We start from the raw sequence: 288,358 nt of genomic DNA, 5'->3' as shown, positions 1-288,358 counted from the left end.
GTAGTTCAATCGCATGCGTCTTCCCCCTAGGGGTTGTAGAACCTTTGAAAGCAATGAAGATTAAGTTTTCAGAGCCACATGAAAATGTACAAGCAAGATGGAGATAGAGTTAGCTAGTAGGAGGAAGAGCTGCTAGCAAGAGCTTTATTTTACTCATGATCAGGCTGATTTAACTGCCTCTTGACTCCATATGTTATTCCTCTTCCCCTGAGCTTCAGAGTTAATCATAAAAAATGTGTATCCATCCATTCATTTCACCCTAAATGCAAATATCAGTCCCGGAATAAATATTTAAATAGTGTCAATCAGAGCCTTTTATGTTCTTTTTATCAAACCTCAAAGTAAACACAGCTTCAGAAGATACTTTCTTTTCTGCAAATGTTATTCTGAAATCTAGCTTCTAGGCTACAGGATTTTAACTTAGCCTCTGGCTTTACCACAGAGAAAACCAAGGGCTCGGACAGTTGTTGGGACAGGCTCAAGGAGACATACGGTGGTAGCACTGGAAACGAAGCCCAGGTCCCTCTACTGGCCCAGTGCTCCCCTCCCCGCCCTCCCTAAGTGCACCCATTCATTTCAGGGGTGGGGGAGAAGGGATAGGGGTGCTCATTCTCTCCTAGAGCCTGAAGATCTCTCCCCTATCTGTCCCCTCCTTTGTGGCAGCACCCCACTCTAGTCCAGACCACCATCCCACCAGTCCTGGGGCAAGTGTTCCAACTGGACTCCCCTCTGGGCTCGCCTCCTCCAATCCAGCACCCACACAGCAGCCCGAGTGAACTGTTTAAAAACACAGATCTGATGACTCCCTGCATGAAATCTCCACTGGAGAGGAAGGAAGCCCACACTTGACAGCATGACTTCCAAGGTGCTTGGCCATCTCACCCTGGCACTCCTTCCAGCCTCATCCTCCCTCACTCCTCAATGGAATGTTCCAACAGACACTCTCTCGCCCCTACACCTCTGCTTCGGCAGGTCCTGTAGACTGGAGTGGTCCCTCTCCCACCTACTCTTGGTATAATTGTTTTTATAATGTTTGTCTTCTCCCCCGATACCTTGTAAGTACCATGAGGGCAAGGTCACATCTTTCTCTGTTGTTGCTGTCTTCCTAGCTTTAGCATAATGCCTTGGGTTTAAAAGGTCCTTTGGAAATGCATAAAAATTAAATGGACAGATAAGGGCCATTCTACATGTCTTGCTTGCCCAGCTCATAATGCAGTTCCTTCTACCGGGGAGCCTTCCCACGATTCCCAAAGCATAGGAAGTGCCAACCTGCACGCTCCCACCACATCCTGTGCCAGCATGGCACTTCTCACACTGAGGTGTCCTTGCCCATCTCCTCTGTCTCCCCTCCAGGCCACATGCCGATGCTCGGGGGGTGAGCAGGGGCACAGAGGACATGTCAGTCTTCCTCACTGGTCATTGCCCCGCCTTGGTCAGGGCCCTGCGCAGTGTTCATTCTTAATATTTGTCAAATGAATGACTATTCGCTGAGCTTTTCTGATTCCCAAGTGGAAGCCAATATGTTTGCTTTCAAGAAGAGTGGAAGACAATAGTATTAGTGTCACAATCACCCACTTATTGTTCATTTACTTTTGGGTGCTGTGATATGCACTTCACACACATCATCAGGTACGTCCAGGCTCCACAGCTTGTGAATACAACCCAGGACGCTTGTCTCATTATTTCCCATATTATCCGGAGTTTGGAAACCCATTTCTCCCAAGTACCAATGTCTGTCTAGCTGTCTTTTTCTTCATCTGACTGCATGTGTTCCTGCCTTTTCTGGTTTGTGAATCTTCATCTCTCTCTCTCTCTCATATTTTTTTCTGCGTCTTTATGTAAAGCTAACATTCTGGCTTTGGGTAAATTATTCCACTTCTCTCTCTTTTACTTGCATGACTATAAATTGGAAATAATAATGATACCTCATAGGATTATTGCAAGAATGAGAATCTTATACATATTAAACATGGAGGGCTGCGTATGAAGTTATGTGTGGGTGTTCTTGCTGTGTAGACCTGCCAATCATGCTTGCCCCAACCTGGTCTCACATCTCTTCCCAGGAAGCAATCAGCACAGATAGCCAGCATCTCTACCTGATTCCAAACTCCCAGAAAACCCAGCACAGGTCAGGTGTTTTACCAGCTACAGTAGGGGTCTGGATTGGGGAGTGGGGTAGAGATAAAGGGAGGGATTATATTACTGGATACAGCTAAACTGTATCCTCACCCGCCCCCAATTCATATGTTCAAGGCCCAACCCCCAGTGTGATTGAATTTGGAGAGAGGGCCTTCCCTCATTCCCCTGCCCCCACCACCTCTGGCAACCACTGCTGGCAATCTATTCTCCATATCTATGAGCTCTTTTTTGGGGTTGGTTTTTTTCTCAGATTTTTTTTTTCTTTTTCAGATTCCACATAGAGATGAGATCATATACTATTTGTCGTCTCTGATTTATTTGTTTTAGCATAATGCCCTCAAGATTCATCCATATTGGGACGCCTGGGGCTCAGCAGTTGAGCACCCGTCTTCAGCCCAGGGCATGATCCTGGGGTCCTGGGATCAAGTCCCACATTGGGCTCCCTGCATGGAGCCTGTTTCTCCCTCTACCTATGTCTCTGACTCTCTCTCTCTCTGTGTCTTTCATGAATAAATATATAAAATCTTAAAGAAAAAAAAAAGAAAGATTCATCCATGTTGCTACAAGCGGCAGGATTTTCATCTTTTTACGGGTAAATAATATTCTATCATATACATAGGTAGATAGATAGTATCATATATCAACAGGCTCTTAGACTGTTTCCATATTTTGCCTATTGTAAATAATGCTGCAATGAGCATGGAGGTTCATACCTTTTTTTGAATTAGTGTTTTAATTTTATTCAGATAAATATCCAGAAATAGAATTGCTAAATCATATGGTAGTTCTATTTTTAATTTCCTGAGAAGCCTCCATACTGTTTGCCATGATCATACCACTTTACATTCCCACCAACAGTATACAAAGTTTCCCTTTTTCTTCATATCCTCATCCACACTTATTTCTTGTCTTCTAGAAAACAAGAATGTTATGGAAAACAGCCATTCTAACAGATGTGAGGTCATATCTTATTGTGGGTTTAAATTTTTTTTTAATATTTATTTTTAAAGATTTTTTATTATTATTTTTAAATTTTTTACATTGTTTTTAAGTTTGATTTGCCAACATATTGTATAACACCCAGTGCTCATCCCATCAAGTGCCCTCCTCAGTGCCCATCACCCAGTTACCTCATCTCCCTACCCACCGCCCCTTCCGCAACCCTTTGTTTCCCAGAGTTAGGAATCTTTCATGGCGTGTCTCCCTCTCTAATTTTTCCCTCTCAGTTCTCCTCCTTTCCCTTATAATCCTTTTCACTATTTCTTATATTCCACGTATGAGTGAAACCATATGATGATTGTCCTTCTCTGATTGACTTACTTCACTCAGGATAATACCCTCCAGTTCCATCCATGTCGAAGCAAATGGTGGGTATTCATCCTTTCTGATGGCTGAGTAATATTCCATTGTATACATAGACCACATCTTCTTTATCCATCCATCTGTTGATGGACACCGAGGCTCCTTCCACAGTTTGGCTGTTGTGGACATTGCTGCTATGTACATTGGGGTGCAGGTGTCCTGGTCTTTCACTGCATCTGTATCTTTAGGGTAAATACCCAGTAGTGCAATTGCTGGGTCATAGGGTAGCTCTATTTTTAACTTCTTGAGGCACCTCCACACAGTTTTCCAGAGTGACTCTACCAGTTCGCATACCCACCAACAGTGCAAGAGGGTCGCCCTTTTTCCACATCCTCTCCAACATTTGTTGTTTCCTGTCTTGTTAATTTTCGCCATTCTCACTGGTGGGAGGTGGTATCTCATTGTGGTTTTGATTTGTGTACCTTTAAAGATTTTATTTATTTATTCATGAGAGACGCAGAGAGAGAGGCAGAGACACAGGCAGAGGGAGAAGCAGGCTCCCTGCAGGGAGCTCAATATGGAACTCAATCCCAGGACCCCGGGATTATGACTTGAGCCAAAGGCAGATGCTCAACCACTGAGCCACCCAAGTGCCCTATTTGTTTGTTTGTTTTTTATTGAAGTATAATTAACATAAAATGTTGGTTTTGGCTGTACAACATTGATTCAACAACTTTTTAAAAGATTTTTAAAAATATTTTATTTATTTGAGAGAGAAAGAACAAGCAAAGGGACAGAGGGAGAAGGAGAGAGATTCCCAAGCAGATTCCTCACTGACACGGAGCCCAACGTGGGGCTCGATTTCATAATCCTGAGATCAGAACCTGAGACTAAGAGTCAGTCACTCAACTGAGCCACCCAGGCACCCTCTGATTCCACAATTCTATACATTTCTCAATACCACATTAAGTGTAGTCACCATCTGTCACCATACGACAATATCACAGTATTATTGATTGCTTTCCCTTGTCCTCTCTGTGACTTATTTATTTTATAACTGGAAATTTGTACTTAATCCCCTTGAACTATTTTACTGTTCCCCCACCATTCTCCCTGCTGGCAACCATCTATTTGTTCTCTCTATTTAAGTCTGTCCATTGTGGTTGTGATTTGCATTTTCTTGATGATCAGTGATGTTGAACAACTTTACATGTGACTTCTGGCCATCTGGATGTCTTCTTTGGAAAAACGTCCATTCAGATCCTCTGCCTAGTTTTTAACTGATTGTTTGTTGCTTTGCTATCAAGCTGTATGAATTCTTTATGTATTTTGGCTATTAGCCCTTTATCAGATACATGATTTGCAAATATTTTCTCCCATTCAGTAGGTTGTCTTTCCATTTTGCTGGTGGTCTCCTTTGCTGTGCAGAAGGTCTTTAGCTTGATATAATCTGACATTATATTTTTTTCAATCTTGAAATTCCATGGGTGAAATTGAAGATAATTTGAATTCAATGTTAGGATGAACAATAATGAAGATAGTAAAAATGGGGAAAGCATTTAAAAATGAAGACAAGAGGGTAATTGTGAACAAGGGTGACAGGGAAAGCTTTAAAGCCAACAGTAATGGAGCAAATAGGAAGGCATAAAATCCCTTTTTTTTTTTTTAAGATTTTATTTATTTATTCATGAAAGACACAGAGAGAAACAGGCAGAGACACAGGCAGAGGGAGAAGCAGGCTCCACACAGGGAGCCCAACGTGGGACTCGATCCTGGGACCCCCAGGATCACATCCGGAGCTGAAGGCAGGCGCTCAACCACTGAGCCATGCAGGCGTCCCGGCATAAAAACCCTTTGGATAAATAATTGATAAAAGGGTATCCTGCTATATATTTGTCATATCAGTGTAACAATATACTTTCTGTATAAACTTTTTTTTTTTGAGACAAAGGAAAGGTTTATTCTCTTTCCCTTCAGTGTGACAAAGCACTGTTGGCCTTCTGAGTCACTGTGAATTATGTGGACTTCTGTTGTTTGCCTCTGAATCTTGCCATCATTTTTATGTTGTTCTATGAGAAAATTGTGTTTTGCATTCCAAGTGGATTTTGGATCACAACATGTCTATAAATTGAGACAGCTGATTTCCAATTTTAATAAGAGGCTGCGGTTCCTGCCAACACTCAGATTGATATATCACATCCCATATTAGGAAAAAATAAACTATCAGATCACAGCTGAGTCGAAATTCATTTTCTGATTCAGAAATGTGTTCTAAAGGAGGAAAGCTAACTTTACCCCTGTTAAACTCTGACATCCATGTTAGTGAATTTCCTCTTTAATTTTTGGGTATTCCAAAATCCCTACAACAATCTCTATTTCATTTTTTTTGTAATCCAAAATGCAATATAACAAAGACTCTGGTATTTTCTTTCATGTGATTAAAAAAAAAATCAAAGTTAAAGAATATTCCTTTTGGCACTGAGAAAATTTCATTTATTCCTGTCCCTCTGGAGCAGTGCCACAAACTTCATTTGTAATGTATCAAGTTTATCTTTAGATGGAAGATTGCAGAGGAACAGTGAGGAGGGCAGGTGTCTTTTATTTGCACATAACCTCATAAACTTCAGCTTACTCTCTGCCCTTTTGTCACCAACACCTGCATGATGAGCTGGGGCTAACAAAAGAGGCATTCAGGGGCAGAAAATGAACACTACAGCACTCCAAAGCCAAAGTTGTGTCTTTGTTGGGTCCACTCAGCTAGCTATGGATTTTTTTGTCTCAGTGATAAATAATTCACGTACTTCGTGAACTTAAAAATATGAAACACTTTACAGTGAAAACGTTTGGGTCCTTCATCTGTGCTGTTTCCATCTCTGAGACCTCACAGGTCACTAATTACCTGTGTCAGTTTCAGAGATAGTCTTTCAGAACTTCTTTAGGCAAATACAAGCATATATGTATCACTTCGTGTGTATTTTAAGCCGTGGATCATTTAAAAAACACCATACCTTGTGGAAATGATCTTCTTCCAGGATTTTTTCCCTTTTGGGTGTAAGAAAAATTATTATTATTATACTGAACCTTATTATATGGTTTAAATTTTCTAGCAATAGTAGAGATAGTCCAGCCTACTCACCAATGCTTGGCTAGGCATCAATAGATATGCCTTTAGTTTAAAATACAACTCTGAACTTTAGTTTTTTGCGCTTCAGTTGAGAAAGAGAATACGCATCTGTTACTGTGAATTGGGGATGGATGTGTCAGCGCTCTGAGAAGTATAAGCTCTCAGGCAAAAAGAAGGAATTAATGATTACCTTCATGTGGACTATGATGTCTTCTAATCTTTTCTCGATGATAAATGAACAGCCTTAACTTGTGGCTCAAGATTATTAAACTAAATTTGCAAAGCAAGACACAGCTATCAGATGTAATCTCCATAATGAATTCGTCAACCAGCCTTCTTGTGTGGCTTGCAAATGCCACTACCATTAGCCAAAGTTTATTGAGCCTCCGTAATGTGCTTTCTACCATCCAAAGTAAGATGACTGAGTTGGGAGAGCTCTCTAGACATCTAGAATGTCTAAAAAGGCCATTGGTAACTAGCCATAGAAGAGATCTATGGGAATTGCTAAGGAAGCAATGGTGGGGTGCCCTTTTTCTCTCAATATATCTGAAGACACTCATTTACCTGAATAGGATTTCACAGCATTGTTTGTATAAATCAGTATTAACTTATAGGTTATATTTTTTAAAAAGCCTTGTTCAGTATCTTTTATCAATCTAGTCTATGGAAAACATTTGCCTCATTTGTCTTATTATGCATCTATCTAATTTTATTATATATATGTTACATGATATGTGAATATATAAATTAATATATATAATTATTTTATATATACATATCTCTAAACATACATAAAACTAAATTGTGGACATCAGGCCCTAATCCTAAAAGATGAAAAGATTATTTCCTAGGAACAAGGGCATTCATTTAAGTAATTGTGGTACAATTATTAAAATCAAAAATAGAATCTTGTGCTCGCTTTGGCAGCACATATACTAAAAAAAAATAGAATCTTGAACCATGCCATTATCTTGCTATGGATCTTACCCAAATTCCACCAATTGTCTCAGAAATCCTCCTCTATAACAATTTTTATTTCTTGGATAGAATATAATCCAGGGTCACTCAACACATGTGGCTTTTATGTCCCCTTAGTTTTCCTTTTTTTTTTTTTTTAAAGGTTTTAAGTAATGTCTTCATCCAACATGGGGTTCAAACTTATGACCCTGAGATCAAGACTCGCACACTCTACTGACTGAGCCAGCCAGGCGCCCCTCCTCTTAGTTTCCCTTAAAATGGAACCACTCCTTAGCTTTTGTCTTTCATGATATTGGCATTGTTGAAAAATATAGTTATTCTGTAGAATGTCCCCCAGTTGGTGTTTGTCTAGTGTTTCTTCATGATTAAGTTAGGTTATGAAAACTAAAACAGATATGGTATAATGGATGCTGTGTTCTTCTTGGTCCTTTTGATTTTCGTCTTTCTGTGCATGTAGTGTCCGTTTACATTGTAATTTTATTTATTTTTATTTTTTCTAAAGATTCTATCTTCAAGTAGTCTCTACACCCAAGGTGGGGCTACAGCCCCCAGATCAAGAGTTGCATACTGTACCACCTGAGCCAGCCAGGTGCCCCTGCATTGTAGTTTTATTTGGCGTTTCTCTCATGACTAATGAGGCTGAACACATTTTCACATTTCTTAGCTATTTGGATATCCCCTCTTTTGCCCATTTCCCCCTTTATTGTCTTTTTCCTATGGAACTGTACCCGTGTTCTGCATGTATTCCAACTACAAGCTCTCCTCGGTATGTGTCACGAATATTTCCTGCCATTTTGTGGCTGGCTTTTCGTGCTCAAGGAAATTTATTAATTTTCTCACTCTGCCTTGCCCCCTGCCCCTGCTCTCTCTCAAATAAATAATAAAATCTTTTTTTAAAAAATAGCTGTTAAGGATGCCTGGGTGATTCAGCGGTTGAGCGTTTGCCTTTAGGTCAGGTCATGACCCTGGAAGTCTCTGGATTGGGTCCCACATCGGGCTCTCTGCATGGAGCCTGCTTCTCCCTCTGCCTGTGTCTCTGCCTCACTCTCTCTGTTTCTGATGAATAAATAAATAAAATCTTTTTTAAAAAAGAGCTATTTGTAATAACAATAACCAGTAAAACCCTTTCATGCGTCTGTCTCACTCCTTACAAAATTTGCAAAAATAGATCTTTTAAATCATCAGGATTGCATATAACCTTGGCCTTTTTTTAAAAAATGAAAATTACTTTAAAATTATTTATTTTTGTTACAATAAAAAATTCTTATCTCCCCCTCCCCCCAAAATAAAACATTGTGCCTTGCTTTAAAAAGTCTTTCCCTACTGTCTGTATTATCCTCTACAAAGACTGTTGTTTTGCCTTGCACAATCTATGATCAGCCTGTACTAACTTTTGCATATGATGTGAGGTAAGGTCAAGTTTCATTTTCTGTATATGAAGATCCAATTGCCCAGTACTGTTTATTGGAAAGACCTTCCCCTCCTGCTCTGAAGTGTCATCCTTGTCATAAATCCATTGTCCATATTGCATGGTCTGTTCTTGGAGTCTCCATCCAGTCTCTTCCATTAGTCTTTATCCATTGTTAACACCAGCACTATCCTACCTCATTACTGTAGTTTTATAATAAGTTTTGATATTTCGTAAAGCATGCTCTCCCACCTTATTTTTGAATAATATTTTGTCTATTATTTTTTATTTTATTTTTAACTAACCTCTACACCCAACATGGGGCTTGAATTTATGACCCCCAGATCAAGAGTCACATGCTCCTCCTACTAAGCCAGCTAGTGCCCCCTACCTTGTCTATTCTTAGACCTTTGCATTTGATAAGATATTTAGAATTAGTTCGTTAAATTCTATCTCATGTTCTTCCCTCCCCTCTCCTTGTCATGGGTGTCAGAGCCACACTGAGGCCTGTGGCTTTCTCTGCCCTGTCCTGCTCCCTCTTGATCTTTCACAAGTATCACCTCCAACAAATATGCTGCATTTCCAGAGCCATCTTGGCATCTCTTCTTGGAGATTAGTCAACACTTTATTCTCAAAACCAAAAGAAAAAATTTTAACATTTAACTATTTTTTAAAGGAAATCTCTTTTTTATTTTTTAAAGATTTTATTTGTTTATTCATGAGAGACACAGAGAGAAAGAGAGGCAGAGACACAGGAAGAGGGAGAAGCAGGCTCCATGCAGGAAGCCCAATTTGGAACTCAATCTTGGGTCCCTAGGATCAAGCCCTGGGCTGAAGGCAGCGCGAAACTGCTGATCCACCCAGGCTACCCAACATTTAACTATTAATTATGGTGTTTCCTATAAACTTTTTTGTGGATGCTCAAAATGAGATGAAGTAATCTCACTCCCTGGATTGATAAAAACATTCTTTTAACCATAAATGGATGCTGACCTTAATCAAAAGTTTTCCTGCCCCTGCTGAGGTGATTATGCAATTTTTTCCTCCTGTTAAGTTAATATAGAGAATTATAATGGTTGATTTATGACTGTTAAATACATCTTGTTTTCCTAAGGGAAAAAAGCAACTTGATCATGATGTATATTGACCTTTTGCATTTTGCTAGAATCTGTAAATATTTTGTATAGGATTTTTACATCTAATGTTCATGAGGGAATTAGCCTGCAATTATCCTTTCTCACAGTGTATTGTCAAATGTTAATATCAAAAATGAGGTGGGAAGTGTCCTCTCCCCCAGCATAAGTAACTTACTGTAAACATTCTAATGTTGCATTAGGGGGCTTGAGAGTTCACTCAGGAGCACTCTGCATGGAAAGTCAGGAGGTAGAGAGTGTAATGAAAATGTAGAGTGTGAAGACAGCTTGCTGAAGAGCAGACTTTATGCCATAGTCCTGATCAGCTAAGCTATGCTGGGAAGGAGAGAACTAGGCAAGGTCAAGAATCCTCAGTTCTCCATTAGCCTGCCTACTCAAGGTTTCTGGCCCTTCATTCTGCTTCTTAATTTGTGGTCATATTGGGAAGAGGGAGCGTGAGAAGGCAAGAAGCTCTCTAGGGGCACATGGATGGCTTAGTTGATTGAACATCCAAGGTTATGATTTTGGCTCAGGTCATGATCTCAGGGTCCTGGGATCAAGCCCTACACATTGGGCTCCATGCTCAGTGCGGAAACTACTGACGATCTCTCTCTCCCTCTGCTCTCCCCCCCTCACATGCATACTTTCTCTCTCTAAATAAAATAAAATAAATCTTTATGAGAAGAAGAAGAAGAAGAAGAAGAAGAAGAAGAAGAAGAAGAAGAAAGAAGAAGAAGAAGAAGAAGAAGAAGAAGAAGAAGAAGAAGAAGAAGAAGAAGAAGAAAGAGGAGGAGGAGGAGGAGGAGGAGGAGGAGGAGGAGGAAGAGGAGGTCTCTAGCTGCCAGGCTTGTGGATGCTACCAGCTGAGCTTTAGGTCCCCAGTCTAGTCTTTGGCTGGGAAGACCTCGAAGAACTTGGGCCTTCGTTGTAGTGTCTTCAGACTGGTTGAGATGAGGGATGAGGCCTTGTCCTTGGGCTGCCCTCCCTCTGTGGCATCCAGGAGTTGCTTGATGTAACAGGAGGTGCCAAGAAACATGGTTTATATGCCAAAAAGAGGCCAACAAAGAACTTCCTTCATGATAAATCTTATCCCGTAGCAGTGTACATCCTAGGAAATGGAGTATGTGCCATCATAAGTTGCCTTCACTGTCAAACAACCAATGAAGTCCAGTAGACTCACCTTGACCAAGCCAAAGGTTCTGCGGGCCACCTTGATCTTCTTGGCAGACTTATGGGAGAGGGAGAATTAATACCTAGTCTTTTGCATCAAGACAGGGATGTAGTTAGCGTCCCTTAAGGACTTCTCCTAGGCTTTCAATGTTCTCCCCCAATAGGACCCCACCTGATGGACACTGCCATTTCTGCTCCTTCTGGAGGACCATGAACATTGTCTTGACCATCAGGGTTTGGAAATACTCCTCTGTCTTTACGGTTCATGCCGTCTTCCTCCAACAGGAAGAGGGCTTGTCTGCCCGCATCAGGCTGTCCCAGACCTAGAAGGAGACCCTCAAGACTATGTCATGATGCCCTTCTGTGCACTCTGGTAGGCAGTGCTTACCCTGCAGAGCTGAGCCTCAGAGCCCCAGACTGGGCTCCAGCAGTGGCTACAGGGTCACCACCAAGGTGCTCACTTCCACACACCTGGAGAGGGACTTATGGTAGTAAAAGTTGAGGAACTTCATGGCGTATTCCATCCTCCTTCAGCTGGAGTGCCTTGTACCACGCCCCACAGCCTCCTAATGTCCTTATGGTTCTGCCTCTGGGAAATATTTTCTCCATCTTAATGTCTGGGAGAGATTGTGTAAGCCTAGAGGAGGAGAGAAAAAAGAAAAAGAATGCATTAAGTAGGATTCCATTTACCAAAATTTCAAAAGCGGGCAAAAAGAAGCTACTCTCTGTAGTAAGGCATACATAGCTGGCAATGCAAGAAAATGTGCATCACATGTGTCAGAGTGGTGGCTGTGCCTTTAAGGGAGTGAGGATTTATCGTCTAGCATGGGCACGCAGAAACTTCTCCACTGTTATCTGTTATTGACCTGGGCGGTGGTTGTACAGAACATTGTTTTAAAATTCTTTTTTTAAAAAAGATGTTATTTATTTATTTGACAGAATGAGAGACAGCACAAGCAGAGGGAGTGGCAGGCAGAGGGAGAGGGAGAAGGAGGCTCCCTGTAGACTAGGGACCTCATCCCCACCCCGACTCAGGGCTCTATCCCAGGACCCTACGATCATGACCTGAGCTGAAGGCAGACGCTTAACTAACTGAGCCACCAGGTGCCCCTGCTTTAAAATTCTTTAAACCTGGGATAATAATTATTTTGTAAGCCATAGTCTTTAAATGATGACCTACAGACCAAATCCAGCCCTCTGCCTTTTTTATAATAAAATTTATTGGAATACAACCACATAAATTATGTGCTTTAGTGCTACAAACAGACTAGAGATGTTTTGACAAAGACTGTATGTCTTGCAAAGCCAGAAATATTTACTGTCTGGACCAGAAGAATTTATAAAACATGTGCATAGTTTCAACCAGAGGCTGTTTAATTTTTTTAATTTATTTTAATTTATTTTTAAAGATTGTATTTATTTATTTATTTGAGAGAGAGCATGAATGGGGAGGAGAGGCAGAGGGAGAAGCAGACTCCCCACTGAGCAGGGAGCCTGACATGGGGTTCAATCCCTGGATGTAACAGGAGGTACCAAGGGACACCTGAAATCAGGACCTGAGCTGAAGACAGATGCCTAATCGACTGTGCCACCCAGGCTCCGCAAGCAGAGGTTGTTTCAAACCTTACATATAAATTGAGTGCACTCTTCTGTATGGATGACATATTTCACATTTTTTTAAAAGCAGAAAAAGATGAAAAATGAATGGGATTAGTTCCTAATATGGTTACTATTTACTCATTAGTTTATACAATCTTTGTTTGGAAGATGTCCTCTGAGAATCTGATTCAAGGATTATTTGGTGTCATTAACTAAAACTCATTATGCTAGTTCATGTAAAGGGAGCTTTACTGCTGACAAACAAGGCCCCAAGGAACCCAGCTGAACTTCAGGATTGGGAATACCAACTCCAGGCAGTTTCCCTCCGTCTCTCCTCCTCTCTCCTGGTCACCACCACATCCCTGGCCTCCCATCTTTGCACTGTCCCCAAGTGGTGATTTAACCCCACGTCTTGTTAGTCTTCTAGCTGGTCCTTCACAGATCATTTGTTCAGCCCCTATGTCCAAATCCAGAAGAGATAACCTTCCCGCCTCAACTCCAAATTCCTGGGACAAGTGCAATGTCTTCCAATTTAGGATACATTCACCAGGATCCAGTTCACAGGGGGTCTAGTTTATAGTAATGGGCAGGTAGGAGTGGTTTTTCTGGCCTGTGGGAACAGAAGCATTCCTAAGAAGGGATTGTGTCTTGGGGGAATGATTTCACACATCTAACAAAATAAGAGAGGAACAGGGATGGACATTGTACAGGGCTGGGGGTGGGGGCAATAAACAATAGGGGGTGAGTAATCAATATTGAAAGATATAGGATCCCTTTAAAATGTGTATAGGGATTAATTTGCATCCAGTATTAAAAGTATAAATACTTTAAAAAAAAGAAAGATTTTATTTATTTATTCATAAGAGAAGCAGAGAGAGAGGCAGAGACACAGGCAGAGGGAGAAGCAGGCTCCCCGTGGGGACTAGACCCCAGGACTCCAGGATTACGCCCTGAGCCAAAGGCTACTGCTGAGCCACTCAGTTGTCCCTATAAATACTTTTAAGCCCTTGAAATAGGCTAAATTTGGGGACAGGATAGAAGAGAATGATGAGATGTCAGCAAAACAAAAAACAAGCAAACAAAAAAACTCCACAAAACCCCCAAACAGAAACAGCTGAGAAGGAAAGGCAAAAGCTAACAATGCCATTGAAGAAATAGGATTTCTTTTTTTTATTTCTTTTTTTTTTTATTTGAATAGGATTGATTTGCAAACGAGCACAGGAGAGTGTACACACTAACATGATTCTTACACCAAAATAGTAGTCCTAGGAGGTGAACATTTATGATTAACATGCTGGAAACCAGAATTATTGAACTCTTACTGCAGTTCGTGCCCCAGGCCCTTTACACATGCAAAGCAGAAGTTGGTGGTGACTCTACCTCCTACTTAAAGATGCAAATGAAATTCCCCAGCAGTGGGGTGGGTGTGGTGTACTTTCCCCAACCTCCTCTAGCTGAGATCCTGCAGCAGGGCATAATGGGTGCCTTTGATGGCTCTCCCAGGACTCCTCAGGGGAGAACAGAAGTAACCTTACAGTAAATCGGGGGTTAGAACATATTTTGTAGGCAATGGACTAGGTTTCCATTATCCTCTATTAGATATCTGTGGCAGTGGACATCACTTTGGATAAAGTTTAAAATACAGGATACATGCCCAGAAGTAGAATGCCTCCTTAAAATGTCTGGATATTTCTAAATATATATATATTTATATATATAGCCAAATTCGTTCCAAAAGCTTGTAGCAAGTCATACTGTCCTTGGTGGTGCAGAGGGCTCCTGGCTTCTCAGCATCCTTGTTGGTACCGGAGATGAATTTCTGTAAGCCGACAAGTAGAAAATACTACCTTGCTTTAATTTGTGTTGAATTACTTTTGGTGACAGATCTAGGTAGGTAGGTAGATAAAGTTCTAAACTTTAAAAGGTGAAAATTTTCCACAACTGAGAGCAGTTGAAAGAATATGCCACAGAGTCCACCTACCCCAAAAAAGCCCCAAAGGAGAGTTTCAACGGTGCTGTGAGCAAAAATAGTGTTGCTGGAATAACAATGTTCATGGACCATTTATTTAGATAAATAACTTTTCATGTTTATGTTTTAGGAAAGGAAGAGAGCATATTTTCAATTGGATTAAAGTGAGTCCTAAATAAGCTAATATGTGCAAAAAGTGGCCCATATAGGAGACCAGAATGGTAATATGAGCTTTTAAAAAGTCACATAACTTGGGATCCCTGAGTGGCGCAGCGGTTTGGCGCCTGCCTTTGGCCCAGGGCGCGATCCTGGAGACCCAGGATCGAATCCCACATCGGGCTCCCGGTGCATGGAGCCTGCTTCTCCCTCTGCCTGTGTCTCTGCCTCTCTCTCTCTCTGTGACTATCATAAATAAATAAAAAAAAAATTAAAAAAAAAAAATTAAAATAAAAAGTCACATAACTTTATGTATTTATTTTTATTTTTTTATTTTAAATAATCACACCCAGAGTGGGGCTCAAACTCACAACCCTGAGATCAAGAGTTGCGCACTCCACTGACCGAGCCCCCCCAGGCCCCCAAAAAGTCACACCATTGTAAAGACACACTTCAAGTATATCCTGTATTAGCAAATATGGAAAATATAATAAAGGTTAAGTTGAGGAAGTAGAAGTTATGAAAAATACTCATAACCCTCCAACCCCCTGAGGCCAAGCAAGTTTTCTACCATCATGGAGAAGCAAACAATCTGTATGTGTTCTAACTGGATCTACCGTGAGATGTTTACAAAGGTAACCATGTTCGTTCAAACCAGTTGACCCACTTAGTGCATGCATATAATTTCTAGACACTGCTAGCAAAAACCTAGGAAGTCATAGTACAGTCCATGACTGTTACACTGAAAATGCCGTAAACACTATGTTTAAAAGAACAGAACAGGGCACTGACTGGCAGGAGAGATTTCTAAGTAGATACACTTACCAAAGCAAATTAGTATTAGATGCAAAATAAAGAGTTCTATAAATATATACCCGAGGGAATTCCAAATTAAAAAATTGTTTCATACCCAAGTGTAGTTTTTATGTATTTTTTATTTTTAAAAATATTTTGTTTATTTATTTGAGGGAGAAGAGAGAAAGAGCATTTGTGTACCGATGGAGGGAGGGGCAGAAGGAGAAGCGGGGAGCTAGAGGTGATGATGCTGGGCCTTGATCCCAGGACCCAGAGATCATGACCTGAGCTGAAGGCAGCCGCTGAACTGACTGAGCCACCCAAGTGTCCCCTAAGTACAATTTTTAAAAAACTTTTTATTTTGAAATAATCATAGATTCACGAGAGGTTGTAGGAAAAAAAACAAAAACAAACAGAGAGGTTCAGAGACCTTTGTCCAGCCTCTTCCAGTGGTAACATCTAGAGTATGGTATCAAAACCAGGAAACTGACTGCACATATGATCCACAGAGCTTATTCAGAGGTCACCAATTTTATAAGCACTCCTCTGTGTGTGTAGGTCTATGCAATTTTATCGCAGGTGTAGCTTCATGTAACTACCACCATACAATTAAGATACAGACTTGGGGCGCCTGGGTGGCCCAGTCTGTTAAGCATTTGCCTTCTGTTCAGGTCATGATCCCGGGGTCCTGGAATAGAGCCCCAGCTGGGGGTGGGGAGGCCTGCTTCTCCCTCACCCTCTGCCTCTGCTCCCCCTGCTAGTGCTCTCTTTCTCTGTCAAAAAAATAAATAAATTTTGGCAGCCCCTAAATTTGGCTCAGCCAAATTGGCTCAGCAGTTTAGCACCTGCCTTCAGCCCAGGGCCTGATTCTGGAGACCCAGGATCGAGTCCCACATCGTCCCTCTGCCTGTGTCTCTGCCTCTCTCTCTCTCTCTCTCTTTGTCCTTCATGAATAAATAAATAAAATCTTTTTAAAAAATAAATAAAATTTTTAAAAATCTTAAAAAAAAAAATAAGACACAGACCTGTTCCATCACCACACAGCTGTCTCATGTTTCCCTTTTATATCCTCCCAACTCCCAGCCTTAACCCCTGGCAACCACTAGTCTGTTCTTATCTATAATTTTGTTATTTCTAGAATGTTCTATAAATGAAATCATACAATATGTAACCTCTGAGCTTGGCTTTCTTTCATTCAGACTGACTCCCTAGGCCCCCGCTGCTGTGTGCATCAACAGTTGGTGCCTGGCTATTGCTGAGCTCTCTACCACCACATGGAGGCAGGGGAGTTTGTTTTACCCATTGAAGGACATCTGGGCTGTTTCCAGTTTGCGGCTACCATGAATAAAGCCGCGACAAACACTTGTGTACAGGCTTTGCGTGAACTTATTTCTTGGGATAAATGGCAAAGAGCACAATTGCTGGGACATACAGGAAGGGCGTGTTTAGTTCCTTAAGAAACTGAGAAATTGAACACCTGGTGGCTCAGTCAGTTGAGCATCTGCCTTCAGCTCAGGTCCTGATCCCAGGGTCCTGGGAACGAGCCCCAAATAAATAGATAACATCTTTAAAAAGAAGAAGAAGAAAGAAAGACAAATTATTTTCCAGAGTAGCTGGCCCATTTTGCATTCCTATCCAGTGACTCTATATCCTTGCCAGCATTTCGTGTTATCAGTATGTTTTATTTTAGTGATTCTGCTTAAGTTTGTCAGGATATCTCATTGTGGTTTTAATTTGTATTCCCATAAAAGCTCATAATATTGAACATCTTTTTGTGTGCGTTGTCATTTGTATATGCTTTGCAGGGAAATGTCTGTTTATTTTCTAATTGGATTGTTTGGGTTTTTAAAAAATTCATCATTTGTATATGCTTTTCAGTAAAATATCTGTTTATCTCCTAACTGGATTTTTCGGTTTCTTGAGAACTTCTTATACTAGATGTAAGTCCTTTGTTAGATACATGGTTTGCAAGCATTTTCCTCCAATCCATAGCTTGCCTTCTTCCTCTCTTCCACAAAGCAAATCTTTTTAATTTTGATGAGGTCTAATTTATCAATTTTTTCCCTTTTATGGATTGTATTTTCAGTGTCATGTCTAAAAACTCATCATCTAATCTTAGATTCCATAAATCTCCTCCTATTTTTCTCCTAATAGTTTTTAGATTTACATGGTACATTTATTTTTTTTTTTATTTTTTAAAGATTTTATTTATTTATTCATGAGAGACACAGAGAGAGAGGCAGAGACACAGGCAGAGGGAGAAGCAGGCTCCATGCAAGGGGCCCGACGCGGGACTCAATCCCAGGTCTCCAGAATCACACCCTGAGCTGAAGGTAGACGTACAACCACTGAGCAACACAGGCGTCCCTACATGGTACATTTAAATTTAAATTCAAACCCTCTAGCACCATACACCAAGCACACCACTGTTCAGGCAGCCACCTCTCCAGCCATACACCCTCCTTCCCTGGTATTGAAATATTGCCATCTGTGAAACAGATGAAGGGACAGGTGTGCTGGGGGTTGCTGGCTCGTGAGGCAGATAACTGACTATTTGCTTAAGGATCTAAAAGTAGCTTCAGAGGAATAGTCATTATTTTGATGTTTTAAACAGGAGAGTCTGCCCAAGGTTCTCTGATAGAGTTATTGGTTTTGAACTTGCTCTTTTTACAATAGGAAACAAGAACACTCATTGTTGGAGATCTTGCAAAATAAGAGAATGGTAGATGGGCCACCCACTCCCCATAATCAACCAAAATAAACCAAATTTCAACCCCAAAGGAGAGGTTGAATGCCTTTGCCCATGTGGCTCGGGAACTCCACCTATTTTGAAAACACTGGAATTATGAGAGAGTAGCAGGACTGATCTTCTTGCCAAAAGTTGCATCAAAACTAGTATTTAAAAAATTAGAATGACTTGAGGACAGGCAAAGGGAAAAGTATAATTTTTGACTGAAATGTTCTTGAGAACGAAAGAACCGGCAGATTCCAGGAGATGGTCCTCTGACAGTTTAGTTGTTGCAAGAAGACATCCCCACTTTCCCACCTACCTCGACCCCCCCACACACAGAGTTGGGCCTGGTGACACCACACGGCAACAGGCTTGAGCACAAGTGCAAACAGCTGCACCAGGCTGCTGTGGCTGGTGGACCTTCCCCGGAGACAAAGGTCAACCTCCACCCTCCTGGGCAGGGGCAGGGTCTTACGTCCATCCGTGGGCTGCCTAGGAGTCAAGTGACAAAAACAGACAAGTGGAGATTTCTAGAAGAATTTCATTCTGAGACAACTTTGTATAATCTTGAGAGTGAAAGATTAACCCGGTAGCGTTATGAAAGCAATCACCTTCATTTATTCATGTGGGCATTTGCTGATTCATTCATTTATTCAGTAGGTGCATCCTTGTTCCATTGCTGTTCTGGGCACTGGGTTTACAGTGATGAGCCAGGCAGAGGAGAGGCCCCAGGCCACAAACGGCCATCTAGAGCAGAACTGACTAGCAGAAATATAATGTGAGCCAGAAATGTGAGACACATGGAATTTTATTTTATTTTATTTTATTTTATTTTATTTATTTATTTTTTTATTTTATTTTATTATTTTATTTTATTTTATTTTATTTTATTTTATTTTTGACACATGGAATTTTAAATTCCCTTCTAGCCACATTTTAAAAAGTATTAAAGAAAGAAGAAAAAAAATAAAAATAAATAAAAAAAGAAAGGGGCAACCCCGGTGGCGCAGGGGTTTAGCACCGCCTGTAGCTTGGGGTGTGATCCTGGAGACCTGGGATCGAGTCCCACATCGGGCTCCTGGCATGGAGCCTGCTTCTCCCTCTGCCTCTCTGCCTGCCCCTCTCTCTCTCTCTCTGCCTCTGAATAAATTAAAAAAAAAAAAAAAGAAAGAAAGAAGAAACTGATTATAATTATATATTTTGTTTGACCCAATATATCCAAGAGTTTGTCAATGTAAAAATTCCTGATAAGATATCTTACTTGCCTTTTCTTAAACTAAGTCTTCAATATCTGGCATCTATCTCAAGGTTTCAAGGAAGGTTTCAAGTGTTTGGTAACCACACATGGTTTGTGGCTACAGTTCCAGATGCCACAATTTACACCGTGTACAAAGAAACTTATTTTATTTTTAAAAGACATGTTTATGAGCATATCCACAGGAGAATACATTGTAGTATATATTCATACACATACTAAATAGCAGCGAAAAAGTTAATGAACTAGAGCTTCACATATCAAGCTGATGGACCTCTCAATGCTGAATAGAAAGAGCAGTTGCTGTAGGATGCTTATCCTATTCTATTCACATTCAGAATATATAAAATTAAATAATACATTTAGAAATACATGCATACTTTTTTAGAAGATTTTATTTATTTGTTTACTCATGTGAGATACACAGAGAGAGAAGCAGAGACACAGGCAGAGGGAGCAGCAGGCTTGATGTGGGACTTGGTCCCAGGACCCCAGGATCACGACCTAGCCGAAGGCAGACGCTCAACCACTGAGCCACCCAGGTGCCCCCATGCATACGTATTAAAAATATAATATAAAGAAATGCCTGGGAATGATACATCCCAAATTAAGGGTAAGCTAAATTCAGAGAGAAAGAAATGGGAGTGGTGGCAATATGTTATTACTTCAGCTCGGGGTGGGTACATGCATGTTTTCTGTAGCACCTTTTACCCCTTTACAAATGTCTTAAATGTCTCATAGCAAATTCTTTAGAAATATGGAAAAACATCTTGCTATTATTATCTTTTAATTTGAGAGCGCGCGCGAGAGAGAGCCCAAGCAGGGAGGAGGGGCAAAGGGAGAGGGAGACACAGGCTCCCCACTGAGCAGGGACCCCCCCCCCATGTGGAGTTCCATCCCAGGACCTTGAGATCATGACCGGGGCCAAAGGCAGATGCTTAGCCAAGTGAGTCACCCAGGTGCCACAAAAATCACCATATCTTAATACTACTATTACTATTGTCATTTTGGTAATAGCTTATAAAGCTAAGTGAGCCTAAGGACTCTGCTTCAGGAGGAAAACCTCAAGAAATAAAAGAGGGGTGGAGATAGGATTCCTGTACATAAAAAAGTCAAGTCTTTATGTCCCCAAAGTGCTTAAGGGCTAGACATGAACCTGCAGCTCTTTCTACCCATCCGCTTGGTACAATCCTTCTGCTGTTAGGAGAGCATAGGATAGAGGGGATAGGAAAGCAGTACGTGCCGTTCCCCACTCCTGACAGCAGACCCCCGAGGAGAAGAGAGGCTTTGGAAGGCGGGGCTTGAAACCACCTTGTCAAAAACCACGTCTGATGACTCAGCCTCCATAGTCGCCTGGCGGTGCCACGTGGAATGTGAACTCCAACCAGATAAGCTCTTGGTCATTCACCTTCAACTCAGCCCTGGAGTGAAACTGTGCAGGATCACGTGCAGAAAAAAGCCCACTCGAAACACAAGGCTTATCTGCTTCATAAGATGGCCAACACTACAGACTTAAGGAATGCATGCTGAGATGAGAGAATTCGGGAACCCTTGAGCCGGTGAAAACACTGGCCATGCATCTATCCTTCCGGTAGAGACCAAAGGACAAGATTGCCAAACTGTAACCTGAGAGCAGAGGTCACCGACATGAGCTGGCCATTGGGACGTGGATCTGAGTCTTGACCAATTCACAAGAGACGAAATGAAAGTAAAGGCATTTGTCATTTGAGGAATTTTATTTCTCTGATGAATTATAGTTAGTTGCCACATTCTTACACACAGTCGACATGGTTTTTGAGCCAACCTATGAGGTTGACTCAAATTTGACTTTTGATCCTCTGTCCCTCATTCCCTCTCCTCCTCTCCCCTGTCCCTTTTTTCCTTTTGATGGTCCTTTGATGGTCTTTTTTCCTTTTGATCTTTAATTGGGATACCAGGTCCACTGCTATAATAGACAGGGCTCCAAATAATATGGACTTAAGTAAAGTAGAGGTTTGTTTCTCTGACACCTGGAAGTCCAAGCTCGTATGGCAATCCCAGTAGTACCAGGGATCACTTTCCTACTTGGATTACTCTGTAATCTTCAACGTGTGGTTGTTAATCTTCTCATGACCCAACCTGGCTCCCCCTGACCCCGCTGACTAATCTGTACTCCATTCTGCAGGAAGAATGAAAGAGCAAGGTGCATCACCTGAAAGTCATGTCCATCTGTAGATAGACCAATGGCCCTCAAGAATATTCATGTTCCATTCCCGAGAATCTGTCTAACAGCACAGAGGACTTTGCAGATGTGATTAAGTTGAGGATCTTGGTGTGAGAGTATGATTTCTTAACTTGAATTTACTGATGGTGAGATAAGCTCACTGGACTATTTCTGTCAAGGAAAGACACACTTTTTCCCAAAGCGGTGGCAGTAGGAAACCAAATGATGAAAACAGAAGTTACTTCAAAGAAAGGAGAACTGGAATAGTAATACTAATTTGGCTCAGATATGCTTGTTGGTCTGTTGGTTTTGATTTTGTAGGCATCATTGATGGGAAAATGCTGAAACGATGATGTGTTTTTTGTAGAAATGGACATTCTGATGAACCAATGGAACCACCCAAACAAGCAGCAGTTACATGCAAAACATGAACAGTTCAAAACCCTTTTAAGGAAAGAGTAACAGATTCAAAAGCTGTTGGAAGTAGCTGCACAGTATCTCACTTGAAAACACTGGTACTTTGCAGATGTCTTATGAAGCAGCACTTTGGCTTACTCAGATCAAAAACTACGATTGCTCGGGTGCCTGGCCGGCTCAGTTTGTGGAGCATCTGACTTTTGATTTTGGGGTCATGAGTTTGAGCCCCACACTTGGTGTAGAGACTACTTTTTAAAAAAATATTTATTTATTTATTAGAGAGAGCCCGTGAGCCTGTGATTGGGGTGGGGGTGGGGGTGCAGAGGGATTGAAGCAGACTTGATCTCATGACCCTGAGATCAGGACCTGAGCTAAAACCAAGAGACAGAAGTTTAATCAACTGAGCCAGCCAGGCGACCCTGTATAGAAGTTACTTTAAAATAAAATAAAATTTCAAAAACTACAATTGCTGAGATGCTAGCAAAAGACTGAATCAAAGAGGTTTGCTTGGAAATAGGTGAATGTGTGGCAAAGAAGATAGTTCAAGAACCATTTTTCTAGGTTACCATAGCTCAATGTTTTCAGGAACTAATACTATAGACCAAGTAACTGAACAAGTAGGGCTCATATTTTCATTGCAACTTGATAAATGAACAGAAATTGCTAATTATAATGTTTAAAGTATATTTTGAACACAATGGTATTATAAGGGAATTATTTCTTTCAGCTTCATTGGCTATAGACACAATTAGCTCTGAACTATATAAAACTCTGAGGGATTATATTGGCAATTAAATGAAGCTTGGAGTTTAAGATTTATGCAGGAATGAGTTTTGATGGCATAGCTGTAATGACCAGAAAACTTCTGGAGTATTCTATGGATTAAGAGTTTTACTCCAGAATGTAAATTGACATTTACATTCCTTTATAAAGTCCTTCCACACAAAAAACAAAAAATGCATGTCATAGTGAAAATTATGAATTAAATAAGAACTGATGTGTTAAAATTGAGATTAGTCTTTTTGTTAATAACATGAAAGCTGATTGTTTACAATTATTACCGCGTGCCGCAGTACCATGTTTATCAAGAGGAGGAGTTATGTCAAAAATGTTTGAACTAAGAAACAAACTTCGTGCCTCCGAAAGATGAGAAACTAGGTGGGTCAAAATTTTAAAGAATGAATTAGGGGGCGCCTAGGTGGCTCAGTCAGTTAAGTGTCTGTCTTCAGCTCAGGTCATGACCTCCAGGTCCTGGGATCCAGCCCCACTTCGGGATCCCCACCTGGCAGGGAGGCTGCTTCTCTCTCTGCTCCTCCCTCTGCTCATGCTCTCTCTCTCTCTCTCTCAAATAAATCTTTTTTTTTTTTAAAGAATTAATTAGAACATGAAACATGTATATTTGTCTGATATCTTCAACATTTTTTTGAAGACTTATTATTTTAGAGAGAAAGAGAGAGAGCATGAGAGAGCAGAGGAAGGAGCAGAGAGGGAGAAGCAGACTCCCCGCTGAGGAGCTAGATCCCAGGACCCTGAGATCAGGACCAGGAGCCGCATTCAAGAGTCTGCTGCCCAACCCAATGAGGCATCCAGGCACCCCATATCTTCAATATTTTTAATAATTTTAATGCTTTCATGCAAAAAAGGAATGCAACATATTTTTCAGCAGAAGGCAAAAGTGAAAGCTAGATGCTTCCCAGCACCAAGTTTCCATAGATGTTATGATGATACATTGTGATGACGTGGTCCATATTTATCAATAAAATAGGTGATCATCTTGATGTTACACATCTGGGAAACATTGTCACCAAATAGTTTACGAATTTGACAAAATGGTTTGAATTTTATTTTCTACAAATCAAGGCACACAAATAGGAAATACTTGGGTCAAGAACCCAATTCTTTCATAAGAGATCATTTAAATTGACCTATAACTTCACAAGATGAGCTGCTGGAATTGTCTACTAATAAGTGTTCAAAAATAAATTTGAAAATACAGTTAATATTTTTTTCTGGAGTAAAGTTAAAAATGAATATCCTGAGCTTAATAAAGTTGCTTTAAAATTTCTTCTTCTATCCCCCTCACCATACATCTATGAGATGGTTTCCTATGAATATCCTCAATACCAAACATAGAAACAATCTCAACATATTATCTCCTGCATCCGTCCCATCTAGATTAAATAAATTGAAACACAAGAAACAATCTCACTTGTCCCATTAGAAACTCTAAGATCTATATTGAAAGTGTGGTTATTGACACACATTTGATATTCCGAATCACTATTTCCCCTGTGGCTTTTTGTGTTTTATATTTGCAGAACAAGTTTTAGATAATGATGATTCTCCATATTCTCCATCATGCCTGCTCACATCCTTTCAAGGAGCAACAAATGTCATCGTTTTTGTAATTGTTTTCCTTATCCTATGTTATGGTCTGATTTTCTTCTTTTTTTTAAGATTTTATTTATTTATTCATGAGAGACACAGAGAGAGAGAGAGAGAGAGAGAGAGAGAGAGAGGCACAGATACAGGCAGAGGGAGAAGCAGGCTCCATGCAGGGAGTCGGACGTGGGACTCGATCCCAGGTCTCCAGGATCATGCCCTGGGCTGAAGGCAGGTGCTAAACCGCTAAGCCACCCAGGGATTCCCCTGGTCTGATTTTCTTTATTGAAATATCATTTTACGGGATGCCCGGGTGGCTGAGTGGTTGAGCGTCTGCCTTTGGCTCAGGTCGTGATCCCTGGGACCTGGGATTGAGTCCTGCATCAGGCTCTACCCGCAGGGAGTCTGCTTATGTCTCTGCCTCTCTATGTCTCTCATGAATAAATAAAATATTTTAAAAAATCATTTTATGTTTGACCCTAATCAGATTTTGAGCCTGTATTTTAAATGTCTTTGAGTTTCCCACTTTTAATTTTTCTATTAATTGATCTTTACTGATGAGTTAAAGAACTGGCCCAAAACAGAGTGGAAAAAAAAAGAAAAATTAACCACAGATAGTTTGAGACTCACTGATGAATGGGAGCTCTCAAATCTGTTCTTTTTTTTTTTTTTTTACATTTTATTTATGTAAGTAATTTCTACACCCAGTTTCTAGGACTTAAACTCACAATTCCGAGATCAAGCATCACATGCTCTTCTGACTGAGCCAGCCAGGCACCCGCCAAAACAGCCCTAATTTACTTTATTTTCCTTCATGACTCTTATTAATACCCAACACTTATTAATACCCAACACACACACACACACACACACACACACTGATAATGAATTGATAACTTGTTTATTGTCCATCTCTCCAACTGGAGTGCATCTTGGTGAGGATAAGGACTTCCTAATTCACCAATATACCCCTTGATCTTGACTATCATGGAGTAAATGGGTCTATTTGTGTTTTCCTGGAGAAAACCTCAGCTGTCAGGCATGACAAAAGAGGCAAATGCATTTGGCTAACTAAAAGTTGCCCAGGATTTTTTTCCTAGCAAGATGAAGTCCTCATTGAATATGACATCTCGGGATCCCTGGGTGGCGCAGTGGTTTGGCGCCTGCCTTTGGCCCAGGGCGCGACCCTGGAGACCCGGGATCGAATCCCACATCAGGCTCCCGGTGCATGGAGCCTGCTTCTCCCTCCGCCTGTGTCTCTGCCTCTCTCTCTCTCTCTCTCTGTGTGACTATCATAAATAAATAAAAGAAATTAAAAAAAAAAAAAAAAGAATATGACATCTCTGTTACCTAATATTTTCTATTAATTAGCACTGATTTTCCTGATTTCCAGAGTCCTAGGAATGCTAATAATGAAAAAATACCACCAGAAATATTGAATAAGACCTGAACATACCCACAAATAATTGAATAAGTGAAAATAATTCTATCAGGGAAACATAGGTTCACTCTAAAAATATGTATATCCAGGGGTTCCTGGGTGACTCAGTCGGTTAAGCATCTGACTTCAGCTTGTATCATGATCTCAGGGTTTTGGAATCAAGCCCAGAGTCAGGCTCCCCACTCAGCAGGGAGTCTGCTTATCCCTCTGCCACCCCCCCCCCCTTGTGTACTCTCCTTCTCTCTCCCTCAAATAAAATCTTTTCTAAAAAGAGAGAAATATTTATAGTCAAATGGTTTAAAATCTTTAGAAAAATGTTGTCACAAAAGGGGTAAGTTTTGGTTATCTAGAAAACTGAGCAATATAAAATTTTTCATGCCCCACTGATAAGTTCAATTAGACAAGAGGTCACAAGGATTTTCTGTCATATGAATTTAGATTATGAAAAAAAATTCAAAATGATGAGACTTTTCAAACAGAATCTCAGAGTTTTCTTTTCAGAAATAATGTCCCAGGGCTGAGGTAAGAAAATCAGGAAAATGCTGAAGTGCTCTGTCTTAGAAGAGAGTCCGGCTGGGTATTTCTCAGCTTTGGCTGCAAATTAGAATCCCCTGGTGGGGACTTGCAAACCCTGTTGCCTGGCCATACTCAATAGGGAAATCAGTATGTTTAAGCTCCCCCGGTGATTCCAATGTGCAGTGCCTCCCAAAACCCACAGATCTTGTTAAATGCAAAGTCCACTGCAGTAGGTCCCGGATGAGCCTAAGCGCCCAGCTGACAGTGAGGCTGCTGGTCCAGGGACCTCACTTTGAGAAACAAGGTTCAAGGCGGTAGGAGGCACGCTACACCAGAGTGCAACTGATGAACAATTAGAAGGACAACAGCCAAGACTTTAAAAAAAAAAAAAAAATTCACAGACACATTGTTTTTTTTGTGGTAAAATATACCACATGAACATGAAATTTACCATTTTTATCATTTTAATGTACACTTCAGTGGCGTTAAGTACATTCACATTGTTTTTGCAACTGTCACATCATCCACCTCCAGAACTTCTTCATCTTCCTAAACTGAAAATCTGTACCCATTTAAAAACGCACTGCCCATTTCCCCTCCTTCCCTTAGCCTCTGGCAACCACCATTCTGATTTCTCTTTCTGTGAAGTAGACAACTCTGGGAATCTCTGTAAGTGGAATCATATAATATTTATAATATTTGTCCTTTTTTTTTTTAAGTAAACCCTATCCCCGATGTGGGACTTGAACTCATGACCCCAAGATCAAGAGGCCCATGCTTTACCGACTGAGCCAGCCAGGCACCCCAATAGTTGTCCTTTGTGACCAGCTTAATTCACTGAGCGTAATATCCTTAAGTTTCATCCATATTATAGCATGTGTCAGAATTTCCTTCCTTTTTAAGGCTTCTGAATAATAGTCAATCGTCTGTGCAGACACATTCTTTTTTAGTAAATTTATCTCTGTTGGAAACAGCAGTTTTGGCTGTAGAAGAACATACCCACAACATGCCTCAGAGCAAAAGGAACCTGTTACATTGGGCAAAAGTCACTCCCTTAAATGGGCTGTCTGTCCTTTGTAGTAGGAAGATGGCCTACTGCCAAGGACCTCGCCTGACCATCCTCTGCCCATTTAACATTAATTGGGAAATTCCTGATTTGAAAGAATTATTAATGACATAACTATGTCATCAAGAAGTCAGCCACTTGAGTTATGATGACAAAGCTTGCAGCTGCTGGACCAGGTCCAGGAGGGTGTGATCAAGGATGAACCTTGGGTCACATGCTCTGAGGCCACATCAAAATGATGGAGAACCTTTACATGCCTCAGTGACAACTATGCAAAGACAGCCAACCTCTGGGGTTGGCTCTGGTAACCAGTTTTTCCTGGTGGTGGTAATGCCTCCCTAAAAAAAGAAAAAAAAAATCCCCTAAAGGAAATGCACAGTGAATTCTTTGCAGGACCAAAATGAAAGAGGTTGACACCCAAAAATAAAACAATGTAAGAAAATTCCAAAGGAAATACTCGGTCTCCATTTAGAAATGTGAAAACAGACTTCCAGTAAGCCAATAAGAACAAAACTGACAAACAGTGGGGAGGTTCTTTTTGAGTCTCAAGTATCAGGAAGCTTTCCCCCTGAAGGCCCTCATAGAATCTCCCTGGGAGCTCTGCAACCCTTGGTTTATGTTTTCCTTGGAGGGTACATTTTGCCCTGTTGCTCTCTTTCCGTGTTTAACTGGCATTTGTGAACAGGGGCTTATTAAATAATTCTTGGATGGGAGGGATTTGTCTTCTCGATTCCAGAAACAACCTGGTAAAAAAATCTTAGAACTGAAAATTCTGTAGGCCCAGGAGAGAATCCTCTGCCCCTTACCAGCTTTTGGCAGCTTATTTATCTGTATTGTCTCAGCTTCATTGATCTCATCGGTAAAACAAAACTAACAATACTTCCCAACAGAGTTAGTGTAAGGAAACATGAGATACAGTTGGTAGAAGTTTCTGGTTATAGGGGATACTTTATAAATTTTGGTACCTACATCCTTTCTGTGTTTCTAGTACACTGTTAAGTCACAGGGACTCAAGGTGAGCAAAACTAGACCTTAAAGAGCTTAAGTCTAGAAGGGAGGCAGATCTTCATCGAACAATCATAAATGTCCAGTTGACCTGGGATTAAGCTCTGTGACAAAGGAAAGATACAGAGTGTTATCAGATGAATTATCAGGGTGTGGAGGGGACTGTAAGGAAGGGTTTCTCTTGAAAGGGACGGCCAGCCTGGGATCTGAAGGATGAGCAGGTATTAGGCAGGAGAATACTGTTCCAGGGAAAGGCCTCAGGCGGAGGGTCCTTGGCAAGTAAGAGTCAGGGAAGATAGGAGCTGGAGCCCACAGGGAGAAGCTGAGATGGCAGTGAGGGAGGCCCAGCCTGGGGCTGGGGGTGGTACTCGGTCACACCCAGCAGTTTTGTCTTTATTCTGAGACCAGGAGAAGCCATTGAGAGGGAAGAGGTCACTGTTGAAGGCTAACCTTTTACTCTGGGCAAGTTCTCTTGCCAGGCAGATGGTGGTAGACTGCAGTGGTGGTGATCAAGATGGTGACATGGACAGGAGTTGGAAACCTTTTGGGGACATAAAGCTGTAGGCATCACATGGTATGTGCTCTACACATATTTGTAGAACAACTCAATGAATCAGTGGCATTTTTTTGTATAGGACTGATGACTGGGGACACCTGGGTGGCTCAGTGGTTGAGCATCTGCTTTCAACTCCAGGCGTTATCCTGGGATCCGGGATCAGGTCCCACATTGGGCTCTCCTTGCAGGGAGCCTGCTTCTCCCTCCTCCTGTATCTTTGCCTCTCTCCATCTCTCATTAATAAATACATAAAATCTTAAAAAAAAAAAAAGACTGATGATTGGCCCAGATGCTAATCTGAAGCTCATGCAACATGATACGTGTATAATTCGGCTGCAGGAAAGAGTGAAACACAGATGAACCTTGAAAACATTAGGGTAGCTACAGAAGTCCGTCACAAAAGACCACATATTACATGCTTCCATTTATGTGAATATTTGAAATATTAAGAATAGCAAAAACTGGCGTGCCTGGTGAGCTCAGTTGGTAGAGCATGCGACTCTTGATCTCAGGGTCATGAGTTTGAGCCCCATGTTGGGTGTAGGGATTACCGGAAGGAAGGAAGGAAGGAAGGAAGGAAGGAAGGAAGGAAGAAAGAAAGAAAGAAAGAAAGAAAGAAAGAAAGAAAGAAAGAAAGAAAACGAAAAGGCCTTGGCACCTGGCTGGAGTACATTGCCTTTATCTCCAGCCACAATGGCTCCTTTAAAAAAAGTTTTAAAAAATGAATAGCAAAAACTATAGAGACAAAGCAGTTAGTGGCTGCCAGGGGCTGAGAAAAATGTGGAGTTTGAGGGGCTACAGCTAAAGGTTCGGGGTTTCTTTTTGAGGTGATGAAATGTTCTAAGATGGTGGAGGGTTGAACAACTCTGAGGGTACTAAAACCCATGAAAAAAATACACTAAAAAAAAAAAAGATTTTATTTATTTATTCATAAGAGACAGAGAGAGAGAGGCAGAGGGAGAAGCAGGCCCCATGCAGGGAGCCTGATGTCCTCGATCCCAGGACACCAGGATCACGTCCTGGGCTGAAGGCAGATGCTCAACTGCTGAGCCACCAGGTGTCCCAAAGCCATACACTCTAAGTGGGTAAATAATACTCGTATAAATTTTATCTCAATAAAGCTGTTACACACACACACACACACACACACACAAAGGGAGATACAGTCACAGACACACGCACGTGGGAGCGAGTCGGGGGAAGAGGACCCGCGGGCACACACACCGCTGCCCACGGCCAGAACAGCCCAGGCACGAGCTCCCCGGTGCTCAGGTTGGCACTTCTGACTCCGTGTCCTCGGAGGAGGAAAGCATCCCTGGCCCTTAGCCCTACTGTCGCCCCGGCTTCTGGCTCCTTCCGGAGCTAATGAAATGGTCCTGTCTGCAGACCTGAAGGGAAGGAGGAGGGAGGGCATTTTAGGTCTCTAGCCACCACATTGCAACTTGGCTCTATGGACCTGGAGTGAGGAGCTGTCCCATGACAGCAGCGGCCACTCAACAGTGACTAAGGGGAGGACACAAACTCCTACTCACCCTCTACATCTCTGTTGAGATGTCACCTTCTCCGAGAAGCCTTCTGTGATGTCTGAGGAGTCAGGGCCACTCCTGCCATCCTACCCACCTTACCTACAGGTGGGTTCGGATCCCTTGTGTCCTTACCCGTGTCCCCCTGGGCTGTTGCCTCCTGCAGGGCCGGGCTGGGGCCTGTGCGCTGGCTCTACCCCCAGCTCAGCTGCAGGGGCTCATGCATAGACGTGTCCGGGGAGCCTTTGTGGAAGGAATGAAACGCATGCGGCCCTGAGTCCACTCCAGAGAGGATGGGAACCCAGGTGCACGGAGTCCATGCAGAAAGGTTTTGCAGCCACAGCAGCCAAGACATCTTGGTGAGAGGGAAGCGCTGGGAGCCCCATGAGAGCATGAATCAACGCGTGCCGATGACCTCATGCTTCCCTGAGCAGGGCTCGCTTTGGCGTTGCTCAAGCTTTGGGAATCTCTCTTGCTCCCCAAACAATTCCAGGTTGGAACACAGGTGACACTTGTATGACCAACTTCTCCTCTTCCACCCTGTGGAGGAGGAACAATAAACCATCAGTGCTGATACAAAGGTGTTTCCATTTCTTTTTTTTTTTTTTTTCCTTTCCATAACACACAGGCTGAAGTTCTGGGACTCAGGGTTTAAATTCCTGGTCTCCTTGAGTGGTTCCCCTCTCCTAGGAATACGGTATATACCAACCTATTTTGGTTTCTTTAGAGCTGCCAATGTTCAAAATGCCCACCCCTCCCCCCCATCTTCAACAAAGTGTCTTTTGGCTTATTAATGGCTAAAACTCATTGATGTTTTAATGGAACAAGTTGCACCTGCCTACTTTAAAAGAGCAAGTGAACTGTGCTGGGCTTTCCATCCCGTCCTCTGAGGCCTCAGTTTCTCCTCCATAAAATGGCTGGTTGGTTAAAGGTTTTAAGGTTGTTTCTACCTCTCATAGTGATGTAGGTTTTTTTGTTTGTTGGAGTTTTTTTTTTAAATTCAGGTTTTATTTATGTATTTATGTGTTTGTTTTTTTTAAGATTTTATTATTTATTCATGAAAGACAGAGAGAGAGAGACAGAGACAGAGACACTGGTAGAGGGAGAAGCAGGCTCCATGCAGGGAGCCCGATGTGGGGCTTGATCCCAGGATACTGGGACCACAATAGGGGCTGAAGGCAGATGCTCAAGCGACTGAGCCCCCCAGGACCCATCTCACAGTGATGCCAATTTTTGAATGTTGGTGAGGTCTGCAGCCTAAGACCAAGAAAGAATTCTTGAGAGATCTTGGGTGCAAGAAGGTGATTTTATTAAAAGCACAGGGGTGGGACTTCTGGGCAGGAAGAGGGGCTGCAGGCGGGTTGTAAGGGGTGGCTGATTACCTACTGGGGAGCCTGGAAAGGTAAGGACGAAGAGAGGAGCCGCAGAGGACTTTGATGTGCTAAAGAAGACGCTTGGGTCCTGAGGGCCTGGCTATTGTCAAGCTTAGGTTGTGTTTCCCTCTAGCAAAGCATTAACCTTAAGACAGTTGGGAGTTTCCTGGAGGAATTTTATACTCTGTCTGCCTCCAGTACTTGTCAGTGGGCTTCAGGTTATTAGGAAATTTTATTTTATTTACCTTCCCTTCTACCTTTGTTTTCCATGTCACTGTGTGTGTGTGTGGGGGGTGACATTAGGGCTCCAGGAAATTGAGTTATGGGTCTACCAGAAACCTAACTTCCAGAAACCCATAAGAATGCCTTTTTTTTTTTTTTTTTTTTTTGTAAATCACTAAGACCTTTGTCAACTGATGGAGACTCCTATCTTGCAGGACTGTGATCTCTATTGGTTAACCTTTTGTTTTTTTCCTTCCCTTAGTTCTAGGGCAGGTAGTGCCTGAGGAATGTCACACATATGCCACCTGGGAGTAGGGGTGGGGGGGGGCTGCGGGGTATCAGCCTGTGCTTTGCCCTCCACTTGCTTTCTGCTCCCTCATCAATAGGATACATTCTAGTTTTGCTTGCTGGCCTCTTTTTCAAAAAAAATGGAAACTTTAGTCCTATCTTACCTCAGTGAGGAATTGTATTCAGCTATAAGTGATAGAGAAGTGAAAAATAATGATTTAAACACAGAAAATCTTCTTTTTTCACATAAAAAGGTCCAGAGGGAGGCAGTCTGGGTTGGTGAGGTGGTGCCGTGATGTCCTCAGGGACCCAGGCTCCTCGCATCTTCCCGGTCCACCCTCCTCAGCAAATGGCTTCCATCTTCAAACTCCCCTCAGATCCAAGAAGGCAACCAGCTCAGCAGTTATCGCGACCAGCTTGCAGGTAAGAAGAGGAAGAAGAAAGGAGTGTTGACTTTTAGGGCCTTCCTGGAAGTCCCATCCAACAGCCTGCCTCCCCCTCATTGGCCAGAACCTAGTCACATGGCCACATCTAGTTGAAAGGAGCTGGGGATATTGGGTCCTTTGGCCAACACGTTTCTGCCCCAAGTAATGTCAGATTGTGTGACTCTGGAGAAAGTGAGGAATGAACGTTCAGCTCAGCAAGTGCAGTCTCTACCGCAGTAGTACGTGGCCCCAACTATTGTGTTAGTGCATGTGACCTTCCAAGGGAGATAAAGTTCTCCTTCTACCCATGTTGACAGGACTCTTGTGTCCTTCAACCTGAGTTGGTCTCTTGCTTCCGGAACAACAGCAGGTGGCCTCTTGTGACTAAGGAGTTCTGAAAGAATGCCTGCTCCGAGAGGTCAAGAAGAATCCCTTCTCCTCAGACTTGGCTGTCGCCGCTGCCTCAAGTCTCACCACTCAAGAGTTATGTCATGGAGATAAAACATTAACCTCTATGTAAAATGAAGATAATCCTGAAGGGTTCACATGTGCGTCTGTGATCTGTCATTTTTCTCTTTCAACTGACATTTAGCAGGAGAAGAGGAAGCTCTTCTGAAGTCCCATCATGCTCTCCGAAGTCCTTGCTTGCAGACGGTGGGCCTAGGCCAAGCCTGGGCCAAGCCTGGGATGTCAGCAGACTGGGATGAGGTTTTCTAGCATCCCAGGGAGGAAGTACAAGCCTGAGGATGGATGCTTGTGTGAGACAGGGCACATGGACTTTGGATCAAGAAGGTACCTTGATGGTCATCTGACCACACACCCCCATTTTATGTGCAGTGACACCCAGTCTGAGAAAGGTCGGGGGCCTGACAAAGGCGCACAAGCAGCCCATAGCTGGTACAGGCCTCAGACCATCTGCCTCATTCACAGTCTGGGAATTGTACCGTCTCATGGATGGTTTTTTATTTTGTTCCCCAGAGGTTTGGGGTTCCAGGGCAGGGGCTGAGGGCTTGGCCAGGGGTGGAACCAGGTTTTGAGGGGTGGGCCTCAGGTTTATACAGTGGGTGGAGGGATGGGTTCTTTAAAAAAACTACAAAATTAAAAATACAAAATTAGGCACAAGGCCTTTTGAGGATCACTGATGTCTGAGAGCCATTAACTTCATGGTACACCTGCCACCGGGGTCCCATCATTGATGTAAACAGGTCAGCTCCTCACATGATGCTCCTGCTTTAAGGTGTTACAGTTAAAAAGAGAGAGAGAGGGCAGCCCCGGTGGCGCAGTGGTTTAGCGTTGCGTTATGGGGTGTGATCCTGGAGACCCGGGATCGAGTCCCGCATCGGGCTCCCTGCATGGAGCCTGCTTCTCCCTCTGCCTGTGTCTCTGCCTCTCTCTCTCTCTGTGTGTCTCTCATGAATAAATAAATAAAATTAAATTAAAAAATAATAAAAAAATAAAATAAAAAAATAAAAAAGAGAGAGAGAGAAAATTTTGTAAAAAAAGTTTGAATATCACTGCTCCTGCTCCTGGGACACCTGGGTGGCTCAGGGGTTGAGTGGCTGCCTTGGGCTCAGGGCGTGATCCCGGGGTCCTGGGATCGAGTCCCACATTGGGTTCCCCACAGGGAGCCTGCTTCTCCCTCTGCCTGTGTCTCTGACTCTCTCTGTGTGTCTCTCATGAAAAAAAAAAGTAAAATCTTAAAAAAAAAACAACAACAACAGAAAATCACTACTCTGTGTTAGGTTCACTTGGCATTGCTTAGGACTAGTCGGCATAGACCTAATCACCTGCCAATGTTTAATTGTCAACATTTTTGAGAAATTAATCTTAAGTGAGTCATAGGACATATGCTTGTATAGGACTTAAGTGCTGAGAGTTAGAGAAGCACAGTAACATTTGACTCACAAGATGGAATTTGAGTAATTTTTTATCACGTGCCCCACAATCAGATGTCATAGATTATTTAGATTTTAATACACAGGTGTTTAAACATTACTTTTAAGTGAAGCATACCTTAAAAAGTCTTTTGTGGGGGCAGGGCATGTGTTCTAAATACTGGCATTTCTTTTCATTAGCGAATGGGGGAGGGAAAGTCAGCTCGAAATCTTAATGCATGAGAATGTGAGGGACATCTTGGGAAGGTCCTCACCCTAAGGAAAGTTGGAGCAGCAGGCTCTATGTACTATCAAGTCCTTAATAATCTAGAGGATAGGCTGTCCTGAGGGTAGCATGGGTTTTATCAGGTAGCTCTAGGCTTTGACCTTATGGATCATTCTTGGGTTCTAAAATTACTGTTGTTAGGAGTGAGTCGGACAGTTAGGGAGTCAGGGCCAGGGTCCCCAGCAAGAAAATACGGCCCTGAGTCAGGACGGCCAAAATAAAACAGCACCAATATCCTGCTCTGCAGCTTAGACAGGACTGTGCTAGGGTTCTGCTTTGCAGCCTTTGCCGAAAAGACTTTGGCAAAAGGTCCCAAAATAAGGCAATTAACCACAAGGCATTTGTTGATCTCACAGGCAAGGGGCAGTTAAGACATGAGCCCCTAGGTGCCAGCAAAAAAGACCATCAGCACGTGGACCTTAACCTAACAGGTAGACAGACATGTGACCAGAGCCCTGATTGGCACGACTCAGCGCACCCTGATTGCTTAAGATAGTTCCGCAAAAGAGCTCCTAAAACCCTTTAAACTTAGAAACTCCAGGAGCAACCCTGGAGGTGGGGGGGGGGGGGGCTCCCTCTCTGGGAGCTTTGTACTATCGCTCCATAAACTTTGCTTTGCTGCCCACCACTCTTCATTCTTCAAAGTGGCGTGACCAAGAACTGTGGGCACTAAAGGCAGAGAAATCCTGCAACACTGTTGGATATTGGAGTCCATGGGGCACCTGGGTGGCTCAGAGGGTGAAGTGGCTGCCTTGGGCTCAGGTCATGATCCAGGGTCCTATGCATCCATGCACCATGCATCCCATCGGCAATGCATCCCGCTCCCTGCTCAGCAGGGAGCAGCTTCTCCTCTGCCCCTCCCCCTGCCCATGCTCTCTCTCAATCTCTCTCTCTCTCTCTCTCTTTCTCTCTCAAATAAATAAAATCTTTTAAAATAAAAAAGATATTGAAGTCCACAGGTCAACGCTCCCACCCTCCTCTGAGTAGAACAAGGTGGAGGGAGGAGAGGCCTTTCCTCTGTGATTGTATTTCTCTTCTTTTCTTGCAGGTTTTGTTGCTTTGGGATCCAGGGCCTGGGTGGGGTGGGGGTGGCGGGCAGTGCCTGATAGCAGACAGCAGTTCTCAGCAGACAGCAGTTCTCAGTGGACGCAGTATACTTCAAGCCACTGGTGGCAGCAGGAAAGAAACGGAAGGTACTTTGCTAGGTCCGCCTATGCATTCTCACAAGCTGCCCCTGGGGGCTGCGGGGGGTGGTGGTGGTATACAATCTGCGGGATCTGCACTAGTGGGTGAGGGTCACAACTGGGAAAACATAGGAGAGATGATTTTTCTGACACCTCCGGTTTCATTTCCACTGGTCAAATCCTGTTCCAAAAGGTAACAAGAAAGGAAACACTACCAAAACCCCAAAGCTTTAGGCCTATGCTGACCAGGAGACAGAGCTCTGCCACAGGACCTTTCTTTTTCTTTCTTTCTTTTTTTTTTTCCTTAGAAGGAGTTTATTTATTTATTCATTAGAGACACAGAGAGAGAGGCAGAGACACAGGCAGAGGGAGAAGCAGGCTCCCTGCAGGGAGCCCAACGTGGGACTTGATCTCAGGACCCCAGGATCACGCCTGGGCCGAAGGCAGATGCTCAACCACTGAGCCACCCAGGTGCCCCTATTTTATTTCTTTAACATTTTATTTATTTATTTGCTAGAGAGCACAAGCAAGGAGAGGAGCAGGCAGAGGGAGAAGCAGGCTCCCCACTGAGCAGAGAGCCTGATGCAGGTGATCCCATCCCGGGAGCGGGGATCATGACCTAAGCTGAAGGCAGAAGCTCAACCGCTGAGCCACCCCGGTGTCCCGTGCCATAGAGCCTTTCAATGAGCAATTCCTGGTAACCCTCAGTAAGCTTGGGTGTCTTAAGGCTGCAGGATGAGTCAGAGGCATCAATCATGGGAGAAATAAACGTCAAATGTACAACAAATAAGCTCTGGCAACTGTTGGTATGGTGAGAAAAATATGTGTTTTGTATCATTCCCATGTGTAGTATCTTTGAATAAAGGTATGTAACATGTTTCAACCTTTTTTATTTTTTATTTATTTTAATTTTTTTTTGTTTCAACCTTTTTAAAAAAAGATTTTATTTATGTATTTATTTGAGAGAGAGAGAGCATGAGCAGGGGAAGGAGCAGAGGGAGAGAGACAGTGAGAGAGAATCTTTTTATTTATTTATTTTTAAATATTTTATTTATTTATTTTAGAGAGAGAGAGCGCACACACAAGTGGGAGAGGCAGAGAGAATGAGAGAGAGAATCCGAAGCCGACTCCATGCTGAGCATGAAGCCCAATAGAGAGCTCCATCTCACGACCCTGAGATCATGACCTGAGTCGAAACCAAAAGTCAGACGCTTAACCAACTGAGCCACCCAGGCGTCCCTCCACCCTTTCAACCCTTTCTTGATACCCAATTTTAATTTGTAAAAGGAAAAGGAGAGCTTGTGTTAGTTGACCTCATTGTGGAAGACATTTCGTAATATATATGCGTATCCAGTCCTCACACTGTGCACCTGAAATGTACACAGTGCAAATGTCAATTATATTTCCAAAAGGTTGCGGGGGGGTAGAAAAGCTATGAGAGAGCATGGGCTCCAACAGATATGAAATAAAACTAGAAAGGCTTTCTAATTAACACAGTGTGGTGCTGGTGTACAGAAGCAAACAGAGGTAGAAGAGAAACAGATGGAACTGTTTGATTAGTATATGATAAAACTGTTATCACAAATAACCAAGGCACATGTTGGCTTAAAAAAAAATGAATCGGGGATGTGGGTTAGCCACTTGAAAAAATAAAATTAGAGTAATACATTTAAAAAAAAAGATTTTATTTATTCATGAGAGACACAGAGAGGCAGAGACACAGGCAGAGGGAGAAGCAGGCCCCATGAAAGGAGCTGGATCCGGGACTCCAGGATCATGCCCTGGGCCAAAGGCAGGCACTAAACTGCTGAGCCACCCAGGTATCCCTAGAGTAATACTTTATATCATATATAAGACATAAATTCCAAATGCATCAGGGATCTAAAAAAAAGAGAGAGAGAGAGGGACACCTGGGTGGCTCAGGGGTTGAGTATCTGCCATCAGCTCAGAGCGTGATCCTGGAGTTCCATAATGGAGTCCCACATTGGGCTCCCTGCTTCTCCCTCTGCCTGTGCCTCTGCCTCTGTGTGTGTGTGTGTGTCTCGCATGAATAAATAAATAAACAAAATCTTAGAAAAAGAAAAAGAGAGAGAGAGAGAAAGAAAGAAAAAGAAAAAGAAAAAGAAAGAAAGAAAGAAAGAAAGAAAGAAAGAAAGAAAGAAAGAAAGAAAGAAAAGGTGTGTTAGAAGCTGATTAGGAGATATGATTTGAAGAGTAAAAAAATATGAACTTTTTTTAAATCAGTTTCAGAGGGAAACATGAACTCTTAATCATCAGTTATTATTGTGAAATTCCCACCTTTTACCAATTCATATGGCACAAAAATACTGAAGACCACAAAGGCCTATATGTTTGATGGAAAGACAGCTCATTGAAGTATTTCAAGTTCTTGATACCTCTCTGAATTAATTTATAAAGCTGCTACCCTGATTCTAAAGGTAAGCATTGGTTTTTGGTTAGTTTTGCACACAAATAAAAGGCAATGAGGACAGGTTGGAGTGAGGCAGTGGAGGGTAAGAGACTTGAATTTAGGGTTCCACGCTAAGACACATTCCAGTAAAAGTTTAGAACTAGAGAAAAACTCCCCCCCCCAAAAAAAAAAATTAAAAAAAAAAAAACTTCCCCAAAAGTAGAAAGCTTATCCCCTGCAAAGAAGTGGGAATCAGAATAACATCAAACATCCGAACAACACTGGAGTCTAGACTCTAAGAAATTTTTTTTTTAAAGATTTTAATTATTTATTCATGAGACACAGAGAGAGCCAGAGACACAGGCAGAGGGAGAAGTAGGCTCCCTGCGGGAGGCCTGATGTGAGACTGGATCCCAGGACCCCAGGATCACACTCTGAGCCAAAGGCAGATGCTTAACCACTGAGACGTTTCGGTGCTCTGACTCTAAGGAATTCTAAAAAATTCTTTAAAAAGCCCTCCTTCCGGACAGCCCAGGTGGCTTAGCGGTTTGATGCCACCTTCAGCCCAGGGTATGATCCTGGAGTCCCGGGATCGAGTCCCGTGTCGGGCTCCCTGCATGGAGCCTGCTTTTCCCTCTGCCTGTATGTGTCTCTGCCTCTCTCACTCACTCTCTCTCTCTCTCTCTCTCTGTGTCTCTCATGAATAAATATATAAAATCTTTAAAAAAATTAAAAAAAAAACCTCCTTCAACCTTGAATTCTATACCCAGTTAAACTATGAAAGTAAAATAAAGACATTTCCAGAAGTGGAAATGTACAGGCCCCATGGATTGCCTATCCCAGTTACTCGCCCATAACTCCATCCTTACTGATGGAGACCACTTCCCACAATGAGTACTGATAATGCCATATACTCATTCTCTCAGTCTCCTACCAAGCTAGGATCATCCAGGTGACCAGTTTCTGGCAAATGTAATTGGCTAGCTGTGGCAGCCACCTGTGACCTGAAAGAGGGACATAGCCACCACTGTGATGAAAGCAGAGCAGAAATATGAGAAATACTTGGGCTTTGATGGAATCACTGAGCCACTAATCACACTGTGAACCCTTCTTCTCCAGACACTTACAGGTTTGATGATGATGATGATGATATAAAAAAAACCCATCTGTATTCCAGAACACTAAAGCCATCCTAACTGACATAGTAAGCCTCAACACATTCCTCTCCAATGTTTCCTTTTTCAGATGTGCTCCACCAGAATTAGCAGGTCCAACAAAAAAGAAAATGTGAAGCAACAGGACATCTTAGAAGGATGGTGAAGGGAAGTCCTGCAGAACAACAATCTATTTACACAGGAACAGGGGACCGAAGGCTCCAGCAGGGGATATCCCAAGGGGGAAGAATGTAAACTGATGAATTATGTGTTTGACCGTCCTGGGAGGAGCCTTGTGGTTATGTGAGCAATTTGGGCCCTGAATTAATGGTAGGAAAAAGATGAGGGGTAGTAAATGGGGGGTTGGGGAAGGGAGGCAATACTTAACCCAGGTCAAAACCAAAAACTTTATGAGAAAGGGAATGTAATCATAGAATACCATGTGGCTTAGATGCCAACAATATTTCCATAGTCATAATACTGTGTCTACTGAACACAATTTAACTATAAATGGTAATCTACTTATGATGGGAGAGAGAGTGAGTGAGGGTGCTGGAAATAGGATACATGACAGTTAACTCTTCTTCCCCTATAGCAGGAAGGCCATAGATGATGTCTAAGACAGAAAAACATAAGAAATGGCAATATAAGTATGTTACTAGTATTATGAAAGTAAATGCAAGAACCAACCAGAAGTTCTCTGGAGAACACCATTGAGCATGAGAAATGGTGGGGCAGGGGTATTATTGTCTTTCATTAGCGACTTTGTAGTTATTACTTGAGCTTTTAAACTATAGGTATTTATTACTTTGACCAAGCTGAGTTAAATTCAAAAATTATACAGGAATATAGCAAAAAAAATTTCAATTGTACAAAGACATTTGTGGAAAAAAAATAGTCTCCTCCACAGAGATGAGCACTGTCAACAATTTCCTGTGCATTCTACAGGTTATCTATCTATCATCTATCCATCCATCCATCCATCCATCTGTCTACCTACCTATCACACACATATAAAACACACATGTGTATTATTTATATGTTACACAATTGGAGATAACCTGTAAACATCACATGTATATTTTATTTATACACATGCACTCTTCTGTACTTTGCATTTTTATATAAAAATAAATCTTGGAGATGTTCCAAACAGCAGCACAAGTAGATGTCTCTAACTTAAAAAAAAAAGAAAAGGCTGATTATTATCCCATTATATGGCTGCAACCACTATTAATGGACATTGAGGTCACCTCTGGACTCTTGCAGTGAAAAGCATGGTGCAATGAATATTTATATACACTTACTTTTGTGTAAATGCTCAAATACATCTCTAGGATAAATTCTGAGATGTGGATTCTTGGGGCACAAGTCACGTATATTTTGATATATGTTTCTGAATTTCCTCCCAAAAGAGCTGTGCAGTGTACGTGTCCACCAACAGCCTATGAATGCCTGTTTCCTCAAAAACACCGTCCATGCAGGGCAAGTGCAGACTTTTTTTTTGTCTTTGCCAGTGTCATCAGTGAAAAATTGTTTCTTACTGTTTTGTTTCTGCACTTAATTGGGAGGGACAACCATTCTTGCTGGCTGGCAGCTTAGGAAAAATAAAAAGGCAGTATTCATACACAGCATAGGCTGCTATAACTTTATGGGGGAATTTGAATACCGTTCTTTTTGTTGCTCCAGTGATGGCAACAAAGGCTTAATCATGTCCTAATTCTAATAAAACACAAGCTTGTCTTGTACTGACAACACACTGTTCCTAGAAGCAATTAAAGAAGGGCAAATCACAACCACTAAATAATATGAATTAGAGAAAAGGAAGATATTTAAAAGATACTTAAATAGTGGTGGGTTGTAGTTGGTCAGATATTTCTGGAAGCCAATCTGGTTAATACATAAATATTCAAGAATAGCAATGATTAGGGGGCACCTGGGTGGCTCAATCAGTTGAGCATCCAACTTCTGCTCAGGTTGTGATCCCAGGGTCCTGGGATAGAGCCCCATGTCAGGCTCCCTCCTCGATGGAGAGCCTGCTTCTCTCTCTCCCTGTGCCCTCCCACTACCCGCCGCCCGGGCTCTTGCTCTCTCTCACTCGCTCTATCTCAAATAAATAAATATATAAAATATTTTTTAAAAATTAAAAAAAAAAAGAATAGCTATGATTAAATAAATTGTGAGCAGAAGAAAATACAACTGTTGAGAGTGATGACTATGCACACCATTCTACAAGAACAGATAGACACTTAGGTGCCAGAACAATGTTCTGAGAGACCAAGAAGAATAAGGACCCAGTCTCGGGTTTCAAAGGGCTCACTGTGCAGTGGGGAATGACTACAGGTAAGTAGCTAAAATACAATGGATTATAGCTTCCCTAGCTATGGGAACTACTGTCTGGGGGTGTCTGGGGCAAGGATTACCCCGAGAAAGTTCCTTTGGAGCTTGAGACCAGGCAGATGAATCAGGAGTACAGAGGAAACATCAAGTGCTATTTTTTTTTTTTTTTAAGATTTCATTTATTTATTTGAGACAGAAAAAGAGAGAGAGAGAGAGCGCCCAGAGGAGCAGGGAGGGAGGGAGGGAGGGAGGAGCAGAGGCAGAGGAAGAAACCGACTCCCCACTGAAGCAGAAGCCGGATGGGGGAGCTCAATCCTAGGACCCAGAGTTCATGACCAAAGTCAAAGGAGAGACTTAAGTGACTGAGCCACCCAGGCGCCCCCATCAAGTGCTATTTAGAATTCAGTGAACTGCAAGCAGCTTGGGATAGCTGGAGCTTAGTTTGCGAGAGATGAGGGATGAAGTTGGGAAGTGAACTGTTTTCATGACACAACGGTAAATTATGAAAACAGAACCTAAGGCAATACACACAAACTTCTTACAATCACACAAAAATATGGCTACATATACCAACAATGGTATTTTGGATAATTGTTGATTAATTATACGGATTAAGTTTAACTGGTGTTATTAGCTCAGTTCAACATAATGTTCATGACATTTTCATATATAACAGTAGGTAACTAATATCCCCTTGTAGAAAAAAAATAACTGCAGACTAACCCTATATATTTAGATAGTCATGAATATGAAAGAAAGAGACATAAATTTTAATAAAGTGCTGAGAAATATTACCTCCCCTGACATCTCTTGCTTGTTAAGCATGGGCAGTAACAAAATAACCGAGACATAGTTAGTTACCTGATTTTTTTTTTTTTTTTTTAGTTACCTGATGTTTAAGGTTTCTTTTGCAATCCAACTTTTCATTTAAAATGGTGGTCAGAAAAAAAAGAAGTCAGTAAGTAGTAAAGGAGGTGGAATTCCAGCATATTAAATCAGAAGGAATTTGGAAAATTATCTTTGCAGAGACAACAGACTTTATCATTAATATCTGTTGTCTTAAATACTATTTAAAAGAAAGTGGGACACCCTATTTGAAGCTTCTAATTCCACTTATTGCAAAGACAGGCTCACCTACGAGGTACCTTCTTACCATGTTTAGAATTCTGGAGCTCGTCTAGAAAACGGCTGGGAAGAATTTGCCTTCCAACTGAGTTGATCCTGACTGCCAAGCACAGGTTACAATAGCACCTAGTGGGGCATAAATACCTTTCCACTGGCATTAAATACTTAATTTCAGTGACCACTGAGCTTAGTAAAGCACTGAATACAGGCAGTATCACCTCCCTTTAAACATTTCTTTTGTTCTTTAGCTCCTAGCTTGTAGAAAAAGATTCTAGGAAATGAATTTTCAGTAAAATGAGCTAGATCTTTTGGCAACCTCTCCAGCCTTCCTACCCACATCATGAAAATGCACAGGAGTGTTGCCAAGAAATGGGGAAGAGAGAGAGAGAGAGAGAGAGGAAAAAAAATCCCCAAAAGAAACAGGAAATTACAAAAGCTGAAAAGCATTGTTACCCTTATTTAGAAATGATGGTTTCTGTTAATTATTTTCCCCTGCATGGAATTATTTTCTCCTTGCAAGGTAAAGGGAATGGGAGTGGCTTCTAAAATAAAACCAGAATGCTTATTTAATCCCATCAAGGTGCGCTGAGAAAGAAACGCAGAGGCTGGTGGGATCAGGGCTGCTGCCAGGACAAAGAAGTGACTCAAAATCAATCTTTGTCGCATTCATGAATCCTTCCAGGGATTGACCTGGCAAGGCACCCTGAAATTTGGCATGGTTCTTTCAGAGAGGACAAAAGTCAGGACTTCCAGGTCATCTATTTCCTTTCTCAGCCATGGCAGCTGACATGATCTGAGAGTTGCCTTCTCAATGACAGGGAAGGTGACATGGGAGGGAAACTCAGTGGGACAGGGTTTGAACATGCTTTGGTGGGTTCTAGGGGAGAGGAGTGTTTTAATCTCTTAGCCCTGCTCTATTTTTATTATTTATTTTTAATGTAAAGGTCAGTGAACTCTTACATATGTGTACACTCATATGACCATCACCCAGATCAAGACATAGGACTTACTTTTTTTTTTTTTTTTTTAAGATTTTATTTATTCATTCATGAGAGACACACAGAGGGCGGCAGAGACACAGGCAGAGGGAGAAGCAGGCTCCCTGCGGGAACTCCGGGATCACACCTTGAGCCAAAGGCAGATGCTCAACCACTGAGCCACCCAGGCATCCCAAGATATAGGATTTTCATAGCATCCTAGAAGTCTCCCTCAGTGGCTCCCTCCCAGCCTGTCCTGTTCTTTTTTTTTTTTTTTTCCAGAACATCTGTCACCTTCTAAGATACAATTTGCCTGATTGGTTCATTGATGTATCCAAGCAACTAGAACAGTGCCTACTATGTGCTATTGTTAAATGAATGAATCTTTAAAATAATGCCCATTGTGTGCCCTTATCTCCACCTTTCCCCACTCTGTGTGACCTGTAGGAAAAACAAACTAGCTGGAAACCTTCAGTGTGTCCCCAGGGGAGTTAAATACAGCCACAGCGACGTTATTGATCAGATCTGAGTGTAGGCCGCACTGGAGGTGTCTTAGTGTGGTCTCTCTTGTATGCAAGGTTTTCCTGGACAGCTCGAGCCCTTGGCTGGTAGATCTGTAAGAAAGAACAGAAGCTTTCCTTTAGTCATCTCTTGAGTCTTCGGCTTACTAGGGCCTTTCTCCTGGTAGGGCAGAGGCCTCCTCAGAGGCCTTCCTTCCTTCTGACTGTAGCACCTACCTCGGAGCACTTGGCTCATGTCTGCGTTTCCGTCTGCCAGTCAGTTGCAGATTCTGGCCACACTGCGCCTCTCTGGCACACGTCTCCGCTGCTGTCCCTGAAGGCTCCTTCTCCTTCTTCCTTTCAGTGGCAACTCCTTCGGGACATTACATTGCTTGACTAGCTTCCTAAGTGGTACCCTCATCTTCAGTCCTATCTTCTTTCAAACGAGTCCCATTACTTCCCCTAAAACACAACCTGGATCATGTCACCACTGTGATCAAGAGCTTTCAGTGCTTAGCAGGTGCTGTCAAAGGAAGCCCACACTCCCTAACCTGCCTTCAAAGGCTCCATTTCCCTCTCCAGCCTTCCGGATTACCACCGCCCTGTCAGCCACCTGGTGTTCCCCCTCGTTGCTCGCCAGGCCCTGTGTTTTCTGGCTTCTGTACCTTTGCTGTGGTGCTGGGTTCAGAAAATGGAAGGAAACATTTGAGATCATCCAGTCCAGTCTCATTGTATAGATGGGCAAACTGAGGCCCAGAGAGACTAAGTGACTGGCCAGCCCACCTAGTCAGAAGTCACGTGTGGCAGGACGCCTGGCTGGCTCAGCCATTGGAGAATGTGACTGTCCATCTCAGGGTGGTGAGTTCAAGCCTCACATTGGGCTTAGAAATTACTTTAAAAGGGATTCCTGGGTGGCTCAGTGGTTTAGCGTGCCTTCAGCCCAGGGTGTGATCCTGGAGACCTGGGATTAAGTCCCACATCGAGCTCCCTGCATGGAGCCTGCGTCTTCCTCTGCCTCTGCCTGTGTCTGTACCTCTCTCTCTCTCTCTCTCATGAATAAATACATAAAATCTTTTTATAAAAATTTTTAAAAAATACTTAAAAAATCAAGCTGGTCTAATGAAAAATGAAAAATTCAGCACAGTTTAGGGTTTAACAATATGGGTTGCATCTTACATATACCTAGAGATGAAACAGTGGGCTCGTCTTTGACTATCCTCTCCACCCAACTCTGAATCCTAAAAGGTTGGAACTTTGAGCCCCCTCGTTTTTTGTTTTTAAAGATTTTATTTGTCTATTCATGAGAGGCAGAGAGATGCAGAGACAGGGGGAGGGAGAAGCAGGCTCCTCCCGAGGAACCCAGGAGGGGGCTGGATCCCAGGACCCCCGGATCACTACCCTCAACCACTGAGCCCCCCAGGCGCCCCTCTGAGCCCCATCCTAGGCAGGGCCCGCTCAGAGAAGCCTTCCTCAAGCCCCCAGGTGGGCGTCGGAACTCAGGCCAGTGACCCGGAACTCTCTGGTCTGCAGGTAACTGGATATTTACCTACGAATTCTATCTCCCCTGCTACATTTTAAGCCGACTCTTTGATTCCTCTTTGACTCTCTTCCGTTCTCCTCAGTGGCTCTTCCACGGCGGGTGAGCAATAGAAGTCCGCGGAACGGGGGGCTGCGGTGTAGACTGCGCCGTCTACACCGCCAAGGAGGCACACTCCGCACGCCCGGGCGCCCGCGGGGACCGCGCCGCCTGCCGCTGGGGCCTTCTCGCCCGCCGCTGCCCGCCCCGACCCCGGCCCCGAGGCGCGGGCCTCCGGGCTCTGGCCTGGCCCCCTCTGTGCACCGCCACGCGCGGTGCCTCGGCGTCGGGAGGGCACAGCTCCGCGTGCCGAGGGGGCCCCGCCAGCTCACCCACCCGGGAGGCGGCAAAGCGGCAAAGCGGCGCGGGGCGGGCGGGGCGGGCGGGGCGGCCCCGGGGAGGGGGGCGCCCGAGGAGCTCGCGGCCACCCGGGCTGCCGCGGCCGGGCCAGGCGGGGCCGGGGGCGCGCTCGGGGCACGGCCGGGGGGCGGGGGGCACCTGCCGGGGGCGCGCTCGGGGCACGGCCGGGGGCGGGGGGGTAGTTGCTGGGGGGCGGGGGGCACCTGCCGGGGGCGCGCTCGGGGCACGGCCGGGGGCGGGGGGGTAGTTGCTGGGGGGCGGGGGGCACCTGCCGGGGGCTTGCTCGGGGGACGGCCGGGGGGCGGGGGGCACCTGCCGGGGGCGCGCTCGGGGCACGGCCGGGGGCGGGGGGAGTAGTTGCTGGGGGGCGGGGGGCACCTGCCGGGGGCGCGCTCGGGGCACGGCCGGGGGCGGGGGGGTAGTTGCTGGGGGGCGGGGGGCACCTGCCGGGGGGCGGGGGGCAGTGCCGGGGGGCGGGGGGCAGTGCCGGGGGCGCGCCCGAAGAGCCCAGGGCGACCGAGGCTGCGGGGTCCGGGCCAGGCGGGGCCGGGGGGGCGGGGGGCGCTGCCGGGGGCGCGCTCGGGGCACGGCCGGGGGCGGGGGGAGTAGTTGCTGGGGGGCGGGGGGCACCTGCCGGGGGCTTGCTCGGGGGACGGCCGGGGGGCGGGGGGACACCTGCCGGGAGGCGGGGGGCGCTGCCGGGGGCGCGCTCGGGGCACGGCCGGGGGCGGGGGGAGTAGTTGCTGGGGGGCGGGGGGCACCTGCCGGGGGCGCGCTCGGGGCACGGCCGAGGGGCGGGGGGACACCTGCCGGGAGGCGGGGGGCGCTGCCGGGGGCGCGCACGGAGGGCGCGGGGCCCGACCCGGCCTGGCGCGCCCGCCCGCCCCGGGGCTCCCCGCCCGGCCCCTCTCCGCCCCCGGGAGGGACCGAGGGAGGGCAGACGCCCGGCACCGCCCCCGCCCCGGCCCGGGCCCCGGCCGCGGCCGCCGAGAGCCACTGGAGGCGCCGCCCCGGAGCGGAGAAACCAGTCGGGCCGGTCGGGCGTGCGCAGGGCGAGGGCGCCGCGGAGGACGGGCGCACGGGCGCACGGGCGCGGGGCGGGGGAGGGCGGGGAGCCCCTGGCGACGGGCGGGAGCCGGAGGAGCCGCCGCCGACTGGACACGCTGCCCGGCCCGGGGCCAGCCCCCGTGCGCCATGAAGCGCTAGCGCGGCCGCCGGGGCCGGGGCCGGGGCCGGGGCCGGGCGACGACGGCGGTGGCGGTGGCGGCGGCGGCGGCGGCCAGGTGCGCAGCGAGCGCGCGGAGGGGCGCGCCCCCGACGGATGTCCCAGCCGGGGCCCGAGAGCGCCAGGTAAGGAGGCCCCCGGCTGCCCCTCCCGCCCCGCCCCGCGGAGCCCCCGAGCCGGCGGCCTCCCGGGATCCGGGATGCGGTGGCCGCAGCTGTCCGCGCCCTGCGGCTGCGGCGCCCGCCCCGGGGTGGGGGGGACCGGGCGGGGGCCCCGGGACACCGGCGCGTCGGGGATGGCAGCGCGGTGCCGGAGGCCGGGAGGCTTCACCTGCCGGGAGCACACGGGGCTCGCGGGTGGCGTCTGGGTGGTTTGGGTTGGCCGCGCACCTGCCTGCGGTTCAGCTTTGCGGGGCGAGCCTGGCAGGACCTGCGGGTCCTCCCGGGGGCGGGGGGGATGCCCTGGCTTCCCCGCAGGGTCGGCCGCCCCTCTCGAAGTCCCTAGCCCTGACCCTTAGGGAGCCGATGCCAAGGTGCCTGGAAAAGACCTTAGCCCCTAATGCGCGCGGCGCACCTGCGGGCGGGGATGGAGGGCGCGATCGCTTCCGCCGCGCCTGCGGCAGGACCAGCTGCCTCCCCGCGTCTTCGAGGGCTTCAGGTCCGGGGTGATGAGGCAGCGGGACGCTGCCCCCCGGGATGGCAGGGACGTCCCCGCAGCTCCCGTGGCACTGCCCCGGGCCGTCTCCTTCCCTCCCCGGGGGGTGCCCCGCGCTGTCGCTGGGCTGGCGTGCGTGCAGCCTGGCGGCGCCGGGGTGCTCCCCCCCACTTCCCCCACGTCTTCCCCAAGTGGAAGAAAAAGCGTCTAGTCGTCCGCCCAACTTCTCCGCGGGGGGATGCGCCCGGGCCCTGGAGCGTGGCCAATTGGCCGGCTGTAGGGGGGGGCGGGCGGTTAGAGGGGATGCGGGCCGCAAGGCAGGGGCCCTGCACCCCTACGGACCCCCCGGTCCGCCCCTCGGTCCTCCTGGCTTCGCTCCCTTCCCGGAGACCGCCCGGCCTGCGCCCCAGAAAGGATTCTCCGCAGCTTCGGGGTGCGCGGGCCTGCAGCGGGGTCCGGCCTCTGCTCCCGGGCGCTCGGCCAGAGCACCGGGCACACAGTAGGGCACGCGCGAAGGACGCTGCCCTTAGGAACCTGGACTGCACGTGTGTGATCTAATCTCCAGGGATAGTAAATACAAGATCATCTTAAAAAAAAAAAAAAAAAGGGCACAGAAAATGGGAAGTCGTCTCGGGAGTACTTTTGTGTGAGATGTAAAATGCCTTTCCTTAATGCTGGGCCCGTTGGTGGAGGCTTTATTTGAACCTCCTATAAATATCTTTACGTGCAAAAGATAATTGATGCTTATTAGCTGATTGCTTTCTGGGGGAGAAGTCTGCCTGCAATTACTCTCTGAATTTTCTTAATGACTTTCATTATGTAGTGGAGGCTTCCTTGTTTTAATTTTAGGTAAGGAAACCTTAACCACTGTCTTCTTTTGCCGCTTGCTGGTGGCAGTGCTCTGGTAATTCTTGGTGGCTCTGGGCATCTGTTGCCAGGGGCCGACCGAGGTGCATGGGGCTTAATTCTGGTGGTGAACAAAAATGCCATCTGTGTGACAGCAGCTCTGGCCGTTTTTAAGCTTTGCTTCTGGCTTTTTTATTTTAAAGAAGATGCATGCCAGTGTGCACTTGTTCTCTTAGTGACAGAACGAGGAGGTGGGGTTTTTTTTGTTTGTGTGTTTTAGATTTTTTTATTTTTTATAATGAATTTATTTTTTATTGGTGTTCAGTTTATAGATTTTGTTTTTAAATGGAGACTTTACAATAAGATTTGGTGGGGTGCCTGGGTGGTTCAGTGGGCTAAGCATCCTGCTTCTGCTAGGGTCAAGATCTCAGGGTCCTGGGATGGAGCAGGACATCCTTTGTGCTCAGCTGGGAGTCTGCTTGTCCCTCTCCCTTTGCTCCCCTTCCCCTGCTCACTCTCTCTCTCATCCATGCACGTGCATGCGCTCTCTCAAGTAAATAAATAAATAAAATCTTTAAATAAATAAATACAGTAATGAGTTGGTAAAGCAAGTGGCTTAACGAAAAAGTCTGCCAGTGAAGGCAAATTTAATGCTGGCTCCGTGTTTCACCTGGATTTTAGTCTCTAGGATCTTAGCCTTCATGGCACCAACCAGCTCCTGCTCTAAGAGGTTTCTCACCCTCCCTGCCTGCCTTTCTTTTTTTCATTCCATCCTTCCTTTCTTTTCCTTCCTCCTGAAAGCAAGGAGTAGTGGAAAACAAGTGAACTTAGGTTCCCGCAGGTTTCATTCAGTTCTTTTACTTATTTGAGATTGTATGTGCTTTTAAGATATATTTGCTTTCTTAAAATCGACTAACCTTAGGTAAATTCCTAATTTTTTAAAAGATTTTATTAATTTATTCATCAGAAACAAAGAGAGAGGGAGACAGAGACACAGAGGGAGAAGCAGGCTCCATGCAGGGAGCCCGTGGGACTCGATCCCTGGTCTCCAGGATCAGGCCCTGGGCTGAAGGCGGGCGCTAAACCACTAAGCCACTGGGGCTGCCTAAATTCCTAAAATTTCTGAAGCTCAATTTCCTCAAATAAGGGTATTATCAACTTCCTTTGGTTGTTTCGAGAATTAAATGAGAGAACAGGTGACTGTCCCTTATCCACAGTATTGGTGTTCCAGGGTTCTTACTTTCTTCATTAAACTGATATTTTAAAAATAGTACAATGCCCAGGTGTTTGGTGTATCTTTAATATTTTATTGCCTTGCTGGTTTGAATTCCTTTTTAGTTTTTCATAGAGGACACTCATGAAATCCAGATGATGCTTATAACTCTAGGGAGACTTGAATCTACTATTTACCTTTGCTCTTGTGAATGCAGAGGAACTTGCTTTTTAGTTACCAGAACAAGTTTTGTGGGGTCCATTCATGTCACGTATGTCTAAAGAAAGTGCCTTTAAAGTACCTTAAGCATATAATTTTATTTTATTTTTTTTAAAAGATTTTATTTATTTATTTATTTATTTATTTATTTATTTATTTATTTATTCATGAGACAGAGAGGCAGAGACATAGGCAGAGGGAGAAGCAGGCTCCATGCAGGCAGCCCGGCGCAGGACTCTATCCCGGGCCTGGGATCATGCCCTGAGCCAAAGGCAGACACACAACCGCTGAGCCACCCAGGGATCCCAAGCACATAATTTTAGATTTGCTTCTGTATTTGTTCCTAGATTCCTCTCCTGAGAAGTTTTTTGGGGAGCAGGGGGAGTCTTGTGAGATTTTAGGTGTTTGTTGGCACCATTCAATTAGTTTAATTCTATTCATAACACCTGTAGGTGTTTTGTTACTTATTAAGATAAGTAAAAATTAATTTGCTGTCAGAGTTTTAATAACATAAAAAGAAGATAGCTTATCCTTTATTTTGTTAACCAAATTACTCCTGAAACCCCATTCCTGTGCCGCCCAGCTAAAAAGAATGCCCAATCTAAGATCTTTTGAGGTCCTATGTTACCAAAGACCTGGCATGATGAAGAATCTAGAAAGCATGTATACATAAAAGTCTTGTTTCTTGTTCTTAGCAAACAGGAATTATTATCTGATCATTCAGAAATACATTAGTACTTTCCCTAATACTTTTTTTTTTTTTTTTAAGATTTTATTTATTTATCCATGAGAGACACAGAGAGAGAGAGAGAGGCAGAGACACAGGTAGAGGAGAAGCAGGTTCCAGACAGGGAGCCCGATGCAGGACTCAATCCTGAGACCGTGGGATCACGCCCTGGGCCAAAGGCAGGCGCTCAACCGCTGAGCCACCCAGGCATCCCTTCCCTAATACTTCTAAATGCATTGTGCTTTTAAATAGTTTCCCAAACACACACAATAGGAAATATGTTCAGTAAATGGTTCCAGGGCCCTTGGCACCCAGAAGAGGCAGTAAAACAGACCTTGGTGACATGTGCTTTGGAGTCCTTTGAACTAGCAAGGAATCCCGATCTCACTGCTCTCTTAGCCCATATAACCTAGGGCAAGTTACTTAATCCTTCGGGCTTCGTGTTTTTTTTTTTTTTTCCTGTGAAATGGAATAATAATAGTTGTGTGATGAGTTTCAAATGAGAAAATGAGTCTAGCTGAATTTAGCTTGGTGCAGAGCTCAATAAGACATAGTCATTTATATTACTATTGTGTCAGGGCGCCCAAGTGGCATAGTTGGTTAAGCCTTTGACTCTTGGTTTAACTCAGGTCCTGATCTCAGGTGCATGAGACTGAGCCCTGCCTTGGGCTCCACACGCAGCATGGAGTCTGCTTAAGACTCCTTCTCTCTCCCTCTGCTCGTTCCCCTGCCCTTGCTTGCATGTGCTTGCTCTCCAAAACAAAACACAAACAAAAAAAATTATTGTCATTGGTATCGTGCTCAGTAAATATTTATTGCTCACCCAGCAATTGTCTTTCTCCTAGACTGTGTAGGAACCAGGAATCACTTTGCATGTTAGTATTTCTTTAGCAAACATAGGTGACTATTTGCACCAGGCACTGGCAAGGAAGAGTCCCCTAGGATAGGGGCGAGATTCTGAACCTCCACATCCATGGCTTGACTTCTGGAGCATAAGTGTCTGGGGACAGCATGAAGTTCTGTGGTCCTTGGTGGCTTAGAGACATGCCACTCAGTCACAGTCACGAGGTCCTGGGTTCTCCTTCTGCACGGTGGAGGCTCTTGGGACATATACAGAAAGCACTTCTGTGCCTTCTTTACCACCGCCCCCCCTGCACCTCATATCAGCCTCTGTACTTCCATTAAAAAAAAAAAAAAATTACTCTTCCGTGTTCGAAACTCAGGAGTTTCTGGAACTTGAGTCTTCCTGAAAGGATCTGTGCTCTCTGCCGGTGTCTCTCATTTACAGCACCTAGTAAGCAGTGCTAATCAGAGACCCTTAGTACAATCTCATTAATTCATTTACAAAATGCCTGAGGATCTTCTCCAGGCACTGTCCTGGATTTCCTCCCTGCTTCACTGAAGTCTGTGAATTTTGCAGAGGGCCTGAGTTGTGGGTGGTTTGTTTAATTCCTTCTTTGGTTAGAAAGGAGCCCTGGTGTTCTCTTCCCCTCTGCTCTCTGGATGTTGTCCTTTGCAAGGTCTTGCCTAAGACCCTGGAGGGTGGCCCAGCCCACGTCCAGCCCCCAAGCTCTGTGTTCCTTATCAGTCTCCAGGCTAGTGAATTTGCATTTAAGAAGGGAGAGCTGGGCCCCAAAGTTGGCTGTCTGTGTGGGAAAAGGCACTGACTCCTGGGTGGGGCTGCGGAGGTCACCCTTGGCCTGGGGCAGCCCTTCAGTGTCGGATGGCCACCTCCCATTTGTGAGACAGGAGAATCCTGTCACTTCTGCATTGAGTACATGTGTGTCCTGACCTTTGGCTAGTAGCTTTGGTCTTTATTTACAGGGCTGTCGTTGATGGCTTTGTCTCTTTGCTGAGTGGCTTTCGTTCCACCGGACTTGAGGTTTGGTTTAGAGCACATAGTATTTGAAATCAGTTTTCTGACCTTTACTCAAGTTGAGCTGGAAAAGCCTAATTGAAACTCCTTGAGCAGCAAGCGTTGTCCTCCCACCGTCTCCCACTGTCCATTCTTGCTGTTGGGGAAGCTCCCACAAGTTGGGGGCATCATGTATTTTATAAAGCACGGCCTGAGAGATTCTTACTGTGTCTTCTAGGGATGCACTGAACTACTGAGACCATCCCCAGACATATGGATACACGATCTGTGGATCCAGAAGAAATGTTTGATGATTTCTATAAGAAAATAGATAACTGTCTTGGGTGGTTTAAATATTCACTTACATGGGAAGATGGGTCAGAGTTTATATATTTCATGCTGGAAACTATGGGCCTTACTGCCACATCGGGAGTCAATTTCTGGGCTTCTAGCAAATGTTATATAAAAAAATTCTGGGGGTGCCTGGGTGGCTCAGTTGGTTAGCCATCTGCCTCCAGCTCAGGTCCTGGGATCAGCCCTGCATCAGGCTCCCTGCTCAGTGGGGAGCCTGCCTCTCCCTCTCCTCCCCCTGCCACTCCTCCCGCTTTTGCTCACGTGTTCTCTGTCAAATAAATAAAATTAAAAAACAAATTCTGGAACCTTATAAAACAAAGCAGGTGTGTTGGGTTCATCAGACAGGAGAGGTTGTGAGGATTATGTGAAAAGCTGTAGTCTATTTTTGGTAACAGAACTTCATGATCTCACCTTAGTGGAGAAGTTTATTTCAAGGGAATTTTGTTTTAGTTGTGGCAAAATATTTATAAAATTTGCTAGTTTTAGGGCAGCTCGGGTAGCTCAGGGGTTTAGCGCCATCTTGATCCTGGAGACCCGGATCAAGTCCCACATTAGGCTCCCTGCATGGAGTCTGCTTCTCCCTCTGCCTGTGTCTCTGCCTCCCTCTCTCTGTGTGTGTGTGTGTGTCTCTATGAATAAATAAATAAAATCTTTTAAAAAAATTTGCTAGTTTTAGTTTTTATCTTTTAAAGTTTTTAAATTTTAAATTTAAAATATATACTATATATACTATATATTGGCAAATGTATATACTGGTGCTCATCACATCACCTGCCCTCCTAAGTGCCCTTGACCAGTGACTCCATCCCCCACCCACCTCCCCTCTTGTGACCCTCTGTTTCCTTCCAGGTGTCAAGAGTCTTTCATGGTTTTTCTTCCTCTCTGATTTTTTCCCACTCAGTTTCCCCTCCTTCCCTTGTGGTCCTTTTCACTATTTCTTAGATTCCACGTATGAGTGATACCATATCATAATTGTCTTTCTCCGATTGACTTACTTCACTCAGGATAATACCCTCCAGTTCCATCCATGTTGAAGCAAATGGTGGGTATTCGTCCTTCCTGATGGCTGAGTAATATTCCACTGTGTGCATAGACCACATCTTCTTTATCCATTCATCTGTCAAAGGGCATTGAGGCTCTTTCCACGGTTTGGCTGTTGTGGACATTGCTGCTGTGAACACTGGGGTGCAGTTGTCCTGGTGTTTCATTCCATCTGTATCTTTGGGGTAGATTTGCCCCTTTTTTAAAAGATTTTATTAATTTATTTATTCATGAGAGAGACACAGAGAGAGAGAGAGAGGGAGAGGCAGAGACACAGGCAGAGGGAGAAGCAGGCTCCATGCAGGGAGCCTGATGTGGGACTCGATCCTAGGTCTCTAGGATCAGGCCCTGGGCTGAAGGCAGGTGCTGAACCGCTGAGCCACCCGGGCTGCCCAGGTTTGCCATTTTTAAACGTGAATAGAGTGGCATTAAGCATCTTCAGAGTATCGGGCAACAATCATCACTGTCCATTTCTGAATTTTTTCATCATCCCATTCTGATACATCGTACCTTTTAAACAGTAGCTCCCCATTTCCTCTCCCCACGGCTAATAATCTCTATTCCACTTTGTCCCCATGAAAATAAGTTTGTCCTTTTGCAACTGGCTTATTTCACCCAGCAAAATGTCCTCCTGGTTCATCCGTGTTTTAGCAGATACCAGAGTTCCCTTCCTTTTCAAGGCTGAATAATCACGGTATATACACCACATCTTGTTTATCTGTTCATCCATTGACAGATCCTTGGGTTGGGTCCACCTTTGGCTATTGTGAATAATGTTGCTATGAACATAGGCAAATACGTATTTGTTCATTCATAGGAGTTTTTGAGATCTTATTTGGTTTTGTGACATTTATCTTTCTATGAAAGTGACTAGGATGGGCAGGCCCGATTTCCTCCCAAACACCTCCTCCCATACCAGCGTGGAGATAATGTGCGGAACTGCAGGGAGGATGGTTGCATGGAGGGCGTGTGAAGGGCATGACACGCTTCTCCTTTTCACCTGCAGCTGCTCTCGTGAAGCTGGTCCATGGAGTGGCCGACACTCTGCCCTGTGCCAGCGCAGGCATAAAATCTCAGGAGGCCTGGCTCTACATTCTGGAGGCCTCTGCAGACCACAGCTGTCTTCCAGGATGACATTCTGTAGTAGAGAAAAAAATCCTTCACTTTCCCCCAGAGTTGACTTGGATTAAAATGAATTGGGTTTTTTGGTGGAAGGAGTGGGAGAAGGTAAGAGAAACTAATATTTAAATATTTGAAAAATTGAATACTTAATAGAGTACAGTTCGACCTTAGGAGTAGAATTCATGATTTTCAAGATAAGCTTCAAGGCCAAAGGTCAGTTATAGACTGGGGATTGGCCCCACTTAGCACCTAATGTGTCCTTTAAGATCACTTGGACCCACACTCTTTTTGAAGCCCAAGGACATTTGCTCAGAATTTTCCCATGTTGCATTTGTGTAATAATAGCACAGTAAGAACAGAAGCTTTTCTTAGATGATTAGAATCAGTCTATTAGGTTAAAGGTATCTTAATCTATATTTTCTAAGGATCAACAGACTCTCAGTTTATGTTCAGACTGTGAAAAGGTAGCCAAAGAAGGATTTTCATGTTTTGAAACCAGGTTTTCTTTTCTAAGTGGGGAAAAAAAAAAAATTTCTTCAGACTAAGCCCAAATACCACCATCCTTGGGTATATTCCCTCTTCCTGTCCTATGCTGGTCACAGTCACAATAAGGGTATTGGGGCTGCCATGGCTGATTTCTTTTCTTTTTTTTTTTTTTAAGATTTTATTTATTTATTCATGAGAGACAGACACACACACACACAGAGAGAGAGAGAGAGAGAGAGAGAGAGGCAGAGGGAGAAGCAGGCTCCACACAGGGAGCCCAACATGGGACTTGAACCCGGGTCTCCAGGATCACGCCCTGGGCCAAAGGCAAGGGCCAAACCACTGAGCCACCCAGGGATCCCCTACTATGGCTGATTTCTCCGAGGTTCAAAACTTTTTTTGGTCTAGCTCAACTTAAGATTTTTAGATTTTTTTAAAAATCAATCTTAGACTTCAACCCTTCCATAGAGAAACATGGTGAACATTCTCAAAAGTCAATTTGAGAATCTCAGACTGTGCGAGTGGTGGATACATAGCAACTAATGTGTCCTTTAAGATCACTTGGACCAACAGTGTTTTCGAAGCCGAAGGACATTTGCTCAGGCTTTGTCTCCTGCTTAACTCATGGTCTCCCTTCCTGAGTTCTCTGGCCAAAGACGTACACTCCTGGTTTCTCCTAGACAGCTTTCTGTCTCCTCGGGCATTCCACAGAGTGGACCCTCTTCCTTAGCCTCAGAGGCCTCATTTATCCATCCTGCCAGTTGCCCACCAGATATTAAGAGGCACATCCTGTGTGCCAGGCACTTGGCATCCGTCGGTGAATCCAGTAGACGAAGAGCCTGCCCTCCTGGAGCTCACCTTCTAGAGAAGGGAGAGAGAGAACATAGCTACTGACAGTGATAAAGGGGTAAATGATGTGGTATATCTGAAGATAAGCACTAGTGGTGATAAAAAGAGAAAGCCGAAGAGAGTAGAGGGGCTTGGGTGAGGGGGTCTGGGGAACAGGATGCAGTTGTAGCATGGAGAAGGTGACATTTGAGCAAAGAGGGGGAAACCATGAGGATCTGGGAGCAGAGTGTCCCAGACAGAAGGGACCGATTTCTCTGCGCAGAGGCCCTAATCTGCAGGCACTTGACTCCTGATTTGTCTGATGAAGCCAGTGAACAGGTGGTTGGCTGTTCCTCAAACCTGTGAGTGCGAGGGGTTTGGGAGGAGAAGCTGAGAGCAGCGGGAAGGGGAGCCCCCACCATGCAGGGCTTTCCTGGTGCGTGAGGACCTTGGCTTTGACGTTGCGTAGGGTTGGGGGGCGGTTGGCGCAGGATGTTGCTCACTGGAGTAGTGTGACCTGTGGGCTGGTTGCATTTTAAAAGGGTCATTGTGGTTGCTGTGCGGAGATGGTGGAGGAGGTGGTCCCAGGCAGGGAGACCAGGTAGGAAACTGACCCAGGTGAGCTGGGGATGGAGGCTTGGACCTGAGCGAGCTGCGGGAGAAAGAGAAAGCTGTGGGTATACTTAACAGGTAGAGCCAACAGGACTTCCGGACGGACTGGCTATGGGGTGTTAGAGAAAGAGGAGCCAAAGATAACTTTCTTGGCAGAGCCTGGGCTGCAGATGGAAATCTGAGTTTCAAAGTGCTGTAAACTCAGTGGGCTGTGTTCAGGTCACTCACAATAAGTTATAAAGAGGCTCTTCAGAAATATGTATATTTATGTAAAGTTTTGGCCCAGAGAGCATTACCTTTGCTTATCCTCAGAGCATGTGTTCCTACTTTGGTGCAGGCAGAGGACTGATGTTAGAAAAAGGAAATGAGGGATCCCTGGGTGGCTCAGTGGTTCAACGCCTGCCTTTGGCCCAGGGCATGATCCTGGGGTCCCGGGATCGAGTCCTGCATCAGGCTCCCTGCATGGAGCCTGCTTCTCTCTCTGCCTGTGTCTCTGCCTCTCTCTCTATGTCTATCATGAATAAATAAATAAAATCTTAAAAAAAAAAAAAAGAAAAAGAAAATGATTGCACAAAGCAGAGGCCTTTACTGGAAGGAGATGGTCTGTAATCCACAGGGTTTGTGGGGTCAGGGAGCCTCTGCTGTGAGGGAAGTCTGTGCCTCCAGAGCTGCTGTCAAAGCTGCTGCCCCCCCTTGCCGTGCGTTGATGACTTGGGAAGGCAAGCTCTTCCCAACCCTCCAATGCAGGTAGCTGCCTCCATCTCCATCTATATGTTGTCTTTTTTTTTTTTTTTTTTTAAAGAGAGAGAGTGAGAGCAAGTGTGGGGAGGGTGGTGAGGGGCAGAGAGAACCCCAAGCAGACTCCCCACTCAGTGTGGAGCCCAAGGTGGGGTTCCATCTTACCCCCTGGGGATCATGACCCGAGCAGAAACAAGAGTTAGAGGCTTAACCAACTGAGCCACCCAGGTGCCCCCACCCCTCACCACGTTGTCTTTCTTTTAAACAGCTTTATGGAGATATAAATCACGTATCATATTATTCATCTTTTTAAAGGGTTCAGTCCAGTGGAGTTTAGGATGTTTACACAGTTGTGCAACCATCGCCATAGTCTAATTTAGGACCTTTTCATTATGCAAAAAAAGAGATCCTGTACCTGTTAGCAGTCCCCCATGTTCCCTCTTCCTCTCAGCTCCTGGCAACCTCCAGTCTGTTTTCCAGCTCTGGATTCAATGTATTTACCTATCTGGACATTTTGCATAAATGGAATCATATAACATCTGTTCTTTTGTGATTGATTCCTTTTGCTTAGCAGAATATTTTCTTTTTTTAAGGATTTAAAAAAAAATCTATTCAAGAGCACAAGAGAGAATGCAGGGGTAGGAACAGAGGGGGAGAGGGACAAGCAGACTCCACGCTAAGCATGGAGCCTGACTTGGGGTTTGAGCTCATGAGTCTGAGATCATGACCTGAGCCCAAACCAAGAGTCGGACATTTAATGGACTGAGCCACCCAGGCGCCCCTGAGCAAAATGTTTTCATAATGCTTTACTTAGCATATCAACCACATTGTAACGTGTATCTGTATTTAATTCCTTTTCCTTTGCTGAACACACAAGCTACTTTTGCACATGATGCATTCTTGAAGAAAAACACAGGAAATGGAAATGTTAGTCACAAACAGATTGACTCTCCTGTTACAAGGGAATTGTTTGTGTCCAGACAGCTAAGTGTGTATGTGTGCGTGTGCACACACATGTGCATGCATTAGTTTGCTGTCTTTCACAGTTGAATACAAACCACTTGGAACCTGTGAATGCACCTAAAGACCAGTGACTTTCTGGTGTCTTAATGGTTTTCTTTCATTCAATGATTCAACAATTACTTATCAGATCCTCACTATGTTCCAGGGCCTGTGCCAGGAAACGGTGGTTAATAGAAGGATGAACAAAGCATACATGGTCCTCCTCTGTGTGGAGCTTATAAGGGTCGATGGGGCATGAGATGGCAGGAGTAGATATTAAGTAAAATATTGGACAAAAGAGATATGAAACAAACTGATACTAGAATTACAATCTACGATAAGCACTTAAAGGAAAATAAGACACTATTAAGAAAATAATGAGATCTGGGGTGCCTGGGTGGCTTAAAGCAACTGCCTTCGGCACAGGTCCTGGTCCTGGGGTCCTGGGATCAAGCCCCACATCGGGCTCTGGTGTCTGCTTTTTCTGTCTACCCCTTCCTCCTGCTTGTTATCATGCTCTCTCTTCTCCATCTCAAATAAATAAATAACATCTTAAAAAAAAAAAATGAGATCCTACTTGAAAACGCCCCCAAGGAACCCAGATGGCTGTCGATGGCTGAATGGATAAACAAAATGTGGTGTATCCGTACAGTGGAATGTTATTCAGTCTTAAAAAAATAAAATCTCACACACGCTGTAATATGAGTGAAACTTGAAGACCTTTTGCTTGGTTAAATAAGCCAAACACAAAAGGACCAGTATTGTATGATTCCACTCGATGAGGTACCTGGAATAGTCAAGTTCATAGAGATGGAAAGTAGTAGAACAGTCCTTACCAGGGGCTGTGTGTGGCGGGGTGGGGTGGGTGGGGATAGGGGAATTATTATTTAATAAACATTTCAGTTTGGGATGATGAAAACATTCTGGAGATGGATGATGGTAATAGTGGCACAAACAGTGCAAATGTGAACATACTTAGTATCACTGTACTCTTAAAAATAGTTAAAACAGTAAATTTTTGTTATATCTATTTTACCGCAATAAAAAATTAGCCTTGGAGGGTCTCCCAGAGGAGATTATACTTAAGGTGAGACCTGAGGGATAAGAAGCACCAGTCAAGGCTTCCCCTGGTCCAGCTGATGGGAACGGCATGTGCAAAGACCCTGTGGTGAGAGCTTAGTTTGTGTTCTAGGAGCTGTGGGAGAAGGCCCGAATCGCCGTGACTTCATGGTGAGGCCAAGAAGCATGGAATGAGGTAGGCAGGGATCAAGCTGATAGGAGGGCATTAATATATTTTTGAGCAGTATAGTGATATGATTTGATTTCTGATTTCAGTGGGTAACTCAGACTATGATGTGCTGAATGGGCCTGGGGGACAGGAAAGCAGCTAGGAGGCTGCTGCCGTGTCCGTGACGTCTCCGATGGGGACTTGGTGAAGATGACCAGAGCGGAGACGAGACGTGCAGGGTCGGAGCTGCAGTTGAGAGGTGTAACCTTGGTCTTGGTGTGGATCAGATTTGAGAACCTCTTAGAAGGAAGGGTCAGGTGATTCTCAGATTTCTAATGTAAGCAACTAAAGATAATGGGTCAGAGGCAGAGGAGCAGCTCGAAGGGGAAGAATTTAGCCTGGGTCATGTTCAGTTCCAGTTGCTGGGACACCCAGGAGTGGCCAGAAGTCAAGCTTTGATAGGTTCAGAAGTCTCGGCTGGAGACACAGAACTTGGGGAACTGCTGGTGGGTTTCTGGTGCGTGCTATCCTCAGGGTCAGTCAGCCTTTTAATTTTGATGGGTATTTGTGAAATCATACATTCAGCTTCTTTTTTGAGCAGTAAAGCATTTACATTTGAGCCAGAAAAAGTACTTTTTTTAAAAAAAATATTTTTTTATTCATGAGAAACAGAAACACAGGCAGAAGGAGAAGCAGGCTCCCTGTGGGGAGCCCGATGTGGGACTTGATCCCAAGACCCTGGGATCATGCCCTGAGCCAAAGGCAGATGCTCAACCACTGAGCCACCCAGGCGTCCCCTCAAAAAAGTACTTGTATGAATGCACTGGCCCTGCTTTATGGATGAAGAGGATTCAGGGTGGAAGTGGTATTGTCTAACTGACAGGACAACGACACACACACACATCAAAATGCTTATCAGATGCAGGAAAGGGCCAGTTTGTTTTGAATGGCTTGATAAAGTCACAGAATCTCTCGGACAGTAGGACATTTAAATTGTGTGGTGTATGTGTTTACCAGCCTCTTTTTTGCAAGTGAAGGAACTATAACCTCCCTGAGGTCTCAAAAACCAGAAATTGAACTCTGTTTTATCGACTCCCAGGTTGAGGGTTTTTTCCAGAACCTCACAGCTGAGTTGGAAAAGCAGTACAAATGACCCAGACCCTAAAAAACAAAAACAAACAAACAAACAAACAAAAAAACCAAATGACCCAGAAATTGGTTAGCAAATAAAAACACGGGGCACATTACATTTGAATCTCAGATGAACAATGAACAATTTTTTTAGACATAAGTATATCCCATTCTATATTTAGGACATACTTATAACAAAAAAATTGTTTACCTAAAATTCAAATTTAACTGCATGTCCTGCATTTTATTTGGAAACACTGCCCAGAATTCAACTTTTGGAACACAGAGATGTGTGTGATTTGAGGACTACTTGTATATTCCATTTGATGACTTCTGGATCTTCCATACATTTTTTTTTTCAAATTTGCAAATTGAGTGGGAGGAGGGTTGATATTCCTATTCTCTTAAAATGTGTTATTTACCTAATCTTTAATGTATATTCATTATTTGTAATAAACAGCAGCCTGGTATTGGGGAAAGGCCTGGGGGTCAAGAGATGTCAGACCTGGCCAAGTCACTGACCAGTGCCTTGCCCTTGGCTAAGAATAACTTACTTTATGTTTTTAGGCCACTTCATTGCTTTACAGTCTTCTCATTTGGCAGTTATTAGGACGGATGGTATCCCCATGGACCAGATGAGTGACACAAGAGAAAGCCAGGTCTGGGTGGGTGGTCTCAGGCTGGAGCTGGGCTAGGACCCTCTTCTCAACTTCCAGTTCAACGGTGTCCATTATTTTTCCAAGCTCCCATTTCTTTGGGCTTCCTGCCATGCCCCTATGTTTTATAGGATATCCTCCTGACATCATCTTGTGACTGCACAGTCTTAAATTCCATAAGATTCCAACTTTTAAGAGTTACACGGTGGATATAATTTCAAGTTGTAAGTTAAGACAATGAAGCATATGCTGCTTTGGCAGTCATGGGCAGCCTGCCTGTATGTTGTCGCATGATGTAGTCGGGAGTGTTTGACAGCCATGAGAGGCCACCGTGCTGCGACAGCAAGCTCAATTTCTTTGATGGGGCATTGTCATGATAACAGCGATGGTTATGGGGACTTTTGAAACCCTGATGTTTAAAGAGTCCCAGTCCCAATGGACACCTCCAATATCTATAGACCCAAACCTGGACAATACATATTCCAGAACATATTCCAGATTTTGAGGAGTTCTTCTGTTTCTCTTGGAATGTACTCTCGCTATATGCGGCCTGTACTAACCACAGTTCCTGGCACCATGTTTGAATGTATGGCTATAGTGGACCCTGTCCTTAATGACACCTTTGAAGGTCATTTCTTTCACTTTTTTTTTTTTTTAAGATTTTATTTGTTTATTCATGAGAGACACAGAGAGAGACAGACACAGGCAGAGGGAGAAGCAGGCTCCCTGAAGGGAGCCAGATGGGGGACTCGATCCTGGGTCCCCAGGATCACGCCCTGAGCCAAAAGCAGACGCTCAACCACTGAGCCACCCAGGCGTCCCCATTACTTTCACTTTTAATGCTGACTTTACAGAGCTATGGCCATGTTAGAAATAGTGTTGCCCTTCAGATATTGACTATTTAGTGGGGGAATCCTACAAAAACAGATCTAAAGTACAAGGAAGTAATGGTTTTCACACAAGGTAAGAAAAAAGACACCTGCCTTTCTGATGGCAGGTACGTGCAGCAGGTCCTGTTTTTCTGTTTTCCGTATTCACTTTTATGAAGAATTTTTTTTATGTCTATGCAATAAATACTATAGATCCCTTTAGAATGTTTTTCAAATTAGAAATGAGGCCTTTTTATTTTAAATGTTTTTCCTTGTATTTTGAGAAAATTTAAATCAATGGAAAAAATAATACCAACCTTCATGTACCTAACCACTGAAGTTTGACAAAATGTGGAGAGGTTTTAAATGAAAGGAATATTTTTTTTTAAAGTTAAAAATTGGTAAAGCCGTACAATCAATAAGGCATTAAACCAGTTTTGAAAAAGAGGCTCCCAGGGCAGCCCCCGTGGCCCAGCAGTTTAGTGCCGGCTTCAGCCCAGGTTGTGATCCAGGAGACCCCGGATCGAGTCCCACGTCAGGCTCCCTGCATGGAGCCTGCTTCTCCCTCTGCCTGTGTCTCTGCCCGCCCCCCCTCCCCGTGTGTGTGTCTGTGTGTGTCTGTCATGAATGAATAAATAAAATTAAAAAAAAAGAAAAGAAAAGAAAAAGAAGCTCCTAGCAGGACCCAGCCAGAATAACAAAAGGAAATCTATGGTGTGTCCCCTGCTACCCAGCATCAGTGCTCTGGTGGGACTTTATGCTTACTTTTTATCAGATAAAGTTGTATTTTATATATCGGTTCCTTGGCATGTACCATAAGGAAATCAGTAAGCATAATATGGTTTTAATTGTACTTGTCAGAGGACTCGGAGCGTAAGTGTCAGTGACCAGTGCAAGAACAAAGGTCCATCTGATCATAAAGGAAAATTTTGTTTGCTGCAGTGTCTTAGGAGTGGTACAATGATTCTTAGAGTGCTCTTACAATTTATTAATGTCACAAAGTTCATGGTCTTCCAATTTTTATGTTAGAAAACGTCAAATCTTTCAAAACAATGTATTTTTTAAAGATTCTATTTATTTGAGAGAGCAAGAGTGAGAGCAAACGGCGGGGGCGGGGGGGGGGGAGGGAAAATGAGCAAAATTCCCAGCTCTTCCTATTTATGGTACGTTTACTGGATCCTTCCCTCCCTGACCTCTGCCCACATTGACCTCCACTTAATAAGTGACCCTGAGATTTCTATTTTATTTCTTTGCTTGTTTCCTGGACGGGTGCCCGTCCGATCTTTAGACCGACCCTGAGCAGCCTACATTTGCCCATTTCCTTAGTAGTGGCATTGGGATAGATTCTTTTTTTTTTAAGATTTTTTTTTTTTAGGGGCGCCTGGGTGGCTCAGTCAGTGAAATGTCTGCCTTCAGCTCCGGTCATGTGGGGTCCTGAGATCCAGCCCCCCATCAGGCTCCCTGCTCAACGGAAAGCCTGCTTCTCCCTCACCACCCTGCTCATGCTTTCTCTCTCTCTCTCTCTCAAATAAATACATAAAATCTTTTTTTTTAAATGATTTTTATTTTATTTTTCTTAAAGATTTTATTTATTCATTCATGAGAGACACACAGAGAGAGAGAGAGAGAGAGAGGTAGAGAGAGAGGCAGAGACACAGGCAGAGGGAGAAGCAGGCTCCATGTAGGGAGCCCGATGCGGGACTCGATCCTGGGTCGTCAGGATCAGGCCCTGGGCTGAAGGCGGCGCTAAACTGCTGAGCCACCCATGGTCCCCTAAAAAAAGATTTTAAAAAAAGTAATCTCTACACCTAGTGTGAGACTTGAACTTGCAACCCCGAGATCAAGAGTCACATGCTCCACCGACTGAGGCAACCAGGTGCCGCTGTGACAGATTCTTATAAAGTCCAGGCTATTGTTTAAGGAGGAAAGCACTTAATGCAAAGAGAAAGGCTGACAATGATGTATTTGATTATTAAAATACTTTCAGTAGGAAAGGAATGTTTTCATTCCTGAGATTAATGGTGCAGTCGCTTCTACTAACATTACCTGATTTGAAATGTCATTTCCCTCTTAGCTGGAATTTTTTTTTTTTTAAGATTTTATTTATTTATTCATGAGAGAGAGAGAGAGAGAGAGAGAGGCAGAGACACAGGCAGATGGAGAAGTAGGTTCCCTGCAGGGAGCCCGATGCGGGCCTTGATCCTGGGACTCCAGGGTCCTACCCTGGGCCTGAGGCAGGTGCTAAACCACTGGGCCACCCGGGCTGCCCTTAGCTGGAATTCTAATGGGACCAAGCACAAGCCTCTGTCTCAGGGTCCCCACATGTACCGTGTAATTTGCCTGTGACTCCCTTCCCCCCTTACCTGCCGAGCAGGTGCTACTTCCTCCTGGAAGACTTCGGATCCTCCACCTCCCAGGTCAAAGTAAAGGGCCCCCCATTTGTTCTGGTCCCTCGCTGTACATTCCTGACCCCGAACTCGCCACCTCACAGAGATGGCAGCTAGCTTTGATTTCCTGTGCCATCTCCCTTGATTTAGTGGTGGTTACCTAGACACTGCTTTTCAAAGAACCGTCCGAGAGCAGCAGCAGCAGCAGCAGCAGCCGCCTTACTGAATTGGAAACTCAGGAGGTCGGGCCCAGCCATCGTGTCTGAACAGAACTTTCAGGTGATTCTGACGCTGGCTCTAGGTTGAGCACTGTTGACCTAGAAGTTTCTGGTGAGTAGAATTCTGAAGTCACGTCCAGGCAGGGCAGGGCAGGCCACGGTAGGATTCCTTAGTGACCTGCCTCACCTTGAGCAGGTGAGAGGCAGGACAGGTGTGAGTCCGAGGTGGTGCCATCCTGAAGGGTGTTGTAATTATGGGTCTATGTGTCTCTCCGCTCGGCTGTCACCTCCATGAGAAGACACCTGCTTAGGGCTCCCAGATGTGACCCAGCCCCCAGCACAGTGTAGTAGCTGTTCTACAAGGATGTGTGAAAAGGGAGTCTCAGACATACGCCTTTTTCCACATTTAGAGGCACGAGAATTAGCTGCCATCGCTGGAAGATGTTCTCTGAGAGCAAATGTTGAAGCTGGTTGTTTTTGTAGTGATCTAGGGTCAGAAGAACCACCAGCAGCCTGATCAAGTGAACATTATGGCTTCAGTGCTTTGGTAAGATGCCAGGAGAGAATAACCATGTCCTTGGATCGTATTACTTATTAAAACAGTCACAAACAAAAGTTGGTATTTAAGATGCTTAGCACCGAATTCTGGTACATATTGCCATCCTTTGCAAATGCCACAAAATACCAGGAGTTATTTTTAGTTAGCTCCCACTTGGGGAAAAGTGGGCTCTTATGACATCTTGATTTGGAGAAGAGATCTTTTTACTAATGATACTTGGAAGCTTCTAGACCATTCCGTTACTCGGAGCTATCATGTACTTGCATACGAAGGAAAAACAGCTAACACCAATATCCACTCACTGCTGGGGGTTCTGTCTTTATCATCAAAAGACAAAAAAAGCTAATAGGTTTTCAAGATCTGTAGACTATATTGGGGTTAGGACAACAACAGTTGTCTCCTAGGTCTGGTTTTACTCAGCCAATTCTAGATGCTTGTCCACGAAGCCAGAACGTGAGAAAGTCGAAGCGATTTATGAGACTCTTACCTCGGGTTGGTTATGAACTTTCAAGACCCAAACCAGGCCCTGGCTTTATTAAAGACTGCAAAAGCATCCCTAACCTAATCAACTGCGGTGATTTGGGGCCCTAGGGGATGTATTAGGTTGTCACAACTCAGGGGGTGCTACTAACATTGACAACACCCCAGGGATGCTGCTAAACACCCCACAACGCACAGGGCTGCTTGCACGACAAGGTGTCCCACCTGAAACGTGTAGGCTGGGGCTGAGCAATCTCTCCCCACACCATGGACAGGAGTCGCCCGAGACACTGGTTCCCCAGGACTCAGTCCCAGCGTGCTTCTGCTTCCCTGGGGAAATGTTCCCCATTTCTGTGGCTTTCACTACCATCCACACGCCAGTTCCTGCGGAGTGTCTAGCCTGTGCTCTCTGCTTGTGGATCGCCAGAGCAGCGCGGTCACAGGGCATCCAGGGCTGACCGCCCCCCACCCCCCAACCTGTTCAGAGGAGGACTCCTCTCCAGCTGGTGCTAAAGCCAGACACCTAGATTTGAATCATGACACCCTCCTCCCCCACATGGTATGCCCCCACCTCCATTTCCTTTTTTTTTTTAAAGGATTTTATTTATCTCTTTGAGATAGAACGTGAGCCGGGGGGTGAGGCAGAGGGAGAGGGAGATGCAGGCTCCCCCCTGAGCAGGGAGCCTGATGTGGGGCTCGATCCCAGGACCCTGGAGTCCTGGCCTGAGCCGAAAGCAGATGTTTAACTGCCTGAGCCACGCAGGCGCCCCTCGATCTCCATTCCAATCCATCTCTTAGATCTGCTGCTTCTACCTCCATAGGGTCTTGAGTCCACCTGATTGTCTCCACTGCCACCCCCTCCTGGGCCATCATCCCCCAGGAGTCCCCTAACTGATGTCTCCATTCCCAGCCCAAGGTGGCCACGCAGGTCCTGGAGCACGCATGTGCCCGGCTGCATCACCATTGCACTGGTGACGTTCACCTCCGTCCCGAGGCTTAGCAGGCCCAGCCTGCGTGCTCCTGCTGGCTTCACGCTTGTCCTGCTTCAGCTTCTGGAGCATAAGGAGCCCTTTCCTGCCCCGGGCCGGGCACATTTGTTGCTTTCTCGCCTGAAAAGCTGTCCCCCGCAAGGACGCCTTATCTTTTGCGTTTGGGCTCAGGGGTCATTTCATCTCATCTCTGACCACCCCCCATCAAAGCAGGGCTGTACCGGGGTAGGCCCCTCGGTCTCTTTCTCATCCCTTCGTTTGCTTGTGGGATGATTGGCGTACTGCTTCCCAAGTCTGGAAGCTTCCTGAGAAGGGACCACCTCTGTCCTGCTCTCTAGAGCTCAGGGGCCGAGGGAATGGCTGAGGCTTGTTGTCTGATCACTATTTGGGGGATGCTGGTGGGTGTGGTTGCTGCCTGGGGGGCTGGGTGAGTGAAGGGAGACCAGCCTGCAGGGGCGAGGGAGGGGGGGTGGAAAAATGTCAGGCTGGAACACAGAGAAGGGAGTCATTCACTCAGTTCTCGGATGTTCAGGAAGCTTCCCAGGAGGGTATTTACACTGGAGGACAGTCTTGGCGAATGACTGGGGCTTCCCCAGGTTCAGGAAGTGATGAAAAGCTTCACTTGGGCTGGGGAAAATACTTGAAAGTAAATGGAGCCTAAAGAAATTCTGGCCTCTGACTTGGCCACACGTGGTTGCGACGGGCCATCGGGAAAGTGGCTACTTCCACGGTGTAGACCTCTGTCTTCTCAAACGTTACGGTGCATGTGGATTCCGGGGGGATCTTATGAAAATGTGATTTCAGGGTTGGTTGGAAGATGAAATTCTGCAGTTCTCACAAGCTCTGGGTGATGCGGATGCTGCAGGCCTGCGGGGCCGGCTTCATGTTGAGAGAAGGGCAGCCCTGTCCTCACGTGCCCTTTGGTAATGGTAGGAGACATGACTTCTGTGTTCTCTAAGATGCTTAATTTTCTTCTAGACCTTCCCGTGGAACACAAAGAGAGGCATCTGTTGGCTTCATTTTAGGCAGCATCTACCAGCTGTATTTGATGACTTTAAAGTTCTGGTTCCCTGGGCTTACCTATGTTATTTTTTCCCTTTTTTTATTTTTTATTTTTATTTATTTATTTATTTATTTATTTTTGGCTTACCTATGTTATTAAAGGAAGTAGAGACCTAAGCAGGGTTGCTTCTGAGTCCCTATGCTCAATACTGTTACCTGTCGTCAAGGGACCACGGTGAGCATGTTAGTACTCTGTTAAATATAAATCTGCTGAACTATTACTCAGCCTGCATTCCTCTGGGTGCGCTCGCCTGTAATCTGCACGTTATCTATTTTATGGTTTCTCTGCAGCACATTTGTTACTCGGACAGTCTGTTCTCTGCCACTTGTCATACTTCTGGGCAACCCCCGCCCCCACTGCCTCCCCTATCAGCCTGTGTATCTTTAGAAAAGGCAAACTAGTGTTAATCCAGGCCAGTCATCATTCAGAGGGTGCATCTGTTTTTCTTGAAAGAGGCGCATCACAGTCCAGGCTGAAACAAATGGATTTCACATGATCTGGAACCTGCCTTAAGATGTATAAACCAGCAATGGCTGAGAAGTTGTGTGTGTGGGGGGGGGGGGGCTGATCGGTGTTCTTGGGGTTGTAATAAAGGAAGTTCTCAAACTTGGCTGCACAATGGAATCACCTGGGGAGCATCTGTGAGTCCCCCCTGGGATGATGGGGGGGGGCAGGGGTCACCCCAGTGGGGTACACCTGGGGGGATTCTGGTGCCTAGTGGAGGCAGAGAATAGACACTGTAGGAGTCTGCCCTCTATGGTATGTCTTTGAGTGCGTCAAAAATTCACCCGGGTTTATGGAAATGCCAGGAATCTCGGCATATGGGACAAGGAGTTGAAATAAATGAGCAGTGTCACTCAGATGCCCAGTTGGGTTCTGTGATGCATCACCTGTGGCGGCCTTCATCAAGGCCACCACCTCAAAGCTCACATCTGTGTAGTGACTTGCTGATGACAAAGCACCTTCACCTGCAGTATCTTATATTCACAAGAATTCTAAAGAGAGGGCAGGCCACCTTTGTCCCTTTGGCCCTTTCTCCAAGGGACATGATTCTTTATCATTCGAGATTCAGCTGCAGTGTTCTCCTGGCCTGGAGCCCCTCCCGGGCCCTTCCCAGGCTGTGTTAGGAACCAGGCTCCCACTGCAGCCAGAGCATGTTCTGCTCTCCTGACACTTCCCATATGGAGCTCTTATGGTTTCTCTCCCTTTGAGGGTCATCATATCCTATTTCTCCCGAGGGTGTCTAACCGATGATTTAATTCGTCCATCCATCACTATTTTTCAGGTGGGGACACCAGGCCTGGGGAGATGAAATACCGTTCAGTGCTCACCTCCCCTAACCTGAACCCCAAATTCCACTCGTAAAAATGAAGAGTTTGGGAAGTTTCTCTAACATCCCTTAGAGCTCTAAAATAGGTGGTTCTGTTTTATAGTTTTAACTCTTCATTGCAAAAACTCAACAAAGCTTTCTAGGCGGGTGTGACATGGTCTCAAGAAGAAAGAGTAAAGGTATGATCGAGGTAAGTCACCAACTGGCAGGAACAGAAATCCATATTCCACTTCAGTCTGGACCGGTGACCCAGTCCTGACTGCCGTGGAATAGAATCCCCTCGGGAGGCTGAGAAAGCAGAAACCCCTGTGTCCTACCCTTTCCTGACCTTCCCCAAGTGATTTTGAAGTAGACCAATGGGCACTCAAGGACCACTGCTTGCTATTCTGGACTTTGCTCCCATGACCGGCAGTGGTTATAGGAATGAACTTCCAGGTCCATTTTTATGAATTATATTTTTTAAAAATTTACTTTTTTTTCCTTTTTTAATTAATTTTTTTAAAAGATTTTATTTTTTTCATGAGAGACACAGAGAGAGAGGCAGACACAGGCAGAGGGAGAAGCACAGTCCCCATGGAAAGCCTGATGCGGGACTCGATCTCAGGACCCCAGGATCACAACCTGAGCCAAAGGCAGACACTCAATCACTGAGCCACCCAGGTGCCCATATTTTTTTTCCTTTTAAAAATTAATTTATTTTTAAAGAGATTTTTACTTATTTATTTGAGGGAGAGAAAGTGAGAGAGCCTGAGTGGAGAGGGAGGGGCAGGGGGAGAGGGAGAAGCAGTCTCCCCACTGAGCGGGGAGCCCAATGCGGGGCTCCATCCCAGGACAGTGGGACCATGACCCGAGCAAAGGCAGCTGCTTAACTGACTGAGCCACCCAGGTATCCCCTCCTTTTTTTAAGTTCAAATTCAAGTAGCCAACATATGGTACATCATTAGCTTCCGATGTAGTGTTCAATTGTTTTTATGAATTCGAAACAGCTGGCTGACCCCAAAAGAGCTCTGTTGTGCAGCCAGCATTGGCCAGCATAGTACACCCATTGCTGAGATGAGGAAGGGGGTCGTCTGTCCAGCTCATGATGGAGTTAGGGACGTGGCTACTGAGACCTGACCCCTGACCACTTAGAAATCCCTTCCTAATCAGGGAGGAGGAGGCTGGCTGAGTGTGGGCAAACAGAAGAGGAAATGTGAAACCACATCTTCCTTCTCTTGGGCAAAACTGTTCAAGAAAAAATAAGTTGTTCACCTATGATGTACAGTATTATTTGCATCAGGCAACTCCTTTGGGTAAAGCCAATGAGATTTTGAGCTTTGGGGCACTGGGGTGGCTCAGTCCCCTGAGTGTCTGACGCTTGGTTTTGGCTCAGCTGGTGATCTCAGGGCCCTGGGATCGAGCCCTGCGTTGGGCTCTGTGCTCAGTGGGGAGTCTGCTGAAGCTTCTCTCTCTCTCCCCCTGCCCCTACCCCATGCTCTCAGGCATGCTCGCTCTCTCTGTCTCTGTCTCTCTCTCTGTCTCTGTCTCTTTCTCTCTGTCTCTCTCTCCCTCTCTGTCTCTCTGTCTCTGTCTCTCTCTCAGATAAATGACTCTTAAAAGACTTTGAGAGTTGTAAAATGAGATCATTTCTCTGGCCTTGCGTATGACTGGCAGGCGATTGAAAATCCACATCGCCAATGTAATCTGGCTCTGCCCAGCCCAACATACACGTTGGTTCTGAGAAGTTTTCTTTTCCTCCCCCACCCCCACCCCAGCCCCCACCCCCAGGTCTGAATTGGAAGGGAGCCTACCTTGGGCTCAGCAGTGTGATAAGATCTGACTCCTAATTGTTAAATTCCCAAGCTGTTAATGTATGTCAACATGCAACAGGATGTTCCCTACAGCTGCACATCAGGACTTGGGAGCCAGGCCAAAGGGAGCCACTTACAGAGTAAATCCTGTAAAACCTTCAGTTATGTTTATAGCCATTGTGAACACAAGAATTTTCATTGTAAAAGGACTTTTTAAGGAAATTGACAAGTTAAATATTTTTTAATCCTTTCAAGGATTTACTTCAGTGAGTAAAAGATTAAAATGGCCTCATTCCCTTTACCTTTTCCAACTTCGGATTAAAAAAAAAAGTCTCCGTTTATTGACATCTCCAAGACAGTTTTACATCTACAGACAAACTTGTGAGTAGGAGATTCATAATAATCAAATAGGATCAGAGACATGGACTTAGGGGTCAATTGATTTATCTGGCTTTTCGACTCTGGCATTTATATGCTGCAGTGATTTATAGTGGGCTCAGCGAAAAGAGAATGTTTAATGTGATCACCCACCTGCATGTTTCATTTCTCTTTTGTTGCATAACACAGGCTAAGAATTGCTATTCATTCCCCCCCAAATAGGATATAAACACTATGTTCAATGGTGCTAAAATTTAAAAAATCAACATATCACACCAGGGCTGATACCTCTTTGATTTTAAAAAATTTGAATTTTACTTTTGCCCCTTCTGGAGCCTTCCAGTTCTGTGAGTGCTCACATCTACTGGCGTTCTTTGGTGGGAAGTTTTGGTTTCCATTTTACTGCTAGGCTTCTCATGCTTGTTGCATGCGAGCTGTCTCGAGGGACTTTATGCCAAATTTGGGGCCCTGCTAAAATGTCTCAAGATTCTCATAAGTGTAATTTGTGGCTTCTGCTGTTTCCTTGAGTAGGAGCTGGACCTGGGAATGCACTTGACATGAATAGAATGTGGCAGAAGGGATGGGAGGTCACTTCCAAGGCTAGGGTGCAAAAAAGACCCTCCTTTGACTTGCTCTCAGAGAGCCCAGCTACCCTGTTGGAAGCTGCCCTGTGGAGAGATGTGCATGGCACAGAACTGAGGGCGGCTCCCAGCCAGCAGCGCACGAGGAGCCAGATCCTGCCAGCAGGACTGTGGGTACACTGGGAAGCAGAGCCTCAGGTCAGGTCCAAGATCCTGAGCCTATTACAACTGAGATAATACTTGTGTTTTAAACTGCTAAATTTGGGGGTCATTTGTTATGCAGCAGTAGGTAGCTCATACAAGGACACAGATTTAAGGTACAATTAAAATGTCCTCTGCTGTTGGGGCGTTCTCCATCTGTCTAGTAAGCGCTAGAGTCTCCGGGCATCACTGGTAAACCAAGATGTGAACTCACCATTGTTATTTTCTGATGAAGGACTCCAACAAAAATAGTTTCCAAGCTTCAGTTTTGTCTCATGTATTTGTTGTCTTTCAGTTTAATTTTTTGAACAAGGAAAACACGTGAATGATATAACCTTCAAAAGGTATGAAAGGATATAAAGTGTAAAGTCAATCCTCCTCCTTCCGTGTCAGTGCCCCCCTTCCCCTCCCCAAAGTCAACAGCTGTTACCAGTTTATTGGTTACCTTTCCACAGAGAGTCTTTGCCTTTACCAGTGTGTACACTACACATGTGTACAGACCTATCCCGCCCCCACAAAGAAACCACATGGCTGTGAAATTTGACTTTCCACTTGGACTCGAAATCAGGAATATGGTTGATACACAACCGATTGAAGACTTACGTAATTTCTGCCAATAGAGTCTGCCCTGAACTTAACAGATAAGAAATTAACTTAAGGAAACAGTTGAAAAAACCTTTGAGAGAAAGATAACAAGTTGTATAATGATTGGGCCCAGGAAAGCTATCTGGTTTGTCCACTTGCCTTGGGCAGGGTAGTATTTAAAACATCCAGGTGAGCTGCTTTTAAGAGTTCCATCATGAAATATCTTCTTGATCTTTGGGGGAGATGGGGAGATGAAAATAGCTCTCCATATCAGAAAATGTCTCAGACAGTGGCTCTAGACTTTTCTCCCTAAGAGCTCTTCATATTGTGAAAACTCAGGGCTGTGGGTGGGTGGGATTTGCTTCTGGGAACAAGTCACTTTTAGGAAATTAAGATGATTCCGGGTTAGCTGTGAAGAGAGTTCTCAGAGTAGATATGAAGAGAAAGGCTCACTCTTGCTCTTCTCCCTCTACTTTTTTGTACTGTCCCAGTGGTGGAGACTCTGGGTAACTGTTGTTAATTGTGTGGGTGGTGTCCCCAGCGGTGGAACAGGTGCTAACTCCTTCCATGGCTGGCCCCGCGACCTTTGTCACACGTCTTAACCTCTTTGTGTGTCCCTTTCCTCTCTGCAAGGTGAAGGGGATGAAGCCGTAGCTTTCAAGGATGGTGGCAGCCTACTTCACGTGGTATTTGAAGACCAATAAATGCCTTAGAAGAAAGATGCCTTATGAATTTGAGGTGGTTATTTTTTTTAAAGATTTTATTTATTTATTTGAGAGAGAGAGTGAGCAGAGAGGGAGAGGGAGGAGCAGGCCCCCTGCTGAGCAGGGAACTGGATGCCAGGCTCCATCCCAGGACCCTGGGATCACGACCTGAGCCGAAGGCAGACGCTTAACCTACTGAGCCACCCAGGCACCCTCGAGGTGGTTATTCTTATTACAACCATTACCTTTACAATCACAGGCAGCGTGCCAGACAAGTCACAACAGAGACTAAAAGAGTAATTGCACGGAATTCGCCTGAACACAGATGTTAGCTTTGTTTCCTTTATGTGTAGCATCGGCTTTGAATTGAATTGAATCAAAAAATACGCTCACCTGAATCGTTATCACAAGATCAACCAATGCTCTGCATTTATTGTTCAGAGAACAGTAGGAGAAAGCATCCTACAAACAGCCGTGATGGTGGTTATTCAGTGACTCATGGTTCCTTTGACTGGAATCCAGTGTATTGTCTGTTCCTTGTTCTGGCATCCCTAGTAGATATTTCTTTTTATTTGGAATAAGGCACACAGGAATGGATAGGTTTCAAATCAATGCTTACTTATGTCGCTGCCGTCTGACAGGCTCTTTCTCTACATGTAGAAATCTGAGAGCCAGTTAAAGTTTCTTCAGTTGAGGCCACTCCTCTGTGACCCAGTGGTATAGGGTGAGAATTCCTTCCTTCCCGCCCCCTCCTCCTTCCTCTCCCCTCTCTCCATCTCTTTCCTCTCTTCCTTCCACCAAACACTTGAGAACCTCCTGTATGCCACTGTTCTAGATGTTCTGGATTCATCAGACGGAAAAAGAGACCATGACCCTGCCCTCGTGGAGCTTACATTCTCATATGGAGACAGTGAGAATAAGCACGGGAGCAAGCATATCTGGGCTGGTGATGAGTGCAATGGGGAAAAATAAGTTGGGGCAAGGAGTAAAGAGTGACAGTGAAGGAGGTGAGGGTTTAGGGCCTTGCACAGGTCGCTAGGGAGGCCTTTTTCACAAGGTGAGCGTTCATCTAATCACCAGGTACCTATGAGCCGCCTACTGTGTGCTGGGTTGTGCCCTGGCTCCCCACGTAACCCCAGTGGTTAAACCCTGCAGCCCCCCCACCCCCGCCCCGGCTGTCCCTGGCTTTCCCTTACACTGTTTTCCATACCGCTTCCCAGCTGCTAACAGGCCCTACGATGTCCTGACATGCCATCTGTCTTTCCCACCAGAACGTACGCTTCCTGAGGGAAGGGGGTTTTGTTTCTTCCACTCAGATCTATCTTCAGCATCTAGTGAAAGCTGTTGTTTCTCCCTCTGAAAGGCTTTCCGTGAGCCCCCTGCCTGCCCTGCCTTCACCTCCGTCCATCATCTTCAAGCCACAGGACCGTAGGAGCTTCCTGCCAGCTTGTCGCAGCCACAGATTGACTTCACTGCTCTCTGGAGTCCCTGGTCAGGGATCTCGCTTCTAAACAGCCTATCTGGAGAGGCCCCAGGCTCTTTACACAGATGGTTCCGTGACCACTGTTCCCCCACCTTCCCTGCTCTGCTGAGGCTTCAAACCCCAGAGCCATCCTTGCTTGTTCTGGGACATCCCTGCCCATTCCCGTGTCTCCACGTCCTCACTGTCCTCAATAACCTCTCCGGCACAGTGGGCCGTATAGCTGCCTGTCTACCCTGACACGGAAGGGTCAGAAGGACAGGAGGTGTGTCTTGCCCACCAGCCGCTGACTGAGTACCCGTCAGAAGGCCTGGAGACACCTGTCCAAAGCATGAGGAGCCTCTAAAGGCCTCTCCTTGCCTAGCACACAAGTTCCAAGTGCCTCTCACCTCCAAGGGCTCCCCAGCCTAGCCTCAGTCTACCTCTCTAGCCTTGTCCTCAATCCATCTTCCTACACCTGCCTACACTCTGGTAACCTGCCTACATCCTGGCACCCTGTGGTTTCCTCTCCCCAACTGCCTTCCTTCTCCAAGGCCCAACTCCCGTAACTCCCCTCCTCTCTCCATCCTTCCCTGAAGTTCTGCTGCCTCCTGCGGCTCCTCCTAGCACCTGTTGTGCTACGTCATGGTGAGACGGGTGTTTATCTCTGTGGGTGCCTAGACTGCAAGTGTATGAGGACGGGGCTCCTATTTTATATGTCTCTGTATGCTTTCGATATATCGATTTTTATCTTTATAGCTGTGCATATCTTTAATATACTTCATGCTAATATCTCTCATTTGTTTATCACGTGGTGTTTGGGATTAATAGATGAGATGGCGGAGTTTTACATCTTAGGAGGCTTGTTCCTTATGACTAATCTTAACTTTTTTTGGGAACACGCTGATAGAATAGAATTACAGTTTGACCTCAGCGTAGGAAGGTTTTCCTGTGGCGGGAATTCGGGGCTTGATAATGTGGCTTATTCATCTCAAAGCTAAAAGTAGAGCCTGCCTTTTTCCTCCTGAGTCTTTATCATGGGTTTCTGGGCCTCAAGCTGTGCTCTCTCCTGAATGAAGTTGTCCTGGCTGTTCCAAGAAAAATGCTGGGGATGCCCATACACATTACACGAAAACCAACTTCCCTTGTCTGACACTACTCAGATCTTTGGAAACTGGACGTGTTCTGATCAGATCACTGGTCTCCAATGTCGGGGATTATCATAAAATTTAGACCCAAGGCAGTGCCCCAGAGCCGCTCTGTGTGTGGCCTGTGTGACTGACTCATAAGGCACATCATGTACCAAAAAGGAAACCCTGCAATGGACACTTACTTATTGACTTATTTTCTATTAGGCTGTGTGCCCAGCATGGGGCCTAGTGCGGGGCTTGAACTCCTAACCCTGAGATCAAGAGCTGAGATCGGGAGTCAGACACTTAACCAAGTGAGCCACCCAGGCATCCCCTACAAATAGGCTTCTAAAGTGCAAATGCCTAAAAATAACTACTCAGCCTGATTTTTAGAAACTTGGAAACTTGATAATCTCAGATTACTTAGGAATTACGAAGAGGTTGAATAGAAGGGTCAGAGGTAGAGCAGAGGAGGGAATTGTCTAGAAATAAGAGATGCACAAAGCCCACTGCCGAGGGGTGGGCTGTATGACGATCGATGAAATGCCATCTGCTTGTGCAGAGGACTGCCAGCCTCGCCTCCAAAGCAGGGGGTTGTCTCCGAGAGAAATGGCTCTATGGGGAGTCTATGAAGCCGCTGTGGGAAAAAAAGAAAAAATGACCCTCTCAATTTTCCTATCAGCTGTACTGGCGCTAAATCCAAATTTCCTCTTGATGAAAATTAAAGTCCACGCCCCTACTAGAGAGGGGACATTAAGTAACCCACGTCGGACTGTCCCTTTTCTGTTCTCCTAGCTCCCTTCAGCAGGAGGGCACCTGCAGAGGTTTCGGCCTGTGGACAGGTTGCTGTGCACCTGACCTGGGCTTGCTGGCCGGCTGTTAATCACGAGGTCCCCGTCCTCTCTCTGCTCCTCTAGACCCTTCCTTCCCCGTGTCGCTCCTGCGTCGGTGGTTTGGTTCTGGAGGGAGAAGCCTTGGGTCACCCGCAGGCCATGGTGAGCCCGGTGAGGGGTGGGGAGGGGACAGCAGGGCGCCAGGTGACCAGCTTCCATGGTTCCGTCTTGTGTAGAACACAGGCCTCTCCAGGCAAATGAGCGTTTTTTTTAAAAAAGATTTTATTTATTTATTCATGAGAGACACAGAGAGAGAGGCAGAGACACAGGCAGAAGGAGCAGCAGGCTCCATACAGGGAGCCCGATGCAGGATTCGATCTCGGGACCCCGGGATCACGCCCTGGGCCGAAGGCAGACACACAATCACTGAGCCCCCCGGGCTGCCCGCAAAGGAGCATTTTGTGGACGACTCTGGAAAGATCCACCCTGATGTTCAGACAGGAGACTAAAATCTTTGGATTCCTATGGGCAGCCCGGGGTGAGGGGGCGCCTGGGAGGCCTGCTGAGCTGCTCTGCTTCCACCTGAGAGCAGAGGAAGGAGTTCCGGGTGCGACAGTTTGTGAGCAGGATATGCTGGAACCCGAGGGACTAGATTTGAACCCGGGCTCTGTGGCCTACCAGGCGTGAGATCCAGGGAGGGCTGCTGGGCCTGATAAAGTGGGAACCGCAGAAACCGCCTCACTGGGCCCCTGTGAGCTCCACGGGCATGTCCGCATGTTGAGTGCTTGGAAGGGTTCTTGGCACGTGGTGTCAGCTCAGAAAGCTCTGGCTGGTGTTGTCATCAATATGCTACTAAGTCAGAATGACAAGCAAACGGTTCTTGGATACTCTGTGCTGTTTGCTGTGTGTCCGGGCCCGATGAGTTGTGCTCTTCTCCATTCTCCACACTCCCATCTCGACTGTTCCAGCGTCCACGTTGGTGTTTCCTGCTCTTGAGATCATCCACAGACTGCTTCCTGCTTTGCTCTGCGCCCCAAGGGCCCTAACGCTGCTTCTTGCTAGCCGCTGCAGATTTTGGCCAAACCAGGAATTGGTAAACAAATGGTCTTCCGCTTGTGGTGGTGGTTCGGTGTGGAAAGGCCGTGGGCATCCCTGGAAAGGCTCTAGAGAAACTGGTTTTAACCTGAGGAAGGCTTCTAATCAGAGCATGGAGGAGGGAGCCAATTAGATCTTCATTTCCAGCCCTGCAGGGCAGATCTGGGCAGAGATGAAGCGCAGCGAGCAGGCCGCTGGACTGCAGGCCGGCAGGAGACAGGGCTGGTTGGAGCCCCTGGGCTCCAGGGCTTTTGAGCAGTGTAGACACTCAGCGATCCTTTCTGTCTGAGATGCCCCCACCCCTTAAAATGCCCGGGTCAGGAGAATGTTGAGCAAAGAGGCAACGTGGGGTCAGCCTTGATTTGCTTCCCAAAGGCACCTCCGTTGGCATGGGGACCTGAACGCTCAGTCTTTCTCCTCCTTGGAAACTTGCCCACCAGGTCCTTCAAGGAGCAGTGAGGGGTGGCTCTTGGGTCTTGCCTACCTTACTCAGGCTGCTCAATTACTTTCTGAGCTTGCTAGAAATGTAGAAAAGAAAAAACATCTCTGGATTTTTATTTGCAGAAGTCCTCACCCACCTCTGGCTTCCTGGGCTTTTTAACTGGCTAAAAGTGGTGGCTGGTGTGGTCGGCCCAAGGGTTAAATCTCTCTCGTGGGCGTGTGTTTCATTTTAGAGCATAACTCATTTCCTCCTTGCATCAGCTTCCAGTTGTCCTCGCTTGGGGTTTGTTACCAACTTGGCATGCAAAGTCTCTTGCCTTTTATTTTTAGAACTTAGAGTAAGGATTAGCAATGTAATATTATGAATCCTGTGTATTGAATTAGGTAGACTATACAGTAGAGAGAAAGCCTTAAAAGCTTAGCTTTTTTGGCATGTAAGCAGTAAAATGGCCTTGTAGAATTTTAATCCAGGGTTTATTGTCCTCCCTCAATTCCCCTGGCCAGTTATTTGGAGGATTTAGAAATGACTTTGGAGAGTGAGTGTGATGCTAGGATTGTTCCTAGTGGCTTGGAGAAAATAGTCCTTATAGGTCTTGTATAAGTGATGTCTGTCTAGGGTATTTATAGCTTGGATATATATTATGAGGATTTGCCAATTGTCTAGGTTTTTACTATGTGATTAAAAAAAGTATTTTAGAGCTCTGTGTGTATTTGTGTGTTTTCCTTCATAGAGGCCCAAACCAGTTACGTGCTGGTTTAATGTGGTAAAACCAAGATGCCTGTCACGTCTTCAAGCCAGTTGTGCTTTTCATCTCCCAGACCAGTACTGTCCAATAGAACTTTCAGTGATGGGGATCCCTGGGTGGCGCAGCGGTTTGGTGCCTGCCTTTGGCCCAGGGCGCGATCCTGGAGACCCGGGATCGAATCCCACGTCGGGCTCCCGGTGCATGGAGCCTGCTTCTCCCTCTGCCTGTATCTCTGCCTCTCTCTCTCTCTCTCTCTCTCTCTCTCTCTCTGTGACTATCATAAATAAAAATTTAAAAAAACATAAAGAAAATTAGAGTTTATATAAAAAAAAAACTTTCAGTGATGATAAAAATGTTCTGTATCTAATCACTAGCCACACGAACACTTGAAATGTGGCTAGTGCCACGGAGGAACTGGCTTTAATTTTAGTTGATTGAATAGCCTCACGAGGGTTCCTTGTATGGGATCTCACAGTGGACTGAGGCTGTTCTCACCTGAATAGCCTGTAACTCAGGCAGCAGTTGGCTTTCTGAGAAGCTAGAGCTTGGATCAGGTGGGATGAACCTAGAATCAGAGGGACAAGTGCCATTGTCCCTTCACTAACCTCCCAAGGCAATGCCTGTGTTGGACATGAGCCCTCCTGGAGACGTCATGATCTGGCCTTTGGTCTTAGAGTTAAAGCCATCAACGCTGAAAGCCCTTTGTGAGACTCTGTGTTGTTGAGGATAAACTCTTAAGATCCTCAGTGCCCTTTACTATCTGCTTGCCTCTCACACCCTCACGTATCACCTTCCCTATTATCCCCCAACTTCCTAGCACAGGGACTATCTTGTGTTCCAAGAACAGGTGGTGTGCCTTTTCCCCTCTCAACCTTTGTAAGTCCTGTCCCCTCTGCCTGCAATTCCCTTTCCTTCCCATTCACCTACTTTTCTCCAACATGTCCCATAGGTCTTGGCTTAGAGGCCCAGTCCTACAGCACCTCCTCTAGGAAAGGCTTTCTTGGTCTCTTCTAGGACTGATAGGTGCCCCCGCTGGTAGGCATCCTAGGTAGAGCCCCATGATAGTCTCTACCACACTTGATTGAAATTGCTTATTTACCTGTGCATCTCTACCTTTCTACTAGAGGGGGGTCTCCAAGTGGGGTCCCTGGACCAGCAGTCTTAGCATTACCTGGGAGCTTGCTAGAAATGCAGACTCTGAGGCCTCAGCTAAGACCTCCTGAATCAGAAATTCTGGGAGTGGGACCAACCAATTTGCATGTAACAAACCCTCCATCTAAGTCGGCTGCGGCTGGGTTAGAGGACTGCTGAGCTAAACCATAGCCCCGTGAAGATAGGGATCTCTGGCTTTCTATTTGCCACTGTGTCCCTAGCACACTGCCTGGCTCGGAGTCATAGATCCTCAAGAAATATCTCCAGAAATATTCTGTTATTCTCTGGGCAACTTGTCCACTTCAGAGATGTTTTTTACTTTTTTTTCAGAGATTTTTTTTTTTTTTTTGTTTAGCTGAAATCCATTTAAATCTCTTTGTTCTCTGGAGGAAAAAAGAACAACTGAGCACTTAAAAAAATTAGGGTAAAATTAAAACAAAATAACAAAATTCATCATTTTGACAAAATTTTTCCCATTTTAGCCACTCTTAAATGTACATTTCAGTGGCATTAAGTACATTTTTATTGTTGTGCACTCATCACCACTAGCCGTCTCAAAAACTTCATCTTTCCACCCTGGAACTCTGTACACATTAAACACTAACTCCCCATTGCCCGGTGTGCCCCGTCTCTGATAACACTATTCTTCTTTCTGTCTCTATGAATTTGACCGACTCTAGATACCTCGTATAAGTGGAATCATAGTGTATTTGTCCTTTTGTGACTGACTTATTTTACTTGGCATAAAATCCTCAAGGATCGTCCATGTACCACACTTTGTTCATCCATTCACCTGTTGATGGACATTTGAGTGGTTTCTAGCTTTTAGCAATTATGATTAATGCTGCTATGAACCTGGGTGTACAAATATCTACTCAAATCCCTGCTTCAGTTCTTTTGGGTATATACCCAGAAGTGGAATTGCTATAATATATGGTAATTCTGTTTGACTATTTATTAAAAATTTTAAAAATTTTACTTAGAGTGAGGGTACAAGTAGGGGGGAGGTGCAGGGATAGAGGGACAAGCAGACTCCACACTGAGCATGGAGCTGGATCCCACAACCCCCTGAGGTCATGACCTGCGCTGAAATAAATCAAGAGTCAGGTACTTAACCAGCTGAGCCACCCAGGTGCTCCTTTGATTTTTTTTTTTTTTTTAAAGGAAACACCAACCATACTGTTTTTCCACAGTGGCTGCATCACTTTCTATTCCCACCAGCAGTGCACAAGGATTCCAGCTTCTTCACCTCCTTAACAACAGTTGTTATTTTCTGTTTTTGACAACCAAGCACTTAAGAGAGAAAAGCTAACTTGAGGATAATATCAGAGAAAGAGCTCCGAAGTTTCTTAAATGTACTTCTTTAATCAGTTAAAACCTATACACTGAGGACCTATTTACTGTACAAGAAGTTGTATTAAAAGAAAATCAATAGAGTTTATTCCTTTTGGCCCATGAAAAGGTTTGTTGGGATTTGACGGGGTGTGTGGGGGGGAAGCATGTGGAAACTTAAATGGTGGGAGGTTATAGCTCCTGATACCATTTGTAGAAACAGAACTCCATCTTTAGAGAATGGTTTTTTGACAACTCTTCTGTCCTTGGCATTTATCCCTCAGGAAATGACTGAATGACTACAAAAGTATATGTTCAAGAAGCTTCATTTCCCCTAAGATTCTCATTGTTTTGGCTTCTGAATTTCATAGAATTTCAAGTACCAATTATCTTTGGACCAAGGGAAGTAATTTCTATCAATGCCTGGTTGTCATCTCTTAGAGTTCTTTCTTTCTTTTTTTTTTTTTCATCTCTTAGAGTTCTTAAGAAAACTAATTTAAGGCTCTACAGTCATTGTGATTGATCAAATCTGGGAAGCACATTACGTATCCGGAAATACCTATGGGTTTGGTAGTTTAAGTAACAGCGATCCACCCAGTCGGAAAAGATGAAAAAGCTAAGTGCTTTTAAAAGGGAAAAGTGAAAAAGCAAAAAAGTAGATTTTTTTATGGTGTGTTTATGGCCATTACACCCATGTTCTGTGTAAATATCTCTGATTTGTCCTAACTTCAGGATCAGTGCGTATCAGCCGACTTCCCTCTCTCCTGCTGCCTTTTATTGTGTGCCCCCTCTCAAGAGCAAGTCCTATTCAAGGGGGTATTTATTTACTTATTTTTATTTAAATTCAGTTTGCCAATGTATAGTATACCAACCAGTGCTCATCACGCCAAGTGCCCTCCTTAGTGCCCGTCACCCAGGTACCCCATCCCCTGCTCCCCTCCAGCGACCCTGTTTGTTTCCCAGAGTTGAGCATCTCTCATGGTTTGTGTCCCTCTCTAATTTTTCCTCAAGGGGGTATTTAAACTAGGAAACATGCATGTCATTGTATGTGCATCAAGCCCCATAGCATGTACACCACAGGGACTAAACTGTCACATAAACTATAGACATTAGTTAATAGTTAATAATAATGTATGAATATTGGCTTTTCAGCCGTAACAAATATATGGTACTAAGCAAGACGTTAGTCGAGGGCAACAAGGCAAAGGGCTTAGAGGGTAGATGGGAATTCTCTGTACTTATTGCTCCATTTTTCTATAAACCTAAAACTATTTTTTAAAAAGTCTAATTGGGGGATCCCTGGGTGGCGCAGCGGTTTGGCGCCTGCCTTTGGCCCAGGGCGCGATCCTGGAGACCCGGGATCGAATCCCACGTCAGGCTCCCGGTGCATGGAGCCTGCTTCTCCCTCTGCCTGTGTCTCTGCCTCTCTCTCTCTCTCTCTCTCTGTATGACTATCATAAATAAATAATAAAATAAAATAAATTAAATTAAAAAATTAAAATAAAAAATAAAAATAAAATAAAATAAAAAGTCTAATTGGGAAAAGCATGTTTTTAATTTGATGAAATTAGGAAGTGTAATGCCCGAAGGGATCTCAGACATTTTCTAGAAAAGCCTGAGGTCAGTCTATCCCTGCTTCCCAGTCCAGTTTCAGGTCTGGGTTAGCAATCTATTGTTTTTAGAAGCATTCCATGGGATTCTCATGTGTGGTCCTGTTTCAGAATGAGCGATCTGGTCAAGAACCTTTGCTTACAGATGGAAAATCTGAGCCCTGGTGGGGACACAGTGTGCCTAAGGCCATACAGCTGGTGCTGGCTACGCCAGAGTGCAGGTCCTTCTCCACTACTTTGTACTATCTTAAGGACCTCCAGAAAGGCCTTTGTTTTTTTCCTTTTTTTTTTTTTTTTTAAGATTTTATTCCATTCTTTCATGAGAGACACAGAGAGGCAGAGATGCAGGGAGCCTGATGTGGGACTCGATCCCGGGACCCCAGGATCACGCCCTGAGCTGAAAGCAGATGCTCAACTACTGAGCCACCCAGGTGTCCCCAGAAAGGCCATTCATTTTAATCTAACAATTGCTTGAAGCATAGGCAGCACAGTTACTCTGGTCTCTTAAAAAAAAAAAAAAAAAAGGCAAGGATAGGGATGATTCAGCTGACCCTTTGGCTGGATAATCGTCTTATTTTCTCTTGTTTGGAGAAAATCTTTTCCCGCAAACTGCCCATCTGGGAAGGTGTAGATATTTTTATGACTTCTTCCACTTATGGTAATAAAAATTCTCAGTGATGACTGATTCTGGAGCATGTTATTCCAGTTAGACATACTGATCCTTTTAAATGCTTTCTCTAGGACAGAAGCAGTGTTTCAATTGTAGAGGAGCAATTGCATTAGAATCCACTCAATCCAGATATGGGGTGTTGAATAATACCTATTTCTGTTAGGTACATTTCTCTTAAGAAACAACTTCTGGGCACTAAACTTTTGTTTTTACGATATAGTGATGAACCAAGGGGAGGATGATAGTATTTTGTTAGAGTTTCATGAAAGGGAAAAGCTGTTGCAGGAGGTCGAGAAATAAAACTCTAGGATGTGCATTACTCATGGGGCTGTATCTTGCAGAAGCCACTGGCTTCTCTTTTCCCTCAAGGGACAAGTGTTCAGCTTGGGGAAGGTGAGAGAGAAAAGGTGAAGGTAGAGAGAGGCTAGCTATGGGAGGGGGTCATCAGGCATTTCTGGAGTGGGCACCACCCAGCATGCCCTGCTCCCAGCTGGCGGGGTCCTGGGGACGGGACTTTTCCTTTGGCTAGACCTAGGACAGGTACAGAGGTAGAAGCTCCTCAGACAGTCCATCCACCCAAGGCCTTACCCTATAGTCATTGTTTTTGAAATGTGAACCCCCTGAGACTATTAATGATGATATTACTATAGTGAATAATTCTGTGGCTGACATTTCTATTTCTTTTCTTTTCTTTTTTTAAGATTTTATTTATTATTTATTCATGAGAGACACACACTGAGAGAGAGGCAGAGACACAGGCAGAGGGAGAAGCAGGCTCCATGCAGGGAGCCTGATGTGGGACTCAGTCCCGGGTCTCCAGGATCACACCCTGAGCCAAAGGCAGGCGCTCCACTGCTGAGCCACCGAGGTGCCCCTATGGATTTCTTTTAAAAGTCTTCCAGGGAAATGATTTGTACACATACATGAATGTTTCTCTACTTGTAAACAGTGCATGAAAAGTGGCTTCTAAGTGATTTCCAGGAGATAGTAAATAAAAGAAGCAAGTGCAAAGGAGAATATATGTCTTCTGCTTCTGTACAAGAAAGATGAATATGGGGGCACCTGTGTGGCTTGGTCAGTTGAGCATCTGGCTCTTGATTTCGGCTCAGGTCATGATCTCCCAGTCGTGGCATCAAGTCCCATGTCAGCCTCCACGCTCAGTGAGAAGTCTGCTTGAGATTGTCTCTGTCCCTTCCCTACACACCCCCCCTCAAGTAAATAAATAGATATTTAAAAAAAGAGAGAAAGAAATATGAACTACATATATCTGCTTATTTTTATGAAAAGAAACACAGGAATAATAAACAGGAATCAATGAAGTTAATTACCAATAAGGAGTGGGTGGGGAAAAGAAGAGGATATGTGAGGGAGAGCCACTTGGCTGAATATGCCTTTCTGCAGTGTTTTGACTTTCAAGAGCATGTTAACATTCTACATATTCAAAAACTAAATTTAAATCAATAAAAGATGAAGGAGGAAAAAACCCTAAGATGGAAAATGAAATGAGATGAATGAACCCAATTGCTTTTCAAGTGAATACCACAAGCATGATGAAAAGGGAGGAAAAGAGCAAGAATCCAAGGAGCTATGAACACAGGATTTTGCCATAAATACCGAGTCTTAGACAAGATGTGGGAGAAAGACCAAAAACATCCTCAATAATTTTAGTGGCTTTATGTAGCGATATTGGCAGAGCCATTCCGAGACCATTTTTAGATGTTAACATTGAGCAGATGAGTTGATGTGTTGTTTGGGGAGCCAGGTTTCTCACCGAGGGGGAAGGAACATCCAGGTAAGAGGTGAGAGAAGTTGTGGGGATCAGGTGGGATTAGAGGTTTCGGCACAAGCTCAGTCTCTGAAATATGTACATGCAGAAGCCTTCTCCTGTAACATGCCCGTGTTTGTAGGTGTATTTGTGTACATATGTGTGTATATGTCTTCTGTCCACCAAGTGCCAAGAAGCAAAGACACCCCAGTAGCAGTGAGTGCATCTAGTGCCCAGACTTTGGTCTCTAATGTCATTCCGCCACTGAAAGGAACAGGCTGCAGCAGGACAGGGGCAATGAGCCTAGAACATCTTGTTACTGCTGCAAAGTATGGAAAAGCTCCAAGAATGATGACGGCCTCCCAAAGACATACATGCCAGCTTGAAGGGACTCCCACTGGCCACACCTTGGGCAATTTTTTAAAAAAAATTTTTATTTATTCATGAGAGAGACAGAGAGAGAGAGGCAGAGACACAGGCAGAAGGAGAAGCAGGCTCCATGCAGGGAGCCCGACGTGGGACTCGATCCTGATCTCCAGGATCATGCACCGGGCTGAAGGCAGCACTAAACCGCTGAGCCACCCGGGCTGCCCACCTTGGGCAATTTGAACACTGATTGTAAGGAATTAGAAACCATTAGGAAAAATAGGCTTCCATACTAATAACCAGCTGATAAATAGACAAGTAAGTGAGAAGAGGGGAGCCTTTGCTGACAGTGGAATGTTCAGGCTGGCTGAGGAAGGTGAAGGGCATGCTGGAAGTGGGGAGTCATGCTGTTGTAGCCATTATAGCCAAGATGGGATTGGGCAGGAATCCCCAATGGATGCCACAACTAGGAAGAAATTTTGATAGAGTGTAGGATGTTCCCGTCATCTTAAAGTGTCTCCCCGCAGATTACAAGTTAAAAAAAAAATACACTGGAGAAACCAGACAACACTCTGCCCAAGTGATAAAAGTTAAATCCCCAGTGAGGGGTGGAGGGCATCATGCGCTTCCAGATGCGAGGTCCTGAGAAGGACCCAGCATCACCTATGCTATTGTTCCAGCAAGGGTGCATGAACTGGATTCAATGGTGAGGAAACCTCAAAGCCCAAAAGAGGAAGTCTCTGTTTAAGAAAAAAAGAAAAAAAAAGGGTGGGGTGGGGACTGTATTCTTTAAAGACTTCAGTCATCAATGAATGACATCAGTGACCAAAAAAAATAGAATGTTCCAGATTAAAGGAACCGATTCTGGACTGGATCTCAGCCTGTAGGAAAAATACTGTAAAGGACATTGTTGAGTCAGTAATAAAATAAGAATATTTTAGCATGTTAATATTGGATTGTGTGAAGTTGATGGCTATATTATGATTATGTAAGGGAATGAAAGAGTTTACGCCTAAAGCATGTAGGGGTACAGAGATGTGGAGTAGCTGATCCTCAAATGGTTCAGAGGAAAACACACCCAGAGTGAGGTAAGAGTAAAGCAAATGGAGTGAAAAGTTTGGCAGGTGGATATGGGTCAACCACAACCAAGACTGGTAATGTGGAACCAGTCTGTAGTTTGGCAGATAATTTTACTTTTCTAAGAAGTTTGTGGCAAATCTGTGGCTCCCTTCTGTATTCGAATTCAGAGCACCCCCTAAGGATTAAGTTTAGAGGGTGCTTTCTCTCTTGCAGATAGAGAATTTGAAAATTACCCAGATGTGTCCCTGTTGCCCTTTGACATGCGAATTCCCTTGCTAAAAGGGGACAAGTGAGCAACGGAGGGAGGTCCTTACAAACACCAGTTCTGGAGTGAAGCCAACTGAGATTGCAACTCCAGCTTGCCGCTTACTAGTTGAAGCACATTGAGGAAATCGCCAGCCTCCATGCCTAGGTATCCTTATCTGTAAAATGGGAAGAGTGATGGTATCTGCCTCTCCCAAATTCAACTCCTGCAAGGACCAGGGAGGGTCAGGCTGGCTGGGTGAGGACCATAGCAAGAGGGGTGCAGTATGCATCATTCAGAAAGAGAGCTGCTATTCTGCCCCCACTGGGGGCCGTTTTGCCCAAGTGTTGCCAGATTTCCCGATTTAAGAAAATGTGGAAATCTGGATTTTTATGCAAAATGAACAGATTTTTAAATGCAACTAATTAAAGTTTTCAACAAACAAGAAACCCTCAGTGAGCCAAACAGCACAGTGAGCCAAACCTGAATGCAGGTTGCATTCAGCGGGGGTGGTTTCTGCTCCAACCCCAGCAGGGTCAGGAGCTGGTCTGGGTGCCCGGGAATCTGGCATCCACTCCCAGCAAGGTGCTCCGGGTTCTGGGCTGAGCATCACCGCGACCCTGTCCAGAGTACCTAAGAGCATATGGAAGGATTCTTTGTATTTAAGCCCTGGAAAAGATTAGGGTATTGACCACTCCTGCCCATTCTTTAAACAGTTAAAAGTTAAAAACTCCCTCTGGGAGCTTGCCTGTGTAAACAGGTGAGGCCAAGCAGCTGACCAGGGAGGGAGCCCAGCCTGGGATCCACAGATAGTGAAGAAATCAATCATTAAACGTGTAAATAATCAAGGATTAACTTGATTAAGCAGTCGATGTGAAATTTCCAAAAGCATTGGAAATTTTATCAAGAATTTTGATCTCGGTAGGAAAAAAAGGAGACGATTCCAGGGTCTTGTAACCTTTCCCTTCCCAGATGTTGATGTGGTTGTGTAATATGTGAGTTTTCCTACTTAAACAGGAGGCTTTCAGAGGGAGAGTTTAATAAAGCAGTTCTGATGGACGTGTAATATGTGGACAGAAGACTACGTTCGGCTCGAGGTTCTCCAATGTACAATTACACATTGTTGATAAACAACAGAGACTATTTTGGGCTGGCAGGTATAGGGTGTCTCTTGTTGGCAAGATCCACACCGTATATTGTGGCGGAGGTGTCAGATGTAAAGACGGTTTCTGTTTCTGAAAATAACACTTTCTCTTTCAGAAGAAGAAAAAAAAAACCCCGCTTTTATCCGTTACACAAAAATATGGACCATAAGGTGTTCTATTAATATTATACTTTCAATTCCAGAGCCTGAGTTTTGTAACTGGTTTCCTCTTCGCTCAGGAGATCTGCAAAAGGAGGTAATGGAGACACCCGGGCTGCTTTGTTGTGAGCAGCTGGGAGAGTAAAATATTTAATGTTTCTCTCACGACTAGGGTGACACAGCAGGTTACGAGCTAGGTATTCCCCTGGCCATCAATGATTCAGATGAAGGTGAATTTGAGCCCAGGCATGGGCCGTAGTAGCTTCTCAGCTGTTCCTGAAGTGTCAGTTTGGTCACACATTTCTTCTCTTGGTGTTTAATCCTCCCACATAGGATGGGCAATGGCTAATATTTCTTGTGCCTTTCCCGGGGGCCCGGCTTGATACCAGGCTTTTTTTGTTTTTTTGGTTTTTTTTTTGTTTTTGGAAAGAGACAGGGGCAGAGTCAGAGGGAGAAGCAGGCTCCCAGCTGAGCATGGAGCCCACTGTGGGACTCGATCCCAGGACCCTGGGATCTTGACCTGAGCCAAAGTAGACACTCAATCCTAAGCCACAGGCATTACTATTTTACCCATTTTGCAGATGAGCAAGCTGAGGAACAGCAGTGTTAAGGAGCTTTCCCTAGGCCTCCCATCTGGCAGGGACCGTGGCTCCAGCCTCTTCCCCCTGCACCAGAATGAGCCGTGGGCATGCTGGGGATGCCGTGACCCAGCGCAGCGGCGTGGCCTTGGCAACTGGAGAATTTTGACATGGCATTACCTTCATTTTGTACATAAGGAGGCTTAGTGAGGATAATTTTCCCCAAGGTGCCCCAGGTTGTAAGTGGTAAGTGATTCTCCCCCACTTGGGAAGTGAGAGTCCTGGGCCTTTAAAATTTACTATTTTCTACAACACCAAGCACCAACCAAGGGAGAATAATACAAAGAACGGGTTGGGCAGACAGTAAGTTCCAGTGCAAATGAAAAAGCCATTGCAGGAGGCTGTAGGAAAGGGCCAGAGGGCCCCGTTGCCCTGGCGAGTGTGTGAGCACGGACCTGCGAGCGGATGGGGAGCAGAGCCACCTGCCACGAGGGGTGGGCAACAGGGAGTCCAGGCCAGTTTCCAATGCCGTGTACGACTCATAATTTCCGCAGCAGCAGCACACGACACACACCATCTGTCACAGCTCGTGACATCCTGACTAGTCTCACAGATTTCTCATTTGAGCCACCACAGCCATTTCTCGAGAGCCATGAATTCAGAGATCAGAATGTGTTGAACATTAAGTGTATTTTGTATCTGGTCTAGACTGCAAATTTTGAGTGTCATTCCAAGGAGGCCTCTTTTATTGGCAGCCTAAGAGTTTAAACAGGGACCAGCATCCGTAATCTGTAAATCTCATGTGATAACATACGCAGAAGTAGCTGCGTTGGGGTTGGGGCAGCATTGTTTTCTGTGCCTGAGGTTTAGACTTGGGAAAGCCAAAAGACAAATTCACCATAGCCAGAGCTCTAAGGTGCAGGAGGAAAAGGGAGGGTGCAGCCTTTGGGTTTGGGTTGGGGTGTTGCCCAGTAGTGAGCCCAGGGACAGACCTGCTAGGCAAGTCTGGCTGAGGAGTGCTCCGAGGTAGCCTCTCTTGTGGCCAAAAAACTAACTTTGGGTCTTGCATGTAATTTGGCTTTTCACTGACTGATGACGAGGCCTGTGTCACAACTTTGAAATATTAGGTAAATCCGGAGCATGGTTTTTTCAGACTGCTTTTAAACACATGCTGTGAAAAGATTTTAATTAGCTCCAAATATGTGAAGTTCAAATCTAGTGGTGTTTAAAGGCTTGTAAGTAGTTTCTTCTTGGGTTGTGCACTATACATACATATTGATTTCTGATTTGGTTACATTGATTTATGGGTTATTCAAGCCCCTCGTTTATTCCTGGTGCTCTTCTTTTTATTCTTCTATTAATTTTTTCTTTCTTTTTTTCTGTCTGCCTGCCTGTCTTTCTGCCTTCCTTAAAGAGCTCTGGGAAGTCAGGAGGATTATTTTGCTGAAATATCAAAGTTTAGGACAGGTTGATTTGCTCCTTTTGAAATTTATCCCTAACACTGGTTTATGATGGCCAGTTGAGGGAATAGAGGTGGAATGGGAGGTAGACTGGCTAAAGATGAGGAGAGAGTCCTCTGAACAACAGAGCCTATTTCCTCCCCAGACCTATAAGGGACAATTATAGTGAGCTCTGTTTCCTAAGTACAGGACTGATCTTCCTAATTCAACTCAGAGTTCTACAGTACACCTTCACCTAAATCACATGTTAAATATTACATAAGTATATATGCATTAGTAATAGTAGGATAAAAGTTATAAGTAGTATGGTGATTACAATGGGGTTGAAGAAGTAATTTTTCTGTGTCATGAGTCCAGTTGGATTCAAGAAAGTCCATGCAAGAAAAAAAAAGAAAAAAAAAAAGAAAGTCCATGCAAGAAATGGGGGTTGAAGTCTGGGTCTCTGGAGAAAGGAGGTATGCAGAAGAACAAAAATATTCAAATGTGGTTTGGTTGGTTGGCTTACATTTTATTTCACTTCAGAGTTGAGGCAAAAGTTCTCCCTTTATCATGGCTTTGAGAGTGGGGTAGGCATTGCCAAGCCAAACCAAAGACCTGACCACCGAGCTAAAGCTCCCAAAAGGCACCCCAACCTTAAAGGGAAGCAAATGTTGATGAAGAAGAAAAAATGTCACCCGAAGAAGAAAGTTCTGGGATGAATTGGCATTTTTCCTGGGGTCATGTTTTTTAAGAAATGGGGTGGAAAGCTTATTTAATTGGTACTTCCTTAAAACCTCAAAACAGTTTGATGTTTTCATCAGTGTTGTATACTTTTACGGGTTTATGTTTTCTCCCTTTTTTTAATGTTTTCTCTTAAAATGCAAATCAGAATGTGTTTGTGCAAGGCCTGCATTAGTCATCCCTATCTGAGCCTGCTGTCCTTATTTGCATTAAACATTAGTATCTTCTGGGTATTTCCTCAAATAATTTTTATGGTCTAGTTAAGTAGCAAAAAATAGCACGTTTTATCTTTGGGAAACTAGAGGAGAGAGAAGAAAATATGGTCCTTTATGTCTTTTTTTTTTAAAAAAGATTTTATTTATTTATTTATTTATTCATTCATTCATTCATTCATTCATTCATTCATTCATGAGAGGCACACAGAGAAAGAAAGAGAGGCAGAGACACAGGCAGAGGGAGAAGCAGGCCCCCTGCAGGGGAGCCTAATGCAAGGACTTGGTCCCAGGCCCCTGGGATCATGACCTGAGCCAAAGGCAGATGCTCAACCACTGAGCCACCCAGGCACCTCCTGGCCCTTTATGTCTTAATTATATAATATAACGTGTTAACAGAAAGTAGCCACAGCTTTCCCTTTTAGGTACACAGTCATGGTGGTGGGCGGTGAACTGAGTTTGTAGACAGTAAGTGGTGTCTGACTTCACCATCCTTGGTAAGGGGGTGGGGGATGCCTTGTGACTAGAAGTATTCAGAATTAGCTTCCATAGGATCCAGTGTTGATTATAGGATCAGTTATTTTCTAAAGTGCTTATTTGACACTTCTAATGTTACCAGAACGGAGTGGTAAAAGAAAACAAAGCAGAAAACTGAGCGGTAACTACAGCAAAAAAAGATTTTTGAGAGGAGTATTTTATCACTGACATTATCCATTTATGGTGATAATAAAGTAATGAAAACTATCATTCTTTGGTTGGTTTAAATCTTCTGTGGGGGATGCACTTTCTTATTACCTGCCAGCTGAGCCAGTGAGCCCCTCCTTCCCCCCTGGTCGGTGGCTGCAGTGGCTGTGGGCATTTGGGTGAGTTGCATTAAGGGTTCTGCACCCAGTCCGACTGTGTGGGGGTTTTCTGCACCAACGAGCAATTCTGTGACACCAGCTGGGTGTCAGACAGCTCAGCACAATGCTGACACCGGCTACCTGGAGATAGCATCAGATCCCACCGGTTTGTGGCTGTCCCACAAGACTGCCTCAATCCCCACTTCAGATGCCAACTGCCAGTCCGGCTTATCACCTGGTGCTAATGACAGGCAGGCTATAGACTGGAGGTTCCAACGACCCCCTTTCTGCGTTCAATTAATTTGCTAGAGCAGCTCACAGAACCCAGAAACATTTTACTTACTAGATCACTGGTTTATTACAAAAGGATATGACTCAGAAACAGCCAGATGGAAGAGAAGCACAGGGCAATCTCTGCCTTTCTTCACCAGGCGATCACTCTCCCGGAAACTTCCTGTGTTCACCAACCCTGAAACTTGAAACCCTCTCCTTTTGGGTTTTCATGAAGACGTCATTACAGAGGCATGATTGATGAACTCACTCACTGGCCATTGGTGATGGAACGCAATCTCCAGTCCCTTTGCTCCCCCTCATCCTTAGGTTAGCTGGTGCTTTCCAAAAGTCACCTCATTAACATAACAAAAGAACCTTATCACTCTCATCACCCAGGGAAATTCCAAGGAGCTCTGTGCCAAGAACAGGATGATCAAATACATATTTTTCTCATAGATCACAATATCACATACATGATCTCTCATTCTTAGTTCCTTGGGAGAATGGGCTAGGCAGTGGTCATCATATGTTTTGTTTGTTTGTTTGTTTTGAAAGCCAAAGTTCTTTATTTTTTTTTAAGATTTTATTTATTTATTCAAGGGAGACACAGAGAGAGAGAGAGAGAGAGAGGCAGAGACACAGGGAGAGGGAGAAGCAGGCTCCATGCAGGGAGCCTGATGCGGGCTGGACTCAATCCTGGGACCCCAGGATCAGGCCCTGGGCTGAAGGCGGTGCTAAACCACTGAGCCATTGGGGCTGCCCCCAAAGATCTTTAAATAAAAATTCTGTAGTATTCCGTAGTCAGATTTAAAAGAGATGGCAGCTGAACTGCTGGATCCTGCTGTCCTAGGAGCTGTGCTCAAGAGCACTGCCACAAGGCATCTCTGGAAAACCTCCTGACCAGTCTGGGTGGGGAAGGAGCAGGGTGGAGGCCAGGAGGAAACCAGGGAGCCCTAAGGACTGCTGCTCTCCATGCAATCAGATGGAAGAGAAGCACAGGGCAATCAGAGGGCAAAAGGCATTTCCTACAAAGTCAGAGGTGGAGAAATTCTCCTGAGAGGGTAACACATACTTGCTAGTGGTGTGTCTGATTCATGCCCTTCCCCTTTCACAGTTTCCACCCCGAGTGTCATGATCAGGGGATGATGTCAGATGGCTGGGCGCCCACCCATTCTAGCTCCAGTGGAGATTTAACTGTATGTCTTTTAGTTATTTGTTTCTTCAAATTAAATTACATTAACCGTCTCTTCCCCAGTTCACGCTACAGAGATATTAATAGGTACAGTTCAGGCACAGAGTGTTGTGTCTAAGAGCATAGACTACTGGGTGGCTCAGTGATTATGTGTCTACCTCCAGCTCAGGTCATGATCCCGGGGTCCTGGGATCGAGTCCCACGTCGGGCTCCCTGCATGGAGCCTGCTTCTCCCTCTTCCTGTGTCTCTGCCTCTCTCTCTCTCTCTCTCTCTGTGTGTGTCTCTCGTGAATAAATAAGTATACTCTTTGGAAAAAAAAAAAAAAAAAGCATAGACTATTGACAAGGAATTTTATCCCGGTTACCACCCATATGTGCTTGGGTAAAGATCTTAATCTATCAACCTCCATTTCCTCACCTGTAAAATGGGGATGATAATTTGACCCTCAACAAATGATATTAAGATAACGCATACAAGCTCAGTCTCTTCTCTTGTGAACGCTTACCAACATCATCCCATGAAAACCCTGGGAGCTTCAGAAGCTCTATATTATAAGTGTTATCATAAGTTCTTATAACTATCAGATACATAGAAACGTTGGGCACTCCTGTTAACTGACCTGTCCAAAATCTGAAAGCCAGAACAGATCGTTAAAATTACCCACTATCTATAGGAAACTCTGGAGGTGGTTCAAGCCAAATGTGTTACCAAATGACATATAAAATATTAACCACATGTTTGCAGTATGGTCTTGGTCCAGGTCCAGAACTTTGGGTGTGAATTCAGCTGTCTGGGAAGAGTTTGTAATCTAAGTTGAATCCTCTAAGCTGACTTTAAATACAGCAGAGGAGTCAGTGATTAAATATGAAATGTGGCCCTCATCTCTTAGACTTCCGGGATCCAGAACTTGCAAAGGTACTTTCAAATGGAATGAGAAGTAAGGTTCTGTTGACCAGTTGCAGGCATTCATGAAACCATGACGGTGTCTAGAAAAATATCCACGAGGTGCCCCAATCATACTTGATGTATCAATCCTACATAGTGCCCACTTAAACCTTGGCATATGTTTATATATGAATATTTGGAAAATTTAAAATATATGTACATATTAAAAGAGTGCCATGAAGGAGTCTTATGAGGGTTCAGATTTTCAGTAGAAGCCCCAGACCTTTATGATGCAGATTGCAAGGGATGAGGAACTAAGAGCTTCGCAAATCACTTTGTCACTGGGCCTGTGCCCAGGGTTCTTGAGGTCTGTTGTCCTTAGTGCATGAAGGCCACTGGCTTGAGGTCTCCTTCCACCTGTAGTGTAAATCAGCAAGGGCTCTTAGGGGAAGAGAATGGACATAGACCAGATTTCATGGCATCTCATGATCATTAGGAGAGAAGTGGAATCTTGTGTTTACCAATGTGGAAGGTACAATGACACAAAGGAGTAAACATGGTAGGTTTCATCTTTCCTGCCCTGACATGCAAGCCATCCCTTCTCTGACCACAGACACCATCTCTGGATGAAGCCAACCACTGGCTCTCATGCTGCTGTTTTTGGTTTTGTAGTCATTTGCAAAGACAGAGTGATCATAAGGGAAGTGTGGGTGGGCATAGTCCTAACCCTGATGCAATTTTTCGCCCCCATGACAAATCTTAAGAAATTTGGGGGCAGGGCTCAGCTCAGTGGTTGAGCGCCTGCCTTCGGCACGGGTCATGATCCCAGGGTGCTGGGATGGAGCCCCATGTCTGTGGCTCCCTGCTCAGCGGGGAGCCTGCTTCTCCCTCTCCCTCTGCCCCTCCCCCCTGCTCATATATATATTTTTCTCTCTCTCAAATAAATAAAATCTTCAAAAAAAAAAACAAAAGAAATGGTTCAGTTAAAAAAATGAATGAAAGTTGTATTGAAAACATTTCCTATGTTTGTATGGCTGTCATTTTTAAGGGCCACCCTAAAATTGTAATTTATAGAACCATTATCCCGTTGGGCTTGCAGGTGTTTTCTGTTCCTGCTTTTTATAGTTTACCATGACAATTAAAACTTTTGTGTGAATAGCTCTTTTACTTGTTTGTTTATATTGGAAGAGTCTCTATAAATGAGATCATTGGGTCAAATGTTATAAATATCTCTTTAGTGTTCTTGGTGTGTAAAATGTTGCTATATTGTTTTCATGCCTAAGGAATGTGCCAGTTTCAGTGCTAGCAGCAGTGTGTGTGTGTGTGTGTGTGTGTGTGTGTGTGAGTGTGAGAGAGAGAAAATTCATTGATTCAACCTTAGCCAACACCCAGATGTAGTAATTGAATATTGTTAACCTAAAAGCATGAAATGGTGTCTTGGTTTTCATCTGTGTGCCTTTCTTTGATTTCTAGTAAGAGTACTCTTTTCCCTGTGTATTTATTATTCTAGTGACCTGTATCTCCCCTTTCTACTTCCCCTTCTACTCAAACAAGCAATCCTAATGACTCTTAATGGGAGAATATAAACTGTCTCTTTGTAGATTGCAAGCTTTAAGGTTTGTTTATTTCTGAAAAATTATGCCGATGCTTATGTCTTTCTGTAGTGTAGTCTTTTAACTTTTTATTTTTTTTTAAAGTAGGCTCCATGCCCAGCCTGGAGCCCAACGTGGGGTTTGAACGCACAACCCTGAGATTGAGACCTGAACTGAGATCAAGAGTTGGATGCTCAAAAAAAAAAAAAAAAAAAAAGAGAGTTGGATGCTCAATCGACTGAGCCACCCAGGTGCCCCTGTGGTGTAGTTGTTACATTAAATGTGTCCAATTTGGGATCCCTGGGTGGCGCAGCGGTTTGGCGCCTGCCTTTGGCCCAGGGCGCGATCCTGGAGACCCGGGATCGAATCCCACATCAGGCTCCTGGTGCATGGAGCCTGCTTCTCCCTCTGTCTGTGTCTCTGCCTCTCTCTCTCTCTCTCTGTGACTATCATAAATAAATAAAAATTAAAAAAAAAAAATGTGTCCAATTTACCAATAGGTTGGTGACTCTTCAAACATTAAAATTAATTTAACTCGACAAATTTATGTTTTATTTCACCTTTCAGGCAGCTATCAATTGTAAGACCCCTATGGTTTTATATTATGCAAGCATGAATATAACTTAAAAACCTAATCATGGGCACCCCGGGTGGCTTAGCAGTTTGGCTCCCGCCTTCAGCCCAGGGTGTGATCCTGGAGTCCCGGGATCGGGATCGAGTCCCACGTCGGCCTCCCTGCACGGAGCCTGCTTCTCCCTCTGCCTGTGTCTCTGCCTCTCTCTCTGTGTGTGTCTCTCGTGAATAAAAAAACAAAATCTTTTTTTTTTTTAAACCTAATCATAGAGGCAGTAGTAGTGAAGTAAAAATAAGGCCATTGTCCCCACCAACTGAGAATGAAGCATGACTGCACAAACAACAATGCTTTTTCCCTGGTGACTTTCAGTATTTATTATAAAATATGCTGTAGATTGAGGCTGAGTCTCTAAAGTAAACATATGGGGGAATTCTGGTATTATTATCCTATGGGAACAAGTTCTAGTCTTTTGTTTACTTTTTTCCTTAGTTTTCCAGACAAAAGAATGGCAGCCCCACCCGGTCTTAATTTTGAACACATTTTGCCACCACCCTAACTCGGGCCTGTATTGCTCTTCAGCTCTGTTCCCACAAGGGGTGTTGTTTCTGAATGTGGCTGCAGAGGTAATATGACCCGAACTCCTTGGTTTTACAGATGACAAAACCATGATGGGCGATGCTCAGTGTCCAGGGTGACCTCTGGCTGGTCTCCCTGTCTGGCTCTCACCTTCCGGGCTACCCACACACCCCCTCTGTCGGGTTAATCTTCCTGAAGCACCGTGCAGATCATGTTCCTTCCTTGCAGACACCTTTCCTGGTGCCTTCCACTCCCTGACAGAGAGCCTGGCCAAGCCCTTGTGGGCCGGGGCGGAGGACCCCAACCTGCCCTGCCCCAGCTCTTCTCGGGCACCCCTAAATCTTTCGGGTGGGTGGGTGCCTCACACTGCCTGCTGCTCCGTCTTCACCTCAGCTGTTCCTCATTCCTGAAAGTCTCCCCACTCCATCCAGCCCAAGGGCTCAGTCACCCCTGTGACTCTCATGTTCCCAGATCAAAACAAAGAGGAAATAATTGTTGATTTAAATACTCTCTCACATGATCTACACTGGGGAGCGTGTAAAGTCTCCCCACTCCTCAGCCTAGGGTAGATCCATCTGTAGATCACGAAGTTTGCTTTATTTTGCTTGCCAGATCCCCCATTTCTTGCGCTTTGGTTTTTCTTAGGACTGATGATGCTCTAAGCTGGTGTGTGGCAGGAGAAAGCAGCGGATGCTTGTAGCAGGGAAGCAGGCGCAGGTGCCTCCAGTCCGACTCCACACGTGTTGACTGTATCGCACAATCCACATAGCACACCCTCGGCTCTGCAGTCGGAGGGCTTGGATCCAACCTGACGTTACCAAGCTGAATAACCTGGGGCTTCGACGCCCCTCTTTTCTCTTTGGTAGCATGGCAACGACAGTGCCTGGCTACGTGTCTCAGAATAAGTGCACGACGATTGTGAGAGGCGAGAAGTGTGAAAGATGCCTAGTGATCTGTAAGGGAATGCTTCTTTTATTTTTTTTAAAGGTTTTTTTTTTTTTAAGATTTTATTTATTTATTCATGAGAGACACACAGAGAGGCAGAGACACAGGCAGAGGGAGAAGCAGGCTCCCTGCAGGGAGCCCGACGTGGGACTCAATCCCGGGACTCCGGGGTCACACCCTGGGCCCAAGGCAGACGCTCAACTGCTGAGCCAACCAGGGATCCCAGGGGATGCTTCTTATTAACAAGAAGTCATCGTCCTTGCTAGACGATGTTGGGGAGCTCATAGAGAGTTGGGACCATAGCACCAAGAAATCCTTTCTGTTTCACCAGGACGATGAGGAACCTGCCCTGCTCTGCGAAGTCAGAGTGTTGGGCTTTCCCTGCACCTCTCAACAGTAGCCATCAGAGTTGTATGGCACGACGTGGTCGTTGGCTTCCTTTGTGGTGGGCCATCAGAGGAGCCGAGGAGGAAGCTGTGACCCAGCCTTTTCTGTCCTGAGGAAAGGTCTTGGCTGATTGCCCCCACAATGGTGACATCCTTAGTTTTATGGGAGTTAGCGAAGGCTTCTAGGCTTCCTAGGTTTCGGTTTAGGAGGAAATAAAAAATATAACCCTGTTTGTCCTAGGGGCAGTAGAGTCATGTTTCAGTAACTGAGTAAAGTTTAAATTTAATCTAGATTTTAGATATGTTTTATTACTATTGCTTCATGAGATTGTCTAATTATAACTCTTGGATTTACTCTGTAGAGTATTGGGCAGATTCCAAGCAGGGTGTGACAGGTATCTGGACTCACTAGGATTACAGAGAAGATTTCTGCTGCCTCTTAGATTGGACTTTTCTTCAAAATAACTTGGAGATAATCTTGCCACAGAATCATTATTATTCATAATTAATAACATGTGTGTTAGTTCTCTGTCCTTACAAACTACTACAAAATGCTGCAGCTCAAAGCAACACATGTTTGTCAGTTCCCAGTTTGTTTGTTTTTTTAAAGATTTTTATTTATTTATTCATGAGAGACACAGAGAAAGAGAGAGAGGGGGGCAGAGACAGAGGCAGAGGGAGAAGCAGGCTCCATTCCATGCAGGGAGCCCAACGTGGGACTCGATCCTGGGACTCCAGGATCACACCCTGGGGTGAAGGTGGTGCTAAACCACTGAGCCACTGGGCTGCTCTAGTTCCCAGTTTTTATGGGTGAAGAATCCAGCACCACTTAACAGTGTCCTCTGTTCTGGGGTCTCTCACAAGGCTGCAAGTAAGACATTAGCCCAGGCTGGGGTGTCATCTGAAGGCTGGACTGAGGAAGGATCCACTTCCAAGTTCACGTGGTTGTTGGCAAAATTCATTTCCTTTCCCTACCTTAAAAAAATTTATTTTGCAGTTTCACTGAGATATAATTAACATGTAACATTGTATTGGTTTAAGGTGTACAATATAATGATGTGATATATGCATATATTGTAAAATGATCACCACTGTAAGCTTAGTTAACATTCATCGCCCTCATATACTTAGAATTTTTTTTCTCTTGTGCTAACTTTTAAGATCTACTCTGAGTAACTTTCAGATATACAGTATGTATTGGTAACTAGTCACCATGCTGTACATATCCAAAATTCATTTCCTTGAGGGTTGTTGGTCTGAAGACCCCAGTTCCTTGTTGACTGTTGGCTGGAAAGCCACTCAGTTTCTTGCCATGGGAGCCCCTCCCTCCATAGGACAGCTGCCTCATCAAAGCCAGGAAGGGGAGCAAGCTGGCTGGCTGGAAGGAAGTCATAGCCTCTTGTAACCTAATCATGGATAAAACATCCCATTACCTCTGTCATATTAGGTTGGTGAAAAGCAAGGTATTATGGGGGGAGGAGGGAAGAAAAGCAAGATATTAAGTCCAGCCCACTCTCATGGGGAGAGAGTTACACAAGAGCAAGAATACCAGGTAGTGGCATCACTGATAGCATCATGGATTCTCCGGCTGGAGCTGTAATTTATTATATTTAGTATAGAACATATAATAAAAACATGCCTAGTATAGGACACATAGAATCCTAATGCATGGGATCCCTGGATGGCTCTGTGGTTTAGCACTGCCTTTAGCCCCGGGATCGAGTCCCACATCGGGCTCCATGCATGGAGCCTGCTTCTCCCTCTGCCTGTGTCTCTGCCTCTCTCCCTCTCTGCCTCTCATGAATAAATAAATAAAATCTTTAAAAAAAAAAAAAAAGAAATCTAATGCACAAATTTATTATATCATGTTAAATACTTTGCATTATCAACAACAACAGCCATAGTAATAATATTAAGAGGCAAAGGAGGGGCACCTGGGTGGCTCAGTCATTGAGCATCTGCCTTTGGCCCAGGTTGTGACCCCAAGGTCCTGGGATCAAGTCCTGCATCGGGCTCTCCACAGGGAGCCTGCGTCTCCCTCTGCCTGTGTCTCTGCCTCTCTCTCTCTGTGTCTCTCATGAATAAATAAATAAAATATTTAAAAGATAATAATAGGCAAAGGAAATGAGGAAAAACACATGTTAGAAATACCCTTTCTTATTGAGGGCTTTAAGAGCCATGAAACCAATGATGTAAAATGAACAAAAATGAATTTTGTGAATCTTCCTTTCTAAGCTGGACATGAATCAAGTCCTGAAACAAAGCTGTCATTGACTGGGGACCTTTGGCCTTTGCCAGCCTCTGAGTTCCCTTTGTGTCTGCACACAGATCCCACCCGAGCCATGACAAAACTCAGCTTTTTGTCCCTGGCTTTCCTTCATTGAAATCTAGAAACCTTGTGATAGCAAAACTTTGTGCTTTTATTATTACTGACTTCAGACTTTAATCACAAGGGCAGAAAGAATTCTTTTTACCTGGGCTCCCTTTCTCTCTTTCCCTTACTGCCTCCCCCACAAAGGAAAGAGGGTATCATTCATTCATTGTCTTTGTAGGTAGTTGGTAGCTAGGTCTATAAAGGTGACAAATGATGGGCGTTAGGGTTCATGTTTGGAAACTGTTCTTTACCCGTTCGGTTTATGACCAAGAGGGCTGAATGAACAGTATGGAAAATGAAGCCCCACTTTATTCAGAGCAGGAAAAGACCCAAATCAAGCTCGGGTATAAATGATGCCTCTCGGTTCCTACTGCTCCCCTCTCCCTGTACCCGGCACTCGTTTTTAGGCAGACCTGCAGGAAAGTCTGGAGTCTGCTAACCAGACAGCTGTCTGGTCAGGGACAGAACAGGGAGAGAGGAGGACTGTTGCCAGAAGGCAGGGCCCCTCCTGGCTGTTGCTCTCACAGAGGTGGTAAGGAGGAAACAACCCACACACTATGCTGAACTTCAAACTCAGGTAGCAGAGTAACATAACTTCCCTTAGGGCTGCAGGCTCTGAGCTCTGTGGTATCAAGGCCCCTTCCTTGGGAGGAGCAGGTGGCTGGGGAGGAGGAGGAGGGGGCTGAAGAGTCCTCCTCTGTGGTGGGGATAGTCTTTGAGTCTTTGTTGTGCAAATCCCTGCCTCTTAAGGACTCTGAAAAGAACCCAGTGGAAACCAGCTCGCATACCTGTATCTATGTCCACAGGGCTGCTGGGCTGCGGCTGGGGCCTTTACAACCAGGAGGGATCTAGACAAACCCTCACAGTATCTGAAAGTAGCTACCCCCCACCCCTTTCTCTTCTTTAAAGGATGGGAGAAATAAGCTTCCAAAATGTTAAATAACCCACCCAAGTCATAAATTAGTGACTAGTAGACCTGGGATTTGAATCCAGACCCATATTCTTTCAAATAAACCATATTGCTTCTCAGCTTAACCAGAAGCTGAATAAGACTGTTTTCTAACAATCATGTGACCAGAGAAGTCCTGGAATGAAAAAGAGTAATGAAAAAGAGTAATGATGGGGCACCTGGGTGGCTCAGTGGTTGAGCATCTGACTTCAGCTCAGGTCATGACCTCCAGGGTCTGGGATCGAGTCCCGCATCGGGCTCTGCATCTCTCATGGATCAATAAATAAAATCTTTAAAAAAAAAAAAAAAAAGAATTGTGATCAATCTTTTGCCTTCATGCTCTAACACCTGGTCACATTGGCTTGGACACCATGATTGTAAGCACATGGAATCATGACAATGTCCCGCACTGGGTGCACCGCTTCCTCCCGGGCCGAGGGAGATGGTGGCGTGTCGTCCCACGGGCATGGGCAGGCGTGTGTCCTCTGCAGTCACACAGCTGGCAGCACCTGAGACACTACCATCCCCGATCAATAGGACACCTCTGTTAGGGATGTTGTTCGACCACCACACCTGGTGGTTTACCCCGTGTCCCCAAAGCCTGCATGGTTTACCCAGGGCGATACGGATATCCTCTGGTTGTGGGCCTTTGACATCGACCACACATTGCTGCTGACTCTTATTATCTTTTGTTTTAGTCCAGGAGTCAACAGACTTTTTCAGTAAAGAGCCAGATAGTAAACATTTTAGACTCTGAGGCCCTGTGGGGTCCATCGTAACCATCCAACTCCACCGTGGGGTCAAAGCAGCCTAGACGGTATGTAAAGGAACGAACAAGGTGGTGTTCTAATAAAACTGGATTTATAGGGATCCCTGGGTGGCTCAGCGGTTTAGCGCCTGCCTTTGGCCCAGGGTGTGATCCTGGAGTCCCGGGATCGAGTCCCACGTCGGGCTCCCTGGATGGAGCCTGCTTCTCCCTCCTCCTGTGTCTCTGCCTCTCTCTCATAAATAAATAAATACATAAATCTTAAAAAAAAAAAAAACTGGATTTATAAAAACAGGTGGCCGGCTGAGTCTGGCCTGCAGGCTGTCGGTTGCTGTGAGCCCCCTCAGGACAGAGGCAGAAGTGCCTCCTGTGTGGCAGACACTTGCCAGATGCTGGGGTCATAATGATAAACACAGAAGATCGGGGCTTCCCATCCATACTCCACTGCCTTACCTCGGGCTGCTTTAGTTCTGTGTATGTAGTAAAATCTCAGGCAGTAAGTTCTGGATGCGCTTGAACAGTGAGACTCCTGAAGAGTCTCCGGGGTGTGCAGCTTCTGCACGGGGCAGTTCCTGTTCTGTTACCATTGCTGTCAAAGCTCTCCTCCTTCATCCAGCAGCTGTCTGAAGCCTTTCAGTGCGTGCTGGGGAGGAACTGTGGAGAGATGGCTGAGATGTCCTTGAGGGCCTTACCGAAAGTTAATCTGTTCCTTCCCCAGATCTTTGTGTGGCAACCGGACGATAGGCACGGAGTATTCACACAGATGGGACTCTGTTCTTGTGCAGCTTGTGGCCTGGTGCGAGAGGCAGAGGACAGATAAGGAAAAGCAAATGCATATTTAGAAACTGTGGTAAGCGCCAGGAAGAGAGAGAGGTGTTTGAGAGGCTAGTGGTAGCAGGATGAAGAGGGCAGATGCTTCTTCAATAGCATCAGTGGAAGTGGCTCTTGAAGTTGAGTTGATCTAAAGAATGAGAAATAGTAGGCATGCAGACAAGTGGGAGAAGAGCATTTCAGGCAGTAGGAAGAGCATGTGCAAAGGCCCTGAGGTGGGAAAGCCCGCACTTGCTTAAGATGAAAGCAGGGCCATGGGGCTGAGGATTAGTGAGCAAGAAGGAAGTTAGAAGTGTGCAGACCTCTCAGACTTGGGGCAAAGTTTGGATTTACTTTATAGTAGGAAACCATTGTGTATTAATCTGCTTGGACTGCCATAGCAAAGTACCACAGGCTGGCTGGCTTAAACCACAAGCATTTGTTATTATTTTTTAAAGATTTTATTTATTTATTTGACAGAGAGAGAGAGAGCACAAGCAGGGGGAGCAGGAGAGGAAGTAGGCAGGCTCCCCGGTGAGCAGGGAGCCTGACACGGGGCTCGATCCCAGGACCCTGGGATCATGACCTGAGCTGAAGGGAGACACTTAATTGACTGAGCCACCCAGGCATTTATTTGCTCACATTTCCAAAAGCTGGAAGTCCAAGATTGAGGGGCCAGCAGGGTCGGTTTCTGGTAGGGCCTCTCTTCTTGGCTTGTAGTTGGCCACCATCTTGCTGTGGCTTTTCCTCCATGCGCACATGGAAAGAGAGCTCTCGGATATCTCTTTCTTGTCTTATGAGGACACCAGACCTGTCGGAATAGGGTCCTGCCCTTATAAAATTGGTCAGCCATTATTACCTTCTTAGAGGCCCTGTCTCCCATGTCACATTGGTGGTTGGGGCCTCAACCTGTGATTTTTTTTTTTTTTAAGGGGACACAGCTCTGTCCATAACACATAGGAGAGTGCCGTGACGCTGGGGGTGTGTGGAAGTTGATCATGGGAAGTCCAGTTAGTGTCCCCTTGCAGCGTTGCAGGAGAGAGATGATGGCAATCTGAAAAAGGGGTGGCGGCCATGGAGACGGAGAGGAGGGAATGGATTGGACGTGTGTGTTGCAGTGGAAGTGACTGGCCTTGCTATGTCTTGTGGCTCTAATGCCCAATGTACTTACCTGTACCCCGTGAATAACCTGGAAGCCTCCAGAGGGTCTGTTTCCAGTACTAGGTGTGCTAGTCTGCACCATGTAGGCGCTTAATGAAGGTTGAGTAAGAGCACACATGGCTGCCATGTGCGGCTGCGCTGGTAGGAGACGTTACAACATTTCCAAATTCATCTTCTAGGTAGTGCCTGCCTTAGAGGTGTCATGGTTTCCACCCAGAGAGCTGCTTATGTCACTGAGGGCTTCAAGGGAATTATTTCTTCCTAATTTTTCTTTGGTAGTGGTAAGGTGATGAGCTAAACCATTCCCATGCATGTCTGCATCACACACACACCGCAGAGAACTTCCACTCAGCTCAGAGCTCTGCCTTCCAAGCAGCCCACGCCATCTGGCCTGGGGTGGATGTTCCCATGCTGAGGTGGCTGGTTATGCAACGCCTTGCTTATTCTGGATCACATCCTTGTGGTTGTTGAATCCATTCCCCTTTGTCTGCTTGTCCTTCAACCTCGAAGGACTGAATCCTGTCTGAATGTGGGACGTCAGCATGGACACACTTGGCAATAATAATGAGGAGGAGGAAATGATCTCTTACAGAATGTGTCTAGGATACACTTAATGCTCTTGGCCTGGGCACCTAAAAATGGTCACAGTGGCTTATTTTATGTTACGTAATATAATAATAAAAAGCTGCTCCTATATGGTGCTTCCAGACTTGTTAATATTGTATACGTCCCTATGATGGAGAGGTTAGGTCCTAACTTCTGCTACGTAGCAGCTGAGCCTGAGAGCCCTTCTCCATAAGATGAACTCTCTTACCCAGTGGTCCTATTTGACACACAGCAGGTGCTCAATAAATGGTAACCAGTTTCATTACTTTTGTTCTGAAAGGTTGCTGGTGAAAGTTTTGCCTTTAGGGGTCTGGGAATTTTAAAGAGAATGTATTAAATTTAAATAATGGTGGCAGGATATTACAAAAACCACAAATAAGGCCGATGAAACACGTATTAAACTCCAAGAAATAGTTATTCACTAGCCCACAGAAAATTGGGAAAGCAGGAAAATGTTTTACTCTGCAATTAAAAGGTTTTAAAACGGAATTTGCCTATGCTTAAGTCTGGTCATGTAATAGTCTAATATTTTACCTCCTGGTTGGGGTAGGTACATTTTAGAAGAGATTTCGGGAGATGGAAAAATCTAAAAGGGAAAAATCCCCCACGCCCTTCCATTTGTTATTATAAATAACATTATTTCTAATTATGGAGATCATGTCAGCAACAATGACTTCACGTGTGTGTACTTACTGTACTGGAAGGACTGTATTGCGTACTTGCTACTTGCTGGAGGCTAAGTGCTGAATCGAGCACTTTGCACACGTGATGCCTGGCAATTGTTGACATTTTAGAAAATGACTAAATGTGTGAGTAACCGGGACTATTTTATACATATGGATTGTTAACTCACCTTTTAACTTACCACATGTGGACTTTTGTGATGTCGTTAAAAATTCTTCTGATCGGGGCACCTAAGTGGCAAGTCAGTTAAGCATCTGACTCTTGGTTTCTGCCTTGGGCATGATCTCACGGTTGTAGGATTGAGGCCCACGCTGGGCTCCATGCTCAGCCGGGAGTCTGCTTGAGATTCTCTCTCCCCCTGCCCGTCGTGCTCTGCACATACATGCTCTCTCTCTCTCTCTCTCTCTCTCTCAAATAAATAAATCTTAAAAAAAAAAAACTCTTCCAATCATGATCTAAATTGTGCACTGTCCCATAATAGGAGGGTATCACAATTTATTTACACAGTTGCCAATCACTGGATACGCAGGTTGCTTCTGAGTTTTACTGTTTTAAGCAAACCTCTCCTATAAATATTAAGTATTTCCTACATGTTCAGTTATGGCTGTACAAATTTAAATGTCGAAGATGCTAGATTTGGTACGAAGCATGCAATCAGCCAAGTGGTTCCACGCAAGGCAACTGAGACTTGATTAAAACATATAAGAAACTGTAGGATGTAGAAGATCTCTCCTAGGAAAGCAATTGTTTTTGCTGCAAATTTTTTTTAAGTAAGCTAGACGCCCAACCTGGGGCTTGAACCCATGACCCTGAGATCAAGGGTCGCATGCCCTCCCTGTTCAGCCAGCCAGGAGCCCCTTTGCTGCAAATTTTTAATAATCACTGCACAAGTTATTCAAAGAGTCTTGGTTTTCTCCTCTGTAGAGCAGGAATGACAATAATACCTTCAGCGGGGTAGTGTGGGAAGTTTCAAGGAGCCACTGCCTCTTAGCATTTTATGCAGGGCCTGGTGTGCAGTTAACACTAAATAAATGTGAGCTGCTATTTTTAACAATGTCAAGCACACAGCAGTGTGATGCTTAGGTAAATAATGCCAGGCTGTATGTCTGTCTTCGTGTAACCCGTGGTCTTTGTGTAAATATTTTCCTTATATAACTAAGGTTGTGCTTGTCACTTCTGCAGTCACTTTAAACAGTGGTGTGCACACAAAGCCTACATTACAGGGCGTGGGTGGTGGTAGGTAGGAAGAGAGGTTAGGGAGGGCTTCTAGGAAGTCCTTAGTAACATGTGAGGACCTAAACTTATATTTAAAATGTGTCACAGGGACACCTGGGTGGCTCAGCAGTTGAGAGCCTGCCTTCAGCCCAGGGTGTGATCCTGGGGTCCTGGGATCGAGTCCCACATCGGGCTCCCTGCATGGAGCCTGCTTCTCCCTCTGCCTGTGTCTTTGCCTCTCTCTGTGTGTCTCTCATGAACAAATAAAAAAAAAAAATCTTTAAAAAAATAAAAATAAAAAAATAAAATGTATCACAGAGGGGATCCCTGGGTGGCTCAGTGGTTTGGTGCCTGCCTTTGGCCCAGGGCATGATCCTAGAGTCCCGGGATCGAGTCCCACGTCGGGCTCCCTGCATGGAGCCTGCTTCTCCCTCTGCCTGTGTCTCTGCCTCTCTCTCTCTTTGTGTCTCTCATGAATAAATAAATAAAATCTTAAAAAAAAATGTATCACAGAATAAAGTCTCAGAATATCAGCATTAGCAGAAACCAGGTATCCTACGGCGGTGTTTCTCAAACTTTGCCGACAACCCACAGTGAGAGATGCAATTGCATTAAGACCCACAATGCAAATAAATGTGTGTATGTGTTGGTTTTGTCAAACGGTTTCAGCAAGGAATTCTGACTCTCGGGATGCCTGCTGTACGCTGATATTTTCTCGGCTGTTTCATGTTACTTTAATGTTGGTTATGAGTTAAATTTATTTTGCTGGGTAGAGACCCACAATTTGAAATACTAGCTTAAATTTGCACGCGCTTTTAGGAAAGAGTTTGCAGCTACATTTTTGTTGTTGTTAATTCTCACCAAAGCATTTAATCACTAATGAATGGTTTTGTTCATATTTGCGTGATGATTTGAACCTTTGGGTCACTTTTCAGGACGTATTTGCTTGTGAGCGAGATGATGTTCTGTTAAAAGGGCATCGTAACAGGATGGAGACAGAATTAAGCCAAACACTGGGCATGAGTCATAATTCACCCTGGTTTCTCTTTACTATAAGCCAGGTGCCTCCAGTTTGCCAGCAGCATGAATTCAGAAAGAGACTCAGAGACGACCTTTGAGGAGGATTCTCAGCCCAATGACGAGGTGGTTCCCTACAGTGATGATGAAACAGAAGACGAGCTGGAAGACCAAGGCCCTGCAGTTGAGCCAGAACAGAACCGAGTCAACAGAGAGGCAGAGGAGCAGCGGGAGCCACCCCGGAAAGGTAACCTCCCTGGGGCTGGCTGCTGGGTCCTGTCCGGGTCTGTCCCTGTGGGGCGGCGGCAACAGGTGCACAGGATGGCCGGTCCACTTAGATGGTCCAGGGGGCGTCTCCCTTCTCCAAGGATGCGGCTGGGAGAACTGGTCGCTCGTCGCCCTCAGCTGGGCTGAGGCTGGGCTGCTTGACCCACCTGACGAGGTCCACCCGGAGGATGGGAAGTGGGGAGTTACATGTTTAGACGAATTGGCAAATTCAGGTTGTTGCTGATTTGGAATTTGCTAGTTGCTGCACCCAGGATGCTTAGAGTCACCATGTCTTTTGCTCAGCCACTTGTGACCGTGAGATGGTTTGGGCTCCGCCTGCTATGAGGGGCCTGTCATACATGCAGCAGACAGCGCCACCTGCCCAGAATCGGGGGGCTTCCAGGCTGTGTCTGGACCAGGGGCTGGACAGCAACCGTTTCAGGCTCTGTGTGCCACGTGGACTCCGTCACATGCTCTCAATGCTAAAAATAGCCCGAGCCAGTCTGTCATTGGGGCCGATGAAGCTCTCTCCCCTGTGGCTTTTCTGTTTTATTTTCTGCTGCTTCTCCCACCCTGGCAAGCACACGTAGGCTTTTCCTGTAGCTCCCCGCTCCCCCAGGGAGCCGATCCTTTCCTGCTTGGGCCCCAGATCTCAGGTTGAAAATGTTTCTTCCACTGGTCCTCAAATTCCAGCAAACCAACTTCAGTTTCTCATTTACAGATATTTCCAGTAAATTATTGCTTCTTACTCTCTGGATGCTGCCTCCACAGCCTTGGGCAGAGTAACCTCTGGTTATTCTTCTCCAAGGTCCCTGTCACTACCCCCTCTGTCCTCTCAAGTCCCCCCAAAGTCTGCTTACCTTGTGTCACTCCCTGCTTCCCTCATCTTTCCTCCTGGCTTCTGCTCCTTGGTTGATGTGAGGGTTGTTTTTGTTTTTTTTTTTTTAATTTTTTTTCTTCTTCAAACCGTTTTCACCTGTAGGAAGAGCAACAGGTGTGAAATGCCTCTTAGGGGATGATTCCTCCTGCTAGGGCCGGAGGCTGTCGCTCTCCAGCTCTCCAGCTCTCCTGTGTGGGGAGCTTTTCCCTGGGCGAGGGCACGTGTCCAGACAGGCCTCAGCCTGCAGTGGGCTCCAACACCTGCAAGCCGTCGAACCACGTATGCTGTTTGCTATCCTCGGTTTCTCTGTATGCAACATTTAGGATGACCAGAACTTGCTGTGGATTTCTGGGCATAATTTCAAGCTATCGAGTGTTAAGCTTAGGGCTTTCTGTCTGGAAGCAGAAGATACTAAAATCATGATAATTGGGCTGAATTAAAATGGAAACACTGCCAATCTGGACAGGAATGTGGCCTCTGCATAACAGGTCCGGACTGGATGTTGCTCGAAGGGCGATCAAGCCGAGGTAGCCTGACAGGTCAGCCAAGGAGTTGCAGCTGACTGGGCCAGTGGTGAATACCATGTTTCTTCCTCATTCTTTCCCCCACTGAACCTCTCAGTTTGCTAGCACAATCTCGGAATCGCTATCCTATGCGGGTATCTGATGAGTTGGCGGAGAGCCGGCTTAGTGGGGTTCAAGGTGAACTGAGCTGTTGGTGCCAGGTGCCACGCTATCAGATGTGTGGTCCAGAACAACCCAGGCCTGGGGTTGGGTGCCTGCAGAAACGTAGGGGAAGCACGTAGTGGGTGGAAACTCTCACCTCTGGTTTTTTCCAGTCCACCTTCACATCCTGGCGCTCAGAGCCCTTTCCTGATCATTCAGTTTGCAAGTCATCTTCCTTATAGATTTTTACGGTTAGAATCAAGGTCTCCAGGGAGCCCGAACTCAATCTTGCCTCCTCATAGTCTTGTCCAATCGTGGGTCATAGTTTTAGGGGAGTCAAGTGCTTCATTCGTTCTTTCTTTCCTTCCTTCAAAGATTTTTTTTTTTTTTGAAAGATAGCAGAGAGTAAGCATGAGTCTGCTTCTCCCTCCTAAGCAGGAAGAACAACACAGGGCTTGATCCCAGGACCCCGAGATCATGACCTGAGCTGAAGGCAGACACTTAACCAGTTGAGCCACCCAGGTGCTCCCAACGCACTTTTTTTTTTTTTTTTTTTTAAGATTTTACTTATTCACAAGAGACACAGAGAGAGAGAGGCAGAGACACAGGCAAAGGGAGAAGCAGGCTCCATGCTGTGAGTCTGATGCAGGACTTGATCCCAGGACCCCGGGATCATGACCTGAGCCAAAGGCAGATGCTCAACTGAGCCACCCAGGTGTCCCCCCATCTTTTTTTTTAAGATTTTATTTTTAAGTAATCTCTACACCCAGCCTGAGGCTCAAACACACGACCCCAAAATCAAGAGTTTCCCACTCTGTGGACTGAGCCAGCCAGGCACCCCCCCCGGGGGTTCTTATTTCTTAAAATTCCTGTCAAATGACCTTGCTTGTGACTTTGGAAAATATTATTATTCTAACACCTCCACCTGCCCTTCCCAGACACACAGAGGACACTCAGTAAGTGCTTGAGCCTCTCCCCCTGCATTCCCGCTGTGCCCTGCATGCCTCACTGCAGATCTGCTCCCCGTCCTCCCTCCCCCCCTTTTTTTCCTCCACACCCTCCTCCTCCCTTGTTCATTTCTTTTTGCATATTCTCACTTGACCATTTCCCCAATTAAGATTGTGTCATTCTGACTCTTCATTTTAACCATCCTCTGTCTTGACATTTTATGTGAAGGACAGTTTTCTTCAAAGAATTCAGTTCTTGGGATCCCTGGGTGGCGCAGCGGTTTGGCGCCTGCCTTTGGCCCAGGGCGCGATCCTGGACACCTGGGATCGAGTCCCACGTCGGGTTCCCGGTGCATGGAGCCTGCTTCTCCCTCTCCCTGTGTCTCTGCCTCTCTCTCTCTCTGTCTCACTGTGTGCCTATCATAAATAAAAATTAAAAAAAAAAAAAAAAAAAGAATTCAGTTCTTTGTGTGATCCTGGGGTCCTGAGATCGAGTCCCACATCGGGCTCCCTGCATGGAGCCTGCTTCTCCCTCTGCCTGTGTCTTTGCCTCTCTCTGTGTGTCTCTCATGAACAAATTAAAAAAAATCTTTAAAAAAATAAAAATAAAAAAATAAAATGTATCACAGAGGGGATCCCTGGGTGGCTCAGTGGTTTGGTGCCTGCCTTCGGCCCAGGGCATGATCCTAGAGTCCCGGGATCGAGTTCCACGTCGGGCTCCCTGCATGGAGCCTGCTTCTCCCTCTGCCTGTGTCTCTGCCTCTCTCTCTCTCTCTCTCTGTGTCTCTCATGAATAAATAAATAAAATCTTAAAAAAAAAAAAAGAATTCAGTTATTTAGAAACCAGAGCATGGGGATGCCTGGATGGCTCAGCGGTTAAGCGCCTGACTTCAGATCAGGGCATGATACTGGAGACCCAGGATCGAGTCCCACGTCAGGCTCCCTGCATGGAGCCTGCTTTTCTCTCTGCCTAAGTCTCTGCTTCTCTCTCTCTCTCTGTGTGTGTCTCTCACGAATAAATAAATAAAATCTTAAAAAAAAGAAAGAAAGAAACCAGAGCATGAGTCAGTCTGTGAAGTGCTGTCGGCCTGAGGAATGCCCGGGGCCAGTGCCCATAACAGCAGAGCAGGCCTAGAAGTGTACGAACCACCATCAGTTCTTTGAAAGTATCATCTTAGTGCATGAAGTTGGTTTTTTAAAGATGCCCCAGCCCAAGTCAGTTAAGCAAGTGTTTCGAGAAACGTACCATGAGTGCTTTTCAGCTGAAGGACCTTTATATAACTGTGTGCTGGGAGAACGTCAGTAAACTTAGTAGATGCTGTTAGAACGTGCCACAGAGGAGAGAATCCGGCAGATTCTACTGAATAATTTAATCCTTCATTTGCTTTGAGCAAGGATTGGCAAAAACAAATGGGAATGTTCCCCCCTCCTACGGGCTGAACCCTCATGTCCTGATGAGTACATGAGAGCATCATTTCCCAGAGTGCATTCTGGGAAACACAGCTTTTGGCAGATGCTCCAGGGCACCAAGACCTGTGGCCCCTGAGACCGAAAACTCAGAATTCTTGAATCTCTTCTTCTTCTTCTTCTTCTTCTTCTTCTTCTTCTTTTTGGTTATTTACTTATTTATTCATGAGAGACAGAGAGAGAGAGAGGCAGAGACACAGGCAGAGGGAGAAGCAGGCTCCATGCAGGGAGCCCAATGCGGGACTCGATCCCAGGACCCCGGGATCATGACCTGAGCCAAAGGCAGACGCTCAACCACTGAGCCACCCAGGCGCCCCCTTGAACTTCCTGGAGGTTAAGGTTGTCCATTAGCTTAAAAGGATCCAAGAAGCTTAGGCGTTTAAGAAAGCAATTTAATTTTATTCAACCATAGGTTCCTAAAACTCCTCAACTCTAAAATGCTGTGGGGTTTTTAATTTGCTTTTTTTTTTTCCATCCCACCATTCTGGTGTCCCCTTGGCCAACTCCTTGGGTAATTCTGGACCGGTCTCGAGGTGAAGTCCCTGGGAATACATAAGTGCTCGGGAGAGGTTCCTGGGTGCACCCTGGCTCTTCCTTGCGAGCTGGGGACGGAGGGGAAGGCCGTCTCCTGCCTCCCCGGCCACACTGCCCTGTGGACCCTGTGGACCACCTCTCTGCCTCCCCAGGCTCCATGGCCTGCAGCACATTCTTATCGGAATCCTGCCCCTGCCCTGGGCTGGTGCCCTGCCTCCTGTTCTCATGGCCAAGCTTCTGGAAATGCAATCCTAGAGCACCACCCCCTCCCAGTCCCCTGGGCTCGTCCCCTCCCCAGGTGCCCCTCCACCCCAAGCATGAAGCGCCGTCAGCCATCACACTCCAACCTGGTCTCCCCGGAGCGCCTGACCTTTGTAACAGCTTGGCAGGTGGCAATGCCCTCTTGTCCCAGCACTCCTCCTGTCTGTCCTTCCTCTGGACAACGTTTACATCCCCCTTCATACTGCCTTCTCTCCCCGGGCCTTCCTTCGGCGAGCGGACTCCCTTTAACCTGCTCACCTGCCGCACCTCTGCAGCTCTCACGGACCAGGTATATGCTGGGGAGGAGGGAGGACGGCCCCTCTCTATGCCTCAGTGTGCCCACCTGGGAAATGGGCATAATATCAGTGATTACTTCATTGGGTATTTGCGAAGATTAAATCGGAAAGTAGATGTAAAGGGTTTCAATCAGGTTCAGGCACAGGGCAAGTGCTCAGTCAGTGCTCTTACCCTCAGCCCCCTCCAACCAGTTCCTCCCTTAAGGTCTTTCACATCACACTGAAAGTGTCCACCCTTCCCCATCATCTCCTCTCATCTTTCCATCACTGGACCACTTTCTTGACCCCTCTACTCAGGGGTGCTCAGATTCTCCTGGACACCCCCCAGGCTGAAGCTGTGGACTCATTCTTTTATCTATCTATATCTCTCTATCTATTTATTTATTTTTAAAGATTTTATTTATTTATTCATGAGAGACAGAGAGAGAGGCAGAGACATAGGCAGAGGGAGAAGCAGGCTCCTGGCAGGAAACCTGATGTGGGACTCCATCCCAGGACCCTGGGATCATGCCCTGGGCCAAAGGCAGGTGCTCAACTGCTGAGCCACCCAGGCACCCGTTGACTCATTCTTTTAAACAGCTCCTTCTGTCCCCAAATCCAAATACGATGAATATTTGGAGAGATGGATGGGATCCAGAACAGTTTGCTTTCCCAGCAATGAGTGTGCCCACAGATCGAGGAAACTTGGGGTGATTTAGGGTCACCCCGGCCTCTGCCATCCTGTAAGCCTTTCCCATGAACACAGCCCTCTTCAGCCTTTTCATTTGCAGACTTCTGGTCACTCAAGCCGCTGCCACCCGCCTGCTTTCCCAGGCCCCAGTGACTTCTCAGGTGAAGCATTGCACCTGGCCTCAGGTAGCTCAGCACCCCCGCAGGAGCTCAGGGCAGAAATGTCTCCAGACAGAGGAAGCGGGGAGCTCGTGTTTCTGGAAGAGTTGAGGCATGCACATGGGAAAACCACTGGGGCCAAGCCAAAGAGCCCCACTCACGCGGTGACTCAGTGTTGTAATGGGTTGACCTGTGTGTCCTGCTCTGAGGGCTGGCACGCTTGAGCTGCGGGTGGGAGGTGGGGGGAGCCCCGGGGGAGAGGGCAGAGGGGCGGGAGGGTCCTGGATCGGGGACCACGAGCAAGGCAGCCTGCCTGCGGCTTGGGGAGACCAAGGAACGCGGCTGTTGTGGGGTCACTTGGGCCAACTCACCCCCTTTCCGGCAGCCGCCACAGCGTGATCAGAGGCCGGGTGACTGGCTCTCTGTTGCCCGTCTTCCGTCTAACGGGTCGTATGCCACGCGGGCGTCAAAGCACCAGGCACAGTGGCCGGCGGGTTGCATCAGGGGGTCAGCGCAGGGCTGGATAGGGTGTCAGGGGAGCCCCCGGCGGCCTGCCCGGGTCAAGGAAGGCTTCCTGGAGGTGCGGACACCTGAGCCGAGTGCTCAGTGAGTGTGAGAGGGGAATCAGGAACAGGGTGCTCTAGGCTGAGCCTACGTTCAGGGCACGGTGAGTCAGTTTTGGAGCCTAGGTGGTGAGTGGGGCAACAGGCTGCTCCTGAAGGCCCCAGAGAGCCCCAAAAGCAGTGTAGGCCGAAAGTAGCGTGAGATGGGCAGGAGCCTCCTCCCCCCATGGCTGTTCCGTGGCCACTTGCTCCTCCCCGTCCAGTCTTCATCGGGGAAGATGACTTCCCTGCTCTTGGGATCGGGCTCCAGCTCCGCCCCTGGCTGCTCAGGCCCATGGAACCTGGTTCTGTTGTCCTCTCCCAGCTGCCTGCCGCTGGTGTCCGGCCTTATTCACTGTGCACCTTCACCCAGTCCTACCCTCAGTTTCTGATTCATGCACACACACACCCTCACCCCAGCCTGCGACTTTCCCTTTTTTTTTTTTTTTTTAGAAAAAGACTTTATTTATTTATTTGACAGAGAGAGAACACAAGCAGGGGGAGCTGTAGGCAGAGGGAGAGGGAGAAGCAGGCCCCCCGCTGAGCAGGGAGCCTGATGTGGGGTTTGATCCAGGACCTGAGCCCCCCAGGTGCCCCAGCCCCTGACTTTCCCGATGCCTAGGGCAGCCCCTTCCCTGTGGGGGGCTCCTTGTCACCCTTCAGCAATCAGTGGAGTTGCCAAGTCTTCGGTGTGCCCCAGCCCAGCCTGAAGCAGAGCCCTGTTGGATGAGCACCTTGTGCTTTCCTTCATACCCCTCAGGGCACTTAGGATTACGTCCTTGAGTGACAGTGTGACTCCCACTAGACTGGCGGCTTCATGAGCCTCGGGGCCATGTTCATCCCATGCAAAGCACATAAAAGGCACTCCATAAATATGCCCGGTACATGGGTTTATTTGAGAAATCTCATGTTGGCAAGAGAAGGGAGAAGGGAGTAGACAGCAATCCAAGTAAAAACCAGTAAGGGCCTAAAGCATGATGGCCAGGATGGAAAGAAGGGCGACAGATCATGATCGATGTCAGGGGTTGATGTTCACAAATCCCATTAGATCTGAGGGTCAAGAGAAGTAACTGCTGGCTTGGGCGTCCCCGTGGATATTCCAGGGATCTATTGCTACATGAAAACCTCTCCAACTTATTGGCATAAAATCATCATCATGTTCACAGATGATTCAGGAATTTAGACAGGACATGGCAGGAGTGGTTTGTTTCTGCCCTAGGATGTCTGTGCCCTCAGCTGTGAAGACCTGAGGTGATTTAAACCACTGGGGCCTGGAATCCTCTGGAAGCTGCTTCACTCATATCTGGCACCTTTGGGTAACTCAAAGACGCAACTGGGTCCATAGATGGAAACATCTCTGCATGGTTTGGGCTTCTGCCCACATGGCACTGGGCTGCCATGGGAGTGTCCTACAGGGTGGGGTGGAGTCTGAAGAACTAGCATCCCAAAAGATCAAGATCAGAGCAGGAGCTGGCTGCAAAATTGAGGCAGCATCACTTGTGCTGAGCATCCCTTGGTTACAAGAGAGTCACTGAAGCTGATTCAAGGGAGGGGAAATTAGATGCCATTTGTTGATGAGGAGTAAGAAGGTCACATTGCAGGTTGGGAGATACTCTGGCAGCCACCTTTGGAAAGTGCTTTCTGCCTCCGTGGATAACGGAGCCTTTTGTAGGGATGATATAAGGCAGGGGGGGTGGGGCAGAGAGGGTTGACCTTTGGAGGTCGAAGAGAGAGGATTGTTGTTTTGAACCTCACTAGTTAGGGGTATCGGTGGGACAGCCACTTGTGTTGCTGGCTACCTGGCAGTTGAAAAAAATAAAAAATAAAAAATATATATAGTAAGAAATGACCTGGAATAGAGCCTCTTCTTTGTTGCCGGGAAATGGTAGCATTTCAGATTCTTAACCACGAGGTCATAGCTAGCACTGAGCTGTAGTCCCCAGGCTGCCATCCCAGTGAGAGGCGTTGGTTGACCTCTGGGTTTTGCTGCACCCATGTAAGTGGCATGTTCTTAGGGAGAGGGTGACAACAGGTAATGGCTTTAGGGGAGGAGTCTCTCCAGTGTGTACTCGCCCCCCTTCCATAAGGGCACATACCCTCCCACACGGCACAGCTATCCCCCAGCACCTGGGCTCCTCGCCCGCACACCTGCCAGGTTTCATACCTTCTTGCGCTTGAGCTTAGCAAAGACATGTGACCACTGTGTATGAGAACTAATTCTGCTTCTACAGCTTTGAAATTGGAGCCAATTCACACAGAGGCACCAATGTCATTTATCTTTGTTTCTCTCTCTCTCTCTCTCTTTCTCTCTCTCTCTCTCTTTCTTTCTCTTTCTTTTAAAGTAAGCTCTAGGTCCAACATGGGTCTTGAACTTATAACCCTGAAATCCAAGAGTCACATGCTCTGCCGAAGGAGCCAGCCAAGTGCCCCCAAACTGCATTTCTTTAAAACTCTTCTCCAACTCAGACTTCTGTTGTTCAAAATTCTGTTCTGGGGTGAAATGATCAACGGTTGGCAGTGTTTAAAATGGAATGTTCGATTCATCAAGGACATATGGAGGAAGTTGTCCTTGCGCGGCGTGATTTTGGATTGGGTGTGGCATCAACAAAACGAGGTCAGCTGGCTACCTGATGAAAGTGCTATCTTCCAAGAAGAATCTGGAATTAAGGATGTGGATTTCTAGAGCATCCATGAATTAATTTTTACCTGGGGCCAAAAAACAGATTGGCTCATTGAGATATGTAAGTCATAGGAAATCCATGAAACATGCTGGGGAGCTGTAGTTTCCACTCGAGTGGATTTTGACTTTTTGACACATACCCCATGTGGAAATTCCACTTTGTGGCTACTTACTTTTTGTGTCTAGGAAGCTGTGGGCTGCCTTCTACCACTTGAGCTTTATGAATACCCCAGGTGCTGTCAGCTTGTAAACTGAACAGCGTGTGGGGGTGTTTCTGGCTGAGTGAGTTGTGATGGGGGAGGAGGTGATGAGACTGTGTTATCTCAGTTTATAGAATTGCTTTTGAGTAATGTCATTTATGACTGAACGTCCAGCAAGAAGCTCTTGGTCATAGAGACCTACGTGGTGGTGGTTTTTCTCAGTGCCAGTTTGAAACCTGAGTCTCTAAAGTCGGTTTTTTATGCTCGAAGTTTCCTTAGGAAGACACTTGCACCGACTGGGGCTTCTGGACCCTGCTGTCCCAAGAGAATCTTGTGGGGCGCTATTGAACTCCATAGGTGCCTGGGCTCAGTCCTTGGAGATGCTGATAGGGTAGGTCTAAGAGTGAGACAAGGGGGGACGATCCATATTTTAAAATGAATTCTGGGGTGCCTGGTTGGCTCAGGCCATTAAGCGTCAGACTTCAGCTCATGATCTTGGGGTTCTGGGATCGAGCCCCCTGTCGGGTTCCCTGCTCAGTGGGGAGTCTGCTTCTCTCCCCTAGCGCTTGTGCTCTCCCTCTCTCTCAAATAAATAAATCTTTTTAAAAAATAAGGTGAATCCCACCAGGTTCAGCCTTATGTGAGGACAATCGTCTGACTCCTCTCCTGCACCTGCTCCTCAGAGTGAGGTCTCTCAGCCAGCCTCACCTGGTGCTAATTAAATGCAGAGCCCTGGGCTCCTCCCAGACCAGCCAGTCAGAATCTGGCAACAAGGTGATGAGCACGCACATGAGGTCTGGGAATAATGGTTCTCTGAGGGAGAGAGACATTTATTTCTGAAGACCGTTCAAAACCCGAAGTCCTGCCTTGCTCAAACCCTGTGTTGCTTCAGTGGTAAGGGAGGGCTCTGGGGAGGGCTTGTCCCCTTTGGGCAGGTTGGAGGCAGGAAAAGGCTGAGAGCAAACGCTGCCCTTGAGCAGTAGATGGCAACTTTGCCTGCAAATTAGGATCACTTGGGACCTTCACTGGGCTCCGCCCAGACTAAAGTAGAAATCCCTGGAGCTGGAGCCCTGAGCATCGGGGGCCATAAAAGCCCCTCTTGGGGATTCCAGTAACGTTTGGAAGCAACTCGTCTCACAGTCCAAGTGCATAGGAATCCATCTGGGATCTTGTTAAGATGCCATTCTGGTGCCACGGGGCTGGGATTCTGTGTTTCTAACTAGGTGTTTGGTGATGCAGCTTGTCCACACTTTGTGTAGCAAGTGCCAAGAACAAGGGGCAGCGTTGCGTGTATGTGTTTTCATAAGCAAGCAGCAGCATTTGGCTTTTTGCTTTGCTTTCATTCTATCCATTTTTGAGTTCTTTTGGGGGGGGGCGATAAGGTAGACTGAGGGAGCAACAGAGCTGAATGCTACCAACGCCACACAAACAGGCAGATGGACATGATGTGTTGTTGACGCCAACCTCCTGCCTGCCCGTAGTTAGTGCCTTTCTCCTCTTCTCAAGAGCTTTTCAAACTGTCCCTGCTCCTCTCAGGGCGCCCACTTGCAGCCACCTCGTCTCCACACACTGAGACACTCAAGGCTGTGCAAACCCTCACTCATCCTTCTGCGCCCCTCACCTGGGACAAGGAGCCTGGCCAGCCGCCTCCTGCACCCCAGCCTCCTGCACCCCAGCCTCCTGCACCCCAGCCATCACCGCTCTCTTCCTCTGTTCCTCCTTCAGGCTCTCTGTCCTGAAACCAGCCCCCAGTGAGCCCAGCCCCCCTTTAGTTTCTTATGCAGAAGAAAATTCTCTTATTTCTAGAAGGCTACCAGTGGGACTCTGATCACCAAATCACTGGGCACCTTTTGTCCCTGCTTACCTGGCAGAGCTCTGCTTGCTGTTGCTCATGGAGCTCTCACTTTGTAACACGAGTTCTCCTGATTCCTCCTCGTAGTCTCTTTCCTGGATTCCTCCTACCTAAATATCTACTCTTAGCTCTGTTTCCTCCACCTCATTTCCTACGTGGTCCATTCACGCTCCTGGTTTCAACCCACATCTGCATGTCCAGCACCTTGCGATCTGTATCTCTCTGCCCTCAACTTCCACCTGGAGTCCAGATCTGTTTCTGTGGCTCTGGGATGGTCCTTCCCCCTACACATTCTAGAGGTATCTTCAGCTCACCAGTCCCCCCAGCTAGACTTCTACCTCTGTATCCTCTAGCTCGTCCATGGCACCTCTGTCCACCCAGTCACCCAAGCTGGCATCCCGGGGTCACCTTTCTCTCATTTTGATTTCGTTTTGATTTCTCATTCTTTCTTGCCCACATTCAGACAGCTGTCCTTCAGTTCTTGAATCTGGCTTCTCTCCCTTATCAGTCCCTTAGGTCTGGCTCAGGCTCATATCTACTCTCCCTTTGATGCCTGCAGTGGTCTTCTGGCCTCAGATGTGTTCCCTTCAAATCCATCCTGCTCCCTGCTGCGAGTGTGACCGGGGCAAACTACGATCCCTCCGTGCCACTCCTGTCCTGAAGCCCTGTGGCTTGGCTGGGCGTCAGAACCCATGACCCCATAGACTTCTGTCTTTTCCTCTGTTGTTCTCACTTGATTTATTCCACCCGTCATCCCACTGCCTTTAGAAAAAAAAAATTTTTTTTAAGATTTTATTTATTCAGGATCCCTGGGTGGCTCAGCGGTTTGGTGCCTGCCTTTGGCCCAGGGCGCGATCCTGGAGTCCCAGGATCAAGTCCCACATCGGACTCCTGGCATGGAGCCTGCTTCTCCCTCCTCCTGTGTTTCTGCCTCTCTCTCTCTCTCTCTCTCTCTCTCTCTCTCTCTCTCTCTCTCTCCCCCTCTATCATGAATGAATAAATAAATCTTTAAAAAAAATTTATTTATTCATGAGAGACACAGAGAGAGAGAGGGGCAGAGACATAGTTAAAGGGAGAAGCAGGCTCCATGCAGGGAGCCCGATGTGGGACTCGATCCCAGGACTCCGGGATCACGCCCTGAGCCAAAGTCAGATGCTCAACCCCTGTGCCACCCAGGCGTCCCTAGAAAAATATTTTTTAAAATAGTAAATAGATGGGAATCCCTGGGTGGCTCAGCAGTTAAGTGCCTGTCTTTTGCCCTGGGCGTGATCCTGGAGACCCCGGATCAAGTCCCAGGTCAGACTCCCTACATGGAGCCTGCTTGCCTCTCTCTCTCTCTCTCTCTCTCTCTGTATCTCTCATGAATAAATAAATAAAATCTTTAAAAATAAAATAAAATAAAATAAAATAAAATAAATAAAATAGTAAATAGAATTGTGTAATGACCATAAGAAAATCAAGCAACTTACACATTGGCTTTATATGTAAACCTATAGAGGGAAGGAATTGAATTGTAAGCATATTGTTTTAGAAGGTGATACATGCCTATAGGTCTAGTTCTAGGAGGGGACAGTGAAGATGAAGTCTCCTTCCTTGCCCTCTTTGTCCTTCAGCCGTGCGGTGCCCTTTCCCAGAAAGAAACTAATGTTGGTGTTTCAAACATCCTTCTGGAGATATACACACACTTATATGTGAAAAGAATACTTACAAATGCACATCCTTGTATACCTACAGATACATAAACATAACCTGTGCCAGCAGGTGAATTTGCGTGCATCCCTATTATGCATTACTTCTGTGTGTCCCATTGCTGAAAGCACAGTAATGACAACACCTGCTTTGGCCCCTTAGTGTAGTTTGGAGATCTTTAGGAGTACACGGACAGCTGCTTTCTTCTTCTTCTTCCTTCTTCCTTCTTCTTCTTCCTTCTTCTTTTGTTTATATGAAAGAGAACATGAACAGGGGGAGGGGTGGAGGCAGAGGGAGAAGCAGACTCCCCGCTGAGCAGGGAGTCCAACGCAGGGCTGGATTCCTGGACCCCGAGATCATGACCTGAGCTGAAATCAGACTCTTAACCGACTGAGCCACCCAGACGCCCCAGCTGCCTTATTCTTTTTTGCAGACTGCATAAACTTATTGTGTAGATGTTTAACCAGCTGCTTGTGGTGGCATTTGGGTTGTTTCTGATCTTCCTGATAACAGGGCTGCACTGCATAACGCTGAGACATGTCATTTCTCCTGTGTGTGAATATATCCATGGGGGGCAAATTCCTAGAAGTGGGATTGCCGCATCAGCTAGTGCATGTGTTTGTGTTAAAATCGGACAGATGTACTCCTTACCGTCCACAGAGACCATCTAAGAGGGCCTGACTCTCCATTCTCTTTTCAAACCAGTGTGTCATCAGAATCTTTCCTCTTTGCCAGTATTTCATCATTATATGCTAAAAATAGTTTTAGCATTATATGCTAAAAATAATCTCCCCGAAGAACTGCACTTTTTTTTTTAAGAACTTGAGTATTGTTTCACATATTTAGCCATTTGAACTTCCCTTTGTATAAAATGTCTCTTCGTGTCCTTTACTCATTTCTCTCTTCTGTGGTTTGTTGGTTTTTCTTTTTGATGTTCAACTTTTGATTTTTTTGCTCTGCTGGATTGTTGTAGTTCATACCAACCTGTGTAGCTGTTTGGTTGTTGGCATGTTTGTCAGCAAGAATTCAGAACCAGCTGTAAGGATGAGAGGGGCCAGGGGAAGCTTACTTTCTTTTCCAGATGGCAGTGATCAAAGGTTTGGGTGACAGTGGGAGCACTCTGAACATCATGTAGCAATGTTTAGATGTATTGAATACACATTTACCAAATTTGGGGATGATTTGGGGCCATATCTGGCTGATGTCAAATACGTATCTGGACATATGCACTGATGGTTTTATGCAACGCTGTTAGTTGATTTCTTCATAGCTTTTTACCAAAGGGTCATATCTGCATTTTTTTGCTGGTAAATTTATTATTTCTTCTCTTTTCTTAGTATTTTCATTCTAGAAAATGGGACAAGAGATCTTCTTTTTCTGTAAATTAGCCTACTGGTCCAAATGTCTAGTAAAGTTTTCTGTTCCAAGTGAGTAATTAGTAAATGTTTGATCAGAAAGACAAATATTTCCAAGGGCTGTTTTGTTGCCCATCCTAAAGGCATGTGCTTTAGCACAGCATTTCTCAAACCATGTTAGTAGGCGTTCCATGATTTTTAAAAAAATGTGCCTGTGGTCACCTTAATTTTGAAAAGCCTGAATTAAATAAAATTAAATAAATTTCTTCTCAGAGCCTTTAATATACCAGTAGTCCTTTGAATGTCCAAAAGAGGGATGCAGTACTATATGCTGTGTTTTGCAAATGTATTTGACCACAGAACACTGTTTTCACTTTTTTTTTTTAATGGTCTCTGCTTGAAATATTCCTCAAGCAATTAGCATAACACTTAGAGGAGAATCAGAAGACATCAATTGGTTTGGCCTCTGATTTGTCTGAATTATGCCAAACAAGGAACCTTGTTGGAAATGGGGTTATTGATTATTTGACTGCAATCAGATTTCTAAAATTAACTAGAAAATTCCTGTGGTTAAGGTCAGCATGTTGCGGATAAAGACATACTGGGTACTCTCTCCAGCCTCCCCACTGTGTTATCACAGTGCAAAATTAAGAGACCAAGGTCATTTCCGGTAGACCCTTCCCTGCCCCTGCTTGAGGTCAGGTACCACTTTCTGTCGGAGGCATCTACATCCACATGGGCTGGGGATGAGATGTAGCATGAGACAGACAGAGGAACCACTGGTTGGGGGACTTAATTATGAGGGAAATTTCAAGCAAACCAAGGGTCCCTGGAGGTGAGGGAGGTGGAGGGATGGGGTCACTGAGTATGGACATTAAGGAGGGCACATGATGTAATGAGCACTGGGTGTTGTATGGAACTGATGAATCACTAAATTCTACCCCTGAAACTAATAATACACTGCATGGTAACTAAATTGAATTTTTAAAAAAGATTTTATTTATTTACTCATGAGACACAGAGAGAGAGAGAGGCAGAGACACAGGCAGAGGGAGAAGTAGGCTTCCCCCGGGAGCCCCATATGGGACTTGATCCCAGGACCCCAGGATCGCCCTGAGCTGATGGCCAATGTGCAACCACTGAGCCACCCAGCCACCCAACTAAATTGAATTTAAATAAAAAATTGAAACAAAAAAGAGCCACAGTGGGGACCAAAGAATCCAGCTCATGAACTAACCAGGCAGCTTATTTTTTTCCTCTCGAGTTTTTCTGAGATTCATATTTTTATCCCTTCCCCTTGGCCGTTTCTTGTTTCTTGAGGAATCCTGTCTATTTTCCTTCTCAGGCTTCTTGAATTTTAGAACAGCAGCTCAGTGAAGTTCTGGAATACTGGTAGCAGGAGGTGTGTCACAAATCATCTGCGAGCTGAAGTAAACCATTAAAAGCACGTATATTTTCAAATGACCATAACATAGAAAGGATTTGAGATTACCCTATAAGATATCCTTTTTAACCTATTTTTATTTAGACCTCCTATGTGAGTGTGAAGGAAATGTTCTGATTGGGTGCAGTATACTCTGATTGTGTAACAGGTAATGCACATCGCAACAGTGCTTACGAGTTGTCTTATAGTTCCATTTAATTTAATTTCTCCCATTTGATAAAATTGCACCTCAGCTAGAACGAGGCTGGGAGCAGTTCTATTTGTAATGGCACAATCATTATGATCACCCAATGAATGGCAGCCAAAATGATGCAAGAGGAATTTTCAGTAATAGGATTGTGTTTTTTTTAAAAAGTAACAAGGTTAGTTATTTCCATTCTTCATTAGTCCACACTTGTCCCTTTTGCAGTATTATCTGTACTTCCTATGAGGGAAAGGTCTAGAAAACGAATCATTTAAAAAAATGAAATACAGTATTTTCAAAAGTATGTCTTTATTTTGATATTGTATAAGATGGATAACTTTAGAACTCTTTACTTGTAAATGTTCTTTAATATGTTCCCATCTCCAGAAATAGTTGAGTCCCATCAGTTATTAATATCCCTCCCTTACCAGGTGGCAGGGGAGGGAGGGGCCTATCAAAACTGGGTTTACCCATTCATGTAAATCCTACAAAGGAAGTTCATCCGGTGTGCACATGCAAACACAAGTCTGTGGAGAACCTGATGCCAAAGAGGTGCTTCCTGAACTTTCCTTCCTAATTGATGATATCTTTGTCTTGAGCCTTCATAGGCTTATGCTTATGCCTTCCTGTTACAAAACCAAGCACGGCCTGATACTTGGCTTCCACCTTTCCTGATGGAAAGGTCAACCCTATGCTCATAAGCAACCCTCCCACATCGGCTCATGAGGAGACTTCTCAGGATGGTTTGGAGCATTGGTCACAAAAGAAGGCCCAGTTAGTAAAGCGAAGTGGACAGAGAAACTGGATTGCTTGGCATGAGGCCTTATACATAGTAAACACTGAACAAATGTTAGCTATTGAGCTATACATGATGGGATAGAAGAACCCCAAGGAGAATCAGGTTAGAAAGAGTTAGAAGCTGTTAGAAGCTGTTAGAAGCTGTTCCAAGCTTCTCCCCCAGCTTCTGGAGGTTGCTGACCGACTGACTGGGCGGTCAGGGGTGGCTAGAGAGAAGGGTTTCATGAGGCACCTACTGCGTGAGAAATGGTCCCCCCAGCAGTAGAGATGCTGTGGACTTTCTCAAGTTCCCTGGAATTTGGACATGTCGATTGAATGGACGAGTCCACTCAGTGCTACGGACGTGACATTAAGTGCATGAGGTAAGTCCGTGTGCGCTGATCTGTGATCAGGACCCAAAAGTGCTGAATTAGCTGGTGGTGGCCTTTTTCTTTGATTTACCCATTCACTAAATATTTAATGGGTTATAGACTTTACAAACCAAGTAGATGAGTTTGAAAACAATAATTTGATTTAATTTAGCTGTGACCTTCCTGGGCTCTGGCATTTTGCTTGGGTCCTGTTTAACCGAGGATTACTCTTTTAGAACTCCCACGTTCTGTGAATAGTTGGCCAAATTATGACATGTCCATGAGTTGACAAGGGCTGCTGTAACCAAGTGTCACAAACTGGGTGGCTTCAACAGCAGAAACTTATTATCTCACAGATCTGGAGCCTAGAAGTCTGCAGTCAAGGTGTAGGCAGGGGGGTGCCTGGGTGGCTCAGTTGGTTGAGTGTCCAGCCCTTGGTTTTGGCTCAGGTCATGATCTCAGGGTTGTAGGATCGAGCCCAGTGTTGGGCTCTGTGCTTAGTGCTGAGCCAGCTTGAGATTCTCTCCCTCTCCCTCCTTTTCTGTCCCTCCACTCAAGCTCTCTCTTTTTCTCTCCCTCTCTAAAATAAATAAATAAAATCTTCAAAAAAAAAAATGTGTGGGCAAGGTTGGTTCCTATGGAGGCTGTAAGGGAAGGAAGGGTCTGTTCCAGACCTCACCCCTTGGCTTCTAGGTGGCCATGTTTCCCCCATGACTTCATCTCGTCTTCCCATTATGCGTATCTGTGTGCAAATTTACTTTGTTTTAGAAATTCATCAGTCATACTGGGTTGGGGGCCACTCTAATGACCTCACATTAACTTGATCACATCTGCAGGAACCCGGTTTCCAAATAAGATATTCCATGGCACGGAGTGGGAGTTCAGACTTTAACATACGAACCCAGGAAGGATGCAATTCAGCCCATAACCATATATTGCTAATTTTCTGCTTGACAGACTTTTTTCTCTTTCTTTTTTAAAAGATTGTACGTGGCAAGTCAAAGCTAATGATCGAAGCTTCCACGAACAGCCTCAGTTTATGAACACTAAGTTCTTTTGTATTAAGGAGAGCAAGTATGCGGTAAGTTGCTTTTAACTTTTTTTCTTTTAAAGATTATTCATTTGTTTATTCATGAGACACAGAGAGAGAGAGGCAGAGACACAGGCAGAGGGAGAAGCAGGCTCCATGCAGGGAGCCTGATGTGGGACTTGATCCCGGGTCTCCAGGATCACGCCCTGGACTGAAGGCGGCGCTAAGCCACTGAGCCACCAGGGCTGCCCTGCTTTTAATTTTCTAAATCATCTTTCGCAAAAGCCAGTTTTTTCTGGTAGCCTTTATGCTTACCAGCTTCATGAGACCCCCTCCCCACATTCCAGATAATCCCTGGCCTGGGCCATTGATAATCATTGTCAGTTCTATAGAATATTGTTTTTATTCATCACATTAGTTTTCATGAAGGTGAGTAGGGGTGGCTGGACACAGACCCAAACAAAATTACGTAGATTGAAATTGTCCCTATGTATGCACAGAGCTCTCTTAATGTTTTATATAAGAATTTATAATAATGTCACAGAAGCCTTATGTTTGAAAGTGATAAGAATTTGAAAGGAGGGGACGCCTGGGTGGCCCAGTGGTTGAGCATCTGCCTTTGGCCCAGGGCGTGATCCTGGGGTCCTGGGATCGAGTCCTGCATGGGGCTCCCTGCAGGGCCTGCTTCTCCCTCTGCCTGTGTCTCTGCCTCTCTCTGTGTGTCTCTAGTGAATAAATAAATAAAATCTTAAACAAAAAAAAAAAAAAGAATTTGAAAGGAGTCTTAATACCTCTCTCCCCCTTCTCTGCCTATGATAGATTTAGAGACTTTGAAGATATTTTTACCTCAAAAATCCTTATTACCTTTCGAATATTGTATGAGAAATGGTCCCTGTCAAGTGTGTGCTTGCATGTCATAATGTATCTCTTAGTTTGCTAGGACAACTATAGCAGAGCCACAAATGGGCTGGTCTAAGCCAACAGAAATTCATTCTCTTACATTTTAGGGGCCAGAAGTCCAAAATCAAGGTGTTGGAAGGGTTAGTTCCTTCTGGAGGGCCTGAGGGCAGGTCTGTTCCAAACTTCTCCCCCAGCTTCTGGAGGTTGCTGACAGTCCTTAGTGTTCCTTGGCTTGTAGACGCGTCCCTCCTGTCCCTGGCTATGTCTTCACATGGCCTTGTCCCTGTGGGTTTCTGTGTCTGTGTCCAGTTGTCCTCCTCTTCTAAGGACAGCAGTCATTGGATCCAGGGCCCCTATTAATCCAGTGTGACTTCACTGTAATTCAGTTACCTCTGCAAAGACCCCATTCTCAAAGAAGATGACAGTCCTGGGATTGGGCCCCGGGATTACGATTTGACCATATCTTTGGGGGCACACAATTCAACACTTTACACAGCAGCCTCCATCCCTCTTTAAGTAAAAGGATCCTCCTCTTCCCGCTTTGCGGTCCATGTTGACATCTCTCTTTGCCCCATTTTCTAAGAGGCCCCGAGGAGTCAAGGAATCTGCCAGCAGCATCCACTGGGTCACAGCCAGATTTGCCACAGAGACCTTTTGAGGGGAAATGTCTGGTTCTTGTTACTGTCTCTGTCCTAAGCCTCTAAGGAGTCATGGAGGCCTGGTTAGAATCAAAAGCATAAAGGAAATCTCAGTGTCTTTCTGGCTGATGTCCCTGTGTCACTGTAGGCCATCAGGCTTTAGGGATTTTTGCAGGTGTGTATGCACTGGGATAAATGTGTGACCTCACGTAGAATGACTTTGCTTTTTTCTTTTTCTTTTTCCAACAGAATAATGCAATTAAAACATACAAGTATAATGCATTTTCCTTTCTACCAATGAATTTGTTTGAACAGTTTAAGAGAGCAGCCAATTTCTATTTCCTGATCCTTCTTATCTTACAGGTAATGGCCTTTGATATCTTAAATCTGTTTTGAATTATCATGACTCAGTAACATTGAAGTTGTGGACATGTGTAATCTTGAAAGTTGTTATATTAACCTCAGGGGTCTGCATGTAAGGGATTAATGCCTCATACAGAACCAGCTCCATGGTGTTAAACGAACAGGGAAAGGAAGCAAACGGAAATAGTTTAATTCTATATTTTTTAAAAATTCTATTTCATCCTGGTGTGAATGTTAGAACTGGTTTCCCTGAAATGAATACAATTAAAACCTTCACTTTAGAATTATTTGTTCCTTAAAGTTCTATTTTTTATGTGTGTGCTTGCCCTTGGTTTTTTATTCAGATGCTTGATTTCCTCAAGAATGTTATTTATTTGTATTAATATTTTGTTCGTAGTTCCTCGATTAATTATTTTTGCGAACTGGTTTTTTTGTGGGCAAAAGGCCTAATCTTTTCCTGAGTCTTTTTCTCAATCATAGCAAAGGATTCACTTATCTGGAGAGTGTTAATTTCACCTTTCTAGAAACTGCTGTTATAATCAAAGGAACTCTACACCCTCTGGGTACCAGAGTATCAGCCTTTAGCACCTGATGTGCAGGCTACAAAGGATAGCATAGCCACTTGGTTTTATCAGATTCTTTGCATCAAGCATTGGATTTGGAAAACAGTCTCATCTGCTGGGATTTCCTCAGGAAGGCTTCGTGAAGCTAGGAGCCTGGGTGTGTCCAGGTGGGGGTTGGGGATGCAGGGAGTGAGAGGAAGTGTGAGGGAGACATGGATACCGAACAGATTTAGTAGAATATGAAATCCACTGGCTTGATAGTATAGGATGGTCCTCTTATGAAGAGGGACCTTTGAAACAGGCCTGTGTAGACACAAACACTAAAAATGAAAGGTGAAAATAAAATAAATAAATAAATAAATAAATAAATAAATAAATAAAATGTGGCAAATGATCTTTCTCTCTCCCAACCAACACCCAGTCCTCTTAAGATAGAGCAATTTAAATTAGAATAATAGGTATAACCTTAGATGGCCATGTGCTTGCCTTGTTACTTCCTTGAATTCTTGTACTCTGTGATGGAAGGGCTGTCCTAGCCTCTGTTTTACAGAGAAACTGAGGCCTGGTAAGGTATGGAACTTGCTCAAAATCCCAAAGCCCTAAGTGAGAGAGAGCGGGACAGGATCTGGGTCCAGGAGCTTCACTGCAAGGCCTGTCATTTTAACCACTACATTATATGGCCTGACGATCCTTAGGATGATCACAAGAGAGCTTTACTAAACTTACATCCCAGTATTTCGTTCCAACTTGAAGCCTATCTTAATGGGGTGAGTGGGGGGCAAGGCTTCCTGAGGCGGCCAGCCTCTTTCTGGGCTGGATCAATGGTGAGGACCCCCAGAGATGCCCCGTGCAATCACTAGCTTTCACTACCTACTGCTGCCCTCACCTCCATCCTGAGACCCTCCGAGACCCCGGGCTGAGCCACCAGCAGTGGCGAGCCTGCCATACCCATGCCCCTTGAAAGGTAAAGGGCTACTTGCTCCAGCTGCCTACACTACCCGCCCTCCTGTGAATTATGGTTTTCACAAGAAGTTTAGAGCTATTCTCTTTCAGCCTCCTCGGTGTCCAGTTAAGGCCACAATGAAACAAATCTCAGGAGCAACCCCCCTCTGGGGTCTGTTCCAGGAAGCCAGACCAGAGAGGGAGGCAAGAAGGGGGTCGGCTGGAGGCTCAGATGCCTTTCCTGCAGGCTCTGCGGGATGTAGTCTTGGATGATGGTGGAGGTTGGAATCCGCAGGAACGTGTAGGTCCTGGGCCCACGTGTCTACCTTGTGTGTCTTCCAGGCAATCCCTCAAATCTCGACCCTTGCTTGGTACACCACCCTGTTTCCCTTGCTCGTGGTGCTGGGCATCACGGCCATGAAGGACCTGGTGGACGATGTGGTAAGGATTTCTCGTGCAACTGTCTCCTCACTGCGGTGGCGTGAATACCTTCTATTTTGAGATTATTAAAATAACCTTTCTCCTTCTCTCTTCTAAGGCTCGCCATAAAATGGATAATGAAATCAATAACAGGACGTGTGAAGTCATTAAGGATGGCAGGTACTGTGCCTGCCTTAATTTGTAACTGGGTTACAAGGACAGAATGGATAACCATGTCTAGAAACATGCTTAGGGATAACCGCTCCGAACTTACAGGTGTCAGCACACCAGCCATTTCGCTGTAAGGGTCTCTCTTCATTCCCCAAGACTTGGTCCCCTCCTGGTGACCCAGAGGCTATAGCCAAATTGGATTGCGTTGGATTGAGCGTGGTTGCCCACTGGGCCCTGTGGTATCAGCATTCTTGTTTTTTTGTTTTTTTTTTTTTAGGATTCTATTTGTTATTTATTTGAAAGAGCACACAAGTGGGAACGGGGGAGTAGGGGCAGAAGGGAGAGGGATGAGGGGACTCCCGCTGGGCAGGGAGCCTGATGTGGGGCTTGATCCCAGGACTCCGGAATCCTGACTTGAGCCAAAGGCAGACACTTAACTCACCGAGCCACCGCGGCACCCCAGCACTGCTGTTTGCACGGCTCCTTCAGCCTGGAGCCTCCCACCTTTGCTGTTCCCAGACTTGTGTGTTCAAGACTTTGCCCAAACATTTGACACCTTTCCTGATTCTCCAGCTCAGGTGACCGCTCCCTTCACTGCGCTTTCAGAGCATTTTTGCTTTCCTCTTTCTTTCTTTCTTTTTTTTTTTTTAATTTATTTATTTATGATAGTCACAGAGAGAGAGAGAGAGAGAGGCAGAGACACAGGCAGAGGGAGAAGCAGGCTCCATGCACCGGGAGCCCGATATGGGATTCGATCCCGGGTCTCCAGGATCGCGCCCGGGGCCAAAGGCAGGCGCCAACCCACTGCGCCACCCAGGGATCCCTGCTTTCCTCTTTCTTATTATGGTGGGACTTTTATTAGAATTATTGGTGTCTGTGTCTCATGTTATGTCCTGAACTGGAAGTTTCTCAAGGAGACTGTCCCAATGGTATTTGGTTAGGTTTTTGTTGTTGTTGTTGTTGTTGTTGTTTGAGTTTTGTTTTTTGGTCCAACAGAGCCTCCAACACACAGAAAGTGCTCAACAAATGTTAAATAAACATTGTCAACTGTGACCAGCATGACAACTCACAGAGCAGTAATGAGTGGTTTTTTGAGCAAGCGCCTAGAGGCAGAACCACAAAGTCAAGTGCTAAAAATAGTGACTAAGAAAATGCCAAATCACTATGATGTACACCTGAAGCTGTAGGAGATTTTCTATCAGTTCTACTTCTCTTAAAAAAGAAAGAAAAAAAATAGTGTGAGGGCCTAATACAAAGACTTCTTCTGTGTCAACCCTAAGAAAAATAAGGTGATTTATAGGCATAGTTCTACTGTGTCTAATTTGCATATAGACTATGTCAATCTATAAATCTGTTTGGTTGGCTTTGTTTCCTTTCCAAACAAATGGATTCTGTTCTGAAGGTTACCTTTCAACAAATCACTCAGAATTTTTGTAATGAGAGTGGTAAGATTCACAGCCAGCCTGCACAATTCTGGCAATAGCTCACAACCTGGCTAACTCACTGGTAAAGAGTAGCTCTGAGTGGCCTTGAATGTGGGGGTCAGGGACGCCTGGGTGTCTCAATGGTTGAGCGTCTGCCTTTGGCTCAGGGCGTGATCCTGGAGACCCAGGATCGAGTCCCACGTCGGGCTTCTTACATGGAGCCTGCTTCTCCCTCTGCCTGTGTCTCTGCCTCTCTCTCTTTCTGTGTTTCTCATGAATAAATAAATAAAATCTTTAAAAAAAAATAATGTGGGGGTCAGGGTGCATATCTGATAGAGCAATGGCCCCAGCTCCCCCTGGAGTGGAGTCAAGCCTGTGTGGGCACTTGGGCATTGGGGGGAAACAGTAGGACCTCCAAGGGAAACCAGATGTCATAGTGGAAGGGCCCAACAGAATTGCCTCTAATACCCCAAAGAGCTGTGGCGAGGTTCTTAACTTGTTCGTTTATAATTTGACACTCACATGCAAATTCCAATTTACAGGTTTACAGATACTGAAATGTAAACCAACTGCAATTTCATTTATTGAAAGATGAGCCAAGTTTTTTTAAATCCTAAAGAATTGTGTCTTAAATTCTAATAAAATTGGTGAAATTGATGCATAGGCGTATATCTAAAATGTATTTTAAATGGAAAAAAAAACAACCCCAAAATATATTTTCAACTCCAGGTCTCTTTTATCCATAAAGTAATGGGAGGACAAACATGGTAATTGGATTTCTGCCTCCAAAAACAGTTAAGTCTATTAGTTGTGATAAATTCTATTTAGTCAAATGTTTGGGCAAATGTTAAATGTTTTTAAGTCTATTAGTTGTGACAAAATTCTATTTGTCAAATGTTTGGGCTACTAGGGATTATCTTTTCTATGTATGAAAATCTTTAAAACAGACTACTGTATTTTAAAACTTTTTAAGATGTTGATTTGTTAGACATTTAAATGGGTATTTCCTAGGAAATTTAAGCCTGAAAGCAGTCATCTTTTTATTTAATCTTGCATTTTATCAGTGTCCTTATTAGACTTATAAAAGTGCTACACACTCCTTGGAAAGGTTTGTTACACAGTAGGGAGGAGCCATGCTCTAAAATGCCAGTGGGGGGGATCCCTGGGTGGCTCAGTGGTTTGGCGCCTGCCTTCGGCTCAGGGTGTGATCCTGGAGTCCTGGGATCGAGTCCTGCGTCAGGCTCCCTGCATGGAGCCTGCTTCTCCCTCTGCCTGTGTCTCTGCCTCTCTCTCTCTCTCTCTCTGTCTCTCTCTCTCTCTGTCTCTCATGAATAAATAAATAAAATCTTATAAAATAAAATAAAATAAAATAAAATAAAATAAAATAAAATAAAATAAAATGCCAGGAGGGTCCCAGGTGGCCTGTGGGGGAACCAGAATGCATTCCTACCTTCAGACCACCTGGGACCTGCATCCTGAGCAGGTGAGGGATAACCCAGAAGAGAGAACAGGAGAGGTAGGAGCACAGTCCATGAGTAAAAACAAAGGAGCAATCTGCTATCTCCTTGCCACACAATTTAAGTAGCTCAAGCCTCCGTTATGTGATGTAGGCTGGAAGCACATGTCAAAGTGGTCACCATTTCCTTTAGAGAACCACCACCACCACTTCCTTTAGAGAACCGCGATTCACATGACCACTTAATGTGCTTTCATCATTCAATGGCTGAACTTTTAGGAAGCCTCTTCTCTGATATCCACGTTTTCCCCAGAATCGCTGGCTTCTAGAAAGAAGAATCCCCAATTGTTTGCCAGTCACTTTAAGAAAGCCAATAAACCATCATTGTTTTCAATATTTTAGATTCAAAGTTACCAAGTGGAAAGAGATTCAAGTTGGAGATATCATTCGTCTGAAAAAAAATGATTTTATTCCAGTAAGTGAATAAGCCCTGCATTCCTCACCCCGTGTCCTCCCTGCCGCCCTGGCGGTCAGTTTGCCTTGGAGATCTCTGTTATTGGTGTGTTTTGTTTTGCACAGGCTGACATCCTGCTACTGTCCAGCTCTGAGCCTAACAGCCTCTGCTATGTCGAAACAGCTGAACTGGATGGGTAAGTGGGTCTTCGCTGGGCCTGTTTTAAGACTGACCTCGGAGGGCACAGTCGTTCCATTGAAAATTGCATCTGAAAAGGAGCTCTGAGATCTGGCCTTGCCCCCAGCATTTGCAGGCTGTCTAATGGTGTTCCTAGCAGACCAGCCTCTCTTTTTTTTCTCCTTTTTTTTTTTTTTAAGATTTATTTATTTATTCATGAGAAATACACAGAGGGAGGGAGAGGCAGAGACACAGGCAGAGGGAGAAGCAGGCTCCATGCCAGGAGCCCGATGTGGGACTCGATCCTGGAACTCTGGGATCACAACCTGAGCCGAAGGCAGGCGCCCAACTGCTGAGCCACCCAGGTGTCTCTTCTTTTCTTTTTTTTAAAGATTTATTTTTTTAATTTCATCTGTAAGTGGGGCTCTCATACCTGCCCTTCCTTGCACTTTGAGGGAAGGTAAAATGATCGATGCCTGAGCCCTTTGTAAATAGCTGAGCAGTGTCCAGACACATACAAATGACTATCAATTTAATCTATTTCAGAAAAAACTGTTTTTTTTTAAAGTATTTGTCAACAGACCATTTTGAATTTTCCCTGTGTTGGCTTTGTTACTATGCTACCACTTAAAGAGAAGAATGTTCTCCTTCTGGCTAGTTTTGAATGCATTTATTGGGTGCCTATGATGTTTCATTAGCATTATGTATTAGCTACCTTAATCTTTTCAGCGACCTTATGGGACTAGTATTGTTAGTACCTTGTCATTACCCATGAGGGAAATGAGACCCAAAGAGGTGACATAGCCTGTCGAGGGTCACACAGGAAGTGGCAGGGTTCGGACACTGCTCCCCTGTGCTGTCTCTCCAGGCTGGTGTCTGCATTTCTCCCCTGAGCTGTGAACGCCTTTCCTCATACCCTACAAGTATATAATTTCTTTACGGAGAGCTGAAATCAGCTCAGGGAAACTAGGTCTGCTCTATAAATGAGTCAGTTGGTCAATCTTATGTATAAAACTGCCATTATTCCCATGAGTGAGAGATTCTGAAGCTTTCCAAAGGTAGCAAAGGTAGCAAAACATACCTGTCAGAAAAGCAGAATGGGAAGGTTGAAGGCCACAGATCAACTTCTGGATATATGGGAACCCCAGAGTCAGTGTTTGTCGACCCACAAAAAGACGTCCATCATGTGAGGGCAGCACTGCCATCCAGAACCCAAATGCCCAGCCTGACTTTCCTCATTCCAGAGCATGCACCTTCCTTGCTCTGTGGGGGGAGATGCCAAGTATTGGGGGGTAAGGTTCCCACCTCCTTTCCTAGGTAGAATTATCATTCAGAGATACAGGATCCAGTTATTCACTCTGGAAAATAATAGGTTGACAGAGTCCAAACACTTTTGAAAACAAGTATGTCTTGTAGAATCATCTTAGTGTGATTAAATATTAGAAGCTAAGTTTTTGGGGTTTTTTTTGAAAAAAGATTTTCTTTCTCTATTTTAGAAAGAGAGAACACGAGCAGGGGGAGGGGAGAGGCAGAGGAGAGAGAGAATCTCAAGTAAGACTCTGCACTGAGCATGGAGCCCAATGCAAGGCTTGATCCCAGGACCCAGAGATCATGACATGAGCGGAAATCAGGAGTCCGACACTCAACAGACAGAGCCACCCAGGAGCTCCTAGGAGCTAAGTTTTTATATAGCAGTTTGATAGTTTAGGCTGGCGGTAAAAGCTAAGTTAGTAAGAAAGAGGATAGGAATCTTATAGATGTCTCTGTCCCAACCATACTGGCCCACAAAAACAAATGGCAAAGGGGACCAACATTTCCCAAATTAGAAGTTTTTCTGTAGCTTGATAAATAACCTCACTAAACCCAAAGTTCCAAGGCAAACAGTTTGAAAATCGGAAAAGCTCATGAGTTAGCTTTGGCTTCTAGGTATACGTAATGTTACTTGGTACAATTTTTCTTCTATTCCTTTCGAGCTCCAAGATTTGTTCATTTAATTCTTCTTTTTCCTCTCCCTTTAGAGAAACCAATCTAAAGTTCAAAATGGCGCTTGAAATCACACACCAGTATCTCCAAAGAGAAAATGCATTGACAACATTTGATGGTTTGTGCAAACACGTCTTACTTTGTTTTAATTTTTAGTTGCCCAACTCTGTCCCAATTAATTATAACCAGAAAAATCTTTCATATGTGAATCCTTATGTGAATCAAATTTTTTTTCAAAGGTTTTATTGAATGTGAAGAACCCAATAATCGACTAGATAAGTTTACAGGAACACTATTTTGGAGAAACACAAGTTTTCCTCTGGATGCAGATAAAATTTTGTTACGTGGCTGTGTAATTAGGAACACTGACTACTGCCATGGGATGGTCATTTTTGCAGGTAATTTCAGAGTTTCTTGGGAAATAGATCTGATATTTTAAGATTTAAAGGAGGGGATTGCTCCTCTGTTCATTCTCCATCAAAGCAAAAGGAAGAGTAATTTTATTGACATGACCGTGAATTGATTTTCCCAACTACTGATAATATTGAATTTTCTACTTTTAGGTGCTGACACTAAAATAATGAAGAATAGTGGGAAAACCAGATTTAAAAGAACTAAAATTGATTACTTGATGAACTACATGGTTTATACGGTACTTGTTTTCTATTTCAGTAGATAAAAGACTAGACTGCTATCTTTTGCTGTAATTTTTTGTATACTTTTCTTATGCAGAGAAATCTAACGTCTCCAAGCCAAGTAGAAGAATGCATGAGGTGTTCCAAGGCTGGATTTTTCTCAGAAATCCATACTTCTAATAGGAGAATCCTTTTGGGGATGGAAATTCCAGTTATAGGGGCCCCTGGGTGGTTGAGTATTTTGTTAACTGGAGTGACCAGTTGGAAAACCAAGGAGCCTGAGATAAGTTAGTGGTGCTGGGCTCCAAGAGTCAATGCAGGGTTGATTTTATTGCTATTAGTTTCCCCAAAACATAGTTCTCTTAAAAACAAACTCCCCCCCCCCCCCCCCCACACACACACACGATGTATATACCGTATAAGTCTACATATAAGGCAAGGCTACATAGAAGGTGTGTTGAGGGTGCCCAAGATCACCCCCAGGTTTGGTGATTCACTAGGACTCATAGAATAGAGCATCTAGTTGCCCTCATAGCTATGACTTACTGTAACTTATTACAGAGTAAGATTAGCAAAGGCAAATGGTCAATGAGGCAGAGTGTGGAGGAAGCTAGGTGCAAACTTCGAAGAGTCCTCTCCTAGTAGGGTCACACAGCAAGACACATTTAATTCCCTTAGCAACAATTTGTGACAGCCCATGTGAAATGTTGTTTATTATCAGGGAAGCTCATTAGAGACTCTGTGCCTCTGGTTTTATTGGGATGTGGTCACTTAGGCACCACCTGCCAGGCATGTAACCAAAATTCCAGATTCTCTGAAGGAATGCAGGTGGTCAGCATAAACCATATTGTTTTATACAGTTAGGCATAAGGAATAAGGAAACACATCCAAAACCTACGTTCCCAGATGCCATCCAAAGGCCATCCTTGCAAGCAGGTCTTTTAAGGATAGCATCTCAGGCCTGGTACCAAATATTAAGCAGTCTTCTGATTTCTCAATGAGAATTATTTTTTTCCCAAGTTTAATTTGAATACATAAACTTTTAGGGACTTCTAATAGAATACTTTACATATGCATATTTAAATTCATATAAAAATAATATAATAATTTAAGAATTCTTTTTTCTCTGATCCCACATTTCATGAAAACTTTATTTGAACTTTTCACATGCATCTTCCATGTCATTGTCCAGGTTATGGCCAAAGTACTCACCACGAATCTGTCTCTCCTTCTGAGCCTCATGGTTTTGAGATATAGCACTTCCAGAATCTGTGTTTAGAAATTTATATATTTATTTATTTTTGGTGTGTGTTTAGAAATTTAAATCTGCCCTATTTCTACCCACAAAAATCAAATACCACAAGACAGTGGACTTTTATCTCCTAAGTGTATCCTCATCATTTCCATAACAAAATACTTACTGTGCCACTTCTTAAGTGATCTTAAACCTGAAATGAAAAATTTCTTTTAATTAATTAATTAATTAATTAATGACACAGAGAGAGAGCATGAGTGGTGGGGAAGGGCAGAGAGAGAGGGAGAAGCAGACTGTCCGCTGAGCAGGGAGCCCAATGCAAGGCTCAATCCCAGGACCCAGAGATCATGACCTGAGCTGAAGGCAGACGCTTGACCTACTGAGCCACCCAGGTGCCCCAAACTTTAAGTGATGATTAAACCTTCAAGAATAATTATCCAAATCTGGGTGAAATTCCCTTAGCTTCTCTTTTAAAAACTTATTTCTGTCAAATATTTTCTATAAGCATCCCAAGTCAGCATTGTTTGAAACTATTTCATGCTAACCTGCCCTAAACAATATATTATTCAAAGTAAAAGCCATTGATTGAATGCCTTGTAATATGAGGTTGTTTAAGAATTTGAATATAAGACACCACCTTCTCTTTCGAACTATAGTTTAGGGAACAAAACTGCACCTCCCAGTGTTACATAGGATGAATCAGTCAATGGTGGAACACAAAGAGGCTCTCAAAGCATCCCAATGGCACTTTCTTTCCTTTAAACGTGTTGTTTTTGCAGACTACTGAATTATCATCAATATGCGAAATATTGAGAAAGGTTAATTAGCACCTGTGGCATTCTGCGGGTCGGCAATCTGCCTTCCGAATCCACTTAAAAGTTTCATGTCTTCTAGATCTTTGTTGTTCTCATCCTGGTGTCTGCGGGTCTTGCCATTGGCCATGCTTACTGGGAAGCTCAAATTGGCAATAATTCTTGGTACCTCTACGATGGAGAAGACTATACACCCTCCTACCGTGGATTCTTAAATTTCTGGGGCTACATCATTATTCTAAACACCATGGTGCCCATCTCTCTCTATGTCAGGTAAGGCTCTCCTCTCTTTGGCCTTCTGTTTTAAGGGAAGAATGTAGTACATTTTCTCAACTTCGCACCTTTATTTCTATCAATAATCGTTGGCCTTGGAGGCCATAAGGAACAGGTAAGAAAATAACATTCATTTCAGGACTGAGGGGTAATTTAGGGGAAGGAACTTAACATTGGAGTGTCTGCTCGGTGCCGGGCACAGCACCTTGTACTTTGACCACTCTGCAGATGAGACTCCCAGAGTTCAGAAGTCACTCCCTTGGTAAGATTCCTTCTCAGTGGACTTCAAAGCCCAAGCTTCAGATGGGGCCTTGGGAGGAGGTGGAGATTTCAAACATCATGTGAAAACTTAGTTCTTTTTCTTTTCAGAAGCCTTTTCAACCTCTTAGCTGGCTCTTCCTTATTACCACCTGGCATATCAATCGCTTGTAAAATGCTTCCTGGCCACTGCTTTCCACGGGGCACACCCCTACCCCTGCCCTCATTCAGCCTCCCGAAATGTTCTGTTTCTTATCTCAGGCACAACCACGATAGAGGAGTCAGAGTTCTAGCCCTGACAAATGGCTATCACCTTGCTTGGTGAGATTCCTTCTTCACTTTTTTCTTTCCTTAATACCAAAGTTTGCTGTCATTCACCGGTTGGATGTTAGACAACTGGAAGGGGCGTTGTGCCTTGGAATATACTCAGCAGCCAAGGTCTACTCTGAGTTCCAATTAAGTAACAGCCCAGAGACCCACAGGATCACATACACTTCTGTAATTAGAAGCACTTGTTTTATTTTAATTTTATTACATGTGCATTTGTTTTATTTTTAATTTGATTACAGGTCGTTACTGTTGTTCTTTCACCATGAAGGGGAGCCCTGGGGAGCCATGTGTTTGCAGTCACTTAAAAAAAACAACAAAAAACTGAGATGAGTTTTACCTTTGTTGGGGGAGCTACTGAACAGATTATTTTGTTTAAAACCGTATATTGTAAAATAAACTACGTATGTTGTTTTTGGTTTTAAAAGTCATGTCATGTGACTAATATGATTTCCTTATTTTTCTTGGAAATCAAGGTCCTTCTAGAGTGTAAGTTGGATCAGGTCATTCTGCTTTGTTTTCTACCCTGCAGTAGCTTTCCATTTTAGAATAAACTCATTATTGAGGCCACATTATGAGACACGAGGCCCAGTGTGGTCTGGTGTTCTCCCCCTCCTCCGCCCGTAACCTCCTCCCCGTCCTTAGGCTCCCTTGATACTCCTCAGTATGGTACCAATACCTGCCACAGGGCCTTTGCACTTGCTCTTGTCTCTGCCTAGGACGTTCTTCCCTCCTATCTACATGGTTGCTCTTTCATTTGCTTCAGGCCTCTGCTTGAACATCACCTCATCATGCTGGCCTTTCCTGATGCGCTCCATTTTATTTTATTTTATTTGACGCACTCCATTTTAAATGTCACTTCCATTCCCTATTGGTCTCCATCTTCCTTTACCCTGCTTTGATTTAACGCAGGGAATTTTCACCACATAATATAGTTACAAGTTTATTTATTTGTCCTCATTAGATCATAACCTAATGGGGGTAGGGATTTTGTCTCTTTTGTTTATTGATGCGTCCTCTGTACCTAGAATGGTGTCTGTACACAGTAGACCCTCAGGAAATATTTATAGGGTGACAGAGGGAGTTGTTTTTCCATCTCGTTAATTTATTATAAAGACATCTTTTGCCCTCTTAACGTATGCTGGATATGTAAACAGCTTCCTTATAACTGAGATATATTTAATCCCTTAGAATTTTAAAATTGAGATGATTCTTTTAGACTATCTTATTTGGGACATTCTTTAACCTTCTAAGAATTTAGGGGAAGAAAAGACTATGCTTTCCCACAGTGTGGAATCACAATGTAGGAGTTATTTGCCAAAAGCCCTAGAGCCTACTTTGTGAGTACACAGGGTCTATAACCTAGTGAACCCTCACCAGTTGGAGGGCAACATTCCAGTTGTCCCTGGGGGTGATGGGAATGAGAGAAGAGGGAATAGGGACCACCACAAAGTCACCATGTCATGGTCCCACAGGGCTATGTGCTGAGCGTGGGGCACTGTGGCCAGATGTACACAGGAGTGAATAGGAAATCACATTGAACAAGGTGCATTGACCCTGAGCTGGAGAAAGAGGGGTCTGGTCAGGAGAACCCAGAGGCTGGGCACATGGGCCGCTGCACAGCTTGTCTCTTTGCAGATAAGCAGCTCGATTCTGTGCACGCAGGTGAAGACAAAGCCTGCCACCTGCCTGTCGTATCTGAGTGCCAACCAGAGTAATCCTTTGTCCTGTCTTCCTAGTGTGGAAGTGATCCGTCTTGGACAGAGTTACTTCATAAACTGGGACCTGCAGATGTACTATCCTGACAAGGACACGCCCGCCAAGGCGAGAACCACCACACTGAATGAGCAGCTGGGGCAGATCCATTACATTTTCTCTGATAAGACAGGGACACTCACACAAAACATCATGACGTTTAAGAAGTGCTGCATCAATGGGCAGATATATGGTGAGTGGAAGCCGTTGCTTGGTCCCAGGGAATGTGTGAGCAGGGCCTGCCTTCCCAGAAATGCTGGTGCCTTCCCCATGGACAACTCTGGTGGCCGAGTTCTGAAATGGCTTCCCTGGTGGCATCGGGAACACGTGCACAGGAGAGGTCAGCCATCAGAGATAGGCACACATTCCTCAAAAAATTAAACATAAAAGTTACTGTGTGATCTAACAGTTCTGCTTCTTGGGGTAAACCCAAAAGAAGAACCCGAAGCAGGGCCTGGGAGAGGTAGTTGCACGGGTACGTTCATGCCAGAGGTATTCACAATAGCTCGAGTGTGGAAGCAGCCCAAAGGTCAGTTGGGGGAGGAGTAGAGAATGAAACGTGGAGGCACATACACGGGAGTATTATTCAGTCTTGAAAAGGAAAAGGTTCCAATACACGCTACTCTGTGGATGAGCCTGGAGGACGCTATGCTCAGTGAAATGAGCCAGTCACAAAAGGACACGTATAGTAGGATTCCATTTGGATGAGGTAAAGCAGTCAGATTTACAGAGACAGGAAGTAGGATGGGTGATGCCAGGGGCTGGGGGGCAGGGAGGATGGGAAGTTACTGTTTGATGAGTACAGAGTTACCAGATGAAGGAGCTCTAGGTGGCAGTGGTGATGCTGCGTAGCAGTGTGACTGTGACTGTATTCCATGTCATCGACTGTGTAGATTGTAAGAATGGTTGCGGGGGGTGGGGGCGGTCTGGGCAGCTCAGTCTGTTGAGCGTCTGCCTTCGGCTCAGGTCATGATCCCAGGGCCCTGGGATGGAGCCCCACGTCATGCTCCCTGCTCAGCAGGGAGTCTGCTTCTCCCTCTGCCCCTCCCCCTGCTCCTGCTCTTATGTGGGCACTCTGTTCCCCCTCTCTCTCAAATAAATAAATAAAATATTTTTGAAAGATCTTTAAAAAAAATTTTATGTTATATGTATCTCCCCATAATTATTTTGAAAAAGTTGATTTCCATTTTAATATTCTGAAACATGCTGTATTATTTATAAAAATATTAAGTCTAATACTATATTCAATTAGAATGCTCTAACTTTTAAATAAAGACTTGATATGATTTTGGGGGGGGTTATGATTTTATTTATTTATTTGAGAGAGAGCACAAGTGGGGGGACGAGCAGAGGGAGACGGATAAGCTGAGTGTGGAGCCCAGTGTGGGGGTTCCATCCCACCACCCCAAGATCATGGCCCAAGCCAAAATCAAGAGTCTAAATCAGGGTCCTGGGTGGCTCAGTTGGTTAAGTGGCTGACTCTTGGTTTCAGCTCAGGTCATGATCTCAGGGTCCTGGGACTGAGCCCTATGTTGGGCTCCAGGCTCAACAGAGAGCCTGCCGGAGGAGTCTCTGTCTCTGTCTCTCTCTCCCTCTGCCCCCTCCCCTGCTCCTCATATATGGGTCCTCACTTGCTCTCTCCCAAATATCTAAACACATCTAAAAAAAAGAGAGTCAGATGTTTAACTGACCAAGCTACCCAGGTGCCCCACTTAGTACAATTTTTAAAAAGAGCTATGAGAACACTGAGTGCTTTTTCCTTATGTGAAAACTATACTGCAAATGTGTTTTCACATAAGAGCATCTCAGACATGAGCACAGTGGTGGGACACCGAGGGTGAAGGAAGCGCTTCTCATGTACATGACGGCAGTCCCCTTCCAGCTGGGGGGTAAGGAAAGCACTTCAAAAGGCACGAGTCTGGCCCCAGAGAAGGATGTAGCACAGAAGGACAGAGGCACCAGTATTTGAACCTCTAGACCAGGGGTCAGCAAACCTCTTCTGTCAAGAGCCAGATAGAAAGCACTGGAGCCTTTGCAGGCCATATATTATTTGCATCAGATTTTCTTCTTTGTTCTGTTTTGTTTTGTTTTCACAACTCTTGAAAAACATGAACATCATTCTTCTAAACTTTTTTTTTTTAAGATTTTATTTATTCATTCATGAGAGACACACAGAGAGAGAGAGAGCAAAAGAGAGAGAGAGGCAGAGACACAGGCAGAGGAAGAAGCAGGCTCCATGCAGGGAGCCCGACGTGGGACTCGATCCCAGGACTCCAGGATCACGCCCTGGGCCGAAGGCAGGCACTCAACCGCTGAGCCCCCAGGGATCCCCCAACATCATTCTAAACTTGAAGGCTGTTCAGAAACAGGCTGAGACCGATAGAACCAAAGCAAGGTGAGGAGGGACCTCTGTACACAGAAGGAGACGCAATTGATTTTGTCCTGTTTGTTTCTCAGGAGACCATCGAGATGCTTCTCAAAACAACCACAGCAAAATAGAGGTGAGTCGTTTCATTTAAGGAAGCGTTTGGGGGTGTGTAGGAGTTGCCCCAGAAAATGGGGGCTTCAAACAACAGAGATGCATTCTCTCACAGCTCTGGAGGCCAGAGGTCTGAAATCCAGCTGCCAGCAGGGCCCCTCTCCCTCTGAGGCTCTGGGGAAGATTCCTTCCTTGCCTCTTCCTCACTTCTGGGATTCCCTGCAATCCGTGGTGTTCCTCGGCTTACACTCCCAGCACCTGAATGCCAGCTTCCCCGGTCACATGGCATTCTCGCTGCGTGAATGGGTGTCTGGGTCCAGATCTCCCTCCTCTTCCACGGACACCAGTCACTGGATTAGGGCTCACGCTCGTCCAATAGGACCTCCTCTGAACTCGACTACATCAGCAAAGATCCTATTTCCAAAATTCCAACCCACAATAGGGTGTCTTTTTGTTTTAAGACAGGTGTGAGCCTCTTGACACTTAGGAGTGTGTTAAACTCCTAAGATAGCTTTTCCATAAAGACTTGGCTTCAGAGACAAGCCCCTGTCATTTGGTAAGCCCACACGGACATTTTCCAAATCACATCTTTGTTTCCTTTCTCCACTGCTTTCAGCCAGTTGATTTTAGCTGGAATATGTTTGCTGATGGGAAGCTTGCGTTTTATGACCACTATCTTATTGAGCAAATCCGCTCAGGGAAAGAGTCGGAAGTTCGACAGTTTTTCTTCCTGCTTGCGGTTTGCCACACAGTCATGGTGGATAGAATTGATGGTGAGTGTTTCTCTGGCATCACGGACATGGGGTACCCGTGCTTTGGTTTACAGGTAACTCTCACCTCGCGTGCAGATGCATGTAAAGCAGGAGGCATGACGAGCCCGTCTTTACCCAAGCAGTGAGCGTCCATGAGCCCCTGCCTGATGGTGTGAGGGAGCAAAGGAGGAGACCAGCTCTCAGTTTCTGAAAATGCACACCTTCTTCACAGTTAACAGCTCCAAATGTGTTTATCACTTTGCAAGCGAAATCTTATCATTAGGAGAAATGATGGACTCTTGCCTTAGGACAGAAGAATCCCAGTCTTCCCACCCTGCAGTGACCTGACATTTATTGAGAGGGAAGAGTCAGGCCTTATCTGGGGCGTAAGGGGAACTTTGAGCTCAAACAATCCTTAGTACAGAATAATTTTGGAGGGAATTTATTTTCTAGCTTCAGATGTGTTTGGGGTTTGAAATAATATCTACCAGGGGCACCTGGGTGGCTCAGTCGGTGAAGCGTCTGCCTTCGGCTCAGGTCATGACCTCAGGGTTAGAGCCCCACATCGGGGTCCCTGCTCAGCAGGTGGTCTGCTTCTCCCTCTCCCTCTGCCCCTCCCTCTGCTTGTGCACTTGCTCTCTCTCTCTCTCTGTCAAATAAATAAATAATAATCTTAAAAAAAAAAAAAAAGGGAAGCAGGAGCACCCACCAGAGCCTGGGCTGACTTCAGGGGCCTTTCTCATTGGAAGGAGCATAATTAACGTGTATTTTTGCATGGGAGCCCACAAAGCTGACCTGCAGGTTTCTTCCCGAGCTCTGAAATGCAGCTGTGCAGCAGCTGTGTCCCGTGTCGGTGAGAGCGAGCCGTTCTTTCACGCATGCACGTTATGATTAGTCCTGTCAATACACCTATTATTTTTGTGGAACGTGCAAAAGGAGCCCTGCCGGCCCTTTGGCGACGGAGCACTGTCTGCCCGTCCCGCCTGCGCTCGAATCAGTGCAGCATAGCAAGGGGCCTGTTTTCTGCCCCTGCAGCATCATGTGTGGCAGGTGTGAGCTCTCCAGGCGAGGAATATTCGGAGAAACTGAATGTGTGCAGCTCTGTGTGCCGTTGTGCGTCGTGGGGCAGATCCCCAAGAAGCCCATTCCAAGGATGGCTGTACCGCCCCACCAAGCGAGATAGCCACAGAGTTTGCGAGATAGTCCAGATGCCCGGAAGGTTATTGGGTTGGGGGGTGGGGGCAGGAGGCACGCCAGGCCGTGAGTAACCACTGCAGAGGTCAAAGTCTGTTTCTAGCTGCAACCTGGTCCTCTTAGGCCTTGACTCCTGCATAAAAGTATCCTGCACCCACCCCACCCCCCGCCCCAAAGTGTGTGGTGGTATCTTGAGAACTAACCAGCCAACTTGGGCAAACACACTTTGGTCTTATGGCCTGTGCTTTCTTCCCTCCTCCCTGGGGTGTTCTGGGAAGAGCCCCTTTCTGCTAGAGGTGGGCCAGCCCAGTTTGGGTCCCTGCCACAGCATGTGGTACAGACCCGGGTCTTTGGCCCGAGCGCTAGTGACCTCGGTGTTGTAGGCAGACGGTTGGCATCCAGGGTCCCTCCCAGCCTAACATCGTGCAGCCCTTTGTCCCACTGTCCACTGAGGCAAAGAGTACACCTGGAGGAGACTTCTTTCGCACAGTCATGACAGACGCTTGGTCTAGCCACTGTGCCTGAATGACAGATGATCTCCAGGGGCTGGAGGTTAAAGATCAATTGGTTTTGGGTTTGATACATGAGGTACCTCAAAAGGGTCCTCTGGAAGGACCTTGGGAACCCCTCCTCCAAGTATGATGGATAATCCAGACCCAGAAGGTGCAGGGACCTGCCTGACCCGGGCAGCAGGTCAGACCCCCTTCTAGTGGGGTCCCCTTGCCATCCCCATGCTGTGACACCTCTGCTCTTGATTGTGCATTTTCTCTCGTTTGTAAGAATAATGGAGACTAGTCAGTCTTCTATGATACGTCACATCAACAGGAAAGGGGAGGAAATCCTTCCATATGTGTTGCTGTATACAACAGACTAGCTCAGCAGGCAGTTTGTATGACCTGAGTGTTGAGTCCCTGTGGAGACACATGGGGACAAAGCATGGAGAGATGGCTTTGGTTTTCTATTGCTCTGTAATGAGTGACCACAGCTCAGTAGCTGGAAGTTCCCATTCATTAGCCCATCGTTCTGTAGGTCAGAGGTCTGGCCATGGCATGATGGGGCTCTCTGCTCAAGGCCTCTCAAATCAAGGGCAAGCCTTGTCATGTTCTCAATCTGGAGCTCCAGGTCCTCTTCCAAGCTCATGTGGGGGTGCAGGACTCAGTTCTCTGTAGTCGGAGGCCTGGGGTCTTCATTTCCTGCTCTTAGGAGCCTCCCTGCTTCCTGGCCACATGGCCCCTTCCATCTTCAAGGCCAGCAAAAGAGAATCTCCCTTCCAAGAACCCCTTACATGCTTCGAATCTCTCTCCCCAGGAGAAGGCCTGTCCCTTTTAAGGGTTGACCTAATTAGGTCAGGAATACTCTGATAATCTCCCTATCTTTTTTTTTTTTTTTATAATCTCCCTATCTTGAGGGCAACTGATTTGGACCTTAATTACACCTGCAAACTCCCTCCCCAGCAGTACCGAGATTAGCATTTGAATAACTGAGAGGAGGTACATGTGTATGCCAGGGGGGTGGCAGAAACTGTAGGGTCACCTTGGATTCCTGCCTCCTGCAGAGGCTGTGTGAGAGTGGAGGGTGGAAGGCTTAGAGGCCTTTTCTCCCCCTGCAGGCCTTGACGTCATGATGGCTGTGGTCAGAGGCCACATTTTAGGAGGTTGGAGTGGGGAGACCCTAGAGACCCCAGGGAAGCTGAGGGCCTGGGTTAGGGTGCCATCTGTGGGAAGGATGAGTGAGTCACAAAGGCAGGAGGCATTCGACAGATGATTTGCTGGCGGGGAGATTGTTGGGGGGGTAGTCGTTGGAGAGGTAACTTGTTTCAGGGCTGGTACCCGCAAGAGGAAGCCAAGGTGGCAGGATTTGCAGTTTGAGCATCTTTTTTATTTGTGCTGGTTTTATGATCCACAACTTAGTTTCTGGGAGAAAAGAACGTCTCCCTGGTTGCCCTGAGGTGTACAGTAAACCAAGAGCTCTCTTCAGAAATGGTTTCCGAGGATTATTTTTTTAGTTTTCTTCCTGCAGACATCAAGTTGGAGTTTGGACCAGCTCATCAAGTTCCTTCCTGTCTGTCTAAGTCTGCAGTTCTGTGGCTCTATTAACGAGAACCAAATGGAAGGGTTTTTTGGGTAATGATAACGATATCAGTGTTTGTTTCAGATATGATTGTCTTAGTCATGGGAACTATACCACCTTTTATCATTGCTTTTTTTTCTGTTGGAAATAAGCTTGCCATCAGCACGATGCAGTAGAACACTGTGCCAGCTCCCCTTGTCGAAGGGAGGGGTTGTGTTCCTACTGCTGCTTGCTTAGCTCTGCTTCAATATTTTGCCCTCTGGAGTGTGTGCCTCTGTGTGTGTGTGTGTGTGTGTGTGTGTGTGTGTGTGTCCAGAATGGACAGATTTAGTGTGTATATTTGTAACGCTGGTATATGACCTTCTGGATGAGCAGGAAACAACCTAAATTGTCATCTTCAATTACTAATTGGGATTGATTTGTACTGATTTAATTAGTGAGCCATCTGAGCAGGTGCATGAAGGAGGCAGGTCCATGAAGGAAGCAGGTGTGTGGAGGTACAACCATCCCTATAACTGGTAGCTGATTCACCCTGGAACGTCCTTCCCATCCATGTAGACTGATGGTGTGAAAAAGCTGCCCATCCATCCATGGTCTGCATCCGGCTCGAACCGTGGTGGGAACACAAAATGCCTCTTCCTGTGAAAATTCACCTGGCCATGGAAGTACTTTTCTTTCTGCTTTAAAGCAGAATAACTTCAGTAGCAAAATGGAAAATATTTTTCAACTTTTTACCAAAGCACAGCCGTGTATGGAGACAAGCATATGGCTCAGTGAGTTTGCACAAACCAAATCCTCCCTTGTCATAAACACCAGATTTTAAAAAACCAGAACATTATGAATCCCGTAGAAGACCCTTGTGTTCCCTTCCAGCTGGTGCCCTACCAAGGGGACTGGTCCTAACATGGAATAGCCCAGGTTATCTTTGTTGGTCTTGTGGTCTGTAAAATGCAGTCACGTAGCATAGACTTGCATGTCTGGCTTCTTTGGCTCAACTTGGTGTGATTTATTCCAGTTGTTGACATGTGCTTATGAACAGAAGGCAACTTTCCATTAATTAAACATCAGGAGATTGAACAGATTGATGTATTTTGAGGGTTTTTTTTTTTTTAAACGGGAATATGGCTGTGGTGAAGTAAGCACACTCTTCTGGAGGGAAGATAAAGCGCACAACCCTTTTAGGAAATAAATGAGTGATGTTTGCCAACAGACTTAAAAATTATCAGTATTTGTCAGCTCGGTATTTTCACTACTAGGAAGCTATTCTTAGAAAATAGTCAGCAAAACCTCCGTACACAGACAAAATTGTTGTTTACCATGTTATTTTTGAGCACAGAAAAGTTTGGAAAAAAAGCCAAGTGCCTGTAACTGGAACATGGTGACATGTTTACATTCATTATAATAATGTTCAGAAAGAACTTTTAAAGCTATGATAACATGCTCAGAATATAAGGTTAAAATCACCAGGATGCAAATGTATATTCAGTATGATAGAAACTACTACAGAAACAGGCATTTTCAAAAGGACTGGAAAGAATTATAACATAATGTCAATAGTGTTGTTTTTCCTCCGGATGGTTGGGATTATGGGAAATTTTGCCTCCTATTCCTGGCCAGTTTTTTTTTTTTCTTTTAACTACTGGTTTATATTACTGTTTATAATTAGAAATAAAACCTTAATGTTTGAAAAGTGTGAATGTTGGCATACTCCTTAAAAATCAACAATCTGGGATCCCTGGGTGGCGCAGTGGTTTGGCGCCTGCCTTTGGCCCAGGGCGCGATCCTGGAGACCCGGGATCGAATCCCATGTCGGGCTCCCGGTGCATGGAGCCTGCTTCTCCCTCTGCCTGTGTCTCTGCCTCTCTCTCTCTCTCTCTCTCTCTCTGTGACTATCATAAATAAATTAAAAAATAATAAAAAAAAAAATCAACAATCTCCTTTCTGGAGGCTATCTTGGACTTTGCAGAGCATCCTTACCCCCCACGTGCACCTCAAGCGAGCCCTGGGTGGGGAGCCTGTGCCTGGTTTCACAGCCTTTCTGGTTTCCTCTCCTGCCTCCTCTGTCAGGTCAGCTCAACTACCAGGCAGCCTCTCCCGACGAAGGCGCCCTAGTGAGCGCTGCCAGGAACTTTGGCTTTGCCTTCCTTGCGAGGACTCAGAACACAATCACCATCAGTGAGTTGGGGACCGAGAGGACCTACGACGTTCTTGCCATTTTGGACTTCAACAGCGACCGGAAGCGAATGTCTATAATCGGTAGGTCGCCCTCAGGAGTGTGTCCGTGTATCACTCATTTAGATGCTGCCTTTTGCGTATTTTATTTAATGATACCCGAATAAAACAGGTAACGGAGGAACCATTGGCTCCTGGGAGATGTCCGGGGACTGGCTTGGTGTCCCTCACTCAGGGGACAACTGCAAGTGTATCTGAATCTTGCAAATGTTGACTCCACGACATGAGCTGCTGGAGTGAGGGTGGTGATACAGTGGGCGCTAGATCCACACACACGTTTGTGTTTTGTGAGGCCCTCCGAGCGCTGCTGCCTTATACTTGACATTAGGGAAGGGAGAGGCAGCAAAAGAGGGGTTCAGAGAAAAGTAAGGCTGTGCTGATGAAGCGAAAGTGTACCTCCAGTCCAGGTACATGACAACAGGCCACCAAGTGGAAGGGATGACTGCTTCCCAATATTGAGATTCTTAAGTGTATAATTTTAAACAATACCAAACTTATAGAAAGACTGCAAGAATGGTTTAAAAAATTCTTATTGGGCAGCCCAGGTGGCTCAACGGTTTAGTGCCATCTTCAGCCGAGGTGTGATCCTGGAGACCCAGGATTGAGTCCCACATTGGGCTCCCTGCATGGAGCCTGCTTCTCCCTCTGCCTCTCTCTGTGTGTCTCTCATGAATAAATAAATAAAATCTTTAAAAAAAAAAAAAAACCAAAACTCTTTTATTCTCTTCCATATCCACCAGCTATTAGCATTGGCCACATGTCCATCATCATTTTCATCATATACAGGTTCTTGTTTCCTGAACCATTTGAGGTAAATTAGGGAGCTAATGCTCCTTTTCCCCAAATACGTCAGCAGGTATGTCCTATGAACAAGAACATCCACTTATATATAAACAAAATGACCAGAATCAGAAAATTTAACAGGAAACAATGTTGTTATCTAATCTACAGGATGTTTTCAGATTTTATCAGAAATTTTCTTCTTTCTTCTTCCCTTCCTGGCTCAAGACCCAAGATTGCACGGTGCATTAGGTGATTGTTAACTCTGCTCTCCTTTAATTTAGAACAGTTTCCCAATTGTTTTCTTTCATACGTTGACATTTTTGAAAAGCACAGGCCCATTATTTTGTCGAAAGTCTCTCAATTTGGATTTGTCTGATATCCCCTCATGATTGAATCCACGTTATACGTTGTTGGCAGGAGGAGTACGTGGATTGGTGCTACGTCCTTCCCAGCATATCACATCTGGAGGCCACGTGATTATTAGTGATGTGAGCTTCGATCACTCAGAAAGTGTTGACGAACTTTCTCTACTCTGAGATTGAATTTTCAGCCAGTGAAAATATATGGGTTCAACTGTCTGCTGAACTCTGAGTAGGCACATTTTGCTGAGTGCTTTCTCTGACTAGCCCTGATGTAGGCTGATTATCATGCACGACATTTACCTTGAAGAATTCAAAATCGAGTTAGCTACGAGGCACGTGCTATTATTACATGACCACACAGATCCAAAAACCTAAGGAAAAAAATGGCTGTGGGGAGTCATGTTATGGTCTGAGTATTAAAGGTAGTAAGTGTTAACGGATTTATAGGTAAGATTCCTATGACATAGACAAAGAAGGCATTATGGAAGGAACTAGCAACTAAGGGTGAATTACTAGCAGAGCAACACTTCAAATTAACTTTCTAAATGTAGTTTTCTATTGAGAAATCAAACCTACCTTTATTATTTGCTTTTCCTCCCCTTGCTACCAGTAAGAACCCCAGAAGGCAACATCAGGCTTTATTGTAAAGGTGCTGACACAGTGATTTATGAACGGTTACATCAGATGAGTCCAACAAAACAAGAGACACAGGACGCCCTGGATGTAAGTGTCATTCTTATTCTTTCTGCTGCAGATTACAAACTTCCTTTTTGAAACTATCTTGTAAGCTCAAATGAAACCTCTGTATGAACTGTTGACCCTTCCCTTGTCTCGGTGTAGTTGTGTGGAAAGGGCGTGAATGTAGGAATACAGCAGGCTGGTTCTGGTTCTGCTCCTGCTGCTGACCTCCTAGGACATGACCGTGGTGTCCTTTCTAGCATCCAGGTTGACAGCATCTGCAGGACAGGCCCAGGGTATTGATTGGTCTCTCTTCAGCGACCTTGAACAAGCTACAGAACCATAGCTGCGTGGCCTCCAAGAATCTCACCGACCTCGTAGTGTACAATGAAGGAAAGAAAGCATTCGTGTATGATGGGGAATGACAAAGCAATGCGGTGGATAATTGAGTTCTGATGCCTTTGTCAGTGAATCAGTTTGGTCTGCACTACAAATTTGTTATCTGAGGGGAGTGTAAACTTAGTCCAGTGATAATTTGCAGTCATTCAGAATGCTTCTGGAAATTTCTCTCTTGGAATTGCCTACTAATCCTTATATTGCTTTGGTTCTGTTAATGATGGCAATGAAGTATGGAGAATATCCATCAGACCTGGTATTCCAGTTCTGCCTTTTTATTTGTTTTGTGTCCTTGGGGGAAACTGAAGCGTTAACTGCCCATGTAAAAGAGGAAGAGGAAGTGGATACATCCCACCTAGGAAGGTTGTTACAAGGAAAGCATTTTTGCACGATTCCCAGCATTTAGTTAAATGCTTAGTAAAGGGTAATTTCTTCCCTTTACTTTAAGGGTATGATTGAGTTTTGGGGCTAGCCAAAGGTCCTTCAGGAGGAAGGCTGTATATGATGTTTACTTCTTGGGGTTGCATTTTAAGTTTAGATATGTTGTTGAAGCAGTTACAGTGGATAATGTCTCTTAAGCATATGAACAATGGCAATTTAATCAAACAGATGCAGAACCTTCCAAAGAATCTTGAAAGCACATACTCAGTTGGGTGAACTAGTTCTGCCATCCTGGCTAGACAAGATGCAGCTGTGAAGTAATAAACCATTTTTATTGGCTCATACTTCAGCTCTTTAAAATAGCTTAAATCTGCTCAGCATGATTAAATTTTCCAGATGCTCTTTTCCAGTAAAATGTTTTATCTCAGTTTTAACAGTGGCTCAGGTATTTCAGAATTGGTTTGAGGAAATAATGCTTGGTTTAGAGTTCATAGTTGATTGGTCTCGTAACAGTTTGTGGGAACAAGTTATAAAGTTGTCAGGTCTGTGTTTACATCATTACACCCCAAGGCAGCTCCCTTGTCTGTTATTTTCTGAGTCGTCATGAGAAAAAGTTTTCTTCATTCTAGTGACTTGATTTAGAAGAAATGTATACTTTTTTCTCTAATTTGGGAACTACAAATAGAATTCTGAGAATACTTAGACAAAGTATTGGTTAATCTCCTCCACAGAATGTATTTATTCAGAATTCACTATCTTTCATGACTCTTTTTAAATTCTCTTATTGTATTACCTCAAAGAAAGATTTCACACTTGATCTTGAATGACATAAAATTAACTGTTGTTTGTTGGATGGATTATCTTTTAAATAGATCTTTGCAAGTGAGACTCTTAGAACTCTGTGCCTTTGCTACAAGGAAATTGAAGAAAAAGAATATGAAGAATGGAATAAAAAGTTTATGGCTGCCAGTATAGCCTCCACCAACCGGGATGAAGCTCTGGATAAAGTGTATGAAGAGATTGAAAAAGACTTAATTGTGCGTTTTCACCTTCATAACGTGGTATTCTAAACAGAACTGGAAGTTTTATTAAGTTTTGTTATATTTTTAATCTTATGCTTGAAAGATCATTCCAACTTCAGCATTTCAAAGTGGTACAATGGAACTCCGTCATTTGAATTTCTTTTGTTCAGCAAGCAAAATAGAACTTGCCATTATGAGAAACCAAAAGACAGAAAACATTGAGATTCTAACCCGATTCTATTACTTTTATATCACTCATTAAAATGCATTATAATGTTTACATAACAAACTACGTATTACATATTGAGAATCACCAAAATGATTTTTATTTTTGCAAACTTTGAAATAAGATAGTTTATAAATGAAATTTCTCAAAATTAAATACATATTGCCCGTAGAGTTTAGATTAGACAGAAATGTTCAACAACTAGCTAGTATCAACCTTTAGTGAAAGGAAGTGGCTTGTGTCCAAGCCACTTCTGTCCAAGTAGTATGTATACAATTAAAGTACATTTTTAACGTCCTTAATTTTGTACTTACATTTTTATCTTGGTAAACTACCTTAAGAAAAAAGTTTTTGAATGCTTTGGTTTTTGGTGAGTGTGAAACACAGCAGCCTTCCCTGTCCGTGCTGGCCAGCATCCCCAGTAGAGTACCAAAGGGGGTGGATAATTAGCCCTTCTTCTGTTTACAGGTTGGCAAACTGCAATTACAGAACATTTTGAGCTTATTTGCTAAATCCTTTTTTTTTTTTTTAATGTACATTCCAGTTATTGGGAGCGACAGCAATTGAAGACAAGCTACAGGATGGAGTCCCAGAAACCATTTCAAAACTCGCAAAAGCTGACATTAAGATCTGGGTGCTCACTGGAGATAAAAAAGGTAATTCAATTTGTGGGGAAGCATATCTGTTAACTCCTTAAATATTCATAGCTCCTATTTCCCCTGCCCCAGATGACACTCTCAGACTTTGCATCCTGCACAAATACTGTCCATTTCTTTGAGACAGAGATGCTTTCTTAATAAAACCTTCTCCATTCTTCCAGCTCTTACTGACAGCATCCTCCTGGAAGGCCTTTCAGTAACAAGACTTTATGTCTTATAATTGAGGTCCTGGTTGTGCCATGCTGACTGTGACCAGCCCTCTCTCTCCAGCCAGGCGTGGGCTCCTCTCGTGAAAGGACCATCCCTTTTGCCCCTTCTGTCCTCCCCAGCACTTTGCCATTTGTTGGATGCAGAATGGAACAATACAGAATGCTGACCATCAACTTTTGTTTTCTTGCCTATTTTATTGCTTGGAAACTATAAATTAAAATTTTATACCCAAGGGATGATCTTAATTTTTAAATTTAGAGCTCTACAAGGAGTTGTTTGGCATTGCTGCCTCACCCTACAAGCCTCCCATGGAAAACCAGATCATTTCTCTTACTTTGACCTGGTTAATGGGTTACATACTCTGATAAGCCAAGGGAAGTCCTGACCTTAAACAAATAACAATGGGTGGTGATGGAAAAAGGGGAAAAAAATCTCCGGTAGGGGCCCCATGTGAAGGTTTATGGAAACAGTTATCGTTTTTTTTTTTTCCATAACAGAATGATGAAACCACAGGAACCAACTGTGCTTAATATTTCAATAAATATTGATTTATTAAATAACCAGTTCATGTATTTGATAATATAGTACTTTTTATAATTGAAAACATCTCAAACCAGATTTTGATTTCTACTTATTCTACCACAGAGAAAGGACTTTTTTCTCTGCTTTGTGATTTCTATACAGTGTTACAGAAAAAAACAGTGTATTTGTTTGAATCTAGCTATTTCATGACTTGAAAAAAATGCTCATGACTAGCGAAGTCAATTATTTATCAATAGCGACAACACTTTGTGTTTTTCTGTTGTAGAAACTGCTGAAAATATAGGATTTGCTTGTGAACTTCTGACTGAAGACACCACTATTTGCTATGGGGAGGATATAAAGTAAGTAAAGGCAAACCCAATGCAGTAGACATAGCAGATGTGGAGAAATAGGAGCTAGACTTCACCTCAGACAGTTTTCCTCACATTTAAATGAAGCAAGGGAACCCCAGGTAGTTCCAAGTTATCATGGTTTGACCTTATTTTGAGCTGATTTTAGTGTTAGGGGAAGTTGGGGCCTTCATTTACTCGTTCAGGGGCCATTTCTCCACAATTCTTACAGAGTCCTAAGTGTTTGCCTGCTGACTAAAAAAGTGAGACCAGCACATCACTAGCCAATTAATATGAATTCTATCCATGTGCTGCCTTTTCTAGAAATTGTAATTTTGAAAGAAACATAGAAGGAAAGAACCTCACGATTTTGCTTGGAAGGAAACATTTGGATGGGATGCACCTCTGGTCTTGTCTGGATGGGATGGGATATTTCAAGGCGTAGCCTATCCTGAAACACTCCAGAGCCCAGAGTCACAGTGGACCTGGACACGTATAAGGAAGAGCTCTGTCCTATTATAAAGCTAGATGTGTGTTGCACAAGTTACCAGGCTGTGCTATCTTGACCAGGCTGTTCTATTTATTTCTCAAGTCTTTTCCTTATAACACTTCCCCCAGGCTATCCTAAAGGCCCAAAGCTGGTGGAATGATACACTTGATCTTAGCCCAAAGGCTGAGAAGTGATAAGATGATGAGGGAGTTGAAAGTGGTTGTTAGTCTTCTTTCTAATGATGGTGATGGAGCTTTTGTGAGTTGTTCCAATACATTAGGCACTTGGCTAAGTTAGACAAACAAAATCAGTAGCTCTAACATCTGAATAGATCAGTTCTGTTTGACTGCATAAACCATGACCCTTTTTGCTTTTAGGTTTAGACAAATAAATACTAATGTGTTTACTTAAATAGTTTCTTGGTTTCAAGTGACTTGGCTAATTGCCAGATGGTTTTATTTCCTGTAGATGGAGGGCCTTAATAGAGTTCTGGTCTCTCTTTCTAAAGTGTTGAAAATTGGGCCCTGAACTAAATTAGAAGGTAAAATTTATGCAAATAGCAAATTTTATGATCATACTCTTAGCTAGATTCACCTTTCTAGAGGGCTGAATGAATCCATCTATCTTTCTAGATGGTTCCTGAAAGGATGATTCCGATAGAATGGTTTGAATTGGTAACTTCCTATTTTTTCTCTTCCAGCCTTTTAGTGATTTGTCTCGATCACTCCTTATATTCAAGCTTATTTTCATTATTGAAAATGAGCAATTAATGTAGAAAAAGAATACTAGATGCCTAATCCTCTAGTGCAGTGGTTCTCTCTCTCTCTCTTTTTTTTTTTTTAAGATTTTATTTATTTAATCATGAGAGACACACAGAGAGAGAGAGAGAGAGAGAGAGAGAGAAGCAGGCTGCATGCAAGGAGCCAGATGTGGGACTTGATCCCGGGTCTCCAGGATCATGCTCTGGGTGAAAGGCAGGCACTAAACTGCTGAGCCACCCAGGGATTCCCCGTGCAGTGGTTCTCAACCAGGGATGACTTTGCCTTACAGGGAACATTTGGCAATATCTGGAGACATCTTTAGTTGTCATAATAGTGGAGGCAGGGTACTACTGGCTTCTAGTAGGTAGAGGCCAGCGATGCTACTAAACATCCTACAGTACAATGGACAGCCATATACAACAAAGAACTACCTGGCCCGAGACATCAGTAGTACTAAGGTGGAGAATAGTGGCTGTGTGTGTGTGTAACAAGGAAAGCTCTAGGCTAAGAGTAAGGAGACTTGAGTTTTCATTGCCATTTTCCCATCATCTTGGTGCAGATCAATCACATCATCTCCCTTGGACTTGAATTCCTTATTTGTAACATGAAGAGTTTAGATGGGATATTTATGGACCCTTCTACTCCAAAATTCCATGACTCATTTTTCTATCACACGAATGTGATATATACGGTCCTCTCAATTATTTGTTGATATATAGTACTGAGAATTTCTCAAAAGCAAATATAACTTTATGTAGGAGTAATCTTATTTTTGCCAAATAGTAGCCACTGTTTATAATATACTGGGAGTTCGTGCCAGGTGTTAAAATTCAGATCAAAATTGCCTTCCTTCTGTTGCTCATGAACACATTTTCAACTGTATCTTCCTTTAGCTGTCTTTGGCAAATAATGAAGCACCAAAAACATGGTATCCTATGGGAGATGAATTAAACTTAATAAAATTATGTCATCTGGTTTAAAAATGGGCTAAAGACTTGAACAGACTTTTCTCTGAAGAAATCTACCAATAGCCAATAAGCATATGCAATTATGCTCACCATCACTAAAAATTAGGGAAATGCAATTTAAAGCCACAATAAGATATCACCTTATACCTTTTTAGGATGGCTCTTATAAAACAACAACAACAACAACAACAAATAAACCCAAAAAAAACAAATAAAAAGAACCCAGAAAATAACAAGTATGGGCAAGCATGTGAAAATTGGAACTCTTGTGCATTTTTGGTAGGAGATAAAATGGTGCAGCTACTGTGGAAGACAGTATGGTGGTTCCTCAAAAAAATTAAAAATAGAATTACCATATCCAGCAATTCTACTTGTGGATATATATCCCAAAGAATTGAAAGCCAGAATTCAAAGAGAGATTTGCACACCCATGTCCATAGCAGCACTATTCACAATACCCAAGAAGTGGAAGTAACCCAAATGTCCATTGACAGATGGATGAATAGATAAACAAAATGTAGTATATTCATACAATGAAATATTATTCAAGAGGAAGGAAGTTCTGAAATGTGCTATAATAGGAATGAATCTTGAGGACAGTGAACTAAGCCAATCACAATAAAACAAATACTGTGTGATTCCACTTATAGGAGTTATCTAGAATGGCCAAATTCATAGAAACAGAAAATGAAGTAGTAGTTACCATGGACTAGGGGTCAGGGGAAATGGGATAAGGGGAATTTAAATAAAATCGCCATAGTTTCAGTTTTGAAACATGAAGAAGGTCTGGAGATTGGTTACAAAACAGTGTCAATATTCTCAATACTATTGAAGTGTACACTTAGAAATACTTAATTTAGAAATTAAGTTTAATAAAAATTTTATGTTTTTTTAACCACAACTAAAAAAAGATACTATAATATCAAAAACATCTCACAATAAAGGGCTTGTTTATAGTCTTGTATGCTTAAACACTTAAATTTCTTTCCCCCAGTGCTCTTCTTCACACAAGGATGGAAAACCAAAGGAATAGAGGTGGAGTCTATGCAAAATTTGCACCCCCGGTGCACGAACCTTTCTTTCCATCTGGTGAAAACCGTGCCTTAATAATCACTGGTTCTTGGTTGGTGCGTATTATTACTCTGTCTGTGCCTTTGGCTTAAACTAAAGCAGTTCACCGTGGACTGATTTTAGATGGTTTTCCCATATTAACTGGCAGTCTAAAAATCTCTTAGCCTATAAATGAACAGGCAATTTCCCAAGTGTGAGACTTAATATTATATGATCTATGAAAGGTATTATATCAGACTGGTAACAGTGGTTATCTGTGGTTTGTCAATCAGTGGATAATTTAAAATTTTCTTCTTTGTACATTTTTGTATTTTCTGAATTTTACAGTAAATAGGTTTTATAAACAAACAGTATCATCAATGATATAACCCAAGAACCATCCCTCACATGATTAAGGTCTTGGGAATGGTGCTTTTTTTAAGACTGATTGATTGATTGATTTGAAAGAGAGAGAATGTGAGCACACAAAGGGATAGGAAGGAGGAAGAGGGAGAATCAGACTCCATGCTGAGCAGAGAGCCTGATGTGGGGCTTGATTCCAGGACCCTGGGATCATGACTTGAGCTGAAGGCAGATGCTTAACCAACTGAGCCACCCAGGTGCCCCGTGGGAATGGTACTCTGCATATAAAAACTAAAATGTTTGTAATCCTCTCATTTCACAGAATGAAATTCTTCTGGAGAAAAAGACCAAGAGAAGTAAGATTCTGAAGCTGAAGTTCCCAAGGACAGAAGAAGAAAGACGGATGCGGACGCAGAGTAAAAGGCGTCTGGAAGCTAGGAAAGAGCAGCGACAGAAGAACTTTGTCGACCTGGCCTGTGAGTGCAGTGCAGTCATCTGCTGCCGGGTCACCCCCAAACAGAAGGCAATGGTGGTGGACCTGGTGAAGAGGTACAAGAAGGCCATCACGCTGGCGATTGGAGACGGGGCCAATGATGTCAACATGATCAAAAGTGAGTCTCGCCCACGGCCAATGCCCCTGGAATTACCAGAGAGAAGAAATGGCAGAGGTGTTTTGGGGGGTAGTTTTTGCAAATGTCACTGCTTAGGCTTTCATAAAGCTGATGTCTGACAAAGGCACTTACCCATGATGACGACACCTGTTACCCTGCCCTCAGGAAGCTCAGGCTACCCACTAGGAGAGAGCAGGTTGGTCAGTGCCACTGGAGAATGCCAAATAGAAGTCGAGTTTCATATGGGTGACTTGGCCTTCTTTGTTTCCCTCTTTAATGTACATGTGGATTTGGTTTGTTTTCCCTTTCTTGCTGTTTCTCCTCCTTATTTCCTTAAGGTGTATAAAAAAATTCTGCTGTTTAATAAATTTTGCAAAAATCTCTGCTGAGCTTAAATTGCTGAATTCTCTTTGGTATCTGTTGGAGAGCATTTTTCTTTCATTTAAACATCTTTTTCTGGGGTTTTCTTCTTGCCCTTGGTAAATTGGGGGACCTAGTATGAGCTCAGGGTAATACATGTGGCATTGAAACAAAGCTCCAACATGGTCTCACCATCCTCCTACCTTCCTAGAAGACCGTGAAGGGTCTTTTCACTGGTTGGAGGACCCTAGGTCTTCAAAAGGTGAAGAATTCAGTCCTATTGTGCAGAAATACACTGTGCTAGAATTTAAGCATGCAGAACCAAATCCTCATCAACGTGTCTGAATCCTGGATTTTTGTTGTTTTTTCCTCCCTGTATAACTGTCAAGGAGAATCTTGTAATGAAAAGGCCCCAACTAGCGAGACCTGAATACTTCATTCTGTTGCCAACATGCTGTGTCACATTGGGCTCATGCTGAGGCCTCAGCTTTCTTATCTGAAAACAAGAATATTATCTTTGATGTCACCTCCAGTTTTGTGATATTATTAAGATGAACCGTCACATGACCACACATGTCCTGCTATGCTGAGTACCTTAACTGTATAATGTATAACCAGAGTTCATTCAGCCTATTTTGTAATTCATGTGTCTCTTTCTTTTCTTAGAGTCTCTTCCTCCTCCTCCTTGATCTATACTAAGAATATTCCAACTTTATCTTCCTCAGCGGGAGTCAGCTATATGACGTATGTCTTCTTGCTTCTTTATCATGTGTATGTCTGTGGTCGCTGCCAGTTTAATTCCTCTCTAGTGCTGTGCATGTGTTCACCCTACCATAGGGCTAACATTTCTTAATACATCAATTTCTTCACAGCCAGTTCTAGTTTATTTTCCATTGTATACCCTTGACACAGATAGTTGTTCCAAAGGGCAAGTAACTCAAACATTATTTTTATAAAATTATATAAAGTGACAATGTAGACTTCTAGATGTTGGAGAGAGAGAGGTTACCTTGCAGATTTACCATCTGACTATGTGACTTAGACTTGAACATTTTTTTGTTCCTCTGAATTTACCAATTGATAATGAGAAGGATCACAAAGAGTCAATGTAAGTAACCTTATAGAGACTTGTTTTCTGAAGTTTTTCCAAGAATTTTATTAAGCTCTGTTATATTGCAGGTCTTTAATATAAACAGGGAAGGGACACCTGGGTAGCTCAGTGGTTGGGCGCCTGCCTTCAGCTCAGGTTGTGATCCCAGGATCCGGGATCGAGTCCCGCATCAGGCTCCCTGTGAGGAGCTTGCTTCTCCCTCTGCCCATGTCTCTGCCTCTCTCTCTCTCAGTCTGTGTCTCTCATGAATAAATAAATAAATCTTAAAAAAAAATACAACAGGGAACATCCATTTGGGATGAAAATCAAAGAAACGCAGGTCTCCTTGGAAGTCAGTAGCTTTATCCAAGTATTGATAGTGCCTTTTAGAAAGACTGGCATCACTTTCATCTGCATAAAAGACAATATACAGAAATTATATTTGTTTATAAAGAAGTAGAATGAAATTTAAGTGTCCAAAATTCCGTCCATTTGTTAGCATGTTCCATGTTTAGTACTATAGCCCATTACAAGTTGAGGGAATTACAAACCGCCATGTTTTTGTGCTAGCAAGGATCCAGGGACCCTCTTGGACTGCCTGCCCTCTCTCCCTCTCTTAGGTCTGAAGATGTCTGTTGGCTGGTGGGTGTTTTTCCTTGGTCTAACATGCTAAGAATGAACAAGGAGACAGAGGCAGAACTGACTTGAGGAAATGATGGGTTTGTTAAGCAATCATGAAGGAGCCAACCAGTGAGGCATCTGAAACCACAATTTTGAAGCTTTAGGAAAATCCAGGTGTCTATATTTAGATAATAGGGGGGAAAAAGTGTGGCCTTATGAAGCACATCTATTTAGTTGCCTTGAATCCCCTGCGAGCTGTGGCAGTGTTCACTTCACATACTGTCCCTGGTGTGCTCTGCTGGGCTGGACGTCAGGGCCTGTGGCAGGGGTTCCTTCTCCTTGGCTCCAAGAGAATCTCAACATTTCCCTTTGTTGCTTGTTCAGGAAAGAAGGCCACGGTTTGGTAGGAAAGAGTAGTTTGGCAGCTGTGACTAGTCATAAGAATTATTTATGTGTTTTGAAAGAAGTCGTAAATATTGAATGAGACATGCAATTTATTCTATTTTTTTAGAATTGCAAAATGTTGCTGAAACTTAGGTTTGGCCAAGTCACTGTGTCGCTTTGTATTTGCCAGACCTTGGATCCTGCCACTATGGCTTCTTTTAGTTGGAAACCTTGCTGAGTTGGCAGTCACTCCCTGGGTCTAAGTAATAATAGGTTGTGTTCTCCAACACACGTTTTCTAACTGATCTCAGTAGGTCTTTACTTCTATGCCTTTAAAGACCTAGATAAAATTCGTAATTCTCTAAATTGAAACTGACTACATGACTATTGGAAGGATGGATAAAATTGTGACTTTCATTTTTATCCCTTCTGGAACCTTCCCCAACAACAACAAAAAAAATTGTGCCAGTTAAGGTCATGATGGGCCATGATTAAATGCTACAAGTTTAATAGTATCTCAGTTAAGACACTTTTGATTGCGAATATTAGAGAACTAAAGTAATAATAAAGTAAGCTTAAGACAAAAAGATATTTATTTTAAAATATATAAAGATGGGGGTGCCTGTGTGGTTCAGTTAGTTAAGTGTCTGCCTTCAGCTCAGGTCACGATCCCAGGATCCTGAGATCCAGCCCCATGTTGGGCTCCCTGTTCAGCAAGCAGCCTGCTTCTCCCTCTGCCTCTCCCCTCTGCTCCTGCTCTCTCTCTCCCAAATTAGGAAAAAAAAAAAAAGATGATGTTTTGTGCCTCCCAAGCAGCCAGGCCTCAGGAAGATGCTGGAACCAGGACTTGAAGCTGCACCAAGAATCCAGTTCCTGGTTTCTCCCTCTATCTATACTACTTTACTTCTCTGCCCCTCAGGAAAAAATATATATATACATCTATCCCACAACTTAAAAATGTATAGGTTAAAATTCCAAACACAAATATACCCGAATCTTAATTCCAAAATGTGAAAGAGATTCTAATTGCCCCAGCTTGGGTTTTTAGTCAAGGATAGTAGAAGAAACAGACACCACTGGGTACTTTAAGGAGGAAGTGATTAACACAAAGGACTAGGTACTCATAAAAACTCTGGATGGACCAAAGAAGTAGGTGCTAGCCTGAGTCTCTAACATCCTAGTCACTCACCAGAGGAACTTCTAGCTTTGAGACTCCTTTGAAGGGCTTTTGAGTTGAGAAGCTTTTGTCTATCAACATCCAGGCAGCTTTGGAGAGGATATGAACTCTGCTGCAGAAATGCCAAGAAGGGAAGGGGTGCTGGGCTCCAGTGCTTGCTTTGATTTCCACTTCCAGTGGCTCAGAACAACAGAACCCAATTCACTAACAGAACCTAGCTGCAAGGGAGTCTGAGCAATATAAGGTTTTTATTTGCTTTCCCACCCTTCCAATAGAACAAGGGTGGAATAAAGGTTGACAGAGCCAATTTGTAGTATCTACTACTGAGGACATATCTGCCCACAGCTGACTGAGCTGTGGCCGGGGACGCAGGGCCACACAGCATGCATGGACTCCTTGGGTTCACTACATGGGTGGGAAGGATGGCTTATGAGCTGGGCCAATAATCCAGGTGGACTAAACACCTACCTGAGATCTTCCATAAGTACTTTTTAGAGGCCCCATCATGTGCTCTTTTTAGCAACTTCTATCTCTGACATTAAGTTGAGTTCAGAAACTGGGTGGGGGTGGTGAGCAAGAGTTTTCACATGTATTGCTCCATGAATGGTTTGTTTTGTTGTGGAAACATTTTTATCACCTCGGGGTTTTGCCTTAAAATTAGCTTATGATTCTCAACGTCTTCTCCTCTGCCCCACAGCGGCCCACATCGGTGTTGGAATAAGTGGACAAGAAGGCATGCAAGCTGTCATGTCAAGTGACTACTCCTTTGCCCAATTCAGATACTTGCAGAGATTGTTGTTGGTGCATGGCCGGTGGTCTTACATAAGGATGTGCAAGTTCCTACGATACTTCTTTTACAAAAACTTTGCATTTACTTTGGTTCATTTCTGGTACTCCTTCTTCAATGGGTACTCTGCACAGGTAATAGAATAATAATTATTATTATCTGATGAGTAGAAGAAATCTTACATAATGGGACACCTGGGTGGCTCAGTGGTTGAGCGCCTCCCTTTGGCCCAGGGAGTGATTGATCTTGGGGTCCTGGGATCGAGTCCCATGTCGGGTTCCCTGTATGGAGCCTGCTTCTCTCTCTGCCTGTGTCTCTGCCTCGCTGTCTGTGTCTCTTGTGAATAAATGAATGAAATCTTTAAAAAAAAAAATCTTACATAAGTAAAACCCTATTTCTGAAAAAAACATTTCCCCTCCATACTTGCAGGGTTTTTTTCTTTTTTTTTAAGATTTATTTATTTATTCAGAGAGAGAGAGAGAGAGAGAATGAAAGAGAGAGAGGCAGAGACACAGGCAGAGGAAGAAGCAGGCTCCATGTAGGGAGCCCGATGTGGGACTCGATCCCGGGTCTCTGGGGTCACACCCTGGGCTGAAGGCGGTGCTAAACCACTGAGCCACCCGGGCTGCCCCACCTACTTGCAGTTTTGATGCTCTATCTCTTAATAGTTGAGCCACAGGTTGAGATTATAGATGACTCATCTAAAAGGTTTCTGGTGCTTTAAAAATACTTTATTTTGCCTTTAAGAAGTTGGGATTTTGTTCCTGGTCTTCTGGCTTTTGTTATGTGTCTTTGCCTTCACTCTAGATTTTTTTCCTAAGTTACCTTGCCATTAAGAGTAACAACAACAACAACAAAAAAAGGGGGGGGGACAAATTATTTGGCATTGAATGTATAAAATAATATTGTGATCAAGGCTAAAGGGATTATATAAATGTTGGTTGATCACAGATCTGTTTTTTTTTTTTTATTGGAGTTCAATTTGCCAACATATAGCATAACACCCAGTGTTCATCCCATCAAGACAGATCTGTTATCTTAATCTGTTGATTTTTGTTTGAGTTATTGCTGAAATGGGAGTGTTGAAATCTTGATAGAGCAGAAAAATATCATTAGTAAAACTGAACCTAAGTCAGTGCTTGTGGTTGTCCAAACTTCTGGTGCTTTGTCACAGACAGATGGTATCAGAGGAGCCTCAGAGACCGAGGGCCTTCCTTCTGCTCCCGCGTAGGACTGTGTAGAACTGGTGGTGATAAGCTTATTCCCTCTCTGCCACCCTAAGGACTGATGTGTGCACAACCCTGCTTATCCCTTTCAGAAGCATATTTTTAATATTCAAATTCCGCCTCACAAAACGTTTACATAGAAATGCAGGACTTGCAAAGTAAAAAAATATGAATGATACCTTAAGGGCTTTTGGAACCAGTTTTGTTTTATGTATTCTAATTCATTAATAAAGAGATATAAAAAGGTTCAGCACCAATGTGTTTTCCAGCACTATTCAAACTGAATGGACTCCTTCTCCAAAACATTTTTTGGTGTCTATTCTCCATTTTGAAGGAAGGTTTGTTTCTGTGGAACGGTCTTTGATTCCACCCATTCCACTGAACCAAACTCACATCTTCTGCAGATGTAGACAAGGGGTATTTACTGTGGCAGGAGTCCCACACATCCTGGGAGCTTCCCCACTTTGAGAGAGATGACAGCATGTTGACGAGGCTGGCAGTACATCTTGGTTTATGACACAGAGACTCTGTAATCTCCCCACAGACGGCGTACGAGGACTGGTTCATCACGCTCTACAACGTGCTGTACTCCAGTCTGCCCGTGCTCCTCATGGGGCTGCTTGACCAGGTAGGCGCCTCATGTCACTGTGGGACACATGGAGCACCTGTCTGAGAAGCAGTTATTTCAATGCATTCTTTTCAGTTTTTACTTCTTCCTGAGAAAACCCTATTATTGTCCTGTTAGGCTCAACCAGAGTTAACTGCTGTGCTTCTTGTATTATAGTAGTAACAAAAGAGGATTTCTGTGCCTGGGTTGAATTCATTGCCAAAAAGGTTTCTTGTCTTCTTTTCGGACACTAGGAGTTTCTTGTTAAGACACCTGACAGTTTAGTATGTCTGTATAATAATAACTTACTTTAAAATTATTTTAATATTTCTCTAAACTTAGATGTTTCATTCCCAAATTAGTCCACATTCTATCTAGTAGCAATTCTTAGAGAAAGTACATTAATTATTAAAAATAATTTGGAATTAACCCATCAACTTGTATGTAAAAATACCTTACAGAAAAAATTAGAATATATTCTCCCAGGAGGTAAAAACAGTCTCCCTACACTTTGTTGACATCACTCTTTACTCTCTTTCTACAAGCAGCAATGTATCTCTAACTTCCAGTGTATCTAGTCCTTTTCTTAATTAGATATCAAATATTGGTGGACTAAAGTAAAGGGGTTGATCTCCACGCTGAAACTGCTCCGGACTTATCTTGTTGAGTTTTTGCTTTCCTAAAACTAAGTTGAAACTCTTCGTGAGGTCTAAATTGGAATAGATCTTGGAGTTCTTAGATTCTGGATGGTACACAACTAATTGTGTTTTCCCTTTAAGGATGTGAGTGACAAACTGAGCCTCCGCTTCCCCAGGTTGTATGTAGTAGGACAAAGAGACTTACTATTCAACTATAAGAAGTTCTTCGTAAGCTTGGTGCATGGAATTTTAACATCGATGATCCTCTTCTTTATACCTCTTGGAGCTTATCTACAAACCGTGGGACAGGATGGAGAGGCGCCTTCAGACTACCAATCTTTTGCTGTGACAATTGCTTCTGCCCTTATAATAACAGTCAATTTCCAGGTACATGGCTTTTGTCAACTGTTTTCAGTATCTGTTAGTTATCTGTTTTCTGTACACAGAGCAGTGTGTGCATCCACCTGGCTCCCACTCTCTGTCCAATCGAGCCTCTGCCATCTTATAAAATATGAATGCTATCTTCACCCCTTACACCAAGCACATTTCCTACTTCTCGCCTGAGCCAAGGGTAGTTTCTGAATGTTGAGTAATCAAGCCAAATCATGTCTAAATTGTTGAATTTGAATTCTATTTTCAGAACCCTGAGATCCTTTATTTCTTGGTAACTCCCCAAAATGAGTGTTCTGTTTTTCTCTGGTTTCCCAACAGATTGGCTTGGATACTTCTTACTGGACTTTTGTGAATGCTTTTTCAATTTTTGGAAGCATTGCACTTTATTTTGGCATCATGTTTGACTTTCATAGTGCTGGAATACATGTTCTCTTTCCATCTGCATTTCAATTTACAGGTTGGTATTTTCTAAATTCCATAAATAAAGGTATAGAAAAATGTTACTAGTTTAGATTCTGACATAACCTCTAAGTAAAAACACAAAGTGTAAATTATTGATAGTGAAAATTAATGTCCTGACTGGCAACTGAATGACAGTGGTAGGCTGGAAGTGGGATAATGTGACAGGAAGAAAGCAAAATTAAAAACTTTATTACAACGTGTATCTGTTTAGTTAGATAGTACCCAACCCCCCACCCCCCCCCCACACACACACACAAAATCTAATATGGTAGATTATTGGGAAATTGAGTATACATGTATTGCTGGTAGCACTATAATTTTTCCAAAGCACTATCTGGAAATATGTAACAAACTATAAAACTTCTCATACATTTAGACCCAGGATTTCCACTTAGAGAAAACACCTAAAAATAAAACATACCAATTTTTGGAAAAGTCAATTTGTACAAAGATTATACTACCACAACACTCCTAATTGTTTAAAAATGGAAATAATTCAAAGACGTAATAAGAACATTATATTAGCTAATCAAGGTATGAGTCCCATGTGATGAAATTCTAGAATTCAAAAGTGGAAAACTTGTCACATCTTTAGAAAACTGTATGCAGAGCAATAAGTAAACTTACAGAAATAGTTACAGCTATATAAAATCAGACAAATGATAAATGCTACAATGAATTTGTACTATTTCATGCATACTATAAATTTTAAAATATCACAAATTGGAATTTACAAATTTCTTAGTTTATTAAATAGAGTAGCTTGGATTCACAATGGGGAAAAAAGTCCCCATAAACTAGTTTCCCTGTAAAAAATTAGTTTGGTTTTTTTTTTGTTTGTGTGTTTTTTTACGACCAGTTGTAAAAGACAGTTGTTATGGTAACTATTTTCTTGGGATTGAGTTCATTTTTTTGATTATTGTTTTTCTTTACTGACTCTGTGTTTTAAAAAACTTTGTACCGAGTTACTTAGAATATTCCCAAAGGGACTGGGTTTTTTAAACACACATTTAGCACTGTGAAAGCACATTTGAAAAATAAAGGCCATTATTTTTTTTTGTATATTTTTTTATTGGAGTTTGATATTTAAAGGCCATTATTTTTATAAACTTATAGTGTAAGTACAGAAAACACTGTGATAGATTTGGCTCTAGGGGATGTTAATTGTAAATATTTTAAAATTGGGTAGTTATATACGATTGATTACCTGGTTGTATGAATTATTACTTCCTCTGACCTAAACTAGCTGCTGAACTGCAGTGGAAAAGCATGGTTCTAATCAGATGGATATGGGTTTTAATTCAGGATTTGCTATGGCTAGTTCTGTTACCCTGGGAAAATCTTTTTACTTCTCCACAACTCAATTTCCTTGTGTGGCAAGGAGGATACTATTCATGCCTCAGAACTAATTAAACGGCATGACCTGTATAAAACACCTAGCATAAGGTCTGTCAAACTAATGGCAGGGCTAGTTGCTACTGTTATTTGGAATTTCAAATTAAAACTATAAATTGTAAAGTAAATTCATAGAAAAATTTATTAGTATAAATTGCCTAATTTTGTACTTTTTCCTAATGCAATGTTGACACTTTCTTTTCCCTTTTCTAGTTGTTCAATAATGTACATATGCCTTTCTAATTCTGCTTTGCTTAGTCCTATTTTTAAATGCTCATTCCTTCAGCAGTGATGGGATGTTTTGGGGAGGCCAATCTGTAAAACTTGACCATAGATAATCATGGAATATTCACTCTGCCCTTAGGATGAAGGACCCCTGTGATTTATTCTCCATGTTTTTACAGGCACAGCGTCAAATGCCCTGAGACAGCCCTACATTTGGCTGACCATCATCCTGACTGTTGCAGTGTGCCTGCTGCCCGTCGTTGCCATACGTTTCTTGTCAATGACCATTTGGCCATCAGAAAGTGATAAGGTATAGAAAAAATAGTATTCTCCTCATTCTGAGTGCCACTCACTGAAAGCAAAGCATGTCCCCAAGGCAGCTTTCCTGCAAAATTCTAAGTTCATGGCAAGTTTGGCATGAATGTTTTTTAATACTACTTTAATTCCATCTTGCAAATAAGTCCTTTGGGACTGGGATTTTGTCTATGTGCTTTTAATTTTTTTATTTAATTTTTTGTGTGCTTTTTATTTTAAACATTATGAAAAGGAGAATGATATAATGAGTCCTTATAGATCTATACCCTCAACTTATAATATTAACAATTTTCCCTACAAAGAGGTTGAAGTTTTTCTTCATTTAAAGAAGAATGCTACTTCTGGCAGGATCCTCTGGGCTACAAGTTGTGCAGATGATTATGTATCACTTCAACTGCATACTGATTAGCAGGCTTCAGTGACTAAGACCTTAATCGTCAAAAAGAACTGGGGTTCTTTCAATCACTCCCATCTGCTAGTCTCATTATAGCTTCACCTTGGAGCTGGGGGTCAGCTTGCAGTTCTAGGCATCTCCTCCCAACACAGGACTGTCCTGGGGAGGACAGGAGCTTTCTTTCTTTCTTTTTTTTTTTTTTTTTTTTAAGATTTATTTCTTTATTCATGATAGAGAGAGAGAGAGGCAGAGACACAGGCAGAGAGAGAAGCAGGCTCCATGCCAGGAGCCTGACACAGGACTCGATCCCGGGACTCCAGGATCGCACCCTGGGCCAAAGGCAGGCGTTAAACCGCTGAGCCACCCAGGGATCCCCAGACAGGAGCTTTCTCTTAGGAGCTGGGGAACTGCGCGTGGGAGGGCTGCGCCCACTTCTCGCAGGCCTCCTGAGCCAGCTGAGCTCCCACGGCAGCTCCTAGACTGTGCTGAGCAAGGCAAGACCACCAATCCCACTCCTGGAAGTGCCATCCACATCACAGGAGGCACAAGGCTGAATGCAGGAAAGGGGGTACTTAACTATGTTTTCATCAGGAAGGAGCATCCCCTAGATCATGTTTTTCCACTGACACAATGCAGTGGCAATAAGGGTTCTCTGGAACCTGATAACTTGTCAGTGGGAGAGCTCCATCACCTCTCTGTGTTGCCCCATCTAAGGAGGCTGGTGATGCCCCTTAATTAAATGAGACATTTGGGACAGGTAACCCCTGCATGTTAGCACCTGCCCACCTCCACCTCGCCAGTTCTCTGCTCCCCCATCACAGACCTTCAGTGTCACCATCACCCTGTCCCCTCTGTCTCCTCTGTAGATCCAGAAGCACCGCAAGCGTTTGAAAGCAGAAGAGCAGTGGAAGCGGCGGCAGGTCTTCCGCCGGGGGGTGTCGTCCAGGCGCTCGGCCTATGCCTTCTCCCACCAGCGGGGCTACGCGGACCTCATCTCCTCGGGGCGTAGCATCCGCAAGAAGCGCTCTCCCCTGGACGCGATCATAGCGGACGGGACCGCGGAGTACAGGCGCACAGTGGAGAGCTGATGTACCTGCCCCGTGGCTGCCGCAAAACAGTCACACACACACACACACACAAATGTCTATTTTTTTATGAAAGACTCTCAGGACTTTAAAACAAACAAACTGAATTTGTCACGAGGATGTTAAAAAAAAAAAACACTAGCTTTATAAGCAAGCTACTTGGGCTGGCTGGACTGTTGCAACAGCGAAGAAGACCTTTTCAGAAGTCCTATTCTTCAACTGATTGTGTTCATTATGATTCAAAGGGAACGTTTTAAATCAGTCTCCACCCAGGACGACAGAATCACAAAATGTCTTATATTTCAATTCAAATGGTACTCACCGTAAAATTATATTTAGATCATTCCTACCTGGGATCTTCAACATGAATTTCCCAGAGGTTGCTTTCTTCCCCATAGGCTACCTTATTAACAAAGATCTTTTATTTATAAGGGCAAGGACAAAAACATGCATGAAAGTTCATCACCTGGAAGCTAAGTGGTCCAATAACTTTTTCAGAGTTGATAATGAGCTGCAGGGTTTCCTCTTCTCATACATTACTTCACATTTCATCAGTACAAGGTTTCCATCTGCTCGGTTTACTACCAGGTTAAAAGTGTGCATCATGTGGGTTTATTCTTACTTTGCATACTGTTTTAGCCGCTTCCTTCCCTACTTCCATTTTTAAAAGATGTGTTGAAATATTTATGGGCTTTTTAAAAAAAGTTCTTAAACTAAGGACATCAGTGATAAATTGTGATTTTTTTTTCTTGGTAAAGCTTTCTTTTGAAAAGCAAACTCTGTGCCTGCCTATGTATATTTTATAAGGGACTTGAACAAAAAAAAAAAAAAAAGGGACTTAAACAGAGGCCTCACGTTTTCACTCATCTTAGTCTTAGAAATGTGGCTGCCAACAGCCTTTTCTCTGAAGACCTAACACTGTATCCTTTATAGTTGAAAATAATTTTAAGCAATTATGGAAACTATCCTCAAAGAGGCAAAAGTTATTTTTCTAGAGGCTTTCTTCTGTGTTTTTCACATACCAGTTTCCATATTCTAGTGAAGATACAGAAGTGTTTTCAATAATTCTGTTCTTTACCATTAGGTTGTGAATGTTCACAGTATCTGTCCCTTTGAATTCTTATGAGAAAATCACAACATGTACATAGTTCATATTCTAGGTATGATAAAAGAATGTATGGCTCTTTTTTCTATGGAAGTAAATTTCTGGAAGTTTACAACTTTATCTTGTAAATAAAAAACTAAATTGTTTTTTCTTTTCTTCTCTCTCTCTCTCTCTCTCTCTCTCTCTTTTTTTTTTTTTTTTTTTGGTAAAGCAAAGTTTGCTTGTATAATTTCAGTTTTCTCTTCTGTTTTGTGAATTGTGGGAAAGGTCGACAATTCAAATGTGTCAAAGACTTACACTGTTGGGTGCAATATTAACAATTTTAAAATGCAAATTGCTTTGGATAAATTATTTCTATACTCTGTAAATCTGAGATTTAATGTATATTTTTGTTTAAAAAATAAATGCTTTAGTAAAATCTTTGGAAAGTATCTTTTAAGTAGGATATATGGCAGAAGCTAGGCCTGCAAGGTTTTTAAAGAAACACAGGGGTCCCCTGGTGGTGAGAAATAAAAGTCAGGGGCAGGATACTATGTATCAGGGGAGGAGTGAGTGAGAAAAGGCCAATAGACTTTAAAGGTAGAGGGTATGGATCTATAGGTGGCAAGAGCAGTTGTGTCCAGGGAGGGTGCATCTTCAGATACTTAGATAAGGCACAATTTTAGAACTTAATTCTGAGGGTAGAATAAAAGCAAAGGTAACCTTTGAACAAAAGTAGGGGCTGGGGAAGTGAGCAAATGATCAAAGGGAAACTAGGATGTTGAAGAGCAGAACTGATGAGAAGAAGGGTGGTACCTGAGACTTGAGGCTGGGGGAGGGCTGAGTGTGATGAGCCGGCTGCCGGACAGGCCAGTCAGCTCCCCAACAGTATGCCATGACCTCACTAAAGAAATGGAACTATGCCACAGACTTTTTTTTTAGAGAGAGAGAGAACATGTGTTGGGGAGGAGAGGTAGAAAGAGAGGGAGAGAGAGAATCTTAAGAAAACTCAGTGCTCAGTGCAGAGTTGATATAGGGCTTGATCCCAGGATCCTGGGATCATGACCTGAGCCAAAATTGAGTCAGATGCCTAACCCACTGAGCCACTCAGGTGCCCCAGGACTGTGCCTCAGAAATGGAGTTTCTCTGTAGAAGGACATCAGTGGGGGACTTGTTTGGGAGGCATAATTGCCAGCAGATGATGAGAGAGTCTCAGCCAGGGGGGCGGGGGTGCTTTATAAGGTGGGAAATTAGGACCTCCCTCTGCTATTCCCAACTGACAGTTGGCTTCCACAGCAGAAATTCAGGCAGATCTATCTATATCAGGGCAATCCTTTGGAAATGGGGTGAAAGGACAAAGGACAGATTAGACTCTGCCAGAGAAATTGAGAAAAAGTTCTGAGCAGACCTGAAAGTCCCAGAAACAAAAGAAAGAAAGAAAGAAAGAAAGAAAGAAAGAAAGAAAGAAAGAAAGAAAGAAAGAGAAAGAAAGAAGAAAGAAAGAAGAAAGAAAGAAAGAAAGAAAGAAAGAAAGAAAGAAAGAAAGAAGAAAGAAAGAAAAAAAAGAGGAAAAAGAAAAAGGAAGAAAGAAAAGAAAGAAGAAAGAGGCCAGCCACTCTTTCCCCTAGGATGTCCTACTATATTTACAGTGGTTGAGGAATATATGTTTTTAATCAAAGAGCACCACCTAAAGGTTCTTACTGATGATCAGTACCAGAAACTGTTCAGTAATGATATCCAATGGGGATAAAATAGTTCTTAAAACACTCCAATGTAAAAAAAAACACACACAAAAAAAACACTCCAATGTGATAACAAAACCAAATGCACCCCAATGGACTCCATTTCAGCAACTGTTGCCTTCATGTGATGTGAACGAAATCTGGAAAAATGGTAAGACAGCTTCTAAAAGTCCATCAGAATTTACTAGGAAGTTATGGTTACAATAAAACTTCTGTACGATTTTACAAAAAGGCCTGCCAAAAAAAAACAAACAAACAAACAAAAAACACTGTAAAAATGACTTTCTTGAGTTAAATTGACATTTCTTCGAAGAAAATATATTAAGTGGCCAGCAAGTATATAAAAAAAAATCTTCAGCATTAGTCATCAGGGAAATGCAAATCAAAAAATGCAATCAAAACCACAATGGGATACCACATCACAGATAAATAAAAAAGGAAGGGCGCCTACGTAGCTCAGTAGAGTGTATGACTCCTGTTCTCAGGGTTGTGAGCTCAAGCCCCATGTGGGGTGTAGAGCTTAAAAAAAAAAAAAGGAAATAAGTGTTGGCAAGGACACTGTGGAGAAACTGGAACCTTTATCCATTGCTGGTGGGAATGTCAAATGCTACGCCCACTGTTGAAAGAGTTTGGCAGTTCCTCTATAAGTTAAATAGAATTGCCATATAAACAGCAATACTCCAAAGTCTATACCACAAACCCCTGAAAACAGGTACTCAAATACTTGTACGTGAATGTTCACAGCAGCCTGACTCACAATAGCCCAAAGGTAGGAACAACCTAAATATCCCATCCACAGCTGAGTGGATACACAAAATGTGGTATATACATATAATGGAATATAATTTAGCCATAAAAAGGAATAAGGGCAGTTCAAGATGGAGACTTTGGAAGATGCTGAACTCACCTCCTCCCATGGACATACCAGATCTACAGCTACATACAGAACAATTTCCTCTGAAAACGAAAACAAATGCAGAGGGACCCATAATGTGGGGCAAACAGCCCACACGGAGGTGGGTAGGCAAGGCAGACATGCAACCTTCCTGAAAACCCCACCTCCAGCATTCAAAATCCGGAGCCTCTCCGTCAGGAGTGAGGAGCTTGAATGGCATGTTGGGAACCCCAACTTTTAAGGCCTACCCCTGAGAGATAAACCCCTAAAACTTGCAGCTTTTAAAACCAGCAGGGTTTGTATCCATGAGGCCAGGAGGGCTAGTGTGCAAGTTAAGAAATGGCTCAGAACAGGATCGGGCCCTGGGCCTCCCCTGCACACCAGAGCCCCGGGGCAGAAGCAGCAGACTTGATGTCAAAGAGGCGTACTTCTCTTAAACCAGCCGCCTAAGAGGCAGGCATCTAAGTTAACACACATCTGGGGGCCGGCTGGGGTACCCACCAAGGATGGAGGCCAGTGGACACTTTTTAATCTAGGCACCATCTTTCCACCTGCCCCCTGCTGCACTCCAAAGCACCAGTATCTCCCTAAGGGAGGCTTTACATGCATGGGGTACCGTTTTTATACCTGGCACCCCAGTTTTTACAACTGACCACCCAGTGGATGTCCCTTGATCACCTGGCTCTGGAAGCCAGCAGAGCCTGCATGCTGGGGACCCACAGGATTGTAACCATTGCAGAGACAAGTTCATGGCCTGCCACCACCACCAGGGGACTGCTCAGATAGCAGATTAAAATATAGGCCCAGTCTTTCTGTGATAAAGGACGATGTACTTGTCCTGGAGCTTTGGCCTGAAAGGCAGGCCTCCAGCATGGCACACATCTAGAGGGATTCTCAGGGCAGGGAGGCTGGTGAACGTCATGTTTACCCTCTTTCTCTGCCTCCCTCCAGCTTATTGGTATCTCCCAGAAAGGAGTTTGTACCCTCATCTGGTGCCCAGGTTTTTGCAGGTGCAATGAGGTAACACTTCTAGATTGCCTATCACAGGTCACATAGGACTGTAACCAACAGAGAAAGAGTTGTAAAATGTCTACCATTTCCAGAGCACAGCAAGAGGCAGCAGTCCAAGGAGCCCGGTTTTTCTATGGCTTACCATCTATAGATGGCCCTTCACTGCCTAGCTCTGATGGCCAGCAGGCTCTGCATTCTTGTATTCCATAAGACTCTAACAAATGGGGAGGCCACCTTTGGCCTGCTACAAACTCCAGGGTACAATACAGATATAAGGCTAAACATCCCTCTTCCCCCAGGTTTTTTGTGATAAAGGACTATTTGCTTGTCCTGAAGCTTTGGCCTGAGGGGTAGGCTTCTGGTTTGACATATATCTAGGGACCTACTAAGATTCTGTACTGGAACAAAAGTCAGGAGATGCCATCCTATGCATTTCATCTGCCTTGCTTCAGATTACTGGTATCTTCCAGAAAGGAGCTCATATAGTTGTCTGGCACCCCAATTTTTGTGACTGACACTCAGGGAACACTACTACGATGCCCAGTGTAAGTAGCCAGTGGACTTAATGCTTACAGTCCTATAGGACTATATATATTTCTATGGTTCAAAAGCTGCTGTCTGAGGGGTCTGACTTACAATCTGCCTGAATCTAGGTACTGACTTAGATTCTCCTCTATGAGACAGCTAAAGAATATAATCAATGAACTGAAAAATAACCAGAGGGGTTCAACAGTAAACTAGATGAAGAAGAAGAAAGGATGAGTAAACTCAGATACAGGGCAGTAGAACTCACCCAATCAGAGCAGAAAAAAAGAAAAGAAAAGAAACATGTAAAAAGTAGATAGCTTATAGGACTTAAGAAACAACATCACATTGGTTATGAACCACCAAAACTTGCATTACAAAGTTCCAGAAGAAAGAGAAAAAAGAAAGGTGGCAGAAAGCTCGTTTGAAGAAAGAACAGCTAGCTGAAAATTTCTCTAACTTGGGGAAGAAAACAGACATCCAGATCCAGGAAGCCCTGAGAGTTCTAAATAAGAACTGAAAGACTCAAACCAAGACACATTATAATTAAAAGGTCAAAAGTTAAAGATAAGGAAAAAAATTTTAAAAGCATCAAGAGAAAAACAATCTGTTATGTAAAAGAGATTTCCCCCCATAATACAATAAGCAGATTTTTCAGGAGAAACTTTGCAGACCAGAAGGGAGTGTCAGGATGTATTCTAAGTGCTGGAAGAAAAACATCTTCCAAACTTTCATCCAAGAATATGGTGCCTGCCAGTGTTTTTATACAGAATTTAAGGAGTGATAAAGAGTTTTCCAGACAAGCAAAAGCAAAAATGAATTCATCACCATTACACAGGCCTTAGAAGGAATCTGAAAGGGACTTCTACAAGCTTAAATGGAAGGGTGTTAATTAGTATCAGGAAACCAAAGAAGTGTAAATCTAACTAGTGAAAATAAATATATAGTGAAATCAGAATCTAATGTAAAGGGACTCCTGGGTGGCTTCTGCCTTTGGCTCAGCCCACATTGAGCTCCCTGTATGGAGCCTGCTTCTCCCTCTGCCTGTGTCTCTGTTTCTGTCTCTGTCTCTCTCTCTCTGTCTCTCATGAATCAATAAATAAAATCTTTAAAAAAAAAGAATCGAATGTAAAGGTGGTAGATTAGTTGCATAAAAAGCTTGTATGAGAGCTGAAACACAGAAGTAGAGACATAGTGAAAATAACTGTAACTATAATATTTTAGTGACAGATACACAAAATAAAAAGACTTAACCTGTGAACAAAAACATAAAACTGGTGATAGGGGCGGTGGTTAAAAGTGTAGAGCTTTAGAAGGTGTTCAAATATAAGTCATGATAAACTTAAAATACATTGTTCTAAGTTGTTACGTGTAAGCTTCATGGTAACCACAAAGCAAAAACCTAGAGTCCATATACAAAATATATAGAGGAGGAGAATCAAGTGTACCACTACAGAAAATCACCAAATCACAAGGGAAGAGAATAAGGGAATAAAGAATAAAAAGAACAGAAGAACTTCAAAACAACCAAAGAACAATTAACAAGATGACAGTAAGTATATGCATATTGAGAACTACTTTAAATGTAAAAGAACTAAATTCTTTAATCAAAAGACACGGAGTGTCTGAATGAATAAAAGACCCAGGAGTGTCTGAAGGAATAAAAGACCCATCGATATGCTACCTACAACAGATTCACATGAGATATAAGGACACACACACAGAGTAAAGGGATAGAAAAAGATAGTCCATTCAAATGGAAAACAAAGGAAAGCTGCGTGACTACAGTTACATCAAACAGTATAGACTTAAAAACAAGGGCTGTAATAAGAGACAAGGAAGGTCATTACATAATGATGAAAGGGTCACCCTCCAAGGGGATATAGCATTTGTAAATATTTATGCACCCAAAAATAGTACCAACAAAATATATAAAGGACATACTAACAGACATAATGAGAGAAATAACCAGCAATACAATAATAACTACAATATTTTAATACCCCAGTTTCATCAATGGATAGATCATCCAGATGGAAAATCAATAAGGAAACACTGGCTCTTAAAAATACATTAGACCAGATGGATATATATATCTGTATATATATATACAGATATATATATACAGAACAATCCATCCAAAAACAAGAGAATACACATTCTTCTCAAATGTACAAAGAACATTATCCAGGACAGATTGCATTTTAGGCCACAAAACAAGTCTTAATAATTTAAGAAGACTTAAATCAAATCAAGCATCTTTCCTGACCACAATGAATGAAACGAGAAATTACAAGAAAATTGGAAAATTCACAAATATGTACATGTTACACAACATGCTACTGAACAACCAATAGTCAAAAAAATATCAAGAGAAAGAAGAAATGCCTTGAAACAAATGAAAATACAACATACCAATACTTATGGGATGCAGCAAAAGTAGTTCTAGGAGGGAAGTGCACAATAAATGCTTACCTCAAGAAACAAGAAAAATTTCAAAAACAAAAACAAAAAGCCCAATCTAACTTTACACATCAAAGAACTAGAAAAAGAAAAACTGAGCTCAAATTTAGTAGAAGAAAAAAGTAACAAAGATCAAAGCAAAGATAAATGAAATATAGACTAAAAAAGCAATAGCAAAAGGTCAATGAAACAAAGCTGATTTTTGAAAAGATAAAATTTACAAATCTTTAGACACACCAAAAGGCAGTGGCACCACTGAAATATAGGGGATCATAACAGAATACTATGAAAATTATACTCCAACAAATTGAACAATCCAGAAGAAATGGGTAAATTCCTAGAAACCTACAAACTACAAGACTGAATCATAAAGAAAAAGAAAATCTAATTTTCTAATAAGAAGACTGAAGCAGTAATCAAAAACCTCCCAACAAAAAAAGTCCAGGACCAGAGAGCTTCATTGGTCATTTCTACCAAATAATGCCAATCCTTTAAAACGCTTCCAAAAAACAGAAGAAAAAGAAAACTCCCAAATTCATTTTATGAGGCCAGCATTACCCTGTTAGCAAAACAAATGAATATACTAAAAAAAAAGAAAATTATAGGCAATATACTTGAATGTAGATGCAAAAATCCTCAATAAAATACAGGCAAACAAACAAATATATATATATATATATATATATATATATATATATATATATATATATATGCAAACAAAATTCAGCAACAAGGGATGCCTGGGTGGCTCAGCAGTTGAGCATCTGCCTTTGGCCCAAGGCGTGATCCTGGAGTCCTGGGATGGAATCCCGCACATCAGGCTCCCTGCATAGAGCCTGCTTCTCCCTCTGCCTGTGTCTCTGCCTCTCTCTCTCTCTGTCTCTCATGAATAAATAAAATATTTAAAAACAAAATACAAAACAAAAAAAAAACAAAATTCAGCAACATAATAAAAGGACCATACACTATGATCAAGTAGGATTTATTCCAGGGATGCAAAGATGGTAAAACACCCACAAGTCAATTTAATATAGCACACTAACAAAATAAATGATGAAAATCATACAATCAACTCAATAGATGGGGAAAAAAAGCATTTGATAAAATTCAATCTTCATTTATGATAAAAACTCTCAACAAAGTGGGTATAGAAGGAATGTACCTCAACATAATAAAAACCATATATGGACCCACAAGTAACACAATACCTAATGATAAAAAGTTGAAAGCTTTTCCTCTAACATCAGAACAAGACAGATGCCCACTACTCTCTCCACTTTTACTCAATACAGTGTTGGAAATGTTAGCCAGAAAAATCAAGCAAGAAAGAGAAATAAAAGGCATTCAAATCAAGAAGGAAAAAGTAAAACTGTAACTATTTGCAGATGACATGACATTATATATAGAAAATCCTAAAGACATCATTAAAAAAGCCTGTTAAAAAAGTCAGTGAAGTTGCAGGATATTAAAGCAATACGGAAAAATCTGTTGCATATCTCTACACTAATAACAGAGTAGCAGAGGAAAAATTAAGAAAACAATCATATTGACAGGCAGCCTGGGTGGTTCAGCGGTTTAGCGCTGCCTTCAGCCCAGCGTATGATCCTGGAAACCTGGGATCCAGTCCCACATCGGGCTCCCTGCCTGGAGCCTCCTTCTCCCTCTGCCTGTGTCTCTGCCCCTCTGTGTGTGTGTGTGTCTCTCATGAATAAATAAATAAAAACTTTAAAAAAAATCATATTGACAACTGCATCACAAAGAATACAATACCTAGGAATAAATTTAACCAAGGAGTTGAGAGACTTGTGCACTAAAAGCTATAAAACACTGAAAAATGCAATTGAAGATAGCACAAATAAATGGAAAAGGCATTATGTGCTCCTGGAAAGGAAAAATTAGTATTGCTTAAATGTCCATACTAACCAAAGCAATCTATAAATTTAATGAAATCCCAATAAAAATTTCAGCGGTATTTTTCACAGCAACAGATCAAACAATCCTAAAATTTGTATGTCACCACAAAAGACCCTGAATATCCAAACCAATCTTAAGGAATAAAAAGCAATGCTAGTGGAAACATACTCCCTGATTTCTTTTTTTTTTTAATATAAGATTTTATTTATTTATGAAAGACACAAAGAGAGAGAGGCAGAGACACAGACGAGGGAGAAGTAGGTTCCCTGCAGAGAGCCTGATGTGGGATTTGATCCAGGGACTCCAGGATCACACCCTGGGCCAAAGGCAGACGCTCAACTGCTGAGCCACCCAGGCTTCCCAATGCTCTCTGATTTGTAGCTAGGTTACAAAGCTATAATAATCAAAACAGAATGATATTGGCTTAAAAACAGATACATAGATCAATGGAATAGAATAGGGAAATAAATCCACATATAAATGGCCAATTAATTTACAGAAAAAGAGCCAAGAATATATAATGGGGAAAGAACAGTCTCTTCAATGAATGGTGTTGGGGCTGGGGTGCCCGGGTGGCTCAGTGGTGGAGCACCTCCCTTCGGCTCAGGTTGTGATCCCGGGGTTCTGGGATCGAGTCCCACATGGGGCTCCCTGCATGGAGCCTGCTTCTCCCTCTGCCTGTGTTTCTGCCTCTCTCTGTGTGTGTCTCTCATGGATAAATAAATAAAATGAATAAATGGTGTTGGGAAAATTGGACAGCCATATGCGGAGGAATGTAGCTGGACCCCTATGTTACACAATACACAGAAATAAACTCCAGGGAAGATGGTGGAGTAGAATTCGAAGCTCGCCTTGTCCCACAGATATATCATCCACATTCATGCAACTAAGCCAGAAAGTGACCCAAGGACTGGCAAAATGGCTCTCCAGAGGTAACTGGAGAGAGGAGGCTACCTCAAACATGGTAGAAAGGGTAGAGACGATCAGAAACCAAACCCACCCCTGCGACTAATCACAAATGGGAAGGGGCATCACAAGCACAAAGGGAGAACAGACCCCACACCAGACCCCCCAAACAGGACCTGCTCTGGGAAGACAAATCCCCGTAACACCTGGCTTGGAAAATCTGAAGGCGCTTAACACCCGGGACTTGAAAAATCAGCAGGCTGGCTGTGGGAGAGTCAGAAGGCAAGGGCCATAGGAAAGTCTCTGTTCTTAAAGAGAGAGAATAAACAACCCCTCAGAAATACAGCAGAAGCAGCAGTTTGTAAAATGTCTGGAGACCCTGGGGAGAAGGTTCATTTACTAATCTCAAAACATGCACTGGAGGGGCAGAGATCTTTCAGAGACTCCCCCTAAAGATATAAAAGAGCTGCTGGGCACCGTTTCTCTCCCCTCACCCCAGCCTAGATACAGGATTACTATGGGAACCAACATGAGCTCTTGCCACCTAGCATGCTCACACCACATCCTGCCCCTGCATTCTCCTGGGGACTGCCCCATCCAACTGCCCCACTCAGTGGGAGTCCATTCAAAGCGGCACCACAAGCTTTGATGTGTCTCCGTAATAAAGATGCCTCCAGGGAAGGAACCCAATTGATGGACCAGAGAGAGAAGTATGGACAAAAATCTAAGACCCCCTTCCCAGCACTTAGAAGAGGAGGAGAAGGAAGACAGGCAGACACTGGAAACCCTAAATCCACCACCCAAGCACAAGCATCAGAACCAATGTCCAACCCGCTGCCTGCTCCTCTGCCTCGCCAGAAGGGCTGAAAAGCAGCCAGGGGGAAAAAAAATGCCTGTTTCACAGGAGGGAGAGATAGGAAACAGAAAGACGTTGGTCCAAACTCTGAATCTGCCTCTGGCCTTGCCAGGGGTTCCCCTGGCACCTCTCCCTCCCTCCATCTCTTCCTCCTCCTCCTCCTGTTCCAGCACCTGAGCTGCTCCTATATAATCCTCGGTGCCTCCAGCATCAGCTCCTGCTCCTCCTACCCTTACTATCAAGGAGCAAAAGGCACCGCAGGCTGGCAGGATACCCCTGATGAAGTTCAAACTGGAGCACCTCCAAAAGTGGCACGAGGGGCCCAAAGGCTCCCCTGACCTTAAATGGCCCACCTCAGATTTCCCCACAACAGCTCCAGACAAAATTGACGGTGGAGAACAAATTGATTGACATTTTTAAAAAAGATCTTAGATTTAAGTAATCTCTACACCAATGTGGGGCTCAAACTCACAGCCTGGAGATCAAGTTGCATGCTCTACTGACTAAGCCAGAGGTGCCCAGATCGACTTTTTAGTAAACACAGGTGCAACATATTCAATATTAAAACTATTTCAAGGTTGCTCATTTAGTTAAAATAGACATGTCTTTTAGAGTTGTCAACATCAAATATTAATACAGATAACCTGCTTTTATTCTACCTTAATTCATTAGCTAATTTTGTGTTGTATCTGTTGTGATTTGTCAACAATAATGACTTTAAATGATGATTGATTTTGTCACATGAAGTTTACATGGATAATTCAGAAGAACAAGTAGGTTAAATATATTAAAAGGTTTACAGCTTTCAATATCTTTGGTAGTTTAAAACTTTGAAGTTTTGCTAGATTAAATGATAAATTGGTTTAAACTCATTGGATACCTAAGTCTTTTCCAAATAAGATAAAATAATAAAACATTAAATACTAAACATAGGTTTACCTACTTTTGTCTTACAGGAAAACTAAAGATAAATCTGAGTTTCTTAGTAAATATGTTTTGTGCTTTATTAAAAGACTGTACTATGAAGAAACACGTTTTTAGAAATTATGAAATGTATTTATAAATGTGCCAATCTAAAGAATGTGGGTATAACAGCTTCTCAACTGCTTACTACTTAGTTTCTACCACAAATTAAGGTTTCTAAGCATTAAAAATACTGATATATGTATATATATATATATACACATATGTATATGTATATACAACCATATATACATATATATGTATATATGTAGTCCAGTAGTCATATATATATATATACATATATATATATGACTACTGGAAATAATAAGGAAAATATCTCTGTATGTAGGAAAAGTTACAGATATGTTTTTGGTAAGATAGAGTATAAGGGATAAAAATACATTTTTGTTGAGGGAAAAGAAGGTCATTCAGTCCTGAGATGACACTGGTTGTTTAGGGAGAAAAAAACTTAGGACAAAATCTGAATGGAAAAGAAAATTGTAGGTTTGTGAAGGGGAATCTTTAGAAAAAAAATATTATGAGTGCCTAAGACTAAGACTGGGATGAATGAGTCTCAAAAGTACACTAATATAAGACTAAATTTGGTTTTTCTTTCTCTTAAAAAAAGCAAAGTTTTCCTGGATTGTTGGTCTGCTCTTGATAAATTATAAACCAATTTTTTTAATCTTTTATCTGCCCAGAAAAAAAACAAGGTTTTTATATTTGTTTTTATCAGGTCCCTGATTACTTAAGAAAACGAAATCTTCTCAACATTAAAGGAGTTAAGTTTTGCTAACAACTACATAACCCTATGTATTTGCCTTTGGAATCTTTCGTTGCCACCTTGTTTGAATAAATAATTAAATATTAAGTTCTAAAGTGATCTATGATCTTATTTAGGCATGTGCTTTAGAACCTTCTGAGATTTTTAACAAACTCCCCTAAAAGTCAGAAAAAAATTAGGAGACATTGGAATATCTCCCAAATGAAAGATCAGGACAAAAATCATGGCAAAGTGCTAAAAGAAATGGGGCGGGGGGGGGGGGGGGGGAGAAACAGAGATAAGCAATGTGTCTGATAGAGAATTCAAAGTAATGGTCATAAAGACACTTACTGGATTAATAAAGGAGTGGAGAATCTCAAGGAGACCATTAGCAAAGAGACAGGAAAAAAATATTTTTAAAAAGATCAGAGATGAAGGACTCAGTAACTGAAATTAGAAAAACACCTCAAGGAATAAATACTAGACTAGAGAAAACAGAATAACAGATCAGTGACCTGGAAGACAGAGTAATGGAAAGCAACCAAACAACAGGAAAAAAGAAAAAATAATAAAAAATGAGAATAGGTTAAGGGAACTCAGAGACACCAACAAGCGTAATAATAGTTGCATTACAAGGATCCCAGGTGGAGAAGAGAGAGAAAAGGGGGCAGAATATTTATTTGAAGAGATAATAGCTGAAAACTTCCTTAATGTGGGGAAGGAAACAGAAATCCATATGTAGGAAGCACAGAGAGTCTACAACAAAATCAATCTGAGGAAGGTCACGCCAAGACACATAATAATTAAAATAGCAACAAGTAGTGATTAAGAGAGAATTTTTTAAAACAGCAAGAAAAAAGAAAAGAGTTGCATACAAGGGAAACCCCCTAAGGCTGTGAGCTTAGTTTTCAGCAGAAACTTTGCAGGCCAGAAGAAGGTGCTGATTTGTGCTAAAAGGGAAAAAAAAAAAAAAAAAAAAAAAACACCAAGAATACTCTATCCAGCAAGACTATCATTCAGAATAGAAGAAGGGATAAAGAGTTTCTCAGACAAACAAAACTGAAAGGAATTAATCATCACTAAAAGACCCTTACAAGTAATGTTAGAGGGCCACCTGGATGGCTCAGTCAGGTGGGCAGCCAACTCTTGATTTTGGCTTGGCTCATGATCTTAGGGTTGTGGGGTCAAAACCCACATCAGACTCCATGCTCAGTGCAGAACCTGCTTGTCCCTCTCCATCCCTCTTTGCTCCTCCCCCCACTGGCATATATACTCTCTCTGTAAAATAAATAAATAAGATCTTAAAAAAAAATGTTAGGACTTCTTTGAGTGGAAAGGAAATGCCACAATCACGAGTAAGAAAATTAGTAAAGGGAAAAATTCACAGGTACATACAAACTTTTATTATAATAAAAGTAATAGATCAATCACTTACAAAACCAATATGGAGATTAATGCACAAAAATAGTAAAATCAATGATATCTATAAAAATTAGTCAACGGATCCACAAAATAAAAGCATGTAAAGTTTGGTGATATCATATATATAAAATGTGTGTTTGTGGGGGGGGGGGGAATAAAAATGTATTGCTTTTAGAATGGATTCAAACTTAAGTAACCATCAGCCTAATATAGACTGCTATATGTACAGAATATTACATATAAACCTAATTTGAACAGATAAATAACTAGCAGTAAAATTCAGTCAATAATCCAAAAATTCTCAACGCATAAAAGTCCAGACCAGATGGCTTCACAGGTGAATTTTACCAAACGCATAAGAGTAGAGTTAATAATAATAATTCTCAAACAATTCCAAAATATAGAAGAGGAAGGAAAACTTCCATATTCAGTCTAAGAGGCCAGCATTGCCCTGCTAGCAAAATCAGATAAAGACACAAGAGAACTACATGCCAGTATCTCTGACCAACATAGATGCAAAATTTCTTAACAAGATGTTAGCAAATTGATTCCAACAATACATGAAAAACAAAAACAAAAACAAAACGCCAGGGATACAAAGGTGGTTCAACATTTGCAAATCAATCAGTGTGATACATCACATCAACAAGACAAAGGACAAAAATCATATGATCACTTCTGCTTCATTTCAAATGCAGAAAAAGCAGTTGACAAAGTATGACATCCAGACATCCATTCGTGATAAAAACCTCAACAAAGTATGTTTAGAGGGAATATACCTAACATAATAAAGGCCATATATGAAAAATCTACAACTAACATCATACTCAATGGTGAAAAACCTGAGAGCTCTTCCCTAAGATCAAGAATAAGACAAGAATATTCACTTTCACCACTTTTATTCAACATAGTATTGGAAATCCTAGCCACAGCAATCAGACTAGGAAAAGAAATAAAAGGAATCCAAATCAGCAAGGAAGAAGTAAAACTTTGATTACTTCCAAATGACATGATTCTGTATTTAGAAAGCCTTAAAGATTCCACCAAAAAAACCACTTGAACTGATAAATAATTCAGTAAGGTCGCAGGATACAAAATTGATATACAGAAATCAAATCCATTTCTCTACACTAATAATGAAGTAGCGAAAAGAAAAATTAAGAAAACAATCCCATTTACAATTGCACCAAAAATTTTAAAAATACCTAAGAATTAAGAAGATGAAAGACTGGTACACCAAAAACTATAAAATAATGATGAAAGAAATTAAAGATGATACAAACCAGTGTAAAGACATTCCATACTCAAGGATTGAAAGAATCAATTTGGTTAACATGTCTATACTACCCAAAGCACTCTACAGATTAATGCAATCCCTATCAAACCATCAACATCATTTTCCACAGAAGTAGAGCAAATAATCCTAAAATTTGTATGGAATTACAAAAGAATCCAACTAGCCAAAGCAATCTTGAAAAAGAAGAACAAAAGTGATAGTATCACAATCTCCAATTTCAAGACATACTACAAAGCTGTAATTATCAAAATAATACAGTACTGGCACAAAAATAGACACAATGATCCATGGAACAGAATAGTGAACCCAGAAATAAACCCATGCTTATATGGTAAATTCATCTACAACAAAGGAGGCAAGAATATACAATGGGAAAAACTCTCTTCAACAGATGGTGCTGGGCAAACTGGAGCTACATGCAAAAGAATGAAACTGGACCATTTTCTTACATCATACACAAAAATAAACTCAAAATGGATTAAAGACCTAAATGTGAGATCTGAAACCATAAAATTCCTAGAAGAAAACATAGGAAATAAGCTCTGTGACATCAGCTATAGAAACGTTTTTCTAGATATGTCACCTTTGGCAAGGGAAACAAAAATAAAAATAAACTATTGGGACCACACCAAAATAAAACCTTGACATTTACAACAGCATGGATGGCCCTTGAGGGCATTAGGTTAAGGGAAATGAGTCAGAGAAAGACAAATATAATATGATCTCACTTATATTTGGAGGCTAAAAGCAAAAAATAAAATAAAATAAAATAACCAAAAAATCCCCTGGACCTCATGGATACTGAGAATAGCCTGGTGGTTGACAGAGGATGGAGGGTAGAGAATGAAAGATAAAGGGGGTAAAAAAGCACAAACTTCCAGCTATAAAATAAGTCATGGGGATATAATATGAACAAAATGTCTATTTGTTCTATAGTTACTAGTATATTGTATATTTAAAAACTGCTAAGACAGTAAATCTTAAAAGTTCTTGTCATAGGGCTCAGTTGGTTGAGAATCTGAGGTCCTGATCCCAGGGTCCTGGGATCAAGCCCCACATCTGGCACCCTGCTCAGTAGAGAGCCTGCTTCTCCCACTTGCCCCTGCTTGTGCTCCCTCTCTTGCTCTCTCTCTCTCTCTCTCTCTCTCAATTAAATAAATAAAATCTTGAAAAAAAAAAGTTCTTGTCATAAGAAAAAATATTTGTAAGTATGTGTGGTGATGGATGTTAACTAGACTTGTAATCATTTCACTATATATACTAATATCAATTTTTTTTTTTTATTAATTTTTTTTTTTATTTTTTTATTTATGATAGTCACAGAGAGAGAGAGAGAGGCAGAGACACAGGCGGAGGGAGATGCAGGCTCCATGCACCGGGAGCCCGATGTGGGATTCGATCCCGGGTCTCCAGGATCGCGCCCTGGGCCAAAGGCAGGCGCCAAACCGCTGCGCCACCCAGGGATCCCTAATATCAAATTTTTATGTTGTAAACCTGAAACCAATATGTCACTTACATCGATAAAAAAAAATTATTTTTAAGAAGGAATAAAGTGCTGGGGCTCCTAGGGGAATCAGTTCAGTTAGGCAGCTGACTCTTGGTTTCAGCTCATGTCATGATCTTGGGATCCTGAGATCAAGTGCTGAGTAGAGCTCTGTGCTCAGTGCAGTCTACTTGAAATTCTCTCTCCTTCTCCCTCTGCTTCTCCCTATGTGTAAGCATGTACGTGCATTTTTTTTTATCTCTCATAAATAAATAAATCTTAAAAAAAAAAAAAAGAACTAAAGCTCTAGCACATGCTGTATGGTGGGAGAAGTTCCAGCACATTATACTAAATGAAAGATACTAGATTCAAGTTTACATATTTATGATTCCATTTTTCTGAAATACCCAGAATAGTTAAATTTATAGAGACAGCTATTATATGGTAGTCAGCAGCTAAGGGTAAAAGGGAATTATAGTATAAGCCTTGACAGTTTTTGCTATTGTTTTTGTAATGCAAACACCTGACTTGACCTTCAATTGCCCCAGACATCATTCACTTCAAGAAGAGATCTCAAATAAACACATGGCCAGCTATAGCTTTTTTTTTTTTTTAAGATTTATTTATTTATTTATTCATGATAGACATAGAGAGCGAGAGAGGCAGAGACACAAGCAGAGGAAGAAGCAGCCTCCATGCAGGAAGCCCGACGTGGGACTCGATCCCGGGACCCCAGGATCGTGCCCTGGGCCAAAGGCAGGCGCCAAACCGCTGAGCCACCCAGGGATCCCCAACTAGCTATAGCTTAAAAAAACAAAAAACAAAAAACAAAAAACCAAGGCTGTCTATCTCAACTTAGGCTCTTTTGTTTGAGAGATCTTGGTTGATTTTGATAAACATTGGGGCCACTCACTTTTTCTCTTTCTACGCTTTTTTTTTTTCCTTCCACACTTTAAATTCACATGCTTCTATATTAAATTTGCCAGCAGTGGGAGCCTATGAAATCATAGACCACCCCCCACTCTACACCCCAATAGAAGCAGAACCCCTTGCTGTGTAGCCCCAGGTATGCTGTATAATTTCCAGGTCCTGTAGATAATAATTTTTTTTTCAGTTTTCTGATGCATAGTTTACAATCATAATAAGAACTACAAGAGTAGATCCAACCATAACACTGGTTATAGGCTGAGATCATCACACAACAGAGGCAGGGAGTGAATTTAATGGGTGTGTTGGTCAGGGTTCCCCAGAGAAGAAACAGTGCCCAAAGGAAGGATGTACATATGCATGTACGTGTAGTGGGGAAGGGTGGGTGAGCAGAGAGAGACTGATTAATTGGCTCACACCACTGTGGGGGTTCCAAGTCTGAAATGTGCAGAGCAGGAGGCTGACATGCTAAAATTCCAAGAGAGGCTGATGTTTCAGTTTTGAGTCGAAATGCTGGGAACCAATGCTGAATTTTTATGCTGTAGTGTGGAGGCCAAATTCCTTTTTCCTTGGGGGACTTCAGTCTTTCCTCTTAAGGCCTTCAACTGGATGAGACCTGCCCACATTATAGAGGGTAATCTGCTTTACTCAAAGTCTATTGATTCGGGGCATCTGGGTGGGTCAGTGGTTGAGCATCTGCCTTTGGTTCAGGTCGTGATCCCAGGGTCCTGGGATCAAGTGCCACATCAGGCTTCCCACAGGGAGCCTGCTTCTCCCTCTGCCTATGTCTCTGCCTCTCTATGTGTCTCTCACAAATAAATAAATAATTCTATTGATTCAAATATTAATAATACCTGCATAGCAACCCCTAGATTTGTATTTGACCAAAGAATTCAGCACCATAGCCTACCAAGTTGACACATAAAATTAACCATCACAATTGTAAGGGTTTTTTGTGTGTGTGAGGGGGGATAAAAACGTTTCAGAATTTGATAGATGTGATGGTTGCACAACACTGTGAATGTACTAAATGCCACTGAGTTGTACACTTTAAAATGGTTAATCTTATGTCACATAAACTACTAGAACACTTGATTTTCTCTTTGTACAAAATAATAACAATGCAAAAACCATGTAAACCTTCAAGATTATAGTGATTATTTAGGATCACTTCAAAGATCTTTCTTTACTCCTACATATAAACAAGAAGAAGTGGGATCCCTGGGTGGCGCAGCGGTTTAGCGCCTGCCTTTTGCCCAGGGCGTGATCCTAGAGACCTGGGATCGAATCCCACATCGGGCTCCCGGTGCATGGAGCCTGCTTCTCCCTCTGCCTGTGTCTCTGCCTCTCTCTCTCTCTCTCACTGTGTGCCTATCATAAATAAATAAAATAAAATAAAATTTAAAAAAAAAATAAAAAAAAAATAAACAAGAAGAAGTAATGATACCTCCAACAGACATGGGTGGATAACTCACTGCCCATTTCCCACCCCCTTCTTTGTTGCCTGCCTCCACTACAGGCTGGAAGTGTAAATACCTGCTTTCCCAAACTCCCTTGTAGCTAGGAATGGCTACATGACCTACTTCTAGCCAATGAAACAAAAGCAGAAGTGTGATGGGAAGACTTACTTTACTATGCCTTTGACCACATCTTACCTCACCTCACTTCTTCCATTGGATACAAATGTGATGCCCAGAGGTCTGGCAGCCATATTGTGATCATGAGGCAAGAAGCCATCCTGCTAAGATAGCAGAGGGAAAAAAATTAGGTTACTGACATGACTGAACTTCTGACTTCCTACCTCCAGGTTACTCCTATGTGAGAAAAATAAAGTCTTACTGGTTTGAACTGTGTTAGGTTTTCTGGCTGAAAGCAATTCTAAATGATACAATGCATGGAAAAAGCAGCAAATCCAAGAAAAAGAAGAGATTTAAAGAGGGAAAATAATTTGAAAACAATTAGACAAAAAAAGACCCCAAAAAAACCCTCATATAAATTAGAGACATAAAAATTACAAGGAAGGAAAAAAAAATTACAAGGAAGGAAACAAATCTATCATTTTTGAAGGGGATATGGTGGTATTCTTGGAAAAATCTAAGCAATTCAACTAAAAAAACAGTACAGTAATAATTCAACAAGATAGTAGAAACAAAATAAATACAAAGATAGCTTGCAATCTTACAAACAACAAACAGAAGACATGATGGGGAAAAGATCATAACTGCAATTAAAAAGACAAATTACTTAGGGATAAACATTATAAGACCTATGTGAACAATTTTAAAACAGTAGCATATTCAGGAGAGGTGAGCAAATGAAAGGCATGTTATGTTCTTTTCCAAGATTGTATGCCACATAGAGTCAATTCTCCCTAATTTATAAGTGGAATATCATCCCCATAAAAATGACAACAGTTAATAGGATGATTGTAAAGTTTATACAGAAAAACTAATAAGAGCCAGAAAACTGATAAAAGACAAGAGGGGACTACCCTACCAGATAATAAATCATATTTAAAAAGTAGTTTGTGTTACTTTTTTCGATTTTATTTATTTATTCATGAGAGACACAGAGACACAAGCAGGGGAGGAGAAGCAGGTTCCATGCAAGGAGCCCAATGTGGGACTCAATCCTGAGAATCTAGGATCAGGCCCTAAGCCAAAGGCAGACGCCCAACCGCTGAGCCACCCAGGCATCCCTAAAAAAGTAGTTTAAACAGTGTGATTCTGATGCATGATTATACCGTCTATGGAACAGAACAGAAAGCCCAGAAATAGACCCAAACACATAGGAGCTCACTATACATAAAGGTGGTAACAAAGATCAGTGGGGGTAAAGACAGACTTTAATACAGGGTGTTGGAACCATAAGAAAACAAACTGGTTATCATACAAGGTAGTAGAATAAACTCCAAATAAAAGATTTAAATGTAAACAAGAAAAACAACAACTCAAAAAGTACTGGAAGAAAAACATGAGAAATTCAAATATAGACTAAGAGAAAGCCTTCCTAATTAAGATTAAAATCCCAAAGCCTGATCAAGTCCCACATCAGGCTTCCTGCATGGAGCCTGCTTCTCCCTCTGCCTGTGTCTCTGACTCTCTTTCTCTCTGTGTCTCTCATGAATAAATAAATAAAATCTTAAAAAAAAAAAAAAAAAAAAAAGCCTGGGGGCATCTCAGTGACTCAGTTAAGCATCTTCCTGCAGCTCAGGTCACCATATCAGGGTCCTGTGATTGGCCTTGCCTGGGGCTTCAGGCTCAGTGGGAAGAATCTGTTTCTCCCCCTCCTGCCCCTCCCCCTGCTCATGCCCTCTCTCTCTCTCTCTCTCTCTCTCTCTCTCTCTCAAATAAATAAATAAAATCTTTAAAAAAAAATCCAAAGCCTCTAAGGAAAGGCTAATGACTTCAAATGTATAAGAATGAAAACATTCCTTATGGAAGAAAAAAAAAAACAATATAAACAACATCAAACAGCAAAATGGGAAAAAATATTTGCAGTTCAAATCAAAGGGCTAATCTCCCTAATACATAAACACTTCCTTGGAACTGAAAGATTCTGATAATCCAATAGAAAAAAAATGGGCAAAGTACATGAATTTAAAAAAAAAAATCACAGAAAAAGAATACAAATGGCTCCTAAATATGTGAAAAGATGTTTAAACTTACCTGTACGAGGGGTGCCTGGCTGGCTTAGTCAGTGAAGCATGCAACTCTTGATCTTGGGGTCATGAGTTCAAGCCTCATTTGGGATGTAGAGCTTACTTTAAAATAAAAAAAAATAAACTTGTACTAAAGAAATGCAATCCCAATCAGTTTTAATGCAATCCCAATCAAAATTCCACAAGATTTTTTGATAAAAATTGACAACCTGATTCAATTTCAACTCAACTGACAAGCTAAAATTCAAATGGAAATGCAAAGGATTTAAAATAACCAAAATGAGAAAGCAGAATAAAGTTGGAGGGGCTAATGCTACTTGATCTCAAGAATTACCATAAAGTTATTTTTATCAAAACAGCATGGTATAGGCCTAAAGATAGCAAATAGATTAATGTGACAAAATTAAAAGTCCAGAAATAAACCCACACATATATGAAAAAATCAATTTTTGACAAAGGTACAAAAGTAATGAAGTGGAGAAAGGACAGACTTGTCAACAAATCATGCTGGAACATTTGGATATTCATATGCAAAAAAAAAAAAAAAAAACCCTAAACAAAACCTCCCACAAAACTTAGATCCATACCTCATACAGGCAAAAGACTTGAGCAGACACTTCAACAAAGAAGATAGTGCTCACTTTGGCAGCACATATACTAAAAACAAAGAAGATATAAGAATGATGTCATCAAGATGGCAACAATGTCTGTTCTTGACTCTACTCCTCCTTCACAAGGAAATCAACTAACACTATCCATAAACAAGATACCACTGAGAGAATCCTAGAATGAGAGAGAGGCTAAAGCACTCCCTGCAACATAGAGGCTAAAACAGACCTCATTAAAAGGCTAAAAGGAGAGTTACACACTGACCTCATTACCTTTCCCCATGGCTGGCACAGCAACAGGCTGAGAGGTCTCCCTTGAGCCTCTAGTTCCTCCAGGGAGAAGAGAGAGCTCAGGGTGAACACCTAGCTCCCCAGAATTGGGGCTGCCTCCTGGGAGCCTCTACTTAGACTAACCCAACAGGGATCACAGAGGAATCTAGAAGGCTTAACTAGGGCAGCCCCAGTGGCTCAGCGGTTTAGCGCTGCCTTCAGTCCAGGGCCTGAACCTGGAGACCCGGGATTGAGTCCCACATCAGGCTCCCTGCATGGAGCCTGCTTCTCCCTCTGCCTGTGTCTCTGCCTCTGTGTGTGTGTGTGTCTCTCATTAATAAATAAATAAAATATTTTTTTTTTTAAAAGACATTCCGAGCTTATGGATTGGAAGAAAAAAATATTTAAAAAAAATAGAAGGCTCAACTACTGGAGATCTGCAACAAAGAATGGGGAGTGGCGTGCAACCACCAGCACTCAGATCCTGTTAGATCAAATTCCTACCCACAGCACCCATGGAGCAGTCCCAATCAGTGGTTTTTGCTTGTGCAGAGCCAAGCTAGTAGCACCATCTGACCAGGGAACTCAAAAGGATACAGGTCTGCCTGATGGTAGGGTCCTCAAACAAGGAGATTTGGAAGCCCTGTCCCACACAGGCAGATGAATGAGTCACAGCCTGACACACAGTTGGCTGCAACTCCTGGTTCTTCCAGATCAGGAAGCCTGATCTGGTTCACCTATGATGCTGTTTGGAACTAGCCTGGGCAGAAGTCATAGCCCTGCCCATTGCTGAATATAGCATTCAGCCTGCCCAACTGGAGAACCCAACCACTGCACACAGGAACCCACACAGCTCTCAAACAGCCCTGCTTACAGTGGCTTTTAAACAGAGTGCACAGCCCATTGTTGTGCCCAAGATTGCGAATCCAAGAAACCACCGAGGAGCCGACACTGATGCAAGTACAGGAGGGTTTATTAACAAGCTCGAGCTTGGGTCCAAATATACCCGACACAGCGGAGCAGGGGCTTGGACTCCGAGGTGGGTTCCAGCTTAGTTTTATGAGCTGGTCTAGGGGACCTTCAGAAGGGGTGGAGGAATTTCTCAAGTTCTGTTTATATTCTGATATGGGGCTTTCAAGGGCATTAAGCTCTGTTCTCATTCTAATATGGGGCTTAACTGAAGTAAGGTAAAGTTCAGCTCTTATTCACAGGGGCCTGAGATGGCTGTACTTGTGCTAACACTGAACTTAAGGTGGAATGGCCTTAATTTTCTTGGCCTCCACACCCGTGGCTTTCCCCATCTGTAGAGCAAAATCAGTGATGGGGCCAGGAATTCAGTGCAGTCTTGCCTGATTAAGGTTCACAAACAATGAGCTGCATAGCACCTGGGGCCCATCCTGCTGCTCCCCCAGGGCAGAGAAGTTAATTCATAGTTCTATATACTGCTGAGTATAGTACCCAGTCCTGACCAGAAAACCCAGGCAAATGTAGAGCCTGGGTATCCCACCACCCCAGCCTCAAAGCTTGGGCAGTGGCCTCCAACAAAGAGCATACCCTGATAGCAGGTCCCATCTGCCCCATGATGTTATCAGCAGGCATGTCCAGTAACCTACATTAAGCTGACTGGTAAAGAACTATCCCTACTAAATTGAACCTATAAAGTCTAGAAGAGAAAACTGCTCACTCAAATCCACACATACAAATATAAGGAATCAAGGATGATGAAAAATCAGGTAAATATGATACTAACAAAGGAAACCAATAAAGCTCTGATAACTAATCCTAAAGAATTGGAGATCTATGAGCTGTGAGAAAAAGAATTTAGGAGTCCTCTTAGAGTTAAGTGAACTATAAGAACACACAGAAAGAACACAACTAAACAAAATTAGGAAGACAATGAAGTACACTAAATAGAAAGCCTCAAAAAAAACCCCACAACATAAATCCTAGAGCTGAAAAATGCAATGACTGAAGAATTTAATAGTTTCAAAAGTAGACTCAACCTAAAGAAATGCAAAAGAATCACTAATTTAGAAAAGAGGACATTTGAAATCAGAGAAGCAAAAGGATAAAAGAATGAAAAAAATAAAGAAAGCCTACAGTACTTACAGAACACAATTTAAAAACCCCCACAATATCTGCATTATGAAAATGCCAGGAGAAGAATTAGAGAAAGGGATTAGAAAACATACTTAAAGCAATAATGGCTAAAAATTTCTCAAACCTCTGTAGAGAAATGGGACATCCAGATCCATGGGGTCCAAAAGACCCCAAATAAGTTGAATATGAAAACAGCTACATCGAGATAAATTATAATTGTTAAATGCCAAAGACAGAAAAAGAATTCTAAAGGCAGCGGGAAAATAGGGAAGTTTCAAACAAGAAAATCTCCATAAGACAATTGTTGGATTTCTCAACAGAAACTTTTGGGGCTAGGAAAAAATGGGATAACATATTCAAAAATGTGGAAAGAAAAGTATGTCAACCAAGAATTTTATACCCATAAAGCTGTCCTTCAGAAATGAAGGAGATAAAGACTCTCCAACAAGAGCTCAGGAAACTCATCACCACTGTACCTGTCTTACAAAAAAAAAAAGAAAATACTAAAGGGAGTTCTTTGAGTAGAAGTAAAAAAGACATGAATAAAAATCATAAAAACATAAGAAGGTAACATAAAATTTGCTGGTAATGGTAAATATATAGTCAAATTTAGCTTCTGTAATATGGTAAAGGAGGTTTGTAGTTCACTTACAACTCTAGATTAAAAATTATAAAACATAGTAAGGGCAACTGGGTGGCTCAATGGTTGAGCACCTGCCTTTAGCACAGGTCATGATCCCAGGGTCCTGAGATCAAGTCCCATATCAGGCTCCCCAAAGGGAGCCTGCTTCTCCCTCTGCCTATGTCTCTGCCTCCCTCTCTGTGTCTCTCATGAATAAATAAATATAAAATCTTTTAGAAAATAGTAAAAAATTTCCTTAACTACAATAATCTGTTATTGGTTACACAATATATATATTTAAAAAAAGATGTACACCTTAGCATCATGACCTAAATTGTGAGTGGGAGGAGAAGTAAAAGTGTAAAGTTTAGGAATGCTATTGAAGTTCTTCTCAACTTGAAAATGAGTGATATAATTTTAAGATAATTTTTTAAGCCTCATTGTAACCACAAGGGAAGAACATGATAAGGAAGTCAAAGCATACTGATACCAAAAGACATTAAACACAAAAAAATGCAGTAGGATAAGAAACAAGGAACAATGGATCTATAAAACAGCCAGAAAACAATGAACAAAATGTCAACAGTCTTTACTTATCAATAATACCTTAAATGTAAATTAATCAAATTCTCCAAATAAAAGTCATAGATGGATGAATTGATTTAAAAAATAAAAACAAAAAACAAGACCAATGATAGACCCAAAGATATGTTGCATAAAAGGACTTAGATTACCCTTAAAGATACACAAGACTAAAAGTGCAGGAATAAAACACAGTATTTCAAGAAAATAGTAATCAAAAAGCAACTCCTCAAAACACTCCAAAACAGAAGCAGCTATGTATGTATCAGACAAAATAAACTTCAAATTAAAAATGGTGAAAAGAGACCAAGAAGGTTATTATACAATGATAAAGGGGTCAATCCATCAAGAGGCCATAACAATTATAAATGTTCATGCACCCTATATCAGAGCACCTAAGTATACAAAGCAAAAACTAAGAAAGCTAAAAGGAGAAATAAACAGCAGTATAGTAACAGTTGGGGACTCTAAGATCCCGCTCTCAACAATGGATAGATTTTCTAGATATAGAATCAATAAGGAAACAGATTTGAAATGGACTTAACAGACATACAGAACATTCTATCCAACAACAGAACACACACATTTCAGGTGCACATGGAACATTTCTTAGGATAGACTGTATAATATGCCACAAAATAAGTCTCAGCAAGTTCAAGAAGACTAAAGTCATACAAAATATCTTCTCTGACCATTGTTGTATGGAACTAAAAATCAATAACAGAAAGAAAACTGAAAAATTCACAAATATTTGGAAATTAAACAACACTCTCTTCTGCAACCAACAAATCAAAAAAGAAATTAAAGGAAAAATTTTAAAAGTATCTTGAGACAAATGAAAGTGGAAACACAACATACTAAAACTTAAGGGATGCTGCAAAAGCAGTTCTAAGAGGGAACTTCATAATATTAAGTGCCTACAGTAATTATAAAAAAAAAAATCCCTGATAAACAAATGAACTCTAAGCCATAAGGAAAAAGAAAAAGAACAAACTGAGCCAAAAATTAGCAGAAGGAAATAATAAAAAATTATAGCAGAAATAAACCAAACAGGGGCACCGAGGTGGCTCAGTCAGTTAAGTATCTGCCTTCAGCTCAGGTCAAGATCTCAGTGTCCTGGGATCAAGCCCCACATCAGGATCTCTACTCAGCAGGGATTCTGTTTCTCCCTTTCCCTCTGTGCTAGTTCTCTCCCTCTCTTTCTCTCTCTCAAATATAAAATAAAATAAAATCTTCAAAAAGAGAAAAATAAACAGAGGACAGAAGAAAAATAGAAAAGATTAATAAAGTAAAGAGTTGGTTCTTTGAAAAGATAAAAGGACTCAAGTCAACAAAACTGTAAATGAAAAAGGAAATATTGCAACCAATAACACAGAAATACAGAGGATCATTAGAATCTACTACAAACAACTATATGCCAAAAAAACTGGACAACCTAGAAGAAATGGAAAAATTCTTAGAAATATGCAGTCTACTAATTATGAATCAAGGAGAAATAGAATCTCCAAACAGACTGATGACTTGTAAGGAGATTGACTTAGTAATCAAAAATCTCCCAGCAAAGAACAGCCCAACATCAAATGGTTTCACTGATGAATTTTACCAACACTTAAAGAAAGATTAATGCCAATCCTTCTCAGACTCTTCCAATAAACTGAAAGGGAAGAAACATCTCCAATTTATCTTATAAAGCCAACACTACCTTGACAGGAGAGCCAGGAAAGGACACCACAAGAAAAAGAAAGGAAGAAGAAGAGGAAGAAGAAGAAGAAGAAGAAGAAGAAGAAGAAGAAGAAGAAGAAGAAGGAGGAGGAGGAGGAGGAGGAGGAGGAGGAGGAGGAGGAGGACGAGGAGGAGGAGGACGAGGAGGAGGATTACATGTCAATATTCCTAACAAATACAGACATAAAATTCTCAAAATACTAGCAAATCAAATTCTGCAGGACATTAAAAATATCATTCACTGTGATCAAATGAGATTTATCCCTGGGAGCAAGGATGGCTCAGCATATGCTAACCAATCATTGTGATACATTGCATTAATAAAATGAAAGAATAAATCATATGATCATATCCAGAGACACAGAAAAAGCATTTGACAAAATTCAACATCCATTAATGATAAAAGCTTAAAAAATTAGGTATAGAAGGAATGAATCTCAACATAATAAAGGCCATATATAAAACAGCCCCACAGCTAATATACTCAATGGTGAAAGTTGAAAGAAAGCTTTTCCTTGTTCCAAGAACAGGAACAAGACAAGGGTGCCCACTCTTAAAATTTCTGTTCAACACAGTATCGGAAATTCTGCCCAGAATAACCAGGCAAGAAAAAAGAAGTAAAAGGCATCCAGAATTGGAAAAGAAGATGTAAAGTTGTCTCCCTTTGCAGATGACATGATTTTATACAGAGAAAGTCCTAAAGACTCCACCAAAAAACTGTTTAGATCAACAAATTCAGTAAAGTTGCAAAATACAAAATAGCATTTTTTAAAAGTAGCATTTCTATATATTAACAACAAATAACCCCAAAAAAGAAATAAAGAAAACCACCCCATTACAATAGCATCAAACACAATAACTACTTAGGCATAAATTTAACCAAGGTGGTAAAAGATCTCTACTCTGGAAACCACAAGACATTGATGAAAGAAATCAAAGAAGATACCAATAAATGGAAAGGTATCCTGTGCTCATGGATTGGAGAAATTAATATTTTTTAAATGTCTACACTACCAAAAGCTATGTGTAGATTTAATGCAATCACTATCAAGATTCCAATGGCATTTTTTATAGATGTAGAAAAAAACAATTCTAAAATTTATAGGGAACCACAAAAGACCCCAAGTTGCCAAATAAATAAAATAAAAAAAATTAAAAGATAACTTGCAGAATCAAAAGGCAAATCATACATGTATCTGATAAGGGGTTAATACCCAAAATATACAGAGGATTCATATAACTTGATAATAAAAAAAATGAATAATGTAATTTCATAATGAGCAAAGGACCTGAGTAAACAGACATTTGTCAAGTGAAGACATACAAATGGCCAACAGATACATTAAAAGATGCTCAACATCACTAATCAGGGAAACGTATTTTAAAATTACAAGGAAGGGGATGCCTGGGTGGCTCAGAGGTTGGGCTGCTCCCTTTGGCTCAGGTCGTGATCCAGGGATCTGGGATCGAGTCCCACACTGGGCTCCTGCGAAGAGCCTACTTCTTCCTCTGCCTATGTCTCTGCCTCTCTTGCTTTCTGTCTCTCATGAATAAATTTTTAAAATCTTAAAAAAAATCCATAAAATCACAATGAGGTATCTCCTCTCACCTATTATAATGACTACCATCAAAAAGACAAGAGATAACAAATGCTGGTGTATACATGAAGAAAAGGGAACCCTTGTGCACTGGTAAGGTTGGTAAATGATTGTAGGATTGTGAAATGATGCAGTCACCATGGAAAACAATATTGAGGATCCTCAAAAAATTAAAGTAGAACTACCATGTGATCTCACATTCTACTTCTAAGTATATACCTGAGGGAAATAAAAGCTCTACATCAAAGACACCTGTACCCACATGTTCATAACAGCATTATTTATAATAGCCAAGATATAGAAATAATCTAGGTGTCCATTGTTAGATGAATGGATAAAGAAGTTGTGGTGTGGGACACCTGGGTGACTCAGTGGTTGAGTGTCTGCCTTCTGCTCAGGTCATGATCCTGGGGACCTGGGATCAAGTCCTGCATCCGGCTCCCTGCATGGAACCTGCTTCTCCCTCTGCCTGTGTCTCTGCCTCTCTCTCTGTGTCTCTCATGAATAAATAAAAATCTTTAAAAAAAGAAAAAAAGTTAAAAAAAATAAAATAAAATAAAAAAATTAAAAAAAAAAAAGTTGTGGTGTATTGTGTGTATGTACATATACACAATGGAATAATATTCATCCATAAAAAATGTGGAAATCCTGCCATTTGCAATAATGTGGATAGACCTTGAGGGCATCATATTAAATGAATTAAGTCAGGCAAAGAAAGACAAAATTGAATGATCTCATTTATACATGGAATCTAATAACAAACAAAAAACCCAAAATCATAGAAAAATAAACCAGATTTGTGGTTACCACAGGTGGATATGGAGGGGTGGGGGAGCTGGATGAAGGATGTATAAAGATACAAACTTCCAGGTACAAGTAAGTACAAGGGATGTCATGTACAAATGGAGACCACAGTTGACACTGCTGTATAAAATATATGAAAGTGTTTAGAGAGGAAATTCTAAGAGTTCTCATCCTAGAAAAATAATTTTTAAAATTTTGTGTCTATATGAAATGATGGATGTTAACTTATTGTGGTAATCATTTTACAAAACATGTTAATCACTAACTTATACACTGCTGTACATCAATCATAACTCAACAAAACTATAAAAAATGAAGATATACGTATGGCAAAGTAACACATGAAGAGATGCTCAACATTATTAGTCATTAGTGAAATGCATGAGGACCAATACAAAGGAACATGAGAAAATTGTTTGGGGTGATGGATATCCTCTCTATCATGACTGTGGTGATGGTTTGGCAGGCATATAAATATGTTAAAATATACCAAATATGTTAAAATATACCAAACATTTTAAATATGTGCGGTTTGTTATATATCAGTTATACTTCAAAAGAAGCTGTTTTTAAAAAATTAAGGAGTTGGGATGAGCCCTGAGTGTCATATATAAGTGATGAATCATTAAATTCTACTCCTGAAACCACTACATTAAACGTAAACCAACTTGAATTTAAATTTTAAGAAAAAGGAAATTAGGAAGTGACATTTTAAAATGGAATTATCTTTTCATTTTAAAAAGTTTGTCTTTGAACCATATGAATATTTTATCTACTCCAAAAATGAAACTAAAAATCAATATTATTTTCAAGCCAAGGAACGGTGGCTGGAGTTCATATTTTTCCTGCTTAAACTACAAATCCTCTCAAAATCAGAGTCTCCTCCACCTACACATTTCCCATTAGACCAGCAATCCTGAGCTCTTTATTCGGCCCTCCTGGATGACAGAGACAGGTAGTTTCCTGTTCAATGTTAAGGACTAAGAGGTGTGTTTTGTTAGGTCATTTATATGCAAATGTTTTCTCTGCCCACAGAGGAGTCTGGATAACATCCCAAGTACGGGCAAATAAGCAGAAGCTCCAATAGAATTTATAAGAATGTGCCAGATTCAAAGACCAGCAAATATATATTATACACGGCAAATAATTTGAAACTGAATATAGTTTGTATATTTAAAAAAAAATCAAACAACACCTAAGACCAATGTAGGTTTGTCTCTACACTATTCAATCATCAGCTAAGATGACCTCAGTAAGTAAGATGCTTGGGAAGAAATAACCCTCAGTTTTCCAATCATCAGGAATTTGGCCTCAAAACGTGAGTAACATTAGGATGCAGCTGTTGACAATAAATATTAGAGGAAGAGGATCAGCCGTGGAGAGAAATCCAACCTCCTGACCAAGCCTTGTGGTTAAAAACCTGGGGTGCTCCTGCCAAATTCAGGATGTAAGTCACTCACTCCAGGTAACCTGCTCAAGATCTCCAGCTGGGGGTGATTATCAATGCTCTTTTGGCTCCTGATTCTATTAAGCAACAGCAGCCATTCTGGAAATGTGGTCACAGCCCTGGAATGCCTCCCTGTTTCTTTTTCACTAGAGGATGAAAGATCTCGGATGTGGCTTGTGAAGCCAACATGGGAGGGTTCTTTACTCCTGAGTATTTCCCATCAGGAATCCATTCTCCCAGGTCCTGAAAATCCACCTTGAAAACAAGAGGCCTGACACCGGAGGGGGCCCTAGGGCTCGCTCTTGACAATAGAAACTGACAAGCAGCCAAATGGGAGTTCCCACAAGGCTTTACTGGGGCTTCTGCTCCAGCACCAGGGAAACAGCAGCACGGAGGGAAGAGTTCTTAGGTTTTTCGGGCTGGTTCCCTGCAGACAGGTCAGGGAGAGCTTTTATTTTTTTTTTATTTTTATTTTTTATTTTTATTTTTTTTAATTTATGATAGTCACACACAGAGAGAGAGAGAGAGAGAGGCAGAGACACAGGCAGAGGGAGAAGCAGGCTCCATGCACCGGGAGCCCGATGTGGGACTCGATCCCGGGTCTCCAGGATCGCGCCCCGGGCCAAAGGCAGGCGCCAAACCGCTGCGCCACCCAGGGATCCCCAGGGAGAGCTTTTAAAGAGCCGTAGGCAGGAAAAGGGTGACATCTGAACATGCAGAGGTGGAGAATCTGCAGCTCTGCACTTAAAGGTCTCACTTCTTCAGGCAGGGTATGTCTAATTAGCAAATTAAATCTCTACCCTTGGGCAGGATTTTTATTATAATGAGAAAGTCAGCCCAGTGGTCCATCTTGGTGTAGACTGGTTTGGGCTGGTCTTTGACAGCTTTTGTAGTAAACAACTTCCCTCCACATTCCCGCAGGATATACTATTCAAGAGGCGCGGAGTTTTCACTTTCTTTCCCCTGCCCCCCTTATGGAGGCAGTCAAGCAACGCTGGATTTTGTGGTCAGGGGACCCCAGTCCAGTCCTTCCTCATCATTACCACTCTGAGTGTTGTGACCTTCCTTATTCCTATGAAGAAGGGGCTGAAGGACTCATCTTCAAAACCTGCTTCCTGCTGGGTCAGGGATATTGTCCCTACCCTACCATGGAGGGGTCTCACTGACTGTTCTAATGATTTATAAGGACTCAGGTCCTCCTGTAGTGGTGTAGGTTGGAATCCTTGCACCACTGCTAGCTTGACTTGGAATTACTGAAGGCTGGAAGACACAAAGTTTTCCAGGAGGTTAAAAACCCAGGACCCAAAGAGTAACAGCAATAAAAATGTCACTAAGCGTCCAAGGAAAGGCAAGAACCAAGTAACATTTGGTAGGTACCCTCTAATGGAGTCCCAGGTGGCTTGGACAGTGGGGTTGTTAAATCTGTGTAGCCTGTTGGAGGATGATGTCAGCCTTTTGCTCTGCCTTTCCAGAAGCACTGCTGAAGCAACAAGATATATTTGTGACAACACCTATTTCTCCTTGTACAGCAGTACATAATCCAAGGCTAATTGGTGATCTAAGACCCTTGAAGTCAGAGAATCTAATGATTTTTGTATGAGTTTAAAATCCTGTCCTGGGGCAGCCCAGGTGGCTGAGCACCACCTTCAGCCCAGGGTGTGATCCTGGAGTCCCAGGATGGAGTCCCGCATCAGGCTCCCTGCATGGAGCCTGCTTCTCCCTCTGCCTGTGTCTCTGCCTCTCTCTCTTTGTGTCTCTCATGAATAAATTTTTAAAAATCTTAAAAAAATAAAAATAATAAAATCTTATCCTGTTTTGGCTAACATCATGGACACAGTGGCTATGACCTTTTGTATGAGATGTTGTAAATTAATTCTCTACCTAGTCCTATCAAGGAACCAACCAAAGTGATTATTTTGGTAATCAGTAGACCCACTGTTTGTCTGGATCCCTTTGGTGATAGCGGAGTTGTATAGGGGTTATTGGAGAATACTTTAATATCCTCAGGGCAGGGAGTGCAATATACCCCCACAGTCCCATCACCTCTACTATGATTAGTATCAAGGTACTGAACCACTATTCCCTTCCCATTTACTATTTGTAGGAACATTATTCCTTTAGCTAAACCTAAGAGTCCTGGGTGGCTGTGGTTCTGAAGGACCCAGGGATGAACGTTAGGGGGCAGCCACAAGGACTATTTGTCATTGTCTCATTGGTTTTCAGTGTTGGCAGTCCAGCACATCTGTGGCCCTGTGTAACAGCCCAGGTAACTATACCACCACGGCCGTATCTTCTGGATCTCACAAGGTATCGGAACTACAGATGGTAATATTGTACATAAAGGGGGAAAGGGATCCGGGGTGGGGTTAACTACACCTTTTGGTGGGCAGGTTCCTCTTGTAATCTGGCTATAGATGAGGGTCCTATAAGAAGCACAAGAGGTGTTATGTGGGGGTAACCTGGGATCTACATTGGTTTACCAGGTCAGGGCTGATGGATTAAAGCATTGTGTTGTGGTCACGTTAACAGGTCTTGGGTGGATGCAGAGACTGGGTTCGTATGAGATTTATGGTCTCTGTAAATGGGGTGTTTTTGGACCTAGAACCATTCTGTGGAGTACTCTCACCAGACTCTGCCTCTGTTACTATATCATAGACCTTGAAGGCCTCCTCCACCAAATGTGACAGTGGAATCCCAGGGCCAACCTCACTTTTATAATTTTCTCTTAACGTTTGGAGCAGACTGGGTAACAAATGCATGCCAGCGGGGATCCCTGGGTGGCGCAGTGGTTTTAGCGCCTGCCTTTGGCCCAGGGCGTGATCCTGGAGACCCAGGATTGAGTCCAACGTCAGGCTCCCAGTGCATGGAGCCTGCTTCTCCCTCTGCCTATGTCTCTGCCTCTCTCTCTCTCTCTCTCTCTCTCTCTCTCTCTGTGTGTGACTATCATAAATAAATAAAAATTAAAACAAAACAAAACAAATGCATGCCAGCAATGCCCTTTGTCCACACACTCCAGGTCTGGGTCTGCCTTCTTCTGAATATCTCTCTTACCCAACTCAAAGACTACCAGGTTTTCATCCTTCCCATGAGTAATCTTTCTAAACTTATCCTAATTTTCCAAGTTTTGGACAAACAGTATAATGCCTCATTCTAGTTTGGTCAATATTGTTCACAACATCCCAGGAGGGTCTTGTTCAGGGACCACTTCACTGCCTACCCAGCAGACTTGGTGGTAAGGATTAGCGGTTACTGGACCATCTGCACACTCTCTGGCCTTTCTCCTCACGCAACTTCTTTCATCAGGGGTGCAACTCTGCCAGAATGACACTGACGCCTGCCAGGTCAGCAAGAACACCAGCCTGTCTGACAAGCTCATCCCTAAACTTATCAGGATTTTCTGAAAATCTACCATGCCTTTCTTTGCACATCCCTAGGTGTCTCACAGAAAAGGGGACATGCACTCCAGTAATTGCCCCATCCTCATCAACCACCTCCCAAAGGGGAGAAAGACCCTGGGGTGGTGGCAAGGTAAAGGAGTGAACCAGCTTGGAGTCTTCCTAGAATCCCATCAAGGATAGTGTTCCAGTGGGGGGGGTGGTTCTGGTGCTTTAGGAACCTAACTAGGGTAAGGTGCAGGCTTAGGGGTTGAAGGGGGTGTTGGAACAGGAGGCTGAGGGGAGCCCACTGGGACCTGAAAAGGAGATTCTGAATGGAGATGGTTTGGAAGTAGCTGGAAGATCCATGAGGAAATCTGGCTCAAATCCTTTGGGGTGGGGTAGACATGGAGGCAACACATATAGCCCAGGAGTCCTGCCAGCCAGGGTCTCAGTAGTTTCATAAAGGCCTGCACGTAAGGGATTTCTCCCCACTTTTGAAACCATTTACCAAGCAGATGCAATTGTAAAATAGAATTAAAATTAAGGGATCCATTTAGTGGCCTTTTTTTTTTTTTTTTTTTTGATTACCCAAAGTATACTGGGGCCAGGCCCAGCTATAAAAGAAAACTAATTTTTTTTTCTTCAAGCCATCTAATTTGAACTGGTCCAATTATTAAGCATGCAACCCAAGGGGAAGTCTTTTGGAATCCTCTGAGCATTTCTCATATTCACAAGTAAATTTCTGGTGTGCTACTATCAAGGAAGTACACTGGATTAGGGCTTCCAAGATTGAGCATCTTCATGACACATGCCTACTCCCAGGCCCAGTTACTATGGGAATAAATGTTGTGGAGAAGAGAGAAAGACAAGCAAGTACAGAGGGTCCCACAGTTCTGAAATGTGTCCCAGCAACCTCCTCGAGTTCCTCAATCTCACACCAAGTCCATGTCCTGCTCAATCTTTTTTTTTTTTTTTTAAGATTTTATTTATTTATTCATGACAGAGAGAGAGAGAGAGAGAGAGAGGCAAAGACACAGGCAGAGGGAGAAGCAGGCTCCACGCAAAGAGCCTAATGTGGGACTTGTTCCCAGGACTCTGGTATCATGCCCTGAGCTGAAGGCAGATTCTCAACTGCTGAGCCACCCAGGTGTCCCATCCTGCTTAGTCTTAACCTGAACTTTCTTTGGGCTGAAAAATAATAAAATGGCTAACCAGACAGGCAGAAAGAGAGCCAACAGATTTTAGGGTCAGAGAACACCTGTGCCCATGTATTATTTAGGCCATCTTCACAGGACAACGAGATCTAATCTGGTGACAAATTCTCGACTGGCAAGGCAATGAAGAAACTGTCACAGATCCTGTCCCCACAGACAGGGACAGAGGATGGAGAAGCAGCCAGGAGTTTTAAAGACAAAACAGGGAGTCTTCAGGTTGAAAGTGGGATTGGGTGGAGGAGGGAGCTGGAAGCAGGAACTGGAGAAGAGAAGAAGGAAACCAAGCAGGGGCTTTGGGAGGCGCTCTGCCCATTGCCCATCAGGGTGGATCAGGCTGGGGGAGGCGCCTGTTCAGGCAACTCAGAACCACAGAACAAGAGGAGCAAGAGAAAAAAATAGCTTTCTGTGACTATCAGACACATACCTACACCAAGTTCACTAGTCCCTATCAGGGGGAGCCAGTTCCACCAAGGTCTGCTCCGTTGGAGGCAGGCTGAGAGGAGCTAAGCCGTAGCTGTCTGGTAGTGGTCCCACAAAGTATAAGAAGGAGGGAAAGGAGTATGGAAAAAGAGGAGGGAGGTTAGAGGAGGAGGAAAGGGAATTGGGAAGGAAAGGGGAAAATCACTGCCTGCAGGAGAGTAGTGGGAACCCCAGGACACTGGAAGCTGACTTGGCACAGGGACACTGTTGCAGCCACAAAGGGATTGCATCCAGCTGCCCCAATGGGGCCCAGACCCTCTCCCCTAGCAGGTGAAAGATCCCCTGGGGCCCCTTTGTAGTCCCCAAAGAAGTGGGACACTGAATTAGGTTCTTGGGCTCTCTGAACAATAGAAACTGACCAGAGGCCAAACGGGGGTCCCAGCTTTGTTTCTGGTCAATTTGCCGACTGGGAATCGCCTTGCACTTTCATTATAAAATGGTTTTGCTTAGCTAAACTGTGGAATGAATAAGCCCGTGTATGGAAATCCTATAGGAGGTTTCCAGTTACCATCAGCTTTGGGAACTCCCACCTACCTTTAGCTTCCTTATTTAAATTTTGTGTGACCCCCACAAAAATGTATACTTATTGAAGAGTTTAATAAAGGTAACAAAACGGACCCTTCTTAAAGGGAAAGTTTTGGTTTAAGTTTCTGGAAAACTTGAATCAAGATTCCATCCCAGCAAACACTTTGAATAAATATCGACCCAGAGGGGGATCCCTGGGTGGCTCAGCGGTTTGGCGCTTACCTTTGGCCCAGGGCGTGATCCTGGAGTCCCGCGATCGAGTCCCGGGTCAGGCTCCTGGCATGGAGCCTGCTTCTCCCTCTGCCTGTGTCTCTGCCCCTCTCTCTCTCTGTGTCTATCATAAATAAATAAATCTTTTAAAAAAAATATATAGACCCAGAAGATCTTTTTTTTTTTTTTTTTTTTTTTTTTTTTAGATTGACTGGATTTGTGTAAGACTTGGATATTTCTCAGGATTCCTTGGGGTGAAAATACTTTCATAACCTGCTCCTACAGGCAAAAAACAAAAACAAAAACAAACAAACCAAACCAAATCAAAAGAACAAGAAACCCTGCCTATAAACTAAGAAATCACCAGCTGAGACCCGTTGGAGACTCACTAGGGCCTCAACTCCTGCTGAACTGATAGAGCGGTTGTTTTCCCGAGGACAGATTCTCCTTGCGCACCCAGCGCCTTCTCCATTTTACTGTCTTCACCTCTCTGAAAGGCTCTCCCAAGTCCCCATCATACCCAAGACAATTCAGTGAAGAAACTAGCCCAAGCTGATGCTCACTGTGCTTTTAGAAAGAAGAGGGTAGGGACACCTGAGTGGCTCAGTGGTTGAGTCCCTGCCTTTGGTCCAGGGTGTGATCCTGGAGACCTGGGATCAAGTCCCGCATCAGTCTCCCTGTGTGGGGCCTGCTTCTCCCTCTGCCTGTGTCTCTGCCCCCCCCCTCTTTCTTTGTGTCTCCCATGAATAAATAAATAAAACTTTTAAACATTTTAGAAAGAGAAGGCAGGCTGGAGCATACACAGCCTGGTGAGTCTGTACCGGCACTGGGGTGCCTCCAGAGGGCAAAATGTAATCACGGAAGGTTCCCAACTGGAGAATGAAATGGTTAGGTTTATGTTTTTTAAGTGTTCTCCGGAGCCAGAATGGAGACTAGACTGGAGAGCTAGGGGGGATCCAGGAGATCAACAGAGGGGTTGGCAGGACAGAGGATACGACTTGAAGGGTCCTAGAGAGAGAGCACAGGGCAATTAGAGGGCTGTAAGGGAGGACTAGCAGAGAGCTCTTATTTAACAGCTTGAAACAGGGCACATACTGAGAGGTGGGGCAGTGAGAGGGATCTGCAGATTCCCAGACCTGTGAGTGCTGAATTCCTGAGACCTTCGGGAGGTGAAGAGAGGAGGTGGGTGAACATGGAAATGGGGCAGGTCCACTGACAACCCTCAGCAGTCAAAAGCCTGAGGATTTGATCTGGGCCGAATCATGAAACAGGAGATTAATTAACAATGACTACTGATGCCCGTGGCACCCTAACTCAGAAGACTTACAGGACGCCAAGCATAGAGCAGGCATTTTTGTTCACCTAAACCCCACAACCTTTCCAGAAGATGATCATTTTACAGTGGAGAACTCTGCGGCTCACAGAGGAGAAGAAACCTGGTGAAGGTCAGGGAGGCAGAAGTCTGGCCTCCTATGTACCTGGGTGGCTTCGGAGCCTCATTCACCTCCTTACAGGGAAGCATCAGCAGGGCTTCAGAATGACTTCACTTTCTTTCTTTTTTCTTTCCTTTTTATTTTTTTATTTTTTTATTTTTTAGGAGACAGTATACACTACATGCTCATAAACAGGCAGTTCACAAACATGAAGGAGCCTGGAAATCACTGAAATAAACTAACGAGCAGACCTGCATGCTTCAACTTTACAACGGAAAGGGATTCCTTAAACTGCAGAGTTTCACTGTAATGCGGACTCCACTCTCTCTTTGCATTTTCAAAAACTTTTTTTTTTTTTTTTAAGATTTATTTATTCATGAGAGACACAGAGAGAGAAAGAGGCAGAGGGACCAGAGGGACCAACAGGCTCCCTGCAGGGAGCCCGACGCGGGACTGGATCCCGGGGCCCTGGGGCCCCGGGGTCACGCCCTGGGCTGTAGGCGGCGCTAAACCGCTGAGCCACCGGGGCTGCCCCGCAAAATGGTTTTATACAGGGCTGAGATGCCTGGACTTCCGCTCCCCGCTCCCCGCCCCGGGATGGGGGTAAAGGAGCCTGGGGGCGCTTATAGGGACGTCCACCTCTTCTCCCTCCGGGGTCGGCTTTGAGGAGCAAATCTCTAGGAGCATGAGACACCACTACAGACACCAGGGCCGCCCGGGAGCTTCCGCCCGCACCTGCCGCTGATGGGCGGAGCCTGAGGGCGGGACCCGGAGAGCCCACGGCGGAAATGCCCCAAGACGACATGGCGGCGCCGGCGTCGCGGGCCCTGAGTTCAAACGGGCAGTCGGCTACGGTGGCCCCTGAGGGCCATTACGGTTTCGGACAGCGACTCGCAGCTGGAGCCCGCTGGAGTGAAAGGGGTGTCAACCCAGAGTGGGACAACCCTGAGTGGGTGCAGTGGTGGAACTATCGAGGACCAGGAGATGGGGGTGCCACAGCTGGCCAGAGGCGGATGAGGAGACAGAGGAGCATTGCATTGCATCCATTGCTTGTTCTTGGGAGTGACCCCTTACAGCGATACTGCAAGGAAAGTTCTGCTTCTGGAGGGAGGCTGGACTAAGGGAGGCTGTGGGCCACTGTGCACGAAGGGCATCCGGACGATAGTTTCTTGGTGCCACCTGACCGGAGCCAGGTACAGCCAGCCTGCAGCGAGGGGGCTGCGAGAATAAGTAGGGCAACCTTACCGTCATCCTTTGCTCTCCTGCCTTTGCTCCTCGCCTGCTCTACGGATCAGAAGGCAGAGAGCATTCGTCAGCCTCTGGGGGCCCAGGCAGGGCGGGGTGAAGAAGAGGAATTCACCTGGCTGGACTGCGGCAGACACTCCAAGATGGTCCCCACCGAGCCCCATCTCCTGGTGCTCACCCCCTGGGGTAGTCCTCTTCTCTGGTATACTAGGGTTGGTCTGTGTGACCCACAGAATAAGTAGAAATGATGAAATGTTATCTCACTAATCAGGTCACAAGAGGCACTGCAGGGGCACCTGGGAGGCTCAGCAGTTGAGCATCTGCCTTTGGCTCAGGACGTGATCCCAGGGTCCTGGGGTCGAGTCCTACATCAGGCTCCCTGCAGGAAGCCTGCTTCTCCCTCTGCCTGTCTCTGCCTCTCTCTGTGTCTCTCATGAATTAAAAAAAAAAAAAAAAAAAAAAAAGAGGCACTGCAGCTTGGGTGTTGGTTGCCATGGAAGGCAGCTTTCTAGGATGGCCACCTCAATCCTCACCTCCTAATAGTCATGCCCTGATATAAAACCCTTTCTTTGAGTGTAGCCTGCACCAGGTGACCGGATTTTAACAAACAGAATATGGCCAAAGTTAAGGATGTCACTTCTGAGAGTAAGCTACAAATGACTGTGACTTCCCTTGTGCTTGCTTGCTCTGATGAAGCAAGCTGCTGATGGAGAGGCTCACCGTGGCAAAGAACCGAGGCCAACACTCAACTGAGTGAGTGTGGAAGAGGATCCCCCCCATGTGAGACTTACGAATCTTAAATTATGATGCCTGCAGTCCCAGCTGACACCTGGATTGCAGCCTTTTGAGAGACCCAGAGCTGGAGGCCCCAGATTCCTGGTCCACAGACAACATGAGAAGCCAAATGTCCTTTGAAGTTTGAGGGTAATTTATTATACAACGATAGGTAACTAATACAGTTTTCTCTCTCTTTGATCACTTGCTTTGGGAGGTGTCAGCTGTCCTGTCATTAGAAGCGCCATGGGGAACCTGTCCCGCAAATAACCTAGGCCTTCTGCCAATAGTCCTGTGAGTGAGCCTGGCAGCAGATGCTCACCTAGCCAAACGTGAAGACCACAGTCCCTGCCCCCAGCGTGATTTAGGAGACACTGAGACCGGATCCCAAGCGAAGCCCCCCTTGGATTCCTGACTTTCAGAAGCTGTGTGAAGTAGTGAATGTTGCTTTAAGCTCCAAAGGTTTGGGACAATTTGCTTTGCAGCAACAGATAACGAGTATGTGTGTGGGCAAACACAAAACGTCAGCAAAGAGGGAAAAGGGGAAGTCCCTGAAATTGGGCGAAATACTCTTGAAGAAAAGTGTTCGGCTCATATTCTCCATAGAGTCGGAACCTATGCATGGAGTTACTTTTATTTTCTTTCATAACACAATTCAGTTTTCCTTTGACTAAAGGACAAACTCTGGTATTCCACTTAACTGAAGAATGATGTTAGTTACCCTTTATTAATTATCTATTAGGTGCTGGGCCATGAACTTACATCCTCCTCCACAAATAGGGGAATTGGAAGCTTAGGTTAGGTAATTTATCCCCAAGCAGTTAGTAAAAGGCAGAGCCAGATTTCCAACCAGGTTTGAAGCCCTAATTCTTTCCAACAGCATCATGATGGCCTCCCTATTAGCGATTCTTAGAACTTTAAATAAAAATACTAATAATCCAAATGCTAAATACAGAAGCACTGCACGCTCATCCATTTAAGTTACGAAGTTAAATCACCTTCATGGTTCAGAACAGGCAATGCAGGTGAGATAGGCCTATCCTCCTGCCCCGAACCCCCACCCCCACCCCTTGTGGTTGTTGCTTAATACATTTAATGAGGACATTAATTCCAACAGCGTTCCAACACTTGGGGATGTGGAATGAACTTTTTAAAAAAGATTTTATTTATTTATTTATGGGAGACACAGAGAGAGGCAGAGACACAGGCAGAGGGAGCAGCAGGCTCCCTGCAGGGAGCCCCCACTCGGGACTCGATCGCAGGACCCCGGCATCACGCCCTGAGCTCCAAGCAGATCACTGAGCCACCCAGGCGTCCCTGGAAGGAAATTTTTCATCTGGTTTCCAAAAAGGCGCCAGGGCACCGACAGCCGGGGCGGAACCGACGCTTTCAGCAGGGAGCACGGAGCAGCGCGCAGCCCCTCCCGGCGTAGGCGGACGGGCAGCTCGGGAGGCGCGGGGGGGCGGGGCGCCGGACCCGGAGGTTGCCTCTGCCCGGCGCAAAGATGGCGGCAGTGGCGACGCCTGCCCGCCTGTCGCGTCCTCTTGTGACCAATGGCGCGGCGGCGCTCTGGTGACTCACTGGGGCGACCGATGCATGACGTTCTGATGCAACGTCCTAGTCGAGGAAGCCGCCGGTGCACGTTGCGGTGACAAGGCGGCGGAGTGTCGCGGACGATGTCCTTGGAGGCGACCGGGCCTACCGCGGGGATGGTACTCGGTGAGCGAGGCTCGGGGACCCCGGGCTGTGGGGGCGCGACGCGGGGCGGGAGCCGAGCTGCGGCCGGCCGCCTGGCCACCCGGGGGGCGTCCCCCGCTGGTTATGGGGAAACATTGGCGGGGGGAGGGGAGGGGAGGAGGGCCCCTCGCTGTGCGCCGCGGGGTCCCCGTCCCCGGCCTGGGCTGCCGGCCGCGCCCGCCGCGACGTGACGTCAGAGTGTCCCCCAGACACGTCACCTCTTCCGAGCGGTCGTCCGCGGAGGACCCGCTCCCACACATGCTCGTGTCCACGGAGGCTTCCGGGGAGGCCGCCTGCTGCGGCGGGAAGGGGAGAAGGGGCCCCAGATTGATGTCACTGTTCACACTAGGCGCGAGGCCTTCTGCGGTTTGCCAGGCCCAGAGCTTCGTTTCCCTTATTTTTTTTAATTTTTATTTTTTAAAGATTTTATTTATTTATTCATGAGATGCACACAGAGAGAGGCAGAGACACAGGCAGAGGGAGAAGCAGGCTCCATGCAGGGAGCCCGACGTGGGACTCCATCCTGGGTCTCCAGGGTCACGCCCTGGGCCCAAGGCAGGTGCTCAACCGCTGAGCCACCCGGGCTGCCCTTCCTTCTGATCTTTAAAGGAAATGAAGGGAACCCCTTCACCTACCTTCAGTGGTTGGTGAATGTTTGCAGAATGTTTGCAGGTGGCTCAGCGGTTGAGCGCCTGCCGTCGGCCCGGGGCGTGACCCCGGGTCCTGGGATCGAGTCCCGCGTCAGGCTCCTGCGTGGAGCCTGCTTCTCCCTCTGCCTGTGTCTCTGCCTCTCTCTCTCTCTCTCTCTCTCTCTCTCTGTCTCTCATGAATAAATAAATAAGATCTTTTTAAAAAAAAAAAAAGTAGAGAAAAAAGTAGAGATCAGAAAGAACTGATGTTTATTTGGCATCAGTGCACTCTCACTGGGATATCTAGTTTGTGTTATTTTATCTCGGCCTCAGTACCACCCTTCAAGACGGGTATAGTTTTTTCCCTCCCCCACTCATTTTGTGCAGTAACATAGATAGGTTAAGTGAATTCCCTAGGGTCAACCTGGCTTTTAAGGTACAACGACATCCAAGATTGCAGTCTGGTCTGGCCAACTTCAGAGCCTTTATCAAGCAGATATACAAGCAGTATCACAAATTAAAATCATCAAGGTTATCTTGAAAAGCTGAGTTTGTAACTACAGTATTTTTATGTGATACATGTCGCTCAATAGATGTCACTAAAATAGAGGTGTGGGAAAGTAATTATGATATGATTTCTTTTGTACTGTGGTCATTTTTACTAATCAGATGTGTGTTCTATTCACAAAGATAAAGAGTTGGGGATCCCTGGGTGGCTCAGTGGTTTAGCACCTGCCTTTGGCCCAGGGCACGATCCTGGAGACCCAGGATCGAGTCCCACGTCGGGCTCCCTGCGTGGAGCCTGCTTCTCCCTCTGCCTGTGTCTCTGCCTCTCTCCCTCTGTGTCTCTCATGAATAAATAAATAAAATCTTAAAAAGAAAAATAAAAGATAAAGAGTGAATGAAGTAGTTGCAGTGTGAAGTGACTAATAATTACTGTCCAAATGAGTAACTTATTTTCCTTTTGTAAAACAGCAGAGCTGTATGTCTCGGATCGAGAGGGAAATGATGCTACAGGTGATGGAACCAAGGAAAAGCCGTTTAAAACAGGCCTAAAGGTAGTGTCTCTTCTCATTAGGGAAATGACTACATGTATTAGTGACTCGTGTCTATTATTATTTGGCTTGTCAGTAACTTTACTTCAAGGACTAGATTTTGAAGAGTATTTTCAGGAAAGCAAAAATGAGGAACGAATACAGCTATGTAGCTTTAAGAGTATTGGATGAACAAGTCTAAACTTAAATTCGAGCACTTTTAAAAGGTGTCATATTTCCTTTCTTACTATGCTGAGAGACGATAGGCTAAACTCACTTGAGAATTTTAGATCCTGAGAAACAATAGTATATTAGTAAATTAGCATTCTGTGTTTAAGCTCCGGGCTCACAAGTTACAAGTGTCTGCTCTGAGAAATGGGTCCATTCTTACTGCACTAATCCAAATTAGGTCATTGAGTCTCAAGGCTCAGGATCACATCTGGATTCCAGTGCTAAATTCACTAAGAGGCCCCTTAGGAGTCTGTTTAGAAGAAATCTGGTCATGAACTTAGTGGGACTAGGGGAAGCTGGATCTTCCCTTTTAATTTTTAGAAGGAAATCTTCCTCTCCCTCTCATTTCCAGTTGAGAACTGACAGCAGTGGTAGGTGAATGTTTGCAGAATGTCACTATTAGTAAAGGTGTGCCATTCTGACTTAGGGAATTACAGTTTGGCTTGAAACTTTAAATTTCAGTGATAAAAAAGGAGAGATCAATAGAGTGTGTCAGGAGCAAATTCCTGATGATTTATAAACATCGGTCCAAAGCCTAATTATTAAAAAGAAGGACTCTCTTAGATGTGTTTAAAAGATCCAGGTTCCCTCCTCTGCAGTGATCATTGAATTGGCATTAGTGTTAAAACAAGTGAAAAGTATTTTCCAGGTCCAGAAACTAGACCTTTAGTTTCCGTAAGCTTCAGATCCTACAACTGTTAGGGTTCTTGGCTGACTTAATCGAGTAATGCAAACTGTATGGTATATGTGGCATAGCAGTACCTGCCATGTTCTCTGATTTATGAAGAGAGGTATTCTAGATACAGGAATTTTTCAAATTAAATGATGCTTCATAAATAAAAATTTAAAAAAAAATAAATGATGCTTAGCCTTTTATGTTCTTAACCATTATTTTTGTTTCTGAAAGAGTTTCAGAAACAACTTCCCTGATTTCATAGTGAAGATTAACCATTTAGATGAGATCTGTAATTGGCTTCTACTGTTCCCACAGTAACTTAACATCTATTGCTTCTAGTGCTTGTCTTGGGAAACTGTATACAGTTGGCCCTTGAACAACACAGGATTAGAGGCGCTGACCCCTGCAGAGTAAAAAATCTGTGTATGGCTTCTGACTTCCTAATAACATACCAGTAGCATAAGCAGTCAACACATATTCTGAATGTTGTATGTATTCTATGCTTTATTTTTACAAGAAAGTTAATTAGAAAACAGTGAATGTTAAAAATTATAAGAAAGAGAAAATACCTTTATAGCACTGTAATATATCCATGGGGGAAAAAAAATCTGTGTATAAGTGGATCTACGCAGTTTAAACCCGTGTTCAGGGATCAACTGTATTGTGTAGCTGCACTTGCTAGAATTGTTTGTGAAAAGACCTGAGGGCTTTTACTTTAAGCAAAATATTCTTAGTATGTCCAACCAGTCATTTTTCCAACATCCACTTTTGGCTGTTGGGGTCAGTATGTTTTTCTTCTTGCCTCTTGATTATGTTCTAGGTGGTTAAAGTTCCCTCATAATTGGGATGTTCTTTTGATTTCAAATACTGTACAATGTTAAATTTTCTCTTTCTCCCTTCCTACCCAAGGCTTTGATGACAGTGGGAAAAGAACCATTTCCCACCATTTACATAGATTCCCAGAAAGAAAATGAGGTAGGATGAGTAAAAAACTCTATAGAATTATATTTTGTAAATAAATTTTCATCAGAACATAGTTTCTTGAAAAAAATTAAACACCTGTTTTTTTCTCTAGAGGTGGGATGTTATTTCTAAATCACAGATGAAGAACATTAAAAAAATGTGGCATAGGGAACAAATGAAGAGTGAATCCCGGGAAAAGAAAGAGGTGAGCAATGACTTTGCCATTGTGGAATGTTTTTTAAGATAGAATACTAGAAACCACGTTAACACATTGCTTTATTGTTAAAATTAGGCAGAAGATAATTTGCGAAGAGAAAAGAACCTGGAAGAAGCAAAGAAGATTACCATTAAAAATGATCCAAGTCTCCCAGAGCCAAAATGTGTGAGTGTGATACTACATACTGCCCCAGATATCGCAGATGTGCCCCGTTGGACTGTCAGTTCTGTATTTGAGGGCCGTGCTGTGTGGCTTGCTCCTTTGCACTGTTCTCCCTGCCTTTTCTTTTAGAAGGGATAGAGACAAATAACATTTTAGAGTTATGAGGCTGGTTCTTTTAAGATTTTATTTATTTATTCATGAGAGACCAGAGAGAGTGGCAGAGAAATAGGCAGAGGGAGCAGCAGGCTCCATGCAGGGAGCCTGATGTGGGACTCGATCCCAGGACTCCAGGACTAGGCCCTGGGCTGACGGCAGGCGCTCAACTGCTGAGCCACCCAGGCGTCCCATGAGGCTAGTTCCGTCAGGGGTTTATTTTATTAAAAAGTTTAATAATGAGGTGTTGAGTGATTCCTGTCCTGCTTAAAAGTTAAGTGTCCTCCCTCTTTACCTGTCCATTTGCTTACCGTAAAATGAAGAGGTCAAAATCCATGATTTTTTAAAAATAGATAAAGTATTTTGTGGCTCTGTGAATTGGATTCCACTGTATTTTTTCTAGAACAGATGCTGGGCTGCGAGTGGACGTGCTTAGTTGTTTTGTTTTGTTTTGTTTTGTTTTGTTTTGTTTTGTTTAAGATTTTATTTATTTGAGAGAGAAAAAGAGCACGAGCTGGGGAGGAGGGGCAGAAGGAGAGGGAGAAACAGACTCCTCGCTGAGCAGGGAGCCCACTGCAGGTCTCGATCCCAGGACCCTAGGATCATGTTCTGAGCCAAAGGCAGACACCTAACCTACTGAGCCACCCAGATGCCCCATGCTTAGATTTCAAATAGTTCTTACTACTGATATATTGTCATCTTTTTCCTGTGTCCTTAGTGATGAAGTTGTCTTGGCTGCCTTCACCCTCCCCATCCTGTACTCCTCTCCCATGTCCTTACTCCTCCAATCCAATAGCTAGCCTTGGTTAGCTTCTACCATATGGTGTTGGGAGGGACTGTGAGGGCCGAAGGGCTCTGAGCAGAATCGTGTTTTTGCTATTATGAATTTGTTTATTCATTGATTTTTATATAGCAGTATCTGAAATTCCAGATGGTTCTCGGTATCAGTTTTGCACTAAGAGAAAGAAGACTTGTTTGGTTTTTTTAACCCCTCCAATATGGTAAACCTTTGTAGAAGACTGCAGTTTTGCATCATTTGTAAATTTTTAACACTTAACTGCCATCCATCTAGTATTAGTGGAGAAGTTGGTATGTGATAAATTACGTGATTGGTCACATGTTTTCATTTCAATGATTTCAATTTCACAGGTGAAGATTCATGCACTAGAAGAATACAGAGGCCAAAGAGTAAAGGTGTTTGGCTGGGTCCACAGGCTGCGTAGGCAAGGTAAATGGTATAGCTTTTCTTTTCTCTCTCTAATTTTAAACATTCCTGGGCTAGATGAAGGACATAAAAACATTTACTTGGCTGGGGAATATTTTGGTTTGGGATGCTAGTTTTTAAAAGAAGATAGTGGATTATATCCGAAATTTGTTCTTACATGACTATTACAGGTTTAAAAATTATTTAAATGTTTAACTGTAAGCAACCACAGAAATCAGGAGTATCCAGTAAATATTTGTCTAGTTGAATTTAATTATTTAATGAAAAGCAGGGGATGTATTACAGGAAGTTCAGAGTCAAATCTGATTTATTTATGGCAGTGGTGTTGGCTTTTATAATTAGTGTGTTTGTATTCTGCTTCTCTCAGTCCTTACTTTTTGCTTTCTCTTGCTATTTTTATTACCTGTATTTTATTTTTTATTTTTTTATTTTTTTATTTTTTATTACCTGTATTTTATTGTAAGTAGTTATCACATCCTTCATAAAAAGAGATGGGGCATAAATAAAAAGTGATTCCCTGCAGCAATATTTATGCATCTCCCACTGAGTTCACAGTACTATGCTAGGCATTGCAGAGGATTCAGTGGTGGATGAGATGTAATCCCTCATCTCATGTTAATAATGGTTTTGCTTCCCCATTATCATATGGACCATGAAGCTCACACAGGATTTGGAAGTATCTACAGATACTGAGTAGTAATGTTTCTGATGGTCACTCGAGAGGAAGGGGTCACTCAGGGAGGTTTGAACTCTTAACATCTAACTGTGGAGTTACCTGTTATAAGATTAAATTATGAGAAAGTACTGTAAGTGCCTTGAGAACAGTCAGGCTAAATTTTTCTTTCTCATTTTTAGGAAAGAATTTAATGTTTCTGGTGTTGCGGGATGGTACAGGCTATCTTCAGTGTGTCTTGTCAGATGATTTGGTAAATATTTTTTCTTACCTGTAGCTGAAAGTTCCTTTCCCCCTCCTCCCCCCAGTAAGTTCCTTTATTGTTAGTTTTGGGAACTTTAGGATCTGTATATATACTTTAAACTGTTACTATAGAAAATTTCCAACACATAAAAAATAGAACGGTGCAAGTTGACCCTTGAGCAACATGGGCTTGAGCTACATGGGTCTGCTTGCGTGGGGATTGTTTTTACAGTACTGTAAGTGAATTTGGTCTTTGTTGTGGCTTTCTTAATAACATTTGCTTTTCTCTAGCTTACTTTAAGAATATAGTATAATACACATAATGTATGAAATATATGTTAACTAGGCTATTAAGTTGTGGGAGACTCAAGTTATGCATGGATTTTAGATGGTCATCCCTAATCCCCAAATTATTCAATATAAAGAAACCTTGTGTGCTCATCACCCAGCTTCGGTGAGGTCTTAGTCAGTTTTAACTGCTATAATAAAGTACCATAGACTGGGTGGCTTGTAAACAACAGTACGTTTATCTTTCATGGTTCTCCAGGCCAGAAGTCGAGCACAGGGTGTCCGCATGGTCATGTTCTGGTGAGGGTCCTCTTCCAGGCTGCACACTGCCAGCTTCCTAGAGCATATTCCCGTGGCAGAGGGCAGAGAGGGGGAGCAACCCCTTGTACCTCTTATTAAAGGCACTAATCCCACCACCTCATCTCATCCTAATCACCTCTCCAGGGGCCCACTTCCTCATATGGGCACAGTGGGGCATAGGATTTCAACAGAAGGATTTTGAAGGGATAAAAACATCAAGTCCCTAACAAGTAACAGCTGATGTACTGGCCAATCCTGTTTTACTGCTCACCGCTTTGACCCTCTAGACATCATATCATCTTGTATAAATATACTTACATATGCATCTCCAAGAAAAAATAGCTTTAATATAACCATGCTAATGTGAATCACACCCTCCGCAGATGAAGACAGCTCCTCCAAGTATCCAGTCAGATTCTCCCACTTTATTCATCATGTCTTTTTACAGTTGTTTGGTTTGAATGAGAACCCAAACCAGATCTGCATTATGGCATTGAGCTGATAAGTCTTTTTTCCACTTCCTCCCGCCCACCCCCCGATAGCAATTTGTTTGAAAAAACCTAGTTGGTTGTCCATTGGGACTCCTCCATTCCAGGTTGCCAAATAAAGAATAGCTACTTCCTGGGGATCCCGGGGTGGCTCAGCGGTTTGGCCCCTGCCTTCAGCCCGGGGCATGATCCTGAGGACCCAGGATCAAGTCCCGCATCGGGCTCCCTGCATGGAGCCTGCTTCTCCCTCTGCCTGTGTCTCTGCCCCTCTCTCTCTCTCTCTCTCTCTCTCTCATGAATGGATGAATAAAATCTTTAAAAAAAAAAAAAAAAGAATAGCTACTTCCGTGGTTGCATGCTGAGGGGTCATCTAACATGTTCCTCTATCCTCTGTATTTCTTATAAGCTTATCAAATTCAGGTTTGGGGTTTTTTTGTTTGTTTGTTTTTTAATTTAGTTTGGTTTGGTTTGATTTTTTTGGCACAACTACTTCCTGGGCAAAGCTATGTACTTCTCATTGCCTCACATCAAGGCCACATAATGTTCTCTTGTCTTTTTCTTACGATTTTTTGATAGTCGGTTAAAGTGCCGGTAAGTGGTCCCTCCATTATAAAGTTACTCATGACTTTAATCCTAAAGATTTTAGCAAGTGTTGAGGATCATAGTCTAGGTGGATGGTTTATTATTTTAACTGTCTGAATTTTTTTTTAACTGTCTGAATTTTATTTTATTTTATTTTTTAAATATTTTATTTATTTATTCATGAGAGACATAGAGAGAGAGAAGCAGAGACACAGGCAGAGGGAGAAGCAGGCTCCATGCAGGGAGCCCGACGTGGGACTCTATCCCAGGCCTCCAGGATCAGGCCCCTGGGCTGAAGGTGGCACTAAACCGCTGAGCCACTCGGGCTACCCTAACCGTCTGAATTTTATTTTATTTTATTTTTTTTTAAGATTTTTATTCATTTATTCACGAGAGACACAGAGAGACAGACAGAGAGAAGTAGGCTCCGTGCAGGGAGCCCGACGTGGGACTTGATCCCAGGTCTCCAGGATCAGGCCCTGGGTTGAAGGCGGTGCTAAACCGCTGAGCCACCCGGGCTGCCCAACTGTCTAAATTTTAAAATAAAATGAGCTGCTCGGATATTTTAAAGAGATGTGGGCTACTGTAATTTTTACATATGTATTTACGTAAAATATCTGTTTACATACATATTTTTCTGTTGATGAATCCTTCTTCCACAAAAGTAGCTATTCTTTATTAATACTAAAAAATTGATGGCTATCTTGTTTTACTAGTTTTATACCAGGGAACTTACATGTAAGTAATCCACTTAGCTTTCTGTACAGCAGAACATACATTTTTAATGTAAATGTAAGTAAATCTGAACTTTAATCTTTTTATAGTGTCAGTGTTACAATGGAGTCGTCTTGGCCACTGAGAGCAGTGTTGCAGTGTATGGGACTCTAAATCTGACCCCAAAGGGCAAGCAGGTAAGTAGGTTGAATTTCTTACTGGGTAAATGTTTCTTTGTTCTCCAGTGTTTTTATTTAAACTTCTGGTATTTGGCAAATTAATACACAGATGTGATATAATTGCTAAATTTAGTATGCCTTTTCCAGTGGAAAAAATGTATACTGTACAACTCATATGATACGACAAATTCAGAGATTTCCAACCTTATGGAATTCCTCAAGTAATCTTCATGGGCCATAGTATAGCCGCTTTGCTGTGAATGCATGAATCATTTGTCAGCCAGTAAATTGAAGTAAAACAATCCAAAAAATTTCAGGAGAGAAGTGTAATCTAAATCTGAAATTTTCTGAATAGAATTTGAAAGTCTTTTTTAGAAAAAGGTAAATATAATTCTGATATTCAGAGAGCTGTTTCTTTTCTAGCCAACAGTTACTTGTTGGTAATTACTGTTCAAATAATTACTGTGGTTATATTTGTTGGCTGGGAAAGAAAAACAAATGTGACATATTAACCACCAGAGGGAGCCCTTAGAGTCTTCCTAATAGACTAGAAATACCAACATTGGAGGGTCTCCCAGAATTCATGGAAAGGAACCTACATTAAGTATGAATATCTGATTCAAGTTCACGGAAGTAATGTGATTTGTAAAATTTAGTTGTCACGATGTGTTACTTGCTATCCAGGGTTTGGCACCAAGATAATTGTATATTCTGTGCTGTGTAGCCTCTAAAATGAATTGCTTTAATGGAATTACTGGGAGAATTTGAATTTCTCTCATATATCTGTTCCAAAGAGAAACAACTTTCAGTAAAACCTTGCATTTAAGGATTTTCAGTGTCAATAAAATGTCATTTTAAATTATCAGGCAAAGACTAGGAAGATACATGGAATGATAACTGCGGTTAGTAGTTACTCCAAATTGTGAGATTATCATTTATTTTCTAGTCTGTGCTTTTCTTTGGTTTAAAAATTTGTATGCATTTACTCTGAAAGGAAGATTAAATACCAAATCGGGTTTTTGGGGCTTAGTGTTTCAAAGGGTAGGCTAATAATGGTGAAGTCTAAAAATAACTTCCCAACAAGTTTGACATAAATTAGAATCTCCAGTAATGTTAGTTTTTTTGTCTCCTCCTTTCTCCCCGCTGCCTTCTCCCCCCTTGTAAAATGTAGGCCCCCGGGGGCCATGAGCTGAGCTGTGACTTCTGGGAACTGATTGGGCTCGCCCCTGCTGGAGGAGCTGATAACTTGATTAACGAGGAGTCCGACGTGGATGTCCAGCTCAACAACCGACACATGATGATCCGGGGAGAAAACATGTCCAAGATCCTGAAAGCACGTTCTGTGGTCACCCGGTGCTTTAGAGATCACTTCTTTGATAGGGGGTACTATGAAGTAAGTGTGTGTCCGTCATCATTTGCAAACAGTTGATACCTTCTGGCATTTTTAAACTGGAATAGTGGCTCTCACAATTGGCCTTTGTTTACTCCTCTGCATTTGAACAGGTTACTCCTCCAACGTTAGTGCAAACACAAGTAGAAGGAGGTGCTACACTCTTCAAGCTTGACTATTTTGGGGAAGAGGCATTTTTGACTCAGTCCTCGCAGCTGTACCTGGAGACCTGCATTCCAGCTCTGGGAGATGTGTTTTGTATCGCACAGTCATACAGGGCAGAACAATCTAGAACACGAAGGCACCTGGCTGAGTATGGAATTGTCTTCTTATTTTTATTAAAAAAAATATTTTTTAAGAAAATATGCTTAGAGAAGCAATCTTTATGTAGACAGATGATGACTACATTAAAAAAAAAAACTTGGTATACTAAGAAGGCATGTAGAGGGCAGTTGAACAAATTAATGGAGGCCATGTATGAAGTCTTGCCTCCTAGGGAGCAATGGTCTCTTTTTTCACTTGCCTTGATCCTTCATGTGTTAAGGAATAAACAAGAAATCACTATTCAAGAGGGAAAGGTAGGGGCTGTAAAACTAATTTGCTGACTTGGGAGTTGGTTGGCGGCGCTGCAATTTTACATTTCTGGGCAGTTTCGCAATGTTAAAATCCTTGCTTGAGAGAAACTTGGAAAAGAAGAGTGCCTCCCAGCTAGTGTCCTGTTCTTCAGATACACTCATGTGGAAGCAGAGTGTCCTTTCCTGACCTTTGAGGAGCTTCTGAACCGATTGGAGGACTTGGTTTGTGACGTGGTGGATAGAGTCTTGAAATCACCTGCAGGAAGCATAGTACGTGACCTCAACCCGGTAGGTGTACTGTTTTATGGAAATGCAAAATCATGATTTTTTTTTTTGGAAGGAAATGATGTCTTCACCCTCAATTTTTGTAGATTTAATAGCTTGACAAGTTTTGAAATAAGGAACTAATACATATATATATGCATATATATGTATGTATGTGTGTACATACACATTTTTATTTTTTAAATAAAATTGATATATAGTAGTATGTTTCAGGTATACAGCATAATGATTTGATGATTGTATATATTATGAAATGATTATCATAATAAGTCTAGTTAACATCCATTACTAGGGACGCCTGGGTGGCTCAGCGGTTGACCATCTGCCTTTGGCTCAGGCGTGATCCTGGGGTCCTAGGATCGAGTCCCACATCGGGCTCCTTCAGGGAGCCTGCTTCTCCCTCTGCCTGTGTCTCCGCCTCTCTCTCTGTCTCTTATGAATAAATAAATAAAATCTTTAAAAAAAAAATCCGTGCTCGCTTCAGCAGCACATATACTAAAAAAAAAAAAAAAAAATCCATTACCCGACATTGTTCTTTCTTATTTTTTTTTTAAACTTTATTTTTTTAATTTTTTTTTTTTTTTTTAATTTATGATAGTCACACAGAGAGAGAGAGGCAGAGACACAGGCAGAGGGAGGAGCAGGCTCCATGCACCGGGAGCCTGATGTGGGATTCGATCCCGGGTCTCCAGGATCGCGCCCCGGGCCAAAGGCAAACCGCTGCGCCACCCAGGGATCCCTATTTGTTCTTTCTTAAATAGTCTCCTAAGATCTACTATCTTAGCAGCTTTCAAATTCTTAAATAGAGTATTGTTAGCTGTAGTCACCTTGCTGCACATTATATTCCTTACGACTGGCTTATTTTATAACTGGAAGTTTGTACCTTTTGACCACCTTCACTCATTTTTAAGAGTAAAATTTGACACCAGTCATTGCCAATAATTTTATATTTTAATTTACATAGGAAGAGGTCATTTATACTTTCCATTTTTAGGAATGTCCTGTTTGTGTTCTAGACTGAAATAACATTTTATTTTTTTTATTTATTATTATTTTTTTGAAATAACATTTTATAGTAATGACGAATAGTTTTCCTTAAAATGGAAATTTTAGGTTACAGTTTCTTTATATACATTTTTTTCTTTCTATTGTAGAACTTCAAGCCTCCCAAACGACCTTTTAAGCGGATGAACTATTCAGATGCTATTGTGTGGCTGAAAGAACACAATATAAAGAAAGAAGATGGAACCTTCTATGAATTTGGAGAGGTATGCATTGCTTGTTGTTTCCAGGGTAGCATTGCACTTATTAAGTGGGTTGCTACTTTGGTTAATGAACTGGTAATGCGGGAGGAAGCTGCTTATTGTCAAGTAAATGGTAACATCAGAACCTCCTCCTTGGGGTTGTCTGAGGATTCACTGAGTCAATAGATGTAGTCAGCCTCAGAACAGTACGTTTCTGTAGTGTTCGGTAAATATTAGCTCTGTGTTAGCCTTCACAGCTCGTCTTTTACCTCTTTCTTCTTCCACGATCAATCCATGCTCTTGACTTACTCTAGTGGCAATTCTCTAGGCTGGCAGGATGCTTCAGAAAGCTGTACATTTGAAAATTCTATGCAGAATGTTGATGTGTTCATTTTATTGGTCTGGAGAAAATATCTGGTTCTTTCAAAAAGGATGCTTCCCCCCAAAGGAGTGTATTAAAACTCCTTCACATGGAGAAGAGTCAAAGAATAAAATAGCTATTGGTTAAAATGCAAAACCTAGAGAGAAGACCTTGCTGGGGAAGGTGGTCTCGTGTCCCAGATACACTGAGCGGATATATCTGGAAGTGTGGGTTGTTAGCACTTTCAAGCCCTCTTCTCTGTGCATTTAACCATTTCTTACATAGTATTTGCAAATCCATTTTATAGGTAAAATAGGAGCAACTACTGCTAACTATAGTTTTTATTTTCTAGAAGGAATTTACAGAGAGAACAAACAGTGTATTAGGCCTATATAAATTATTCTAACCATCTCACAAATTCATTTGGTGGTGTAAAATAACACAATTTTGTATTAAAAAATGTTAAGAATTGTCATTACCTAAAATTTGGCAAAGTAGTGTGATGGAGCAGGAGGAGCACAATCTTCAGAGTAAGAAGCCCCCCCGGGCAGCTTAGCTCCCACCCGTGTCCTTACTGCTGAATAATGGAAGGCCAGTGACCCCTCCTTCTGCTTCCTTATCTCCACCTTGGAGATAACGTTGGCTTTGCAAAGTTGTGAGGACCCAAAGCTAAATAAATTCTTAGCAGGGTCCACCGTTCTGGAAGGGCTGGATGCAGGTCCACATACACTGTGTGCTGATGTCATTGCATGCACGTGTGAATACCAGAGTAGATAAGTGGTCTTCTGACTTTTTGGAATGTGTAGTAAGACTTCTTCTGCCAGTTAGATCTTACTCTAGTAGGTGAAGCAGATAAAAGCTAAGAGACCAGAACTATCCCATTCATCTCCCATTTCCTTCCTTTGCTTGAGAGAGCACAGTCCTCTGGGGACTGGGGCTTGATGACAGCTGTGCCACGTGATTGCTAAGCTCTATTTTGGTTCCTCGATTAAACAAATCAATGAGTCTTGTCAACTTCTCTCAATCAGTTTGTACTGGGACAACAGTTTTCAGTTTTCAGTTGAATGTATGTGTGGTTTATTGAAGGATGTTTTGAGAGAGAAGCAGAATAACTTGGTTCATCATCATCTAACATTTCTTAGCTAAGTATTCCAGGGGTGGTTACACTTAACAAATTGCACACTGGTTATTTGTCTTATGAATCTGTCTTACTATCATTGAAGCCATATAGATTTACTCTAACAAGAAAGAAGTACAGATAACAGGAGAGTTTAAAGATTGGTGTTATTAATAACATATTCTGTGCATAGATCAATGATGTTCTGGAGCATTCACTGATTATCTTATGCCTTATGGGACCAAGTGGACCATGCTTGCTTCAGAGCTAGATAAAACTGGCCACTGAAAAAAAAAAATAGCTACGCAGTATCTAGCCCTGGTGATAATGGCTTGAGCGGTTTTTTGGGTGGAGAGGGTTTCATTCCTCCAGCAGCACAGCCCCTGAGATCTACTGTAGAAGGAAGTAGATCTTTTTGCCCTTGGTTTAATTAATAACTGCTTGTGAGTTTTAAAAATATCTTTACTGTTTTTGGAAGAAATTGTTACTTCCACCCATATGTATGGGTTGTGGATGGGTGTGTATTCTCGGCTTTGTTACATTAATAAGATGAGGGGCTGCTAGGGGTGAGAGCTGCTTCTGTCTTGTTGCCTTCCAGTTGTAAATGTTAATGAAGTCTTGTTTAACCTCAGGACATCCCAGAAGCTCCTGAGAGACTGATGACGGACTCCATTAATGAGCCCATCTTGCTCTGTCGATTTCCTGTAGAGATCAAGTCCTTCTATATGCAACGCTGTCCCGAGGATTCCCGCCTTACAGAATCTGTCAGTTTGTGATTCAAATAGTATCAGTAATTTTGCTTTCAAAGGGGGTGGGGGCTGCCAGTGGAGTAAGATAAAGCTCACAGCAACTATTTCATTATACATCTAGAACAGCAGTATTTAAAGAAATGGCTTTTGTCTTCTGATTGGACTTATTTTAATACTCTGTTAAATAACAAGATTTGAATATTTGAATATTATATAACCAACCACAGTGATCCTTTAGCTAAGAGTTTAATTGTGATTTTCCTTGAAACTAGGGCTGTGCCATGCCTGGTAGCCTGGTAGTAACTGCATTTTATTTACTTGTTTTTAAAGGTTGACGTGTTGATGCCCAATGTTGGTGAGATTGTGGGAGGCTCAATGCGTATCTGGGATAGTGAGGAAATACTGGCAGGTTATAAAAGGGAAGGAATTGACCCCACTCCCTATTACTGGTACACAGATCAGGTAAAAACTGTTTTGTTTTTTAACACTCTTTAAAATGTTTTCATTATAACCTGTATAAATTAGAATTTTTCAAAGGAGAGAATTCAGTGCGGGACTTTGGAGTTTGAATGAGCTGTATATTCAGTTTCATGGTTATAATGTGGCATGTGACTATTGCTAGTTTTGTCTTTATCTTAATAACATGTTAACTTCATTTGAAAAGTACTTAGCTGGGAACCCCGGGTGGCACAGCGGTTTGGCGCCTGTCTTTGGCCCAGGGCGCTGTTAAGGGATGCCTGGGTGGCTCAGGGATTGAGCATCTGCCTTTGGCTCAGGTCCTGATCCTGGGGTCCTGGGATCAAGTCCCGTATCAGGCTCCCCACAGGGAGTCTGCTTTTCCCTCTGCGTGTGTCTCTGCCCCTCTCTTTGTCGCTCATGAATAAATAAGTAAAATCTTTTAAAAAAAATTATTAGATCCTACCAATATCTAGTGCTATTTTGCATTTTCCTCTGATAGAGACATAGACTTCATTCCAGGGTGACACCTATTCCCTGGTATATTTTTCATATAAAATCATTTCAACATATGTGGTTCATGAAAGCATATCAATTTTATTTTTTAAGATTTTTATTTCTTTATTTGCTAGCACGAGCAGGGGGACAGGTAGAGGGAGAAGCAGGCCCCTGGCTGAGCAGAGAGCCTGCTGAAGGGCCAGTCTCAGGACCTGACAATTACGACCTGAGCTGAAGGCAGACACTCAACCAACTGAGCCACCCAGACACCCCACATAATAGATTTTTTTAAAAAAAAGATTTATTTTTTTATTTCAGTCAGGGAGAGAGCAAGAAAGAGAGAAAGAGAATGAGTGGTTGAGGGGGGCTGGTGCAGAGCGAGAAGTCTGACATGGGGCTTCATCCCGGACCCTGGGATCATGATGTGAGCCTAAGGCAGACATTTAGCCTACTGAGGCGCCCAGGTGCCCCTGAAAACACATAGATTAAGGGTTGAGTTCTTAACCACAATAAACTAACTCATTTCACAGTAGAAAATTTTATAAATATTTTAGACAAAATTTTAAACATCTATTCTTCTTTCTCTTTTTTTTTAAACAGAGAAAATATGGCACATGTCCTCATGGAGGATATGGCTTGGGCTTGGAACGATTCTTGACCTGGATTCTGAATAGGTATCACATCCGAGAAGTATGCTTATACCCAAGATTTGTCCAGCGTTGCAAGCCATAACTGATTCCTCCAGAAGCATTAAGGAAAGAAGATAGTTTATGAAAGGAACAGACTGCCTCTTAAAAAACAAAAAACGAAAGCCAAAATGTTCCCTTTTTTATTCCACTGCTGTATGTATATCCATCTCTTTTTTTCCCACAAAAAGCAGTCAAAATCATGTGACTGTCAAATGACATCGGTGTTCTCATTTTAAGAAACACTATCCATCACAAAGCTTGGGGAAATATGTACATGCCATGTTACACTACAGTTGTAAGTCCATATCATCCTTTCATCCAATTATGGGATTTAATTTTTGCCTCATCTATAATTAAAGAGATTTTAATTATGGTTTAAGACATTCCAGTAACTTAATCTTTCCGTCCTGTTAAGTATAACTGGAATTCTTTATATGATTTTGTTGTATGAGTGAGTTAGAACAAAGATCTTGAGGAAAATTGATAATGTGTAAAAATCTGCTGATATTAGAACACTATAATTCATTGATACTGGAATCAAAGACAGTTTTGCATTGGTTATTAATCTTTTCTAATCTGTAGAGCTGCTTATAGTTCTAAAACATACAAATTGATGTGGAGGAAGCTGTAAAAAATGAGAATTTTGCGTTAAACAATTTGAAATAACAGCAAATTCTTTTTGTTGTTCCTTGCTTTAGTTTAAGTTAAAGAGGCAGAGTGATCTTCTCGCTTTCCTGATAGTGTCTAAGTAATTAAGAATAAATAAGTTCCAAAAGAATTTGCAGCTGGAATCTTAATGACAACTGTATGTGGCCGTTTGAGTCTCTCCCCACACCGTGACTCTAGATCTAATCTGTGCTACCGTATTAACTCCTAGCAGGAATGGCTTCATTTCAGATTTGGTACATTTCTCTCCCCAAATGCATGTCATGTGTTCTCAATAGGCTGTATTCCCAGCAATCAATAAATGGACACACATGAAAACTATTTGCTGGCTTTAATTTTTCTAAAGCTGAACATCTTAGTGTTACATTGGTTCATGCGTTTTGCAGTTTTTAAATCTTTTCATTTTTCATGATGTAATATGCAAAGTTAGATATTACTGAATTTAGCAGGTATTACTGAAAACACATGGTAATGGAAAGGAATAATTTTTTTAAAATTAGGTGTGGGTTCTAGTCACATCTTGTAACCTTTTGTGTGATTTTTGGACACATCAAATTATATCCTATTTTTCAATTAAGCAAAATGACCAATGGAAATGGGGCATTTATAGCATATTTGGTCTGTATCTTTAAATAAAAAATACTTGTAAGGGGACGCGTGGGTGGCTCAGTGGTTGAGCATCTGCCTTTGGCTCAGGGCATGATCCCGGGGTCCCAGGATCGAGTCCCACATCGGGCTCCCTGTGGGAAGCCTGTTTCTCCCTCTGCCTGTGTCTCTGCCTCTTTCTCTGTCTCTCACAAATAAATAAAATCTTAAAAAAAAACCCAAAAACTTGTAAGAATGTGAATGAGCTCTAATTGGATTCCTCTAGCCAGTTCATGTGATCAGAATTTAAGAGATGAGACTCAATTAGCCAAAATTTTAATTGTGTAAATGAATCAAAAGTTGTAAAGATGGAGGGAGAGCTGTGGAATTAGGTGGGGATGAGAGCACCTGGGTGGTGGTGACATGATGCCTCCTTGACTGTGTAGTTGCTGGTCACGGCCCTGTCCTGTGGCCCCACGTGTGTCCAGCCACAGATACCCCTGTTCCGAGTTCCTGCTCCTATGGAACTCCCCTCACGGCTCTTTCCTTTTTTTTTTTTTAAAGATTTTATTTATTTACTCATAGAGACAGAGAGAGAATGAGAGGCCGAGACACAGGCAGAGGGAGAAGCAGGCTCCACCCAGAGAGCCTGACGTGGGACTTGATCCAGGATCACGCCCTGGGCTGCAGGCGGCACTAAACCGCTGCACCACCAGGGCTGCCCCACAGCTCTTTCCTGATGTGGCTCTTTAAAGTTGATTCTCACGCCAAAATTCCCTTTACCTTTGCTACTCATATAGCCAATCTGCTGGACGTTTTGGAGACACATGGGAGGCTAATACTTCAGCAAATTGAATGACTTGGGTATTAACTCCCTCTTCCTAAGAGTCCTGCCACCGTGTCCAGCCACCCAGGCTTTCACCTTGTACTCAGCCCTGCCGCCTCTCCTGCTCCCCCGCCTCCCCACACCTGCTTGTCTCTAGCATTTCCTAATAATTTCTTCTTTAGTGTATAGAGCAGTTCAACTCTATCAGAAGCAACCTTCCAACACATTGGAATCACTTGGGGACCTTAAAATACTACTGTCTGGGTCTTTTCCCGGGCCAATTTGAATCTACTTTTCAGGGACGGGCTCATGATGTTTTTTTTAGAAGCTCCCCACAGGAGGCTTTTGCAGAGCTAGTTTGACCATCACTGAGTAGCTCAACCTTAAGCCTACTTCTAAACTCAACCTTAAGCCTCTCTTATTATCACTGCAGGTCCTCATTTATTTCCCATTAATCTCTGTCGTTGAAACGGGAAACTTTGGGCAAGGTGAAGCCTGTTCAATATCGACCAAGGGCTACAAAAACCCCATGTGTTTCCTTCCATTTAGCTTTCAAGGCATATTGAGAAGTTCTCGAAGTTACAACAGCTGCCACTAATGCAGGAGTGCTTTGTGTCAGGTCATGCCCTATCCTGTGTTTTAATCCTCATGATAACCTGGGATGATCTCTGTTGGCCCTGTTGACCTTGACATAATGGCTGAGAAAGGTCAAGAAGCAGGCCCAAATGGGGCTCCTGGGTAGCTCGGTTGGTTAACTATCTGGCTCTTGATTTTGACTGAGGTCACGATCTCAGAGTCTTGAGATTGAGTCTACATTGGGCTTGGTGTCTGAGAGTCTCCCTCTGCCCCGCCCCGCCGCCCCTTGCCCCCAAGAAAGGTGCCCAAAGCTGCACAGTTAGTAAGTGGTGGAATAAAGTTTTCAACTCTAAATCTTGAACTACTTTAAACTTAGAATCAGTATATTTCATTCAGCCCTTCTAGGGAAAAAAGGATGTCACGATGTGCAAATACTGAAATTGTATTTGGTCATCACTGGTGAATTAAATGATTTGGTTTCTTTCTTTAAAAAAAAAAAATTATTTATTCGTGAGAGACGCACAGAGAGACAGAAGCAGGGGTGGGGTGGGGAGCAGGCTCCCTGCGGGAAACCCCATGCAGGACTCAATCCCAGGACCTTGAGATCAGGACCTGAGCCAAAGGCAGACGCTCAACCACTGAGCCACCCAGGTGCCCTGACCCCTGTTTTGTTCTTGCTATTTTTTGGGAGTTTTCCTCAACTTTCCCCCTCAATCCTTCGCTTTTTCATCTCTTAGCAGATAAAGGGGAAAATTTTTTTTTTAATTTTTATTTTGGGCTCAGAAAGTTCCATCTTTATGATCTCTTATCCAGCTTTTCCTGCGTCTTCCCTGATTCCTTCACGTTGTCTTCTACGTGACTGGGTCTGTGTTTCTCCTGTTAGAGGTTTTCCTCAGTTGGCGGGTAGTGTTTAGTTACCTGCCACGTGTGTGGGTGGGAGATGTGCACCTGCTTTGCCCTGCACCTGATGCGTTGGGCCAAGAGCCCTGTGTGGCCTCCCAGCACCCTCGCCTCCAGCCAGCCACTGGTGCACAGGGGGCATCAGAATTGGAGGGCAAGGAGGTCCGAGGGTCTCAAAGCCAGGGCGGTTAGGTCAGGGTTGAGGGTCACAATGAGAATTGAGCCCAGATGATGCAGGGAATATACTTTTTTGTTTTTTTTGTTTTTTGTTTTTTTTTAAGATTTTTACTTATTTGAGAGAGAGCTAGTGAGAGAGAGCATGAGCTGGGAAGGGGGGTAGGGAGGAGCAGACTCCTTGCTGAGCAGAGAGCCCAACTTGGGGCTCTATTCCAGAAATCTGGGATTATGACCTGAGCAGAAGGCAGATGCTTAACCGACTGAGCCACCCAGGCGCCCCAGGGAAGGCACTTTTTAAAAAGTTGCATAAAAATGTTAACACTCATGCAGGAAAGGGCATACATCATAAGCATGCAATTCCATGAATTTCCACAAAGTGAATGCATCCTGTACCCAGCTCCTAGAATGCCTATCCCCGAACAAAAAGGCAGAGAAAGGGCCAGACCCCTGCTTGCATGAAGTGGGGCCTCAGAGGGCTGGCTCCTCTGTGATATGAGACCTAGAAAATTGGCCAAGGAAGGTCCAGGAAGCCTGCCATCTGTTCAGGGCTCTGCATAGGGCATGAAAGCTTCCTGGAAAGAGTCAACTCCCCTGGTTCTTACACACCTGTAAGGAAGGACAACCAAGCTGATAAAAGAACACCAACCCCATATATGACTGGTGGGATCCCTGGATCTGGGCAGAGGCCAACCAGAAAGGCTCTTAGGGATCCTTCTACCACCCAGGGAGCAGAGAACTCTGGAAAAAAACACTCTTTGCCCAGTATGAGCTTAAAAAAAGAAAAATACCCACAGGAGGAAATGAACGAACCCATAGGAGAAAATGAACACATTTGGTCATGCAATGTCTTAACACTGGCTCAGGAGCTGCGGTTCCTTTTCCTCACGACACAGTGAACCTCTGAAGCGTAAGCCTGGATCACTCTGCTAGAGGGAGATCACCCCATAGGACAATCTTTCATCACCTACAAAGTCCTGCATCAGTTGGCCCAAGTTTCTTGCTACTCACCCCACACACTCTGCTCAAGACCCATGGGTCTCCTTACTGTTCCTCAAAGGCCTTGTTGGGAATCGTGTCCCCTAAAAAGATATGTTGAAATCTTCACCTCTGCTCCTTGCAAATGTGGCCTTATTTGGAAATAGGGTCTCTGAGGATGTAATTAAGTTGAGGTCAATAAGGTAGGACCTTAGTCCCACATGACTGGTGTCCTTGAAAAGGGGAAAGCAGTTCCCCTTTCCCCTTTGATACACAAAGTCATGTGATGATGGATGCAGAGGTCAGTGATGCAGCTTCGAACCAAGGAACGCCCAGGATTGCTGGCTCAGATGCCACCTGTGCACAGAGGCCATGTCTGATTGCACGACCGAAACCAGCAGGTTCTGCCTCTCGCCACTCCTTTGGCTCTTTTATTTTTCCTCATGGTCCCTAGTCCTACCCGACATTATATTGCATATCTCTGCAATATTGTCGTCTTCTTTGCCTTCAAAAACGTAAGTTCCCTGGAAGTGGAGACGAGGCAAGCTCCCCATGCCTACCTGTTTCATAAATGCATGAGCTCCTTGAGAGTACAGTTTACCCTTTGCTTTCCTAGCCTTCCTGTTGCCGGATACAACGCTCTGCTTATCGTGGACTCAGGAACTGTGTGTAGATGGGCTAATAACCCCATCATCACTCGCGGGCTTCGACTCTGCGTGGTGAAGCGTGGAAGTCAAAATGCACACCTGGATTTGGTGGCCTGGATTTGGCCTGGATCTGGTGGCCTCTTTGCTGTAAAACGATTGTGGGGACAATCGATCCGATTTCTCTGAGTGATCATTATAGCTCACCATTTGTCTGCCTCACACAGCCACTGTTTCCCTTGTACTGCACAGCACTCCTCCTTGCCCTGTTGTTTCTCTGATTAGGAGACAGAATTGAGTAATCTAAATTTAGTGTGTGCAGCTCAGAGGTGCCAATCATGACAAATAATGAATTAGGTGATCCCCCTGCCCTTCCCCGAAGCATCGAGCTGAAACCAACAAGTTCATTTGCTTTAGGACCAAAGGCTGAACTCACAGTGTTGTCTGTGACAGGCGAGTGCTTTCTTCACTAATTAAGTCACCGGGCGTGGACAAACCCTCTCCGGCTGGTGGGGGTGCGGCTTATCGAGGTGGCCCAGAGACTCTGCCTTTGGCCTTCTGCTTGCTAACGGAAGTGGTCTATACCTTTGTTACAAACATGTAAGCCAGAAAATAGGCATTTATATATACACATATGCATACGCACACATGTAAATCTCATATAATTTTATACATTTCTTTAGCCCTTTAAGGACTTTTCTGGTTTTCTTAGTAAACCCACATTTAGAATTCATAACTTCCGGGGCTTCTGGGTGGCATAGTCACTTAAGCGTCCACCTCTTGGCTTTGGCTCAGGTCCTGACCTCTGGGTTGTGAGATCGAGCCCCACATCAGGCTCCATGCTCAGCTTAGAGTCTGCTTGAGATTCTCTCTCCCTCTCTCTAAACTCACCCCCCACTCTGCTCACATGCATGCACGTGCATGTGCTCTCTCTCTCTGAAATAAATGCATAAATATTTATAATTCAGCATTTCTGGGTTAAGAGCTGTGGGTTTTCTTTCTTTTTAAAGATTTTATTTATTTATGAGAGAGAGAGAGAGAGGCAGAGACACAGATAGAGGGGAGAAGCAGGCTCCATGCAGGACCCCGATGTGGGACTCGATCCTGGGACCTCAGGATCACGCCCTAGGCTGAAGGTGGCACTTAACCGCTGAGCCACCTGGGCTGCCCAGAGCTGTGTTTTCTAGTTTTTAAAAGGACCTTTATAAAATACATTTTATCTGCTTTCATTTCATAAAAACATAAGCATTTACTTGTTGGAAAGCTATTATATTTGATGTAAGAAATAAGCCATAGATTAGAAATAATTTTTAAGGGACACCTGGGTGGCTCAGCTGTTGAGCATCTGCCTTTGGCTCAGGACGTGATCCCCGGGTCCTGGGATCAAGTCCCACATCGGGCTCCCTGCATGGAGCCTGACTCTCCCTCTGCCTGTGTCTCTGCCTCTCTCTCTGTGTCTCTCATGAATAAATAAATAAAATCTGTAAAAAAAAAAAAAAAAGGAAAAATAATTTTTATGATGTTCTGTTTTTTTATGATGTTCTGGAAAAATAATGAATTTGTTTTCATCTATGACCCATGAATATTTATTTATTTATTTATTTACATTTTAATTTTTGGATCTTGAGTCTTAATATGTGGATCAGGGGGTTTTATATATGAGATATTTTGAATGAGTTTTTTTTCAAGTTAGTAAAAATGAAAATAAAAGATGTAAATACAGTATTTGAAACAGTGCTAATTAATTTTTTTTAATGTTCTTAAGTTGACATATTTAATAAAGCATGTGTTGCTAGTTCCTCTCTGGTCAGATACCTGTCCCAGCTGTTGATTATGTGAGATTTTGGCACCTTTGTGCATTGCCACTAATCATCAGCATTTCTCTAGGAGGGGCAAGAAGAACCCTGTTATCTCCACCTAGCAGAAAGGGCACAGCCCTGGGGATGGAAGGGTGACTTATCCAGAGCCTTCCAGAGTAGCTGAGAAGAGCCCATGCATATCAGATATCTAACACCCTCAACCTTTCCTATACCTGTCTACACTGTGTCCAGCACAGCAGTTCAAAATGTGGAGGTGTTTTTTGTTTTTTGGTTTTTTCTTGTTTGTTTTTTTGTGCAGCTTGCTTAAAAGAAATGGATTTAAGCTTTGGGTAGAGAAGTAGATTATAAAGATCACCTCTAAAGGGAAAATTAAATGAATGTAATTTTCTTTTTTTATTTTTTTATTTTTTATTTTCTGATAGTCACAGAGAGAGAGAGAGAGAGAGAGAGAGAGAGGCAGAGACATAGGCAGAGGGAGAAGCAGGCTCCATGCACCAGGAGCCCGACGTGGGATTCGATCCCGCGTCTCCAGGATCGCACCCTGGGCCAAAGGCAGGCGCCAAACCGCTGCGCCACCCAGGGATCCCATGAATGTAATTTTCATCATGAGAGAAGAGAGTTAAAATATATAGGAAAGCAGTTGGTACTTGGAGCAAGTTTTACTGTTCATTTCTCAGGGAGTGTCTCCTGCTTGGATCTGGAGATCATGTAGGTAATATGAAAGATAATCTATTTAATATGACATTTTACATTTGGCTTATAACCATAAGCTGGACCAACTTCAATAATAAACTAATTCAATCAGAAACATGAATTTTATGCTACAGATAAGTGATTTTTAACTCAATCTAGATTCCAATATTCCTCAAAGCTTGTCCCCTTCCTTCCATCAGGCCTTTGTCCAGATGTCAGTGAGATCTCTGACCTGAGTTTCAAATGGCACCAGCGTCCCTTCTCCCATCTCCCTTATGTTGCTTCCTTCTTCTTTCTAATGCTCATCATCATCCAAAATAATACATATTCTGATTATTTTGTCTACCCCCATGCAGGCCCCTTGCCTGCTTTGTCCACCACCATCTTTCCAGGGCACAGAGTAGGTGGTCAATACTTGCTCAATGGATGAATAATGCCTGGGACCTTCCTGTTCCAAGGTTGGTCTTGTACTCCAAGATGCACAGAGCAAGGGGCAGGGTGGGCAGGTGGAGGTGTGGGAATGCAGGGATGGCTAGAAATGAGGTGCCCATTGCCCTCCGGGATTGGGGCCAGAGGGCTACCTTGCAACGGGGCGCAGATAGACCTGCAAAATTCACCACGCCATCCCTCCTAGAAACGCATTTGCCAGACAGGCCTTCACTTTTCCTTAAGTTTCCTTCTTCTCATCTTAGCAGTGTAATGTTTGCTTCCTGGTCCCACCTTGTCAAACTGTGCCATAGAGAGAGGTTTACAGAGCAATTGAAGAATATGAAAAAAAAAAAAAAGAAGAATATGTCATTCGTGACTGCCTCCTATAAAACAGTTCCTTTTCCTATTCGGAAAGCCGAGCATACAAAACTGGGTCGGCACAGTTTTTTTTTTTTTTAAAGATTTATTTATTTATTTTATTTATGAATGATAGACATAGAGAGAGAGAGAGGCAGAGACACAGGAGGAGGGAGAAGCAGGCTCCATGCAGGGAGCCCAACGTGGGACTCAATCCCGGGGCTCCAGGATCACACCTTGTGCCAAAGGCAGGCGCTAAACCGCTGAGCCACCCAGGGATCCGCCTGGCACAGTTTGTAACGACGCAAAAGCAAACGGGAGAATTGAGGCAAAAGCATGCTCGTAAGCTCAGTAAGAGTGGTGAAAAAACGTCCGGCAAGTCCTTTGCGGAGTGGTGGCTGTGGTGCCTGCCTTGGCTAGGTTGGGAGATGCAGCCGCGGCCTTGGTCCCTGCCCCCCGAGGCGCTCTCCTGCGGGGCGTGTCCTTCTCTGGTCCCGCCCCCGAGGCCAAGGCCCCGCCCCCGAGCCTAGGGCTCCGTCCCCGAGGCCAAGGCCCCGCCCCGAGCCTAGGGCTCCGACCCCGAGGCCAAGGTCCCGCCCCCGAGGCCAAGGCCCCGCCCCCGAGGCCAGGCCCCGCCCCCGAGGCCAAGGCCCCGCCCCCGAGCCTAGGGCTCCGACCCCGAGGCCAAGGTCCCGCCCCCGAGGCCAAGGCCCCGCCCGCGAGGCCAAGGCCCCGCCCCCGAGCCTAGGGCTCCGACCCGGAGGCCAAGGCCCCGCTTCGAGCCCAGGCCCCGCCCCCCGCCCCCGGCCCCGCCCCCGCGGCCGGCCAATGAGCAGGCGCGCGGCGCGGGCTCCGGGGGCGGCGACGCGAGGCCCGGCGGCGGCGGGTGGCGGTGCCAGCAGCTCGCGGCGTTGGCGGCCGACCCCGGTCGCGCGGCGGCGGGAGGAGCCCCGGGCCGAGGCCGCCCCGGGAGTGCTGTCAGGCGGCACCAACATGGCTGCGGGCCTGCGAGCTGCGGGCGCCTGGCTCCGCGAGCGGCGTAAGTGAGGCGGTGGCGGCCGCGCCCGCGGGGATCCCTGGACGAGGTGGCGCAGCGGGCAGCCCGTGCCCCCGCCGCCCCCGCGGTCCCCCGCCCCGCCGCGGCCTGGGGCTTCCGGGAGCGCCTCCGCGCGGCGGGGCAGCGGCGGGAGAGGGGCCGCGCGGGTCCCCGGGGCGCTCGGGCGCGGGGCGGCGGGGCGGCGGGGCCTGGGCCGTGCCCGAGTTCCTCAGCGCCGAGTCTTCCCCGCAGAGCCCGCGGGGTCGTCGGCGCCGCCGGGAGCGTGGCGGGAGGGCAGGGGGGTCAGCAGGGGTGTCAGCACCCCCCGCCGAGGTCCGCAGCCCGGGCGCCCGGGCCCCGCCCACCTCGGCCCTCGGCCCTCGGCCCTCACCTGCCGCTGCCCGGCGGTCTGCGCGGCGTCTTAGGGATTTTCGGAGAAGAAGGAAGATTCAGTGGCCACCCACGGGCTGGTTTGTCTCATTGATTGATGCACTGGATGCCCAACAGGCCTGCTTGCTTGCTTTATTTAAAAGATCTTATTTATTTATTCATATAGACACAGAGAGAGGCAGAGACACGGGCAGAGGGAGACGCAGGCTCCACGCAGGGAGCCCGACGCGGGACTCGATCCCGGGTCCCCAGCATCACACCCTGGACTGAAGGCGGCGCCAAACCGCTGAGCCACCGGGCTGCCCTCTTTTATGTATTTGAGACAGAGAGAGAGAGAGCAGAGAAAGGGAGAAGCCGCCTCCCTGCTGGGCAAGGGAGCCCCCCGCCCTCCGCCCTCCCCCACCCAGCGCGATCCCGCCCTGAGATCAGGACCTGAGTCACCCACGTGCCCCACCCAACCCGTGTCTGGTGCACATTTTGAGTGTAGGGTGTGCCCAGGATGAGCCCAGGAGAGTTTGGGGGAGAAATAACCTGGTTGAGGGCGGCCTGGGTGGCTCAGTTAGTTGAGCGTCTGCCCTGGCTGGGGTCGTTATCCCAGGGCTCTGGGGTCGAGCCCCCCATTGGGGGGAATCTGCTTCTCCCTCTCCCTCTCCCTCTGCCTGCCGCTCTCCCTGCTTATGCTCTCTCTCTGTCAAATAAATAATTGAAATCTTAAAAAAAAAAAAAAAAAAAAAAAAAAGAAATACCTGGTTGGGACACTAACTCTGCAGCATTTTTAACTGTGATCCCTTGAACAAGGCACTCACCTGCTTTGAGCTTTGGTAAAGGTAAAAGGAGAAAGGTTAATACTTCACAGGCTTGCCATGAAGGTTAGCTGGATACAGGTAAAGCACAGTGCCTGTCATCGAGGAGAAATATTGAGACCCTCAAAGTGTTTATTTTTATTATGTAGAAAGCTGGGGCATACCTAGATGCTTAATTAATGCATCTGAATGGTGATGGGACACAGATTTGGCTTTTTTTTTTTTTTTTTAAGATTTTATGTATTCATGAGAGACCCAGAGAGAGGGGCAGAGACACAGGCAGAGGGAGAAGCAGGCTCCATGCAGGGAGCCTGATGTAGGACTCGATCCCAGGACCCTGGGATCACAGCATAACCCGAAGGCAGACGCTCTACCACTGAGCCACCCAGGCATCCCTAAGTGGGCAACTTCTTATTTTTCTAAGAAGTTCCCTAATTCATTATTTTGGCACCTACTGAGAGAATCCGCTTTGAATTTCCATGTCTTATTGCAGGTGCCTATGGTTTTATTTTATTTATTATTATTTTATTTATTACAAAGGTGCCTTTGTGAGGAAAATAATAAGGACCCAGTTTATTTTTTTATTTTTTATTTTTTTTAAAGATTTATTTTTATTTTTTATTTTTTTAAAGTTTATTTATTTATTCATTCATTCATTCATTCATTCACGAGAGACAGAGAGGCAGAGACACAGGCAGAGGGAGAAGCAGGCTCCATGCAGGAAGCCTGATGTGGGACTCGATCCCAGGTCTCCGGGATCACACCCTGAGCTGATGGCAGACGCTCAACCACTGAGCCACCAGGCATCCCAGGACCCAGTTTATACCGCAGGTCAGATTACTAAGGGTTTTGGAAGCGAGAGGCATTATCTTCTAAGAAGACAAAGTGCCGTGCCAATAATGGGGCTGAAAGATGAATTGAATTAATGTTTTCTTTCTTTGGCCTTTTCTTTCTGTGGCAAAGTCTGACAGGTTCTATATTTGAGGTCATAGAACAATTTGAGAAACTTTAAAAGATTTGTTGTCCAGGTTATAAATAAGTAAGCGGAAGGATTCAGAAACCATAGCAAAAGTGGCTTTGAAGTCCAGTTGAATTATGGACTCTGATTTTAAGATGTGGTTATAATACTCTAATCATCTTGTTGGGAAGAAGGAATTAACATCTGGGTTAAGAAAAATTGAGTAGTAGTTTTGGAAATGAATTCTGAGAGTAAAATTGCAAAGTTTTACACTATATTTTTAGCATATTACAGAATCAATAAGAAGCTCCTTGGGGTGGGCCCCATACTATGTATGCTACATATTTTTTTAAATTAGAAAATTGGTAGATCAATGAATTGTTTTTTCTTTTTGCCTTTTCTTTCCAAATCTTCTACACTAAGCATATATCTCTTTCATAATTAGAAAAAAATTTCTGGAATAATAAAGAAGAGTATCTGTGTTTTAAATTAAGGACAACAGAACATCTTCGTGCCATGCCAGGAAATAATTATTTTTTTCAAGCCTCCTCTCTACAAGCGTTTACTAATAGTCACACTGTAGGATTTTATTTCTGTTAATTTTGAAAATGGTACGTATTTTTATAAGTACCTTTTGAAATAAGCCTCAGCTCTTATGTGATAGAAAAGGGCTCTGTTATGTATTTAAGTACTAGTGTGCCTTGCCTTATACCCTCCCTGCCTCACTTCTAAGCATCCAAAATATTAAATGATTTGATTTTGGAGAAACAGTTGTTACCCATGCACTTAAGTTACAGATATACTTTTGAATGCTTTACCTTTTGAGTTTGTCCAGGAGTTACAAAGTTTTGCTTTCTTTACATTCTCTTCTGCATTCTCCTCATTTTACCGCCTTTGTGGTTTGTAGGCCTTCCAAAGGTAGGCTAGAAGTTCATTTCATAGTTAGGACTAGAGTACCTGGTCTTGGGTCATAAGTGGGCAAGTCCCTGCTATTGAGTGTTCTTACGTCTTGTTTAACCACATGCAGTGTGCCAGGCATTGTTCTTGGGGCTGGACATAGATTTAAACATTTTTCCTAATCTTTACGACAGCCCTTAGGGTTGGCCTTGTCACCATTTTACAGATGAGAAAAGTGAGGCTTGGAGTAGTTCTTTGAGTTGCCCATGTATAGCCTGTTTGGTTGTATCCAGGATCTCCACTCGATCTCTCTGGCTCTGGAACATGTACACTCTATGCCACACAGTGCTGTGTGTGCCTTTGGATTTCTTCTCTCTCTCTCTTTTTAAAGATTTTATTTATTTATTCATAAGAGACACAGAGAGAGAGACACAGGCAGAGGGAGAAGCAGGCTCCCTGCGGGGAGCCCAATGTGGGACTCGATCCTGGGACTTCGGGATCACGCCCTGAGCTGAAGGCAGATACCCAACCGCTGAGCCACCCAGGTGTCCCTCTTTTTTTTTTTTCTTCTTTAAATATTTTATTTATTTATTTGAGAGAGAGACAGAGAGCATGAGTTGGGGGAGAGGCAGAGGGAGAAGCAGACTCCAGCTGAGTGAGAAGCCCAGGATCCTGACATCAACACCTGAGCCAAAGTCAGATGCTTAATCAACTGAGCCACCCAAAGGCCCCTGCCTTTGGATTTCTCTTAAGCTGTTAGTAGGGTATATTCAAGAGCCTCAGTTGGCCCTCTGAATAAGTACTTTAAACTCCTTTAGCTACATGTGTACTAATCGTTTGGTCAGAAACTACTCTTTGTTTCTCTGGGAACTTCAGATCATTAGGGGAGAGGAGTGGTATAGAGAAGTTCTTGAGAGGTGGGTGTGTGAGCCCTAAGTCCTGAGCACAGAGGACCCATTATTAGCAGCGTTGCCCTGAGAATTTGTCCAACCACAGAGGATTTTGTAAGTGTAGGGCATGGCAATAGTTCCGCAACTTGAAAAGTTACCAGCTCCCAGATTGGACTAGGGAATACTAACGTACTAGTTGACGACTCTAGTCAACTCACCCCGATTCCCTTTTACCACTCCCTTTTTGAGAATCACAGGAGGAAATCTTATTACCAGCAGTCAAATCATGTAATGCCCGAATTCTATTCTGATGCCCCATGGAGTCCAGTATAATCTCATTCTTATAAGGCATTGCAGACATTTGGGCATGATTGAGAACCTGGTTAAATCCCATGCAGTTCAGAATTGAACTTGTCTAAAATAAGGGGATATGAGTTGGTTTGATACTTCATTTGAGTGGAATTGAACTTCCTTATGTCAATCTTTGCACTTCCACTTTGAGCTAATAAGGACTATTCAGCACAAGTTCACGTAATTGGCTCTGTTGGGAATGTGCACAATATGGATAGTTGGAAATCTAAGGGGCCTGGAGATACCATTCTCCTATATCATGTAGACAGAGTAGGTGAAAAAGAATCGGACCAGGTGTAGTCCCTGTGCTCTAGACACTTACAAATGAAACCACTGCCAGCACTAATCCTATGTGGCAGGTGCTGTGCAGAGTGCATCACTGGTCTTATCTGTTGTGATCATCACATGGATCCTGATAGTGAGGTGTCATCATTTTACTGGGAAACTAAAGCTCAGAGTATAGCCTGGCCCCAGTCACGTTACTAGAGAGTGGCAGAGCTGGATCCAGTCGGATCTGCTGATCCACAGCCCTGGTTCCTCCCCAGGACTCCTCTGAGTCATATGTGGAAGGGGTCTGACCTCGAGCTGGTTTCAAAGCAGCTGGTTTAAGAACGGGGAAGGGAGGGCATGTGTACCTTGTGGGGCCCAGCAGGCACCACTGTCCCTCACTGCCATCTTGAGTACCTGCATAGGTTCAGTTTAATTTCGCTGAATGTGGTTTAAGGATGACTATTCTTCATGCTGCAGCTAAGGATGGCCACGGACTCCCCAGTTCAGGAGGGTTCTCCAGGCCCACACCTAACTCGGAGGGGCCAGGACAAGATGCACATGGAGAGCCACGTACCATATGTGGGGATAGCAAGCTGACGACCTGTGAGATGTGTTTTATTCTCCACTACTAGCAACTAGACCTTCCTCACCACCTGGCAGGGTGCACTTCAGGGTTCTTATGGAAACGTCACGGCCTGGGGAGGGTTGCCCCTGGCCTGTAGGCTTCCCTGCTTCTCTTTCCACTGCCGGCTCCACCCTGTGTAGTGAAGGGTCTTGCATGTACACCAGAGTGGATGCTCCAGTCTGTGTGTTTAGGCTCTGTTCTTGCCCCTGCAAACAGCTTCTCCTCTGGTCAAGAATTGCTAGTGCTGATGGTACAGTCAGACCTCAGGAGGCTAGATCTAGGAGGGAGGCCTGTGCAGACCCTGGCAGTGGGTATGGGGCTCTGGGGACAGGCAGTTCTGGCGTTCTGGGTCCTGGGAGACCGGTCAGGAATGTGGGTCGTGGACTCCGGGGTCTGTGAATCCTTGGCTGCGCAGACTGCATACTCCATGGGGGGAGCTGCAGCAGGAGGAGGGCCAGATGGGCCCTCTAAAGTAGAGCTCTCACCCTTCGTCAGAGTCCAAGGGCAGTGCTGGGGTTCTCAGGACAGGTGCTTTTTGGGAGAAGGCTTATACACAGATGAGGTGTATGCAACTGCCAGTCCCAAGTCAGTGGCTCTCAGCCTGTCCTGCAGGCTTGTCGCCTTTCATATGAGCAGCATGCTGCTGCCAGTAACTTCCAGAAAGGTGCAGTGATTCCCATGAGGGATCTTGTTGAAATCTGCCAAGGCCAAGTGAGGTGTGTTTCTAAAGAGGCTGGTGCGGGTCCTGAGAAATCACCCTAGGGGGCGCCCCCCCCCCAGTCTTAAGTGCTTTTACCCACATGCAGAGAAATGCTGGGAAAAATCACCTGTGCTACAGCATCTCTTTAAATTTGAAATCCAGGACCGATACCCTGAGGACCTCTTCCAAAGAAATTACTTCCCAGCTAGATTTCATGCTGCTACTTTAATTTTGTCACAGTGATGCATGGCGGCTCAAGGGCCCACCAGCCATGGAGGTGCCAGTCGATCGGAGCCACGGCGGCGGCTGCCACAGAAACAGCCCAACGTGCCAGAAGCCTGAAACCTCAAGTTCAACCGGGGAAGAGGTATGAATCTAATTTTAGGTACTAATAAGAACTTCATTGTTGATGCAAACACAATGAGAGAGTGGATACAAGCTGCCTTAGGAGGAAAGCTGCCCGGGAATGCCAGTAGATAAGGAGTGGGGTGTTATATTCTTGGCTTTCTTTCAATAGCTAGAAGACTACAGATTTCACACACACACACGCACACACACACACACACACACTCATATACACTCCTAAGATTTAAAAAATTTTTTTGGAAGTTTATACAGATTTAAAAATTTTTTTTAAAAAAACTTTTTTTTTTTCTGGCTTTATTGAGGTGTGATTGACAAATGAAAATCCCACAAGGCTTTTGTTAAAGGACGCATAGCTCAGAACAGTCTGCAGATCATGTAGCAATTTAGTTCTGGAATATGTCATGGAACACAAATTGTACGTTTGCTGGAAATGTACTTAAGAACCTAACATAATTACACATATGAAATGTATGTCCTGTATAGGATAAAGAATAACTAATCTATCAAGAATTTATGTAGTAAACTCCACCCATTGTTTTTCACTGTTAACACAGTGAACGTAATTAGAAGTGACGTAATATGATTTGTGATTTGTTAAAGAAATGAAAACCTGCTTCATACTTTGCCCCCGCTGTTTACTGGTGGATGTCAGCAGGCATGGTGTTGTTGTTGGGTGTCCCCTTCCATAACAGGAGCCTCGGCGCTCCTTAAGTCTTCCTTGGTTCAGAAGCAACACAAGATTCTAAAAGGCGGTCATTTAGATGAGTACACAGCAGTAGCACTCTTCAGCACTAGCAGAGCAGAAGAAGAAAGGTAGCTGTGAACTCTTAACTCCTTGACCTTTCTTCTAGACCAGAAGTTCCATGGAAGCGATACAGCTATGAAAATAAATAGTCTTATTTCGTGTTTATTATTTTTTTATTGTGTGATCCTGGGTACGTTGATTGAATACTGGGTAAACCGAGGTTTTGGAAGGGATAGAGCCTTAGGGGTGGGGCCACAGATCATCTCTTTTCAACTCTCTGGCCTCCTAAATGATCGAATCTGGTGAGGAAAACAGAAAGCACAGTTGCTGTCTCTGTCCTGCTGACATGGACACCATTTCCCCCATACCTCCTTGGCCCCTTTTGTCTCACTTCAGCCATGATACAAAGTACAAAGTACTTTAAGTACTTAGGGTTTAGCGTGAATATTTGGTATAACCTGAAGAACTTGATGCAGTGTGGCATCCTGGAAGAAACATTATTTCATTACTGTTTTATGCCAGTAGCAGCAGCCTTATAAATAGCCTTAATATTAAAATCATTAAAATTAAATAAAAATCTAAAAAATACATAAATTCCATTAAGTAACTTCACATCATATTTACCCAAAAGAAATGAGTTCATTTTAGGAACTATAGACAGGCAAAAAATAATAATAATAAAAAAAAAATCACTGATTGAGAATCTTACCACCTAGTATTTTTGTCTCTATAACTATTGATATTTATTCAGTGTATGTTTACCAAAATGTGACAATCCTGCACATACTGTTTTTATAATTTCTTTTTAAATTTAATAAATATCCACCATGTAAATATAGATGTTCACCATTATTTTAATAGCTTGAGTATTTTATTTAATTTCTTACTTTTTGTTTTTTAAAGATTATATTTATTTGAGACAGATTGCAGAAAGGGTTGGGGAGAAATGGAGAAGCAGGCTCCCCACTGAGCAGGGAGCCCGACATGGGGCTCGATCCCAGGACCCTGAGATCATGACCTGAGCCGAAGGCAGATGCTTAACCAACTGGGCCACCCAGGCGCCTCTTAAGAGTATTAAGAGTATTTTATTGGATCATAATTTATCCATTCCCACGTTACACGGCACTTATTTCTGGTGTTGAAATAATAGAAATGATGAATGTTTCTGTGTATCATTCTGGTGCCAGACGTTATGAAGGCCTGTGCTGCTTAGTGCTCAGATGAGAGTGGACGAGACAGTGCACTAACCCTCCACTAGACCAGGGGTCAGCAGGCTTGTCTGCAAAGGGCTCCATAGTGGGCCATTCAGTCTCTTTGCTGCCATTTAACTCTGCTGTTATAATGTGAGAGTGGCCCATAGAGAATCTGTGAAATAATGGGTGGAGCTGCCAATAAAACTTTATTTACCAAAACAGGGTGATTTGACTCACCGGCTGTAGTTTGCCAAACCCTGTCTAGAAGCAGCACAGATCTTCAGGCTGATTACATCTTGGAGGTTTCACGAAGAGGTAGATTTTGTTTCTTTATCTTTATGTATCTTTATGCTGACTCTATACAGTGTAACAGAATGAAGCTGTTTGCTTATTAATTGATGATCTTAAGTTTATGAATAATTAGTAGTTAAAAGGAAAAGCCTCATATTTGGAGAGTCCCAGAATATAAAAATGGCAAAATGTTGAAACCATTTCAAGTGAGAAATTTTAAATATGTTATGCTATTTACACTTCTACATTCAAACAAAGGGAACTTGACATTCAGAGCTTGGTCTCAGGTGGGCTCTATCTGGAGAGGAGGAGAGACAGAGACTGGCTAAAGCTTTACACTTCACATTCTCGAATAGAGAGTGTCAGACTCGGACAGCTAATGCGCCATTCATCATGCACAACACAGTTTTGAATTAAGTGCATGTGTATTTAGGTATTTTCAAATTGTGTGCATCTCTTTCATGTGTAAGATCAGCATGGTTTACAAAACATGGGTTTGCAGGGCAGAGTAACATCCAATTTAAAGCCACTCTTGTTTGGAGCTCAGGTGTCATAGACGAAAAACAGTTCTAAATCTCGTTTGCACATTGATACCCTCTGTGGCTTAGGTAAGTCTCTTAGCTTGGGGTTTCTTAACCAGTAATCTATTAACTGGCAGCAGTCCATGGAAAAATGCGCTTAATTTATTGTGAGTCACAGATTTTGAGGGTGAGAGACAGGATCCCAGAACACTGGTGGTCTAAGTAGAAAGATTAAGGGAGTATTACAATTTTGCAATATAATGAATCTGGAATTTTCAGGTATCAAGAAAAGAAAACTGAATACCAGCTTTTAAATTCATTGCTAGGGCTTTTAGTCAGAGGAAGTGGAAAAGTTGTAGGACAAGGACATATAGTTGCTTGGTTTAGTAAAAGGGAGATTAAACCCCCATCCGTGGTTCTCAGTAGAGGGAGGGGGTATCTTCCCCTCAGACTCCCCAGATGTATTTGGCAATGTCCAGAGACATTTTTGGTTGTCACAACTCAGGGTGAGTTGTGTGCTGTTGCCATCTAGCAAGTAGAGGCCAGGATGCTACTGCAACCCTGCAGTGCACCACACAGCCCTCCACAGCAAAGGATCAGCCAGCCCAAAATTTCAGTAGTGCCGAGGGAGAGAAATGCCGGTCTAAGAAAATGATGTGAAAAGGGAACTTGGTTCATCCTTATAATGGGGTCTGCATTGGAAGCCCTCACTTCACTGGGATGCAACATTCCCTTTACCCCAGGAATTGGTTTTTATTTTGAGAGTTAGGCTGAGAATTCAGATTTCTTCCTCATTCACCTGTACTGTATTTGCTCAAGGAAACAGTTTTCAAGCCTGTATAAATTTGACACACTCTGCTGCCTCACATTACACCAAATGTTGTTAGCGTTTGTTTAAAAATTGCAATTAAAATGTCATTGTGATCGCATTGGCTTTAGATTAGGAACGGTCTTCCAAACAAGAGCCATCTGGGCATGATCGGCTCAGTCACTGCAGCAGTTGGAGGTGGTCTTGATGTAAGACGGTTAGAAAGTGGGGCCTCTCGGTATTTGTAATGATGGTGTTTTATTTTTTTGTATTTGAGAATCTACTTGAGAGAGAGAGAGCATAAGTTGAGGGGGAAGGGCAGAGGGAGAGGGAGAAGCAGGCTTCCCAGCTGAGCAGGGAGCCCCAATGTGGGACTCGATCCCAAGACCCTGGGATCATGACCTGAACCGAAGGCAGACACTTAACTGGCTGAGCCACCCAGGCGACCCAATAATGGTGTTTTAAATTGACCTCAGGCTGATTATTTTTCAGCTGCTTCATCAAGAATAAATAAAGAGTACATCCATCCATACATACAGTGGAATATTATTCAGCCATAAAAGGAAAGTAGTACTGATTCATGCTATCACATGGATGAACCTTGGAAATTTTATGCTAAGTGAAAGAAGCCAGACACAAAGGGTCACGTTTGTGATTCTATTTCTACGAATAGCAGATCCATAGACCCAGAAAGCAGATTAGTGGTTGCCAGGAGTGAGCAGAAGGGAGAAAGGGGAATGACTCTAGTGTGTGGGAATGTTCTTTCAGGGCAATGAAGATGCTTAGGAACTAGATAGTTGTCATGGACACATAATTTTGTGCATATGTTAGGAACCACTGAATTGTTTAGCAGATTTTATGGCATGTAAATTATATCTAAATTCTTACAAATACAAAAAAAAAAAAAAAGCATAAATGGAAGAAACACTCCTTGTCCTTTAGTGTGTGCCCCCCCCCCCCACCTGCCCCGCCACAGACATTTTCACTGCTGTCACAGGGCTGCTGTTCATGGGAGCACACAGGCCTCCAGTTTTCCAGGGTCTCATCTCTGGCTGTGACCTCATCGTTCCAGGCCTCCAGTCTTGAGCTTCTGGTAGGCAAGGAAGCATGAGGGAGGCTCTTGGCCCCACTCTGGCTCTACCTTGCACCCGGAAGGTGTTGAGGAATGGAAGAGTCATCTTGGCCTGGCTCTCCTTAGCCTGCAGGCTCCAGAGTCACTCTGGATGTTAGAGGTTTATGGTTTTGCGCAGTCCTTTTGTTTATTTAACTTCCCCCAAACTGCTTGTTTTTTTTGTTTTTGTTTTTGTTTTTGTTTTTGTTTTGTTTTGTTTTGTTTTCTTCTTCTTGCTGGTTCAGTGCTTGATTCTTCAGCCTGGGACCTATCTGAATAAGTTAGAACAATTTCTTGCAGGAGACCCCTAAGCAGTGGCTCTAGATGGAGGATGGAGAGGTGAGTGCCAAGTGAGAAGTGTACTTTATTGTACCAGGAGACACTGAAGAAGGAGTAAAGGCAGGCTCTGGAGAAGGAAGCAGAGTAGTAAGAAATAATTTGTCAGTAAAAATTTAATTTAATAATTAACTAAAGAGAAGGGAGCAAATGAAAGAATTAGACGTAGGCTAGTATTATACTCTGGAAGTTTAAACTTTGGGAAACCCACGGCTTCTTGGTGTGTGATAGAAAGTATATGTTCTGGATCATGCTAAATAACTAAGCACACTATTTAATTCTCAGAACAACCTTTTGAGATAGTTGGTGGACTCAGTTTTATAGATGAGGAAACCAAAGTTTGGAAACACCGAGTAATTTGTGTATTCATAAGGCATTGACATGAACAGTTGCTCCAGCCTCTGGACAATTATAGATTCACACCTTGGCTTTCAGTCCCTAAAGAAGGAGATCTTTGTTCAGGCCTGACGATTTAACGGAGCCCAGAGAAGACCAGCATCATGGATGGTGCCAGGGGACTGAGGTCAGAGTCAGAGCTGGGACTGTACAGAATCAGAAGCCTGATGCTTTCCCAGATAGGTAGCCCTGTGATGCCAGCAAGCAGCTGTGTAGGTTTGTACCTTTGCTTTGAACAGGTTGGATGTGAGTTTGCTAGCTGAACCAAGATTGTAACCTGGAGGAGAAAGAAAGTTACAAATCAACCATTGCTTTTTATTTTCTGTAGGAAGCCGAAAACGGGAATATTAATGCTAAACATGGGAGGCCCTGAAACCGTGGGAGATGTTCACGACTTCCTTCTGAGGCTCTTCTTGGACCGAGACCTCATGACACTTCCTATTCAGGAGTAAGACACGTATAAACACTTGTGCTTATTCCTAACTTGTGCCTCGCATCTTGCCTGAACCTCAGTCCTTTGGTTTCAGTAACTAAATGGTTTTAGTGCATATCTGATAGTGGTTAGAGCAGCATTATTATTTTTCATTAGGTATAAGAAGGATGTGATAATGAAAGAATTGTGGGGGAGAGAGAAAGCAAGTTGGGGGGTTTCTTTTTTTTGGGGGGGGGTTCTCTTTGAGCCCTTTCCTTCCCAGAGCTCTGGGAAGGCAAATTGCAGTTGCCTTGACACAGCTGAAGTCCCTTTAAAGATTGTTACACATATATTTGTACTTGGCACTCAGCAGCTGATTAATACTCAGGGAAACATTGGTTACGATTCATTTGTACTGTAAATATGGACTGTGGCTCTTTCCTTTTATCCTTCCCTCCCTCCTTCCTTCTCTTCTAAAATAGGTTTTTATAATGAAAAATTTATACATGCTTATGATAAAAAGTGCAGATATCAGAAAAAATGTTCTGTAAAAATCAAGTGTCCCACTTTTTGGGCTCCAATACTCACCTGGGAGGTTACAGATGTAACCAGAAACAGAGAAATCTGTAATTGTACACATGTATTTCTGGTTACATTCAGAAATAGTTTCATGCATGTGCAAGCATATATGTATCTTTATCTATAGAGGTGGTATATATGCACATATGTATATACTTCCCTCTCCTTTTCAACACAAATGTGAGTATGTACATTATTTAACACTTTGTTGTTGTTTTCTTTTTAAACTTAACAATGTGTCTTGGAGATTATTCCATAGCAGATAAGATAGATCTGGTTTATTATTTTTTTTTCCATGACTATATAGAATTGCATTGTCTGGTCAAACCTTAATTTATTTAACCAGTGGCTCACTGTTTAGACATATAGATTGTTTACATGTTATAATGAACACTCATGTGGTTTGTGTACATCTCTGCTCACATATGCAAATATATCTGTGATTAATAAGCATTTTCTTAAAGTAAGAGGGATATATGCTTGCTAATTTCTTCTATATCCTAGTTCCTATAGGTGTAGGATCAGGAAGTGTTACAATAGTGACTACCACACCTCTAGGATCTGTGCATGGGTGTTTAGTGTCCTGAATCTTCAGGGTGTGTTGCTAGAATAACATGGGGGGCAGCAGTGGCTTTAGTTTTCTCTCTCTAATCGAGGCCAAAACAGTTAGCTGTTGTCACTCAAAGCTACTGTTTTTAAAGGCTTGATCTTGGTAGGCTTTTCTTACAGTTTTGCTCATCTTTTCTATTGAGTAGTTTCTGAGGTTGCTAAAGTGGAATAAAATCCACTTAACCTACCTGTTAAATGATTTAGCAAGCTGGCACCAATCATCGCCAAACGCCGAACCCCCAAAATTCAGGAGCAGTACCGCAGGATTGGAGGCGGGTCTCCCATCAAGATGTGGACCTCCAAGCAAGGAGAAGGCATGGTGAAGCTGCTGGATGAGTTGTCCCCACACACAGGTACAGTGCTTCTTAATCAGCATCTCTCTTGGCTTGTTCTTTCCTATCTTCCTCTTTCAAGGGAGATAGGAAGTCCCAACACAGATGCAGTTCTGAGTACCCGCCGCCCTTGATCTGTGGGGGTTCCTATATGATGCATGGTCTCTTAACTCTGTTCTTGATGCATTATCCTTTGTCCTTGGCCATGTGGTCTGTTACTTTCTTATGTTACAGATGAAAGAGCTAGAGATTTGGAACATTAGTTTCAAGAGGAAGCTTGAGGTGTGTGTTAAACTGAGCTAAATTATAAAGAAGAGGCCACATACCATGAATAAAAGATGCAGATCACATTGTCCCAGAAAGAAATCTTTGGGAAATGGATTGGGGGTGCTGTTAGTGCCTTTTCTTTCTGTGTGGAAAGCTAATTAGAGAACACAGCAGAATTAGCTAGCTGTCCCGGCAGCCATTGGGTGGTGAACAACTTTCAGCAACTGTTCTCTGCGGTCAGCAATACTGGCTAGTGTGCAGCCGTAAAGAGGATCGTGTGCAGCTGGTAACTGTCCTCTGAGAACCTCTAATGCAGAATAATAATGTGGATTATATGCAGAATAATGTGCAGAATTGAGCACTAACTACACGAATGAATTGTAAGTGCTGTATTTAACTGTGTTCAAGACACGTTCAAGATTGCAGGACACACCCTTATTCTTACATGTGCTAAGATAAGAAACTCCGCCAGGTAATTTTAAGACGGTAGACGTGGACCGATATGAGAAATGTTAAACCCAGAAATGTGCATGTGAGGCACATGAAATACATTCATTGCAGATGCATTTTGGGGCTTCAGAGTCAGGAGAGGAGTGTGACACAGCAGGCACCCAGGGCAGTAGCCCCTGCAGGCAGGACCAAAAGCATTTCACTCCTTTCTGAGAAAATACCATTGAGTGTCACCTCAAGCTGTTCTCAGAAGCCACCGTTTCCTGTCTCATACAGGCACAAAGGCTCTGGCTCAGCTCATCTCACTTGGAAAATTGTTCAGTCATGCTTCTGAATATTGGGTTAGCTTCCTGCCTTTGCCTGTGGCTCAAGGACATTTCTTACACAGTTCAGGCACTCGTACCACAATATATCTTGAAAATGTTAGGGGGGGAAACTTGGCCGTGCCCTACTCACACCGGCTTGAGAGAGGACAAACCGTCTAGTCATTCACAGTTTATCATGATAAAAGGTTTAGTGTGAATCAGATCTCCAGTTGCTGTCTTCAGTGAAAAAGGGAGGTGGCAAGATGCCATTTTTTTTCTGTTGACATTGGTAGTACAATACCCATCACCATCAATGATCCCAGCAGAGGGCCACCTGGGTGGCTCATTTGGTGAAAAGTCTGCCTTGGGCTCAGGTCATGATCCCAGGGTCCTGGGATCGGGCTCCCTGCCCAGCGGGGAGTCTGCTTCTCCCCCCTGCTCGTGCTCTCTCTTGCTCTCTCTCTCTCAAAAAAATAAATAAAATCTTAAAAAAAAAAAAAAAAAAAGAAAAGAAGAGAAAAAGGATCCCAGCAGAGGTTAGACTTTGAAAAAGGAATACAGATGGAGGGCATCCTTCCCACCTCCCCTCTCTCCATGGTGAGGATGCTGGGTTGTCTGCATCAGACAGGCCAGCTATGGCCTCAGCCTCCTGGGTTGGCCTGGAGAGTCCCATGGAATGAACTAGATTTAAATCCCTTACTATCAACCATCTGATTATTTTAATCTGTGGCCATCTAATACAAAGGAAGTTACATCATCTAGATTCCCTGCTTTGAGGGACCAAAGAATAGTAATATATCCATTAAATGTTTTCATAGTCCAAATTAGAAGTGATTTTTGTTTTGTTTTTTTTTTTTGGAAGTGATTTTTAAAAAATCAGTTAATAAGCATTCTATCTTATAGAGACTTATGAAAAAACGAAGTCTATTATTCTTCACTATAACTTTGGGGATAAGTTTAGGGTATCCCCAAAGCACCATCAGCTCAGTGGTTTGCCTGTCTAGTCACTAAATCATTACTATTGATTATTGAGAAGTAGTCTCAATTTAAACAAAATATCAACTCTCCTCCTTTCTCACTCCATTCACTGGCCCATTTGATCCCTCACATACCTATTCTTTCATGCATTAATTCCCACTTCCATCCAACCAACCACCAGGTATTTATAAGCACTGACCACAGGTCAGGTACAGTATAGTGACGAGGGCTAAGTAGTGAATAAGTCACACCCTTACCTTCATGGATTGGAGTTTCCTGAAGGCAGGCAGTAAATAGTCTTAGGGGCTACGTTTAGTTTCTCTGCATCTGGGAAGCTTGTCCTGGGCCTGGTCTTGGGAGGGCTTTGGTACTGATGACCTATCACTGTCCTCTGTGGCCACATTTGGGACTCTCTGAGCAGGCAAATTGAATCATTGCTACCCTGCTTGGTAGATGGCCACCTATCAGTTTTGGCAGACCTGCTCTGGTGGGTATGGCATGGGTGCTTGATAAAGGCCAAGACTGTCCACTCATTCATTCCTCAGTGGTGCATTGAGTGGCCTGCACTGTTCGATACTGCTTTTCAAAGTCAAAAGACGTGGTTTCTACTTACGAGAAGCTTCCAGTCCAGTGGGACCTGCTTTTGCAGCCTAGTCTGCTTATGGGGCAGAAAGGAAATCTTTTAAGACTTACCGGAGAGATGCTATACAAAATGAGTATGAGGACCAGTGATCACACAGAATGCCGATGGAGGAAAAATAAAATAGCCTCAAGGTTTGGAAAGTGCTTTGGGGGAGCTTTGTGCTGCAAACCAAGATTATCAGGTGTGGCTCTGTGGCTCTGCCAGGGGCTCGTCCCATTACCTAGAAAAAGGTTCCTTGTCCTCCTGCTAGTTAACACTTCACAGAATGGGCCTGAAGCCCAGCCTTGAAGATCCAGGTGCCACACCCTCTTCGTGTGGCTTTTTCTTCCTGCTTTCTCAGTCCCTCCCTCCATTCTTTTCTTTATCCTTCTTCCCTTCTCATACTTTCACCCCAAACCATAAAGTGTACTTTTAGACTATTTGTCTATTTCTTTTGGGAAAAAGTTCTCTTTAGGCAGAAGAGTATGATGATTACAAACAGAAATGTTCCAAACTCTCATTTTTTAGGGACGTAGTTGTTGCTTAGTAGCTCATATAGAAATTTCAGCTTGCACTGGCTTTGTGTAGAATCGACTATTAACTTGTCTGGTCAGTTTTACGAGGGAATATACCTTGGAATTGGTTTCATATGGCCACACCCCATTACAGGAATTGAGGGAATACAGAAGGAAATGGATGAGTCATTTCATGAAAGTCTCAATCTAAAATGCATTTAAAAAATGATTGTTTAATTATGTTGACCAACAGCTTTTCAGGAAGCTGTAAGTGCGTGCCACTCCATCGAGTAACTCAGTTGTTCTTTATAGGAGGCAGAGTGGGGAGGACCTGGGCTCTGTTCAGATGGAGCTGGTCTCCCCAGTCCTGGTTGTAGGACTTCAGGCAGATGAGTTACTACACTAAGCCTCATCTTGAAAATGGGGGTGATAACAGAACCCCACTTCTAGGATCATTGTGAATAATACAGAAGATAATCACAAAAAGCATCAGCCTGGTACATGGTACATGATAAAAATTCAGTAAATGTGAGAGTTTATTATTACTCACCGTTGGCCTAGGGCTCACGATGTGATGCACCTCAAAAAGCATATGCTATATACTTCACACCTTTCCCTCAGAGTCATGTACAAATCAGACATTTGAGCTGTCATACAAGCTAAATGAATGAGCTAGCAACTCATGAAGTTTCTCGGTGCAAAAATCCAACTCTGAGTTCTTTTTTTCTTCTTTTCCTGGTTGCCACTGAAGACTCTTGGCTGGGCTGCGGGGGCTGCAAGGGTAGACTAGGCGAGGCTGCGACTTGTGTGTTTTGCTGTCCTCCCGGCAGAGGTGCTGCCTGCCGGCTGTGGTATGGGTTAACATCAGCACGCTCCTGCCGGTGACAGCCACCTGCGGTGTGACACCCCAACCCTACAGGACAGGGACGGTGAGCGGCCTCCAGGGAAACGTTTGCGAGGCCGGATTGGAGACCGGAGACCGGAGGCCGAGCACTTCGCCATTCTCCTGCAGTCTGTTTATGCGGGCCACCTTTAATCAAACAGTTTACCAAGTCTTATCTGTTCCTTCCAGAGTGTTTTACCCTCCCTCACTTCAAAGTGAGGTCACCACCCAGCCTTTATCTGCAGGGGCAGCCACTCTACCTCTCTTGTCTGCAGTGTTTGAGGAACTCCCAGGCCCCAGGCATTTAGGCTGCAACTTTTCAAAGGTGAAAAGAAAATGCCAGAAGCTGGTTGGCTTGCAGCTTTGGAGGACCTTCCCATAGCCATCTAGTGGAAGAATTGTCTCAGAATAGATTAGAAGAGAAATTCCTCTTCAGCCTGGGTCCCCTGGAGCTCCTGAGGCAGGGACTTGGTAGTATGACAATTGACAGTTTTCAGATGACCCTCGAAATCTTCAGTCGGTCAGTCGTTTGGAGTTTGCTTACTGCATCATGCCCTTTGGTCCACTTTAACTGCAGTTCATCATTTTACGCAGAAGAATGTAAAATTGATGGTCGAGGAGGAACAGAGTGCTGAAAATGACTCCCCACGTGCCTCTTCCTTACTCTTTTCGGGGTCCCCAACTAGAGAGTATCAGAGCAGCCCATCCTTCCCACACACACGCTCCTCTGTCCTTGCCCTGGTCCGCACCCGTCCTTGGGAATATGTGCGCTGACTGCCCATCCCCTATGTCCCGTCCCTGAAGAACGTTCCATACAGATGTACAACCGGTAAACACGTCACCTTTTCCTTCCCTTCCACCGAAATGTTTCTCATGGCTGTCTTGTGTCTGTACTTAGTGGCAGCCCCTGCTAAGGCCCCAGCAGCTGCATCATCTTGGTTCTGCTCTGACTTATTGATGTAGCGGGTTCTCAACGTCATTCATCCCTGAGTGGGAGTCAGGCTTCTCCTACGAAATGACAGGAAACTTTCAGTTTTATGATTTTAGAAATGCTTAAGAAGTTGTGTTGTGGTGCATGCTTTTAAGATCCAGGACAAACAGGTGAAGGACAAAGGAGGGATAGGAGAAGAGGTGTGTAGGGAACACACGGGGAGAGAAGACAAGGGCATACGCCGACTTGGGCTGTTACTTCCGATCTGAAGTGGTGCTTCCAATTCAATTCAAGCGTGCTTGCTTGCTTTCTCTCTTTCCTTTTTATAAACATTTTATTTATTTATTCATGAGAGATTCACAGAGAGAGGCAGAGACACAGGAAGAGGGAGAAGCAGGGAGCCTGATGTGGGACTCGATCCCGGCACCCTGGATCACGCCCTGAGCCAAAGGCAGATGCACAACCACTGAGCCACCCAGGCGTCCTTCAAGCTTATTGGGTTTCTTTCATCTATTAAATGAGGAGAATCATTTCAGTCGATGGTTATCGATGGATAACCATCGATGGTTGTTGAGTATCCCAGAGCTTATGCTGGTGACTTGGGGTCTGAGGGAACCCCGGTAGTTGGGGGGCCAGGAGGGGGCATGGGCTGAGGAGTGGTGAGACCCACGTGACATTTCAGCTCAACTGTCTGCTAGGTGTGACTTTGGGCAGGTTCATTAGCCTTTGAGGGTTTCAGTTTCTTTACTTGAAAAATGGGATTTATTTTTTTTTAAGATTTTATTTATTTATTTGAAAGAGAGAGAACAAGCAGGGAGGAGGGGCAGAAGGAGAGAGAGAGAGAGTGAGAAGACTCCCTGATGGGCAGCCCCAGTGGCTCAGCAGTTTAGCGCCGCCTTCAGCTCAGGGCATGATCCTGGGGACCTGAAATCAAGTCCCACGTCGGGCTCCCTGTATGGAGCCTGCTTCTCCCTCTGCCTCTCTCTCTCTCTCTGTCTCATGAATCAATAAATAAAATCTTAAAAAAAAAAAAAAGAAGACTCCCTGATGAGCGGGAAGCTGAATGTGGGACTCGATCCCAGAACCCTGGGATCATGACCTGAGCAAACCACCCAGGTGCTCCAAAATGGGGTTTCAACGAAAGAAGAAATACAAGCAAAGTGTCCACTGTGGTATCTGGTACGTTAGAGGAGGTTGCACTTCAAGAATAATTGCTAGTTCTTTCCTTCCTTCCTTTGAGTCTCTCTTATCTCAGCCAAGGGCAGAGAATATGGAACAGAAGTTTAAGTTTTAAAAACCACTGTGCTTAGCAAATGTGTGTGTGTGGGTGGGGGGAGGATTGTGGGGGGAGGTCGATCTCGGAAAATAGTGGTTAAATGTCCATGCACTGACTGGATAAGATCCGAGGAATATTCTAAACTTAACCCACATTATCAGCCTCACAGGAAATTGTGTTAACTGTTCTTTGTTCTGGGCTTTGCCTTATGTTTGGTGACTCTGAGAGATCTATATAAAGATTAATACTTTCTCCTTTCCACACATGCTTCCTAATAGCCCCTCACAAATACTATATTGGATTCCGGTACGTCCATCCTTTAACAGAAGAAGCGATTGAAGACATGGAGAGAGATGGGATCGAAAGGGCCATCGCTTTCACGCAGTATCCACAGTACAGCTGCTCCACCACAGGTGAGGCTTCACCTTGACAGTGGGGGTGAGGGTGGGAGGAATGCCTGGCCCCGGCCGCAGTCACCAGGGAACCTGAGTGTGGAAGGACAGGATAAATCATCTTCAATTTGAATGGCAAATCCAGCCTCGCTGCTTTAAACATGAGGGTTCAGGTCAGTCTATTTGTAATCTCATGGTTCATCTGTCCCTTGAGTTATGGGCCAGTCGGCCACAAATTACAAATGGTGGGTGGAAGGTGGTTGTCGCTAGTGCTCGGTACCTTAATGTAGTTGTGTGATGGATCCGTGATGAACCTGAAGCCTCGTCCTATGTTTGCGTAATAAACCTTATTTTTATGGCAACCGTAACATTCTTAGTAATGTAGCAAAGGTGATAGCTGTTTCCGCTTGGAAAGCAGAGGTGCCCAGGTAGCATGAGAAGTATTGGTATGTTTTTTTGTGATGCTTCATTTATGGGCTGGCTTACTGGTTAAACCAAAAGTCAGCTGGAGGTTCCCTTTGTAAACTTCTCTCAGTGTTCTAGATTTTGGAAGATTATTACTGTGTTGTTCCTATAGATTTAACTGGAGCAGGAGAATAATCATGTTTGCCCTCTCTATGTCATTGGTAATAGGTAAAGCTTCTACTGTTGCCCACAAACATTTCATTGTGTTCTATTTCAGGGATTGGAGTCAGCACATTTTGACTTCCAAATTGCTTTTGGATGTTAGGGCATATTATTTCTATAATTATCAAGAGAAATAAAAGGCTGTTGGAGGAAATGTTCAAACCCTGTTGTGTGCCTTAAATGCTTGTTCAGAGCTCCTATAAAATGCCTGAGTTCTCAGACATCTCAAGAGTTTGAGTTGTGACTTCCTTTGGAAATGGGTCTCTGTAACTCAAGATGTCTGCTAATGTTATTGGGAAAGAAATCGGATTTTATAAGTTTTTAAGCATACTTTTGCTTGCTTTAAAAAATACTTCTCAAATGTCGGGGTACGTTGGGATGGCTCAGTTGGCTGAGTGTCTGACTCTTGATTTCAGCTCAGGTCATGGTCTCAGGGTCATGGGATTGAGCCCTGTGTCTCTGTGCTCAGCATGGAGTCTGCTTGTCCCTCTCCTGCTGCTGCTGCCCCCTCCTACCCCCGTACTCTCTTTCTCTCTCAAATAAATAAATAAAATCTTAAAGATACCTCAAATGTAGATGTCCATTGTCAACATTAGACAAGTTAAGAAGATGATTATTGGTATGACAGAAGATTGACTAGATTTCATTTCACAACTGACTCTACCAGTGGGTTTCAGGTGTCCTTGTCTGTGTGGCTTTTCCCTGGTACATCTCACGTGAAAGGGCGGGTACATCTTCACTCAAGGATGCAAAAGCCTTTGGAAAGCACATTCTTTCTTTGAGGCCACGAGAGTGTTGTTTCCCTGCTGTACCATTTGGGCATACTTTGTTGTGGTAGAGCCGGTATATCCTGTGTATCAATAACACGCAATTTTTTTTTAACACGTAATTTTTTAGTTCTATTTTCCCCTTAATTACTGTTTCTGGTAGTTTATCAGATGTTTCTAAGTGACCCAGAAGAACTAACGTGGCTTCCGGAAGTCCTTCTGTGGCTTCAGAAGTCCTGAAGATGGTAATTGCCTGTACAGTGTGGCTTGCAGTATGAATATGCGTGTGACTGTGTGATTTCTGGAGAGATTGTTGTCAAGCCCACAGTGGACTCCATTTGGACTTAACTGACTCATCGTATTCCAGAATGGAACTTATTTATCCTTTTGAAAATTAAGTTTTAGGCTAAGTATACATTTGATTTAACTATGGGCTGTATCTGGGCTCGTATTTTAATCCGGGGACATATCAGATAAGCAGTCCTCATCGATACAGAAACCAGTGGATTGGTGTTGGGAAGCAGGGAAATATTTTGGAACATTTGCCCTATGTTAAGATTGAGGAAGAGGCTCCGAGTTAGGCTTAGTTGCATAGGATTAGCCTTGGCCCAGATGCCAGCTCCCCTAGGCAGGAAGAAGTTGCATTTGGTTGGCATCATCTGCCTACCTTCAATCTGAATTTTCGTGATTTTGACCTCCTGGTTAAAAATAAAAGTTTTGTTAGATTACTTGTAAGAATTTGTTACCCATTTAACTTATTCTGGGGAACGACGATAACCTTGTAGAAGCAGATAAAAATAGAGAATGCTCATGCAGACCTAAATAAACTAGTCTTCTTATCAACAAGTCATTTAAAAACATGGTTATAAAGCTTTTATTGTAAGGGAGAAAATATGCACCTTATACTATTAAATAAAAATATCCCAAGGACTTAGGATACAAAATTGCACCCATGCTAAAATTACAACTTTGTGAAACAAAGCAGCCATACAGGAAAATAATAGGAAAGAGCTATGCTAGAGTTGAATGGTGGCTGTAATAGCATCCTGGATTATGGCCAGTTTCTTTTTTCCTTTCTTCCCCACCCTCTACATTTTCTGCTGGGGTTGATTACCTTCATAATGGGGGAAAAAATTAACCTGCTTTCAGATGTTAGACGAGGTTCCTACAAATCACTGCAGCTTATATTTCATAAATCCTCTGCCATCGTGTTTCTCACTAGAAATGGCCTCACTAGTCTTTGAAAGGCCATTGCAATTGATTGCTTTTTAGTGATCTTCATTTGCAGGGTAGTTAAATCCATCTGCATTTTAGAGCGTTGAAATGATTGTAATTAGACCGATTGAGTACGGAAGCAGTTACCTATTTCGCACTTACTGCCTTTACTAGTCTGTTTTTCATTTTCATTATAATCAACACACATCTACTAAGTGATCCCCTGTATATTTCAGGGAGCAGCTTGAATGCCATTTACAGATACTATAGCAAGGTGGGAAAGAAGCCTGCGATGAAGTGGAGCACCATTGACAGGTGGCCCACACACCCCCTCCTCATTCAGGTAAGCTAGCGGCTGCTGGCAGGCTCTGTTGGCCCAACGTCTGGAGTGGGTCAGCTTCTAGTCCCTGCCTAGTTGGTGCTGGCCTTCCGTGCCTGACCCTCCTCTTCGCTTAAATTGTGTGCTGGGATTTGAAAAAAGGAAAGGTATTAGAGACTCAACTTGTTATGACAAGAGAAAATACATTTAAAGGTGAAAGTGAGAGTCTTTCCTTTCTTTGGATTAACACTGCTAGTTACAAAGTATAGCAGAATTATATCTTGAGTTTTGTGTTTCCCGATATCCAGGATGGGAAAGGTTACACAGCGTGTTTCCATTACTTTACATTTATGTAATGAATGACTGACGAATCCTGTATTTTCTGAATCCTTCAGGATGGACAAAAGGTTTAAAAAATGTTACAGGTTCTGAATCTACGTGTTCTGACATGAAAATAGATTTAACGTTTCAGTTGAGAAAGCCACATTAGAAGAAATTTCAGATTTTCCCCATATTATACTTATAATATTTCCATTAAGAGATGCTTGATTTTTGGAGAATCCGTTAAAACTACAATTCAAAAGCCAGTAGCTTTGGATGGGTGTCACATAAGACTCTTTTGCCATTTCTACATGAGAGTAGGATTGATAATTGCCCTAAAATATGCACATATAGTTTTGTTCTGCCAGAGGGGGCTTCTAGTTGAGGTAGGGGACATAGGACGTGATTTAGGACTCATCCAGTTTATGTTTCATTCTGTGGACATTCTCTGGCAAAATACCAATTGGAACATCTTTTTTTTTTTTTTTTTTAAGCCTGGAGTCACTTAGAGCCTCTGACCACTAGGTGGGGCTAGACATCGTTAAACGCAGACTCTCCCCCTCACCCCTCCCCGGGGCAGGCGGTGCTCCTTAGGCACAGAGGTGATGGGGCGGGGGTGGGGGGGTGGGTTAACACTTGGGTGGAAACACAGGCTTCAGTGAAAATGACAAGGAGGTGCCTTCCCTTAGGGCTCTGCCCTCTGGGCCCCGCTCCCCTTGGCTGTGCTGCCGTTAACCCTGCAGGAGCCCCAGCGTGCCCCCACTGCTCTGCTCGGGGCGGCCTGGGCCCGGGAGCCTGGGGCTTCAGGTCAGCACTGACATGTGGTAGCAGGGAACCGAGGGATCTGCACAGCATCTGCCTGCCCTGATCAAGTGAGTAATTAGATTTGCATTAAAATTCAGCCCTTTGAAAAGGGGGGAAGCAGAAAGATGGAAAGGTCTCTTAACTGAGGAAGTCTCCGTTCACAAAATGAAAGGGCATTTTAGAGGCATTTATCTGCCCTTCTAGATGGCGTGATTGAAGGCTCTGAGAGCCGCCTGCCCCTTTCATTCCGCACAGAGATTGCACACAGAAAATACCGCAGACCGATTGTGGATGATCTAAGTAGCACTTCTACTCGCCTGTGACTCCTCAGTTTTGACGGCGGCTTAGCGTCTGCCGTAAGCCGTAGCAAATTGTGTTTCTGCTCGCACTTTTGTTGAGATGAGAAAAGGAAAAATGCTAAAATTCTCTGGAAACAAACGTTTACGGATAGGCTTTACTCTTCACATCATGTAGCTGACGTGAGGAGGTTTGCTATCTAGCAGAAATTTAAAGAGAGACAAGTCAAACCCTAAACAGAAACTAAAAACACAGTTGAAAACGAACACCAAAAGTACCATTTTACTGCGCCTTTTCTCCTGGTTACAGGTGGTAGTTGCTCGAAACTGTTATTTTACTACCGTCCACCCAAGTACTGCTACTTCTTGAGCTGCCGGGGTAATTGGAGTAAACGTAGGCTCCAGGCTCCTCTGTGAACTTGATAGCAGGCCTCCTTAGCCACTCTCCTGTCCTACCAAATGCAGCCCTCCCTGAGCATCCTTAGTTTCCAAGCACTGCAAAGACCGCCAGAAAATACTGGTTTTGTTTATGTCTAATCTTACCACATTTACTCTGAAGATGAATTATAAATTTTGGAAAGGAAACTCTCTAGGCATGGTCTTGTACCTTAGTGCATTTATTCACCAAATTTTGAGGGTTTGGAAACAATAATATCTCAGTGCTGATTAGGGAATTATTTGCTCTTCTTATAGTATCAACCACTGATGTATGAAAATCCCAAGAAGCGCAGATGTATGTGGTTCTGGTAAATCATCCTTTATGATTCGTTAAAAAGCCTTCTTATATAAAAAAAAAAAAAAGCCTTCTTATTTGGGAATAAGTTTAAACATGCAGAAAAGTTGCAAGACTGAGAATCCTATAGGAACTCGACTGCCTAGATTCACATATTATTTGCATTTATTCCACTCGGGGTGTGTGTAGATGTCTGTGTGTATACATTTTTTTTTTTGCTGAACCTTTTGAGAATAACTTCTACCTACAAAATCACCCTTAACACCTAAATAGCAGGGATCTTCTCTGCCTTGACCATGGTACAATATTCAACTTCAGTAAATTTAACATGGATACTTAAATTCATCTAATCTACATTCATATTCCAATTGTGTCAATTGACCCATTAATGTCCTTTGTAGCATTTGCTTTCTGAGTTAAGTGACGAAGAATGATTAAAGTGTAAGATGAAAGAAAGCCTCTTCAGATCGGGTATTTCAGCACCTATTGATGTAAATCGGAAAGAGCCAACTAGACGGAGGGAATTAACTGGTCTGGTGGACAGAGCTTTGGAGGTGGAGGCAGGGCCTGCCTGGCAGCCCAGGTCCCGCAGATGTGACTGAATGGGCCCCCACGTCGGCCGCTCATCCCCCCTCTGTGAATTTAATGAGAGTGGTACAACCTCTCATCTGTTGTGATGAAGGTTGTTATGAAGACTCAGGGAGGATACTGGGCTCAGAAGGAAAAGGTCGTAAAAATAGAATAGTATTTTCTTATTCCTCTACTATTTGTGTCTAATGTGTTTTAACGTGATAGGCCTGAAAGCCAAACTGAGGAAGATTTAGAAAGAGCCTGTAAGCTGTTTTCCTGCTAACCGAGCAAATGAGAGGTCTTAAAACAACTTCTCCTTCCCATCTGTGTCTTCTTTCCATCTGGAAGTGTGCCCTGTTCCTCCCGAGGGGAAGCAGATCCAGAGCGTTCATTTTCAGCGAGCCATTAGCGAGCTTTAGAAGTTTCCCATCAAATTCCCTAGGCCCCTGAAACCGTTATGAGCCATTTTGATGATGAACCAAAGCAAGAAGAGACTGTACTGTTTGCAGTTTTTTTTTGTTGTTGTTGTTTTGTTTTTTAAAGAGAGTTCCAAGTTTTTGAGGGTTGCCAGGAGATTTTTTTCACAGCTCTCATTTTAAAAATATTTTCATTTCCTTCTTTCTTCCCACCTCCTTCTAATCCTCCTTTCTTGCCATTCCCGCAGTGCTTTGCAGACCACATAGTGAAAGAGCTGGACCACTTTCCACTTGAGAAGAGAAGTGAGGTGGTCATTCTGTTTTCTGCTCACTCGCTGCCGATGTCTGTAAGTAAGAGCATTTTGTCGGATGACCTAGTGGTAGAGGATTTCTGAATGTGCCAATGGGAACCAGCTTCTAGAGTGCCCTGAGCCCAGTGCAAGGACGAGGTCTAACATCTCCGACTTATGTACGTGCTAATTTAACTAGACTCATTTCTTGAAACCTAATAAGAGTTCAAATAATAATACTGTGAATAAATATTGTCTTAATAAACCCCTTTAAAATAACTTGAAGGTGTGTTCACATACAGGAGTTTTCAGGAAGTGGGACAGGGAAAGGAAGGCTGCCTTTGGCTGCCCCGTTGAAGGAGATCACCTGCTGTTTCGGTCCACGCCTGGCACTGAAGGGCCTCCTATCACACCAGGCCACCTCCTGTCCCTCTCCTTGTCAAGACCAAACAGGGGCTGTTTGAATTCCAGGAAATGATTACAGTATTTAATTTCCTAGGCCTTGAGCCCACATTTTAATTTAGCAAGGGGCTGTGGAGTGTGACCTGGGTGCTCCTGCGTTCTTCCCGTGACACTGGGTGTTCACTAAAATACCACCTCTGAGCCGTAGCTTGCTGCACATTTGCCAACGAGAATGATCGGGCTGTGCGGTACATGAGGTGCTTGGAGTCAGCGGCCAGGTTCAGCAGTTCAGAACTATCCCTGGGCCTAAAAACCTTGCTTTCAAAGCCAGAGAGGTGGAGAATTACGCCTTCGGAGGTGTCAGGAAGGGTTTGACTCCAGAATTAATGGAGTTAACCTGCATGGCTGGGGCCACTCTTCTCCTCCTCCTCCTCCTCCTCCTCCTGGGTCTTTACTGCCACCTGCTGGTCACCGGGGTCGAGCCCTTACAGCTTCTCTGCTCAGCCACCGCCACCCAGCAGGTGCTGCGTCAGCCATCAGCCTTAGGCGGTAGGCAGCCCCGGAGACCGGTCTCTCTCTGCTGGAAGCCTGCCGAGTTTATTTTAACAAGTTCGTATTCTCCCTTGTGGGATCGTGCACATCCTCTTCACATGTCCATCCTGCTGCTCCGCCCGCATCCTTTTCATAGCTGTCCTAGGTGTGATGAGGCCGTGTCTGAAGTGCCAGAAGGGAAGCTCTTGAACTGGGAGATGAGGAAACACATTTTTGCACATGAACGATTCCAGGTGCTGCCTTCCCTTCCCTCCCCACCCGCCGCACTTCCTTTCTTCCCCGCAGGGACCCAGCATGCCACTGCCAGGTTTCTTGGCTGTGCAGGGGCCATGCGGGGCCGAGAAGGGCCGGGAAGACAACTGTTCTTTTTTTTCTTTTTTTAATAATAAATTTATTTTTTATTGGTGTTCAATTTGCCAACATACAGAATAACACCCAGTGCTCATCCCGTCAAGTGCCCCCCTCAGTGCCCGTAACCCATTCACCGCTCCCCCACCCTCCTCCCCTTCCACCCTAGTTCATTTCTCAGAGTTAGGAGTCTTCATGTTCTGTCTCCCTTTCTGATATTTCCTACCCATTTCTTCTCCCTTCCCTTCTATTCCCTTTCACTATTATTTATATTCCCCAAATGAATGAGAACATATAATGTTTGTCCTTCTCTGGTGGAACTGGATGGTATTATGCTGAGTGAAATAAGTCAATTGGAGAAGGGAAGACAACTGTTCTAACAGGCTTTTCTTTCCCCTGCACTTGCTTCTAGTGACTTTTTCCTCCTTCGTAACTTTTTTTTTAAAGATTTTATTTATTCATGAGAGACACACAGAGAGAGGCACAGACACAGGCAGAGGGAGAAGCAGGCTCCCTGCAGGGAGCTGGATGTGGGACTTGATCCCGGGACCCCAGGATCACGCCCCAACCTGCAGACGCTCAACCACTGAGCCACCCAGGTGCCCCTTAGTGACTTTTTAAAGATTTATTATTTGGAAGTAATTTTAGACTTTAGGCAAAGTTGTAAAAATAGTACAGAGAGTTTATATATATATAATATATATCCTTCCCTTAGCTTCTCCACGCTGACCTCTCTGTAACTGTAGTACAGTGACCCAGAGCAGGAGGCTAACAGCGTGCAGTGCTGTGAGCCTAAGGCCAGGCTTTATTAGATTTCACCACTTCTTCCACAATTTTCCTTTTTTGTCTGGGATCCAGTCCAGTGTCCCACGTATCTTCTCAGTCTCCCTCAATCTGTGACGGTTCTCATGCTTTCCTTGTTGTCAGTGACCTTGAGGTTTTTGAAGAGTGATTTAGTGGACTGTCTGCTATTTTGTAGCAGGCTCCTCCATGGAAATTTGTTGGTATTTTGCCATGATTAGGTTGAGGTTTTGTAGTACTTTGGAGGCACAACCCAGGGTGATCCGTCCGTCTCAGTACATGATTTTGGGGTGCATGATGACAACATGTTCTCTGCTGGGGACGTGATCCTTGGTCATTTGTCTAAGGTGGTATCTGCTGGATTTGTATATTGTAAAGTTACCATTTTTCTCTTCGTAATTTAAAATATCTTAGGTGATGGACGCCTGGGTGGCTCAGTGGTTGAGTGCCTACCTTTGGTTCAGGTCATGATCCCTGGGGTCTTGGGATTGAGTCCCATGTTGGGCTCCCCATGGGGAGCCTACTTCTCTCTCTGCCTATGTCTCTACCTTTGTCTCTGTGTCTCTCATGAATAAATAAATAAAATCTTTAAAAAAAATAAAATATCTTAGGTGAGATACTTTGAGACTATGCAAATGTCTTGTTCCTAGACTTGTGCCCACTAATTTTAGTATATACGCCTTCAGTATATCTTACCGGTAGAAATTATTTCTGTGTGGTTCTAATGGCGACTTTATATTTCCCTCATTCATTCTATATTTAGGTTTCTAATGGTTTTTTAAACTAACTTTTAGTAATATCATAAAATAGTTTATCAATATTTCACTTCAACAATAATTATTGAGCACTGTTGTATCTACTATATTCTAAGCACTGTTCCCTCCTCTGTCATATGGGAATGAACAACATAGACAGAAGTCTTTGCCCCAAAGAGTGGGGGTGGGAAACAGATAATGAACACACTACAGGAGAAGATAGTATGGTGTGTTAGGAGGCCACAAGTGATATGAGAAGCAATAAAGCAGTGTGAGAAGTTGGGGAGTCAGTACACAGCTAAATGTTAAAGCAGTGAAAATAAAATTCCTGTTGAACATTTTTACGAGTATCAACAAGCTATTGGATCAGGAGCAGTCATCAGACATTCACTGTGCACAGAGCACTCACCTTGTAGTCCGTTGCTGTGGGGCCCGTGGGGGGAGGACAGGGATCAGGAGTCACAGGTGGTATTCTCAATGAGCCTCAAGTCTGAACCCACATGCTGCTTCTCCCCTCCATCTTACTCCACCAGCATTTGCCCCTGTGTTGAGCTGGCTCCATGGACTCGGCAGGTCCGTGCGCCATCCATACAATATTCCCAATTCCTGCCTTCCCTATTTCAGGTGGGGGAACCAAGAGACCCCTCCTCCCTCATTAGATATTGTCAATCTCCCATGAATAACATAGACGTAGAATTTGACATATTCATAGGTACTTAGAGGTGAGTGAGTGCGTTGTTCTCCTTTGGCCTGTGAGGAAATAGATCCAAGCAAGTTAGGTGATTGAGCTCAGATTGTATCATCATTAGTGTAGAAGACAGAAGGGGGGACTCCGGTCCCCGGCTCATGCCACCTCACTGCGCAGTCTGAGGCTCTTGGAACCCTTTGCAGTGTTGGTGACTGAACACCTGTGTGTCTCTGCTGCAGGTGGTCAACAGAGGGGACCCCTATCCTCAGGAGGTGGGTGCCACTGTGCAGAGAGTCATGGATAAGCTGGGTTACTCCAACCCTTACCGGCTGGTTTGGCAGTCTAAGGTAGGTGGCTTCTGCTCGTTTGCCAGCAGTCAGAAATTCTGAGCACATTTATTTTAGGACTTTGTTATAAGATGATAGATTTGGCTCTTTCATATACGCAGAATGTTCTATAACCTGGTGGCTCACCATGAGCAGAAAGAACTCTGCAAGCAGGTAAAATGGGGGGGGGGGGGAAGTCAAGTGACTAGTTGAATGTCATTGACTCAATGTATTATTTTTAGTTGTAATGACAGAAATGATCTTTTCTTTATATTATGCCAACTTCTAGAAGGATTCAAGCTTAATATAGAAATACCAAAGCCCAGTAGAGCAGATGTAAAGCGTGGTCCTCCCTCCCACCGGGAGGCGTGTGTGTGTCCAGGGCAGTGGGCTGTGGTGTGCCGGAGGCTCAGGGGGAGAAGTGGGTCCCCGTGTGCATTCCATCCTGCTTTCCCACAGGTTGGTCCGATGCCCTGGCTGGGGCCTCAGACAGACGAGACTATCAAAGGGCTTTGTGAGAGGGGGAGGAAGAACATCCTTTTGGTTCCAATAGCATTTACCAGCGATCACATTGAAACCCTGTATGAACTGGACATCGAGTACTCTCAAGTTCTAGCTAACGAGGTGAGTGTGATTATTAGTCCCGCTAATAAACTGTGATTTGTTTTGAGAGGAAACTTGCTCTGCAAGGATGTAATCGTATCATTCAAAAACACTGTTCAGTGGTTAGCAGAGGGGAGGTGGGTGGGGGATGAGTGAAGCAGGTAGAGAGGATTAAGGGTACGACCTGTCTTGATGAGCCCTGAATAGTAGGCAGAATTGTGGGGTCACTATATTGTACTTCTGAAACTGATATAACACAGTATGTTAACAATACTGGAATTAAATATTTTGAAAGGATTAAAAACAATATATCGTTCGATACATATGTTTGCATGTAACATGGCCTCATTGTTCTGAATAATGCTTAACCTGAGTTAATCCGAGCACATCAGGTTAATTCCATGTCAGCAGGAAGCACTTTTGTGCCTTTGTGAAACCAGATGCCCAGGCATCACCTCGAGCAACATCATTTTGTCTAGTTTGAGTTCCTGTACTACATGGAAGTGATAAAAAAAAAAAAACAACAACAACAAAAAAACCCTGTGCTTTCTTAAGAAAAAATAATTGTACTTTCCACCAATTTGGAGGAAAAGAACTGTATTGTGCTATCATTCCTTTTCTTGGCCCAATAGTGCCCTTTATTTGGGGCTTTTACACAGTTTCTTGCTGGCTTTTGAGGCGTAGAAGAGTCATTGTCATGAAAGAGAAGACCGTAGAATCAACACTGAAGCAGTGTGTGTTGTAATTCCCTTGACCTGCTTCATACACTCACTCAATTAGCTGCGGTGTTGTGATCAATCTGATTATCGAAATAGCAAATACCATCCTTAGTGTCTTGTAATGTAAGATGGATGTGAATTATCATTCACAGTGGAGAAAAACTTACTGTTCACCCTTCTTATGGCTTCGGAGGGCCGGCCTGAAACTCGAATCCAGTGTATAGCATTGTTACCCTGGGAATCTTGGGACCCAAGAGCCCATCTGCCCCCATCTTCTGCCAGAACTCCCGATCCTGGTCACCCCCATGCGTGATTGATGGAGGCCTGGCCTCAAAAGATGCTTCACCCTCTCCGGGACTGGGTGGCAGGTGCAGGGCAGGGTGAGAGTGGGTCGGGGAGAGCTTTAGCCAGCACCCAAGCCCACAGGTTTTTGTTTATGCAAGCTGGTCATCAATCAAACGGTGAGGAAGTTAGAGGGTGCCTAAATTACTTGTCAGTAATTCTGATACAGAATTTATGGCACAGTTGTGATCGGCTAAAGTGAGGTTCCAGGGTTGTCCGTGGATTTCATGTAATGGTGCCTTCCAAAGCCTACCCTGACTCTGGCTGCGCATGAGCTTCCTAAAAAGACTTCACATGCAGATATAGTTCATACCAGTGCGTTTGGAAAATAAGGTTTTGTTTGTATTGAACAGTAATTCACACTCATTAATATCACTAAACTGAGTTTATTCCTTAGTAATCAAATGGGTTAATGGTGACTAATAAATTAGTCCACAGAGAGAATAAAGAAAACTACACAGTTACAGTTTACTTCATTGTTTCGATGGGAGAATATGTTTAAAGTAGTTTGAATTTTTTCCCAAGATGAAGTTACTGCTTTTCGAAAATAAAAATACTAAAGAGCTCAGACAATTCAGAGAAGGATCACATAGAGAGTAGAGCTCACTTGGAATCTTACCCCTGAGACGGGCCGGGGTGGCTCAGTCGGTTGCATGGCTGACTCTCGATTTCGGCTCAGGTCCTGATGTCAGGGTCATGAGATCGAGCCCGGTGTCCGGCTGTGTGCTGGGCATGGAGCCTGCTTAGGATTCTCTCTTCTTCGCCCTCTCCTCCTCCCTTGCCTCCCACTCTCTCTGTCTTTCAAAAAAAAAGAATCTTACCCCTGAGAGATAGTTAAGATTTTGATAAAAATAAGTCCCCCTTTTTCTCTAAATGTATGTGTGTACCTTAATAAAAATGGTATTCTTCTACATGTTTAACAAAAATGGCATTTTATTCATATTATTTTATAACCTGTTCTCCCTTAAAAATATCTTATGGCTCTAAATCAATAAATGTAATTAGATGTACATAATTATTTTTAACGAATCCTTGATCAGTATATGTTTAAGCTGTCTCCAACTTTTTACTTTCCTGAACTGCTTTGTAATAAGCATCATCTTCTTTTCCTTTTTCCAGTTGTTTTCTTAGGGAAAATTCCTAGAAATGGAATTTAAATATTGGTAGAGATTTTACTGGATTGCCCTACAGAGTTGTATCCTTTAACTCTCCCGCCTGCCGTGTTCAGGAACATTGCCAGCATTGCTTGTCCTGCTGTCACTGACTTCTGCCTGGAGTTTTAGAATACAGTTTTTTTTTTCTTTTGTTTTAAAGATTTGTTTATTTATTTATTTGAGAGTCAGTGTGCAGGGGGGTGGGGGCGGAGGCAGAAGGAGAGAGAATTAAGTTTTTTTTTAAATTTAAATTCAATTTGCCAACATACAGTATAACACCCAGTGTTCATCCTGTCAAGAAGGAGAGAGAATCTTAAGCAGATTCCACAGTCAGCGTGGAGCCTCACACGGGGCTCGGTCTCACAACCCTGAGATCATGACCTGAGCTGAAGTTGGGAATCGGTCGCGTAACCAAGTGAGCCACCCAGGCACCCCGCATACAGTTTCTTTTTAGGTTGAGAACTCTGTGTTTGCTGAATCTCCCCATTTTCCCCATGCCAGTTAAAGCTAACTTAAAAGATGAATCTAAAAGCCACAGCATTTCAGAAAGGGAAAGAGAAGATCTTAACTATCTGAGTGAACAATAATTAGGTGCTCCTTAATTATTTGGGGAATAATCAACTGCGTATTAGCAAAGGTGATAGTAAAACAGTCCTCAGGCTTTATTTTGGATTTTTCTACGTACGAATATATTTAAAAACCCCACTCTGCATTGGATCCCATCTAGGTTCAATATACATGAAATGAATCTACCTCTTTTTGGCAGTTGGAATCAAAACAGGCATAAAGATTTATTTAATTAAGGCAACATTGTGCTTAGGTAGAGTCTGTAAAAGTGTGCATTAGAAGGGTGGACTTAAAAAAAAGAATCATAAGCAGATTTGAATTACTTGAGAGTTCTGTCAAATACAGCCTCAAAAACGACTTGGAAACTGAAAACCTATGGGAAGATAACAGGGTGGGGGGAAGGAAGAGAAATTGAGAGCAATTTTATGATAACGGAGGTGAAAATCTACATCCGTGTCTGAGCCCAGGACGGTTTTCATTTCTGAGTCATCTGGGAACACTTTGGAAATCAGACTTTAAGCTGGGTATGTATCTAAGTTCATTTATTTATTTTGTCATAGCGGTTTCTTTAAAAAAAAAAAAAGGAAACTAAAACATGGATGTGTTTTTCCTTCTTTTTTCTCATCTGATTCAGTGTGGAGTTGAAAACATCAGAAGAGCAGAGTCTCTTAATGGAAATCCATTGTTCTCCAAGGTATCTATAGTGTTACAACCACTTTAGTAGAACATATCGGAGAGAAATCCTCTGAGAAACTCTTACAGAATATTGGTTTTCTCACATATTAGAACATTTTGAGTTCCAATTAATTACAAAAATAAAATCGAATTCCTTATACTCTTGCTCCTTTTTCCTTTAGATAGCCCCAATTTTCTGATTCCTCCCACCTCTGACTATGTCTAATTTAAGGCCTGCCTTTCTGGGGCAAGCCTTAGCAGGTGGGGTAAGAAGATGTTCTTCTCTAAAATCTCTATTTTAACTTTCCTCTAAGCTGGGGATCCTGAGCAAATGAAGATATTAGAGACTCCAGTTCAAAGCAATCATAATTCAGATGAAAAGCTGCCCTCCGCCACCGTGGTTATTGGGGCCAGTGGGAGGGGGAAACGCATGGGGAGACCGCAGACTTTTTGCTTCTGAGGAATCTCTGCTTCTTGTCGCCCGTCTTCCAGGCCCTGGCTGATCTGGTGCTCTCACACATCCAGTCAAACGAGCTGTGCTCCAAGCAGTTGACTCTGAGCTGTCCGCTCTGTGTAAATCCTGTCTGCAGGGAGACTAAATCCTTCTTCACCAGCCAGCAGCTGTGACCCCCGCCCGAGGACCCCGCGGGATTAGGCAAATGCCCAACCCCCAGATGCCCCTGTTGTGGAGGAGCTGTATTTAGGGGCCAAGGAAGACAGTTACATCGGGATCTGCACAGCCTTTGGGCACAAATTGTGTGATTTCTTGAGGAATAGACTCTGAAATCCTTACTAGGGTTTTCTGTTTTTCTATACCAATGCAGTAAGCATTTGTATGCCCCCTCTGCATGTAAAGGTACCAGTTGGGAATGTCCACTGGGTTATTTAAAAAAGGAGCTTTAAAAATTTCTCTTAATAGATGCACCCATATTTTAAATAGAGATTTTGGTTTTATTGCCCAAAAAACATGCCAGGGTATAGAGAGTCCCCTCTCTGGGCTGTCAGTGTGAATGCGATCTGTTTACAATCTTGTGCATAGAGCTGTCCTTGTTTTTGAAGGGAACATAGTTAAGTAAAGGAAATATAATTTGAAAGGGAACTGTTACCCGACCTTTCCCTCGGCCCACGGGTTCCAGAATGCCAATGAGGTGGTGTGGCTGCCTGTAGTGGCTGCTTTTGCCAGTGATGTCACCGTTAGGTGGCCATTTGGGTACTCACATGTGAGCCTCACTTTCTTCACCCTAAAACCAATCAGGTGCAGACTCCAAAAGTGGACTGAGAGTCTCCAGGCACACAAGGCTGATAAACATGTAGAAACCCAGCATTTGTCATCCATGCCTTGGTGAGGATCTTGGGTCCCACTGCTTCCTGTCTGCAAGGCCAGTGATCCCAGGATGTGCTGACATTAGGCTTCATCTTTAAAGCTCACCCCAGGACCCGAGTGAACCTTGCCATGGAGCATCTTCTTTATTTTGGTTGAATGTCTTCTTTCTGCCTATTTGTGTGAAGCCTTATTTTTATAAAGTCAGCTATGTTTTGTAATCTTGAATTCTTTCTTATAGTTTTTATCAGAAAATTATATAGCCCTCCTATTGGAAGTTTGAAAAATAGAGAAAAGAGAAATAACCACTCTAATGCAACAGCTACTAATCATATTATTATATCTCATGGCAGTCTTTTCCTGTGGATATTTTTAATGCCATTGTAACCTTGAATTTGTGAGTGAAGGGTTGCTCTAAAAATGTAGAAATAATGTGAGATCAGAATCTGATCTCCTATACTTGGATTTAAATGGATTAAAAAAATCTCTGATGGATCCGTAATGAATTTGTAATGATTACCTTCTCTTTCCTCTAGGCTCTAAAACTTTGTTCTTCAAAAGAGCGTGTCTTTGATGTTTGTAAAGCCAGTTCATAAAGTGGAAGTATTAGAGGAGCCATAGATCTCCTATATTTGGGATTTACTATATTAATAAATATTATCACATCGTTAAGATTTTAACCATTTGATTCATGCTCTCTGTGAAGTGAATACTAATGCAAGTCAATTAATAATCAAAATTATTAAATAGGGGGAATTTACTTTGGAGTGCAAGAAAAGAAACAGGCCATCTGTTTTAGTTAATAATTTTCCCACGCTGATAACAGCTCTGAAATTTGAGTAAGGTGTGCATTTTTTTCCAAATCGGTCTTCCTATTCGTAGATTGTATTTCCGGAGAGAGGTACAAGGCATAGGTAGTGGGCTGTTTCCATCAGCTTCGGGGGGATTAGATTTAAGCAGTAGATTGAGTGACTGTCCCACAGTGAAGTGAATGCTCTGGGTTAGTGGGATGGCCCCGGAGGGCAGCATGTGCTTGCAGCCGTTCTCCATGTGTCCTCATGTCTGCTGCCACTGCTTCACGGTACAACACATGTTATGATGCAGATGTTACAGAAAACTCCAATTCAAGAGCTCTTGCTAGGATATCTGAAACCCCTCGTTTGCTAAGGAAGCTTCTGACTCAACAGTGAGTGGGCTGCCTGGAATAAATCCGTGATTCTGAGCAGGACCAGACCTGCCCTTGTAGTGAGAGGCAAAGGGGGTGGTACTGGGATCCCTGCTCATGGCATGTGTTGTTCTGGGGAGGGTCACCTGTGACTTATTAACCAAAGATGGGTAAGGGTCACACTTGAGGGCTCGAGGGGGGCAGGTGGTATGAGACCGGTGATGCTACTTGTCCACTTTGAAATCCAAGCGTTTGCCCTGGTGATTAGCCAGTGTGCTGCTGGCAGTGCCTTCGAGCTGCACCTACCGACACCCTGGCTTTAACTGAGGAATCAACTATAGAGGAGACTGGCCGGCATGTGACAAGGAGGCAGTGCAGCCTGCCAGGGGTCCTTAGAGGGCCCAGCACCCTGCAGGTATAGCCCAGGAGGAAGGAATGCTCCTCAAGAATCTGCATTCTTGAACGACTTAGCTTTTCTTTTTCTTTTTTTTTTTTAAGATTTTATTTATTTATTCACGAGAGGCACAGAGAGAGAGGCAGAGACACAGGCAGAAGGAGAAGCAGGCTCCATGTAGGGAGCCCGACGCGGGACTCGATCCCAGGACCTTGGGATCACGACCTGAGCAGAAGGCAGACGCTCAACCACTGAGCCGCCCAGGCGTCCCACCCCACGACTTACCTTTTTTAAAGCTAACAGAAATGTTTGCACTCAAGACTTTTTCTGCTTCAGGAGACATGGAACTCCTTGTTAAAAGCCCTTCACGTGCCCATCAGTCACTTTTTGGTGCTGACCCACGGTGAGCCCTCCTGACATCCGCTGGTACCCCAGAGTACACATCCTTGCTCAGGAAGCCCATGAAGAGAATGTTACATTTCTCTAGGATTCCGTTAAGTTTTTCTTTATGACTGAAATCCTATAGACAATGATGACTATGTAGATAGGAAAAGAAAGTGGATTTCCTGCTCCAAGTTGCCCAAATTAAGCCTGTCAGAAGGTGCATTCTCTCCACAACCCTAGAGTTGTATTAGGTAATTTACAGATTCAAGCTGATCTTGAAAATAGATGGTTTTCCTCTTAATTTCTCTTTGAGAAAAATACACTGATTTGGTAGGATGAGTTTCTTAGAATAGAGTTGTTGCATTTTTCCCCCCTTGGCTCATCTGTTCTCATCAATTGGGTATTTAATCCAAGAAACTCTAAGGTGTGTAAGAGAGGCCATATGCTCCATCAGATGCCACCGTGTTTATCCAAAATACGTTATTAAACCATGAGGGTGAGCCACACCACCGAGTAGGGGCAGCGGTAAGACCTGCACCTGTCCCAGAATATAGGGAACCGCATGGGTCTACAGTCCTAGAACTCCGCTGTGCTCATTCCTCCGTTCTGGGGGTGGGAGGGCCTGGGGGGAAGGGGCCAGCTTGCATGGCTGTAGCTGGCGGGCAGCAACGAAAGCTGGCGGCCGTAGCAAGAACGCACATCGGTGTGCGCAGGCGTGGGTGCAGGTGCATTACGCCGGGGGCCTCGGGACACGTGTTGAGTACCTTGTCTTTAGGCTCTAGCCTAGCCTGAGAAACCCCTTCAAGGTCAGGATCCTGAAGATGGCAAAGGAACAAGCTTCCCACCACTAGGTGGAAATGGGAAATTGGTTGAGCTGTCACAAGCTGGAAAAGAAAATTCTGAAAGGCTGCTAAAACTAGGGCCCCGAATTATAAAACCATTCAGATTCTCAGTCTCAGTAGCAATATGGGGACTCCTCAGAGGAAAACAAGAGCTGACCATTCCTTTGCTTATTTCTAAAAATTATAAAATTAAAAACATGTTGTCAGGGTCATGCCCCAGAAAGGCTTTGTAAATATTCTCAGAAGTTTTGTCCTAATTGCCTAATAATTGAGATTCTTTTGTAACAAGTCCCTTCCGCAGCGTCCCAGTCCAGGTGGCTTTTTGCACCACGCTTCATTTTATAGAAACTAGTGTCATAAGGTTTCAGAGCGCATACATCAAATGGGTTGAATCTGAATCAAGAAACCTGCATTATGCTTGAATCGCTGCCAATTAAAATATTTAATCATGTTGTAATATATTTAACCAAAATGGGTAAGGGTCACACTCGAGGGGAGCATGTTAAAATATTTAATCATGATGAGTTCCTGGTTAATTCGAATAGTGGCACCTGAAAACTTTTGATTGTTTTGTTCTGTTGCTAGATTTTTTCTGGCCGGACAGCTGTGTGGTATGACCGTCGTCCGATCTTTGCCTTAAAAGTTCTGCCTCTTTTCAGAATCCCCCTTACTTTGGAAAGGATAAAGCGTGCCGACCTATAGGCACCCACCTGAGTCGTGGGGACAGGTGGGTGCTCGAAAAAAAATAAGGTGATATCGTATTTGCTGCGTGGCCCTAATATGACCAGCAGTAGTGGGCCGTGCGGTGCTCCCTGCGTAACAAGAGTCTTCAGAGAGGCCTGGGGTGGGGGGTAGGTGCCCTCTGGGGAACACAGTCGTAACCTAGGGTCCCCAGGGAGGAAGAAAGCCTTTTGCTTTTGCTGTGGGAATCTTATTAAGCCTCTCTACCCGGGGAAGGATGTGGAAAACAAATGTAGCCGGTGATAATCCATTTCTTACGACACACTTTGATGGTACTGGCTTAGTTGTTTTTAGCTGAAATCATTAGCTTCCATTTTTAGTATAACAAACTACCGGCTAAATTAGTCTACAGTAAGCCATTAAGATGGATGTCGGAATTAAAAACATTTTTGGAAAAAAGCCTGGTTGGAGCCTTTGTTCTAAGCCCTTGGGCAGGAATCAGGTCCTGTTTCTGGTTGCCGGACAGCTGTCACTCCGACGTGCCTGGTGCACACTCCGCCTGCTGCTCCCGGTGTGGGAACACACGGGTCAGCCTTTCTCCTTGCGGTCCCCCCTGTGGGTCGAAGCTTGCCTGGCAGGTTAAGAAGCAATAGATTTTGGGGCACCTGGATGAGTCGGTGGTTGAGCATCTGCCTTTGGCTCAGGGCGTGATCCCAGGGTCCTGGAATCAAGTCCTGCATCGGGCTCCCTGCATGGAGCCTGCTTCTCCCTCTGCCTGGGTCTCTGCCTCTCTCTCTGCGTCTCTCATGAATAAGTAAATAAAATCTTAGAAAAAAAAAAAAAGCAATAGATTTTACCCTGAGAATTTGTGAAGTCTGTATTTTTACCTTTCTGTGGTAGATAGTGTAGATAGTGTATATACAGTATATAGTGTACAAAGTATAAAGTGTATATACACACACAGAATTGACTGCACAAGCATATAAGCAGGGGTGTGCAGGCCGATTGTTAAAATGTCAGGTTGTTAAACAGCAGTTGTTAAAAATTCTAGATCTTATATTATTTTTTTCTTAAATCATATTAAAAACAAAAGTAACAAATATTCAAAATTAATCACTTCTCAATTCTTTTGCTACATTTTATTATTTGTGGTCGCGATCGTTTACGTTTATCGTGCCCATATCGTGGAAATGCTGTATAGGATGAGTTACCGCACCTCTCTTTCCAAGCTGGTTCACTGACGTCATGGTAGGCTTACAATTGGCTGTGATGGGGCTGTTTCCACTGTGGAAGTCAGCAAACACTATAAATTAGGACTTGACTGTGAAATCAGCAAATACTATAAATTAGGTCTTGACTGTTTTGCTGATTATTTTCTAGACCTGAGAAAGTGATGAAAAAATATCAGTGATGTGGATGAAAAGTCACACTGTGAATAGCCCCAAAACTTGAAATACCCTTCCACTGTTTAAAAACTGTTACCCGATTTACCTAAGTGAGGTTTCGACATACACAGAAGTTGTTTGACGTGTGTTACGCATTAACAAAAAAGTCGACATTCATGTCAGAACTCTACCTGTGGACCCATTGCAACCAGGGGCTGGCTGCAGAGGCAGGAGCTTGGTAAAAATCAACAAAACGCTTTCTTTCTTTTTTTTTTTTAAATTAATTTTTATTGGTGTTCAATTTACCAACATACAGAAAAACACCCAGTGCTCATCCCGTCAAGTGTCCACCTCAGTGCCCGTTACCCACCTCCAACACCCGCCCTCCTCCCCTTCCACCACCCCTAGTTCGTTTCCCCGAGTTAGGAGTCTTTTTTTTTAATTTTTTTTTAATTTTTATTTATTTATGATAGTCACAGAGAGATAGAGAGAGAGGCAGAGACACAGGCAGAGGGAGAAGCAGGCTCCATGCACCGGGAGCCCGACATGGGATTCGATCCCGGGTCTCCAGGATCGCGCCGTGGGCCAAAGGCAGGCGCCAAACCACTGCGCCACCCAGGGATCCCCCGAGTTAGGAGTCTTTATGTTCTGTCTCCCTTCCTGATATTTCCCAACATTTCTTTCCCCTTCCTTTATATTCCCTTTCACTATTATTCATATTTCCCAAATGAATGAGGACATACACTGAACAAAACGCTTTCTTGAGGAGCAACTGGTGCGATGGACCCTACAGTGAAGAGTGGCTGCTGGTCCGTCACTACTCGGACGAAGCGTGTCTGACATCGGTGCACTGCTAACGTTGACAGTGAACGTACGCTCACACGCAGACGCGTAGGTGATTGTTCCACAGGCCTGCTTGGCGACCGTTTACCAAAACACTAGTGCCCGGAAAGGAACTTTTTGGGGGCGATGGGAATGACCCCCGTGGACTGCATACTTGTCCTCTGACACACGGCCCTTAGACGGTCCCCTCCGTCGCTGTCTGTCTGGAGTGGAGGCCGCCCCATGGTGAGTAGGAATTTTAATCTTTGTCGTAGGCTTTCTAGTGGTGTCCAACACAATTCCCCGAGCCCACCAGCATCCCTGGAGAGTGGACGCGTGGCTCTCCCAGGCAGTTGCAGTCGGGGGCGGGAGAGGTCTCAAGAGGAGGGCTTGGATCCGCGGCTGCCCTCCCCGGCCCCCAGGAGCTGTCACCAGTGAGGGCCACGCACAGCACTTGGGACTTGTTCAGGGAACGTGAACTGCTCTGTCTTAAGATCGGCAGTGGCGCTGGGGCGCCCGGGTGGCTCAGTGGTTGAGTGTCTGCCATGGGGTCCCGGGATCGAGTCCCACGTTGGGCTCCCTAGGGGGAGCCTGCTTCTCCCTCTGCCTCTCTCTCTGTCTGTGTCTCTCATGAATAAATGAATAAAATCTAAAAAACGAAACAAAACCGCGTTCACGTCCTGCTTGGTGTCTGCCCGTGCAGTCCTGTTGGGAGCAGGGGTGGGGAGGCGGACCTTCGCTGCTACAGATGGATTCCGATTTCTGAGACCCTCCAGCGGTCTCAGTGGGCCGGAGGTGTTGCCCTCCCGGCTCCCTGGGGAGGAGGAAGACGCCCTGACTTCCGGCGTGCTCAGCTCCAGGCTGTACAGACTCCCACCGCGGCCCGTCCCAAGCCACCTTTGCGATGTCACCGATGGCAGACTTGGCAAGAGATGCCAGTAACTGGCTTTCCTAAGGGGGTAGGAGGCAGCTCCCGGGCACGGCTGCCTCTCGTCCTGGCCAGAGAGTCTGCTTCCCAGGTGTTCTGGAATGTTCCTTGGCCCCTGAGCTGAGCAGAATGCTGGAGGACCCGAGCCCCGGCAGGGGAGGGGTCGGGGAAGCCAAAAGAGGCACGAGGCAGGTTGCGGGGAGAGCCCCAGACGCAGCAGGCGGAGCGGCACTGCCCGCGGTGGACAGGCCTGGAGCGGCCGAGGCCCTGCTCTGCCCGAGCGCGTGCTGCCTGCCTGCGGGCGAGGGGACGTGCCCGCTGCTTCTTACCGTTGTCCTTCACGTGTGTGTGTGTGTGTGTGTGTGTGTGTGTGTGTCTTTGAAAATCTCTGGAGTTCCAGAACCTCTCGGCCCACCTGGAAGTGTTGCTGTGAGCGTCAGCTGAGACCGTGCGGCCAAACCACATTGCAGGCTGGAGGGGGCTTTGCGGGGTGGGCGACGACTAAGCGATTGAGGCTCTACGACGTTGGATGTAGTACCTCGGTCGTGATTTTTAAAAATATTTCTCCTGTTAGAAATCCTAAAAAATGAGAAAGCAAGAGAAATACAACAAAGAAATCACCCATAATCTTAGGCCACTTGGATGAATTTTATCATGCACTTTACGCACGTACGTTTTACACACTGTGATTTCTTAGAAATATTCCCACTGTTCCTCCTCTTTGACCGTTTACCGAATTCTATCTCCTAGACGTATTTAATGGGTCAGTACGCATTCTCTCGCAACGCGGTGTCAAGTGGCCACACGGAATTATATTGTATGGGCTATAACATAGTTCTTTTACCACGTCTCCATTACTGCAACTCTATCTTATTTTCATTTTTGCTTATTTTTGATCAACATCCTTATAGATAAAATCTTTGGGTGTCTCCTCAGTGACTTCCACGGGAAGAATTCCTAGATGCGAGCATTCTGAGTCTGGGGATATTTTCTGCAGATTTTTTAGGAAAGGGTTCAATGAGATCACATGCACAGTGTATTTAGTAGAGCGCAATGCTCAGCGTGTGTGCGTGTGTGTGCGTGTGTGCGTGTGTGTGTGAAAGGCCCCCTAAACGCCAGCTACCATTGTGTCATTTATTTGATTAGCAGACTGTCGCTGTACTGCTCTCAGTGGCGACTTTATTCTAGGAGGTGCAAGTTTACCGTGCTGTTGTTCGGGGGCATCATGAAGAGAGCGTGATGTTATTCCAGAAGTTCAGAGCGCTCCCAGAGCCTCCAGGAATCAGGGATCAATTCTCCAGTCTTCCCTTTGATGTTCTTTGTTGCATTTGCTTTTGGTCACTTGCCCTGAGAAGGTCACGAGGAGAGGGAGAAGAGACAGGCTGGAAAGCTGTCAATCCTTACTCATCGATAACTTTTTTTTTATCCTTTTTTAAAGATTTTATTTATTTATTTATTTATTTATTTATTTATTTATTTATATTTGAGACACAGAGAGAGAGAGAGAGAGAGAGAGAGAGAGAGAGAGAGGCAGAGACACAGGCAGAGGGGGAAGCAGGCTCCGTGCAGGGAGCCCGATTCAGGACTCGATCCCGGGACCCCAGGATCAGGCCCTGGGCTGAAGGCAGGCGCCAAACCACTGAGCCACCGGGGCTGCCCACTCATCAATAACTTTGCCAAGAGTTTGAATGTTGAGAGAAAAGTCTAGTCTCGGGCTAAAACAACCTGGGGGCTTGTGGGGTGGGCTTCACTTACCCTCTCCGGGTCCGCAGGTGCCCGAGCATTGCCTGCGTGTGACCCGCACGGCCCAGGCCCCGCATGGCTCTGAGCTGAGCTCCCGGGGGGGGGGGGGGGGCAGAACTGGCCATCAAAGCTGGGCAGGCCTCCAGCTCAGGTATGGGCCACACGGACACAATTGTCCCTTTAGGAGAGGTCGGCGGGTGGGGGGTGTTCCTTCCTGCTTCTACGGTCCTGGAGATTTTCACGTCCATCCCGGCCCACTGCGGGTCTGGGCCAAGGCCAAGTTGCCCATCAATATTTTAAAGTAGCGGTGTTATGAAATTTATGGAAGACGCACAAAGGACAATTCCCTGAAGTGACAAGCCCGCTGAGAGGGGATGTTGGCTAAAAGGAGATTTCGCTTTGAAACAGCGTGCGATCAGGTGCCACACTGCGGAAACCCTTTATATGCACGGGCTCCGAGCGTGGGGGCGAGGCAAAGCTGACCTGGTTTCAAATCCCACCTACAACTGTTAATTTATTTGGTTATCTATTAACAGTCTCCTGGCAGCTTACTTTTATGTTTAAAATTAAGTGCTTGATTGATTATTTTCTAGAACAGTGATGGGATGTTGTTCTATACTTAAGCCAATCCATTAGTGGGCTCTCTCATTACTGATCTCTTTTTCTTTCCTTTCTTGGTTCATTGTGTGTGTGTGGATGTGGGTGTGGGCGTGCACGCGTGTGTGTGCGAGTGCCTGTGTGTGCACCGAAGGCTAGGAGGGTCGGGGTGGGAAGGAAGGGGGTCTCCGTTCTGAAAGTGGAAGGAAGTGGGGCTTTTCTATGTTCCCCAAACTACATGTCCACAAGGATTTTGCAGCATCCAAGGCGAGGTGGTTCACTCTGGGCGTGAGTCACAGGTAGGAGTAGAGTCCCAGAGGAATTTTTTATCATGGGAATCTCATTTTTTTTTCTTTTGCGTGGGGTGGGGGATATCTCATTTTATCAAAACCCTTGACGTAAGCTTCTATTTGAAAAAAACCTCTACTCTCATTTTGTCTGCTTGGGAGGCATCTTTAAATATTTCCGTATTTCTTAAGATTTGCTTCCAAGGACTGGAAGTCTATCACTTTTTTAAAAAATAGGTTTATTAAATATATACATGCAAAAAAAATAAGCTTTGCAAGGCAGATCCTCAGGGCTCGTGTGTTTGGGCAGGTTTCTCAGGGTCCAGTTGCTTACTGCTCCCCTCTCCCCCCCCATTGGGGTGGCCAGGTATGGCCTCAGGTGGCCTGACACCCAGGCTGGTCGCGTCTGGCTGCCCAGAACATCACCAGCAAAGCAGGATCTGGCCTGCGTTCTATCCGAAACAGGTTGGGAATCACCTGAAAGAAAGTCTGAAGGGGCGACAATCAAATGAGCCTCATATCCAAGGGCACAGTGGCAGGGGTCAACTGTGCCATCTCTTCTCACCCACCCTTGTTTGGGGTAGGTGGTGCTCCCAGTATCCAGGTGAGCAGCCCAGGTGCAGGGAGGGCTGCTTCCGTCCAGCAGCGGGGACCAGAGCTGTGTCACCGGAAGTGCGGGCCTCTGCCCTTGGCCCCATGACCTGAGTGTTCAGCAGGAACAGGCGGGCCATCAGCACTGCAGACCACGTTTCATGTAAGAGGCGTGATCCTAAAATTTGCACGGGTAGGGGAGTTTTGTAAATCTAGTGACACTTCTCAGGTGTTTGGGAGGGATTGGAATCTGAAGGAACCCTTGCGGGGAGTAAGGAACTTTTCTCCAACACCCGCCCCCCCTTTGGCTCCCTTGGAATCTAGGGTCTTGACTCAGGCCAGGAGGCGTCTGGGGGCAGTTGCCAAGTCTTACCCAGAGAAAGAAACTGGGTGCCGTCAAGCAAAAAGTGCATGGAGTGAGAGTCCAAAAAGCCATTCCGAATATAAAGGAAGGGAAAAGAAATGTTGGGAAATATCAGGAAGGGAGACAGAACGTAAAGACTCCTAACTCGGGGAAACGAACTAGGGGTGGTGGAAGGGGAGGAGGGCGGGTGTTGGAGGGGAATGGGTGACGGGCACTGAGGCGGACACTTGACGGGATGAGCACTGGGTGTTTTTCTGTATGTTGGTAAATTGAACACCAATAAAAATTAATTAAAAAAAAAAAACACAAAAAAGCCATTCCTGGCAGTTTACAATGTAAAGGGCCTGAGGACAGTGCATTGGGCCTGGGCTGGGGTTGGCGCTGATTTACCAAAGGGCCTTCTAGCTCTCACACTCCCTGGAAGGACAATATCCTGCGGACAGAACTTTCTGCTGTGGCCTCTGACGTGGCAGCCCTGCCGACAGGAACGCCGTCTTCCTTCCTTGGGGCTGAGTTCCCCGTAACAAAGTACTACCGACTGAGTGGCTTTAAAAAAAATTCCAGAAGGGAGCCCTCTCCAGTTCCAAAGGCCATAAATGCAAAGTCCGGGCGTGGGCAGGGCTGCGCTCCCTCCGAAGGCTCTGGGTGACCCCTGCCTGGCCTCTCCCAGCTTCCCACGGGTCCAGGTGCCTGCATCACTTCAGCCGCTGCCTCATCTTCACGTGGCCCTCTCCGGTGTCTTCTGTCTTTTACAAGGAAGCTTGTGGTTGGATTTAGGGCTCACCCAGACGATCCAGGATGCTCTCATCTTGAGATCCTGAGTTGAATCTGCAAAGACTCTTTCCCCCAAATCAGTCACATCGCAGGTTCCGGGGGTTAGGACATAGATATGTCCTTCCGGGGGACACCATTCAACGCCCCCCATACCCCCTTCTTGCCGGTCTCAGAAAGCACTCCCCCACACTCC

The 288,358-nt window shown here is 44.0% G+C and overlaps 3 protein-coding genes and 1 pseudogene across 5 annotated transcripts; 3 read left to right on the top strand and 1 right to left on the bottom strand.

The window, feature by feature from the left end:
• Positions 1 to 10,967: 10,967 nt before the first annotated feature.
• Positions 10,968 to 11,778, bottom strand: LOC112919189 (lipid transferase CIDEC-like; annotated as a pseudogene).
• Positions 11,779 to 48,041: 36,263 nt separating this feature from the next.
• On the top strand, positions 48,042 to 174,453 carry ATP8B1 (ATPase phospholipid transporting 8B1). 2 transcript variants are annotated; one of them, XM_072757956.1, is made up of 28 exons: positions 48,042 to 48,312; positions 110,118 to 110,324; positions 128,360 to 128,457; positions 130,194 to 130,307; positions 132,155 to 132,253; positions 132,351 to 132,412; positions 135,686 to 135,758; positions 135,863 to 135,933; positions 137,933 to 138,015; positions 138,137 to 138,295; positions 138,461 to 138,549; positions 140,682 to 140,872; positions 143,197 to 143,405; positions 145,670 to 145,713; positions 146,308 to 146,464; positions 151,775 to 151,963; positions 153,695 to 153,807; positions 155,412 to 155,576; positions 156,332 to 156,443; positions 157,465 to 157,540; positions 160,742 to 160,874; positions 161,483 to 161,771; positions 166,101 to 166,324; positions 167,961 to 168,044; positions 168,803 to 169,048; positions 169,373 to 169,511; positions 171,316 to 171,446; positions 172,712 to 174,453. In XM_072757956.1, exons 2-28 carry the CDS (start codon positions 110,144 to 110,146, stop codon positions 172,931 to 172,933), a joined length of 3,753 nt encoding a protein of 1,250 aa, XP_072614057.1. In that variant the 5' UTR covers positions 48,042 to 48,312; positions 110,118 to 110,143; the 3' UTR covers positions 172,934 to 174,453. The 2 variants fall into 2 exon arrangements, with proteins under 2 accessions (XP_072614057.1, XP_072614056.1); XM_072757955.1 differs by having other exon boundaries at positions 48,143 to 48,312; positions 110,122 to 110,324.
• Positions 174,454 to 215,317: 40,864 nt separating this feature from the next.
• NARS1 (asparaginyl-tRNA synthetase 1) lies at positions 215,318 to 232,698 on the top strand. Of its 2 annotated transcripts, none has more exons than XM_025997667.2 (15): positions 215,318 to 215,572; positions 217,195 to 217,277; positions 219,070 to 219,135; positions 219,236 to 219,328; positions 219,416 to 219,505; positions 220,805 to 220,883; positions 221,736 to 221,806; positions 224,279 to 224,365; positions 225,519 to 225,740; positions 225,851 to 226,050; positions 226,465 to 226,600; positions 227,752 to 227,865; positions 229,952 to 230,083; positions 230,399 to 230,530; positions 231,623 to 232,698. In XM_025997667.2, the coding sequence occupies exons 1-15, from the start codon at positions 215,530 to 215,532 to the stop codon at positions 231,752 to 231,754; spliced, it is 1,680 nt and encodes a 559-aa protein (XP_025853452.2). In that variant the 5' UTR covers positions 215,318 to 215,529; the 3' UTR covers positions 231,755 to 232,698. The 2 variants fall into 2 exon arrangements, with proteins under 2 accessions (XP_025853452.2, XP_025853453.2); XM_025997668.2 differs by having other exon boundaries at positions 215,326 to 215,572; positions 217,198 to 217,277.
• An 8,518-nt stretch (positions 232,699 to 241,216) lies between these two features.
• Positions 241,217 to 277,888, top strand: FECH (ferrochelatase). The gene is made up of 11 exons (XM_072757954.1): positions 241,217 to 241,398; positions 247,520 to 247,646; positions 253,375 to 253,494; positions 254,851 to 254,999; positions 261,484 to 261,618; positions 264,443 to 264,549; positions 267,914 to 268,012; positions 271,741 to 271,848; positions 272,287 to 272,451; positions 275,847 to 275,906; positions 276,380 to 277,888. Exons 1-11 carry the CDS (start codon positions 241,353 to 241,355, stop codon positions 276,512 to 276,514), a joined length of 1,251 nt encoding a protein of 416 aa, XP_072614055.1. The 5' UTR covers positions 241,217 to 241,352; the 3' UTR covers positions 276,515 to 277,888.
• The last annotated feature ends 10,470 nt before the right edge of the window (positions 277,889 to 288,358 follow it).

This window comes from Vulpes vulpes, chromosome 5 (assembly GCF_048418805.1).
Source record: "Vulpes vulpes isolate BD-2025 chromosome 5, VulVul3, whole genome shotgun sequence".
Lineage (NCBI taxonomy): Eukaryota > Metazoa > Chordata > Mammalia > Carnivora > Canidae > Vulpes > Vulpes vulpes.
Note: the sequence above shows the minus strand (reverse complement) of the source record. Positions and strands in the feature narration are given on the sequence as shown.

Excerpts from the sequence above, each read along its gene's own strand:
- ATP8B1 (XM_072757955.1), top strand. The coding sequence starts at position 48,284 with ATGTCCCAGCCGGGGCCCGAGAGCGCCAG. Across the intron at positions 135,934-137,932 it reads GAAACAGCTGAACTGGATGG|AGAAACCAATCTAAAGTTCA; the intron begins GTAAGTGGGTCT and ends CTCTCCCTTTAG. Across the intron at positions 156,444-157,464 it reads GCTCACTGGAGATAAAAAAG|AAACTGCTGAAAATATAGGA; the intron begins GTAATTCAATTT and ends TTTCTGTTGTAG.
- NARS1 (XM_025997667.2), top strand. The coding sequence starts at position 215,530 with ATGTCCTTGGAGGCGACCGGGCCTACCGCGGGGATGGTACTCG. Across the intron at positions 219,329-219,415 it reads AATCCCGGGAAAAGAAAGAG|GCAGAAGATAATTTGCGAAG; the intron begins GTGAGCAATGAC and ends TGTTAAAATTAG. Across the intron at positions 230,531-231,622 it reads ATTACTGGTACACAGATCAG|AGAAAATATGGCACATGTCC; the intron begins GTAAAAACTGTT and ends TTTTTTAAACAG.
- FECH (XM_072757954.1), top strand. The coding sequence starts at position 241,353 with ATGGCTGCGGGCCTGCGAGCTGCGGGCGCCTGGCTCCGCGAGCGGC. Across the intron at positions 255,000-261,483 it reads TGAGTTGTCCCCACACACAG|CCCCTCACAAATACTATATT; the intron begins GTACAGTGCTTC and ends GCTTCCTAATAG. Across the intron at positions 261,619-264,442 it reads GTACAGCTGCTCCACCACAG|GGAGCAGCTTGAATGCCATT; the intron begins GTGAGGCTTCAC and ends TGTATATTTCAG.